The sequence below is a fragment of the Cyclopterus lumpus genome, chromosome 12, assembly GCF_009769545.1.
Source record: "Cyclopterus lumpus isolate fCycLum1 chromosome 12, fCycLum1.pri, whole genome shotgun sequence".
NCBI lineage: Eukaryota > Metazoa > Chordata > Actinopteri > Perciformes > Cyclopteridae > Cyclopterus > Cyclopterus lumpus.
This window is the reverse complement of record NC_046977.1, coordinates 8814638-9045372: the sequence shown is the minus strand read 5'-3', so window position 1 is coordinate 9045372 and position 230735 is coordinate 8814638. Positions and strand designations below refer to the sequence as shown.

Here is a 230735-nt window from a genome sequence, read left to right as displayed (position 1 = left end):
ACGTTCAGTTTCCCCAGAGGATGAATCCTAATGACGTTGAGGAACCCCTCACTTCTCGTCTAGCGCCACCAGCAGGAGGAGAAGTTAGTTTACATTGAAATATCTCAACCTCTCCTTAATGGTTGTACGCACATTCATGGTCATCAGAGGATGAATCCCACTGACTCTGGTGATCAGTCTCACTTTTCCTTCCGTGCCATCATGAGAGTCTACATTTTTGTTTTTAATTTAAATATCTTGGACGTATTGCTGTAAAATGTGGTAGCCATGGTCTCCGGAGCATCTCTTGAATACCTGACCTTTCATGTGTTGCAGGTCAACATTTCATTTAGTCTAATACTTTGGTTTGTGACCAAATATCTGATAAACTAATGACGTTCCATCAGCCTCAGCTGTACTTTGTGTTCAGCGCTAATTAGCTAATGTTAGCATCCTAAGATGATGACATATTTTGATATATTTATTTTGCCTGTCCTGCCTTATGATGATCGTTGTTCCCTCCTTTTGTACTACTGTCCATCTGTCAGCAAAGGATGCACTCTACTGACCGTGATACCCTCTCCCCTGTGAGCCCACTACACCAATTATAAATCACCCTGATACTGGATACTGGTACTGGTTCCTGATACTGGTTCCGTCGTGTGTGATTTGATGCACATTTCCTCAACATGCCAAAGACTTGTCACTGGGCACTGAGGCACAATTGAATTACACTGAGCACTCCTGTACTTCTGAATGAGTCCGGTTGTACGCAAAGGACACACTGGAGGTGACGGTGTGTATGCGCACCTACCCGTTTGTGTGTGTGCGTCTCTGCGTCTGCTCGTGTGTGCACGTTCATCTGTGATCTCGAATGATTCACTCAAGCACTGTGAAGACTGTTGTAATGGTGTTTCCGCAGCATATTGATTTCACGGTGAGCAGACGATGTCTTTGTAGGATTACTCGAGAGAAGGGAAATTAGATGTTATCTCATAACAACAGAATATGGGGGGGGGGTCATATGGTTTGTTATCTGATTTTGAAATGATGTCAAGCTGTCAAACTCACTGCAACACAGATGTGTGTGCTCGTATACGCTTCAGATGATGACTGCAGTAATACTGTAACTGGTAAAACAAGAGCGAGAACAAAATATAGATTTTAATTTAAATTGCAAATGGCAGCTTACAGTTATGCAAGGTAGGAGATAGCCTGAAGGTTAGAGCAAGGCCTTTAATCCCCTGTTGCCCCAGTAAACCTCCTCTGTGGCCACTATAGAAACCTGGTTGTATTGCATATTTCAACCAGCAAGTAGAAGAATGTAGCCCAAGCCGCATGCTTTCATGTAGAAATATTACCACAGATAGTGTGCTTTAAGTGACCGGCCAGCATTTCCACTTGGCTGCATCCTCTGATGCCACCTGAACAGAATTCAGTAGGAGCCTTCAAGCTCCTCATACATAATGTATTGCTGAAGGTCTGCTCAGTTTTCATGTTCACCTAATTCATTTCACAAAGAGAGAGAGAGCGATAGAGAGAGCTCTCTGTCAGCATGCAGAGCACACGGCCTGTCTCACGCTGTCGAATCAGGAATCACCACTTCATCACTGACAGCTTCTTTGTTGAAACAAGAGCTGTCGTGTTGCTCTTTGTTTAGCGCGTCAAATCTTTATTAAGACAATACATATTGATCCAATTATTCCTGGAGTCACTCCGTCAATATAAAGGCCCTGATTTAGCATTTTAATGCTGTATTCTGCAGCTGCCAAAATTATCTAAAAGGTACCTTACTATTCATTTATATTAGTTGCATCATTTATTTTATTTCCCTGTGTCTTTTGCACCGATTATTAGTTTGACCCTGCATTTTTGGCCTAAATATTGTATTTGTCATCTTTTAACATGTTTCAATTAATTGTATGTTGCTTGCCTTTCATTTCTAAAGATACTATTTCGAAATAAATCACTAACTACAATACCTAACAAAGTCCACCCCCCTCCAGAGTAAAGAACTTGATCAAATCCACATAACAGCATAGTCAGCATAATTCTCCATGCTCTTTGTCTTCACGTCTCACAAGACACAAACTGATATTTATTAGTTTAATGCTCAGTGACACCGGTTTTGGCCTTGCCCTCCTTTTTTTTATATGGCATTGCCTTATTTCTTTTGTGGATGTCTTTTGTTTCTCTTTTGCTCACAGCATAAAATCATTCATGAAAATCAATCCAAACATAGGCCGCTCTCCTGTTTCTCAAAACGTAGCCTTCTGCTGACCTCAATAAATCGACAAGCCAGCGTTAAACATTTCAGTCAGTGCCCTTAAAGTGGCCTTTACGCAAACATATCCTTCACTAAAGGGGGGCACTGGGAGCTGTGTGTGAGCCTGTGTGAGAGAGACAGAGAGAGAGAGGCATTGTGCTAACCACCATTGTAACTAATGAAATATGTATATATATATATATATATATATATATATATATATATATATATATATATATATATATATATATCCCTATTGAACATTAGCATGTTGGGATCTTCATCGTGAGCATGTTAGCGCACTGACTTTAGCCTAAGTACGACCATACAAAGAAGCTAGCATGGCAGTCGACTCTTGTCTTGTTTTCTTTCTGGTAAAGTTTTCTTGGTGATTCTCGTCCAGTGGCGCATCCATCTAGTCGCTTACTTACAGTCCTTGTTCGCCGCAGCCAGTGCTTTACCTCCTAGTCCGTCCTCTCCAGCATCTTCTGCTCTCTGGCAGCAGATAATATCTCATCTCAATTTGTAATCCGCACATAGCACAAAAGCAGTGACTATGTTTTCTCTATTGAATCACCTTTTAGCACCTGTTCCCATAGAGGGGCAGGTGCCTTTGAAGGGGCAGGTGCTTGAGAGAAACAATGGAGTCTAAAGACCCAGAGCCGGGATGGTTGCCCCCAAGGGGCACCAACAGGTTCTGTGTCTTAGGAAAGAGAGGAAAAAGACAAGTTCATTGCCAAAACTGGATCATATTTTATTTGTTAGTATAAAATGTCGAGCAGCTCTACATGTTAATCATGTAATCTTAAATGAAAACATAATAACAGCTAGAAAGTCTAGAAACCCAAACAAGGCAACTCAAATGAGAGTTCCAGTTAAAAGCGAAGCTCCTCCACTTTGTGCTTATATGGACCTTACAGTTAAAGCAAGAAGAGAGGACGAATACATGATTTTTGTGTTCAACACATATTAATACAACATAATTATGCATGTAATCCCAAAGGAAAATACCAAAAAACATGTATATATTTCAATATAAACATATTCCAGTACGAAACACGACACCGAGAGTGCTGCAAATGTTTTGAAAATTATGAATTGGTTCAGTGTGTGCACAGTTATGGGATGTTGTATCTGAAAATGGACACCCACAAACTGTACATAAAATAAAGCAAGAGTGGCACATATTTGTATTTGTTTGTCCTGAGAGAAGACTTTTTTTTCTTTCTGCAATGGCTTTATGGATATCAGTGTGGGGGTGGAGGCAATTGAAAGGCTGGGAATTCCTGAAGGAAAAAAAAGCATTGAGACAAGTGAGAAGGAGAGAGGGAGGTCTTTTGGCCACTTGTGGCCTTCACAACCCAGGCACAAATCATAGAGAGACATGGCAATCTGAGTGACAGATGAACAATGCGCCTATTTTCCAGCCCCCTGCGAACAGGCCCATCCATCACGGGAGGGGAGATTAATTCAATTCATCAGCTTTTTGTCTCCTTGGGCCCCCTAATGCCACCTGATATTGCTCAAGGGGGACTTATACATGTTTGTGGATTTGATCTGAGCCCGCTTGCTCGACACTGAATTAAAACATTACTCTTTACTTTTTACTGTTTTGCCAACCGCCTGCCTGCCAATCCTGATGAAGATGAATTCTTATGAAGAGGAAGTTTGCCAAAGGCGGCAAACAATAATGGAAACTGAAGTTTCGCAAAGTGAGAAGAGCTTCGGCTGGTGGTTAAAGAAGAAAAAAAAAACAGGCCCTCTAAATGCTTCCCAGAAAAAGCTTTCCTTGAAAAAGCCACTTCAACTTTGATCGAGGCACAGAAGACAGTGAGCAGCGTAAACCTACTATCATGAAACAGTTTAAGCTTGAGTTGTGTCCAGAGGAGCATGGCACAAACATGATGTTACTGACCTCTAGTGGCCATTGCGGAGCACAGGATTAGTCTGTAATAAAGATTGCGTTGAAGAGAAGCCTTTACATAAGTTTGAGGATTTCTAAATTTAAAACCAAAACAATCCAATTTCATTTTTAAAAGAGACATTTATGGCTGCTTTATGCATGATTATTTTATTAGAACACTTGACATGCTATGTAAAGCTACAGAGAGTACCGTCATGTGAAACATGCATGTAAGAGTACTAAATGTACTAGTAACCAAAGAGGTGAGGTCTCAATATATGTAAGCGCAAGTACAATGCTTCTAAAAAAAAAAAAGTTAAGCTATACTACTTTCAGAAAACACAATTTTATCATTATCCATAAGAAAATTAAGCAGCCGTTTTGGAGGGTGATTGTCTTGGTTGAGGAACATCTCATCAAGGCAAGTTTATTTATATGGCACATTTCAACAACAAGGCAATTCAAAGTGCTTCACATAAAACCATTAAAACATAATGCAAAAGAAAACAAGATTTAAAAAACAATTACTGTTAATTAACGTTAATTAAAACATTAAAAAGCAAGAAATAGAATAAAAGTTGCAGTCCAGTTAAAGAAAAAAAAATGTAGTAGTGAGATTCAGACATGGATGGATATCCTTGAATCTTGTTCAATTAAAGGCAACAGCAAACAGAAAAGCCTTCGATCTGGATTTAAGGGTCTCTGAAGGTCTCACTCTGCAGCTTTCAGGGACTTTATCTGTTCCAGATATGTGGAGCAGAAGAACTGAACGCTGCTTCTCCGTGTTTAGTTCAGACTCTAGGAACAGAAAGTAGACCAGTCCCAGACGACCTGAGGGGTCTGGATGGTTCATAAGGTAGCAGATCATGAATTTATTTAGGCCCTAAACCATTCAGTGCTTTAAAAACCAGCAGCAGGATTTTAAAGTCAATTCTTTGGACAATGCAAAGACCTCCGAACTGGAGTGATGTGATCCGCTTTCTTGGTCTTAGTGAGGACTCAAGCTGCAGCTTTCTGATTGACAGACCTGTGAACGCACCGTTACAGTAGTCAAGTCTACTGAAGATAAATGCATGGACAAGTTTCTCCAAATCCTGTTGAGACAAGGCCTCTAATCCTTGGTATATTCAGGTGATTTAATAGTCTCGATATGGCTGTTAAGGTCTGAACTTCACCTTCTGGCTTGGTTTGTGGTTATCAGTGATTGAAGCCGAGCGCTGACTTTCGAGCGTTTGTCTTTGGAACCAAGAACAAACAGTTTTTGGCTTTATTTATTTGAAGATTCTGGCACATCAGTTGTTGATTTCAACATTTAGCCAACCCTTGTATGGGATTATAGTAATCAGTGAATATGCACATTTGATTTAAACTCCCATTGATACCCTGGACAACAAGCAGCTGTTCAGTAGATACAGCAGTCAAAAAATCTCAGGATATGCTTCTGCAGGACAAGATGGATTTGTCATGACTGTTCAAAAGCAGTCACAAGTTACTTCGTATTAACAGTCAGGAAAACTGAAATAGGCAAAGCAACCTACCTTTATGACATAAGCCAAAAACTCACATTTAGCACACACTTTGCTTGCCTGTGCATCATCTGATGCACTTCTTGGTCACCAGTAAAAACAACAATCACATGCAGGCAGTCCATGAAAACATGACTCCTTGAGAACAGTTGACAAAATTCACTTTATTTTGTTTTCAAGCATAATCCAACTTCTGAGGCTGATAGTGAATCCTGCCTCCTCTCCAGACACACATGTAATAGGCCACGCTCAGACATCCCACTACAGACACCAGCAAGATGGCCACTATCAGGATGATTTTCCACACCGACGATTCTTCTCCATCATCTGGATCTAACAGAAGAAAATCAGTGAATGTAGTTTGTAATGAGCGGTTAAAAAAAAAAAACCCACTACATGTGGTTTAGGATTATAAATGCACTACAGTCACCTTGTTCCGTCATAGAATATGGTTCTAGAGTAGTCGGCCAGTTCTGGTCCTCCGCCGTCACCAGTTCAACAACTTCTGGTGTGCTATCGGGCCATAGCTTCTCTTTTATGGTTAGAAATTGTCCATCAGTGTCTTCATACTGTGAATTCTCCTCAGTGATAACCCACTGGGCCTGGATGTATTGAGGAATGCCTGTGGATGTTAAGAGGTCAGGAGTGGAGGGAACATTTTCAGCAAGATCCTCCACAAATTAAAAATAAAGCAAACCAATCAAATCGAATGAAAGAGAGGGATTGCAATGTTCTTCTTACCTGCCCGAGCGGTTGCCGAGACCAAAAGAGCCACGAACACAAAAGGAAGCAGAGCCATGACTGTGCCTACAGCTGCTCGTGCTGCCTTCGCCCTTTAAGTGGGCTCTTCATTTACAGAATTGGCATCAGCTGTGACTCAATCAAGATAGATAAGTGATAACCAGCTTCTCAAATCACTGCTGGTGCGATGTGCCTTTGAGTGCTTCCATTTCATTGGTTAAACAGCCCCTTGGTTTACGCCTCCATCATCTGAATGCACTGGTTACTCAGGAAGTGGAGACTGTGGCGGCACTAAGAGCAGGTTGCTGCGCTGCCACTTGAAATCACACCGTGGAAAGGCGTTCTCAGAGGAAGGCCTTGAAGCAGACTGCGTATCGGTAACCGAGCTGTCAACCATGACTTCCCAAATCTGCAAAGTGCCTCTGCATTTATTGTTGTCAATATTTGTAATGTAGAAGACCGTAACTGCCGAAATGGTAAACAAAAAAACAAAAAAACACACACAGAGCAAATAGACTTTACAAGAACTCCACACAAAACTATATCATGGTATTTTAAACTTTGATTTATTTCAAGATGGATTTCTTTATTTCTCCAGTGTGTCAGAAAATGCTACAGAGCAGCAGGACTGCTGAATATTGGCTCTCCATTGTAATAAATGACAGCTGCTTTCACATTTGAAAAAAAAAAAAAGTAGCTCCACATTCTTTTTCGGTTCAGGCTGAAAACATGAACCATAAAAATCCACTTCCGAAAACACTGCCACATAAAAAGAACTTTGAAAACATGTTAAAAAAAAGAAAACCGTTCATTTTCATTTTGCGTGTGTAACAATAAAAATATAAGTCCTGTGTACAATCTGAAGTGTTAAAATTGGACATGAATATATAGATTTGCACAATTCCTCCATGCATGATAAACCGAACAGCAAACAGAATATTGTGACACAAAAAAAGGTTATTGCTTGAGTTGTGCACTCACAGAATGAATTGGCAATTATAACCATTCCTTAATTTTCTAGTCACATTTAGCATCAGCGTTCCCTTCTTATTCCACAACATCAGTTAACCACATATCTTATTTCTTAAAGGAGAACAATCCCTGTAATGTGTGAAACTCACATGTGTACACATCTTCCCAGGCTTCCTTTGCATTGTTACAGCATGAGATATGACTCGGCTCCTCAAAGAAAAGCATTGGAAATAATAAAAGCTTATAGAATCTGCATATTTCTCAAAGAATCCCTTAAACCCGTTTCTGCATAGACACTGACCTCCACGAGTATTTATGAAGTTCAATGCTAAATTGAATGTGAATGAATTTTAAAAAAGCTTGTTCAGTCAAACAAGTTTCAAATGGCTCACGATTCCACACAAAAGAAGTTATAGTATTGTACATCAAGACTGACAGTTTAGATATTGGTGAGAAATAAGTTCTACGTTGTGTAACTACCAATATTCTTAGTTTAAGATAACCATATAGCATTTAGAATAATATGGATTGTAACCGTGGTGTAAAAAATTCTCCCAGTGCAAACATTGGCTCCCATCACCAACAGTAAGGTCAAATGAAACAAGGAAAAGTGCACAAGACACTTGAAACATGTATTCAAAGTAACAAGACACCTTTGTTTTCAGAAGTCAAGAATAAGAGGGACATTAAAGACAACTGGCTGTATTTTTGATCTGGCTAATAAACACTACAAGGGTGGATCTGTCTTTAATCTCCTCGACATCTGGACACGAGGTGAGTTTATAACTCTAAACCACGAGGACAACCGTGAAGGCTTTCTCTGAAAGGAGGATCAAAGGAATATAACAGCACACTGTGTCCCTGCCGAGGAATATTTAAGGAAGGAGGACTACACTGAATATTTAAACATATTTCATACTGTAAAATTCCTGTTTCAGCATTTTTTTTCGGTGTCGCTATCCAGATTGCCCTGAGAGGTTTAGATTAAGGATCCCAAGGAGATATTTCATGAAGCAGGAATTCCCTTTCAACTTACTTATATAAATAATATAACTTTGTAGTAAAATCTATTTTATTATGTATTTGTGACCAACTGTGGAGTCTTGCTTCATGAAATTCCTCCTCACCATTCTTTTATGCTTCACATGGTGGACAAGAACAGATCCACGTCGACTGGAGTGGTGTCCAGCACCAGGACGGGACGCCTGTCCTGCGTGACCTGTCCTTATTTGTCCTTCTCTTCCTTATGGTAGACCTTCCGGAGGCTGGAATCCAGCAGGAAATCCACCGACCTGCAGCGTCCACAAAGGGAAACATTGTAACGTTGGACACATAACAGACACAACATTTCTGAATCCATTTCATAAAAGCTGAAGTGTTCTATGTAAACGTCTTCTCACTTCACGAGAGCAACAGTAGCAATGCGTTTTTTAAATGTGTATAAAGTAACTACTGTGTTGTTGTCCTTGTCTGTGGCTCCATGTGACTGTTATTGCCAATGGTGCTAAGACCAACCTCTTATTTCACTAAGCGAGTGTTGGTATAATAAACTCTTTCAAAAGCATGACCTTTAAGTGACACTCTCAAAGAGCTTTGTTTTGCTCTCTTTAGCGATAAGCCGTAATTGCAGGTGTGTCATTGGAGCTCACTTCCCAGAGATCCCAACAGTGTCACCTTTACCCTGGAATGTCGCCACAGACACAGAGTCCATAACACTGCAGATGCAAGACCTTAAATCGGTGGGCCATAAGCTCAATCACCATTGTGTAACTTCATTCTGCAAGAGATTGCTACTTAACAGACATTTGTCTATTGAAATCTTCCATACGTCTGCTCTTATTCTACTTTTTTTCTTATCGTCAACAAATTCCATGAAAGGACCAAAACACTCCTCAGTTCAAAACCTCAATCTGGAGGCACTCAACACAATTTTTTCCTACTTAAAATGTCTGACAAATATATATATATATATTGCGTCAGTCGTTTCTAAAACAGCTGAGCAGTGCAGTTTTTTAGCAAACATCCCTCAAACAATATTTTCTGGTATGCATCCATCAACCCCACACAGAAGTGACTCATTAACAAGGGCGAGGAGTCGGCAGCAAAATAATTGGTACTCAGCAGAAAAATCTATCTGAACTGTACAACAAACCCTTGTCAAAGAAGGCAGACTCCATGAGATGTGAGTCCTTCTTCCCCTTGCACTTGAATGTAAGTTCCTGCCTCAGACAACTGATAGTTAAAACTAACAGATGCTCTTTACATTCTCTGCAATTTAGCTAATATTGTAAACTAATACTTCTTTTTTTTTACTTCATGTGCTCCCCTTTTACTCTGTTTTTATTGTGTGTGTTTTCATCTCGTCTGTCCTGCTCTGTGTTGTTGTTTTGCAGTATTGTGTGAGCAGCCAAACCCATCAAATTAAATCTAACATAATGAGCAACATTCATACATCACAATAATACAAAGGGCACTTGTGTGTACCTGTCTATCGGAGTAATGATGAAGGGGATCGTAGAGAGGCCAATCGCTGTCGTGGTCCACTTGCGGACGGGCAGGGGCCACTTTGTCGTTTTGCCCAGCAGGTGCAGTGACGCAGCGCACACTCGGTTAATGGTGAAGCCCGGGATCATAACAGAGGCGAGGGCCTGCCACACAAACGTGTCCACCACTGCCACCGCTACCCGCGTTGTCTTCCCTGGGTTGTCACCGTGGGCCTTGAGGAAGAGATCCAGGATCAGAGGTTCAGGTTTGCCACAGCAATTGCAATGACGTTTTAAACACTGTGTTCACAAATAAATATCGTCATTTATTCATCATAGTTTCTCTGTTCTAGCTGCTTTATTCAGGGAGCAAGTTTCTATTTGATTATCTAAGCTGATGGTTTCCCAATGGGTTTGTTTTGTGTATAATATCTTTCAGTTCATGCATCACATGACCCTTTAGATTAATCTTGTAATTCCCTGCAAATCTTGATCTAAAATAATGTTGACCTCATATTTATTTACACTTCTTCCTCATTACAGAATAATCTAAATTTGACCCAACATGATTATTAATGAAAATAACACGTACAAATAGTCAATCTTACCACAGCGGCTTTCTTCCCTTTGTCCACAGCATCGGCAGTAACGTACACGGTGGCCACAGCGTAGCTGGCCCAAACAAAGCTCACTGGTACCAGAGCACGAAAAGCCTCCCCGACCTCATTGGCATAGCCTGTGGGCATACGTGCAAAAATGCCAATAAGATTAGTCTCCTCGTATTTCATCATGACTTGAGTTCAGAATCCTGCTAACAGGTGTTATACCTCCAGTCTATAAAAACACATTAGTCTGATCTGTTAATGCCATTCTGAGCAACAGGGCAGCGCATTAAAACGGTGACACATCCGGGAGCATATATATATATATATATATATATATATATATATATATATATATATATATATATATATATATATATATATACATATTCCAGTACATATCTAGCAACATACGAGAGGCTGAGGAACTTCAACTTTAACTCTGACATTGAATTGAGTCAGTGAAAATGGTGCGCAACATATGGAACATTTTGCAATACCCATTGCACAAGGGTTGAATGACTCAAACACCCTTGATACCGTATTAAGAAGACAGGTGTGCTGTACACCAGAGTAAATATATGTAATATGTAATACATCTACATTTGGTGGAAAGAAACACTGGAATCTGCAGATGCCCTGAGTTGATGTGCTAGCATCAGGAAAGAAAAAAAGGCTTAATTGGTGCATCCCTAGAAGATGCATATTTGATATCTGCCCAATTATTAAAAACGTTCATGCAGTATTCATAGGGTGCTCTGGACTCACATTTTCACAGAATTGTGGAGGAGCTTACATGAAACAGGAATTTACATACCCATCACTGAAGTACGTGAAGGTGTGAGTACTCAACACAATAAGGAAAAAACTCAGCAGTTAATAAGCGATGCAAGAGTAAGTGACGCTTCCGCAGCTTCAGTAAGCGAGAAAAATCACACGACAGCTCGACAACTCGAAAAAAAACAAAATGTTTACTCCCAACAATGACATGAATAAACTCCAAACTCAGCACTGCTGAGAACCACAAGAACATATTCAGGACACTGAACGACTCCAGAAAGACGGAGAGAAAAAGAACACGTCACAAGAAAAATCACAGGTGCAATGAATGTTAAGAATTCTACATTTATTTAGTAATATTAAGTCGGTATTTGCATTTAACCCAACATTCCAATCATTCTTGCTTTAATAAAAAATATAAATGTCGTTCAAATGCAAAGTATTAAAAACTGCAAAAGTTAAGTGATAAAGTAAAAGTAGTTAATTGGGTATTTTGATGCATTTGAAACTAAAACAATGAAAACTGGAAAATGTAAACAATTTACAAGAAAAAAAGATTGGAGCTTCAGAAGCACCTGTGAACATATAATGATAAGAGCTGTACTGGTATAATAAAAGCCCAGATAAGATCAGCTTCCAGCAAGGCCCTCAGTTATGATAACAAAAACGCCCTGGCACAATAGGCTGGCTTCAGGTTACCTTTTTGTGATTCACTATTTTAAATGTCTGTGTCAGTGAATATGTGGTCTGTGCCCAAACATGGGCGTTAGTAATAGCTGCAATGACATCAACATTTTACGAAAGGTTGTAGCTGGATATCCCTCCTTGCTCAGTTGAATAACATCCAGGTTTGATCCACCTGTATAGTTGTTGTATATCCATTATTCCAGTTTTTTATTTTTAAATAATCCTCCTTGGCAAAATTAGCACAGAGGCATGGTATTCAAGTTCTGATTTCAAGGGGAGAACATATATTACGCATTGTGACACATAATGCTGCATGAAATGTGACAACTCCATACATTTAACTATTCTTTTCAAATGTTCCATGGCTCATTTGTATATTTCTGTCCACGGATGTCAATAAAGATGTCAGACAGGATTAAAGACGTGAGCAAATAGATTATGATTATGATTTTATGATGGGGATAAACGCTGCTGGCCAATGTAAGCTGGGGAAGAGCAGGAGATTACGGCATGTTCACCAGGAGAACTACTGCTGCAGGACGAATGACCTTCAGCGTCTTCTTTTGTCACTGTACCTGACCTCCTCAGCTCGCAGCTCATTGGTTGACAGTGTAACCAACGTAAGTAACGACCCCGGTGTTTCAACTAGAGAAGAACAGCCCGGAAAACAGGAAGGTGTACCTTCCGCAGGAGTCTGGTCATGTCTGCGGGCGTTTCTTTTGTGGTTGTGTGAGTCACTTGCCTCAACTTGCTAAATGGCAACCTTTATTGAGACAGACCTGTGTTACAGACACAACTCTAACAGTTAACATCAAGTACGGAAACAAGGCACGAACAACGGCATGGACGGACGTCGTCCATTGAGTCCTGTGGGAATGAAATGACCCTCGCTATAAATAGATTTTTAACAGAGGTTAGGCAGCTCTGCTAACTTCTAGCTAGCTCGCGACTGACATGCAACTCCAGGGTCATGACGGCCCAAGTGCAGCGTTAACTGTCCTATACTGTTCATTACAGTCGGTTTACGGAAAGCAGGTGACACCTTATACAAATATACAAATACATACCTAGGAAGCGAACCCATGTATCACGGTATATGTCGACCGATTTGCTCGTTTTTTCTTCTATGGGATCCATGCCTTCCTTCAATCCATCCCCCAGTGCTGTACAACATACAGTCGGTGAGAGCAGCGAGAAATCCGACACACGGTGGGGACCTTGAAGGGGGCGTGGTCTTAACTCACTACACAGCATCCAACTGGCTGCTCAACACAAGGTGGCAGCAGAACCACTGCTTTACTTTCTAGAGACATTGGACAAATGTCTCTATACGCTGCAATTATTACACATATGTTGTATGTATGTGTTGGGGTCCTCGTATATATATATATATATATATATATATATATATATATATATATACTTCCGCTCAATTAAATGCTATTAACTAGATCAATAAAATATATTCAACATTTATTTTCAATTTATTCGGTACATCAATTACTACATTTTACACCGGCATTGGGCAATCTCAAGACCAGAGCTTTGGTCTGGTCCTCGTCCTGCCAGCGCTCCTCTCCTGACTGTATTGGAATGATTGTTTTTTTGGCGGGCAGTGGAGGGTGTCATCATCAGAGGCCTGGCGGCTGAAATGGACCTCGATCTCATCTTGACTGTGCGCTTAAGCATCACTGCCATGCATCCTATCCAGGCAAAGCACAACATAATCACCAATGGTGTGATGAGATCGGCCTATTAGTCAGCCTAACAGCTGGGTTGAATAAACTGGGTTGAAATAAGAATAATACACATGAGACCATCAAGACTTGTACCTTTCCATTTTCTGTTCCTGCTCCTCGATGTCTTCCAGATCTCCTTTTGACAATTGTTGAATAAGTGCCACGCCAATGCAGTCTCCCATGACATTTATAACTGTGTTGCAGCGGTCTCTGAAAGGCACAGACAACATCAGACTATGAAAGTAGAGGATCTATGCTGCTTTAAACTGATTTTGTTTCTTTATTATATTATATGACTTTGCACTTTTAAAATTGTAATTAGGACTTTTTCCATTCAACAAATCACTTTTCATAAAACTCACCCATACATTCAATAATCACATGATGACATCCCACACTTCATTGTTTCTAAAGCATTTTTCCTTCATTCCTTTATCCTTTCATTTTTCCTTCATTCAGTGTTTCTTGTTTTTTAATGATAAATTATTAAGTACACGACTACCTAATCCAGGAGTACTATGTTGTTTCTGAGGCTCTGGGTACCATTTAATGAAGCTGCTATCTGTCGGCTACTGCTGTGTGCTGTATGGTACTTAAACAGAATACAATATGTGCACAGTGCAAAGTGCATACAAGGGTCAATGTGGGTCTATATGGGCCCACAGCTCAATTTTGCCCCGGGGGACCCTGCAAATGCGTGTTTTTTGGCGTAGAAGACCAGTGCAAGCGTAGTAGCTAGTAGCTGGAAAAGCCCTCAGCAGATAGACAGGTCACAGATATATATATTACTTTATACTACTACATTTAGAGGGAAATATTATAGGCCGACTTGTTCCACTACACATATCTAACAGCTGGAGATGCTAGTTAAACACATGATCAACTCATGACATAGAATGCTGTGCAATAGATTAAACTATACCCAAAGTATAACATGTGTGCTCGACCTGGGCCTACATCATCTGTAACAATGAAATAGATAGATAGATAGATAGATAGATAGATAGATAGATAGATAGATAGATAGATAGATAGATAGATAGATAGATAGATAGATAGATAGATAGATAGATAGATAGATAGATAGATAGATAGATAGATAGATAGATCCAGGAGTACTATATTGTTTATGAGGCTCTATATATATATAATTTACTGCAGCTCCATCTTTAGTGTCAGAATTACAAAAGAATATACATATGGATTATTAAGAGCTGAGAGAAGGGATATCACATGGGTCAAAAGATACATTTACCCTGAAGTTATGTTTGTTCAAACACTGACAGTATAGGATAGTTAATGAATGTTAGATATGTATGTAGAGAAAGACTGTATTGGTTTCCCAAATAAATACCTGCATTACTAATAGGATTAAGATTATCACAGTGTCATGTTTTAACTAATTACAGCTGGCGCATACTTCCAATTTAATAAATGAATTGATTTATTCTCACTATTGACACTCATATCTAAAACGACGATAATACAGTACATCCAATTAAAAGCGTGTCTTGTGATTGACACTCACACGGACCAATGGTGGCTAGCCATGCAACACAGTCAACCAATTGGAAGGAAGCTGACGAGTTGGTGGGGAGAGTTTAGACCTACGATGGCTGCCGCCAGCAGTAGCAATAATTATTGGGAGCCGAGATCACCATTCAGACGGAAAATAATGTCTTTTAAATCATGGTGGACTTTCGCTTTCCTTATTTTTGCCACATGTCGGTGTTTTGCCGACGACGATCACGAAATGGAAGAGTTTTTGAAGCGGGAGTATTCCCTTTCCAAGCCTTACCAAGGTAACGCTATCTCTCCCGTTATATACCCTCAGTGGTGCTCACGCGGACAGGCTGAGGGACAGATGTTTCCAGAACAACGCATGACCCAAATAACTACATGTGTTTCTATCCGTTCTTCTGTAAATGTTCTCCATTAGTTTTACAACGCTTTCATTCCTCAGATGATGAATGTGTGTATACATATATATGTATATGTGACGTTACATATGTATACATGTGTATATATAGCGTTACATATGTGTGTATATACATGTGTATGTGTGTGTATATATATATATATATATATATATATATATATATATATAGTGTGTGTGTATATGCATGTGTATGTGTATATATACATATATATGTGTGTGTATACATATATACATGTGTAAGTGTATATATACATGTGTATGTATATATATATATATATATATATATATATATATATATATATATGTGTGTGTGTGTGTATATATATATATATATATATATATATATATATGAATCTGTATATAAATATATATATATATAACGTTACGTGCATGTGTATGTATGTATATATACATATATACATGCGTATATATGTATGTGTGTATATATATATTTATATGTGTATATCTAGTTATACACATATATATATATAAATATATATAACTAGATATACATATATATATATATATATATATATATATATATATATATATATATATATATATATATATATATATACAAAATATTCCCATTTATTTCCTTTTTAAAAGACCTTTTAGTTCTACCTTTTCTCCCTCAAACAAAAGTCTCTATTGTCATCGATGTTCACGCTGGTAGTGCTGGTTGTGTGCTCAGGTGTGGGATCGTTAGGCTCCTCGCACTGGGAGCTTATGGGGGATGCCATGATAACCACCGACCAGGTGCGGCTCACACCTGACAAGCAGAGCCGGCAGGGGGCAGTGTGGAGCCGCCTTGTGAGTATACTGCCTTGTGCTATGCCAGTGTTGAATTTTATTCAGAGCCAGGAGACACCGGATGCCGATGAGAGGGAGCGTTAGAGCCCCCAGATACTAGAGGAAGTGAAACAAGCTCGTACACTCAATTGCCAGTTTATTGTTTGAAGCCAAACTAATGCAGTCTAATAAAATGGCTCTGCAGTATATCCTACCCTGATAAAGACTACACAATTTGTTTGTGATACTGCTGAATTGTATTCTGTTATTCAGAGAGGTGTTTCTAGTATTTAGTCTACCCTTATCATAATAAATGATGATAAACATTGTGCATACCAAGCAAGTTAGCAAAGGGTTGGAAAAAGAGTTGTACAGTACTAGTGGTTGTACTGGCTATCAATGATTGTTAATTGATATTTACTGTATGCCTTATGTTATATATGTTATGTTTAGCCAGTAAAATCCAGATTAAGTATGAGTTTGGTGTGGGATGATGTTTTAGCAACTGGTTTATGCTTTCAGACAGTCTAACCTTCTTTGGGGATCTAACCCTGTTGGATCTTATCACAAAACCACAATAAACACCCTCATCATCTGCTGACTGTGGCTGTGGTCGGACGAAGCAGCCTCACGTCTCTAATACGCCAACCCAAATGCCACTGAACTCAACATTTGATTTGTGTTTCCTCTCGCCTTGACTTCAACCCAACCAGTAGTCTCTGTGACACAGCGCTAAAGACCACACAAATGAAAGTGAAGCCAGGCTTCTATTTACGTTTTGGTCGTCAGGTTCTTTTTGTTGACAACTTGTTTAAGTTGTTGGATGCCACTTTGTGTATCAGTGGCTTTATTTAACCTGTGTGTGTGTGTGTGTGTGTTTCTAGCCTTGCCATCTGACGGACTGGGAGATGCAGGTGCACTTTAAGATTCACGGGAAAGGAAAGAAGAACCTGAATGGCGATGGGCTGGCCATTTGGTACACTAAGGAACGTGTGCAGAAAGGTAAGCGCTATAGGACATCTTACTTCATCCCATTAAAAATACTATTGCCAACACTCTGTCCTCTTATTGTTTTACAGGTCCTGTATTTGGAAATATGGACAACTTCACTGGCTTGGGCGTGTTTGTGGACACATATCCCAATGAGGAGAAACACCTCGAGGTATGATCGAGTCGCACTGCTTATAACTCATGTGTTGTGGGGAATTACAGGGTTGACGGCAAGCCGTAAGGAAATGTTCTTTGTGTAAAAGGGCTTTCTTTGTGTTCTTTTGTGCAACCATTTGAGTCAGGCGCAGAAGAAAAGATATACTCCTCGCACACAGGTAACCGGCTTTTAGATGATCCACTCCTGTCTTACCTGTCTGTACAGCCTCTGTTGGTCTTAAGCATGCTTCTCTGACTTCAAAACACCCTTCATTTGAAACAATACTGACATGTCTTTGTTGGTGGTGGTTTTTTGGTCCCTGTGCGATTGCTGTGTCTTAATCAGAGTAATATGAATTCATAAAACATGTATTTAATTTTCGGGCCATATTAACGAGTAAAGCATGCGACTACAAGTGTCATTAAAGTGAAACAGTCAATGCACGTTTGTGAATAAGAGTTTTTAAAACTCAAAATGATGTCGAGCCTCTTTTCTTTATTGGGTCTGAAGCCTACATGGGGCCGCACGTCGGCGTATGATGACTAGTTTAAGTCGGGAGTATTTCCTCATCTCTCTCTTTCCCTCCTGTGACCTCAAGAGGATCTTCCCCTTCGTACTGGCCATGGTCGGGAACGGCAGCATCAGCTACGACCACGAGCGGGACGGTCGGCCCACGGAGCTGGGCGGCTGCAATGCCATGGTGCGCAACCTCAAACATGACAGCTTCCTCTTCATCCGATACGTCCGCCGCAGGCTCACGGTGAGAGACGCCGTCTGTAATTATCTCCACTGATAACAGTGCTGGTCACACGCAGAGACTCGCTCATCGCCGCAACTGTCCAACCTGTCCTGTGTTTCTATTTATGCTAAGTCCATGTTCAAGATGTTTCAGGGTTTCTACGCTTCACAAAGTCATTCATATAACTCAGTAAACCTGCTTTTGAGGACGCAGAATTGAGCCGCCCAGGTATTTTACATTCAGAGACCCTATGAAAGTCAGAGTTGCTTCTGTTCTTCAGGTGATGATCGACATCGACGGACAACATGAGTGGAGGGACTGCCTTGACATCCCCGGGGTGCGACTTCCCAAAGGCTATTACTTTGGAGCTACAGCCGTCACGGGAGACCTCTCGGGTGAACCGCTTTCACTGTGCCAAGAACCATTTACCCAGTCGCACTGTAGTGAACGCCTTTAGGATGGACAGAGCCTTGTAGAAGATACAGACATTACTCACACGAGTCTTGAGGCATATATTGTAGCGTGTCAGGCTGTGATAGATGCCTGGAATTAAGGTTCAAATTCAGAGAATTGGTCCTTTGAGTTATCAAAATATGGACTCAGTGTTCGGAGGCAAATTTGTCTGAAAAGGCTCTGCTCGAACTCACGTGATGCTTTTGTTTTTGCTCTATGACCGTTAGCGGGGAACGTGTGCGGCCCTTGAACGACTTCTAAATCAGATGTGGTGTGTTTTTGTTTCGTGATTTTCAATGGACAGATAACCATGATATCATTTCCCTGAAACTCTACCAACTGACGGTATTGCGGAGTCCAAAGGAAGACGAGGAGATGAATGATGAAGAGGAGATAACTATACCCAGCGTGGATAACATTGAGCTACTCCGATGTAAGACAGATGCACGCAATTACAAGAACGCCACTCCCTTCCTCTCTTCTTCTGTCTTCTTTCTGCTGCTTGTCACTCTCTGCTCCATCTTTTACCACCTTCCCCGTCATCTCTTCATCCACCCTCATTATTTCTTAACTCGTTTCCTTTCACCCTTCCTTCCCTTTGAACGCCCTGACTGTTATTCCTCTCTCTTCCAGTGGGTCCGAGTGAAGAAGGGATGAGTGGAATCGCCATTTTCTTCACCGTGCTCTTCTCCCTGCTGGGGTGCATCTTCCTCATCGTCATCGGCCTGGTGGTGTACGGACACTGGAACGAGAGCCGGCGCAAGCGCTTCTACTGAGAGAGGACAACAACGACGACAAAAAGATGGAGGAGGCGATCGCGATGACTGCTGTGGTCCGTGGACCCAACCCAGTGAGACAAAAAGGGAGACCCTGCTGTCGGTCAGTAGTTTTATCCTGAGGACACTTTCTTGACGGGAGACGGAGTAGATGTGTCGCCTGCTACAAAAAGCCATCGTCCAACTTTGCCGTTGGTCGTCATGATGCAGTAGGAGGACCACAGCCCCTGCCTGACACACACCGACTCGGCCTTACCATCTCCACCTCTGTACCCGTTACACGGCACACGTGCAGTATGACACCTTATGAGCAGCTACTTCTTTTGGCACCGTTTTCTGCATTTTGACATATGTAAAAACAAATAATATATATATATATATATATATATATATATATATATATATATATATATATATATATATACACTAATTCTAAGTTCACTGATGTTGATTTCATGGCTTTATGAAATATAAATATATAAGTATTCAGTGTTTTCCTACTCTACATTATGACTTGAAGCGCTAACCAAATAGCAGTAAAAACTAATAATGCCATCTTTACGGTTTGATCCTTAAAGATGCATCTCTACTCTTCTTTGCTTTAGAAAAATCTGTGCTTTTTATCATTTTGACTCCCGAGTATATGCTATATAGTATGCTGTATATACTCACCCTTTAGTTGTAGTATGCATGATATGTGTTGCACTTGGTTCTCATGGAAAACTGACCGGTCTCATTGATGCATGGCAACGATTTGTGTGTTTCGTGAAATATTTTATTTCAATCTGTCACTGTTCCCTTCCACAGATTGTATGTGTGTATTTCTAGAAAAATGTTTTTAGTTGATCAGTTTCTAAGCAAACTCTTCAAAACAGAAACATTTAAATGCCAGGAATGAACTTTGCACTGAAGAGAGTTTTAATGACGGCTCATTTATTGCCACTATTATCCCTTTTGCAGACTTTTTGTTTTACTTCGCACATTGAACACTAAAATGACTTTTCGTTTGTTTTGTAAAAACACTGCTGCTGTGTTTGTGTCATACGATGTATGCTTTTGCAGAACTGAACAAACGTGCTGGTCCCGGCCCCAAAGCGGCCTCAGACCATTCTTCTCTTTTTTGTTGTGGAAATGGTTACAGGCTTCATGTCAACAACAAATGTATTTCTAGGTGGTTCTTTGTTTTCAACTGTGCAATAACTGTGGACTTCCTTTTTTCCCTGTAGCCACTTTGACAACCGCCCTACTTTATTTATGTTCATATTCTGTTTGTATGAAAACTGTGTGCCTCATGTGTCCATCCAGTGTCTTTGTCCTGAATGATTTCTATTGCCTCATTAAAGACCGACATGGATATTGTTTGTCAAGGAAGCTGTTTTTTTTTTGTTTGTTTTTTTCCTCTTCTCTTTAGAGGCTTTAGAAATGTTTACAACAACAAACCCGGGTGGAGCAAAAGGCTGCTTGAGGACAAATAGATGAAGTTTTGAGTCAAGGAATAGCACGTGTTGGTCAGTTGAGTGCCAAGCTTTGTTTTATTAAAAAAATAAAATACAAATGATGACCCAACGAGTACACAGCAGACTTCTTACTCAAACAACTTATTTTTAAGCATTCAGTGCTTTTAAAGGTTTCTCTTTTACCACTTCAGTTTGTTTAAAAAGGTATCAGCAAAACAATGTAGAAGCAGTCCGTTTAAAGATGTCCCGCCTTCTTCTCAAACTAGGATGGTTCTCATTTTGTCAACAAAAAAGAAAGAAGGCTCAACCATCGTATCTCATCCCGTTGGTATTCGTCGACAGAAATAATGACCGATAAGTTCAGCGTTCGCCCGTATCAGCCGAATGTGTCTAAACGTAAGCCGACTGTGTTCCATGTTGAGGTCTCTCATATGTATAATATATAAAAGTTTTGAAATTGATGGCACTGTATTAACTGAGGATTAAAGGCAACAGTCCGTGAAAAAGAACTGTTGCTTTGAACTGAGAAAACCAACACATTGAATTAGTGCAACAAAGACGAGGGATGGAAAAGTGACGCACGGATTAGATATCAAACATGAATTATTCCAAGGAAAACAATATATTCAACTTTTTTTTTCCCTCCCCCCCCTTGAGGGTTAAATATCTTAATGTGGTTCATCCATAAGTCAGGGGGAGAAATTATTAGTGGTCGAGGATGCAGGCAGGAAAGAAAAAAAGAAAAGAATATACAAACTAGAAAGGCTTCTTAACTCGAGCCCCTCAGATGACACTGAACCTACGCTCTCAAATCATTGCAGATAGAATTACAAGTTGTTGTTTTTTTACAAGTTTTCTAAAAACAAATACATGTACGCACACCAACCAAAGTAGATTACAGTACAGTGCAGTGCCACAAGTACTGAAAGAGTTATATTGCTTGTTCTGGAATCCACAGACAAATGACACACAGAGTGAGAGAAAGGGGTTGCAGCATATATCAGTAGGTGTGTGTTGTTGCATAGCCTAGTTGAGTAAAGTACAATAGACTACAGAGGTGCGTGATGCAGAAATAAATCACGCACCTCAGTTGACAAAACTAAAAAAGGCAAAGCCTATTAGACAAACATACGCGGTCGTATACAATCAGCTATAGTTAAATATGAGCTCCACCACAACATTAAAATAACATCCAAACCCAAAAAACGGACCATGTTCAGAAAGTAGATCTCGGCAACTGTGGCTTTTAGTGAACAACCCAGAGGAGATGAATCACTCCGTGAGATGGATGTTTGTCCACAAGTGATGACTGATATAGCCCATCATCTCTGTAAACACGTGAAAACCAGAGAGGCATAGCAGTTGTTTGGCAATGTGAAAACTATGGACCTCCAGTGCACCCATGCACAAAAGAACCCCTATCCTCCCCCCGCCCTATTATCGGGTCTGCATATGGATACATTTAAGCAAAACGCACCTTAGCAAGAAGGTTACAACGCCATCTCTTGTTGGAGTTCACTTTTTTCCTCGAAAACACAAATAGGATGAATCGCAACAAACCAAAAAGAATAGTTTGTCGTCCTTCTTTCAAGCCAGTGAACATCACAGACCAAGTGCGAAAAACAGGATGAGCGCAAACTCAAAATCGGGTCTTGACTAATTCCATCAGTGCCACAACTAACTAAAAACTACACACACAAAGTAATTTAAATTCAACAACAAAGAAAAAATGCAAATAAAACTCTTCATAACAGGACAGTTTCAATCTTGTGGCGTTCAACGTTTCCTGTCTTTTTTTAAACCACATCCTCTTCTCAAAGCGAGCGCATGTTCTCGGAACAAGCTCAAAGCCACTTTCTACTGACCCAGAAGCTCCTCCGCTCCGAAGCAACTACGCCAGGAACAACACAACCACCATTACCGCTGGAAAGAAACATCTACTCTGATAAGGCAGTGGCACGTTGTATTGTGCAGCTCCAGAAGCAAGACATTGGCTCTGTAGTGGCAGCTGGAGGTGTGTTGGTCAAAGACATGTCTTCTATTACTCCACTAATGGGTGTGCAGTCATGCTCACAGCGCAACAGCTCCTCTGAAAAGGCTGTTGTCATGTTAGTTTGGCTTATATATATATATATACATACATATATATACACATACATACATACATATATATATATATATATATATATATATATATATATATATATATATATATATATATATATATATATATACACACACACATACATACATACATACATATATATACATATATATATACACATACACCTGCTCGACTACACAACACAACAGGGCCGCTAACGCCGTGGTTGATTAGGCCCATTGAATGAACAGGAAACTAAACCTTCTTTCATTTTAAGCCTTAGGCAGCTGTGCATCTCAATTTTGTTTCGCTCTATTGATATCAGCCCCTGCCGTATGGTTTTCCTCCACTTGAGCCACAGCAGTGTTTGGAGTCACAACCACGCGGCCAGAGCTGTACTGGGCCGACACCCAGCAGCACGTCTTGCTACGAGGTCAACCGTTTCAAGAATGCGTCCTCGTCAGAGTTCAATCAGGGCCAAACATAAAAGAGACAAATCATTTTTAATACCTAAAGAAATATATATGTCGAGAACGAAATGGTGAAGTCACAACATGTTTTGGCCACTGTTAAGTTTAAACAGCTTATTAAGCCCAGATACTGAAGCAAGGACATTTCTTTTTATACGGTTGATGGATTTACACCCTGTAACGATGATAAAAGACCATCAAGTGCTCTGTGAGCGGACCGACTGACGCAAGTCTTTACACTGTGCCCATTCTGACACTGTATTTGAGAGCAAACAAATAAAAGCTGTTGGACATTGTTCAGAACTAAATTCTCAATGAAACATTCACTGACTCGTCAGTTACCGCTCGTCTCTCGCACAAACCTTTTTAAAAAAAATAATCTTACAACAAATAACAATTTTGTTTTGCGGTGTTTTTCCTGTCTCACAAAAACAAGGACTGCCGCCCTTCTGAATACATACCGTGCGATATATTGGGCAAACGACATGCAACACAGGAGCACGCTGTCAATCACGATAGATTCTGCAGCCTGCGTTCACCTCGACTTGCTCATGCACCCCTCCCTCCGCCGCCAACGGAAAATACCACCGCAAATCCCCCCACTCTCACTGGGAAGGGCGAGATGGACGCAGAGACGCCACCAGCTTACCAACCAACTACCAGCAGTGCACAACAGCGTCGCGTGGCTCACGCAATCAGATCACAAATCAAACTTAAACCCTCGAGTCCATTTCTTTACCCCTGGGTGCACAGTTGTGGGGCCACTGTAGTCCACTATGATTTTTTTAATAAAATAGATGAGCAAAGCAAGTAGCTCAGCTACTAAAAAATACTAATGAACTCAAATACAAACACAGAAGTTCATGCCTCATGCAAAAATACCAGTGCTTTTAATAGTTAATCCACCTCAGTGCTGAGCAAGTACGACAACCAGATGCTGCAGCACTATAAAGATATACAAACGCACAATACTCAACCCTTCCCTGCTGCACTCACTAGTATGCACTCTAGCAGCCCCCCCCCCCCAATCAGGAGCTCTGTAGCAATTAATGGTGACAGCTGCAGCCTTTATTGATGCAAAGCTGGTTATGAAATTAAGAAAAAAAGCAACTACATCCTTTATTAAGAACTATATACTACTTATGTTTAGAATGCTGTCACTACACACTCCGACATACTACAGTAACTAAAACTTTGTATTGATTACTAAATTTGTGGCATCGCCCTCTTGGCTTTTACTATGATTTTAATGCAGTCAGACGCCGAAGTGGGGCAATGAGGTGCACACGATTATTAAATCGCTAATCCTTCCTTACAGTCATGCTAAGTGGTGACCACAAAATGGATATCAAAAAGGGTCGGGGTATGACATTTAAAAGACAAAATAGAACTCCTTCTTGTATCCTTCCTCTGCTGTTTGTGGGTCAACAGTCTCCCCCACTCTAGATGACAAACATCCCACAGACTTCACACCAGACGCTTGTTGCAATGACCTCAGAGCTGACATCATCATGCAGCTGTGCCCTAGATTCTCACACACACACACACACACACACACACACACACACACACACACACACACACACACACACACACACACACACACACACACACACACACACACACACACACACACACACACACACACACACACACACACACACACACACACACACACACACACACACACACACACACACACACACACACACACACACACACACACACACACACACACACACAGCTTTGAGTAAAAGGAAATTGTGTGCTCCAGTCGTCAAGGTTTGTTTTTGACTCCTCTGCCTCAAAAAATGTTGTTGACCGCGTTGGTATGCTCCTCGCTGACCGTCCCACCGGAGGTAAAATGTCAGATAAAGGGAAGGCCAAAAATGTTATGACCAAGGATAGACAGAAACGGAAACATGACAGCAGTGCCCAAGGAGAGAGGACTAAGGGAAACAGTCAATTCTGGTTTCAGTCACAATCATTTGTTGTCGTTTCACTAACCATGACGCTCTCTAATTTAATACTAACAAAAACATACCAAATGTGTTTGCTGGTTTCCCCACTAAAGGAAAAGCAAAACAAAAAAACAAAAGTTGGTCCACACAATGTTATTCATGTTTCCTCATCAGGAGCCATTAAAGGATTAGTTATCACGATCATCTGGAATTAAAAACAAACAGTCTCTGTGGTGGTGATGATGATGACAATGATGATAATATCACCCTGCGTGAAGCACAAAGCCACGCTGGTTGACTGGTTTAGTTAAGCTGTGGATCACACCATGTGGTCTCCCGTGCTGGTGCTGGCAGTCTGGCTGGGCAGCTCAGAGGGGGGCTCCTTCTGTCTGAAGGTCTGCCGCTGGTGTCCGGAGCAGCAGTCCTGATCGGTGACCTTGCACATCCGGTGTTCCTCGTCGCTTTCCCCCTCAAGCCCCGAGCCCTCGTCCACATCCAGCTGGCAAACGCACACCTCAATCCCCGAGTCGCCGGTTACGTGGCGACGTCGAGTGACAAGCTCCTCATCCTCCTCCTCCTCCTCCTCCTCCTCCGCCACCATCAGTGAAGCCTCCACGTTCTCCTCGGCCACACATTGTGCTTGGATCAACATCGCCACTGCTTCCTGGTCCGATGAGCCTGAGGCCTGACTTTCCACCCTCAAGTTGACCTCGGGCAGGGGCTGTGGCACCATGGCGACTGGCTGGCTCACTTGAGGGAGGAGAGCTGGAGTAGTCTCAAGGGGGTTTTCAGAGTAAGGAGGAGGTGGTGTCGGGGGGTGACCTACTACCTCTTCATAGTCAGGAAGCTTGCAGTCGTTCCAGAACCCTGAAAGTCCACAAATACAAAACAGCTTTAGCTTTCAAAAAATCCTCGCCATAAAAAGGCAGTTGTACATGGAGAGCCAAAAAAATTGTCAATCAACAGAAAATGTATTTAAAACAATTTCAACAATAGAATAATCGTTTGTTATTTTTGGTAGCTACAATGGCAAAGAAATTAACTGGTTCCAACTTCTCATGCGTGAATGTGGCAAAGCACATACACACAGACACAAGATAGAGAGGTTGAACATGTCCTTGTGTCCATCAGCAATAGAGGTTTGCACATCATAGGAGATGCTGGAAACGGTTGCTGTAGAAAAGATTATCTGGGCTTCTATGCGTACACCACCACCACAACCCAGTTTGTAACTCCTAATATGGATTTAGCAACATATCCATCCAAGAGAGCCCTCTTCATCTGACGTAAAACTGTTGAATTCTGTACGGCATCATTAAAGTCCACATAGCAAACAAAGACTACTCACTTAGATTGAGTGGTGGAGGGGAAATGAAGGAACTGGAGGCTCCTTGGTAGGCCATGAGGCTGATCTCACGTTGACGTTGCTCCTGCTGAAGACGCATCTTAACCCTCCGATGTCGATAGGCACAGCAGCAGCTCAGCATGATTATAAGGGTCCATACCAACCAGAACCCTATGAGGGGGGAAAGACCCTTAACTCTCGGTAACTTGTGAACCGAGCCAGGCTCCCCGACACTAAACAAGGCAAAGGGCTTGTCCATGAGCATAATACATTTAACTTACATTGCAGGGTAATGTCATTTTTACTTTTCAGTATATTTTTTTGTGATAGTGAAACTTAAAACAGATTAAACAAATCAACACACATTTTGAGAGTTAAACCTCCCACATCTAAATGAAATAGACAACAGGTATGAGATACAGACAAACACATTGGATTCATATGAATAAAGAATTGGGAAAAGAAAAAGAGTCAATATGACTTACACCAGAGCTCATAGTAGTAGGTGCAGCATTCTGTCTCTCCACAGCAGTACCCCATCTCACAGCGGTACTGCTCATTGTTTACCCCGAAACAGAACTCCTTCCCCTTAAATACACACGAGGGGTACATAAAGTTAAAGTCAATATCCACGTCAACAAGAAACCGCTTCGCAAGCTGTTGATAGACTGACCTATTTCTAGAATATATTTAGACTTGGCAGTTTAGTATGTTTGCACGTCCGTGCTAAATTTCTGTAATGCAACGCTACATGAAAGTATTTACACTCGGATATACATTACAGAAGGAATGCCAGCATTCATGTTGCCAAAGGCCCAGAACAATTATCAATTGTTTGTTTGTTTTTTAGATTAACCTGTAGCAATAAACCAATGACGTCAATGCTACGGCCAAACAAGGTCAGCACGTCCACAATGTTGCATATACAATACTAAATTGTGATGGTTAATCTCGTCATCAACATACTTCGATTTAAGTTTAAAAAGTGGTTATTTTAGGGGATCAAAATGGACAAACTGGGGCTGACTGCCTGGTACCAGTTAGCAACGGCTAACGTTAATCTTGATATACTTGGTTCAAACTGTGAAAATAGAGGTAATAAAACACATTCGTGCATCTCGGAGCTACGGCCTAAACGTATTCTAGCAAGTTAACTGTCGAGATATAAACGAAAAACTTTGACTCAGTGACGTCATGCGCGAACCGTGCCCAGTTTCCTTTGTGGAGGAGAGACAAAAAGGATCGCGGAGGGCCTTCCACCACCCCAGGAGCCGCGGCGTCGACTGAGAGCGGCAGCCGACCCCGGGAGCGCTGGCGACGGGCTTACCTGCACTAGACAGGTCCCGGTACAAAGAAGACCTACAATGGATCCCAGTGCTTTCTGCGGCATCGTTCCGGGTTGTCGGCCGTTAACACGACGCAAATCATATAGCAGTCGGTCGAATCGTTGACTATCGAGGTTTAACGAAGGTGGTTGTTGCAGGTTAAGTGTTCCGCCTGCCGCACTCGGACATGTTTTTGTTGTTCCTTGACTCAGAAACAGTAGTAGTAACACGAAACGCTGTCGCCTTCTCAACTCTAGAGGGCGCTGCGTGTGCGTCTGTGAACACCTATAATCTCACTTTTACACAGCGCAAGTTAAATTCTTCCTGTTCTTTTAATGGCGAATTGCAACCGGAAGAAGGGTTATCGCCTTGTAGTTAGTCCTGGATCGATAAGTTAAGACATTCAACTTCAATGCAGAAGATTACGACTTAAAAACGTTAAGAACCGTGTTGCTCAAAATAATGTTCTTATTAAATAACGTCATTAATTGTTATGTATTCACAATGTAGCTCTCGCTTGGAGCAGCACTTATAAACATTCAAAAGTTGATTCGCAGTTTAAGTTTTCCAGAATCAACCTTCACATAGTAATGAATAAATAGGCTAAATACAACTACAGAATATGCGCTTAAATAAGTACATACATAGTAAACAATAAATCAATAACAATAAAGAAATTCCACACTAAAAGAAAGACAAAATAAAAATGCAAAGTAAGTTTGTTATTTCTGTTTTCATATAGAAGTCATACAAATATTTGTAGTTGTCTTATTTTGCACGGTGCATTTTCGGTCCTCATGCTGAGAGAGGCTGTCACGTTGTTTACGCTGACGTCACGCCAACATAAATTAACGGTTGTTTTTACCAAGAAGCATGGTTGCGTTGGTAGCGTTAATCCACGTAGTCGGAGCAAGCGGCAACCGCCACAACACCTGAAAAAAACATGGTGAGTTATAACGATTCAAAGCCGGGGCTGCTTTGGAATCAATTCATTAAGTAGCTAAATAAAGTATTTCAATTAGTTTTTTCATTGAATGGTAGTTGTTGTTTCGAGACTTGAGTCTGATTGAAAACTGGTATAGCTTGCTAGCATTGCATGACAGTGAATGTTGTGTTAAAATTCATATCAATAGTATTGTGTACTTTAGTATGTTGATGCTTTGACAACAAGTCACATTTAATTGAATGGAGCACCTAGTTAGCTCGATGTATCAGGGTGAACAATTACCAGCAAAAGCTTAGCTAATAGGCTACTGATGTTGTCGATGATAATGAGTTGTCACTAAAAATAGCAATTTGAGATTGTCATTTTAATCTAAACAATGTTTTATTCTCGGTTTGGCATCATTCACTCACAACAATACAGATTTAACAATGGGGAAAATATCTGGGGAAAGCAAGAAGACAAACCACAAACTATAAAGTTAGAAAATCAAGAACAAATTAAAGAAAACAAGAGAGTTTCAAGATTTAAAAAAAAAATATGTGCAATGAAATGTGCTGAAATTATTACTTTATGTGTCCATTTGTCTATTGATTCTACATTTGGCACATGTTACTGTCACAGAGTACAGAGAAAGCATTGTCATCGTAACAGAGCACACTGCCAGGTAAATGGCTTGAGCCAAAGCCTTCCTCACCCCCCTCTGGACACGACCCATTCACTGTGCACATGCTTAGTCTTGGCCTATGAGAGCTTTTGGCCTGATACATGTGTAGGTCGCTGCAAGCGGCTAACCGCTAAGTCCTCACGCTGTAGATGGTTCTTGGTGTGGGGTGAGTGTTAAACCTCCTGTACACACTGCGTTTCCTCTGCCAACCCCTGATGCCATGTTGGCCTGCGAGGATTGGTGCTTTACCTGATACAGCTTAGGCCATGTAACAACATAATGAGACAGTGCTAGCAGGTTTGAACCTGCTGTTTCGTTGAAGTCGCATCACCTCTAATATGCATTCTGATCCACCCAAAGGGCCTGTTGTCCATTCTTCGGAGGCTGAAGCAGACTCCAGAAAAGGAGGTGCGCTTACTGTTGCTTGGCTTGGACAATGCTGGAAAGACCACTCTGCTGAAACAGCTGGCGGCAGAAGACATCAGCCACATCACCCCCACACAAGTACAAATATACACACAGAAATGTTCTCACATTGATACATTTATTCATTTTCCATTCACCAGATTTCGTAATCGGGCTTTAATTCACCAGTGTAAAATAATGCATTAAGCATGATCAATGTCATCTTTCGACAGGGCTTCAATATTAAGAGTGTTCAATCATCTGGCTTTAAGTTGAATGTTTGGGACATTGGAGGTCAGCGCAAGATCCGCCCTTACTGGAGGAATTATTTTGAGAACACAGATTTACTGGTAGGCTGTCATTTATGTATTTTAACTGGTTGTTACAATAGCCAGAATTAAACATCTATCATCCATTTATGAACCATGTTGCTAATATCTATGACTGTGTTGTTTGCAGGTCTATGTGATTGACAGCTCAGACAGTAAAAGGTTTGAAGAGACGAGCCTGGTGAGATACACATGACCGTTTCTTTAAAGGAGTGCAATGATAAGATATTTTTAGTGTGAATAATAAGGAACATGTTCTCATTGTAGGAGTGCAGACTAATAGTCAAGCATATTTTCTAATAATGCTGGGTGCAATTAAAGCCAAAAAGTAAATGTAATTAATTTCAATACACATATGTCACATCTCACTGACAACCCTTGTGTGTCCGTTCCTCCAGGAGCTGTCTGAGTTGCTGGAGGAGGAAAAGCTCGCTGCTGTCCCACTGCTAATATTTGCCAACAAGCAGGACCTGATGACAGCCACTCCAGCGTCTGAGCTGGCAGAGAGTCTCCACCTGCACACTATCCGGGATCGAATGTGGCAGGTGCAGGCCTGCTCAGCAGTCACTGCTGAGGGAGTGCAGGTAAATACACACAGTCTGCAAACACAGCAAGGATTTGAGAGCGCATGGGCTGCAGAGTGGCCTTGGCAATCAGTTTGAGAACTCACAGGACCAAGCGAACATGTGATGTTCTATTTATTTGTAGTTAGTTTGATTTATATTCTTAGGATGTACACTAGGACGACAGCGCAACCGACCACAAAATGTGAATATTGCTTCCGTACATGTCACATTTAAAACTTCCTGTCAAATTCCTACGTTCATGTTAACTGACGAGCCAGCAGCAACTTTTCAGTTACGTTCTGTTCAACCGAGGACAGGACTTCGCCCGACTCAACCTATATGTGCTAAAAATTGCCCGGATTAAAGGTCCCAAGTTAAGTATGTTTCTAACCACCAAAGAGGCTTTGCTGTTGTGTCTCCACCATACGTAGAAATGGCTCCTGTGAGAATGTCCTCACCAGCCGCATCAGGACAATGTTATTGAAACAACATCATTACAATCATTAATTGTAAACATATTTTTCAACTGCGGCTCACAGGGATTACATCTCACTCATTTTAACAGCACGAACACATTGTCTGCTTCTTTCCAGGATGGCATGAACTGGGTTTGCAGAAATATAAAGTTTGGAAAGAAATAATTCAGGAAGCAAAAGATCCGTGAACAACTGCACTTGCACTTTGCATTTCACCTACGCTGTCCAGGACAATATTTTTTATTTTTTTATTATAATAACCACTTTTGTCAGTCTGTCTTCACCTGGCAGTGTAAAAACTAAGAAGTTTTTAAGACGGTGATGATCATTTCTTAACTCTGTCAATGCATATCTTGTAAAATAAGTTTTACTCAGACTGTTGTTGTGTATACAGTTATTTTTGTAATGTGGTACTTTGTATGTAGGCATAAATAAAATTCAATATTTTGTACGCTGGATTCATGACTGACTGGTATCATATGACTGTGAGTCTCTGCATTTAAAGCTAGAGGGCGGCCTTGCGCTAGTGTTGTCTCTCAAAACTAAATGCCTAATTGTTAAATCTACTACTTGCCATGAATGTTGTGGCCTCCTGTGTCATATTTGATTTGTTCATTTCATAATCACCAATCCTTTCTCCACTATATAGTGTGCTCTATTGCCAACCACAGCCTTGAGGCATACGGCCATAAATAAGGCAGGCAATCATAATATATATATATATATATATATATATATATATATATATATATATATATATATATATTAATTGAGCGATGCTTCAACAATTTGCCACTTTACTCGTTCACAGAGCTGCTTATGGCCTCACTCTGTTCTGCTTAGGTACAGAAAAAATCTGTACCATGAACAAAATGACCATAAAGCATGGACACTTACAAATGCACACAGGTAACAGACCTCAATACAGCTCTCTTGCATACACAATAAACCCTACAGAAACACCTTCGTCATTCAATTACTCAGCCGCTCACCTTGTTCACCATGATTTACCACAAGGCAATTGCATATTCTGTCTATTCTTTCCGTTTTGTCTTTTGCAGCACTTTTGCCACAAACCCCACTAATCCGAACTGGCCGAGTGCGCCGCTGTGGTCCTATAGGGCATTTACATATAAACCTTTTCCAGGACTAATAGCTCTCCAATACAATTTGCATTTATATAGCCCCCTTCATACCAACATGATTTGGCGCCTTTACCCATGATAAAAAATAAACCTCCTCCTTTGGCCTTGAGTTACTGCCCTGCTGCTGCTGCTGGTGAGTGTGTTCGTGTGCGTCCCTCTATGTATGTAAGGTTGGTTGATTTTAATATGTCAGAGTTGCCTGATCCTCCGATGGAGACTGAAACAAGTGTGGAATGCCTCATGATGGTTCAATATGGGCTTCGGTCTCATTCGGTAGTGTGTTATCAGCAATAAAGTACACTTGAATATTGTCGATACAGCGGTGTCAAACATTTGACCACGCTCAAGAGTCACAAGGTAAATATTAAGCCACAACAGATTTTCGTACCGACCGTTATTCAGTTGAAGCTACTTTCAATTTGCTCTTTACAAGGCTCTATGGAGCATACACCAAAAGAGAGAGAAAAAAGTAATGAATAAGGAAATGAAACCCTACCATGTGAGACTGAGAATAAAATGCCCCGTCTCTTCCTTTGGAGTGCTTAATCATTAACATCTAATCCGTGTGATTATCACTCAGCCTGTAAGAAATATACCCAATTACACATAGAAGTACTCTGATAAATCTTTCCAATTTTATCTACCAATAGTGTGTGCATCACATGGCAAACGGTGTGAAGTGCCTTTAAATCCCAAATGAATAAAATTGGATTTAGCAAATAGAAGAGTGGATTGGAGCAACCAGTCCTCGTTACCTCTGGCTCTATCATGAGCGAGGTGAGGGGCAGTCAGGCCTGCAAAGGGCCATAAATCATGGGACTTTCCCAGCTACTCAGGCCCGCACACCGGCCTCCCACACAGGGGAGACGAAGGGCAGAGAGTCTGATTGACTCTCAGGGCCAGAGAGAGAGAGAAAAGGAGGGGGGGGGGGGGGGGCGAGATCCTGTGACTTAATTAAAGTGTTGTGTATCTCACACACTGTAACTACAGCTCAGTCACTTCGGTGCTACAGCAGCAGGGTGGGATATATCCTCAACCACTTCTGAAGAAGAATGCAGAGGTGCTTTTAGGTAATAACCGTTAATGTCATAAAGAACTAGATATTTTGAGGCGCTAGTTGAACCAAAGCATGTACATGCCCTTTATGTGTCCTCTCATAGAGTTGACCACGCTGACCAGTGATTACAATGCTAATGCATACAAGGCCGACATCTACAATACACTAATACATCTGTACTACTGAGGAGGAAAACACACTCTAAACATGAAAGGCTTCTAAAACTGGATTACATTTTGCATTATTTGAGTGTATCAGTTCTGAGGAAAATTCTTCTTCCTCTTTCGGCTGTTCCCGTTTGGGGTCGACACTGCAGATCAATATTATTAATATGTAAATACAGTTTTAAAAAAAAAAAGTATAGAAAAGAATAACAAAAGGAAATATCTGGTTCTAGCATCTCTAATATGAGGATGTGCTGCTTTTCTCTCATTTAATTTCATTGAAAATGGTTTGGAAGAGAATTTGTGAGGAACATGTTTTTGTGACATTTAATAGACGATACAATTAATCCATTAATCAAGAAGATAGTTGGCGGATCAATCAATAATGAGTTCCTTCCCTAATCATGCATGATACTTGATGCCAGTGTATTGATAATGTATCATAATAGTGTTAACTATGTATCAATATTGTCTTGCAAGAGAACATATATTACTGAATATTTATTCCACCCCTATTCAACCCAATAAAAAAAGGGAAGGCTTTATCTCAACTGTAATGTTAAGGAGCATAATGGTGGAATAGCTGCAGCTGAATCACTCAGAAGCATCTTTACCGTAACAGCAACAGTTTGTCCTCTGCCTGGACCTCAAATTAAACTCCCATGTACATTGTGATCTGCGACAACCAAAATGAATCTGGCTCATCCCTCCAGTAACAATTACAGTGTTGGGGAGAGTTTGTTCGGCCAGCACAGCGTCCCTCCTGCCTCCTTCCCAGGCCAATCCTTTATGATTAAGCAGATAAGTGCTGGTACTGGATGATAAAACAAACGACAAATGTCCACATTCCTCTCATAGCTCCTTTGATGTGCGTGTGCCTCTCTGGGGCTCTTACCCCTTTAAGCCCCCTTTGCTATAATCAAACTGCAGAGTCATAAACAGCGAGGGATGGGGACTATAAAAATGATCGGGAGGCTCTATCAGCAAGGGGACGGAAGTTCACACCTCAGAGCGGGTCAGACTCGGAGCGCGAGGGGGTCGGCCTGGTAGGGGGTCCATGGCTCCGTTTGATGAGACAGGAAGCAGAAAGGGAGCGATGTCAGGGTGAAGCAAGAGGTTGTGTGGTAATACAGTGGGACGCTACCACACATTTTCACTGACTTCCCATTAAGCCAATTCAGCAGGTCGAGCACTGGGATCTGGGATATGTCCTGTTTCAGATTGTGCTTCTGGACTTTGGGGTTTTATTACAGAATTTGTATGATCAAATCTGGGAGTCCATCAATGATGCCTTATTTTGTATATTATTCATTGTCTGTTTTTTTTAATGTTCAAAACAGGTTACAACAGGTTACATGATGCAAAGAGAAAATAGTTTGCATAAGGAAAATGTCCAATATCTTTTATAGAAAAAATCACTAATCAAGTCCTTGTCACTCCTTTTGTGTTAAATAGTTTCACTACAAATCACTGCAATTGGAACGCAATCATGTTCAATACATTATAACATGGATTAACTGTAAGGAACATAAATCAATAACTGACTGACAAGTGTCTCACTCTTCACTATAGCACGAGGTCAGAGGTCATGCTCTTGACCCCTCACTGACCCTTGACTCCAACTGCACTGGGAGGAAATAACACTTTCCGTCGTCCGAAACGTTCACAGATTGACTGATTGCTCTTATCATTTGACGGATCTGGTCCAATTCTCTTTTCTCTGTTTCTCCCCCACTTTCCTTGTCCCTCCCCGGCACTCATAATAACACTTTTTATCACCTCTCGCTGAAACAGAGACCCAGCGCCATCCGTCATTACAGCACACACTGACAGCTCCTCACACATGCATGGATTTTTACATTTGACTCAATCCAGGGGCTTACTTTACTGTAACCGATTCAATATTCCTCAAATGAGCCGACCGATCTATATACACGCCACAGTGGATGGGATGATCTATAGCACAGCCTTAATAGATTTCCCAGGCTTCAGAGACTGGCTAGTTTAGGAGACAGGGCATAATTTGTGCAATAAAAACATAATTATTCATTTGACTTGCTTGATAATTTATGTTCTCAGGCATTACAGCTCAAGTGTGTGTGTGTGTGTGTGTGTGTGTGTGTGAATTATGTGTGTGCATGTTGTGTGGGCTCAGGATTGGGTGGCACCATATTGATGAATCCATTCTTAAATTTGTGCTTTCTTAAATTCTTAAATACTACCTTGTTTCAATCTAGTGAATACTAAATTGAGTTACCACCATAAAACACAAGTATTAGTAGACTTACTCAGTTGCTTGGAAATTTCCCGTAACTTTGTCAAATACAAAGCTACATTACGGCCAAGAATAACAGTTATAGTGGGTTAAACAATATATTTGACTAACCAGACAGTCCTTTGTACATATATTTTGTTTATATATGCACACAAATATGTGTGTGAGTTGGTAGTATTCATGTATTTCAGAGTGATAGGGAAATATCCGCTTAAGATAACGTTAACCTAACCAACGGTTAGTCTAATGCTGCCATTGGAACAGCATTTTCATCAAGTGAAGTCTTCTAAACCCTGAAGGACTAGCTAGCAGTGTTCATCTAGTGAGTTTAGAGTGATACTGAAATATCTGATAAAGCTAACGTCAACCTGACCAACGTTTAGTCCAATGTTGTTCCTCTGAACCACTAGAGACTAGCTAGTAATATATATGTATTGAGTTTAGAGTGATAGGGAAATATCTCATAAAACCTTAAAAACTGTTAAGCTCACATCCCTATTAAACAGCATTTTGATGGTAGTATTCATGTAGTTTGTTTAAAGGTATGGGGAGCTCATGCTGACCTAACTGAGGATATTTGGCCATTTAAGCTAATGATGCCATAATATTTCCACTTATCCACTTGGTCAGATCAGTTGTATCAGTCTAAGCGTGCGATAAACTAGCAAGCTAACGTAAGTTCTGATAGTTGTTTCAGTTACACAGTATCTGGCAGTCACAACTCTCTATGTGAGAACTAGTTTGTTTGGTGCAACCTTTTTAAAATGTTGTGATATCAAGTAAGCGTAAGTATCCACTTAGTCAACACTAACGTAATAACTAGGCTAATTTATGAACAGCTAGAGCAACCACCTCGAGGACTAGATGCAGTTTAACAAACTGAGAACCAATTCAGAGATATCACAGTACACAACACAGACAGCTTAAGTGTTACCTTATCTTTAAATAAAAATAATCTTTATTGCCTGCAGTGGTATAAATAAAATGTCCATGTTTATGATGTTGCTTAAATAAATTACAGCAGAACAGTGGTGTGTGTGTTTGTGCACAAATCTCTGCACTGTTGTGTCTGACAAACTGAGTGTGTGTGTGCCATCAGAGAGGCAATAGAGAAAAGGGAAATACTGTTTGTTTTTATTCTGTTTATATCTCCGTGCCTTTTATGGCCGACACCGAAGCTTTGCGAGTGCCAGAGAGGGTAAAAGAGAGGGAGAGAAAGAGAGTATTCTCAATTTCCTTCTAAAAAGAAAATTCATTTGCAGTTGCTAATGTAATGTCACCGTTGTGTTTACTGAGCGTGGATGATGTATAGGGGATGTTGCATTGAGTGAGACTGCTTAATGATGCATAGAATTAAGTCTGTGGCTTTCAGCTGAGCTCCCCTCTCTCTCTCATACTCTCCCTCTTCCTCCCTCCCCTTCTCTCTCATTCTCACTCAGACTCCCCATTCCCTTCCTCCTCTCTTCCCTCCCTTTTACCTCTCTCTTCGTTTAATCCCCACCCTCCTCCTCCTCCTCCTCCTCCTCCTCCTCCTCCTCCTCCTCCTCACCACCACCACACCAACCTCTCTCTCTTTCCCTCTCAGATGCAGGCTGTCTTGGACTGTTGGCCACACGTTGCTCTGTGCTCTGTTGCCTAACTCCATCAATCACTACGAAGGGGAGAGAAGAGTGTGTGGAGGGAGGGTGGGGGTGAGGGTGAGAAAAAAAGAATAGAAATAAGATATGGTTGAGAAAAAAATGAGCGGGATGAAAACACACATATAGGGTATAGACGTCGCACAGTTTTAAAAAGCTGGAGGGAAGGAAGCGAACGAGAGGGAAGAACACCTCTTCCATTTAATGATCTGCTGTGCACGATGGCAGTCCAAATAATATCCTGAATACTGTGTGAATATGTGGATGCAATTGTGTTATTATTCCTGGCTCTAACTATGATTGTAAGTGTATTGGGTCCGGGGACGATGATGATAATGATGATGATCATGATGATGTGATTTTAGTGCTTATGCTAACGATTATTACCTGAGCGAGATGTCTATCTGAGTGGGATGAGAGTTGAGTGGGAGGAGTGAGTTGCAAGAGAAAGAATAAAGATGTTTTTTTAGGATGTATTACCGTAACTTGTTCATGTATTCCTTAATTCAGGAAGGGATGCGACTGAAATACACCTGTTTCCTTTTGTTCTCCTCATATCAACGTCTGTTTAGGCTACTGCTTAAAATGACTGATTTCCCTGCTTTACAATGTTAATTATAGGAAATCACTTTGGTTGATTCTGTGTGCACTCTTCTGTTTAAAAAGCATTAGAAACCAAACAGCCTGTTATGAAAAGTTGTATTTAACAGACATCTCTGAGAGTTAAAGCAGGATTGGAAGTATTTTAGTCCATATATTTAGATAACAGGGCCAATAGTGGTCGGATAAGTCACCTGTATTATTAAACGTGAAGCACTGAGTGTATTTTCACTTCCTTAATTTAGCCAATAGACATTATGAATATATGGAGTGCGATTTCATATTTTTAAGGATAATATTTTTGTGTACAATGAAGCTCTTCCTCCATATGAAGAATAGTTCATTATATTGCTATAAGTATAAGTAAGTATAAGATAAGATAAGATAAGATGTGTACTTTATTCATCCCCAGGGGGAAATTTCTTTGAAGCAGCAGCAAACAGTTTACATACTATATACAATAAAATAACATAAAATAGCAGGGCAGGACATATTACATTTAATAATTTAAATAATAAAGGAAATAAAAATGAAAGTGTATACAGTGTATATAAAATATGTATGATGTTCAATTTGAGGAGGATCTGGCCAGAGGTGATTTATTGTACAGACTAATTGCAGTTGTCAGGAATGTTCTTCTGTATCTATGTATGAGTTTATTTGGATAATTTTCACAAGTACAAAAGTGAAATACAGTATATGCATTTATTCTGTCATATTTAAATGTTAAGATTTAATTATGGAGCGTATTTGTTTTGTTTTTTGCTTAATGAATATTGGCTCACCTGACTCCCGTCTCCGTATACTTGAATGTACTCCGGCTGTTTTTCATGGTCTCGGCTCATTAGTTACTCTTTTGGGATATTAGTGTTACATTATATGCTGATATTTTGGACAAAAGTGTGCCTCCAACTTTTTGCAACACTTTTGGGGAACTCTGTTTCTTCAGGTCCAACGGAATTATTTTTCCAATCCAAGAACTTGCCCGGCCCTGAACCTTATCCATGCAGTGCAGTAATGCTCCTCGTGGCTCAATGTGAAAATCCTCTCAGTAAAGAACAAGCAGTCATGGCAGCATATTAATGGTGTTTGAGTGAGATGTCCAACAGACCCGAACAAGTACCGGCCTAACATTCAGGTGTCCACATTTTGATTTGGCCAATTGAGACTGCATGGGATCAAAGTTGACCTGTTACAAAACATACAAAACCATTTCAGCTCTCTGACAGTGTTTTGTTTGCGTGTTGATTTTACAGTTTCTCCCTCACATCCTCCTCCTTCATCTCTTTCTCTCTCTCTCTCTCTCTCTCCCTCTCTCTCACTCACTCCATTGCTCCATTGTGATCTAGCTGTCCACCCCATTCATCATCCCGCCACTCTCCCTCGCACAGAATTATTATTTCTTTGATGTGTTACTAGTTGAAAACAAATCCATTTTTCTGGCCATCAATTTATCATTTGGAATGGGGAGTCACACTTGAGTTGTAGGGGCAACCCCATTTTCCCAATTCTAACATGCACCGTGTGTGCGTGTTTGTGTGCGCGCATGTTTTTTACGTGCCTGTGTTTTTGTACGTATATGTGTGTTTATCTTTCCATGTGTAAGGCATGTATCATGTTTAGATGAGAGCTTTCTCTACACGTGAGATGCAGGATGAGACAAATCAGAGGTAAATAGTGATGGGAGGAAGAAGTAGTTTGGGAAAGTAAGTGAGAGGATGAGAGAAAGGTGTGTGTGTGTGTGTGTGTGTGAGAGAGAGAGAGAGAGAGAGAGCGAAGAGAGAGAGAGGGGGCTTCCCTCTTCCTCCAGTCACCCTCCTTCACCTAACGTCTGTGATAATTTATCACTCCTCCTAGCTTGGCTGACAAACTATTTGCAGGAAAATGAGTTTTTCCGCTACGGATTTGTCCTCTGGGAATAGAAAGGGGAGCTGCTGTGTTTTTATTCCACCACACGCACACACACACACACACACACACAAACACATACAGATATATGGTTGTTCTCGTGCACTGGTGCGCGCACACACAAACACACAAACACACCCACACACACACATGGATTGAGGTCTCCAGTATTTATTGGGGGGAGGGGGAGGTGGTTAAGATAAATGAGGTAAATTAATAGAGTTACTGAGGGAAAAGATCTGCTTCCGCACCAGCAGATCTGCAACTGACACACAAGAGATGAGCACACACACCCGGTCCCTCTCCTCCCCCTCACTCGCCCCCTCTATTCCTCCCTCCTTTACCTGCCAGGCCATCTCTACCTCCCTCTCTCACTTTGCTCTCCGGTCCTCCTGATCCCTCTTTTGCCCTCCCACAGATGACAAATGTAACACTCAGACAAACAGCGATCAGGGCCGTACAGCAAAATGTCAGCTTAGATCAACACTGGGACAAAAGCAAATATCACAGCATCCACACTGCATTACAAGCACTCAGTGTGTGTGTGTGTGTGTGTGTGTGCGTGTGTGTGTGGTGTGTGTGTGTGTGTGTGTGTGTGTGTGTGTGTGTGTGTGTGTGTGTGTGTGTGTGCGTGCGTGCGTGCGTGCGTGTGTGCGCGCGCGCGTGTGTGTCAATGTGTGTGTTTCAGTAGGCGGCTGACCCGGGTCACCGGATTCCAATCTCACTTTCAACCTCATCAACCAAGCTATTGACAATGTGCTTGACGGAGAATTACACGACAGTAAAGGCCTAATTACATTGCTATTACCCAGGGCTGTCCATAATCGTCAACACGACGCATCAGTGGGACATCACAGCAGTAAATCTGCAGGCGCTCTCTCTCTCTCTCTCTCTCTCTCTCTCTCTCTCTCTCTCTCTCTTAATGCCTACCAGTACAGTGTTAACATTTCTTTCCACTTTAATCGTCGGTTGACAGCAGAGACAGACAAATATACTGAAGCCAGTCACACTTACAATCAGTCTAATAAATAAATGAAATGTGTGAAAATAGGTGCATGCATGCCCTCTTTTCTTCCACACACCCTCCTAGCTTGACAATAAAAATATTTGTACTGTATAGCGGCTATATGTGTTAATTTATTTAGACACAGATATAGTGTTAATCATGTTATCTTGGTTTGCATGTGCCAGTTTGCACTAAAACACAAAGTGTATCTGAAGCAGACGGGAATGCCATAAGTTTTAAAGGTGCGTAGGTCATAAAACGTATTGGACAAATTACAATTTTGACGTGATGACGGCGCTAGATGAAAAAAATTTCTCGCAATTCTGGGTCTCTTTAGCAAGTTAATTTAAGATGACCCAAAATGTTTTGGTTTCCTTGTTGACATTCGGTCCGTCTGCAAAAGTTCTGCTTTGATATTTTCTGCACTAGCTGTCTGGATAAAGAGGCTCTTTTACAATCCATGTGATTAACTCGGTGCTCTCTGCTTGTAAGACGGCACCTGAGTTCTCATGAAGACTTTCATCTCCACAAGCCTCAAAAACATCACAGCCAACACTTATGTGATGCCCGTCTCCGTGGAGACCGACTCTGACTGACAGGCATGAGGACGAGGTCCACTCTGATGGACCGCTCTGATCATCAAAGTCTACTGCAATCACTAGTGTGTGTCGATGGGGGTGCATGAGTGTGTGTGTGTGTGTGTGTGTGTGTGTGTGTGTGTGTGTGTGTGTGTGGTGTGTGTGTGTGTGTGCCTTTATCACCCACATTGAATTCATTCATATAAATCACTAAGGTTGGTGACCTCTTTCCCCGTTACACTATTTTAGGAGACGTTATGAAGGCAGAGGGTCAGTAACAAACCAACGGGAACGGAGACTGAGCATCACATTTTTGATTGAAGAGTTCACATCTGACCACCAGTCCAAATTGCATGTGGGCTAAACACAACTAAACACAGCTCACAGGCCGAACCCCTCTGTTGCTAATGGCCATTACTGCCTGTATGGCATTGTAGGCCTCACAATAGCAATCACGCTGGGATTTTGTGTGGAGCTTGCTGGCAACAGTTATTAGCCCTCCCCCCCCACACACACACCAAAAAAAAACTTAAAGGGGGAGCAGTCAAGAGAAGAACAAGAAGATTTGGGGTCCTGCACAGGGGGGGAACGTCAGCAGGAGGGACATTGGGGGGGACAGGCTGTGGGGTCAGAGGGCAACACCAAAGCGGAAATGGGAGGCACAGGGGGAACAATGGACGGGGCAGGGCTAAGACAGACAAAGCTGGAGGGATGCACAAAACACAGGAAGATGAGGAGAAAAAGATGAGGGCACAGAATGGAGAGGCCAAAACAGATGGTAAAGGCTGGTCGCAGAGAAAGAGGGCGGCACTGAAAGGATGAAGGTGGAACAAGCTGAAAAGCTATTGGCAACATCATGACAGTAACACCCAGACATGACGGAATCCCATATGGTAACAAATAGGCAACACATAGACCACCATCAGAAGTCATCATATCACCTTACCCTTAGTTTACTATTAAGTTAATAGTACATACTTCATTTAAGGATGTTGTGTTGTGTCCCAGTTTGCATGGTGACATACTGGGACACTTAAGGTCCTCAAAAAGCCCTTAACAGAATAGAACCCACAAATAAAGTCCAACGACACTTGAGTAAATACACATAAATATGATTGGCATTCTCCATTATGTATTGCAAAAATATTAGGATTGTGAATATCCAAATTAACCAGGAACAGGGCAGAAGATATATACATTTCACCACTTGTGAGCCGTCGGCCCATAATGGGATCATCAATAGTGAGGTGTTTCTGCAGCTATTATGACCTAATTACGGGCTCATCTCGACTCGCTGACCACAGAGAGGACGTGCGCTCGCTTAGCTAGATTTATAAAAGTTGTCATTAAGTGGGTGATTTTCTCCGGAAAGCATTTATCTTTACGGGAGCGCGCGGAGGGGGGGTTGCAGGAGGCATGCATCAGTGCGGGAGCGCGCATATGCGAGTCCGACAGTCACGCCTCTGTTAGTTTGAGTGAGGGATGGAGGATGAGAGAGGATGCGCTCCTGGTGAACATATAGAAGGGCAAATCGGACTTTTATAAAACTCTCGGATGTTTTTTATGTGTGTGTCAGTCCACGCGGGCTTCATAGTTTATCTTCAACACGTTGTTCGCTTTAATATCGCGCAGGTGCACCCGTAACTTGTTCACATGGGCTTGAGACCATAATACTTTTCTTGTTATTATTATATTTTTTTTTAATTATTATTTTGGCCTGTAAAGTTTAGTATAGTTTCTGCTATAACAATCCCTGTCCTAAAATATAAACCTGCAGAATTATCTTTAAACTGTAACTCAAAATACAGAAAATGCAAGACCACTTTATTGTGTTCTGTGTGGCATCCGAGCAGTTCTCTTCAGCGTAATGCAGCAAAGCCCGACATAGTTATGCACGTCTTATCTCCGCAGTCGGAAGTGTTCGGCCTGACCTTTTGGCCTCACCTCTTGTTGCCACCTGTCGCCGCAGGTCACGCTGCTGCGTTTTCTTTTTGCGGACACACAAACTTTGCTCGGGGAAGTAAATCCGGAGATACTCCCGTCAACAAGACACACCCGGAGACAAGAAAGGAAAGGGAATAAACATTGCATTTATTCCCTAATTATTCTTTTCATCTGTAAGGTCACCTTGTTTCTGTAACTTCCGGGAGGAACATCTTATTGAGGAAGCGAGCTCAGCTGTTGTTCCACTGAAATGAGAGAAGGAACTTGAAACAACGCCGTTTCCACCATCAGCCTATAGCCCAAACAGTTTGATAGAAAATCAGCAGCACACTCGAGAGGAAAAAATATGGGACTGCATATTTGATTTAGAGAGCGAGATAAAGGTTTTATGACGTATGGCCTTTCTTTTATGGTTCTTTCTGACATATAATTGTAACTATGATTGTACTGACACGATGGGGCGTTGCAGAAAACATCAAATCACTTGCACCATCATCATGTCTGAGGTGGTATGGATGTTAGGTAATTTTAACCGTCGTTTTGCATTAAGTTGAAACACATTAAATATGATGCAGCCTGTGCACATGCAAAAAAAGACATTTTAGCACAGCACTTTGCCCACTTGCACCGTGTCACCATTAATACCGCATTTCATGGAGCGCTTCCTTCTCACATCTCTCACCAGTACTGCATGGGTAAACTATTACAAAAGTATGTCTTTATTAAGACAAATATAGGAAAGTTGATATTTGCACCCCAAAAAAAATCGATGCAGTTTCTTTATTAAACTATACAGTGGCTTTAGTTTTAAATTGAGACACGGTATGATATGTTTGCACATTTGTTTCGTTCGTAATGAAATATTTAAATAACTATAATGCCAACAATTGCCATAATTGTAACGAACATGTATTTGTCTTCTCGTATTTCTCTGAGTGTGTCAAACGATCTGTATTATGATCCACTCTTTATTTCTCTCCTTTCACTGCGATGTCAGTGGCGAACATGGTGACATTTAACATGAAGAATGTCTCTCAATTAACGACAGCTATCCTAAATAAGTCCAAATGATAGACGTGACAGCTTCCTGCCGGTGGAGCCCGCATCATAACGGATCCGCGTGAAGCTGGAGGGAAACACGAAGATGCTTCATTTGGAGCTTGTTCTAAATATCGGCCTTATGCGTTATGGAAGTCCGGATTCAGGGCGTGTGTGACTCCTGCCCCTTGGCAAGTGGACCCATATAATTAAGCGCTATTTTAATTCATAGTATCATCGCGATAGATACCAATCTGTGAGTTTTAATCCCTTGTTAAACTCTCGGTAACCTCTCTTTCTTCTGCCACTTCTCCCCTCCGGGCACTTGTCATTTCTCTCTGGTCACTTTACAGAGGACTGTCTCTGTTTCCATCTCAGGTTATGATTCCCTTTAGTCTCCTGTCGGGTTTTATTTATTTAAAAACAGTCGGCCCATTGTCCCGCGGAGGCACTGCGCTTTTTAAAGACAACTAATGACGGACTTCAATCACAGGCGGACGCGATAAGGACTGAAGTTGCATTCTGGTTCCCGTTTCTTCTTGTAAACCCTGATGATTAATAAACTGAATCAACGCGAATACAACAAGTATTTAATTATCGCAGATCAGCTGTTAGTCCAACATAAATAATGTACTTAAATGTGCCTCATTTTCTCTCGCGACAACTCCTCCTAATATAGGCTCCATATGGCTGAATAAAGCATGCTCTTCCATCAGACGGCACGGTGCCACGGACGGCTGTCATTAGAGGTGTTGTGTTGGTTTTACAGGCTCGCGAGAGACAACATTAACAGCGTTTTAACTCAGGGGGATCCTGACATGCTGGTGTGACATCACGCGCGTACAGAGCCCTGCTCCACGCGGGGTGCACGAAGTCAAATCAAGTCACTTCCCTGCAGCTTCAAGTCGTTTCCAATGCGCGCGACAACTCTGCACATACGGCACATGAATCTACAGCAACCTCGGGGTATATATGGCGTCATCTGTTGCATGTTTTGAAATGTGTATTTTATGACTTCTTTTATTTGGCCAAATAGATGCAGAGAGGCTCCTCACCCTCGGTTGTGCTTTGATCGCATTTATTTTTAAGATGCATTTCAGGAGAAGAGCCCGATGAGCTTTTGAGACGGCGCAATCAAATGTGATGATGTTATTTCGCTTCACTGTCGCAGTGCCATTCGATTCCAAAATAATCTGAATTACGATGTAATTAAACCCACATTGGACCCAAACAAAAAAGATGCATCATGTGGAAAGAACATGATGCAGATAGCAATGACCTGATCTGAGGATGAGTTGTTTCATGATTTCATTTTTTATATATATGAGTAAGTGAAAAAAAATAAACGTCTATCTGCATTTTTACAGGACAAATATATACACGGATAACATATGATATAACGAGATTTATGAGGGAAACTCCTCATTTATTGAAACACCTATAGTTCCCTGTCAAAGCTTGGAAAGGAGCAACTGGCGGTAATGATCACAATAATGTTTCATATAATGAACTGACAGTCAATGGTTTTAAATCTTTATACTTCCATTTTCTTGGACGAAATAGTCCCCAAAGGGTGTCGAAGCAGACGTTTTGAAATCGATTCGGGGTCAAAGAGCCGGTCTGTTCTCAGTCAAGTGCAGTTTACCTGTCATGAACAATCTGTGACTGATTGCAGAAAATCAGGCACTAAATTGTGTGTGAAAGATGCCTGTACACATCTAATTAAAGTGGGGCTGTCGCTGGAGGTGAATGGAAAACAAGCCGTCTCCTTGACAAGTGTTCCCGTACAGTCACTCAGTAGGTGTAATGCCATCAAAACACTGGGTCAGTCATCCTGTCTTCTTTTTTTTTTAGGGTGGGAGCTTCTCACTTTTCCATAAAACCACGCCTCTACCTTCCTCTCCCCTCCTCTTCCTCCTCCAATGGCTGCAGGGCTCCGTCCTGTGCGCAGCCCCGGTTGGATAAAACCTGGCTGAGTGTTGGCTGCACTCACACAACACAACAGCAGCCCTGCCTCCTCCAACACAGCCCCGGACGCATACCGTCATCTCTATTACACCACCGGAGTCCTCATCATTTTGGATAATATCAGAATATCTGCCTGGGGGGGACATTTGTACTTTGAGCCTCGTCGTAGAAAAAGGTAAGCTCCCACTTCAGTGTGTTGCGTTATGTGATGTCTGAATGGCTGTATCCGTCCGCAGTCCCGACAACACAGCGAGATGTAAAACGGAACGGAAGATGCTTCAATTATCCCCCCAAAAAACACGAGACGCTGTCGACTTACTGTCGCTCTGCTTTGGGGATCCGTGGGAACCAAATGAGGCAATCTACGAAGACCAGTTTATTTGATGTGCGGAAAGTTTTTAAAGAGCACAATTCAGATTCCCCTCATTTACGCCGTCGTTATTGCACAATAGAGCCGAACAATTGTGGTGGATTTTCAGGAGTGAATCGCAGCTTGTGGTTTCATTTCCTCCGGTATAGCTTCGTGCATCATCCTCTAAAGAAATAACCGTGGGCTCAAGTTAGAAGCTACACGGGCTATCGTGCTCATCTTATTTCTGTCATCTGTTGCAGGCAAGTTAAACTATATGCAGTACCACGGAAAAGAAAAAAACATAAGTGTAAATCACTGAAAAAATCGGATAATATTCCTGAACAAAAACTGTTAATTAATTAATTAAAGTGTAAAACAACTCGCAGAAACTCTCAAACAGAAAACACAAAAAACGAGCTAGATATATGTTAACATGACAAGAAGTCCCTCAATAAGAAAAAATATGTTGAATGTTGAATACTAAAGGAAGTCATTGTTCAAATGTTCATGTTAACTTACAGGCTAAAAACAATTAATTATGATTGTTAACAGGAACAATTAATAACAGTTGTAGTAGTATTAACAGTAAAGGCTACATCAAGAGCCACACATTACATTTAGTTGTTTCCAATTTGTCCTTGTTTTTTATGTCCCAAAAACTGATTCCATGAATTGGTGAATTATTAATTAAAAACAAATGTATATTGTTTTGTCATCATGATTTTGCTACATTTTTATTTCAGACAATCAAACATGTAAATAATTACATACCTGAGATTTTAAATAATGTGCAATTGTAAATATGATACCAACCAGCTTTTATTTTTGTATTTTACCAATGAAGTTTGGAATTATTGTTTTTGTTTTTTGGGATATTAACTTTAACTCCCAACCTGCGTGCTGAATTAAAAAACACGAACAAAAGGTTCAACTTAATTTTCAAATACTTTCAAATAAACATATTATTACAAACAGACAGGAAGTAATTAAACATGGCAATGCACCGCAGGAAACCAAAATGAGTTTGACTTAACTTACTGATGTCGTCAATCATCACATCCATCTAACAGTGTGTGACAGTCCGCTAATTATTTGGTTAATTTGAAAGTGTCCACCCAGCAGGACATGACAACACCTTACACGCTTAAATGGCATTAAAACAGTAACATTAACAACCATTTTCACATGATTATTTTACACTTGTGTCCTCACTTTTTTTATCATGTTATTCCAATAATTGCAGTTGATGTAACTTAATAGCAGTCTGAGTCTGTGCACTAAAGAAGGCTGGTGGAGCTGAAGTTGGTTCAGCAGCGTGGAGAGAGAGGTGTGCAGCAGCTGAGCAGATGGAGCCTATAAACAAGGCTCACATATGGGCAAAAACTACTGCCAGCTACCACATTTACAGCAGATTTAGCATCTTTTAGTTAAGAGCTGAGTTCCCAAAAAATGGTCACATCTCTTAAGTCCTATGTGTTGCTTCCTATTTGCTTTTTTTATAAACAAATTAGAGATGAAGCAGCCACTTGATATCTTTAAGAAAAGCCTTTTAATTTATGTTCAAGTTAATTATACTAATTTCTTTTCTCAAAAGGTTAAATAATCAGTCATTTCAACACCTGCAGCGAGTTTTTCTCCTCAAACTTTAGTTGTTTTCACTTACACCTCCACATCATGATACATATTTTACCCAAAATGAAATATACTCTCATGGTTCCAATAAGCTGATTAATGCTGTCATTGCTGATTAATGAAGGGCCATTTCATGTTGGAGCAGCCGTCTGTGTTGGTCCAAAGGGGAGAGGGTCACAAATACTAGTTATTAAATTGTAGCATTTGTACACACATGCAGATATGGGCCTGTTCAATAGCCTGCAAGGGAAATATACAGGAAGACACATGCAGATGATTTGAATACAAGAATCTTAGCTGTATTTCTTTTTAGAGACACACAGAGTGCCACCAGCTGAGTATTTGAGCTCAGAGGCATCCCACATGACAAACAGCCAGTTTGATAAACCACTGTCCTCCTGCAGCGTGTGGTCGACTGTGCGCTCAGGAGCACACTCATGCCAGACGAGGCAGGACGGGGAGTAAAAACACTTTAACTGGGACAGCGTGGAGCCGACCGTCACGTTCAGCTGGTGGAGCAAGGACCAAAAACTCAGGGATATGTCCAACTACGCTGGAAGAGGTAAATACACAACACAAGTTGGCCTCTCGGACTCCTGTGAACAGTTTAGCTGAACACATTTGGCATTTGCTGGCATGACTTTCCCCTTTATTTCCCCTTATATGCAACTTGAAGTTTAAAAAGAAAGAAATCTCCTAAATCCCCTTTTTCACGCACAAACACTTAGTAAATGGTTCTCTCACACATATAGTTGTCCGCAGATATACGTGTTTATTTATGTATTTGTCAACAACTTGAACTCCTTCTGGGGGTATCCATAAGTTGAGGCTGCTGTCAGATAGCATGCAGGACAATAGTCAAAAGTCTTCATAAAATAATTGTTGACAAATACTGAACATAAATAAACACTGTCTCAGTGTCCTGACATCTGCATACAGCTGCATTAGAGTGTGTTAGATAAACCATTTATTAAATGTTTACATAATGCAAAATAGGGGGACTGAAAGTCACAAAATCAGCTAGTTCCAGCTCTTTATTGAACCTATATGATGTATACAGGTTGTGCATCATTTTATACACATGTATCCAATATCCGGCTTGACATTTCGTATCCTTGGGATTTAGAATTTAAAAGGAAGTTGTGTGGGTTTGAACCCTGTTTGGCTGTATAGTATAGCATGACATTAACAGTCACTCATTATGAAGCCTTTTTTGGAGAATAGCCTACACTGGGATTCAGGTGTCTCGTCTGCTCACTGTAACTTTTGTCATCTCTTGTGGTCATTGATATTGAGGTTGTTAATTGGTTGGCAATTTATGCTGTCAGATATACACTTAGAATAATCCTCCCATCCATTTCCATCCACCTCTATCTCTCTCTCTCTCTCTCTTTCTATATATATATATATATATATATATATATATATATATATATATATGTATGTATGTATGTATGTCTGTCTGTCTGTCTATCTATTTATCCATATATATATATATATAGATATAGATATAGATATATTTATCTATCTATCTATCTTTCTATCTATCTAAGTTTTCTCGTAATGAATACACGCTTTGTTTTTTGGTGTGCTCGCGGTGTCTGTGCACCGTGCGCGTGCACGCGTGCGTGCTCGCCGCCCCCCCGGGTCTGCTCGGCTTTAATATCCTGCAGGTTGATGAAGCTTGGCGGGGAGATTTTTTTCCACACTCCGCTGGCAGCGTTAATAGAGGTCCCCCCTCCCCCCCCCTCCCCCTCCCCCTCCTCCCTCCCTCCCTCCCTCCCTCGCTCCCTCGCTCCCTTGCTCCCCCCCTCCCTCGGCCTCGTCCGGACGCCGTTTGATGTGGAAATGAAAGCTGGGAAAAGGCTGAGAGAAAAAAGGAGCGTTTCAATGGGTTAAATTAAAAGCAATGGTGTTCTTGCAGAGTCACCACCGTGCAGTCTATAGAGAAGATAGTGGGGCGCTTTGTCTGCTGTTTACCGGGGGAACCGGTGCTGGTGTTGTACCGTGTTTTAGGATCTACATTTGACATGTTTGTTTGGTTTATTTAGATCAACGTGCAATATATTTGATATTTATGAGAAGTGTTAGTTGTTTTTTTTTGCAGTAATTCACTGGCCTTATATTCAATGCACTGGCATCAAAACGACACGACAAAATAAGAAAGCACCAGCTTCACATGTTTAACAATATGAATATATGTAAAATGTAAACTATAATATATTATACTTGAAAAAAGCATATATGGGAACACAAATACAAAAATAAGTAATGTACCACAGTTTTCTTATATTCCGGAAAAAAATACCAAGAATAATAATCATTGTTATTCTTTATAATTATAGACGGAATTCTTTACTAAATCTCATGTTCCCTAATAATTTCCAAGCCCTCAAAACTAATTAGTGGCCATAAATGAGAGTTGTGAGAATAAGCCTGCAGGTATTATTATTTATTATGTGATTAACCTGAAATTAACCAAACAATATTCCATTTAAAAGTATAGCTTTGCTGCTGGGTAAAATTAAATAGGAGCATAATAACATAATCAGAAGCTCTAACAATATTCCCATATTTCATATTTGATAGAACAGTTTTTCAAGACCCAAGTAAAAAGAGTTTCTCAATAGACTTCTCAAAACATAAACTAGATCCAACTTTATTGATCAATTCACCTTAAATCTCTCCTTTGAAAATATAAGTGCATGAATCAACCCTGAAACGTGAACGTCCACCATTACTCACCGCCGCCTTGTTTGCTCACTGCAGTGAAGGTTTGTTTCTCCTCACTGCCTTCGTCGTCTCCTGTGTCCTCGACTTCTTTAATACAAAACTTCATTATCACCTGACAACGTCGGCACTGCTACAGTTATTTATGACCATCTAATCTTCTGCTTGTTAAAGAATGATTGATAAAGGTTGCAAACAATTGAAAATTAGCGACAACATAATATAATTTTTTAGAAAATGAAGAAAAAGAAAATCAATATATTTGAATTATTTTACTGTTTCTGATCAACTCCTTGAATACAACACTAAGCTTACCTCAGCTTTTTTCATTTGATGCTTTTTTTGACAGCTTCTCTTACATTATCGCTTGCAACATTAAATTAGTTGATGGCTGAAACACACATCTTAAAGAGACAGAAGCTTCTGTGTGTTTGTGTGTTTGTGTGTTTGTGTGTTTGAGCAATAGCTAGAGTATCTGTGTAACGTGTGTGTATTTGTGAATTATTCATCGTCAGTGTAGATGATTGTGACCACGGGGGACAGCTTTGAGGGATCTAAATTGCAATTAATGAATTGCTAAAATATTTTCTTAAGTTAGTCTTGGTCAGCAGTGTGTGTGTGTGTGTGTGTGTGTGTGTGTGTGTGTTTGACTTTGCAGTGCGGTGACATTTGCGTGTCTCAGATCTGCAGGTTCCATGACATTTATGAGTGTTCATCCCCCCTCCTCCCCCAGGTCATGGGGGTCTTAACCAACTAGGTGGAATGTTTGTTAATGGACGTCCACTTCCGGAGGTGATCCGGCAGCGCATCGTGGACATGGCCCACCAGGGGGTTCGGCCCTGTGACATCTCCCGGCAGCTCAGAGTCAGCCACGGCTGTGTGAGCAAAATCCTGGGACGGTAAGCCAGCAACTTGCTCAACTTCCTGTTACTGTTAATCCGCCTGGTTGTGTTCTTTAGAGCTGTGAGAGCGGGTTTACTTATCGGGAAATGACTGAAAACCTCAACCTTCTTCCAGTTACTACGAGACCGGCAGCATCAAACCTGGCGTGATCGGCGGCTCCAAGCCCAAGGTGGCCACCCCAAAGGTTGTGGATAAAATAGCAGATTACAAGAGGCAGAATCCCACCATGTTCGCCTGGGAAATCAGGGACAGACTGCTGGCGGAGGGAGTGTGTGACAGCGACACGGTGCCCAGCGTGAGCTCCATTAACAGGTGACATACTGAATTATGAATGAAATCCTGTTAGAGGTACAGATATGCCACTCTGTCTCGCTGGCTTGTATCTAGAAGAACTTGTGCATTAGTGAAGTTATAAAATTAAAGATCTTCTTTCAACCATTATATGCTGTCATTATGTCAACGCTTACGCCCACCAAACCGCATGTTAAATGTGAAATTATTGCTCACAATGGTGCGTTTCTTCATTTTTGTTTCAGAATAATTCGAACAAAGGTCCAACAGCCGTTCAATCTGCCTCTGGATGGAAAAGGCCTGAGTCCAGGACACACTTTAAGTAAGTCTTTAGCATTTACACACACACACGCACATGCACGATGGAGGTGGTATCACCGTCCATATCACCAAGCATTATCACGTGATGGTGAAGGATTAAGGTTAAAGAGTGCGCTCATTGTTGTGTAGGATTAAGCTGGTGACCCTTGTGGCTGCCGGACTAGTGAGACGTACAGTATCATTTCCGCCCTCCGTCTCAAATCTGTCTGTCTTTATTTTTCTCCCTGTCAGTCCCGAGTTCAGCAGTCACCCCTCCCGAGTCTCCACATTCAGACTCTTTGGGCTCCACCTACTCCATCAGTGGCTTGTTGGGTATCCCCCAACCCAGCGCCGAGGGCAAGAGGAGCCACGATGACAGTAAGAATCAGATCAAATGAAGGAGACACCACACAATTGGCACCATTTTGCCATCAAGCTGTGTCTCAGTGTGAAGGATGGAAGGGGGTTTTGACAAAAAACACAATTATCTGATAGTTTTGGAGAAACATCCTGGAGTAATTTTCAAATACAAACACTTTTTTTTCAAGTTTAGTGTGTGACGAGATCTGTTACATACAGTGTATTAGCATTTATCCTGAAGTCATTCACTCTGACATATCATGTCTCAATAGGCTGAGAAACACCCTTCACTCTTCAAATTGCTTTATTTAATAACTAATTTGACCTTTATTATACCTGAAATTCATTAAGAACAAGTTTGTTTTCTGTCACATGGGAGAATGGCCCAAGAGGCACAAAACAAAGAGCGATGAAGTGTTTAATACAAATTATTTTAGATTGAATTCAAAATACAATTTGAGATTAACCTCACTTTTTATATTGTCTCCTTCCAGTTAAATTGTTCAGTCATTTTGACATTTGAATAATTAATTTGTATTTAATAGCACAGATGTGTGAATGGAAACCTTGAAACAAACCACACACGTCAAAGGTAAACATCTCCTTCTCCGTCCTCCTCGTGTCTCTCAGGCGATCAGGAGAGCTGTCGGCACAGCGTGGACTCTCAGGGTAGCGGAGGCGTCCCGAGGAAACAAATGAGAGTGGATCACTTCTCAGCCGCCACGCAGCATCTGGACTGTGGGTTTGATCGTCACCACTATCCCCCGGACTCATTCGGCTCCGCCTCCAGCAGCAAGACAGAGCAGGTAAAAAGTATTACGTTCAATATTGTTGTTCATGTTGACGGGAAGACAGTCATTTCTAGATGTACTTTTCATATTTTCTTTTCATTTCAGATTTATTTGGAACTGTAATGTGAAAATATGAAATCCTGCCTTTAGTCTTTTGGGTCAATATTTGCATATTTGGTCCTACTCATACATGAGCACACTTTACACCAATAGCTAATCCCTGTTCATCATCTTCAGACTTTGTACCCGCTGTCACTCATCAATGGCAGCCTAGACGAGGCCAAGACCAGCCTCTCAACATCCGGCTCCTCCATTGGACGGAATCTGACGGCCCATCAGAGCTACACCATGGTGACCGGTGAGAAGCGTAATGTTAGATGACGACCTTTGACCTGCATCAAGCACCAAGTTGAAGCCTGACTCAACACGCTGACTCTTACCATCAGCATTTATTAGGCACAACAGCATCTTGAAACCACTCACTTTTTGTTTGTTTTTTGACATTTCACTCTAAGTTTGTGGTTCCACTCATGTTCACCATTGGTTTTCATTTTCTCACCCACCTGCACACCGGCCGTCACCCCCTCAGAATCCCTACAGCCCCTGCCGCTCTGTCTAAAACAGGAAATGTCCCCAGAAGTGACGAGCACAAGCCCCTCCCCAAACATGGCATTGTCCAACCTGGCGTTCGTGGAGCTGCAGGCGCTGCAGAAGCCCATATCTGTCAGCAGCAGCAGCTGCAGCAACTCCAACCATTTCCCCAACGCCTTCAACTCATTCTCCCATCATGCACCAGTTTACGGGCAGTTCAGCAGTCAATCTATCATCTCAGGTAAAGAAAGCATCCATCTCATTCATGTTCACACTCATTTATTTTCATTATCAATTAATCTGCCAAATAATTAATGCGAAAAATAAAAGGGTCTATGGACTGCAGGAAATAGTGAGAAATGCTGAACAGTATGCTAAACCCTTCCTCTTCAAATTTCTTGTTTTGTCGAAAACACTCAATGTACTGTCAAGACAAAGAAAACTAGCAAATACTGTCATCAAAATCGTTGAAGAAATAATAACTAACTTGATTAACCATGTTTACCATTTTTAGCAATAACAAATAGTAAAAGTAACTTTAAGTGTATGTTTTTGTGTATGTTTTTAGGGCGTGACATGGTGAGCTCCACCCTGCCGGGCTACCCACCACACATCCCCTCCCAAGCTCAGTCAGGATACTCCTCCTCTGCCATCACGGGAATGGTAGCAGGTAATGAAATAAAAATTAAAAAGTCACATTGAGAGTAAGGGGGGAAGTAAAATGCACCAACTGAGTAGAAAGAGAGGAAAGGAAAGGTGATGAAGGCAGGACAAGAAGGAGTGAATGGAGGCTTGCAGATTAACAGGAAGACAGGCTGAGTCAATGAGTAGTCTGGCCAGTGAGGTGAACTGTGTGTGTGTGTGTGTGTGTGTGTGTGTGTGTGTGTGTGTGTGTGTGCATGTGCGTGTGCGTGCGTGCGCGTGCGCATGTGCATGTGCACGTGGGCCCAGGGGGTATACAGGGAACAGGCTGGGGGTTCCACCCTGCTGCCCACACCCCCCACCCAGACACCTCTGACCACACATCGCCATGGGAACCATGGGGCCCTGGAGGGAGATGCAGGGTGGGCGGGTGGGGGGGTGTAAAGTCTGGGCATGAGCGAAGAGGAGGAGGTCTTTGTGGTGTGTGTTAGTGTGTGTGTGTGTGTGTGTGTGTGTGTTTGTGCGTGCAAGTGTGTCCGTGTACGTTAGTGTGTGTATACGTCAGGTTGCCTGCATACGACCAAAGTGTGTGTGTGTGTGTGTGTGTGTGTGTGTGTGTGTGTGTGTGTGTGTGTGATGTGCCTTTTTTATTTGAAGTCTGCCCTCCGAAGCGCGAAATGAGAGGGTCTGATTTATTATTTTTCTGGTGGGCTCGCTGTGAGGAAGCGTTGATACACAATTACTGAGTGAAAGGGGGGTGGAGGGGGTTAGGGCAGGAGGAGGTGGAGAGGGGGGGCGGGGGGGGGGGGGGGGGGGGTGCAGGGATTCATTCCAGCCAACATAATTACCAATTAGATATTAAAAAAGAGAAAAGAAAGAAAGAGGAGTGCCATAGAGGCTCAAGCAGGAAGTGTAGGACGCAGAGAGGAGGAGGAGCGATGCAAAGGGCCGAATGCTGAGCGGAGAGGGCGTCGAGGCTATAGCTGCATGCACCACTGGGTCGAGGGATTTTACCCTCCGCCATCCACCTGCACCACAGATTAATGGTTTACAGGCTGCACTAACTGTTGGTGAATTATGAGCTAAGCCTGAGCAGACTCAAACAACCCAACCCTGCAGAGCCCTCGGCGACATCTTAGCTTTGCCCCTTTAATAACCATCTGTGTTGTCTTGATGTTTTTTATCTGGTGTTTGATGAAGTTTTGTTGTCTGCAGCGGGCACAGACTATTCGGGTCAGACCTACAGCCATTCGCCCTACACCTACAGTGAAGCCTGGAGGTTCACCAACTCCAGCATACTGGGTATGTTTGTTTACTGCTGACAACCTTATGCACCCAGCACATTACCTCTAAATGTATTGAGTTTTACTATAAGGTAATCATGTCGGCCTCCACAATAAGAGACAAACTACTAATTAACTTGTAAAGCCCCCTGAGAATTCAAGGAAAAAATGACTTCACAAACCTTTCCTCATTTCTAGAATTCTTTGTAAAGGCCGTAGGAAAGAGGAGAGACTTACCAGGAAGAAACTCTCACTATAAGGCTTATTACCTCAATTTCTGTGTTATTTTAATAAGGAAAAGTTCCATAAAGTTTGGAAACCTCTTTTACAGCCTGCAGGCATTAATCAGGCAAAAGATAAAACAAAAAAGGTTCAAATAAACAGAGACAGGAATCAACTAAATCCCTTTTACCTGTGTATTCCAGAAAATATGAAGGTGTTCCTTCCCCATCTCGTGTCACTAAATTGACATTTGTTCATGTGGCAAACCCTTTGGTCCCAAAAAAACATCCCAATGAGGTGCCATCCAAATGGGACTTCTTCAAGTGTCACAACAATCACATGTTTCACCTGACGTCGGGGACACAAAGCGGATATTGAGTCTTGTAGGCGGAGATTGTGATTACAATGAACCCGCTCCATTTTATTCCTTATGTAATGATAACATTAAAAGCTGGGTTAAAAAGATATGGTATATCACCCTGTTTTTGCTCTGATACTGTAGACTATGAATTGGCATCAGACTGTAAATGAGCCTCAGAGCTCTTTTTCAGAGGTCAGCCGGGGTTTTGGGGTAAATCTCCTCCACTGCATCACCAATCAACCTGGTAAGAAAAGGAAAGTCCTGCATCTTTCTTATCTCTTTGATTATTCCTCAAGACTCACGAAAGGGTTTAACACTCAATCCAGTCTCGCAGGACCAACCGTCCAAGCAGCTCAGACCTTCGGCTCAACCATCTGCTGTGAAACCTCAGATAAGAAAGTCTGATCGACCAACACCAGCGCCTCCCAGTTCTGAAGGCCTCCATCTGTGTCTCCCCCCACAGGTTCACCCTATTATTACAGCACCGCCTCCCGCACCGCTCCACCGTCTTCAGCCGCCTACGACCACCTCTAGTCCCTCAACCTGATTCCACCTGGACCAAGACTGGAGAGCTCCACATCAGCTGACACTTCTGATCCCGAGGCCTGAAAGTCATAGCAGGACGTGAACTTGAGACTCTGCCGACGGACCAGCCACACATGTTATTTTACCACACCTACTCATATGCTATTTATTTGTCATTGTTGATGCCGTTGCCCGGGGGTGACTCTCACTCCTGCACGTTTACACATTGCCCAAACTCCTCCCATGCAGGGCCTGTTTCCAGAGACTCGGCCTGCCGTCTCACACCGAGGTGCATATTTTCAGTTTAGAGCTCTTTATTGCTGTTTTGGCCAAAGACTTTTCTTTCCTCGCACATCTGCAACCTGACACCACTGATCCAGTGAATACAGATATGCAACTTCTTGAACTATGCCTGCTTTTGTTTACAATGCTTTCTGTCCTATTTTCACAAATTGATTCCTTTTCTTGAGCTGCGTCTGCTTGCAAATAAAATTGTATGACTTGTTTTCACCGTCAATTCAGATCTCAAGAGCTTTTCCTGTAGTGAAAATAGACTAAAGTGTGACACATTAAATCACAATTACAAAAAATGCCCACATATGCCCCTGAAAGACAATTAATATATTTGTCTATAGCAATATGTACATATTGTAAATGATGAATTACTCACAGGGAAGTGATGCAATTTTACTCAGAGAATGACTGATGAGGGAGGAGGATGATGGTGATTTGGCTACAAAAACCAACAAGGCTTGAAATACATTTGTTTTGCTTCGAATACATTTAGTTTGCTGTCATGCTGATGTTCTAATGTTTGGTAAGAACTGTGACTATTTTTTCTTATACTGTTATTAATATTATTGCAGATGTAAATAATGAATTTCTAAAGAATTATTTTAATTAAAGCATGACAAATTTACTGTTTTTTACTGTGGTCTTTTTTTTTAAAGGATGGCTTTGATTTCACAAACTATAAGATGATGAAAAACGAATTATATGTTCTGAAATTAATACTTTATAGGTGTAGAACTAACATACTGAGATTATTTAGAGTGCTGAATTACTTTACTTGAAAGAGCATTTGATTATAAATATCAGATTTGTATTATTATTGTTGTTATTATTCTTATTCTTATTATCATTATTATCATTATTGTTATTTATAGTAATAGACTGCATACATACTCGCTAAAAGCCTAAAAATGTAGCTTTATTTTTTGGCAACTCAGCGTTTTAAAAGGACGAAAGCACCGATCCTGAAAGCGCGCGCATCTGTTTAATTTCTTTTTTTTTATTTTCTGCATCATGTAGTTTTATTTGCAATTATTTCGTGCCTCTTTGCGGCCTCATAATTGCTGCGCGTTAACGACGCCACGGTTCGGCGGTGCCGCGGCCCACCTGGTGCCGCCGCGTGGGACGACGCGAGGATGATGGAGTGTGAGAGGGGAGGCCGCGCGCGCGCGCGCTCCTCCTGCAGCACGTGAAACGGGATGTGCGCTCAGACAGGAAGCGTGTGACACACTGCAGATATTGTGTTGATATTGTAATGATGAGTGCATTACCAGATATGAGTTCAGAGTTTATTATTCATTTTATGGTTACAATCAAAGGAATTAGCCTTTGAGAAAACAGCGATGATTAATGTGCGAGAAAACAAAGCTAACACCGTTTGTTTACTTACTTAAATAATATACAACAGCATTCAGACTGTCTAGAAGTCTATATTTCACTATGAATTACTTTATTACCTGGTTTCATATGTGGACAAACAATCTCACCCAAGACCATTCTGACGGTGAAGCTTTCCATCACAGTCTTCATTACAATATCAACACAATATCTGCAGTGTGTCACACGCTTCCTGTCTGAGCGCACATCCCGTTTCACGTGCTTTTTTGTTTGTGCACATTTTTGTTTTATCTGTTAATTTTTTGTACATTTTAAAAAGAAACCATACATCCAGAAACTTTAGGATTGCCATCAGAGGGGAAACGAGCGCTTGAACTCCAGTTTCAGTGCTGGGTTTTTATTCTGTTTATAGTCTCATTAGACCACTGCAACCGTTACCGTAATTCTCAGTTCAAGAACTTCTGTGTGGTTCATGACCTAAATCACCATTAAAGAAACCCTCAAGCCTAATTACATAACTCTTGCATGACGTTTTTTGTCTGACTTCTGAGACAATCACTTAAAGTCCTCAATATCAGTTCAGTCGGAGCGGTATCTGTCCGCTGATGAAGATCGGCCCTGACGTCTTTCTGTTTACAGTATGCTCTTCTCTTTCTCTGGGCCCCTCCAAGCCTCCCCTCTCCTCACATTTCACAATTTTCCCGAGTCACCTCTTTACACCACTCTCTTTGTATCCCTCTCCTGCAGCCGCACTACTGTACACACCCTGTAAACTTTAAACAATAGCTGCACTTCATCCCATTGTTGTCCAAGTGGCCTGCCCCACTCCAGTCAGCCCATCAACTGACTGGACACTCTTTCATACTTTCCAGTTCCCGGCTCAGGCATGCAGAAACACACACACACACACACACACACACACACACACACACACACGCACACACATCCATATACACTCATACATACAGAGGAGCTTTCAAGTTGATGGGCCTCGTAGGGACGAAGGTAAACCTTTTCACCAAACCCAATTTCAAATTTCTCATCCAGCTGATGGCCGGCCAGAGAAATAACAGCAGTTAACGTTAAACATTAACAGTCTCACTGCCAGAGGAGTAAAAAACAAAACATCACGCTGCTCCACACGAGCCACAGCAGAAATAACTCTTCTCTGTCTCTCTCTGGGCCTATTAGCAATGAGGTTTCGGGCCACAGTGCTTCTGGTAATGAGCCCGGCAGCACAATACAGGCACCGGGCCGGAACAGCTGAGAGCAGACAAAGCTGGCAGGACGGAGACTTACTACATTTACTACACAGAGCCATACTAACACTGCGTCCGTGTGTGTGTGTGTGTGTGTGTGTGTGTGTGTGTGTGTGTGTGTGTGTGTGTGTGTGTGTGTGTAGCATGGCGGAGAAGGCATGTGTCCCATCACCATTATGGGGACAAACTCAAAGACAGAATGGGGGCCCCCGGAGAAATCGCTGCCAAAAAGGCAGCAGAGGAGTGTGTGGCAATCAGTGGGCTGACGGGTTGGGGTTGTCCTGCGCCAGTCATCTGGAAAGTTCTCCACTTATCTCTGGGCTCGAGACACTGGGCCAACCAACTCAGCCTGGCAAATAAGCATTTATGCAGGCTGACAGAATTTGTCCGTCCAAATGAGCTGCAGAACACGCTGTTGTTTTAAACTCTGAATGGCAGCGCTGCTGTGGTGGCCCCGCCCGGTTCAGGCTTCTTTGTGGCCCTCCAGAAAACCCAAATTGTGTGAGTGAACCCATCACCTTTGTCATCTTTTTGTTTGCATGAACCCGTTCTCTTTGTCTTTGAATATTTAGGCCTTTCAGAGTGTGAGATTCTCATTCTGTTGTGTTGACCCCGGCGTCTCATTCTCCTTTGGTTTCATACACTTAACACAACGAACAGTGTCAGCGGTTCTCCTTTCTGACTGCTGGAATTGTGGGAGCTGCGTCCGAAACCAACGGTCTGATAATCGCTCCCACTTTACGCAACAGTTAGCCAGCGTGCAGCCAGGGGAGGGTCGGCAGAATTTGAACTTCTCTCTCCAGCTCTCTTTTTTCATTTTCCACACTTGAACCCACTTCTCTTACTTTTCTTACGTAGAGCCGCGCACGTACAGAAATGTGAACAAGCGTGAACATAAAAGAAATGTTGAGGCTGAAGGGAGTGCTTTAGTTTTTCCGGTATTTGTCATTAAAACAAAAGACAATGCATTGGACACCATTTTTGACCTGATAATGGCACTTGATGAAAAGTTAAGGAATCACCAAAGAAGTTGGATATGAATACCTGCTAAATGTATGTGTGACCTCTCTCAGCGTAAAATCCTTGTGGTTGAAAGCATCGTTAACACTCATCCTTTTTTCTGTTTTTTGAGGACTAACATTAACCTCCAAACTAAACAATGAATAGCTGTCATGACAACCAAAAGGGGGATCCTCATGTTGGTGCTATAGAGGAAAAGTGAGACCACTAAAGGCAACAGGATTCATCTACTAGGAACCATTAATGATGAAAGAAAAGTGTGTGCTTATCCATCAAGGAAGTGTGTGCAACACTTAACGTCATGGCGGTGCTAGGAATGTCAAAGATGAAAGAAATTCACAGGGATTCATCCTCTGGGGACCACAAATGTCTTTGCAAAATGTCTTGAAAATCCATCAAACAGTTGTTGAGGTATTTCAGTCTGGACCAAAGTGGTTGACCGACCGAACGCTGGTACGAGAGACAAAGGGCCTCCGAACACCTGAGCGGACTTCAAATGACAGTATCTTCCTCAAATTTCAAGAAGCTATCTAATCTCCTCCACCTTTAACCATAATGCACCTGGAACAAATGTGCCAGTCAAACAGAGCAAAGTGGTGAAACAGAGGGTGTTTCTGTTTGGGAGCCGGCGGAGGAAGGAAACACAGGTGCCCTGTGTCCGACCAGCCTATTAAACAACACACAGGCCCTGAAGGCAGGAAGCTGCTATTGACTGGAAGACATCAAGAAAAACGCACCTTTCAAGGCACACACACATTCAACACTATACACACACATGGAGGTGGATAAAATCTGCCAGGTATCAGGTACTGCCCTGAGGGAGAGGGCTGACCTGTGGAGGCCGGGGGAGTCAAACACGGCTCATTCAGTGCCGCAAACACATCCCGATAATGCTGTTTTATCCTCAAATTAAACTGTAGGTTCAAGATCAGGAATCAGCGACAGAATTAATGCAGATATTCATTAGATTAAAGTTAAAACAGAGTCCTGTTTCGAGCTGAAAGATGAAATGAGATAAGATAGAGGAGATAACTTCTCTAACATTCTTGCTCCGCTCTATACGTTGCATTAACCTACGGAGCGCCGACTGGTGTTTGTCCTGTATCTTAAAAGCCAGAGTCTGTGCCCGAGGAGTGTTGTCAGAGGCAGGAGTGTGCGTGTGAGTGTGTGTGTGTGTGTGTGTGTGGAAGAGAAGAGGGCAAAAAGAGGTCATGCGTTTCAATGCCCTTAAGCAAGGCACTGGCCTTAACTCTCTCAAAGAGAGGCTCCGTTGCTACAAAAAGCCAGCATTTGTATAAGAGGTTTGGAGGGTCGGCTCTGATGAAATCTAAAGAGTGATTTGTGTTTGGGTCTGATAGGCAAATAAAATGAAAATGTCTGGGCATGGGAGAAGCAATACTAATGAGTGCAGTCTGCAGGGGGGAAAAAAGGCACGGGAGATGTTTTTCTTCAGTGCCTCCCATTTCTTTCAAATCAAGTTACAGCGATAAAAGAATATCACTTCCCACTGGAAATTACACGCACATGGAAGCCAAATATATTGAGTGCGTTCGCACAGACGTACAGAGGACGTCTGGTACAAGTGGAGGCTTGGACAGAGTAAGAAGAGCGTTATTAGTTAATGTCTCAGTGAAAGAGTGGAAAAACAAAACCCCTGAAAGGACCGCAGAGAGGCTTCGAGGGCTCTAGACGAGGGAATCACAACAACCGCAGCGAAGAGCTATTTCTCTCAATAGCCAGAGTGGAAGAAATCAAGTGTTGGTGCCGATAAGAGATCACAAGTAACAAGTAGAGCGTGCGAGGCGTCGACAGCAGATGGAAAATGTGCGTCAGGAGGAGCATTGAGGGAGGGGGAAAAAAAAGAATGAAATCAGAGGGATGAATGTGAGTGTTTACAGCGCGGTTTATGTTTGCTGGCATTGTTTGCAGGTGCTAATATTTACAGAGCATTTCAGAGTTATTGAGAATGTTGAGCAATGTTCAAAGCAACGTTGTGTGTGTGTGTGTGTGTGTGTGTGTGTGTGTGTGAGGGGGAGGAGGAAAACAGGAAAAAGAGGGTGACCTTACGTGTCGGGGTATTTTTTTTCCGCAGCCCACGCTGGACAAGCCCCTAATGATCACAACTTGAGCTCTTGCCTTTTTAATTACCCGCCCAGGCCTGACTGAGTCGCACAAAGCTTGAGAATGGAGTGGCGCAGATGGAACAAAAACAGGCCAATTCCTTGGGAAGGATGCCCTCTGAACCCAGCAGCTAATGCAGCCCCTGCTGCTGCAGCCGGTCATTATTGTTGTTAGAGGAGAAGCGAGATGGCACTCCAAAACAAGGCCACCACCGCCGCTGAAGTCATGGTTCACAGGCCATGTGAGAAGAAGCTTTTGCTCGAGAGCTCCTGTGTGACGCCAGCACACAACAAGAAGCCTCCAGCGCAGACGGCGTGCCCCAGTCGGAGCATAACAGATTATTAAACATTTCAATTTGATCTGAAGAACAACAGGCACTAATGGCTGTAACACTTCGTCACAGGCCCGAGAGCATTTGGGTTAGTCAAGATGGCGTCGCCTTGCAGCGTCGCCTCCCGCCCCTCTCGAGGTGCTATGAGGGCCCCGAGCGCCTGTCACTCACGAGGCCCATCAGTCACCCTCATCTGCTGAATCTGACTTTATCTTAATGAGCTGTTGTTATTCCTGTGAATGAATGGAGACGGCTTCCTTTCATCGGACAAGAGGTTGAGCTTCATCACGTTAACTAAGCGCCACCGATGATCCGTCAGAATTTCACCTGTCTGTCCAGGATGAAAAAGTCTTAAATAAATCTAAACAAGGAGCTTCGGCTTTAATGAAACGTCCGCTTGTCCGGTGCCTTGATCCAATTCAGACACCCAAACAGCCCCTGTCTGTATTGTCTGTGTTCTTCATTGCGTTTCCTATTGTCACATCACATTCCTGTGTGTGTGTGTGGAGCAGGGGGGGGCTTAATTCCAGACATCCTGCTCTTATTGTTGACCGCCCCAGGTTGACTGCTGCTCAACATGTCAGGCTGAAAGAGAACAAAATGGGGCCCGTGCCACTGAGAGCGATTATACACACACACACTGCTCCATCTTCTGTCGTTTTTGTAGTTGAGGTGACAGAATAATTCAACATTGTTTTCAAATATATCAGTTTACTCAGTCTCGTGATTTATATTGTAAAAGTCTTTCTCCTTAGTTTCATACCAAAACATTTTTATTTTGAGAGTACATTTTTACCTAAATATTTAACACTATAAGATTCTGTGACATGTTTGATGACACGCACGCACACCAAAACATTTTACTGTTTGAATATCAAAACGAAAGCAGATTTCTTTTGAGAAAAATCAAACAAAAAAAATTATTAATGAAAGGTTTAAAGTGTCACAAAAGTGACACTGATTAAGTTATTGCTGCATCTGTTAGTGTTTATACTCACCTTGTTGAGAAAGGAAAACATTTAGTATCTGACATTTCATCTTGCAAAACCTGTAACTGTGGAGCAAATGTTTGAATTCCTACTATTTATCATATCTAAATTTAAACTGAATTACAGGCCCTCAAACCCGAAGTGTTGACAGCATGAATAGTCTCACCCATAATGAAAGATGAACAGAAGTAACAGTTTATTTTTCCCGAACGAGAAAATAATACATGACATTTTGGAAACAAACCCTTCATTTGAAAACAATATGTAACAATGTCATCAACATATTGTACACAATATTAAAAAACAATAAAAGTGCAATTCGGCTATTTAAAAAAAACACACATACACACACACCCTGTTCACTTACAGTTGTGCTATGCTACAGCACCCTCTAGTGGTTGACTTTTTTTTTTAAAAAAAAGGGACAGTTTTGCTCCAAGTAAAAAGAACAAAAAAGCAAATTCGTACTTTGTTGAGTAATACTACAGACCAAACTTAACACAACTAAACTAAATAAATTAGCTCCAGACATTTTGAGTCACTCAAATTAATCAGGTTCCCGCTTTCTTTCTTGAGAGAGATTGAGGGTTTGGGATTCCCTGAGGTTCAATTTTTATAAAAGTGCACAAGATAAAAAAAATGCATTAAAAACAAAACACTAACTTGCTAAAGCCTCAGATAAATGCTGGTGTTTCTTTCCTTCTCTGCTCAGTGCCTCCACAAATAAATCGACCGGTCGGCTCACAGCAGCAGCTCATAAAAAACAGCTTAAACCTCTTTATTCCACCGAGGAATGATGGTCCTGCGATAAGTCCGTCTTTCCGAGATGTTGCGTTTGACTTTGATCACCGTCGGAAGGACCATCTCCAGCTCCAGAGAGGGGCTGGAGTGGGACTTTTTCAGGCCGCCATCAACCTCGTCTTCCTCCCCCACAGAGTCTGCACACACTGCTCTATCAAACTGTTTCAGGTCCGCGATGCTCAACACGCTGCCGCCTGTCTTCTTCACGCTCTTCCATGCCTCCAGCCCCTGGATGTAGATCCCATAGCGACACATCTGCAGGGTTTCAACAGGCACAGGATCACTCATGGGGACTTTTACACTCGTACACACACACACACACACACACACACACACACACACACAGCGCATTCGTTACCTCGTGCTGCAGGTACTCCGCTCTGACGCGATGCTCCTCCAGCTCCTTGGCTTTGGCTCTTTTGCCCTCTGGCAGGTTTTGCTGCAGGTACAATAAGTCTTCTTTGAAGGACTGCAGTGTTTCTGCGTGAGACTGCAGCTGACGTTCCTGCACAGGAAGAAGAGCAGAACGACAGATAAGAGGCGTCATGCAAATCACTGTGAAGCAGATCCTGCTGAGGGACAAACACACAGTATGAACCCTGTCGTACTACAGCCGGGGAAGCGTTCCAGCAGTTTACAGTACAGGTGTGTATCAGCTGAAATATGCGTCCTAATTATTTATTTATTTATTCATGTCTCTACTGGGAATGAAGTTGAATTCAATTCAACAATAAAAATGCACCTTTGCTCACTTCAGTACTCTCAGATGTTGCTGATATATATAATGTATTGACTACTGTACATGTATATCATGGTAATTGCTTGTAAATAACATGTGAAATGTGACTTTGGAGTTGAAGTTGGATCGTACAACAAGTATTTTAAGTCTTACTAAACAAAGCGCAAGCTAGATTCATAACACAAGTCATAAAACAGGTTCAGTAAGAACTATGTACGATGAAAAACCAAAACATTTTGGAGCAGTTCAAATAAAGTGGTGGCTTTGCCTGTGAAAGAAAGGGCACAGAAGAGTTGGGTTTGCTAAAAATCTCCCAGAAATTGAACCTATATTTTCATCTGTTTTTGAAAAATACACAAAATGACTTCATTAAGAGTGTGTACCAGAGTCTGAGCAGACTGCGCTGAGGGGAGGATGGGTCTGCAGAATCTCCTCTGAGAGCCGACGGCGGCGGGGAACGGAGGCGAGGAGTGAAGAGCCGAGACCAGGTTGATGCGGCTGATCCATGAGAACATCTCCATTTTGGATCTGAGAGGAAGAGGAAACATTGGTGCTGACCGTCCGACTCTTTGACACACACACACGCACACGCACACACACACAGCGATGTGACTTACGAGGCCTGAAAGAGTAAAACCCTCCAGTCAGCCGTCTGCAGACGGAAGACGTGTGGCTTCTTGGTGTAGTCGGCTGCCTGCTCGGCCAGAGAGTGATGCAAACTCACCACCTCCTCGTCTATCGGCTGATCCCTCCTGTAATCATCCTGACGCACATAAATACACTCCATTATCTACACTGCCGGGAGACAAATCGTCAATATTGACATGGAGTGCTACTGAGAATCCCATTGGATGAGTTACTGACCTTCTGCAGGTAAAGGACCATTCCCCTCACCACTCCGTAGAAAGTCTTCCAGCCTCTCTTTCCCCACGGAGCTGCCACACAGAAACATTCAGCAGGTGTGTGAAGCATTGATAAAAAAAAGCCCTTAATGATGAGCGCCACTTCATACAAATGAGCAACATGACCAGAAATGATCAAAATGGGTTCATCAAGTAAGAAAGAGCTGAAGCTGCCGACTGCATTGTCAACATCTGAGAGAAGAATCTCAACTCTATATTAATAGTTGCAATTGTGTACAATCTCTTTGTTTCTTTAACTGACTGCTGTTGACTATGTTACCCACCCAATATACACTTTACAGCATGATGTGGTGCGCTCATATTCAGTGCATTGAAATAATAATCATTATTATTATTATAATTGATTATAATAAGTATACAATCAAACAAAAACACAAATAATTTAAAAGAAACATTACATTTGACTCCACCGCTGCCACATCTCATTTTGACTCAGAGTTTTGGCTCCCGTCTATGAAATATCCTTAATATATATAAAATATACAATCATTTTACATAGTAGAACTCACGTATTTGCCTTTAAAGAGAACAGTTGGGTTAACTACTTTACTTCCCTTGTTGTTGCCCTGTTTCCAGTGTGATGTTGTGTTCCTCAACACCCTGCACCAAACCCCATACAACATGTTAACTAACGTTACTGTTGATTTTTGTGTGTGTCAAATGACCGATTGTGCCTTTAACTCCCGACTAAAGAAACAAGATGCTTGTTTGCGTCTCACTCACTGCGCTTGCCGTCTATGTCGGCGTGCAGCTTCCTCTGGAGGAATCCCTGTTTGGCCACAGGAGCCGTTTTGTCATGAGGAATGTCCTGGAAGGGGTTCGCCTTCGAACGCAGCGGCGCATCTTCTCCTGCGTCCTCGTCCACCAGCACGGAGCTCTTCAACTCCTCCTCGTCACTTTAACATGCAAAGACAGACTCTTACTGTAATGTGTGAGATGATATATATATATATATATATATATATATATGAGGAATGAAGTGGAACAGATGATGTGTTATGACTTACATCGCCCACTGCAGCGGCTCACTCTTTATAGAGTTGTAAAGACTCTGAAAGGAGATGGAGATGAAAAGGTTAAATAATTTTCCCCAAAAGCATTTGAATTGGCTTTTTAAAAGAAAAAGAAAAGAATCAGTGACCGTATTACCTTCAAGAGATCCTTGCTGAAGTTTTCTCCTTCATTCATCCGATCGAGGTTGGACACAAATTTAGTCGAGGACATTGATTTCCCTACATTCTGTTAAAAACACACAAAGCGTGTGATTAACGAAATGCACGCAGATCAGCTGGTAACACGGTGCCACATCAGAACAGAACTTAAGACGTAACGAGTCATAAAGGTTTCCCACCTGTCCATGCAGGTCAGTGTTGAGGAGCATCAGAGCACATGTGAGTGCCAACACAGACTCTGAGGATGTACAAAAAGAAGGAAAATGACACATTCATCTGTCACATGAGCGCGCTCGCTGCTGTAAGCCATCACTGAAGCTCACCTGAAGAGGTGAAGGAGGCGGGGTTGCACTGATGGAAGCGGCAGGCGAAATGCTGCAGCACGCGCTCTCTCTCCTGGGTCTCTCCTATCAGGACCACCACTTTCAGGAAAGACCTGGGAGAGAGAGCGAAAATGGGGGAAAAAAACATTATATGGGCGTGTTTAGTGAGACATGTCAGTGCTTTAGAATCCGAGCTCCACGTCTGTAGTTCTCACCTCAGGGCACGATCGAGAGTTTCCCCGGTGAAGTCAAATAGTTTCAGGTATTCCTCCCCGACAGCTCGACTGAAGTCGTTACTAAACAGAAACAAAACACATTCTGTGTCAGTGTTATGGACACTTTATTTCTTAACAATGAATCAGTCCGAAGACTTTTCTTCTGGGTCAGAAGAGAAAACAAATAATGTAACTTAATATTTCAGGGATGCTTATTACCGGCATATCATCTAAACTGGAGGCAAAAGGAGGAAGGCGTGAACGGTAGATCGACTGTATTTACGTTGGACCTTGCCGGACGAAGCACTTTACAGTTTTGCATCTCATTGACCCATTCATAAAAACACTCACACACTGATGGTGGCCGAGCGGGAGCAACTTGGGTTTCTGTGTCTTCCTCAAGGACACTATGACAGGCAGACAGGAGGATCAAGGGATCAAATCGGCATCCTTGTGATGAACAGGACGACCCGCTCTTCTCCCCGTATGGGTCTGGATAATATTTTTAAAGATGGCTTCTGATGATGGCCAAGCATGTAGGAACTTAAGATTTCTTTCACTGAAGTCAAACCGTCATGAATAAATAACTGTATAAATGTACTACAATGTGACCGGTCACCAGGAAAAGGGTTATATTTTATAATATCTAATCTAAAGATTCATGATAACCACAACCAAATGACATCATTAGCAACAAGAGAGCGTGTTTCAACTTGGGGTTAAGTTACTATTTAAAGTGGTAGAAAAGCTTCTGCAGCTTTACTGGCCAGTCGTGGGTTTTCACGACACCATCGTCCTTAAGATAGAAAGAAAGGACGATATATAAAAATAAATAATATGTGCTTACTCTTTGTCTAAGTGCTTCACCACGTCCACGCGCTGGATCCCGTCCAACTTGTACAGCCGTTCAGCGAGGCGGCGGGCCATCTCTCTGTTCACCGCGTCTCCATTCATATGAGGCACCGCTGTCTCAGGGGATTTGGGTCGCTCTTCATTTGCGACGGTTGTTCGCACGGAGCCGCCCTCAGCAACTCCCACTTCTTCACCCTGATGTGACGTCTCAGGCTGTTTGTCCACCTGGTTGAACTCGGCCTGCGCTGTCTGCCGCGTGACCTCGGGCTCAGGAGACAGATGCTCCGTTATTTCTGACTCATCTGTCTCCGGCTGCACAAGCTGCCCAGAGAGCGTCGGCTGAGACAAGTCGGTCGTTTGCGTTTGCGTCTGCTCATTCTGCTCTGACGGCTCCGTCTGTTCTTGCTGCTCTGCCACTCCGGAAGAAACTGTCTGCTCTGACTGAGTAGAGTCCTCTGGCAGGCCTGCCGTCTCACGTCGCGTTGACTCCTCTGTGAGTTCCATCTCTCGTGTCCGTTTCAGACGCTGCGACTTTCCTCGCTGGTCAGAGTCCTGCGACACCTCTGCTTGGATCTCCTTTGACTCTTCGGTCCTCTCAAGCTGCTCGGACTCCGCTTGTTCGGGCTGCAGGGAAACGTGGTCGTGGTCGCAATCTCGTTCCTCTAAACGACTCGTCTCCTTCGGTGAGTTTTCTATCCTCTCTGTGTTTTCTGCCGCCTTAATCGACGGTTCTTTGTTGTCGTCCGCAGCATCCGGCTGTTCAGGGTCCACGTTCTGATCTACATCTTCGCACATATCTGCAGTCTGACCGGTGAGATCTTGATGGAACCGTTGGAGTATCTCTATGTCCTCTTTAGTCCCTGAGTGCTGCCTTTCCTCCAGGAGCTCTGAGTGCTGCCGATCAATCAGCTTATCTGGGTTTACAGTTGGTCCAGTATCATCAGTTTGTAGTGTCTCTGCAGGAAACGCCCTACAAGGTGCGGATGAAATAATGATTGCAGTTAATGTTATATTGGCACATAATACTGCGTCATGATTAACATACCGAAAGCAATTCGGGTTGATACATACTTCCTGTTCCCCTTTCTAAAGTTAAGTCCATGATACTCACACATTACTCAGACAACTGACATCTTTTGCCTCTTCACTTTCTTCAGTACAGGACACATTTATCTGCCTCTCTTCGTCTCCCTCGCCTTCTTCCTCTTCCTCAACACCATTCGCTGAAGTTTGCTCTTCCTCTGAGTCTCCCTGTCCAGTCTGCAGAACGCCGGGTTCCTCCCGTTCCTCTTCAAGCTTTAAATTGACACAATTGTCCACTTCATCTTCTGAGACATCAGTCCCTTGAAGAATGTTGATTAAGACCACAGTTTCAACAGGATATGAGGTTACCGAGTGTCTCTCCTCTTCTTTTGAGTCGGCCCTCAGTGGGATGCCTGGATGATTTTTGAAGAAGAAGAAGGTACACATCACAATTTTGCACAACTATTTTCTAATAAAAATGAGAAGGCCACAATAATCCACCAAGAATCCAGATTTTATAAGTTGTCAAACTGAGCAACTAAGGGAAAAACATTTGCTCTTCAACAACTAATTCAAGTCGTCTCCCTCAGAGAAATACGTACCGTTATTACTATCCAACAGCTTGTGTGTTGAATCTTCTCTTTCCTGTGTCGGCGGCTCTTGCACATCTGCGGCATCACATGGCTGGAAATTGCAACACAGGCCATTGATCATGAACATGAGTTGTGCGAGAAAGCTTGTGATTGCCAGAGGGTTCACGAGCAAGAAGCTGCCCTCTGATTCTCAACTGACCAACATTACGTCCACTCTATTCCTCCCACCGCTGCTCAACCTACTACAGTAACCCAAACACGTGTCTCTACGGAGACGAAGACTGAGTCAAGTCAGCGCTCAGTGAAGAACGGGTTAATGACACAGGAAATCTGAAGGTGCACACGCACAGAGACCGCACTGAAAGAGACTAAACTCGAAATAATGACGACATCACACTTTGCTTTGTATCTTACAGTACGTACCTCTGAGCCGTTTCCTGTCCGCTCTAGATGTGAGTTGAGGAGCTGAGAATCAGCCTCATCTTCTTCCCCTCTGCCCTCCCGTATGAAAAGATCAGCATTAACGCGTTGAGACGGGTGAAGTGAGGGGGAAGTGGTATCTAGACTCGTCGAGCCGCCTGAGCTCGGCTCATTGGCCGCGCTGCTGTCAGTCATGAATGAAGGTGTCGCTGCCGAGGGATCAGGCATGTCCCATTGCACTGTGGCGAAGGAAAGCGGAGCACCGGTACAGGTCATGGGGTGCACCGGCCACACTATCTGCTCCCACTGTTCCGCCTCCTCAGGGGTCTCGAGGAACAGACCGAGTTGATCCGTCCCGTGTGCCTGGTTCATCTGAACCTCTGTGTCGCCCCACACAATGGTCTCCTCCTCTCCATTCACACACTGGCGGTCCATGGACGTCCATGAGTCTTGTTGAGGCTGCTGAAGGACTGAATCTGTGACATCTGGTAGGGAGGAGCACACGTTTTCCTCCTCCATTAGCATGTATCTCAGTCAGTTCCTTTGTTGGGGTGTTTGTGGGTTTTGGTGAAAGATGCTGTCGTTACAAAATGTCCTGCTCTGCCATATGAAGAATGATCATTCTGTAGGATCCCAAAAGTGTGAAATCCTGAATGTTACAACCTCCAATGGCGCCATTCACAGATCTGTAACGAGAGAGAAAAATAAGTGTTGATGTTAAAAGATAGTTCACTACACTCCAATCTGAAGCAGCACGAGAAATTCTTCCCAAGAATTGTGGGATTTGTGACATGTAACAACAAACTCCAAAAAGCTAGTTGGGGGACCTCCAGGAGGAACATCTGATTTTCTGAGAGACAAAAAGGCCATTCATAAGACTCAACTATATGTGGTTGTCGAGTAATAGTGATGATTCATGGGTTGCCTTTCGGCTCTATTTTTTTTCCTCTATTCATCTGTGAGAAATAGTACATTTAAAACTACTGAGAACAGCATTTTAAATTACACACGAACCTCCTAGCAAAAACAAAACTGACTTAAAACCATTAACAGCCCTGACGGCACACAACACTCACCATGTCAACATAATCCAGTCTGGAGAAGGGGGGTTTGTCTGCTCATTTTTCAACTGTTTTGACCTTCTTGCTGTGGCTCTGCAGGTGTGCAGTGCAACAAACATTTAGTGAAATGCCACAAAAGCAAGTTTGTACTTCCTGACCACAGACAGTCAATCCGCCGAGCAAGTGAGCGAGAGAGATAGAGGTGTGTGCTGCGGATTAGGAACGGGGGAGAGGGTGGGGTTATGGGGATGTTTCGGGTGAGCAGTTTAACTGCCTGCGTCCTGTGTTTATCATTTTATCGCCACGCTGCACGGTGAGACTGAGCAAAGGATAAAACCCAGAAAGGGTTGGAATTTAAACTTCTTGTTTTCAACACAAGCAAAGGCCAGCAATGGGAAAAAATGTCATGTGCTTATTCTGGTGACGAAGAGAAATGTCACACCTAATATCTTATCCTCTTCTACCAAATGTAAACTTTGATTTGATCTTGCTCACTCTCTGTCAAACTTTTTTTTTTTTCATGTCTTTACTTCTGTTCCTGTCTTCGTTATTCTATTCACGTCATGCTACCAACATCCGGGACCGACATTGACCACATTTCCTGTGTGGGTGCTCACTTCTCAGTTCCTGTCAGCATGCAACAAGTGCTACAGTACATGAAGATTAACACAGATGATCTTCTGTGACTTTAATTAGAGAGAATCGGAGTTTGAAAAACTGAATTTAAAAATAATGTGGACCATATATACAATACTGATTGCTGCACTTTGATAAACTATTGTGTTAATCATCTATGTGTGAGGTTATCTTTGGCAGCACTGTTCAGATGACTGCAGAGATTTCGAGATTCCTTTAACTAAATAGAAGAAAAAAGATCAGGACGTTACTCAAACAAACGGCAGTATGCCCTAAGCGGAGAACACCAGGATACGTTGTATACAACACATCACAGGCGTGAGAAGATGATTGACAAAATATTAAAGAAGTCAAAGTATTTTTAAAAACTTCCCCGGGGATGATGAAATAAAAAGAGGAACAGAGCCACACTTGGTAAAGGGAAAGCTGAGAAATGAATTATAAATGTGTGTAAGTATAATAATAAAAGGCCTCTAAATAAGATAAACACTCCCTGTGTCATTCATTACCACCAGCGAACACGGCAAAGACGTGAACATTTTCAAACGTTAAAGAGCTACAAATAAAGATGTCATTAGTACTCTTTTCAACTGTGAAACATGACTTACCCCCTCCAGGGTCTTTACAGCAACATCATATGATCAGGCAGCTTGTGAGGTTTAACGTCTTGTGGGAGGGACAGGCACACTGCTGTGTTAGACTGGGATAATATCGCTGTCAAAGTGCTGCACCTTCACAGACATATTGCCCCAGCATACAAATTACCCTCAGTTGATTATGCCTGAACCTTCTACGCACAACAAACAAGCCTCACATCCGCTCCGTTTAAGCCGAGCAGCCTCTTAGTCTGTGGTGTCGCATAACGATGCATGCAAGTCACAAGTCCTAGTCTGAACCAGGTCCTCCCCCTTCTTCTTCAGCCTTCCTGTCCATTTTGGAAAGATCAAGATCAGACTTCAGTCTCCCTCTGTCCTGTTCCTCTTCCAGCAGGTATGGCTATGGGGGGAAAACAATACAAGAGAATTTGAGTTGCAAGAGCAAGAAAGAAAAAGACACAATGTGATTGGCAGATGACTCAGGAGCTCAGAGACACCTGAGTGGCCTCAGTCCACGCCCACCACCCTGAAGGCATGCAAGCACACACACATCCACAGGCCAGGTGAGGGGAGTGGTGTGGCTCAGCTTCATTCCTGCAAAAGACCTCTAGGAATGATGTTGTAAAACCAGAAGGTGTTCATATGCATTATAGCTAAGAAATTAGATGTGCCTCTGATTTCCGGCTGTGAGCAGAAAAGCCTCTTTATGTTTTTAGGCTTCCCAACAATAACACAACTAAATAGACTGCATCTTTTTAATGGACTAATTATTTGTGATTAACACATTTACTTGTATTTAATTGGTGTAAACACCTCAAAATAATAGCAGAAACTGTTACTGAGTATTTGCACAATTAGCAATCATCACTCACTCACGTTAGAAGTCGACACATCGTTACTATCTTTATGAGAAGACGCACGTATTTGTTAGCACTCTCTAGCGTCAAGTTACCGTAAATCACACTAACACACACATTAAGAGAAGATAACCCAAAGTTAGTAATATTACAACGTTACAGAAGTGATATTCGTCTCGAGTTAAGAGGTACGTGATTAGCAGAGTCTCTCTTAGCTTTCCCCTTGATGTAACCTAAGGAAACATTGTCATTAACATGATCACCGTTAGTATTAAAACATTAGCATTACCTAGCGTTAGCATCTATGTGAGCATCCTTGCAGTTGTAGTGAGTTAGTTGCTAGCTAGTGGTTGTAGTAGTAGTAGTGGTGGTGGTGCTAGTAGTATTAGTGATGAGCCAGTGGTGCTGCTATAGTTGTGCAGCTCTTCTTGTTATATAAACACCATTTATCACCGTGGTTATTTGTGTACACAGTATCACAATGACGTTAGCTAGGGTCCCGGCTGATCTGACTATTCCCCTCCACATCAGCAGGGGCGCTGCAGCACGTGTAAGTGAAACCAATAATCACCTCGACGTCACTTTCGTGCGACCGTCTCTGCTTTGTTTGTTCCGCACACGGCAGCAGAGTCGCAGACACCCACTTCGCCCCCCACCGCCACCACAGATACTTCCAATCGTGTACAAACCATCTGGCGAGTCTTCCGCAGCCGCTCGCTCCAACATGGCCAAGTGCAGTGATCTGAAGATGTTCCTGGAGTCATCTCTGAATGAGATCTTTAAGGCCACAGTGAGTGACATCCTGGACTCAGTGGACCGGACCCTGTCCGAGTACCAGGGCACAATTCAGAGGATCGAGTCCGAAAACGAGGGCCTGAAGCGGCTGCTGTTTGCACAGAAGAGCCCCGAGTCTGCTGCAGGAGGTGTGTGTGTGTGTGTGTGTGTGTGTGTGTGTGTGTGTGTGTGTGTGTGTGTGTGTGTGTGTGTGTGTGTGTGTGTGTGTGTGTGTGTGTGTGTGTGTGTGTGTGTGTGTGTGTGTGTGTGTGTGTGTGTGTGTGTGTGTGTGTGTGTGTGTGTGTGTGTGTGTGTGTGTGTGTGTGTGTGTGTGTGTGTGTGTGTGTGTGTGTGTGTGTGTGTGTGTGTGTGTGTGTGTGTGTGTGTGTGTGTGTGTGTGTGTGTGTGTGTGTGTGTGTGTGTGTGTGTGTGTGTGTGTGTGTGTGTGTGTGTGTGTGTGTGTGTGTGTGTGTGTGTGTGTGTGTGTGTGTGTGTCGCGCACCGTGTAGCTCCGTGCCTTTTGTTCATCTGCATTGTCAGAACATTGTGTCTGTGTGTGCCTCCTTAGACATCAATACAAGACGGCAAAGCGACAGTATCATGCTGCGTTCACACCAAAAGCGTTGCGATAATTCGAGGCAGAAAAGGCAAGCAGACGTAAACAATGCAGTAGCTGCAAAACAGGACAGTACAAACGTGTTTTGAAGTAAGTAAGAAATAGGCCTGTGGATACAGTACTTACCTACACTAGTACATTACTGCCCATACTAATGATGGCACCACAACACAGGCGATTCTACAGTGAACCACAATATGTGTTTACCGAGGAAAGATGTAAATAGGAATTTCACGTTTTTATTTAGTGCATTGTCTAGAATTACGCAGCTTCACTGATTTATAGATAGCTGAGATGAAACTGTGAACCTGATTGCTGAGAGTCTGAGCTTAAAGAGCAGCTACTTAAAGCAATGAGTGTTGCCTTAAATGTAAACAGCAGCCCCACTGCCTTTAGTATTACAACAGCTATTATGTTGGTCATGTTCCCTCTGGTAGTAAAGACAAAAACAGTCTGTCATTTGTCATGTCACCAACAAATAATAAATTGATCCAACTTTACATTTTATGTCAGTTGAGTTTGTTCAGGCTGTTTGGTTGCTTCCACAATGTCATTCAGTTATTCCCCTAGTTTATCGTACCACAGCCTGTACTAGTTGGTTAATTATTATGGCTTTGCCTTTTTACAGATATTTGTGAAGAAGATGCCACAGAAAATCTTTCGACTTCAGAATTGAACAATTGTTCCATCATCTCAACTCAGGGCACATTCAAGATGTCCATATGCAGCAGTGACAAGAAGAGCTTTAGGAGGAGGCATAAAGACAAGCTGAGGGAAAGTATACCCTCCTCATTTTTACTGCAGACTGATCAAATGGTAGAAAGGCCATGTGTGAACACAGGAATGGTATGCATGTCCACCCAAGTCTTGGGTGGACACGCATACCATTCTGTAAAAGCAGAGCCAGACCTGGACGAAAGCGGTGCTATTGACCTCTCCCAGCCTTCGTCACTTCCCAATCTGACAATGAGGCCAGTAAAAAATGAGAGCTCAGAGGTCAGTTTTCACAGTCATGATGCATATGCACCTCTTCCGCCAACTACAGACCTCAAAGAAGAATCCAGAGGCAGCGACGGTGAAATTAAAGTCACCGTTGTTTCTGACACTTACATGCCGGATAGACAGTTCATTAAGACGGAGGAAGAGGAGCAGAATGGGGTGTCGCAATACGGTGACAATGACTCTCAGCAAGAGTCGAAGCGTGCGTTGAGATGTTACCCAGAATCAGAAGCGGACCCCGAGGCAGCAAGCAGACAGGTCGTGGTGCCAGAAGTCGTGGTGCCAGAAGTAGTGGCGCGTGAGGGAAACGCTGCTGTTCCCACAGATCCGTTTTTGGGGATTCGCGACAACTTTTTGCGCTGCCCCACCTGTCCCAAAACGTTTAGTCGAGCAGCCTCGCTCAACATCCACATCAAGACGCACAGCGGTGAAAAGGCTCACGGCTGCAGCTACTGTGGCAAACGCTTTGGCCGGGCCGATCTCCTCAAGTCCCACAAGCGCACCCACACAGGAGAGCGACCCTACATCTGCAACCTCTGCAGTAAAACATACGCCCATCCCAGTCAGCTCCGGATACACAAACGCGTCCACACTGGAGAAAAGCCGTACTCCTGCTCGCACTGTGGGAAGCGCTTCAATGAGCACAACCAGCTCAAAGTTCACCTGCGGACTCACACGGGGGAGAGGCCTTACAGCTGCCAAGAGTGTAGCAAAACCTTCAGCAATGCGAGCAACCTGCGCATACACGAGAGGATCCACACCGGGGAGAAGCCGTACTGCTGCTCTCAGTGTGGGAAAAGGTTCAACGGCTTGGGTGACCTCAAAACACACTACAGGATTCACACGGGAGAGAGGCCCTACAGCTGTGAGCTATGTCAGAAGACCTTCAGCCAGACGGGCCACCTCACCATACACATGCGGATGCACACGGGAGAAAGGCCGTACAGCTGCAACGAGTGCGGCAAGAAGTTCACGGTGGCCAGCAGCCTTAAATTGCACCAGAGGACTCACACGGGGGAGAAGGAGTACAGCTGCTCGTACTGCAGCAAGAGCTTCAGCAGGTCGGGTCACCTGAAGAGACACGAACTGGTCCACACCAAAGAGACGGTCTTCCTCTGCAGCCAGTGTGGGAAGACCTACACCGACCAGTCCTCCCTTAAGAAGCACCTGAAGATGCACGCGGCCAAGGAGCAGAAGGCTCATAGCGAGGGAAGCACCAGCGAGGCGGAAACGAGCCGACCTTCAGCCTCGGAGACTCTTTCGGACACTGATGGAAGTTAGAACCGAGTTCTAAGAAGACGAGTGATATACGAGTGAGTGCTTTGTGTGATTTTTACAAAATCATCTTCAATCAAGGTCAACTTCCTAGCCTTTTCAGACGTGCATCTCACAGCTGACATCAGCGGGGTATTATAAACTGTTGTGCAGTATTTTGGTGTCTAATAAGCATTTTAGCGCTTCGATCTGTTCCTCAAACTGGACTTCGTGCATCGTATATATTTAAACACACTAGTACCAACACAGACCCCCCTGCACTTTCTTTAATGCAGAGCTGCTGTTGGGTGCTGGGGTTGAAAACCCTCCAGAAAAAGCTGTTAAGTGTAGCTTGAATTAAGATTATTTTATTATACTGCTGTTACAGAGGAAAATTGTGCTGTCACGCTCAAAACTGTTTTTCTGTGGTAGAGGGCGATACACTGTTATCTTATCTTTGCTGTGATATAGTAGATCCAAATACTGAGCCATCTTGTAGTCTCCTCTCTCACAACACTGTGCACAGAGACAGAAGACAGGAACTAAAAGAACTGTTATGTCACCAACATGTTGGTGATATATGTTATTCAGAGCAATGACGATGAATGATTGAACCACCCTGCTGAAACTAGACACTGAATCCCAGGTCCAGGTTTTTATTGTGGTCCTGACCTTTGAAAACCAGTCCTGCCTCTCAGTAAAAAAACAAACAATATAATTGTTTTAGAATTAAAATGTGATGCTGCTTCTACACCAATGTATACACGTTGTAGTAGCCAGAGGGTTAGAAAATATTTCTACCGGATGATTAGAAATTCTTAATAAATTGCTGTATATAGCTTTAACTATTAGTCAGCAGTCGGATCCGTTGAGCTGACACGAATGTATTTATATAATAGCGTTACTGAAGTTAATGTTACTTCAAATGTTCTGTATCGATTCAGCAGCTTTCAATATTAAATTAATAATTGTTTTGTAAGTCATGTTATCAAAGAAAGTCTAGAGGATTTGTTTTAGGTTTTCACTGTTCTACCAGGAAATGCATCTCTCACCGTGAATTATTTGCAACTGACTCACACACACAGGAGTAAAATGTCATGTTTATGATAGGGCTACTGTTTGTTGTGGCAACTCGTTGATATACCGGCACAGCAATGTATATTGAGTGTTTGCTACTAGTTTATTGTGACTTACTTTTGTGAGATCTGTAACTAAATTAAAGAGAAAAGTTAACCAAATGATTTCTGTATGACTTATTTATGCTTTATGTATTTTTTATTTTAAATCAAAGGCAGTGTGCCTTTTTTTATGTTATGTTCCTTAAGTACAAATGCATACACTTTTACACATTTAATGCAACCAGGAAAGCCAATACTACACAGTGTATAGTTAAGTGCTGCTACATAATGCAAGTGGTTCCCAGTGTTTATTCCTCAAAGTATAACGCCTGCTTAATAACTTCACACATGGGAACAAAGGTTTAGTTTCGGCGGAGGAAACATTATGGCTTTTATTAATTACAGCACTGTTTTTGCTTTTAGGTTTGGTTTGTTATTTTACTAGTAAAATAGTCATGCTAACAGACGGTGAAGGTTAGTTTACTTGCAGCATTATGAAACAGATGTAAGACTAGTCGACTGAAGGTGAAAGTGATTTACTCAATGCAGTGAGATAGATGGATTTGATTTCATATGTTGTACTCAAAACATTGAAAAATCCCTCAAATTCTTTTAAAATTAGAATATTTAAAATTAATATTTTAATTATCACAAAATTCCATTGACCTCCGTTGCATTGAGGCGGGAACGATTTGGTATCGGGCCTGCAAAGCATATTTTCATTATTAATTAATGTTAAGAATATTTGTTCAATTTATCAAATTTTTTTTTTGTAGGAAATATAAATATATATAAATATTTTTTTTGTATTGAAAAAGTAGGAAAATGCTGTCTTCAACCTTTTTTTCCAGTCCCAAATATTTACTAACATGTAAGATGTGAAAAATAAATTTATTTTAAAAGCTAGAAAATCTTTTTTTAAATTCATGCTAAATATTTAATGATTAAAATGTTTGATTAATTTTCTATTGCTCAAACAGTAGATTAATCAACACACAGTCCCAGCTATCTGCATGGCTACATAAAACCCAAGTGAACTGAGAAGTGTCTTTGTCTTTTGAACCGCCACTTTAGAGTAAAAGTTAGAGAGATAAAGTCTATAAATCTTAATGAGAGAACTTATTTTTGAGCCCTCCTTGAGGGGGACACCCAGATTGGAAACCACTACAACGATACATCTTTTTAATAATCTGATCAAACAAGAACAGGATACAGTATTTTCTATGTTTTCACAACAACAGAACATTCATATATATATATATATATATATATATATATATATATATATATATATATATAAAAACAAACATGTTTCCCTAGGGGAGTTGTGTCGTGCTTCTCTGGCAGCAGTTGAGCTTGTCCTTGGACAGATAGAGCATCGGCTGAATGCTGCTGCTGAAGTCCATCAAGCCGAATGTGACATAGTGGATGTAGCATTGAAACACGTCAGGAGAGAAGTTTTGCTGGAAGGGGAACAGTGCGACGGGCGGGAAGTAGTTGAACACTATGATAGCCAGGATGATGATGACCATCTTGAAGGCTCTCTTCTTCACAGGATGCATCTCGTCTCTGCCGGCCCCGGACTGCCTCAGCGCCCAGAGGATCGAAATGTTGCAGAACACCATGAAGGCGAACGCTGCCAGGATCATCGCCGTGAACACCCTGTCGAAGTTGGCGATGTTGCCCACACATTTGGCGGCGGCGTACGCCAGAGTGATCAGCCAGACGACGATAGCCAGGACTGCTCTGTGGTTGCGGTCCTTGAGCTCGGTGAAGGTGATGGGGTGGACCACGGCCATGTAGCGGTCCAGGCAGATGCAGGAGAGGAGGAGAGGCGAGGAGTCTTTGATGCCGTAAAAGAAGCGCAGGACGTACCAGGTGCTGCTGGTGGTGAGGAAGACTATGTTGGCCAGCTCAAGCGGAGGGGTGAGACAGAAGAGAACGTCTAAAATGGCCAGATGGGAGATGAAGATATCCGAGGTGGAGGAGTCCCCCTTGTTCTTGTGGATGAGCCACAGCACCATGAGGTTGGCCGGGATGCCCAGGAACATGTTGATGAACTGCAGGCCCAGGTACCAAATGATAGCAGCGGGCATTTCTTTGCAACGCTCATACACGGTCCACTCACCAACAGTGTAGTTGGAGGGTCTGTGAGTGACGACGAGCAGGGAGGAGTTGCTGTATGAAACCTCCATCAGAGGACATAGCCAGAGGAACGAAGAGCTGTCAGATAAACAGAACAAACACACTCCTTGATTCACTGCAGCGACAGTGGTGAACTGTACACGTCTAATTTTAGAGTCCAATTTTATTCAAGAAATATACTTCCCCAAAATACCCTCTGTAAAAAAATTAATATTTTTTTAAATCCTCGCTCATCAAGCAAAACTGTGATGCTACCCACTGTAAAACAAAAATGAAGTCTGAGGCAAGTCACTTACAAAGAGCAATAAAGAAAAATGCATATTTTATCAGCTAATGCACTGGATCAAAAAGAGCAAAAGAAAACATATAATACTGTTACATCGAACTGGTCTGCCTCAAATACTTTATTGCTTTCAATCATGTAGTTCTTGAACTTGAAAAACAAACCAACACATTAAGTGGTCTCGTGCATTAGAACAAAAACGGGAAAAAACTCTTACCCCGAACTGGCACTTAGTCGTGTAATGAACTGATCTTCCCTCAACTGTCTGTGACTCGCTGACTCTGCAAACTCATCAACCCATTAATTTCCGCATGCACAGCCAATGAAATGGCAGTATGTCGAGAGTTTATGAAAAGGCTATCGCAACTGTTTGCATGTCTTCATGTTTCCACCATGTCAACACTATCGCTGTATCTAAGGGTGACATGCAAATGTGCAACAGGACTACTAACAGAGATCCAAGCAGAACATGTAAAACATCTAATAAAGTCTGCAGATAATTACCACAGTAAAAGACAGAGCTATGAGGATGAAGAACTCTCCCAAGGCACAAGCCGTATATGTACAATTGCAGTATTTGAATTTAGAGGTCAGGAGAAAAACACTCACCTGTTCGATAGGATACTGCAGCACCTTCCTAAAGTGACTGGGGTCCCCACTCTCCACTTAGTCCTTGTGACTCCTTTGTACGTTTGTCCCAGTGTAAGCAAATACAGAGCCCTTACCTAAAACTACGGAAAACATCTTTTGGAAGATGACCCAACACTTCAGGGATCCTGATCATCCAATCAGACGAGGGCGTGGGAGCTGAGGACTTTCCCTCGATGCTACAATATCTTTTTTGGCCCCATGTACATCCATCACACATTTCAAATAATCATAAAATAAGGATTAAGATGAGTCGGGGTGTGTGAAGGTGAGTTGGGGGACAGAGCAGTGAAATATAAAAACAGGTTGGTTTGTGTGGTGTACTTGTTGTGGCAAGCCATCATCCATTCACACCGATTGGCAATGATGCAACAAACCGATGGCGCCTGACGGAAAATCGTTAGTAAACAACTGATGCAACAGTCCAGAAAATCACTTCTGATTCAAGTCAGTGTAACGATGTGTAATATGTTACGTGAGGCTGACTTGTTTCAAGGTGTGATGTCCGTAGATGGGTTTGTGCTGCACCCAACATACAAAACAGAGACATGTGTCTCTACTGAGAGCTGCAGTACTTGTGTTTTTCTGGGTCTAAGCTTGTTAGGTAGTGTTGCTTTTTAGTCTTGTTGAATGACCTCTCATATGACCTTTGACCAACATTAAAAAGCATTTTCGGAGGCTGAAGTCAGAACTTTTACTTCAAAGTAGCCATACCACAAATACTCTGTTACAATAAAATGTCACATACAAGTACACAAGTAAAAGGATTACAATGTACCAAGAGTAAAAGAATAGGTCACTTCAGATGTATGTATGCTATGCATTATTGGATTATGGTCATTGATTGATCAATACAAATATTACATTTTCACTGGGATGAATAAAGTCTTACTAATATTATATTATCATGATTTATTTGTTGATAACATGTTGTATTCTTAGATCTGAATCTATAAAGTATCTAGTGACTAAAGTTATCAAATGAATGTAGTGGAGAAAAAAATACAGTATTTAGTACAGTAGTTTATTAACATCCCCAATCAATGTTAACATAGTTCAGAATATTACATGATATGAACGTGTTGCTATAAAAGCGTTTTGACTATTTCATAATTAATCACTTCTCCATCAGTGCACTTCTCCATCAGTTGTGTAAGTTGTTTTTGTGGTGTTACAGTCTGTTGTTCCATGTGTGTTTGAATGGCTTGACTGATGAAACTTGACCCAGGTTTGTTTACCTTTGTGTGTCTGTCTCTGAGCGTGTTTGTCCTGGTGTCAGGTTCAGAGGAGAAGTGTCTCCCTCCTATAAGGAAGAAGATATGTCTCCCTCCTGTCAGATTCTCACAGGTTTGTTAAATTCTGCATCAGAGCGGAAACACACACACATGCACAGCTGCTTCTGTTTGATTTGGTTTGAAACTGCTTTGGTCATAATAAATCATATTGGAACTTACAATGTCTACAGATAAAATCTCTTTCTTCTTGGCTCCAACAACGTCACAAACATGTTCATGAATTTGCAGCACATAAAAGACGTTTTTAATTAAAACAGCCGTGTATTTGTTTGAGAAACCAGCAATATTGTAACGTGCTCCGTGGTTCACGTCAACATGCTCCATGGTAGTCGGCAGTGTGGTCGCAAGTTGATCTGGTTGTCCTCTGCCTTTCGTGGCGACTGCTGACTGAATTATATGTTATTTAATTGTATAAACAGATTTGAGACGATCTTGGCCTAGCGGTAAGATCCCCGACTTTCAACTGTTTTACCACCCAAAGATATAACTTTGAATCCCGTTAATGTAACTTTTGTTATATCTTTTATTTTATTATTTTATTTTCATGGAGTAAGTCTGATGGTGGACAAGGGAGCGACTTCACACATAATCACAGATATTGCAAAGTTCAAGAAGTTCAACGACAAGTTCCAGGCCGAAGGACAACAAAGTACTTGTGTGTACATATATTAGCTAAAATTATATTTGCATCTATCACAGGCTGTAACTGTAATTTTGACAATTGCTATCAGAAGTCAAGTTTGCATTTCTCTCCTGGAATGAAACAGGAAATAAAATAAAACATTTAAAAATCTGACTAATGATCTAGATCTAGTTCATTGTTTATGAGATGTCTAAATTCGATATACAGGTTCACTGTTTCAACACATCATTTGTTAATTTCAGATTATACTCTGACATTAGGTTCACACAGATATGGAACACATCTTCATCACATGGGAAGTCCTTGAACACACACTCTTCAAGGCAGACTTCAACCTTCTCCAGGTCCACAGGGTGCAAACAATCTCTGCCTCTGTTCAGCTGAGGGACTGCATGCAGTATGGAGGGGGGCGTCCATGAGGTGATCGTTGTGGACTTGAAGGACTCTCTGGTTGTTCGAAGTCAATACAACCTCATTAAATTCTTCCAAATCATATTCAGTCACAAAGAGTATATCACAACAATGCCACTACAGAGATAGGTGTGCCTTTTTCCTGCAATACCTGCAAAATGGAATTAGCTGCAGTGCAACAGATGTTGCAATAATATTTAACAGCTATCAAAAATGTGGTCGAAGAACCCACAAATAAAAAAAGTATTTTCCATCATTATATCATGCCATTTATTACACGATTCTCTGCACAGAACATAGGCAATGACTTTCTTACACAAGGTAATTTGTGGCTCTTAAAAATAGTATTGGGCAATCACCTGTATCGTTTGAAGAAAACAAAACTGGATCAAGGACTTGTCCAAGAAGATGTCTGAGAAGTAGCCATCTTCTCTCATTTTGTCAAATAAGCAATCGGGAGGAGGGGGGTAAGTTCCAAGGGGAGCGGCACCCTTGGGTATTTTGGGGGGCCCCGGATATCCATTGTTTCCTGCAGTTCATAGATTGGTTCAATCAGAAAGAGTGTGATTTTGCTATGTAGTTTTGCTTGCATTCAGTATATGAGAACACAAGAGACATAATTTCAGGATCATAGTGATATGTTATGCTCATTTGGACACTATCACTGAGATAAAGATGAACTAGTTCAGTGTCAAATATACCATTCAATGGAAAAAAAAATAATATATATTAATGCAAATAATAGAGAGATGTTGATAGTTATTTCTTGTATTTCGAATTCGCTCGTTCACACCCTCGCTCAATGGAGAGTTTCTAACTTCCCTTTCCTTTGCCTCAAGTAAACCTAAATGTAAGCAGGTAACAATCGTTAACAACTACCAATTGCCACATTATGTAACTACCTGGACTTACAAAGTCACTCCGTGGATCATTTACTTTGAGCTAAACTCCTGGCTGTCGTTGACGAGAGACGTTACTTGGCAGAGTGAGAAAGCCAGAACGCACGCATATATGTAGCATGTTAGCTAACAATCTGAAGCTAACCTAAAAAAGGCGCTCTTTTACAATATAACTTCCCACCACTTGGTGGCGGTAATGCACAAGCCAGTTGTTTTACAAGCTCCACGAGGCAGAAAAAGACACTCTGCTAGCCTGTAGCGAAAGTTATGGAGAAGTATTTAAAAATAAAAAATGAAGACCAAAGACGAAAATCTCTATCTTCTTTAGCTCCAACAGTTCTTCCCACAGTAGTCAGGTCGAACAGGATATTCTGTTGTCATTCCTCATGTTCATACAGCCAATTCCAAATGCTTCCTGAAGTTGTAATTTCACATATTTGGAGATTTATATTATGCATTTAATTTTACCATCACAAATAATGGTACAAAGATTCAAATAATGTTGTTCATATTCCACCACTCAACTGTACACTTGGAGCTACGAAGACACCGAGAGGATGCGTGGAACGGTGTTTAGATTTAAATTATCATTATCATTATCATAGAGGAGCACAACAAGTATTTTCAGCAGCTATTGATTAAGAATTATGATTAAGAAAAAACATTTATTTATTTATTTGTCATCTAATTAATAAGCCTTCATAAATTGACACTGCTATATGTAGATGATAATAATTATATGAATACATATCTTTTAAAATCCTATTGAGCCAAGCCACATGAAATCAAACAAACTTATTCTGGCTGTGAGAAAAAATTAAGAAATGTTAACCAACACAACCATAATGCATAAGCCTATAAACCTATATTAGTTTCATCATCCATAATCTATTAAAATGCAAATATTTTCCATTTCAGAAGTACTCAGTAGAACTGCTGAGTTACTTCACTGTGAAGTCCATACTCAGTGAAAACTCATCAAAGTTGTGGTAATAATGTAAATGCCTGGCTCTAAAACTGTGACAAAAACGGGAGATATGTGAATATACTTAGCAAACAATGTGATTTGTTAACTGAAACGTAAGTCTATATATCAGTAAAACCAATGGATTGGAGGAATCTGTGAATTCAGTAGTGGATAATGCTTAAAAAATGTGCTGCGTGGGTGTTGTGCTGTAAAAACAAAGAAAGAAACCACGAGCCACAACTTATGGGCTAAGAGGAGATCTGCCAACAACGTATCTGCGGCTCTAGCTGTCACGCATGGGGCACACCGTGCCCAGGTGTGTCCAATGCCACTGATTAATCCCCAATCACGGCTGCAGCCCCGGAGAAAGAAAGCGCCGACACAGCGGAGAAACCAAACATCGCGTAGTTTCGTGAGTTTTCAGCCGCGTCCGTCTATAATGCTCCTCATTAAAACCGAGCTAATCACATCAGAGGGGAAGTGGAAATGTGCTGCATGAATTACATCAGATCACTCGTTATCCAGGGACATTTCCCTAATTCATGACAGGAAATAATAACAGAAACTAAGCCGAACAGACGCTCCTTGAAATTCACTAAGGCTTTATTTATATATTTATCTTTTGAATCCAAAGTAAACTCTCCGCCATCACTCATGCACATCAAAATGTGGAAGCAGTAATGGAGAAGTGAAAACATTGCATGGGTGGTTAGAGTTCCTCAGTTTGGGTTATCATCTGCTTTTATGTCGAGAACAGAGATCTCTTATTCATTTCAAACTGATGTATCATTGAACACAAATCTGCATAAAATCCAGTAAAAAATACCCTGAATAAGTTTTGTTTATTATTATTATTTTTAAAATAAGCCTCACAGTTAGAATACATTTTCATTTTTAAAATGTTGCCATCTTCACATGAAAGGACAAGAAATGTGAAATCCTAAAATGTGAACAATATTTGTAATAATCTTGGTAATGTACATTTGATCAATTTGGTATGCAGTGCTTTGGTTTAAACAGATTCTAAATCCATCATTTACTACTTAGATATATAAGTGTTTCGACTAGTTGAACCTTTAGATAGCGGGGGAAACACAGCAAGGAACCATAGAATCCAGAAAACCTAGTTTGGTCGTATTTATTATTTTACTTTTTTTCTGAATTTGAGTACTCAAGAGAAAGCAGAAGGAAAAGAGTTTCACTCACACATAATGCAGTTTGAGCAGCAAGAAACATACAATCAAACACGTGGGAAACAGACATCAACAATATGTTATGTGCAGACATCCCAGTAGTACCATACAGATCCATTATAAAACTACAATGTTCTACCGCCACCCACTAACTAAATAATTATATTGTAAACTTTGTGGATGGCTGTGTTTTACAGTTTTAGTCTAAAGCCAACTCTTTCCAAGCTGATCCTGGTAAAGGAGACAAAATGGGTTTTTACATTTGTGCTAATCTCCAGGTTTTAAACAGAAAATCTCTTCAGAAGATAAATATTTTGGAGCTTAAAATATGACAATGCAATAATCAACAGTAAACACATATAAGGGATGCAGCATTAGGTAGTCAAAGTGATTTTCTTTAGTTTCTGACAAGATCTCCCAACCAAGGAGCTCTCGCTCCGACACATTCACCGTCTTCTGTTTGTCCTCCTCAGCTTTCTTTTAAGTGCAAACTTCCAAACTTCTTTCGTCCGTCTCTGCCTCTACAGCCTTTAGTCTGTCCTCCCATCTCTTTTTCAACCTTAAAAAAAAATTCACAATTCCTAAATGGTCTTAACATTGAACATATGCTACCATAATATAAAAAACGCTGTTCTTTAATTCTAGTCTCTCAGCATTTTTAAACACTCTAAAACCAAGGAAGCTAAAATCAGGTAAACATATTATAATTGACATTAAAAGGAAGGAAATACTGAATGACATGGGCAAGGTGTATCTTATTATCACTAAGATCAAAGTACCAAACCAAAAAAAAAGGTAATTGATAGGTCACAGCAAGCAGATGTAGCTGATGATTTGTTTTCATATTAAACTGTGAGAATATGGCATTTTATTCCAACAGAAACCAAGACCCCCCCCCCCCTCCCCAAGTTAAAGTTCATTATTTTTCATCTTAAAAAAAAAGAAAAGAAAACAGTCTTTTGGGAGTGTAAATCTTGCAGATGCTGTATTCCTGCAGTAATTGGAATGATGGGATCTCATGAGACCCTGCTGGTGTTGTTGATAGTGTCTTTTCAGTTTAGTTGGAGTGTTTGTGCAGGAAACGTAAATGGCAGCAAGTAAAGGACTCTCGGGTCCAGTCACATCTAGGTAGTACGTGGGTTGGTTTGGGGTAAAGTGGTCCCATGCTGCAGTCGAGGGTGTCGGCGTGACGTGGCTAAAAGGTGCTCCATGTATTGGTAAACAGCAGTCAGCTCACAGTCTTATACAAGTCTGCTCATGATGATTCCCATCTGAACACGTTTCTCTAACATTGGAAGGTGTTGGGTGGAGCGTAATTGTTTTCAGATGAAGGTGGAGTCCATGGTGCTGGTGTCTTGCGCACTGCGGGCTCGAGCCTCAAAAAAGTTGTTTTATCAACGCCGACTTCTCCTGCTCCAGCTGGGCGATCCGCTCACTCCTCTCCGTCACCTCCTTCATGAAAAGAAGGAAAATAAATGAAGTGAGTGACTGAAAACTAATAGTGACCTCTGTCTATTAATGCAGAATGTGTCGACCTGCGTGAGAAGTCGGTTCTGGTCCTTCAGTCTCTGGATGGCTTGGGGAGGAGCTGGACCCGGAGGCTGGGGGTTAGCTGCTGTCTGAGCAGAGCCCGAAGGAAAAGACTTCTGGGAACAAAGAGGCACCAAAGTCATCATTTATATTTACATTGTAAAGCCATGTCAGCAGCTCTATGGCTACACGTAGGCACAGCGGTACTGTGAGCTAAATGCTAATGGTACTAGCATGCTCAAAGTGACAGCAGGTGTAATGTTTATGGTATTATTCTTGGTTTAGTATGCTAGTTTGCTAAAATGGGCTAATTTTGCCTGAAATCAGACAGAATGGTCAAACCAGGTTAACTTGAACTCTGTGAAGTGGACGGATTCAAAGGTCTGGACCACACAAAGTGCAGCTGAGGCTGATGGGAATAGTTATGAAGGTATGAAAGTTTTGAACAGGTTTTTATAATTCCTACTGAGGGGAACATGAATGTCTTGAATGACACATAGTGATATGGCTTGAGGGATGGCAGAGTCATAAATTAGAATCCTTTTATATCAAATACAATTACTTAAACCATGAGCATACTGGTGTTTATTTTTGGTGGCATTTTTAACATTTGATGATTAATTATTCCATAATGTGTCAAAGCTGCTTGTGGAGCAGAAATTGATCCCATCCGGTCACTCTCTCTTTCTTCAACATCCAATTTAATGAAACATTGTGTAGTTCTAGTTTTGTGCAACAGTGAAAATAACAGCATGGATCCTAATAGTTACCAAGTATCAAAACATCTATACAAAGTCCCATATGCATATGTCCATCCATTTGATAATTCATACATTATATTTAGATTGTAAGAAATTGAGAAATTCTTTCTCAGGCAACACTCACAATCCCAGAGCAGGAAATAAGGTCATTTAGGCAGCGGTTGACTTCTTGCAATTTGGGTATTAGAACATTCATGCGACTCTGATTGGCTTCTGTGAAGAAATCCTGAAGGGAGAAAACATAAAAGACAATTAAAATAAAATTCAAGAAAATAGCAAAAAGGTCAAACGAGGTGACAAGCAGGAATGATGGCTCAACCAACCAAGGACCAACTTTGGTAAAAGGAGGTTGATTTAAAGTAGTTAATAAGCAGGATACTCTCAGGAAGAACTGTGCCAAATAAGTTTAGCAATATTTGAGAGTATATTGTTATGCAACCGCCAGTACATAATGGATGCAAAACCATGATATTACTGAGGCTACTGTGGGAAGAAGAAATGTCTGCCTCGTCTTCTACAACAAGGTATTTTACCGTTTGACTACTGACCATAAAAAAGAGCTTAATTTTCCTTTCTGTGGGACTGACACCAATATCTATTACTTAGTGTTTATGTTTCGGTCAAACAATAAATCTCTCCCAACAGACTTTGAGTTCATAGATGGTTTGTATTTTGAAAAAAGCTAGGAATCTTTATTACATATGTGCTGGAAATATCTTTTCATGATGAGATATCTGTACTTTTCTCATCCAGTCATCCATATAGACGATCTTTTACCAGTTTTAGACCTGTGTTTGAACTGACCGTGGACTGGGAGCTCTGGCCGACCTGCCGCTGTCTCTCTGTGACATTGTGGATTTGACCCTGGTACCAGTCGCGGGCTCGCTCCACCACTTCCAGGCCCGCCAGCAGAGAGTCCTTCTCCTGCTCCAGCTCTTTCATTTGCTTCAACTGTGTGAGTCGAAAGTTAAAGAGGAGGATATATTGTTGGAAAGTAAAACAAAAAAAAAGGAGGGGGACAGGAAAGGGGTAGCAGAGGAAAGAGAACAAATTTGATTAGGAACAGACAAAAACGAACCTGCCTGAAGTCACTTTCTGTGCAGATCTCACATAGAGACGAACATATTTAATGTTCATATTCCCCAAGAGAGCTTTCAGATCGACGCCAAGATTACATTTAATGATTGATTTTTGGCTGCCAGCAGCCTGCAGGCTAGACAAACTCCCATCTTTTCACAAGGGCATCTGCAGCGAACTCTTTTGTGCTGGCGGAGACAATGGCGCCGAACCAATTGTGCCGGACTCTCTCCCATCCTGAACACTGTTTAGAGGAGCAATCAGTCCGGCGTCATGGCAACCGTGCAGCAACCTAAGAATGGGGTAAACAGCACTTCAACTATGGCCACCCCAGTGTGTGTGTGTGTGTGTGTGTGAGTGAGAGAGGCTGCATTAAGTTGTGCTGACCAGGCGGTCCATGCAGCACACTGCCACAGGCCAGGCCTCATTGCTGGCATTCAGCCACCTGGTGTGTCAAGCTTTCTATCCCATCATGTCCCCTGTGTCGCTGCGTACATTCCTCTGATCATCGCTCATCAGCGCTGTTTAAAACACAGCCATGCTCATACACGGCGATACATGTTGCCAAAGGGAACTAAAACAGGACGAGGGATTTCAAGAGAGTCAAATCACACTCTGTTTAAAATATTTGGGCTCTTTCCTAAAGCCCAAAGAGAGAGTACACAGAGAGGAAGGGGGAGTTTTGGGGAAGAGGAGGAGGTTGGAGGGGGTCAGAGGGGTAGGGTGTCTATAATGAAGCATGACCTGCTGCTTGAATGTGTGGTAGTCCACAAGCAGTTTGAAAAAAGAGAGCGTGAGAGAGAGAAAAAAGAAAAAAACACACAGAGAGGGAGCAGAACAGCAAATGGCTGAAAGCTTATGGAAAACATGTGCATGTATGTTTGTGTGCTGGCTGAATGAGAAGGCATGAATGCACACAACAGCACACATACAATATCATGACACTCGTTGCATAAGCTGTTCAGGTAAAAACACAAAGAAGAACACAACGGCCGTTCAACTAGAAAGCTCCATGAAACAGTGTGGTCCGAATGCAAAATGAAACCAGGATGTATTCACAATTTATTTCTTTATTAATGACTTATAGCAATTCTATTCTGTCAATCAACTAATCAAGTCCTTTTAGCCCTATCCAAAATCTGAAGCTATACTATACCACAACAAGTTAGAGCTAACAACAAGACCCAAAGTCCCTAAAAGAGGATTTATTTTTCATTTTTGATCTGTCAGTTACTTTTTGGATTAATCAATTAATCCTTAATTTGGTTGTTTTGTCAAACAATCAGTTCTTAAATCAAAGATATTTAATGACGACGATGTAAAAGAGAACAAAAATAGTAACTCCTCACATTTCAGAAACTTTAACCAGCACACACTGAGCATTGTCGCTTGGTAAAACAACTTTAAAAATGGTTGTTGATTAAACTCTGGCAGTCTACTAAATGATTAATCAGCACTGGTTCGAACCCTAAAGCTCAACAATACCTCAGCTGGTCCCTAAAACTAGACCAAATACATAGTTTATCCTGTTCAACATCAAACACCGAATTCCACATATCTCACAATAAAACATCAAAACAATTGTCTTCAAATTGTGAAATGCACTTATTGCATAACCATCTCAAAGACAAACTTAAATTGTCTATCCTCTGCAACCCTCTCCCTCCCTTGCCTTCTCTGTCTCTCTCTCCCTCTTGTCCTACTCACCCAGAGGAAAAAGTGCAGGGCCTTGCCGCTGTACAGGCTACTGCTGAGGGGGATGAAGACGGTAGTGTAGGCAGCCAACACAGCTGTCCAGGCTGGGTCGGGCCGGCCGAGCGAGTCCTCTACTTCTATCAGGCCCCTGGGCCCGACCCGGCTTACTACCATCAGGACAGCAGCGGGCCAAGGCGGCCTTGGGTGGGAGGGCCAGGGGGAAGGGGGAGGAGGAGAGGGGCAGGGAGGGAGTGAGAAGGAGGGGAGCAGGTCAGTCAGCCTCTCCAGATACAGAGGCCAAAGAAGGAAAAGAGACGGAGACGGCAACACAAACAGGGAGAGGAGGCGAACTGGAGAGTGAGAAATGGTGAGGCAGAGGGGGAGAGACGAAGAGTGAAGGGAGGCATGAGCTCCCGACTGGAGGGTGGGAGGGGCAGAGTGAGGGGGAGGCAGAGCGTGAGGGAGGGGAGGGGAATGTGGGGGCCAATAGCGAGTGAACTGAAGAACAGCCTCTACGAGAAAACCTTTTCCTGGAATCATGCTTCCACTGTTTACTTTCCCATATCCATAAATTATTTTCTGACATATATCTTTAAAAGATTAAATCTCTGTAATATCCAATCACACTGAAAGTTAATTCTAATTTAGTTGACAGAAATTATGAACTCAATGGGCAGAGTAACAGAACCCAATACTTGCTACCAGTGTTTTGAAATGCTGTACTATAAACCAAAAGTGTAAAGACACTTTCCAAGCTACAGTAACTTTATACATTAAAATCAGCTGAGTTTGGTCTCTTATCGTCAAATCTCCACTGAGATATTCCATCAGACAACCAGTGATGTGCAGGTTTATTACATTTACCTTTCAAATGAAGTGATCTTTTTGAAGAAGCTGGATTGCAGCTGTCTAACAGTGTTCTTCACAGGTAAATAGAAACTGGGTGGATCCACAGAAGACTCATGTATCACTATTATTGACCCATGACCTGGTTGGCTGTTCAACCAGTTGTTAATGAAAAAGTGTATGCATGTACGTTACTGCCACTCAGAACTGTTTCTAACCGAAACATGAGTAAGACAACGGCCAAGGTGTGGGCCTTGTATAAAAACCTTTAAGACGCAGACGGTTTGAGAGGGATGACTGATTGAATCACACTACCAGTATTGTGTGTGTGTGTGTGTGTGTGTGTGTGTGTGTGTGTGTGTGTGTGTGTGTGTGGTGTGTGTGTGTGTGTGTGTGTGTGTGTGTGTGTGTGTGTGTGTGTGTGTTTGTGTCTGTGTGTCTGTGTGTGTGTGTGCCAACCATTCCGTAATCCACTCCGTTGGATATGGTGTGCCGCCTCTGCTCTTCCCGACTCCGCCCGTGTCGCCTGGAGCCGCCATTAAATCCTGTTGCTGATTCGCTCTGAGATCTTGGTAAACCTGATCTTACGACACCTAGAGAAACGTGAAACATCACAGATTTAATAAATGTCAACACTGTAGTCTGGTATGCACTTTGTAATAACTGCAGTTTTACATAACTGTGTTTACACTACAGGGAAAACATACTTCGGGCAATCTTTTATGAAAACTAAAATTAAAAATTAAAAAATGAATTGTTTAAATAAGTGTACTGTTTTTTATTGGATTCTTGGTGAATTAAAATTAAATGAATACATTTAAATTAAATTTCAATGGGCAAAATAACACATCTGCAGACAGACAATATTGAAGAAGACCAACAACACAACAGGCAAAACATGATACGGAATTAGAGTTGCCAGTTTATACCACAGGAGGGAGCTGTACTCTACCAATGTGTCTAGAAGCTGAACTCAATCATGGTGTTTTTGTTAAATTACTTGACTTGAGGAGTTCAGTGGAGCAGAATATTTTAGGTATCTGAGCTTAAACATACTGTCTCAAAAAGCTTAAGTGCAACCTAATTCAATTTTATCACAAGGTATTAATGATACTTGTTTGGCTGTCATAAAGTTAGGATGTTTGCTTTGTTGTGATCAAGAGAAAGAGTCACACTTCTGTTCACTTTAGCTAACCACATCTGCCAAGGAAGATCATGTGATATGATTGAAAGCTCCAAAACGGCTCCAAAACAGACCTAATGTTGAACTTGTTTTGTGAGCTGCCGTTTCCAACCTCAAGAACGAACTTTGAAACCCAACTCGGTTATTCCAAAAATAACACATGAAAAGATTTCTCTGCTCGATACCCCTTAAACTTGTATTAAATGTTTCTGAGGATTTCCTATAATTCCACAGCTGAAAGATGTGCAGCTCTGATGAAGTGGAGAGTGAGAGTGGCAGGACTATTGTGGTGATGTCCAGGGTGTTAGGTAGGATTTCACCACTGATTCAGTGAGCCCTGGCCTTTCTGATGTAATCTGGTCTAATCCAACAGTATTTGGCTGCATGCGAGAGATTACGGCACGGACGCTGCTGGTCTGCTGGTGGACGCCTGAACAAAGTGAGTCGACATAATATTCAAAACTGATTTCCCTTCATTAGAGCTAACAAAAAAAGTACACAAAAGTATGTGAACTTTAGGCCATATTGCGTATCTGTCCATCTATCTATTATAGAAAACCCCTGTACTAGTGTAGCAAGTGGTGTAAGCAGTGAACGCCCGAGGGCTCGATAGAGAGAGTGTGCGAGAGTGTCACTCTATAGCTCCAGACAGGCCTGGCTTTACAGAGATCAGGCAAAGTCGGATAGACTAGCTGTGTGTGTGTGTGTGTGTGTGTGTGTGTGTGTGTGTGTGTGTGTGTGTGTGTGTGTGTGTGTGTGCGTGTGCGTGTGTGCGTGAGAGAGAGATCATGTGAAATAAATGTTGTACGATTGTGAGAGGACGAGGAACAAAAGTGAGTTTGTAAGCGAGTGAGAGCCTGCATGAACAAGATAATGAGCAGGCGAACTGGGAATGTCTCAGCAGCAGCTCCGACATCCAGCTCACCAGGGAAAAACTGAACAAATGAACACGCATACAACTGACCATCACCCGTTCCCCAGTCAGAGGGGCCATGGCAAACCCTCAAGATAGATACAATTCTGCAGGAATGTCTGACCCGACCTATGACATGACCTGGGGTTAACAACGGCAATTATTCCACTAGCCACCCATCATTGAGGCCCTTTAACAGGGTCTGTTTAAGCTGTGACATAACACTGATACTTGATAAGTGTGTCTCAAAACCCAACAATTACTGTTGATGACCCCTCCAATGAGAATTTAGGAAAGACTTCCTTTTAAAGTGACCATGTTTACCTTTGTGGGGCTCATTCTGGATGACAAATGCTGACCTGCAAATACAAGCCCTCTGCAGACATTGTGCACTTGTGTACATCATGGACCACTGCATCCAATTTAATCAGAATGTCAGATCAAAACTCAGTAATGCATGCAATCAAATGGCTTGCTCATGAATTCAGTCCTATGTGTATTTTGCTCTGTGGGTATTTAGGCACAGCAGCGTTACTTCTAATTCATTCTCATGCACATTGTGTTGGTGTCCAAATAAGAGTTTGTCTTTGTTTTAAGTCAGTAGCATCTTGAAACTGATACACAAACAAAAAGAGTTGAATTATAAATTCATAAAGTGGCATGGCAGTGAAATGCAGATGCAACTGCAGGCAGCAGCATCTTGAATACATATTTTGATTATGCAGATGCAACGTTTCATTTGCATATCATATCAATGTAATATCTTTTACTTTTGGACAGTCGGTCAGACAAAACAAGCAATTTAAAGACCTCACCATGGGCTTGTGAAGGGCCTTTTTTTTTTTTTTTAGCTAACTATTAATAGAAAAAAAATAACCGACAGATAAAATCGAAACAATCTTTCAGCTCTAGTTACACATTAATAAAAGGGAGAAGGAAGTGAGAAGCGATGCAGATCCAACTGCATGGCAGCAACAGCTTGATTGGCAGATGAGGTTGGTATTTTGTATTAAGAGTGTGTGTTGATGTTATATCTGGATGTTGACAGACAGGGGTTTAACTTATTGACATAAGTCTTCCATTAACTCAGTAAACTGTCCCCAAAACCCTTCTCACGCTCATCATTCATAACTACATAGGCTTTCATGGTAGGCTACCACTTACTTGGTCCTTGGAGCTGCGGTGACTCCAGAGCCAGGGACTCAATGGACCTGATCCGGCTCTGCTGGGGCTGTGTGGGTTTGGTGGCATGTCCCGGGTCGGCCCCGGTAACACCGCGCCCCCCGGAGCGACCGAATTCTGCTCCAAAGTCCGCCCGGACCTCTCGAAGCCGGCGCCGTACCGCACCGGTCCACACACGGGGTACCCGGGTCCCACCTCCTCTGACCTGGCGCGGCTTTGCAGGGAGGACGCCCGGTGCTGCTGGGTGTTGGTCACGTTGCTCGGCCCCAGCGGACGGACCTTGTTCTCAACCCGTGTCCCAACACTGCATGTGGACAGCGGGGCGGGTTTGTGGGGCTGCGTTGGTGTCTGCTGCGGGTGCACGGCAGCCTGGGCCCTGAAGTGTGTGCTGTGCTCCGGGTTGAGCATTGAGTACCGCAGCCCCGCAACGAACCGCTCAAAGGTGAGGCAGCCATGCGGTGGGGTGACCCTCCTGAGGCAGCCCAGCACCCCGCCGGGCAGATCCCGGGTGTCTGCCCCCTGCCAGCGGGTCTCGATCTCCGAGATGTGGACATAGCCCCGTCCAGCATCATCCAAAATGTTAAACAGCGTCCTCAGGCTGTGCAGGAAGGCTTTGGGCAGGCCATCTGTTGAATACTCCGTCTCTTTCGGGTGCATTTTGACACTTTTAAAGCCCTCCGCATTGCCTTGAAACACTTCTTTTCTTGGTCCAACTCGGCCGTAAATCGCCGACGTCCCGTTCAATTTGCAGCCCTGGTCGGTCGCTATCAAAGCCATGAATGTAATGATAATCTAAACGACTAATCTATCAAAAACACACCAAAACAAGTTGGCTAACTTTATGTAAAACAAACAGCCGAATAATACCGAATAATAATAAGAATACACGCTTACTAAGCATCAAAATGCATCTCCTAATACCGCGTTTGAGCCTAAACGTGCCCTTTATTTTAACCGTTTTGGCCGCCTACCTTCCCGTCGAACCTCCGCTGCTCTGTGAGCCATACTTTCCTTTTTCTAGAGAGGACCGCCTTCAACGGCTGTGCGCGAGCGTCCCGCGACCAGCTATTGGCCGCGGTGTGCACGAGCTCGGCTCTCATTGGTGAAGGCCTGAGGTAGGCTCCAGTTTGAGTTGTGCTTTTGTTATTACTAATGCTGAGACGTTATTCATAAAGGCTGGGTTTTATTATCCCTCCACATAATCAGAAAGAGCTGGATAAACTATCACCTTACAGCCCCACACGCAGCCGCAATGGGGAACAGAGGGCCTTTGTTTCACATAATTAAAAATAAAACGTTAAACTTTAGATGGAAGTCATTTTAATGAGTGAATATTTCACCCTTTATGCTCCTTATAAATCTCAAAATGTACGATTATTGTTAATTGTAACCACTGTTCAATATAGTGATTTTACAGAAGCATGCAGTAGATGTAGTATCTTATATTTGACTATAATTCACTGTAAATAATGTCACAGTAACTTGAAAGTAGGCCTAATGCAACTAGTAGCCATTACAGTCATTTTCTGTAAACTTAGTCAAGTACTTCCTTTATCGACAATACTTTATTCAGCATTTCCAGCTTCGAGTTTTTTAGCCTAAGAAGTAGAATAATTTGTCTAACAGATTATCAGAAGAAATACCAACCACCAAATGTAAAGGGCGTGGAAAACTGTAATAAACATAATAAAGACACTTTTGCAATGTAGAAAAAACTAAATAGCCCAATCCAAGGATTATTGTGGAGCTCATAACACATGTTGATTATTATACAGTACTAAAATATAGTGTTCAATACCTCTCTGGCAAAAACAATGAACAAAAAGGTTGCAAATGCAGAATTTACTGAGCAGTTATCCATAAAATAAATTAAGCCTATACAGTTGCCATTTGTATTGATGTGCAAGTTTTAATGAGTGCATTATTGGACACACATCCTTGCTTTTAAGCATATTATCATTCACAATCCTCTAGAATTCAAAATAAACGTATTTTCTATACACAAGTTACTTGCTTGTATGCAATCTATCAAGTGACAACAATGACAATGTATAATCCCATCTAAATAAAGTGTGAACTGTGTTTCTTCCTCCCTCAAAGACCCTTTCTATCAGCAGCTTACGAGATATATTATACTGTGATGTGATAGGTTTTCTCTCATTCAGGCAGGAAAGCTGCCTTCCACATGCCTGTACAAATGCAACTTTCATTTGAGTCAAAAACCATCTGAACCATTTCCCGGCGTCACCTCATTTTTTCTTTTCCTTAGGGATGAGTCACGCGAGAGCAACTCTGCACAGCCCCAGTGTTTATCTCTGACCTGCCCGGGACTTGAGCTCTCCTCTCGTCGTGGTTTGTGCAACCTTTAGCTGTGATTCATGTTGAAGACGCTGTCACACTCTCACAAAGGAATCCCTGTGATTTACCAACTGCCTGGTGCATATTATTCAGTCAGACCAGGTGTTTAATCACATATTTCCCCTGCTAAGTTTATCAAAGGCACTTTTTTTCTATATGACAGACAAGGTTGAAAGAGAGGACACACAATCAATAAACCCCCTTACAACATATGCTGTCACCCTCTCTCTGACATTCAATCACACACCAGTGGTTCTTGTTAACATATCAATTGGTGGGCATTGATTATGACTCAAGGCTAAATTGTAGTGTTTCAGAGTAGTGATACACAGTGGGGATGAAATATAAATGTGTTTGTTTTGGGGCTTTTTTCTCCAGGCTCGATGTTATATAACCAACGCAAAGTGAAAGAAAGAGGAGGAAGAGACACACTCACTAACCATTTCCATTTGCAGTGATGACTTGACTCACGGGGTCAGAGAACTGAGCCCTCACTCCTGCTCTCCTCATCTCATCTTTCCCATGTTGTCACGCACATGCACTGCTGCCAAACACACACACTAACACACACTTTACAAGCCATGCCAGTGGTCGCAAAGCGTGCACAGTCACTCCTCTCATGTAACACACACACACACACAAACACACACACAGTCTTTACCCTCATTACCTCCAGTTCTCTGTTTCTCTGCAGTCTTTTCCTTCAGCATCATCAGTGTGCATGTGACAAAGGATTTGAGAGCTTATTCAATTCATTCTTTTTTTGGAATGGAGAGCGACAGAAAGAATTAAACATTAAAATCTTGGAGGCGTTAAATCAGATTTGAATTACAGTGCGAGGACGAGAGAGAGTGGAAGTGAGAGTGGGGGTGGATTCAGGCTGCACAAAGATGGGGAAGAACAGTTGAACATTAAAGCAAAGCTAAATTCTTATCTCCCCTGGTTCAGATTGCCTTTACTTGGCAACATTTTTCTGATACAAACACAGTAAAAAACGTTTCCCCGATATGAGCTGGTGTTCTGGGAATTAGTGAACTTTCTTGAGCTTGTTCTTAGTGAATCAAGGCCCTGGACTTTGGTCACTTCATTCACTCGAGGTGTTGAAGCCTGAAATACTAAATTGTTTCAATGGGTTGCACTGCATGGTGCAGAATTTATGTTGCTAACACCTTAATGTACAAACTAGTTCAGCTATGCAAATAAACTGGAGCGACAGTGTAGTTTAAAAAAAAAGATTCTGTGTCGACAGAGCTTTAATGCTGCACAATTATTAAAAATAAAAAATGTAATGTCTCATTTACATGCATTTACAGCTCTTCTGCAGATGCACCACTGGCTGCTTTTTTAAGTCGCGATAAAGATTGTCCACCAATCTTAAATGTCTCGACCGGCCTCTACTCAATATGCAACCATGTGTAATAACTTACTGATAGCATCTGCTTTGTGAAGGGTATGAATGCTGCACCTGGATATCATGTTCTGGTGCTGTTTCTTTTATCTGATTTAGATGGCAGTTATTCTATCTATTTTGCCTTTGATTTGACAGGCATGAAGGAATGGTATATGCATTGTGCATTAAGTATGTATTAAATACTTCTTATGTTGCGGTATTGGACAGGTCATATACAGTATTTGTCATTTTACAGAGACTACCCTGATTTTTTTCATTGTACCTTTGTGTTAATTTGATGAATGTTTTTGAGGTATAGATATTTGCATCTTTTGATATTTGTACTCTGCATTAATGATGGTTAGAGGTGCTGGGTACTTCTCTTTCACGGTACGTTGTTATTTTTTCCCCTTTGTTAAAAATATGAACATGTGGTTGTCTTTGTTTCTCTGGATGAGGGAACGATGGATCAGTGTTGTGCTATTGTATTCTATATATTGGCATAATTGAACATTACATGCCTATATTTATATAACTTTTCCGAAATAACTTAAAGTGCATTCAAACTCAAAAGGAACGAGAGCTACATGTCTACATTAACAGTAAATATATAGTCTTTCATTTATTGTATTGTTTACTTTGAGGTAATAACATATACAATAAAGAGTGGGTTTGCGGATGGAAGATCTAAAATTCTTGACTGGAGAACACAGTAAAAATTATTGAAATGTCACATTTACTCCTCAGTCATTCTTTCCTCCTCTCAGTTCTTACATTTGCCTAAATAAAGTGACAATCATTATAAAAACTGCAAATACGGAATGTTATCCTGAGATATTGCACGATTATTTTCAGCATCACAGCACTGAAGACTGAACCTGAATGTGGATTACTGAGCACCCGAAGCATTTGATCAGATCACTAAAATATGAGATAAATGTGTATGTATGGAAAATGTTGAGTCATTACATGATGATTTGCTCTCTGTAGTCCAATGCAAACATAATTAAAATGATCAATGTGTAATTTAGATAATACGCTTAACTGGTTTGGTCTACCCACCAGTAACCACAGCTCTGCATATCCCATGAGGTCTACAGTGACAACTAGTGGCTGGTTTTGGTACAGCAGCGTTATTTCAGTTGCATGTCAAACAAACACGTACAAATAATAATACCGGATCACAAGCTTAACATCTGAGTCCTCCTAAAAAACAAACTAATTCCTGACCCCTGATTTGGTAAACTCGTCTGTTTATCCACACAGTAATGCTGTTATGAAATTCAAAAGCTCCTCAAACTCTGAAATGGAAAAAAAAAAAAAGACTTAATTCATGTGGTGTATTGCAGAAATGGAGGTTGGAAAAGAAAAACGCTGAAATGCAATTATATACTGAATGTATCTCAAATCCAGCAATCTCTTAGTCAATACATCATCTGAATATTAATATTGATTAATATAGAGCATATAGAGCATTTTCTCAAAAGGTGTCATTATATACAGTAGCTACACAAGTTTGTTTCAAACTATGTTCATTCCATCACGTCGCCATATTTTGTCTTCTCAATTCCTTCTGCTACCTCTGGGTTGGACACTGGAAGACAGAGAAACATACAGCATTAAAGTCTGCAAACTGTCCTCTTTTCATTAATTCCCAGGATGAGCCGTGAGGGACGGCGAGCAGGTCTGCAGCCACACTTTGCACTCACCCTGCGCCGGCGATCTGTCCGGGACTCTGCCTGTTTCCAGCAATATCCAAAGGTCTGAGCATTTCTGCGTTTCCCAGCGAGTCACTGCATAACTTCCCACTGATGACGCAACTGAGAGAGAAGAGAGGGCTGTTATGGCTGCTAGCGGGTCTTGTTTAACCCTATTTAAAGCTGATGTTTCATTACTCACCGATTGAAATGAGAAGGTTCCATTGAAGAGGATAAGGAAGCTTCTTCTGGAGAACCTTCTGAAGAGCAAATAAACTACCGGCGCCTGTAAAAGCCATGATGAACATTCAGACTTTCTGTGACTCAGTCAATATCCACAACACTTTGACAACATCTCAAGTCCTTTGCAACACTTTGATGTCACTTTCTTTCTTTATTCATCCGACCAAAATGTCCATTGTGGTTTGGAGTCAGTCCGCAGGCTCTTTATCTGCATTGTTCATCTATGCTGAATTCCAATAACCTTGTATCTGCATGTGATGTGTGTATACACTCCTTTAGGAGTTAGTTCCGTATATTATTCTACAACTATTATGACACAACCGTCATCACTGTGTGTGTGTTAAGTTTTGTGTGCACCATGTAAAATGTCCTGCTTTATTGATACAACCATTTGCAGAATATAGCTGTGCAAAAAATGAGTCATAATGATTTTGTGGTCTAGTTTTGTTGATCTTCTTACTTAAATTCCTATTTAATTTTGCTCAGTAAAATGTGTAATAGGGTTAATAGATGTGTAATAGATGTTTTGGTGATTGGTGTGATTGGTGTTGTGATTTAAGTATAAAAATATGGGCAGCCCGACATTATGTATTTTATTTTTATTTTTATGTTTGATAGTTCAGAGATGATAATACAATAAGAATGACAATACAGTGTATTTTCAAGTGTGGGGAATTACACATCTCTTACCAAGTATAAAGGTCCCAGTCCCCATCATGAAGGCACGAGACTGACAGGCAGCATAACTCTGTAAGCCCTGAAAGACGAAGTGAGAAACAAACCACAACAGTTTTTTCACGGCACGACTTGACCTGCATGAATATATCTGTGCGGCTCAATCTGTTGTCGGTGTCCTCCGGGGTCAGCAGGCTACAGTGATGTAAGAGAAAGATACAAACAAAAAACCCACCGGATGTTTAGCTGCCAGCGCGTCGTCCACTTTGGTGAGACCGATATTGACCATTTTGTTGTTGCTGTTGTAAACTGGAGGTCAAAGTGTTATATGGAGATTAACATTAACATATGCTGCGACCGTGTTCATAACTACACTGTTATACAACTTCCGCGTTGCAAACCAAAAAATACACACAGAGGAGATGAACAGCTGTTTGTATAAACACTAGCGACGCCTGATGGAGAGGAGGGGTACTGCAGCCCTTTGCCAACGAAAACTAACTACTAAATAAATAGTACAAAAAAATTATAAAAATTATAAATTATAAATATAAAATTATAAAAATCTCATTAAACAGAAATTAAACAATAACATATTTAGTTTGATTTAATCAATTAATATAATTATTATTATTATTATTATTAATCAAAGAGGGAAGCAATTTAAAAAGTATAAAACAAATAAAGACATGACAATATATCAAAACTAAACTATTACGAATGATTCTGACTAAAAGTAAGACTTAAGACTTAAGATGAAATATTATGTTTGTGAAAGTTAAATCTAAAAATAAGGGTAACGTTAAAGTTACATACGTACATATTTTAACACCAGAATTAAGGTGTCCAATATAAAAAGAAAATGTATAGGTGACAACATATTGATTTAGAAATGTAACCTTGCCATGCTTGTGTTACCTGGCCAGGAGGTGTCAGTGAAGCCATGAGAAAAAACATGGTGGTAATGTTACCAGTGATTAGCCAAACTAATACAAGCGCTGTCAAGGAATGGTATGTTATGGCGGCAACCAAAGAGGGATTTTTCTTGTATAGCTAATTTTTGTACATTTCTACAGAAAAATTATTTCTGTTTTGTTATCCTGCAACAATCTTTCAGTTTTATCTGTGGACTTGGTTGGGAGAGCCACTGGCATTGATAATAAAAGCTGCTATTTGTCTATTTAAAGAAAATACTCTATCTGAAAAGAATTTGCCAATTATCTGACATTAGAGATAATTTCCGACATATTACAAGATGAATGTGGTGCTTCAATATTATCTTGCTCATCTTTGGTCACTAAACAAGAAAAAATAATAATTTGGTGATAATACTTGCAAATGCATGTAAAACGTTACCTGCAGCTGTATTAAGTTCAAGTAAACACATTAACGCTTTAACAAGTCATCATTCCAGCCTGTCTTTGTGTATATGGAAAATGCCATGAGTGACCTCAGGCCTTCCACAACAGCACAGCCTGCTGACCCTCCGCAATCCCTCTGTTGAACTTTGACCCCACAGGGACTTCAAGGGTTCTGCTGGAGGCCGGACAAGAGCAGGAGGAAGAAGAGGCAGATGGAGAGAGACGAACTACTGCTGAGACACGAGTAACAACACAGAGGCTTAAGTTACCAGACATCTGTTCCTTGTTACACAGGAGAAAGAATAGATAGACTCCAGAGAGACAAGTGATGAAGCCAACAAGTTGATGAATGGATTACTATGTTTTTAAAGATATTTCAAACACAGGGTAAAAAGAACAACAAATTCACTACAAGTACTAAAGGTGGCCCAGTGGTAAGCACTTTTGCAGCACTGTGTGGTAAACACACAGCCATCTGGAGGAGCAACATGTCCATCAGTGAAGCCACCAGTCAAAAACCGGATGGTAAATCAGATTTAACGGCAGAAATAGTCAGCATTCAAGTCTTCGAGAATAACATGTAATTCACTATCAGAGGGGAAGGGGGGGGGGGGGGGGGGGGGGGGGGGGGGGGGGGGGGGGGGGGGGGGGGGGGGGGGGGGGGGGGGGGGGGGGGGGGGGGGGGGGGGGGGGGGGGGGGGGGGGGGGGGGGGGGGGGGGGGGGGGGGGGGGGGGGGGGGGGGGGGGGACGACGACACAGTGATGGAGGATAATGGGCTGACTGATCAGCCTTTTCACCTGAAAGTGGTTTGAGTGGGGGATCAAATATCAAGGTTCCCTATAACAGATATCATGTAAAACCACTTCATACAAAATATAGGGAAAAAAGTAAGGCTACAACTTGTGGTTATTTTCATATCTATTATCTTTTGATATTTTTTTGTTAGAATAATTTATTGTTTACCCAGTAAAATACAAGAAAACTGGGAAAAAGGCACCATCAAGGTCTAGACATTTAATTTACAGTTATGTGAAATGGAAAATACAATTTGAGAAGCCTGAACCGGCAAAATACTTTGTTAAACAATCTCTAATGAAAATTCTTACATTTTTCGTCTTTCAAATAGGGAATATATAGTTAAAAATAGGTAACAATCAACGTATCTTATTTAATGTAGGCATTTAAAAGCTGTGTGAAAACATTTAATATGTTTTATAACACACCATAAAGTAGTTGTAGGCAGATAGAAGTTTGTAAATGTGTTTGTTAACAGCCTCTTGTGGGCACTCATGGACAATGCGGGTAAAGTTGTGAAACCAAATAAATAAATATGCCAACAACTGTAAGACTCTCATTTTGACAATCAGGTTGATTTTCTGTCAAGTAACTTTCATTAAGGAGTTTCCACATGTTCTTTGGCCTTTGACAAAACTGTTACCTACAAGCCAATCAAACCAAAATGTAATCATTATTAATCTCTTCTTTACAAGCAACCTTGAATTGAACGTAGTTTTAAATTATAATATTACACATTTATCGTCATTATTCACATTTTGAGGACTCCACAATCCGACTCCCAACATGAGGTTCATTTTATTTATTATCATTTTACATTGGAAAAGCAACGGTCAGTTATCCCCCCCCTCCCCTCAAACTGTACTTCCATTCACATATTGTAGCTCTTTATTTCTAGGTGATTAATGTTTACATTTTTACAAAACGAAAAGTTGTCAGACAGGATCTGTACACTCCAAATCACCCCCCCCCCCCCCTCCCTTCAACCCATCTAAGATAAATACGTTAACACGGGGAGCCACAGTTTTAGTGCAGTGTTGAAAACCTGTTCGCACACACATAAAAAATAAACAATCAAGTCGCATGGACAACTTTGAATTACATGCTGACTATGTGTCTGGACTCCTCACCTTAGACACGCAAGGACACATTAAGCAGGTGCGCGTTGTAGGTAATACAAGGAAGGCCGGCGATTGAGGGTAAAGTGGACTCACAACAGCTTCACTTTGACTGCTGTGTCTTAGAAAACAAAAGCAGGAAATGGTTCAGTTCATATAACCACTCTCCAAATAAAATCTACCAAAAAGATGTGTAAAAGGGGGGGGGGGGGTTTCAAGTTTTACACTCCAAGACATCTCTTGCGTGGAAGATTTTTAGTGACATTGATGGTGTGCAGTATTTTCATGGAAAACTAGAAGGGCAACACAGAGGAGGACCCATTCGTTCATTCAGGACAAGGAAAAGAAAAAACAAAACAATTAACTGGGTTAAAGTGTTCCCGTCCCCCTCCTGACCCAAAAAGACGTGACATAAAAAAGGTCCCATACAGTCCACTTTTTTAGAACATTTGCCTTCAAATATCACCAGGACAAAAACATGTTTCACAATCAAATGTTTTAAATAAATATAGCTCCATTGATAGAATTTCTTCCAAAAAAGGAAAAAAAAAAAAACTCTCACACAAGAAACATAGCAATGCCCCCCCCCCCTCCTCCTCCCTGACCGAAACACACGCATACCAAAACCCAGCAGGTGCAAAAAATACAGTTGAAGACAGGTGTCTGTTAAAAACCAGCAAACTAAGACTGACTGGAGGGACTTAAACCAGTTGATACAGGAGTGCCAAAACTACAGGACAGAGTACTTTGGTAGATAATCTGAAGAAAAGATACGTTGCGTCTTGAGAACATGGTATAATTATTTTGAGATCACAAGAAAGTAGTTTCTTATACCGTGACCAAAACAACAAGCTTTGTTTATGTGAGATCATGACAGTCCTGTCAAAGTACTGAGATCACCATAAACAGCTTAGATAACTGGAGAAGTTTTTTTTTTAAATGTTGATTGTTTTCAAAGTGGTAATTAAAACGTTGTACCTGGTCTCAAACCACATAAGTCTGATCAAATTGATAGAAAAATAAATTAACTCATGGGTCAAGAAAACGTCTAGAAAATGTTTTGCCTTTATTTGGCAGCTACTTTATTATAGAACAGTGAAAATATTTAACCCATCAATTTACGATTAAATATGAAATTTAAAACTGTGTAATATGGCCCCTTTAAGAAGAGAAAATACATACATTAACCCTGCCCGAAACCAATGTTGACCGTTTCAATGTCCTTCAGTACATATTGGCAGCACACACACACACACACACACACACACACACACACATACATATACACACACACACACACACACTTCCACACTCAATACTGGTAGTGTGATTCAATCAGTGAAATCCATCTGATGTGTGTCCTGGTTGGCTGCGTGGGGAGTACAACAGACAGGGAGGCGGCTAAGGTGACGATGACCATGAAGACAGCAGCTGTGTGCAGAGGTCAGAGAGGGAGCAATACAGTGAAAAGGTCCATGTCCCATTGTACCAGTTGAACAACAGGTACTGCAGCCCCTGGGTCCCCCGTTTGCCCAGACATCACCACACCCAGCGGCTGGGTGGAGGAACTAAAGTGGATGACGACGACTGTCTATATTGTGGTCCAAATAAGCTTGTCCAGGTCATCAGCAAGACAACTCCCCCCCCCCCACATACAAAACCATAGCAGCAGGTAGATCTCGAGGGTCTCCCCCCCTCAAGAAAAATAATGACAAAAAAAATAAAATAATAATACCGTTTCCCATCATCCAGCAAGCAAGCTATGGAGCATTACCAGTTCTGGAAAGTGGCAAATGTCTTTTTTGCTTTATTCTCCTTCCCATCCATCTTCTTACCACCTGAATCCATCAAACAATCAAGCAACCAACATTGTCCTCAGTTGTTAGTCTCTTGTCAGCAATTTCCCCAATTTTGCACTTCATCCCCACTCCCCTCCCATAAGTCCAACCCCACCCCCACTGTTTTCCCTGCTCCTCTCCCAGGCAAGGGCAGATCATCGTTCGGGCTCTGACTCAAGAGCCAGCACCCGCTTGCGCTCGCGACACTGCTTCTTGTGGGCGGGCCAGTCCCTCTGCTGGCACTGGGAGCCACAGTAGCGCGCCACCTGGCAGCGACCGCAGATGTTGAACTCGCGGAGCTGTTGAAAGACAAGGAACAAGATTATGTTTGGCTCTGCATCTCATGCTTTGGTACTGTGACCCTAGGTAACAATTTTGCCAGACGCATCAACATCTAGTTAGATTCATGGGGGGGTTCAGAACTATAGGTTTGATCTCTCTTTTATAAAATATCTTAACTACACATTGAATTGATTCAAATCCGAGTATGAAAATCATACAAGTTTCACAGTACGTACCCTCCTCTCAATGAGTGAACAAGGAGGATAATGACACTCATAGTAGGTGCAGGAGCACTCCTCTTCCTCCACCAGCTCCCCATTAGCGTTGTAGTAGCGTGTGCGGCTCAGCTCCAGATATTGCTCCTCCACAGGGTCAGCTGGTACCTGCTGGATGGCCAGCCAGTACAGAGACTGCTCTCTGGACAAGTCAGGGAACATGGAAGAAATATTTGCCAAAAACTCAATGCCAATTTTGTGTGACTGGCAAGTGGGAAACATATTTGTTTTCAATATATCAGGATATGGAGTAGGAAAAGAAATTAAGTAAACATCCTTTTTTTTTCAGGATAACCCTTAATGAATCAGACAGGCTTTGAATACACACAAAACCTATGGTGTGTGCAGTGTTAAGCCCTTAAGCACTAGTGTAGCTGTAGTCTACCTCTGTTTGCTGGAAATCTCCTCCGGCTTGGGGCTCCAGCCCACTGGCACCAGTCGCAGGTTGTCTAGCCTGTTGTCCACCGTCACGGAGTTGATGTGGATGACTTGAAAACTGGGGGCGATGCCTCCTCTATGCTTCTCCCTGTGTCAAGACATATGTTTCATAAGTCAACGAGTCTCTTTAACAATTAGAAAACAACTGATTAAGATGAGATCCACTAATGTAGCGGTATTAGCGGGACTGCTAAGCCTGCATTTATATATTTCATTGTTTATTTCAACACTGATCTCATGTTATAAGAGCATGAATTCTAAAAAGGCCACAAGAAGAGCCGTTAAGCTTTCTCTCGGTCCAAAATATATGAGCAGCTCACTATAAAAATGACAATATACCACAATAAAAATTATCAATACCAAGCTCCAACTCCATAAACAAGAATGCAGATGGTGCATCTCAAGGGTAGTCAACAGCTTTCCTGGCTGCTGCCAGTAAAGCTGGCCTCTTCAGCATTGATCTTACAAATTGAACTCTTTTCAAATAAGACTGTGTTCGGACGCCCTATGAGAATGTTTGGGTTAATTATAATCGAAACATCGCACAACTCGCCAATAAGAATGCTCACCAATGTCTTGAGCCCAGATGCTGCTAATTCCACACCCAATATAATTATCAAAGTACTTACCAGAGCAGCTCATGCAAAGGCCTTCCTGCCCAGCGGCCTTTGCCAATGTCGAAAGCGTAGGCAAAGATCTTAGCTCCATTGCCATCCGCATCTACCTCCATGCGTGCCTGGAAATTACACAATGGCATTTTTAACAAAGGCACTATCAGAAAAGTGATATCAGCAATACTTCTCATAAACACAAGTTTGTTGAATCTTCATAGTTTACCTCAAATGCATAGTTTTCCACAAGCGGTATGTCTTGCTCGTCAATCAGTGTGTATTTTGTCTGAAAGGAGAGAACAGAGAAAGAATACTTTCATGTCAGGCCTGCTTTTAGGAACCATTACAAGAAAGCCAAGCGGTAAAAGAAAAGGCAATGCGAGTGCAGGACATAAAACAATGTGCATTTCAAATCACAGGCATTCACAAAGAGCATTTTGAGCAGTTCAAACGTTATACTCAAATCGTTCAAATAACCAGTAAATGATGAAAGACTTCAATCTGTGATAATTTATAGAATCATCTAATACGCCCATGCTTATCTATCACAGAACCAAATCCTGTTATTTAGTTATGGTAATCAAGAACTTACAAGGGAGCCTGGCAACGTAGTTATTAACTGTGTCCCACCTGAGGAATTAATCAGTTCCAAATGGGGTTTGAGTGTATATTTATGGACAACCTATCTGGTTTGAATGGACTTTGAAGTCAAACAACACTACTTATTAAAAGTGGCTTGTTTGCAACAACAGCAACAAATAATAAAGCAGTTTAAAGTATGTTTAAACCTGATATTTGGTCATTTGCCCTGCACATGACAGTTGTAGACATCATGAACGTCCACATCGAGAGGGAAATTATCGTAACGTGATTTCAACCAACATTGAACCACATCCAGACTCAAAATGCATATTTAAAAAGTAGCAACACAGTCTGGTGTTGACCATTAAAGAGCGATCTAAACTATTTGTTAGTAGGTGGGTCTTTCAAATGCACGTGACAAGATACCAACAGTAGCCTCTCGCTCCGCTGAGCGTGGCACAAACAGCACAGGGTGTTGTTGTCCACATACCTAAAAGGTCCAAACATGCGATGTGACACGTTGTCTCATCTGCCAGACTATTGTCTAAATCATAACATGTGACATGTAATTTAAAAAAAAAAAAGATATGCCCAGGAGCACTACCTGTCACTCTGCAGGTGGGCAACTGATTCAACCCAAACGGTCACCCCAGTCTACCCGAAGTGCGTGTGTCTTGACCATCATTCAGCCACACTTTGACGTCGCATTAGACACTTTAACTCTGCAACTTAAGCCCCCCAAAAAACTCTGTTTTCGGCTACAGATGTAGACAAGTGTGCCGTCCTGCCGGTGCTTTGTCACGTTGCACAAAAGAATCAGTTGATGCATTGGGGCAATGGCTTCCTCATTAGCAGACACTTCACCGTGTAATCTAAATAACACAGCTAGCGTCGCACTGCTAACTGTATCGCCGGCCGTTAGGACGATAGGACCCAGCTTCGATTAAGAAAGACTTGATTTGTCTTCTCCGTTTCAACCGGACACTGGTGTCGACCAAACACTGACCCGCGTGTCTACCTTTGAGGGACTATTCTGCCATTTAACGTCCGCCAACTGCTAACGCACCCGGCTACATGCTAGTTAGCTTCGTAGCGAGACGGTTGGTGGCGCCGGAGGAACAAGACTACCAACCAGTCTGGCTCGGCCGGCTCCTCTAATCCGTTCAAATACGGTTAAAATCGGCAAAGACGTGCCCTCCTGCGTCGGCAACGGGTTGATAACCATGAACGCTGTTGACCGACACCGACTCGTCGCCGCAAAACCCGTTTTCCATCGCCTTTTGTGGTCCCCGCGGGCCCTCCCCCGGCCGCACATGGCAGTCCTGGGCTCCTGCTCACCTTCCCGGCCACACGGCCGAGCCGCACGATCCCGAGCTTGAAATCCGACATCAGGAGGACGGGTGGTGGTGGCGACGGAGAGAGAGAGAGAGGCGCAGGATCCAACCGACGCTGCAGTCGGGTTTAAAACTCGCCGGGGCCGCCCCTTAGCCCCTATGCGATGCCAGTTTGGGTTAACTGGATGGGTGTTCGCCCTGACTCCGAGTCTCTCCGGCGGCAGCCCAACCTCGGTGACACACCGCTGCTGGCGTAGGAAAGCCGAGCTGGCTGCTGGGGGGGGCGGGGCCGAGGCGGGACGAGCCGCTAACCAGAGCGTCCAATCAAACGCGACGTTACTTACTTTCTAATGGGAAGCGTCCTATCGTGTTGTCAAATAGAAAACGAGTATTTCCCAACGACCGCCTGTTTGTGTTATTACGTCTTTAAACTCTCGTGACCACTTCCAGACATTTTCGCGCGAAATGTTTGATGGCGAGTCTTTCGCCACGGATGTATTAGCGAGCTGAGTGCTACTGAATTTACCTCAGTAGCCTGAAAGCATTTCCATCATAGGCCAGCATTTAAAAGACATATATAATACACTGTTGGCAATTTAAAACTGCGTGACCTCTTTGTAATGTGAATGTTTTATCCAATTTGTATTTCTAAAACTCCCCAGATCCTTAAAATGTTATTTTTGGCATGCCGTCATCGTGTTATGAAGTCAATGGGCCAGCGTGGGAAACACGAATGGCATCTTTGAGTATCCAGTAAACCATGACTTTTACTCATCTGTTCAGTGGTGATTGATGTATATTGTAAGATATGTGCTGCTAAATTAAAGGCTTAATGATGCAGTACCATTGAGTGTTGTGTGCCCTACATCAGTATGATCAACCTGCACCTGCACTACTGCAGAATCACAAAGAAAGGAATAATTATATTAATATACATCAATAATGAACAACAACAGTTTCTAATTGAATTACGTGTAATAAGTTAATTGATATTGCCCCTTTCGGTCGTTTTTATGGAATTGATGATGATATTCTATTGTGTAGTTTGTTTATGAGTCAATTATTTATAAATTATATGTTCATTATGTTTAAAGAAAAGGAAATATTGATTTAAGTAAAGGATTGATATTTTTAAGTATCAGATGCAGAAGTCAGTCCTTTTTTGAGTGTTTTTCTACTACTTCTGTTTTGACTTTTGTAATGCCAGTAATACCTGGCATTTCTATTAATTTAAAAGGATGCATCACAAATTATTTCATCCACACACACTGTAACGCTCAAATTGCAGCACACAGGAGGACGTATTCAATTGCATTCATCACTCTAAATAAAATCCAGGGCCTGGAGCACACACGTGTCTTCTTTCCTGACACATCTGTGATAAAGCATGAATCTCAGTTCAGTGACTTAAGTGTGTGAGCACCCTCTGGAGATCAGGATCTGTATTACAGAAACTTAGAAATGTGTAAGATTGTACATTTTAATGAGAACATTTTAAAATTGAATGGAAAAACAATCTCTGATGATTTTTTATTTATGATGTAAATGATCACTTTTTCTAATATTTCTAGAGTTTCTATTAAAAAACATGTTTCCATTAATTCTTGTTTGTGTTGTTGCTGTCAGGTGAAATACTTAATCTATTTTCAGTTTTATGACTTTTTAAAAACACATGGTTTTCATTTAACACAACAATAATATTTGAATATTTGGATTCATTGGTAAGGTACTGATGATAGCACTTCCCACAAAATCTTACAAATCAATATATCGTGCATGGCTCACCACCAGAGAAATCCCAACACTCATTAAGTTAATTTATTTTAGTAGTAGAAGTATTAATTCACAAATATTGCCTTAAGTCTATTCTTGCATTGTATGTCAGGGGTGTAAGTTGCAAACAGCAAAAGCCCAATTTATTATCATGTTAACATGCTGTTTGAAAGTGACATCAGACATGAAGATATAATTAGATATAATTGGCATTTATTTCTTTTTTTAAAAAGAAAGGTGAGCGTCATCTTTTTTTTTAATAAAGACTACTGGTATTTAAAAAGTTGTTTTCCACTTATAGTATAAAGAAGTCATCTCTTTCGCCCTCACCAAACGTATAGTGCACATGTTCATTGTCTGTTTCATGATGTAAACACATCTTGTGTTTCCTATCTTTTCTCTATTACAAAACAGCTATTTATGTCAGAAACAATGGCAGCCCTGTGCCTCTGCTGTTCCCATTTCAAAGTGAAATGTGTGGAACACCACCATGTCTGAGCCAGAAGGCACAACTCTCTTCTGTCAATCACTCCTCTCCAGTTACTCACAGACACAGAGCTGGGAGGAGTGGGATGTGTGTGTTGTTCCTTGTGGAGGTTTGAATTTCTTGAGATTTGATCTCTGTCCTTCCAAACATATATGCAGCTTTAACAAAAAGTATTTAATTTAAGCTCAGTTTTAAAAGTGATGGAATTGAAAGCGATACAAATAGGATAATCAATGCATCGCCTTTTTTACCTCTTCTTCAAGAATTTAACATAACAGGAAACTTTTTATTGTCATCCACTTGTGAAAGCTATAAGCACAAGGGTACGAATACACTACTAAATTCTAAAGTTGTCACAATGACTAAATAACAGTAAATGAATGTATGTTTCCAGTTTCATAACCGCAAAACACTGGATATCTCTGGCATGCATTTTTAAAATGCATAATTATGCTGTAAACAGGTTTTTTAGTTTAGCATTATCAACAGGTTATTTTTGTGTATTTTATGGTTGTAAAAAATGTAATACATTTTTTAATGAATGGGCCTGATTAGGGCAGACACGAAAAGTACATTTGAGGTTATTCTCTGGATTTAAGAGCTTTTCCAGAGTGGGTCTTGCTCACTCTATTGCTAAACAGAGCTGTCTCTGGTGTGTCTGCACCTCAGATCCCTGTGTACACACCTATGATGACATTGTATCTATCACACCTATATCCACCCTGGAAAACCTGATTACTCTTCCACTGTGTTCTAACAATGGTATTTAGTCATCATTAGCCAAGGAAAATATGAGGATAGCTTTTGAATAGCTGACTGCTATATCAAAAATCAAGTCAGTAGAAATGTTTGCATGCATGAATGCAGGTTCAAATCCTGTTATTTGAATTTTGATATTGAGATGGGCAGCTCTTTAAGTAAAAAAAAAAAAATGTTTTGCATTCTTTTGAGTGTTGCGGTTAAAGACAGGGTACCTTTTGTGGTAGTTTAAACTAACACAAATCATTAAAATGTATGTAGACGTACTTCTCATGTTTTCCATGTACAATTTTGCAATACCCAAAGCAATCTTGCAGATTTTCATTTAAATAAATGTATATTATGTCGCTAACACAATGATGATTGAGCCTATGGTTCACTGATGAACATTTATAATTGTGCAGTAATAGGTGTGTGCTGACATTGCATTTCTTCATACACACAAAAATGTAACTGCTCCTAAATTTGCAAGCTTGAAGCTGATGTTCTCTTTGGATCACAGCTGCAAATTTGAAACGTTTTAGGGCCCGAAAGACAAATAAGGGAAGAGAAACAGGAAATCAAGGCAAGCTAAAAAAAAAAAAAACAATGATGACAATTGGTATCTATCTTTTTTTTAAACATATATTTTAAGACGGTAACGGTTCACGCCCAAATCAAACAACTGAAACCAGCAGAGCAGAAACCTTTTTTTCTTCTTCTCTCAGCACTGACCTCTGGCGTCGGTGTTACTTCCGGGTTCTGCTCACCTGTTACACCTGTATTACAGCGCTGTATGATACTGAAGGTGCGACTCCAGCTCCGTCGGTGCACCTGTTGCGTTCCTGTGCCATGACCGAGGAGCTCACAACCTGCGATTTAACATGCCCATCTTCACCGACTGGATCGGAGAAGACTTCAACCGGCCTGAACACTAAGGAGATGGATTTTGAGCAGCCTATTTTCTCCGTGTTGAGCGGCGGTGTGAAGCAGCAGCAGCAGGCGGAGGACACCGCCGTGGCGACCTCACCGACTGGGACCACTGCCGACTCCGAGTCCGGGATCTTCTCTGGTGAATACGAGGTGTGTGTGGAGCATGAAGCTGAGCTGGACTGGTTCTGTGGCACCGAGACGAAACTCATCTGTTCCCACTGCGCCATCGTGGGCCCCTGCCACGGACACACCGTGACCCCTCTGGCCACCAGAGTAACCGCAGTCAGGGTGAGTGCGTAAAGGCCTACTAGTAAATCGGGATTTTTATTCACCACCTGTTTAGTTCTTTCTTTGATGTATTGACTGGGCTGTGGGATGATATAGCTCTGGAGATGTACAAAGTAAATGTTTTTTTTTTTTTACTGAGGGTATACCTGTCACGTTACAAATACCCAGGTAGGTTACTTTCATTTAGTGTGAATGCCTGGTATCGTCTTTATTTTCCCTTTTCTCAACTGTCAAACAGGTCTTTTACTAATTTTACCTCACTATAAAGCTATATCCTTCGTTTTCTCATTTAAGTTTATTTTTTGAGAGAAAATGTGGATTTTTCCTTTTTCAATGACTCACATTGTTAAAGGATTGTAGTTGTTATAAAGCAACGAGGACTGACTGATAAAGTGTGACAAACTGTGTTCACACATTTGACTAATAGAGATAATAGAGATACAGTATGTCATCATTCTTTCTTGGGTGTGCCACATTTTGCATGTGGATTTATGTGTTGATTCCTCTTTGTGGTATTTGAAAAGACAGGATTTTCGTGTTGTGTCTCCAGCTGATGAGTGTGTGGTGTGTGTGTGTTTTTGTTTTCATTAGAACCAACTGGTGGATGTTTGTGAGAAAATGCAGCTGCAAGCACTGAGGGTTGAGAGGTTCATCAACCAGACGCTGACAGCCAAAGAGCAAAAGCTTCAGGTGAGAAATACCACTGATCTCCTTCCACTCAAGCTCCCACTAATGACCACACCGACACAGTGATGACCCAATACTGATCACATTGTTCAGTGAAACCTACACTGTTTCACAAGTACATTGTGTTGATGTTGGCTGGCTCGGCTTTATGAATTCCTGTGTGACAACCTACCTGTGCTTTATGGACACGTGATTTTAGTCTTTTTGCATTAGAGTTGCAACTAAAGATTATGTTATTGACAATTAATCTGTGAGCTATTTCTTCAAGTATCTGGTTCATTGTTAAATCTCTAAGAACGTAGTAAAAAATAACATCCCAACTCATCTTCAAATTGCTTGTTTGGTTCCAAAGCCCAAAGACATTCAGTATATAATGACGTAAAACTGAGAAAAGCTGAAAACCTGCACCTTTGAGAAGCTAGAACCAGGTTGAAATTTTGGCTGATAAAGAACTGAATAGATTATTGGAGGAATTGTCTCACCACTTCATTGCATGTGAAACAGTTATTGTCACATCAACATGGAGAGGAAATTGTAAAGAAATCATATAGTACATGGTAAAAAAAAGACTTCTTAAAATGCATGTGCTTTTACATTCAAGTTCATTCACATGTTTTAATATGTTAAATCATAAAAACACGCAGAAATACAGAATTAAATATCAGTATAATGAGCATGCTTTCTAAATCTGAATTATTTTGAATATCAGGGTGTTTTCCACAATTCACTTCTCTAACAATAACTAAGAGTGATTTTAGATTTCATTATTCCAAACATGGACTGGTGGCCTGTCCAGGGTGTCCCCTGCCTTCGCCCTATGTCAGCTGGGATAGGCTCCAGCGCCCCCGCGACCCTAATGAGGATAAGCGGTATTGAAAATGGATGGATGGATGGATTATTCCAAACAAGTATATATTTGCAGTTACATGAGTAAGAGAAATACAAATGGTTAACTAGTCATGTATAACTTGCTGATTCAGTCAATTTCTTACCACCGGGCAACAAAGCAAAGGTTGCCTCTTCCAGTGCACCCATAGCCTATTTATTAACCTCCCTCAAAACAATGGGTGGCTAAAGTGGTCAGAGACATGCGTGTGTAATTTTCTACAAGTTACCACGAGTAAATCAAACCTCAACAAACAACAAAGGCAGGTACAACAAACACGGTGACATCTTATCTGATCAATAATCAAATCACTAAATCACTAAACCAATAAGTGTATCAACCTCAAACAAACCTCCTCCAAACTATGGAAACAATGCTTTGGGTAAAAAAATCTGGTCAGTGAATCTCTGTAGCTATTGGTGTTTGTTTGTTGTTTATGGTTAGACGTGGGAAGTCAACTGTGTGAAATTCAACAACCTCTGTACCTCTGAAACAACAACCTTTTGACTACTGTCACACAATATTGATTATGTAATTCTATTCAACACCATGTCATTTTTCCACTGCACCACGAGTTGTCTAATATCTCTTCTCGTCCCTTGGCGTAGGTCGCGGCGACCAGGGCGAGGGAGCAGGTCTTGGCTCAGGTCAACGCAGCACGTGACGCCCTGGAGGAGGAGGAGCAGCGTCTCTTGGAGGAGGTGCAGAGAGAGGAGGAGCGAGTGGAGGAGTGTCTCCTCACTCAGAGAGCCCACTGGAGCAAGGCTTTGGCGAGTCTGACGCAAACGCGCTCCGGCCTGGTGCACACGCTGACGCACACTCCAGACGCACAGCTGGTGGTGAGCGATGGGACAATTCTGTCAGGAAGTTCAGGGATGACCGGGGAAGATTTTTGAACAATAGAGGAACTCGTGCTTGAAATCTAGTAACCTCATAATGAACATAAATTGCTAAAGTACAGGAATGCCCAGAAGACTCATTACTTTCTTCCTGTCTTTCAGACTAGTGTCCAGGAGATATCTGACAGGTAATCTTTTATACATGACATTGCTTGTGAATGTTTTTTTTTCTTGTTTCGGATACCAGAGAGGTAACATCTCTTCTTCTCTCGCTGTCTGTGTGTTTTTGCGTCAGGGTGGAGGAGGCCGACGGCGTCGGGGAGCCATGTGACACACAGCAGCTCAACCTGAAAGCAAACTGCAGTGACAGCAAGCTGCTGAGAGGTCTGTGGGCCACTGCAGTGCTGCTGGGGCCAAACGGTTAGTGCATTTGTATTCAATCCTCATGTAGAACGTGACAGATCAAGCAGGATCATACAGGGTGATTACATACATCGAGTATGGTATTTAGCATACTTGCAAAACCGGAAGATCCAGAAATAAATAGTATTGATGCTCCAAACAGAAACCCACTGAGAAACAAGCCAACATTTCAATAAGAAAAGTGAAACTGTTTTTCTGCGACATCCATCCAGCGGTGGAAGATCCTTTTCTGATGTAAAAGTGTCAGTATAACAATTTAAAAAGACTCCAGTTCAAGCAAAAAGTAAAACAGAAGAATTTAAAGACTAAATGTACCGTAGTATTAAAGTAAAGTACTCATTATGCAGAATGGCTCCTTTCTGGTTAACATCACTGTATATATTGTCTTTTTTAATTATTAATACTGATATATATAGCTGATACTGTAATAGAATGGGGAAAGTAACTAGTAACTACTTTTGTCACATGATAATATTGGAGTAAAAAGTACCTGAAACTACATGACCCACTACACTGCATACAAGTATACTACAGTAACTACAAATTGTACCTGAGTAAATGTACTTACTTTAGTTATTATTTACCGCCACATCAACCACTTCCTTTGAACCTTCACGTCTTTATCTCATAAATAATAAATAATGGTGAAAAGTGTGTAGATGCTTGGACTTCTTTTGGTTTTCTGAATTTACACAGAACCTTCTTGAATTGCAGTGTGGACATATGTTGCACATATTGGTAATATACACATATATCTACACAGACTAGGTTTTTTAAGTAAGTATTTTGCTCCCTGGTTGTAAACTGCAGGATTTAAAAAAAAAAGCCTAGATCGAGAAGGAGTTGAAATAAATCTAAACATTGGAGAACATTTTGAGAAAATCAAGGGTTGTTCATGTACATCTTGAAGGTGGACAAGCGAGATATTGTAATTAGGGTGATAAGTGACCAGCTCGGAGGTCATTTTTGACATCCATTGTGTGTGGGACGAAGAGCAAGCTGTGCCATTACAGTAAAGAAAAATGATTCTATTAAAGTACAGAATTCTCAAGCCTCTTCAAAAAAAAAAGTCTCCTCATAGTAATGCATCAGCTTATGACATTAACTCTATCTTTTCCTTCTTCCCCCAGCTTATGGATCATCTTTTTTAAGGTTTGATGAGCGCACAGTGAGCCCTCTCCTGTCCCTCTCAGAAGACTTATACACTTTGACCTTCTTTTACAAAAAAGCTCGCCAATCGCCGCCCTACGACCCGGCACGCTTTGACTGTTGGCCCAACGCACTGGGTTCACTGGCCATGTCCTCTGGCACCCACAGCTGGGTGGTGGATGTGGGCCAGAGTGGTGCCTTTAAGGTTGGGGTCTGCTACACCTCTATGGAGCGCAAAGGCTCTGGAAACGAGGCCCGATTGGGCCACAACAGTCAGTCTTGGGTGCTGTCTCACTACGACGGGGACTACTCCTTCTGCCACGCAGGGAAGAAGGAGCCCCTGCAAGTGGCGAGGAAACCCCAGAGGATCGGCCTGCTGCTGGACTGGCCGAGCCAGACGCTGTTGTTTTATGAGGCGGTCTCCAGCACCGTGCTGCACTCTGTCACGCATCACTTCAGCGCCGCGCTGCTGCCGGCATTTGCCGTGACGGACTGCAGTATCACCATACTGCATTGACACAAAGCCAAAAACACTGAATGACCGCAAACATGTGAAGAATTGCCTTTCTCTAATGTAAATATGATCAGCAGCTAAAGATCCTCCATCAGACTGTGCAGTTTAGAAAGGCGTGAATTTCTATTTATTTTATTAGCTTTTATAAATGTTTGAAAGATTCAATAGAGTTTGATTTAGAGCTGATCAGATCATTTAACTTTTTCTGTTGATCATATTATACAGTAGTGCTGTGACAGCATTGTTTTTGACTGACAGTGGTTGTTTTTTTATAGCATCGGTTTGATTTGTGTAATCAAGCTTCCACAAGTCTCTTTCTGGAAAATATTAATAACACTGGTTGATCCAGGCCTGTTTTGAATGTTGTGTGACAAAGAAACTCACTACAAAAATACTTGTGATCATGTTGTATAAATGTTATATGCTCAGTGAATTCAATTTTTGACTGTAACATGTCTGACTCTGCAATTTAACTTTTGATAAATAGACTTAAACAAGCTATGGTTTTGTGATTTCTGTTGCATTAATATATTATCAGAGATGAAAATCCCTGCGTTTGTCCTTTTATGCCACAGCAGGGTTTTGTTTTTTTTGCACACTCAAATACAGTAAGTAATACATTACAATACCATTACAATGTCCTGCATTGACAATGTTTCTCAAGTTAAAGTATGTAAGTTGAATCAGGAAAATGTACTACAAGTATTACAAGTAGCATAAAGTGTCCCCGTGTGATGGTTACTATTCTTATTACATCATGTCATTAGATTATTATCATGCATTAATGTGTCAGCAGCATTTTATTGTTGTTGTCAGTTGAGGTGGAGCTCAGTTTGAACTACTTTATATCAGGCTGTGTTTGAGTCATTTTTGTTTGTTTTGTTAAATAACTACAAGGCGTGGCAGTTTGAGTTTCAATCAGTGTGCGTCCATCATCAGTTAAACACACACACAGGTGTGTTGTGTGGACGTCATACATTTTTTAATTGTATACCGTTCGTATCAAGTCATAAGCCAAAGCCTTTGTCTTTCTATTTATTTTTGTTTTGTATGTCTATGCCTTATGTAAAGCGTCTTTGTGTGTTTTGAAAAGCGCTATATAAATTCAATGTATTATTAATATTATTATTATTATTATTATTATTATTATATGACAAGAAAGGATCATGTTTATTTAGCTAAAGGTCTACGTGTTTAATACTTTGATGCATGCACCGAACTATAGCAGCTTTATTTTGTTGCGCAACTACACTGATTCATTCACAAAGTCGCTTCCTGCAACCCAAACCTTCAATCAACCAACTAACCAGTGATGCACAAACATTTCTTTAAAAAAAATAGAAATAATTAAACATAAAAGAAGCAAATCTTCACTTTTTCTTCATATTTTCGTTTGAATTGTTGCACTTAAATGTACTTTCTGTCAATTATTGCTTCAGTTGGATATGTACATTTTCATGTTTTGGGGGGTTTCTTACGTCCCACAATCTTTATATGTAAAGAAACTAGTAACTGAAGCAATTAAAATAATTGTAGTGGAGTAATAAGTAAAATATTCCCTCTGTATATGTAAACAGTAGAAGCATAAAGTAATTCAATGGACAGAAGTTTGGCAGAAAACCACTTGAGGGCAGTAATGTCAAATTAAACCTTCACTACCAAGATCACAAACATGCTCCCTGTGTGCTCATGATGATGCAGCAGTGAGCTGCTTGTCATGACGAGGCTTCAGATCAGGAACTGTTTCTCCAGGACTGCGGACAGCTACAGGTGCTGATTTCAATCAGACTAAAACTCAGACAAACTGAGCACATACATGGTACCTGTTCAGTGAATGTTTGTAAATTTAAACATTGCAAAAGAAAATTGGGCTTTAGCTTTAACATGAGATACATGTATGTTTTAGGAAGTATGAAAGCAACAACCCCATAGGAAGAGTGAAGAGATCGGAAACTATGTGTGATAAGGGTAGTGAGCAACTAAGGGAAAGGGAAACACTGTGATCCAGTCATGAGCTCTTTGACTCATTACAGTGGCATTTAAAATCCAAATAAGGCATTGTTTATAGCACTGATGGTCATGTCTAAGAATAATGTCATACCTCATTTTAGGAGAACAATTATTTGAATAGTTTCTGGGTGAAGTTGGGGATCTCCACGGATATAGCAAGTCCAGATCTTTGTTGCGATTCCTGAGCTGTGACATTGTAACAGTTGCCATTTCAACAGAAACACCGTCTGTCTGCCTTTTCCAATAAAGCCATTCAGATTTGAATCGAATGGGTTTCAGGCTTAGTTATTGCCTCTTTTTAGGGCTTGCTGAATAATGATAACTTGAAATATAATTTGCAGTTTAATAGGACTAACTAAAGACAAGACATAAATGAACGAATTTTGGGGACAACAATAAAGTTTTTATTCAAATCCTTTATTTGGAGGGAAAAGCATCATCATTGGGGTTAATCTTTCACATGTAACTGTCATATCCACAATGTAAAATGATGGCTTAAATTTGTGCGTCAAGATATTTATTTGCACAGCGACACTAAACTAAATGTATGATGCAACATCATTTAATAAAAAGGTTCTCTTCATTTTTTATGATTTGTGGATTTAACACTTAAAATTGCTTCTCACAAGGAAAATGCTTTTAACTAGCATAATAAACTGTATTTTACACCGGATTTATCTACACCTGTCAAACAGTACACACTGTGACTTCCTGTGAACGTCACTGAAACAGACCGAGTCTGTGATAAGATAACAGATGTAGGTTCTTTTTTAAGCAAACATCTGCTCCTTTCCCAAACATAAATGTTAGTACTGCTGCATGTGCACGTGACACTAATTCTCAATAACTTGACAGCAGTTTTAAATAAGAACAGTAAAAGAAATACCAAAGTATTTGCCAAATATTGGCATTTTCAATACCGCTTATCCTCATTAGGGTCGCGGGGGCACTGGAGCCTATCCCAGCTGACATAGGGCGAAGGCAGGGGACACCCTGGACAGGCCGCCAGTCCATCGAGGGCACATGTAGGGACATACAACCATTCACTCTCACATTCACACCTATGGGCAATTTAGAGATCAATTAACCTGCAGCATGTCTTTGGACTGTGGGAGGAAGCCGGAGAGCCCGGAGAGAACCCACGCTGCCACGGGGAGAACATGCAAACTCCACACAGAAGGACCGCTCCGACCGGGAATTGAACCCGCGGCCCTCTTGCTGTGAGGCGACAGTGCTAGCCACTACACCACCGTGCAGCCCTCAAATATTGGCATACACATTCTAATTCATATTATTATAATATTACTTTTTAAAACTCACACCAGGTAAGTATCTTATAGGTAAGTATTTAATAACGAACATACTTAATTTTTTTAATTAATTCATACAAGTACACACTTTCTCAACAACTGGTGGAGACTGAACATGACTTGTCGAACCAAACATGTGATCAGCTGAAATCACTTCACTCCAAATGATTCACATTTCCAAAGTTTGGCAATTTCCTCGTTCCTCGTATTTCTTTGTCTTCGTCAGATGTTTTTATTGTTGGTAGCAGTGAAAATGACAGGCGGGGGCTCTATGTTGAGCTCTTGTCGGAGGTCTTCGATGCTTTGTGCCCATCGTCTCTCGTAGAAGATGCTGAGGACACAGCGAGATCGATGACCATTCTGCAGAGCCCAAGGACCCAAGGATGTGAACAGCGACTGTAAGCGGCTTGAAGAAGGTGAAACAAGAGGAAAGGTTCAGCATGATGGAACAATGACGAAATCAATTCATATCTGATCAACCAAAAGCACAAGGAAGTTCAGTTATTGAATGAGGAAGAATTCATGATTTACAGGTAAAGGAGACATTGTTCTTAATAACAATAACAATGATTTACAATACAGTGGTTCCTCTTATCCCTTTGTGGTACTTCAGACTCGAGATGGACAAAAACCTCATGAATGTTTACTCTACCTACATTTATTTTATTATCTATGTACAATTTAAAAGACCCCAAAGGAAAGCTGAAATGATATACTGACTAATCAATAAGTCAAAGAAAATCTATTGGCAACTATGTTCTTTTTAATTTATTGTTTAAAGACTTGCAGACTGTACCTCCGCTCCATACCGCTACAGAGCTTACTAAAATGTCCCGTGTCCACCAGGACCATACTGCAGTTCAAACTCTAGTCAAAACACTGGTATTGTACCTTGCATTCAGCCGAAGGGGCCCCAACACAGCTCCAAGAGCACACATGGGAAGGCCCGTCTGAGCAGCTTCGAACCATTTCACCGCCACTTCCCCTGAAAGCGGCAAGAAGGGGCAGATTTGCAACAGACTTATCCAGATGAAAGGAGAGGGAAAAGCTGGAAGTAATATTTGGCATCGTCAGGAAAAAAGAAAGCTCACAATATGAAAGGGTTTAAAAAGCAGGAAGTGAAAAAGATACAATCATTACGTTTTGGTGAGAATGTTATTGTTTTGTGAGCAGTCCAACATGTAGTTCCAGGTGCACCCTTCAATTGGCTTCGTCTGTCATGCATACAATAATTATTTTACTTTGGTGTCCCATTAAACTGCTCGGCTCTAAAGCTCCTTTATAAACGAATGATGGAAAAAGGATGGGAGGTACCAGATATGTGCAGGATAATGATGGTCTGAAATGTCATGACTTAATGTCTTGGGTAGCCTTTTCAGTTTCAAATCGTGAAGCCTGACTCACCCAGCATGTTGGTGGGCATTCCCAGTAAGGTATGCAGGAATATCATGGACCTCTCTGTATCTCTGCATGACGTACGCTAGCTCCTCATCGTCCACAAAACCTCACGTCTGCCCTTGAGTCGGGGGGTCACGATCTGACAGAACAGGAAAGTGAAGGCGTGAGTGAAGGCGAAAGAGAAACTTAAAAGAGGGAATTCTGAGGAAATGTAATCAGTCTGAACACGAACACTCACATTCTCCTCTAGAAAACGAAGGTATTCTCTCCCCAAAGAGCCGTCAGGCAGAGAGGCCATCTCGTTCAGAATCAAGTGTAGACAGACGGATCCCTGGGCCTTTCTCTGCAATAACAAGTCATACATAATCAAATGTGATTCACTGCCAGAGAAAAGGCTGTATAAAAGTGCCTAAATCCGAGAGTTACTGTACGGTGTTACAGTGACTCACGTAAGGATTGTGTAGCCTTCGGGGTCGTTTCTCATCTTGTCCTGATATTTATTAACGCTAGGTGTCCTGTTGTCTCCCCCGAGCACTGCAACCATGTCTGTAGAGTTTCATGCAATTATAGTATTAAATGTACAATAGAGATGTGTTGCTGCTAAACCTACAATCTACAATTGATTCCTGTAGAATAATGTACAATTTGACTTAAAGATTTTACAATATGTTAGATTGATAATATGCTTAAAGTAAAGTGTGTAATATAGCTCAAATGTACTTGATTTCAGGGCCATTCCAGACATTTTCCACAGCAGATTTACTCATCACTGAGAGGAGGAGTCAGCCTGTGAAAACAGCTGTGTATTGTCTTCTGTGGCTTTGAGGGAGATTTTTTAAGTCTGACAGAATGTCTGGCTGAAACGATCAATTCTGATGTCATCAGGTTTATGTGTTAGGTTTATTTGTGTGTCGGGTTTATTTGTTTTAACGTTAAACAGAAAGCCTGCATTGGAAATTGTGGTTGTGGAGTTAGAATAACCTGGCTGTTTCCCAGACAGGAGGAGAAATGGGAGCACTTTTTGAGATTATCTGATAATCTGATAATGGTGAATAAAAGTCAGGTGTCGCCCTTTAATGACACCTGCAGTCTCTAAACTAAATGTCACATGACAGGTGTTAGTGCTCTCTTCCTCCCTGAAATGTTCAGGGTAACCTGGACGGACATATGGCCTTGCTTTGTATTTATTCTCAATTCTGTTTCCAAGGACATTTAAAGTGTGTATCAGTGGTCTCCTGAGAATAAAAGATTGAGAATGAGAAACTGTACTTAAACAATACATGAGAAAAGAAACCGTGGGTACAGTCCCTAACTGTCGGTTTCATTTTACTGAAACTTTATATAAGATGAGACCATTCAAGTCTTCATCTTTTAATTTACTCATAAAGGCAAACACAATACATTTTATTATTCTGTTAGAAATGCAATGCTAATGTAATCAATTTAACACAATTCATTCTCAAAGCTAACACGCTGTTTGCTGTGCTGGCTCCTCATTGTGGAACGAGCTCCCCATTGACATCAGGACAGCAGAAAGTCTCTACATGTTCCGTCGCAAACTAAAAACACATCTTTTTCGACTATAGCTTGAATAGGTAGCACTTAAATGCCGTAGTAGCACTTAAATGTCCCTTACCGATAGCACTTTAGTAGCACTTAAATGGCACTTACGGATAGTACTTTGTAGTTTAACTTTATTGAAGAAATTGTACTTGCTTGATTCTTGTTGTTCTGGGTTTGGACTCTTGGTTTAATGCACTTATTGTAAGTCGCTTTGGATAAAACCGTCAGCTAAATGACATGTAATGTAATGTAATGTAATGTAATCAATTTACAAACCAAATAACAGATAATTTATCCAGGTCTGAAAAAGAGCATCAATTTTGCTTGAGGGTTTGTGTAAAAATTGAAAGGCATTTTTAATAAAAGAAAAAAGAAGAAGACAGTTAGTCTCACCGTGTCTGTAGGGGTTTTGTAGTGCAGCCACACCTGACCCAACAGCCAGTAGGGCTTTCTGGAAGGGGGTGGTGTGGATATGTCCAGGATACAGCCCATCATAGCAGCTGTCTGTCAGCACACTGCTACTACTATGGACACACGCTGCTTGAGCAGCAATGTGGGACAGGGTTAGAAACACTTACACTACTGGGAAAAGACTAAGTTATAATACACTAGTTGATATGTGTCGACCTCATACAAAAATAACAACTTAGTTTACTGATGTTTGTCAAAGTAAAACCATTCGACATGATCTACAGGAGCCAGTAAGTGTACTAATGCAGGCTGTAGTATAAAGCACATCTCCTGGGACCAGGACTGGGGCAGATTGTGCTCATGCTTGATAGTGTATATTATTTGGAGAACATCTAACCTAAGTATGAGTGCATCTGTTAAGATGCAGTTCTTCTCAGTTAACATTAAGCTGTCTGTCCCTTCATGCTAAATGATGCTAACAGTTTAGTTTAGGGAGAATAAATAACATTTATATTTTTTTTAATAGTTCGAAGTCATTAGTGAGCTCACATTATGTTGTTGCCAAAATCATGAATTATTGACATAAACGACACCATTGCCCTTTAACTGACGATCGTTCACTACATTGAGTTTAGCGGAGGGTTGTGTAGCCTCGTCTCTGGTAAATGATGCCACTAGGCTCCGACATTCATGGATTTTCTGTATCAAAACAGTTAACGTACATCTAGATAGTAAGGCTCATTTGAAAAGTAGTGGTAGCTTTTCACTTCAACTGACGCGGAAACGTCTAGCTAGCTGTAGAAACTCATACCTTTGGATATCGAATATAGCCGATTTAATCGCTGGCCAGGTCGACCTAGCTGCCACATTTTGGACGCTGATGCGCATGCGTCATCTCATAACCGCACTAACTTTTAACTCCGGGGCAGCCCGGGCGAAGGGGCGGTGTTGGTCAGTTTGGCTGAATGCACTAATGCACAGAGTGACTTCGATCTGCCGCCCGCTGCCATGTATGAAAGTAAGCGCACATAGCAATGAAATGGTAAACACAGCTAAAGGGTGAGCTGTCCTTCTTCATGCGATAGCGGGCATATATTAATTTCGTTTTCTGTCTAACGACAGAGACGAAGAGGACGAGGTTAGCTAAACAAATCCGTGTTTCTGCTTTCCAGGTGAATGACTTCGCAGTTTGCCAATTGAGGAGATAATTTGCCGAACCTATAAACACCTCCTAAGTTAGCTAAGCTAGCTGCTTAAAGTTGTGTCCGTTAGCTAACGTAACTCATACAAACCAAGAAGTGAAGTGTAAGTCAACGTTTAGCTCAATCACCAAAAGAAATTAACGTCACACATAGTCAAAATGTTGGTCTGTACTATGAAGGGGTACCACCCACGAGAATTATGTAGCTACAACTAAATTCCACGGAGACTGCGTCACGTGGGTCGTGGGTGTAACTTTACTGAAATACTAAGCTTGGGCGGTTTGCGATTACGACGTAAACGGGCAGACTTTCTGAACTGGGTGAGTAGTTATTCGGCTGTTTTCTGCGCAGGGGTTTGCAGGTTCACAGTTCTGCACGAACATGGCGAACAGAGAGGCGAGTTTACAGGGAGCAGGCAGAGTAGAGGCTGTTCTTCAGGCTTCAAACAGCTGCGACTAGCTTTAAAAAGCCACGAAAGTACTGGCTGTGAAGACTGAAGAGACAGCTTGATAGGACTGGACTTTTAAGGCGTTGTTTTGATAGAGAGTGCAGCTACTGGTGTTATTTATTTCAGAAACTTTCAACAAGTGTAACTTAAAGTCCATATGCAGTTCAGTCTTTGTTTTGTTTGGTGAATGACTGCTGTCATACTTCAGTTTTTGTTTCAGCCAGTGTACAAATATTCAGGTCTTTTATTAGTCTTTTCAGGATGTTGGAGTGTATGCAAAGGAAACCAGCATGTTTTCTCCATCATTCTTGATTGTAGGGTTTCTACTTGGTTTGTATTTGCTATCAAGTTTTAGCTTTCTGTTCCATGTGGACATGTTTAAACGCATTTACAAGAGCAAAATACAAAACGTGTTTCAATAGATTTCAACATACGCATACTAGTCATCGTGTACTGGATGTGGTGATAAGATATGCATTCGGGGAATGCTGCAAATAAAACGCTGGTGGCTTTCCAATGATAAGCAGCATCAGGGTTTTTTTTGAAGTATGTTTCCTCTTTCCTCAAACAGCAGTCTTCTTGAGGTTGACATGATGTAATCTATAGAGTGGAAGAAGACAACTGTATGATTGCAAATCACTATTCTAGAAAATTCATTAAGATAACCCATATTGCTTTTACACACACCATGTCATTTTTATTTACTTGGTTGAAACGTGAATTGAAACATGTCTCTTTCTTGCCTTTTAGTTTATAGCAACATTATCTCTGTTTTGTCTTTGTTTATTCAAAGTCAACAGGCCATGTTGGCTCAATAGAAAATGATATGTGTGTGTCATTTGCGTAGCTATGTAGTTTTGATCCCAGAGCCACTCATAATTTCACTTCCTTACACAGACGTTTTGGGAGATTTCCTGTGTCTGGGAAAAGGCTTAAGTTTCACCAAAAAGAGGATTCAGATGTTTCCTTTAAAGCCACATGAGCACAGTTCAGTAAGCTTATATCCGCCTCAACTGTTTGAGCAGCTGTCTTTTTTACCAAGGCACATCATTTCCATAAATTTTCCTCAGAATAAATACTGTTTTTTGTAACTAGAAATATAGAAAATATGAACAGATAGCTTTGCACCCTTTTTACATTCTAGGAAAACTTCTTGTTGTATAATTTGGTACAAACATTTGTGGCATTTTGACTTGCACAGAATTTAAATTCAAGGGTGAATTAACTGTTAATTTAAAAAATGTGATTACTCAAGCAAAGTAATAGGGTTAGACAACAGTGCTCAAAGCTATTTGGCTTTGTAGAGTATAGTTCAAACCAGATAAACTACATATTATCATACAACCTTAAAGCTGTTGCAGAAATATTTCAACAGTTGTGTTTTCATGTCGTGGCACTGCAATCTGCTTACATTCTTTGAAAAGTTTCCTGAGACACATTCACTATATGTAGCACACTACTTGCATGCACACTCATAACATACCATTGTCTGCATCTGTGTGTATTACTTAACCCACTGTGACAGGCAAATAGCAGATTTCTTGTACTGAGGTACTTCTACCACAACCTTGTTACTTATTGTAGCAGACTGTGAGGGGAAATTATGGTCACAATAGCTTATTTAGTCTGACTTTGATATTGCCTTTTACTGCATCCAATGTAGAACATGTGTTCAGTTCCTGGCAGCAATAATTCCAGCTTAATCTGATGAACAATGCTTGCATTGTTTTTGAGTAGGAAGCTGATGAGAGATCTATTGTATTTAACCTTGATAAGGGGATACGGTTATGACATCACGCATCACTAGCCAAGATCTCTTCAACCTTTGCACAACGAGTGTGACACAGAGGCTGAGGCGACAATGTTCAGCCTTGCTGAATACTGGTTAGTGTAGTCCAGAGTGCAACAGACAACAGAGTAGATATTTGAACCAGGACCACTTTGACCCGTAAAGGTCAGTGTAACACTGTTTTATTACCATAAAAGACTTGATGCAACAGCTCCTCATAGCACTTAACAATACTAAAGCAACATATTTTTTTATTGGAAGGAAAACTTGCAAACACTTGACTTCTTTTGGTCTGTACAAAGATTTCACAACAACGCTTTGGTAGTTCAAAGATTTCACAACAATGTTTTAGTAGTTCAAAGATTTCACAACAATGTTTTAGTAGTTCAAAAGCAAAGAACATTCCAATCATAAACACAAGGGCTTTACATTGTTGCATTTACAATTCATGTAAAGCACAGATATCACACATGTTATTATTTGAACCAAACCCAACTTGTATCGATTGTGCATTATGTTGTTCTGCATATATAGTGGACAGAGTATATAGTAACTACTAAATGGCAGCACAGGCACAATTATTAACCTTGTGGTAACTCTGTGATAAAAGTCTTATCTTTTGAGCAGTAAATGGTGCACATGTTTCAAACCAAAAGTATTTTCAAAAATGTAGCAAGTAGCGTTCATGACTCATAGCTGGAATTCACTGACCTCTAGCAAGTTTGGAAGTATTAAAATGTCGATGGCGTAACGAGAGAGAGAAAACCTCAGTGACATATTGAATACATAGTGGTGCTGTGACAGCAGCTTTATGTGTTGGCATGCATCTCCTGAACTGTGTTAGGTGGGCTCTGTTTCATTTGTAAACTTCTTTGGGAAGTGTTCATAAGTTTACAGAATTTTTTTTTTTAAATTCAGTAAGTAATTCTGAACAATTAAGTGAAAATGTCTTCTGTTTCCCTGATATTGGGGACATCTCTCTTGGTGTCAGTGTTTTGTCTTTACTAAACCACGGCTCTACCATGTTTACATTCTAGACAACTCATCAAACAAATCTGTCGCCACTATGTTTTTGGAAAGATCTGTAGCTCAACAACTCAAACGAAATTGCACAGATCTCATGTCTGCTTCGTGGATAAGGAAAGCATTTTGGAAGGGCAAACCATTTGACCATGGTGCATTAATAAGGTTCACAGCGAAGACATCCTGTTGTTGAATTAGACTGGTTATGCTATAATTACCCTTTGGACAATTTTTAAACAAACACAAAAATGTTTTCCTCACATTATGTCTCAATGCATTTGAGTCGCAGACAATTTCCATTGCAGCCTCAACAGCTTTCTATATGTTTGAATAGTATGCAAAATCACGTGTTATTTGCATTTATTGCAAAATGACCATTCCATTATTACAACATGCAAACATCATTTGGCTTGCACATGATATGACGGGTTTCACAATGATGGTGCCTTATACTCTCATTGTACAAACCTGTAATTAAGGGCTTTCATGCTGCCCATATTGCACTTTCAGTACAACTATTGAATTTCCCATGTGCTGACACTTCCAGTATGTGTAACTCTGACCCCTAAGTAATTATGGGTAACTGTCAGTCATTATGTGTATGTCAACGAAAACACTGTTTAACTGTTAACATCTGCTATTTGTGGTATTCATTCACAGGATATAGCACCAGATTGATGGAGAAGAATGGCCCGAATCTCGTTGGACTGCCCCAACTCTTTACCAGGGATCCCCCTCAGTGTGCTGTCAGTGCCCATGGAGAATAAGTACAAATGTCAGCAGTGTCTCCAGGTCCTGAGGAAGCCTGTCCAGGCTCAGTGCGGCCACCGCTTCTGTGTACACTGCTTCAAGCAGCTCACCAGGTAGACTGGAAGTCCTCAGACCACCTACAGCCGTGTGAAATGCAAACCCCTTACCCCCTAATCCTTCCCTCTTACCGGACATGCTTCAGCACATCCTGTGTTGTTATCGCTGCTCGCCTCTGGGGATTGTTTGCACCCAAGATCTATTACTTTATTCAGACTCATCCCTCACATGACTGGACTCCCTTTACTGAAGTCAGTGAATCGCAAGGATCTGACCATGCTGACTCATTCTAAAGGTCTCCATTTCTTTTCTACTTCTTTCTCCTGTCACTGACTCGTGAAATGGGATTTTACAACAAATACATTGGTCAATCACCTTATGTCTAATGATACTTTGACAGTATCATTAGGCATAAGGTGACAATACAGGAAATGTAATAATTTAAACAAATATACATAAGACCATATATTAACATATATGTGATGTCTCATTTAGCTAATCTTCCAACATTCACACAACAGCAACATCCCTTTATTTTCACGTGACGTGATGTGAATGGTTTAAAAACCTGTGTCCTGTGACTTTCCTTACATGTGAAATGTTGAAAAACCACTTCTGCATCTACATGACAATGCATCATGTTATAAAGACATTCCTATGTACTTATTCATGTATCTTGCAAAAGCTTAAACTTTTTTTTTCTCATCAATTTCCCACACCTCGTGAAAGGTTGCAAGTTGCATTATTTGTATTGCGCTAAACTTCCTTCACCACTGTTGTATTTTTTTATTTTCATGAGTCAGCTAATTGAGCTGTGGGCCATACTGGTCAGCAGTTGTTGTTGTAATGAATCAGCAGGAAATTGTTGCTGGTTTCTAGAACCAACCAGTTATTTTTCTTCGCTAAAATCACAAACCTCTTTTCTTTGTCAGTTGTGGGCCAAAGCCTTGTGAAGCCTGCCGCCAAGAGGAGATATATGAGGAACCTTTTTCCATTCTCAATAGTAATGAGGTAAGTTATGAAGTGCAATCATTTGTCAGTCAACATTGTTTTATGAGACATCTTAGTAATTTGTATACTATTCATCACTCCCCCTCTGATTCAAACGATAAAGCTATGACTAGTCCAATGGGAGTTCCCTTCACCGCATCAGCACACAATTCAACCTCTTATGTCTATTGATATTATAATTATTTGCTGTATGATTTCCCCTCACTTTGTTCTGTGTTCGCCCATCAGGCATTTCCAGACAATGCAGCTGGTCGAGAAATAGCAAGTCTGCCTGCCAGGTGTTTGAACCAGGGCTGTGATTGGACAGGCTCAATAAAAGAGTATGAGGTAAAGTATTAAGTTCAGCTTTTATTGTGTCCCTGTGGGTGTCCTTACTGCGTTCTTCTTGAGTGTTGATTTGTTCCACCCAAACCTGTACTGTCGGTCTTCTTTTGAATATTTCTAAACCACAGGGAGTTTACCCTGACACCTACACTCTGCATTCTCGTGTCAGGGTCACATTTGTTCCCCTATAGCCTCGTGCTAGCATTTCAGCTAAAACTGTGGTTATATTGCACACTGCAGCAGCAGAGAAACAGGAAGTGAAACTTAACATGCAGCCTGGAAAGTCCCCATCATACCAGCTCCGATAACAACAATAACTCAGTGGGAAAGTACCAGGATATAAAAGGCTGTTTCAACTCCTGATAAAGAGTTATGTTAATCATTACATGACCATGAAACTAGAGTTAAGGCGGCACCAGTTCACAAGGGAACTACTTCACTTATACTCCCTGTTAATTAAAATTAAAAGGAACTCGTTCAGACAAGGAACCTTTTCTGTGATTATACAAACCACAGTCAGCAGGTCGACTGGTTTGTATAATCACAGAAAAGCCCCACCTGAATCACAAGTTGCCTTGTGTCCTTATGTTTGAGTGAGGGCCATCTCTTTTTAAATTTAGTTTAGACTAAATATGTGTGCGGTAAGTTAGATTGTTGAGTAAAGAGTTGACTTCCTGATGCTTATTCTGTGAAAAAGGATGTTTGTGGGTTTACACAACTGTACTGTTTAACCAATCTAGATCAGACTTTACACAGGAAATGTTGAAACGATGTGAGGGCGGGTAATATTAACAATGAGAGCACCAAGCTGGAGATTATTTTAGCATGATTTGCAAATGTTAGCTTGCTGACGCTGTAAAAAAAACAAACACATGATCCCTATTATTGTCCATGTGGTCAAAGTGTAACTGGATTTCAGTTTTTAAGAAATGATTACTATGCTGTGTAATACACCCACATGTTAGTGGGCCATTTGTGGGCTGCCGTCTTTTGTTTGCCTAGCTAACGGACCAAAAGTAGCTGGAAAAATAGCCTAAACGTGGTGTCAGAGTGGTGCGATTTGACTGGAAAGCCGTTTTAAAGATGATTCATATTCGCTTCTGTTATTCGGTTTGAGATTTTCCCAGTGTAGCATGTCTGAAAATTGAGGAGTCAAAGCGAAAAGCAGGCTAGCCTACCTGTTGTGTGCTCTGTGGCTACAGCTCTGTGGCTGTTGGTAGTCATTCTGAAAGAGAATCACTTCCTTGTCGTTTAATGTCACCTACATGTCCGCCCCTTTCATTTCCCGGCCTTTTTCAAAAATATTTTCAAGATGTTTTAGAAAAACAACTCTTCACTGCTTTATAATAGTTTTGTGTTTTAACAATGATATAGTACGAATAATTAAATTGTACATCTCAGAATATTTCTCCTAATTTAATTACAGGAAGAACATCATAATTACACCAAAAAACGACTCAATTATAGTGACTTTTAATCACTTTTGTAAGTAAGTGCACTGTGGTGATACCTTTCATACACTGGAGATGAATCAGATACATTGTATTGTTTTTCCACATTTCAGCTGTCAGTACATACTGTACCACACATGCAGGTGTGTCTGGTACTAAAATATTTGTTCAGAGCATTCATTTGAACAAAGATTTACGAGGGTGCGCCATCTTTATACAACACGAACTGACAAGCTTTTGTGGCATGCTTGATCAGCTGCCATGTGAATTACACCATACGCACGCAACGATGGTGTAACACCAACTGCCTTTCTTTGTTCATCACGATGAAATCACAATGAACACCAGACCCAATGCAGGCAGTGAGAACGTAGTAATAATATATCTGTCCCCTATCTTTAGGCTCAGCATGAAGACCGCTGTGAATTTGAAAGGATACAGTGCGAGGCCTGCGAAACCTCAATCCTTCGTACGGAGAAGGACCGACATAACGAGAGAGAATGTGAAAGCACGAACACTCAACTGTAAATACTGCAAAACGAGCTTTAACTTTAAAGAAATCAAGGTGAGAGATTGAAAATCATCGAGTGTAAAACAGTTGTTGTTTGTCCACATGGACACAAAATAATATGTTTCTTGCTCCTGCATGGTGTATTTCAGGCCCATGATGAGATCTGTTTAAAGTTTCCCTTACAATGCAAGGACTGTGGCAAGAAGAAGATCCCAAGAGAAAAGGTTAGAGCTGCGCCTCAACTTTCAGTATTAATTCCTATTTGGAGTGAAGTGGTTTTAAATAAATCTGCAATATAATGCTTGACGTTACTATAAACTATAAAGTGACAGGTAGCTTCTTTTTACTGTTCCTTAGCATTGAATAGTCACTGAATGGACTAATGCTACAGAGAGCATTCATAGCTTAAGCAAACACCTGCCCCAAAATACATGAAAACACAAACAACAGAAAGAACATTACAAGTTACAGTAAATACACCATGAAACTAGATGCATGTGAATTCCACAACAGTGAACGTCTTATTTTTAATGGACACAGACTTGAAATTCCCTTTATGACCTCTAGTTTCTGTCTGACATAATCCTGTACTTCACTTTTACTTTACTGTTTCATGTTGATGCACAGTTTGTAGTTGGTCCACTGACTCATAACCGGTTTTTTTTTTGTTTACCATTCTACCTTCAGTTCACTGACCACAGCAAATTATGTGCCAAGTCAAAGAGTGCCTGTCCATTCAGTGATGTGGGCTGTAAATATGTGGTATGTACTGTAATCTAATCAAATACAATGCCAAAGTTGATTTATTTCCTTTCATTTTTATTGAAGCAGGTTCACAAAAACATTGATGCAAATACTGGAGTGGCATGTTTTCAAGGTGTTTTAATGGAAGTTTGACATTTTGGGAAACATAAAGAAAGGAATCGGAGGCTAACTAACAGGTAGCATAGCTCTATCATCGGCCTCCAGTCTATCCATCCATCCATCCATTATCACCCGCTTATCCGGGGTCGGGTCGCGGTGGCAGCAGGTTCAGCAGGCCGACCCAGGCTTCCCTCTCACCCGCAGCACTTTCCAGCTCATTCTGGGGGATCCCGAGGCGTTCCAAGGCCAGCCGGGAGATATAATCCCTCCAGCGTGTCCTCGGTCTTCCCCGGGGCCTCCTACCAGTTGGACGTGCCCCGAAAACCTCTAATGGGAGGCGTCCAGGAGGCATCCTGACTAGATGCCCGAACCACCTCAGCTGACTCCTTTGGACACGAAGGAGCAGCGACTCGACTCCAAGCTCCTTACCCTATCTCTAAGGCTGAGCCCGGCCACCCTACGGAGGAAGCTCATTTCGGCCGCTTGTATCCGAGATCTCGTTCTTTCGGTCACGACCCAGAGTTTGTGACCATAGGTGAGGGTTGGAACGTAGACCGACCAGTAAATGGAGAGCTTTGCCTTCCGGCTCAGCTCCCTCTTCACTAAGACGGACCGGTACAGCGCCTGTTTTACTGCTGCAGCCGCACCGATCCGCCTGTCGATCTCCCGCTCCACCTTACCCTCACTCGTGAACAAGACCCCGAGATACTTGAACTCCTTCGCTTGGGGTAGGCAGTCTATGCTAAACTAAATGCCCTCTGATGTTCGCTTCATATGCAGTTGATGTAGCGAATCAGATGGGTTTAAAAACTGTTAAAACCATAATCAATATTAATAAAATATTTTTTTCCTGAACTTAAATGTGTATTGTTGTGTATAAGTTAATATGTTAAACAGTTCATGTTATAAATGTTAATATATAAAGTTAATATTTCAACACAGTTTTTCAGAAGATCCCTATGAAAAGTGTTTGTTCTTGTTATGCGTTTACCTTTTAAAACCAACAATTAGTTGAAATTTCATTATCACAATGATTTTTCTCTCAAATATTCATTAGCATTGGCACAAACAATATAAATGATTGAGAAATTATTCAAAATTGTCTATTTGACAATCTATAGTCTATTTCACAAGATATATTTAATTATAAGCATTTTTGTCATGGAAACAGATGGACAACATTGTAGTATCCTAAAAAGTAACATCATTTATGTCCAACAGTGTAAATTAAAAGTGTTTCAATGAGCTCTGTTGTGTTTCTCAGATAGAGAACGGGAAGCTCGGCGACCATGAGCACAGCAGCACCATGGAGCACTTGCGTCTGCTGCTGCCCATGGTGCTGTCCATGTCCCGGACGCATGCCGATGCTTCTGGTCAAGGGGAGTGGCAGGAGGACTCTGGTCTGGGTCTGTACAGGGCTCCTGAGGAGGGAGTCGCTATGGTCACCGGAGCTGCAGCCTCCATGCAGTCTGTGGATGTGGAAAAAAAGGTGAGTCCAATGGCTTTAATGCTCTTTGTTGATAGAATGCTAATGTTCATATGTTCTGAATGAGGATCTGAATGCATTTGTTGTTGTTGTTTTTTGACAGGTCAACGCTTTAGAAAACATTGTTTGTGTCTTGAACCGAGAGGTGGAACGCAACTCCGTTACGTTGGAGGCTTTCTCCCATCAGCATCGATTAGACCAGGAAAAGATTGAAAACCTCTCCAATAAGTGCGTCAGCTAGAGCGGACGGTCTCCATGAGAGACTTGCAGCTGTCTGAAACTGAACAGCTGTTAAGAGAACTCCAGTTCTGCACCTACGACGGGATATTTGTGTGGAAAGTCTCCGACTTCTCTCGCCGCAGACAGGATGCTGTGGCCGGTCGAACACCTGCAATGTTCTCACCAGGTGAGAAGAAGGACATGTTCAAGGGTCTTCTGTACACATGGTTTCAAATGAAAGGTTATTTTTTTAATTTGAGTGAGCTGAGATCATGTGGCTTGCATGATGTGTTGGCGTGTAGTCGAGGGGAATTTCACTTCACTCCACCCTTGTTGTGCTTGAGGGAGTGAACATGTCACTCCTATTTTTTTAAGCTCTTGATCACATTGTTGATTCTTCCTTTCTCTCCTCCCAGCGTTTTACTCCAGCAAATACGGCTACAAGATGTGTCTGAGGCTTTATTTGAACGGCGACGGGACGGGTCGGGGAACACACCTCTCGCTGTTCTTCGTCGTCATGAGGGGAAAGTGTGACGCTCTGCTCAAATGGCCGTTCAGCCAGAAGGTAGCAACACTTTAAAAACAGTCTTTCTACCCAGTTTAATCCACAAACACCACAACAAATAGCTGAACACATCTCCTCCTCTTTCCCCAGGTGACTCTCATGCTCTTGGATCAAAACAACAGGGAGCACATTATCGATGCGTTCCGCCCTGATGTCACCTCCACCTCCTTTCAGCGGCCAATCAGTGAGATGAACATAGCCAGCGGCTGCCCGCTCTTCTGTCCGCTGGCTAAACTGGCGGGCAAGAGCCCCTATCTGAGAGATGATACGATCTTCATCAAAGCTATTGTAGACCTCACAGGCTTGTAAGGTGTAGTCTGTGGAAGTTACACCAAAGCATAAATATATACATATATATCTATCTTATATTATGATAGTATTTATAATAATTAATTATGCATAATTTGACTATAATATTACTTTATATCTAAACTATACAATAAGAATGTCATCAAATGTCACATTATGAAGGATGCACAAGGTTGTGTTCAATCACATGGTGGATCTGTGATGATTATGGACATCCGTCTTTCATGATACATAAAATCAACTGACGGAGGCACTGCTGTGTCGTACCCGTGCTTTATGGAAGTTTAGCTATTTCTGTTCATGTCTTGTGAAGTTAAGACTTTGGCAGTGCTTAAAATTAGATAACAAGTTAGTATTTCAGTTTAAAGTTGTCAGCAGGAGTTACGGTGAAGTGCTTTGAGTTTTAGGAACATTAAAGTGGCAATCTTATGAATAGTTGCAATATTACAAACTGGGTGTCTGTAACGACATTATTGGGGGGGGGTTAATTCTGTATTACAGTTTTCTCCATTTTATACACACAAAAAATGTTGAAACACAATTCTGGAAAAATAGTAAGTTCGTATGGCATTTTTGGTAGCAGCCAAAACATCCTGACTGCTGAACTCTGAGCACAAAAGCCATTGTTTTCACTCATATAAATTATAAATCATCCAACACTGAAATCTTAAGGATTGCCACTTTAGGAGCTGCTGACTTAAATATCTGTCATGATAAAAGAGGCCTGCAATCATCTGTCATCTTAATGTGACCCTGTTGGCATTCAAATGAAAGCTCACAACGTATAACTAAATCATATAACAAATATTTGTATCAAATACTTTGTATATAGTATATACTATTTTATAATAATTAGACGACACCGTACTCCACGCTGCATTATGTGGTTCTTCACAACCGGGTCAAACACGGGTCAAATCCATCTCACAGGTGGACATTTCCAGTTCAACTTTTGCAGGAATTTTTTTGCAATTCTATGTAAATAGAAGCATTTAAATCCCAGTGAATATGACCTTAACATCTAATACTGCCCCTGTGTGAAGAGGCATGTCTTGTACTGCGAACAACCAAACAATATCATTTATCTTTATTATTTTAAGTACCCTGTGAATTCAGTTTTGGCACCTCACAGATGCCACTGATGCTCGGTAGATGGGCGCCATTGGTATTCGGGTCGGTTTTAATTAAATTCATAGCAGCTAAATATAGTTTTTCTTTTTTTTTTTAAATGTATACCTTTTAATATTTAGTGCAAATCACTGCTAGTGCTACTATTTACTAGAAATCATTAACAAATATTTGCCCTATATTATATGCACATTATAATCTTATTATACATGCTTCAATCATAATAATCTATGAATATATATTATGATAAAGCTCAAAAATGTAATTGTTTTTATTTCCACTTTATGCAAGTGCTTTACTATAGAATATGAATACATATATACATATATGAATGTGTGTGTATACGTATATATGCTTTATTAATGTTTTGAATGTTAAACACAACTCCTTTTTAAGGAACTACTTTGACGTGAATGATTATAATAAAGTACTATAGTGAATTAATTTGACATTTATTCCTGCTTTTGTTTCATTGTTTTTTATATGCATTTATTTATAAGTGTGATGCCATGTTCACTATTAGTTGGGACAATTTAAAATGCCATTATGGAGTAATACATATACACATGGAAAAGGTTTATCAACATAAAATTGTAATCAAAAATTTTAAATCTGTGGGGATTTGGACTGTTAAATACTGTTGGTTACATATTATAATATATTTATCTTGGTCTTAAAGGGAGTCTTATGTTATTTGTCATTGTTCATAGAATAACATAATCTGTATATTAATCAATAATGAAAGTAATTAGATAGAGCCCTACTAGAGAAAATACCATAACTTTTAAACTATAGAGCACCTAGCCTTTGATTTATCTTGTGAATATAGCCAGCATCATAACCTACATTAACAGATTAGATTAAAGTGTATAGTACTGATAAGCTCTTTGAACTATCATATATTTCTAGAAATCATTGATAAGTGAGCAGCGTCACAGATGGGGTTAGAATAAAATCATCCCAAGAACCAGATTATCCCTTTTATCTGATGATTTCCCCAAATAGTCACTTATGAATATTTCCCTTGTGGGCGTCGGAGGCATTTTCATGTTCTGTGAAACATTTCGATGCGTCTGCTCCAGAGTGATGAGACATGTCGGTAACAACCCACTTCAGGCATGGAAAATGTCACCTGTAAAAATAACAACCGCATAAATAAACTGTCAAACCCATAAACCACAATGTCACAAAAGGTCTTGGCAGGCTGTACAATAACCTAGTTAATTATATATTTTCTATGTTCCTGTTTTGCTGCTGTCACGACTGTGAACATGTGCAGTTGTGGAATACTACATTCTGTAGTAAACGGATTCAAAGCACTACTGATATCAATTGTCAATATCCTACCTCTGATTCACAGATTGTTTGAAAAATGTCTTTCGTTTGCATACGTTACAGCAACGATACAAATTAGTTTTATCTTCATGAGAAACTGAAAATCCAGTTTTGTATTTTGCATTTGCAGATCCAGAGGTAGAATGTAAGATTAAAACAGCGCCTCATCTTGGAATTGGTTTCATTCTCAGTTGTAAACGCCTTTCACACATAGACCTCCTGGACTGCATGACACATTACATTGAGTTCAAGTCAAACATCCACATGTTTGTCCAGTACTTGTTTTGTGACTAAAAACCTGCAAGACTATTGACGTTCTCAGCTTCAGCTGCACATTGTGTTAACAGCAATTAAGTGAAAATTAGCATCGTAGTCATAGGATATGCCGGAAAAAGTAATAAGAAGTTGTAGTATAGCATTTCATGAAAAAATAAAGTATATTATGTATAACAATGTTATTAGAAATCATTGTAAAGCACGCCATTTAAAAAGGCCATGAAGTCATGTTTTTTAAATTTAGTTTACAAAAAAAGTCATTAAAAAATCAGAGAATAATATGCCATATAAACATGTCATTATAAATAATTTTAGTACAGTATGCTATTAAAATGCCATAAAATGCAGAGTAGTATGTTATAAAACAAAAAAGTTAAGCTAGTATGTTGTACAAAAGTTGTTTAAAAAGTCCTGAATAAGTAGGTCAAACAGTTATATAAAGTATGTCAAAAACTCACAGTATATCCTCTTATAAAAAAAAGACATACAAAAGGTCATAGTAGAGTAAAAAGTAAGTCATCAAAAATCATATTTCGGTGTAACAGCGCAGCTCGAAGGCTGAAACACAAACAGGTGACTAGACGAGTGCAACAGTGAGAACACATTTATTGAAGTATACAGTCAGGACGTTTGGAAATGTCAACAGCAAACAAAACAACAGCAGTCCTGTCAGAAGAGGAAGACAAGCTCTTTGTTTAAGAACAACATCAGCTCAAGTGGTCAAGTGGTCATCAGCTGATGACCAAGACAAAGAAGAGCCGGAAAACAGGACACTGACCCCTGGTGGAAAGGAGTGGTCATCACAATAGTAAGAAACTTAGTTTGTGTCATATTAAGTCACAAAAAGGTTCATTGTAGTTAACCTCGTGAAAAATGTCGAGAAAGGTTACAGTATAGTATATCGAAATAAAGTCAGAAATAAGGTCAATGTGTATTCTAAACAAATGTCATAAAACAAAATCCATAGTTAAATGTCATGAAAATGTCAAATTATAAACATTGTTTGTAGTATGTCAAAGGGAAGTCTTAAAAAGTCTAGTACCAGAAAAAATGTCAAGGAAAATGTCATGAAATAAAATAGTATTAGTTTAAAAGAGCCAGAAAAAATGCCATATCATAGAATGTCTTTAAAAGTCACAGTATAATATGTCACAAAAAGACATACAAATTCATAGGCTCTAAGTGATCCATCTGCATGGTTTTGTCTTAAATAAAAAACAGCCGGGAGACATCAATTTCTGATTCATCTGTCGCCTAAGAGCCTGACAAAATTAAAGGGTGCATTGTTATGCTACAAATGAATAAAACGTGCACAAATACATTTCTACATAATATAGGCCCAAAAAAACAATAAGCTAGACAAACAAAAACATTTTGTTCAGTCATGATTCACGCCAACGGTTCCTCATCGACTCTTCTAGATTAAGTTACTCAATAATTCTACTTTGTATAGAGGGATCGGTCATTTATGGGACACAAACAATGGGATGAGAAATAATTAAAAACCAAGGCTGGCCGCACCAAAAGCAGCTAAAGGTTGTCGTACCTTTTGGTTTTAAATGGTTGTATAATTATCTGAAAACATTTGTTCTAGGGTGTTTCTACTCAAAACATCAATTGGACATATCCATTAATAAGAGAATACATTTCTGAAGTAATTCTCACTTACAGCACTTTGCCTCTGATGAGCCGCGATCGCAAGGTTTTGTCTCTGCGGCGTTGACGTCACATACATTTACACGTGCAGGAGTCCTGACCAGTTCAGACAGATGAAAAACAGACAAACACCATCGCTTGGGGTAGTAACACGTGTGGACGTCTGTGTCTTATGCTCTCAGGAGTCACGCTACACTATCTCACAGAACATTTCATATCACTCCTGTCCACAGAACAGCAGAGACTGTGCTCACATGTGTCCGACCCTGAGTCAAGTCCCGCCTCCTGTCAGCTAAAGACACTTAGCGCTGCCGTGTGACCTCAAGCAAAACCCCCCCCCGACTTTAACCACACCGTACCTATACATGCAGTGCATATATAACTTCCTCCCCCCACTCCGTCCCCCCCGCTTCGTGTTTTCCAACCTGACTCATGGTTTTCCATTCACACTGCTGGCAGACGTTGAGTTCTTGTTGCGGCTCAGCCAGGACGGCAGAAGGCTGCGGGGCCTCGGCGGCCGGGTGGGGGCCTGCGCCAGGCGGACCATGCGCGGTGAACGCCACACCTTAATGGTAGAGTCATCGCTCGCAGACAGCAGCAGCTCCTGGTCAGCGGGGCTGAACGCTACCGAGTTCACCACGTCGTCATGTGCCAGACGTGCCAGGCAGATGTTGTAATGACGGTCCCAGATGTAGCCATGCTTGTCCTCTGCTCCACTACAGGGAGGAGATTAGAGACGTAAATCAGCAGAAGCCTTCGTGGTATCATTATTTCAACATTAATAGTAGGGCTGGAACAAGCAATGTTTTCATTATTGATTTTCCTGCAGGTGTGTCCCCTACATCTTGCAAGTGTCGGTGCTATAGAGACAATGTAAATAAATTACACAACAACGGTTGCTCAAAATAATTGCCGTCACATGTAAAAACAGGAGCACTGTGATGCTTCTGTCAATGCAATATTACAGTTTGGAAACACAGACGTTTCTACGACACAAGCTTTGTGTTGACATTACAGTAGCAATTCCCTTATCATACATGCCGACTTTATGGCAAAACATAGGCAAATGAATGGCGAGGGCTGCATATGTGAAAAGCTGGTCTTTGGTCACGCACCTGGCAACAAAGTCTTTGCTGACGTCGAGGAAGATGAAGAAGCACTCATCGTTAGGCGTGAAGGCTCGATGAGCGCGCAGGCTCCTTCTCTCCTCCCTCAAACTCTTCAGATCGATGACATGCAGGTCGATCTCCTCGGCAATGGGAGGAGGAGACATGGGGTCAGAGATCACACACCCGGCTGGCCAAGCCCGGCTATTCACATAAAGGTACCTGATGAATGAAAGAAGTAAATTCATGATTCAATGCTATACGTAAATCAGAAATGTTGATTTTATGCTGAAAAATCTGTGAAAACATAACAAACATTAGATCCTTATGTGAAAGCTGAACATATCCTCCAAGACCATGGGCAGTAATATAATAGCCTCCACTCTCCTGGGTAGACATTACATGAGATTTTGGCACATTTGCGCCCGTTTTAGCAAAACAGCATTTGGCCACGGATGTCACAGTCGCTATTCCAGTTCATTAATGTGAACCCACATGAAAGCATACCGAATCTATACATATTTTATTACCTATGGTCTGGAGAAAGGCCCATCCCAATGATATGTCCATGGATATCAATAACATGGTCTAGGGAATCAAAAAAATCGTCTGAACTCCGCTCTTCCCCGAGTACAGGACCACAAGTGGTCATCTGGTCAGGCTTGATCCGCTTAATACCTAGAAAGGGACAAAGAGGACCCCATGAGACATCTGACAGCATTGTGTGGAATTCTTCTGATACAAAGTTTCATAAATTTGGGCATTATTTCTTCATATTTTAGCTCCGATACCAAAGCTTGGAAGCGAGCTTACCGATCTGGTGAGGGGAGTATGTAAGGCTGCCGGTGGTGAAGAGTAAGTACGTTTTGTCCTCTCCCTCTCCAGACTCAGAGGGCTCATTTAGGCTGGACTCAGGGGCCTTCGTGTGGGCTCTGCCCATTATCTTAGCCACATGGGTCTCAATTGCCAACTCTGTGCGCCCTACAGTTTTACAACTCTAACAGGGAGGAAGAGAAGCACAAAAAAAGAGGCTGAATGAAGAACAGTATGAATTGAAAAAAAAGCATCAACAGGCCTTGAGTTTTACATCCAACTCACCTGTATAACATGCTCCAAGCCTGAGATGGAGGGCTGAGCAGAGTGAGCAGTGGGAAGCCTTGCTTCCTCGCCCCTCTCCGCGCCCTCATCTTCTTCCTCACTGCCGGAAGTTCCCAGATCAAAGAGGAGGGGCTGGTGCTGCTGCTGCTCCTGCTGCCCTTTCTGCCTTCGAGCCTGGGATTGGGCTTCATAGTCGAGCAGCAAATCCGGGTTGTCGTGACGACGGCAGTGGGCCACCATCACTGTGCGGATGGTGCTGGCGTTGACGTTCTGGATCTTGAAAAGGCGCTTGACTACGTTGACGTTCTCCGATTCAACATCCTGCCGGAGAAAAAGTGAAGGGGGAAGAAAAGAGACATTGAGTGCATCTTTGTTTTCAACCAAAGTGTTTGTGACCGACATGACCAAAGAGGCTTTGGCTGCTGCGCTGGGTCTCACCTGGAAGGCTTTGTTGAGCCAGAGCACAGAGCAGGACGTCATGTTGCCTATCCAATGCAAGTTCCCAGAGATCAGGTGGGTCTCATTCAGCCAGCAGCCAAACACATCGTACGGCTTGTTCCTCACACGCGACAACAGTGTGTAATTGTCTGCAGTGTTTAAAGACATGGGGGGGGGAATGAAATAGTTTGAAACACACACAAACTCTTAGTTAAGGAAGGACAAAATATGCACCTGAAAACAAAACATAGCTTCAAGATGCATCAACAGGAAACTGCACACGATGACTCTTTTGAATGTGAGATGTTTTGGTTCCTACCCAGACTGATGACAGCGATTTCCCCCGACGAGGAGTGGTGTGGGCCCAGATAGACGCCAGACACAAGCAGCAGGGTGTCGTCAGTGTTGAACTGGGAGAACTGGGTGTAACCCCAGTTAAACTCCCGCATGCTGGAGCTGTGCACCATTGAGATATTACCGTCTAGCCGCTCCGTGTCCCATAGCTGCATACAAGAAGCCAGAGGACAGGAAGTGAGTGGATGATACGGAGGACAACAGCTGATGGTGGTGACACATTTAGGGGTTCAGATAGTTTACTATTCATAAAGAGGGTTTATTGTAATTGCATATATATGCAACCAGAGGTTACTGCTTACACCTGTCAATGGAAAGTTTCCTTAACATGTTGCATCTGGGTTTTGTGGAAATCTGCTAAACGGGAAGCTCCAATGGACATGCAGGAGACTGATAATCATAAACCTGCTAGTCAGAATCTTTTAATTCAGTTTGCCTTTTTCTCTCACAGACGTTTGTTTTTGTTTAGTACATTGTTCTATGGATAGGCAACTCTCTCACAAACAGATCATAATGACTTCTCAATAACCTGCATGTTCTCATCTAAAACCAATAATATATATTCATTTGTTTACATTTTAAATCTGAGAAAGCAAGCAATATGAAAATATATGGGTTTCACCCTTAAATGTGTTGATCCAGCTAACTGTTAATAAGCTGCTTTGTTTCAGGTTTGCGTTTCATCACTTGTTGCTCTGACAGCTCCAGATTAATTTTAAAGGAGCTTCAAAGAACCAAGAAATCCAGACTCATGTCAAATCATCATTATAACAGCTCAGTCATCCATGTACAAAGAACGGATGCCCAGGAATTGACTAGAAAAAAGATTGTTCTGGTTACTTTCAGTCTGGCCATATTTTTGCCAAACTATTAATTGGATTTTAAATGTTTTAAATCACCTGTTCTGCGGGTCTCTAATTCATTAGCCGAGCTGCTTCTCAGCAGACAAACTCCAACATTTAAAAAATATGATTGAATTAAGATTTAAAATTCTAATGAAACTCATAAAAATTACAACCTGGAGAAATAAACGGGTCAATAAATAAGAACACAAAGAGATTATTTTGACATTTGTGAAACACACATGTAACAATCTGAGTGGCAACATTTTTTTTTTTAGGTTCACTTGTTGGAGCTCACTTAGGCCCTTAAGTGTGTACTTTGAAGCTGGACTACCAGTTAACTAGAGAAAAGAAAAGTTCTCTACTAAAGTTAAGTAACAAAATGCTAAACACAAATCACATTTCACGCTGGGAGAAAGTAAGAAAAAAAGATCTGGGCTGAAGGTAACCTCAATAACCTTTTAATCCCTACCTTAACGGTGCAGTCTTTGGAGCAGGAGGAGAAGCGGTGCCCCCTGTGAGAAAAAGCCAGGTGAAGGACTTGGTCAGTGTGCTCTCTCAGCGTCTGAACCTCAACACAGGGGATAGAGTCAAACAGGCGCCTGAACTCCCTGTACCATGACACCGACGCTGCACAAAGAAAGATATAGGTTATTTAAACCGGCAACAGGCGTATCAATATCTATACTCAAAGCTTGTTTGAATGTTTTTGTTTGTTTTATAGTGATACAAACTAACTTTGATTTCTTCTGTTAAACAAAAGATTATTTACCTGGGTGTCGGGGTACCAAACGTGGGATGCGGTAGTAGCTGTAGAACAGCTCCCTCCAAAGGAACTCATCTCTGGAGACAGCCAGCCACTGTATGCAGGTCAGACCTGCTCTAAGCACATCATCATGGGGAAGATGCAGGAAGATATCCAACACCAGGCTGTCCGGCAGGACTGGGCCACACTCCATCCTAACATCCTGTAAACAACACACACAAAGGGATGGTTAGTTTCCCCTTAAGTAGCTCTACAGATGTCAAAATAATGAAGCCATGACCTGAACTCAAATCTGATTAGACACACTTGACTGATTACTTATTTTGCAAGAAGTAGCATTTTTTTTTTTAATTTTAAATTAGTATTTGTTTTTACTCTTATCAATAATATTCCACCGATAAGTTTGAAACGTTTTCTTTTATTCCAGATGTTAAATTGATAACAGACTCTCCACTTAATTTCTCTTGAAAAAAAAACCCATTCACTGTGTGCAGCACAGAGAAATACGGGGCTCAACCTCAAGTAGAGAAATTTAGCAAATCCTCAAGGCCAAACAGAGAATGATCCCAACATGCCAAACAAAAGGTTTGTACATACAACTGTCTTAATTAATCAGTAAATAGTTTTTCTATAAATTGTGAAATTTAAAAGAAAAAGAATAGAAATAGAAATAAGACATATTCTAACTAAGAATATATATTATAACTTAAAAGAAAAAACAATCATTAATGTTATTGTGACATCTTCATCCAAAAATAACTAAAGGCATCACCTTTTACGGGTATTTGAGCCGACTGGAGTTTTTTCAATGCAGACAGCACTGATCAGTTTATTTAAGGTGGGTCCTCAATTAAAAGCTCAAACAATCACATTAGTGAAATGCATGCAAACTACACTTAATAAGAACGAATCGGTACCCTCGTCTAACTCAACGAGCTCATACAAGCAGCTCTTCTTTGAAGAACCAGTCCGTCGGTTGAAGATGACCTAACATGGACATCTTTGTCGCATGTGCAAAACAGTTAAAACCCATTACAAGTTCGTGTGTTTACACTGAAAGCAAACCGTCTAGTTTTCCTGGTCACATATGACACGACGCATAGATAATGATCTGATGGCGAGCGTGCGTTTATTTGTAGTTTTTAAGCATAATTTCAAACTATGCTAGCAGAAATGTCCATCAAGCTAACGTTAAGATAGCTAACTAGCTGTTAGCTGACATTTGCTCTCAACATTTAGTTACGACATTTATTTCTTACAACAAGTGGTTACTTTTATAAACTAATGTTTTCGTTGTAGGATGTAATGAGCTTGGCTCAGGTAACACTTGTTGACATAAACTGTGACCCACCTGCTGGATCAAAGTATGTTGGTGAGAAAATCAAGCGGCTAGCTAGAGCCGCAGAATAGCCACAGATAAAATGACAACAATCCTGCAGTAGTGGTGAATCAACCAGACTGTACTAGCAGATCACAGCATCATCGCTCAAGGCTGTGTTAACAGATCACAGCATCATCGCCCAAGCGAGTCCAACTCAATTTATACCAATTTCATACATTTTCCTCTTGATTATGATGAAACCATCTCTTGGTGGCCTAATAGCCACAATATATGCACTTTTTTAATTCATAGAAATTATCACGAGGCTGATTCTGATTTTTATTGTATTTTTAATAAATATATGTTCTATCTATTATTGTCAATGTATCTTTTCAATGTGTTACAATATTTATGAATGAAATATACTTTGCTCCTTGATTTCAGTTGTTATTGCAAATAAATGTTCATGATGGACATATAATTATTCTTTATATACAGTACACATTGTATGAAAAGATGACTTGATAAAGATAAATGTGGACACAGTTATTATATTAATTACTGTCAATGGCAATATGTCTTTGTTCATCGTTTGTATGTCTTTGAAATAAACATGCAAAGGAAACATTAAGGAAAAGACTTAACAGTAATAGTATACTTCCTGTATCCGTGTGGTGACCCATCAGTCAGTGAGTCTCTGTAGGAGAATAAACGCTCATTGGATCACATTGGAACCGAGTATTTCCAGACTAACTCATAAAGAAGATATTCATTTGGATCTATGCTCTGACTAATATTCTCTGGTAAGTATTCAAACTTTTTCATACAATTTAAACTGGCAATTTTTGTTGCAAAAAGGTTTTATATAGATGTTATTGTTATGAATGACATATCTACCAATAAACAGCCTTATTCTTTTCACTGTGGTGAGAAACACATTTGTATCAACTAGACATATAACATGAAAATGCAGAGTAGGATTGTGTGCAAAATAGAGCGGGTTAAACCTGATAGGGTTGGGATCAGATTACATGCCACAACATGATCTCAGGAGCAGTGCCACTGATACTACAGATAATATAAATATTGCTGTTTGTTTCTTCCTTCCTTCAGCGCTGCGCTATGCCGCTGTGTGGATAGCTTCTTGCTGTGGCTCCTCAAAAAAGGACAGGACAACTAGAGGATGACTATACCAGTGTCAAGGTGCTCCCTGCTGGAGGAAATTAAACTATTTTGATATAATGACCTATGTTGATGTGTTGGCTAAACTGTCTTTTTTTCTTCAAGGTGCGGGCCAGAAAGTGTGGACAATCTCTAATGATGAAACAACATCCAGTCAAAATCCTCCCTAATTCCTTTTGGACAGAAGAGATGCCCACATTTCCCCTCCCCCTTATTTATTTCTGAAGTTCATTAACTTGCAGTATGTTGATCTTTGTTGCTCTGTACTTGTTATAATGACGACTTGTCTGAAAACTCCTTGTTTGGAAGTTGGACAATGTCTGACAGCAGACATGTGCAGCAGTGGCTCAGAAGTGGCTTACATCTCCTGTATACCAATTATGTATATGGAATAAATGCAATGTTGTCAACACAGCAAGTTAATCCAATGAATTATGTAAGTGGTTATGAAGATCATGTAATTATCTCTGTAATTTAAGTGTCCATGCACTGTTTCTATAGGAAAGGCTTACTTTTCTCTGACGATGCTCTCTTTTCCGGAGTATCTGGCGCCATCATGTGGAAGACAAAACAACTGCAATTACCTTATGATTGAAGCAAGACAGAAAACTGATTAGTGTATCACTTATTTACAATTTAGTCTGTAAGATTAAAACAGATTTTATGTCCACCTCTTTGATAAACTAGATATAAAGGTGGACAATTGTTTTTGGCAATTCATCAAAACATCAAAACATCAAAACGTGCACCCACAGACATCACATAACAAGAATACTGACAGTATGATAACTGAAATGAATAGAATACACAACATTTCACATAAGTAAAACAAAAGATTAAAATCCAGTCTCTAAGAAATGCTTGTATAAATACTTGAGAAACAAGTAAACCCTGAACAAGTTGCCTGCAGTCTATCACAGGGCTGACACACGAAGAAGAAAAAAAACCTTTGGCACTGAGCCAATGTGCTGTTTACCTGTCCAGTGTTTGACCCAACCACCTGTGTTTTACCCTGCTTGACTTGTCGCCTACAGTGAAAGTCAAAATAAACAGTCAGTTTAGAAAATGGAAGGAAGGTTTGTTTATAGAACTTTCTTTCCATATTTTACTGATAGAGAAACAAAAACAAACCTTTAGATTAGTTGAAGAACCTTGGCAAAGTGTCTGTTTCTTAGCAATGGTAAATTCCTAATAAAATAATAATTTAAGTGATGAACTCATTCCTATTTTTATTTCAAACTTAGTATTCATCCATGCAAAAAAATATATTTTTTGATTCGTACTGCAGTATGATATATGATGTACGATATATGATATGCATGACGGATCAGGAAAAGACGTATGATCTTAAGGCGTAAAGCAGCAGCATTTGTTTTTTTGTGACTTCTAAGAATAATTAAAATAATTACCATATGTTATATCTTATCATATTTATTTAGAATAGAAGAAAGCACAAATGTATTTACATTTACATGTACAGTATAGCATTCAATACAATTTTACAATTACACAACAGTATACAGTCTGTGCAAGATTAAAGTGACAATTTCAGTTTACAGTGAGGATGCAGCTGAAACAATGTACACTGGTGGCCACGTCCCTTAGTGTCTACTTACTCTACAGATCTCTGACTGTTTTCACCTGAGCTGGTGAGGATGTGATGCAAAATAAAAATGTAGAAAATATTGGTTTTGTCTCACATTTGTGGTGATGTACATGACACAGGTTTAAAGATTACACAGATAATAACAACTTGTTTGTGTTCTTTCATCTCTTTTCATCTTTCCAAAATACAGACAAACATTAAAACATCTTTCTGCTGGAATTCTGATCACAATATAGCCAAATAAACAAGCAATACAAATAAGGCAACATATTCAAACGTCTGTGAGATGCTTTGCTATCCCATCAACTCCTTTATGTCCTGTGAAGGCCTGTCCCATCAGCGTCTCCTTGACTTCTCCACGACAGCTAGAACCTAAAGTGCATCGTTGTTCTGCGTGACTGTCCCTCCGCGTGTCATCATAGCACCATGGTGGGGATGTGGTGCACCAGGGGCATATGGTGGTGGGACATGGCCGTCATCTGTGGGGGAGGAGGAGATACTTTGGACGACGCGTCGGCTGCGTGCGCCGCCGGTTTGTGCCGCGCGCTCTTCTGATGCGCCCTCAGGCCCGCCAGCTGCGAGTAGGCGCTCTGACAGACGTGACACTTGTAGGGCCGCTCCCCGGTGTGCAGGCGCACGTGGTTCCGGAGGGTGGACGACTGGCTGAAGCGGCGGTTGCAGAAGCGGCAGACGAAGGGCTTGTCCAGAGTGTGGATGCGCATGTGGGAGCGCAGGTTGCTGCGGGAGTTAAAGCCGCGGTGGCAGATGACGCAGCGCATCCGACCCGCGGTGGTCGTGGGTGCGGGTGGGGAGCAAGAGGAAGGGCCCTCGCAGGAGTGGGAGTCTTCTGGCAGAGGGAACAAAAAAGTAAGGAGATGAGATTAAGTTGATCTGCCGCTCAGATCTGGATGTTTGATATATGTACAATTGTGTTGCATTCCTGATATTGATCCGTAAAAGTATGGGCTACTCACCATTCCTGCTTTTCTTCAGGTGTTCTTCATCTATTCCCGGAACTCCAGGGATTCCCAGGAACGTGTTGTGGGTGTTTCCATACCAGACAAGAAGCTCCTGGTCTGGCGGGATCGTCTGAGGAAAGAGGGCACACGTCAGCTAATTAGTATGTGGCTTTGTGGCCGGTGCAACATGACAATGAATATAGCTGAATTACAGAAATCACATATTCAATCATCCCTCTGGCCGGCAGACGGCGCTGTTCTAAAGGGCATTTACATTGTTGATGGTCGTCAATAAAACCCTATAAAGCCACTGACCGCCCAGTCAATGTTATTCCCACAAGATACTCTTGTAATTTATAGTAAATTCTCACCTCCGACGCCTTGTAGAAGATGCTGCTGCCGATCTGCACCACCTCCAGGTTTTGCTCTTGTTCATTCCGGGCGCACTTGATGTAAGTCATCCAGCTGCGTTGGTCCTCCTGGCTGGCATCGATGAAGTAGCGCACCGTGCCGTCCTCATTGAACACCTGAGCGCGCACAACAGCGAGGAAAATCGCGTAAATATCGAGAGGAAGTTATGAAACACCGACTCTGGATCGGCCGAACTCGGTCGTGTCATACGCATCATGTCCTGCAAAGCTGAATGAATGAAGTCTAGACTTCATCAGACAGACTCGACTCACCTCCCACATGAGGTTGTTGTTCTTGAGCAGGTCCACGTGTTCAGGGGACAGGACTCTCCCTGTGAAGGGGCCCATCTCAGTCCCCGCTTTGATCCAGGTCTTTGAGAAGATGCCCAGACCTTCTCCAGGGATCGAGCTCTGAGCGATGATCACTTCACTGGGCAGCACCAGGCTGGACAGCTTCTGCACCTCTGCAAATATAAATAAGAAATGTGAGTTAAATAGAAGCTAGAGATGTATATGTGTTTCAAATAGAGACTGCATTAACAAATGTGCAGTAACATTGCACTAAAAGGCAGTTCCAATAACGCACATATAGACTCATGTAAATTCGGAGTCGATGCCAAAGCGCCTCATGAAACAGGAGAGCTGGAAAAGCCCTGAAAGCAGCTAATGGACTGGATCTTATTTTAGTCACGAAATATTACGCTACACCGTATCCTCCGTTTAATTCGATTATCTGGTTGAATTGAAAGTTTTTGTTGTGCAGAGAAACCCCCTCGGAAAGCTTTTTTTATCCGCATCAGAAAGGGGAAAAAGAAGGAGAGAAAAAAATCGTGCGCTTCTTTAATGTCAAAATCAAAGATCTTTTTTTTTTTTTTTTAGGCTTCCAAAAAAGTCGGGCCGAATAGGGGTTAAATGGTCCTCTATTGCCCAGGGTCCAGCAATTTGTCATGCTTCAGATGTGATATTCATTAAAGTTTACTGGAAAAGAAACGGCTAATTCCAAATTCATTATCCTTTTAAGAACTTTGTAGCAATAAATTTGCGCTGAATGAAACGAGGACTTGTTTAAAAGACTCAGGAATTTCTGCAACAAAAAAATGGAAAGGCGATTAGATGGTTGACATGCAATGAATAGCATTAGATTTACCCTTCACGGTGCATTATGCGAGGAACAGCAAATCTTTTAAGGAGAAAGAAAGAGAAAAGCTCCGGAGCCCCATAGCTGCCAAGAGAGGAAAAGAGACTGTCCGGAGATTGATGAATGCGGGATAAAAACCCAGGACGTCTCAAAGAAAGGAAACCTTTCTCTCCTCGAGGTTTAAGTGGAAACTTTCCCAGGTCAAGCACAAAGTTAACCAAATGAATTTAATGCCCTGCGTCGTTCAATCAGCGGCAGCTACACGCCTAACAAGCCTCGAAACGCGAGGTGCCAGCGCCCTGAAAGGGTTAACGCGTTAAATGGGTCGAAATAAAAGCAGCAAACGAGGGAAAATGTAGAAAAACAGCAACAAGTTGAGTGAGAGAAACGTTGGGAAATAAATGGAGACGGACAGTGGAATTTGTTTTGTTCCTTGCGCAAGACGGAGTCTTCTTGAAATGAGGAGGATAGGAGATTATATTACTGGGACTAAATGCCCAAATGTGTCTGTCAGTGACAAACTTCAATAAAAGGTGATACGCGTTTGTAGAAAAGGTCATACAATCTAAACTAAACACATTATTTGGAAAATAAATATTGGCTATAGGCTTCAAACTGTAATACAATCATGCTTATAATTCCCACAAGAAGAAAAAAAAACACATTTAACTCAATACATCCTTAACATTAGGCTGCAAACATCCAAACACGCACAGCAAAATGCACACACAATCGGGATTAAAGTGAAATAAAAGAGTCCCGGAATGAACCAGCATGTCAGCCTACCTCCGACGAAGGACTGAGCCAGCACCTCGGCGGTGAAGGCGGTCTTGGGGCTGCCGCTCTGCCGCTCCTCCGCCAGGTGTTCGCCCAGCACGTTCCTCCACCTGCCGTACAGGAAGCTGTGCAGGATGTCCGAGGTGATCACGTCTGACAGCGAGCGGCTCGGACACTTAAATCCAGACTTGAGAGCCAAAGCGTCGGCGGGTAGCACGGAGCCCATGTTGCAAATAAAAAGAAGAACCCTGTGAAGTGACAACAGCGGTTGCAGCTGCAAATGGAGCGATACAACAACAAAAAAAGGAAAAGGAGAAGCAGAGCTGCTCCTCAGTGCGTCCTTCTGCTCCAAACCGTCTGTGCGTAAAGCTGCCCTGCCTGGCTGTGCAGGGTCTCTTTATATAAGTGGCTAGTGTGACCCCTGTCTAATTACTTATTAATGACACACCCCTCGGCGTGAGGAGCTGCCCGCTGCAGCCAACACACCAGCAGACATTCAAAGCAGGCAGTCGAGAGGATAACTGTGGCCCCAACTTTATTTTAGTAGTTATCTGCATTTAAAGTTGAAGTAATAAAATTAAAGCACGCAACATTTGTTTTCGGGGAGCTGCAAATGCATGCTGAGTGGCACGAACTGTCGATATATATATTTTAGAGTGAAGAAACTATATGATGAAAGTTTAACGCGCATCAAAAGCCCGAGAATAAAAAAAAATAAGATTATAGTGCAAAATATAATAAAATAAAACTATTGCACTAAAAAAAAAAGCATGTCTGTATTTATAACAACAACACATAACGCAGCCAGGTTCCAGGTAGTAAATATAATAAAGAAAGTGTTCTGGGAGTTTATGTGATAATGTGAGTTGTTCTGAGCACAAGTGGGTCATTGAGTCTGGGAGTTGCTCGCCCATTTTTTTCTCATGCATTTGTTATTCATGTGGTGGTAGTAATATTTTTTTTTTTTGTGAGGAGTTAGCGCGGGAATAACAAGAATGGAAACAAGCTCGACGTGGAGTTTTTTTTACAGCATTGTTCACATGCAAAAAATGCAAAGCTGCTTTGACGTGGTTCACTTTTTCAAGCCCTTGTTGAGGTAAGCGGTTTAATATTCATGGTTGTTCGGAGCCCCTTCGGTATTGTGACAACGTTTAGATGAGTATATACGGCCCTTTTCTTCTCTATAGTCACAGTCCACTGTGTTTTTTCCTCTCTTGCCTATTTTTCGGGCTTGATGGACTGGGGCTAAATGGGCAGTTTTCCTTCTTTTCCAGCAGAGAGGACATCTTTATTCCATCCCCGGCTCACAGGTTTCCTATTCAGCTCCCCTCCAAGTAATGTCAGGGCCCTGAAAAGTGCTGCAAATCAATCTTTCATGGTGTTTTGAGGGCAATTTGACATCCATGCACTCCTCTTTTCACTCCAACAACTACAAGGGGATTGTCCGAAAAATGGGCAGGTTGTGCTCTCTCTTTCTTTCTCTCTTTCTCTCTCTCTCTCTCTCGCTGGACGAATATGGATTATGTCAATTTAATGAGAAAGAAGATATGGCAACTAAATACAATAGCGGAGTTTTTTTTTTTTAGTTGAGGAGATAGTGAAAAGGCAAGGTGAGTGACAGGGCACGAAAAAAGATTACTGTGAAACAGCTGCTTTTTATGAGCGGGCCCCTCCTACATTTGTCTCCTTTTCCCAGATGAAATTTCTCTGCTCTTTCAATGGGATTCTTTCTCATCTAGATTGATTTACATTTATAGCATTCATCGCACAAATCCGAGGTAAATGGCGGAGGACAGGGGGTGGGGCCGCTTCTTTATTAAAGAGGAATTAAATGAATTGAATTGGGGTAACGCATGGATTTGATTTGCTTATTTATGCATTAACCTATGGCATTATCTGGAGCTAGTAAAGCCGCGGGCATGTCAGCAATAGCAAATTATCCTGCTTAGCTGTTCCATTGTAAAACAATTTAAGCTATTATTCTGTCCATTTAAAGCTTATCAATTTAATGTGGATGATTGACAATTATTGCACAAAGAATGCGGTAATGGTTTTATTTCAAAGAGCTGGTGGGAAACCTATCAAAGAAAATCATTTGTTTGTGGATAAATAGCAGAGTTTAAGCTTATCGGGAGAGAAGAAAAGGTGGAGAAAAAAGACTCGGTCATGTCAAAGTAATACATGTGAACGTTTAAACTTTAATGACAAAATAACTTAAAGTAAAAGACACATTTTTAAATAGAATAAGATTATAATTAGATTAAAATAGACTTTAAAAAAAAAAAAAATACTTTGCGCCATAAATATATATTTGTCGTGGTAAAATAATAATCCCCTTTAAAACACATGTGGCTAAAAAAATCCTAGTCACATTACGAATCCGTGACACACACGCACACGCGCACGAATACACGCACTGACACACACACACCTCTGCAAACTGCTGTCATCCAACCAGCTGGGGGGAAAGAGCGCAGCGTCGCTGGGGATCCTCCGCAGGGTCATTAAAAACAGATTAAGGTAGCTGCCACAGTGTGGAGGCGACTGAAGATCGGCTCATCTGACGCAAAGGTGAGCGAGGTGGCGCAAGGGCCCCTCCTCCCTCCCCAAAGAGCGGGGTTCTCCACCCTCCCTTGTTGGACAGCGCAGGGGGGAGTCACGACACCTGCTTGATGTGGAGGAGCAGTTTACCTTAATTTACACAGCGAGGAGAAGCAGGTTTTAAATTGTTTAGCCTAAAATATTAAATTGGAAAAGTGTATTCATACCCTCTCCAATAATTAAAACATTATCACTCAATTCCAGTGGAAACACAGAGGCGAAACGTAACTAAACACATTAACTCAAGTAATGTTGTGGTACTTGAGTTATTCTATTTCCACTTTATCTATTTGACGGCTTGAATTACTGCCAATTCCAATTATTACCGGAATACAAAATATAATCATTTGTGATTTTATGTTACAGATTGGTGATACTTACACATGAATGCAATTCAATAATATCATGTATTTTTATGAAATGGGCTATTTTACAGGAGTACTTTAAAATATATTTTGATGCTAATACTTTTGCACTTTTACTTAAGTAAAATGTTGTTTGCATGACAAAGTATTTCTACCAAGTGGTATTGCGAACATATTTGAATACTTCTTCCAATGCTCTTTGCTTTAAACAGATCAATAAGACTAATTGACAAAACCATCCGTCGTTATATAGGAGTGATGCAGTGTATGGGCCTCAGTGGTGCACATAAAAGTACAACCACAAGGTGATACATGTATTTAAAGTGTCAAAAGTAAAAGGTTCTCATGAGGCTGCTTCTAGTTATAGTGTCGTTGCTTTATGTAATATATTTTAAAAGCTGATCATCTATTTTTAACAATTCAACTTAATTTGTAACTACAGCTGAAACAAAATTATTAAAGTAATAAAAAGTGCAATATTTTCCTCAGTTTCAGTAGAGTAAGTGAAAAGTAGCAGAAAATGCTAATTCTAAAGTAAAGAACACGTTTATCACTTGAGTAAAACCACTTAATGCAACACATCTCCAGAAAATACAGTTTATCCAAAGAATTAGTTTGATTAGATTTAAAATAGAAGACCGCTAAACTAAATCTGTATTATTTCCATGCAACAACTTTTTAAAGTTTATAATATTCTTGTTCTGTATGTTTGGTAATTATTTAAAGTTTTGTAATACTGTATATTGTCAAGTCAAATTAGCATAACATCTAATTTGCCCCAAAAGGTTTTCCAATGTACAATAAAAACACGAGACGAAGCCTTTGTCCTACTCCAAATTCCTGTTTCTATGGAGGATGGTTCACATGCTGCAGCAGAAAATAATCCCTGAAGGAGCAAAGGTGCAAGAAAGGTCTATATGAATAATAATCGTGCCTCTCAACCTCAGTCTGAATGATTCTGGAACAACCAAATCATTAGACAGCCACAATAGACCACCAGGTCAGAAGTGTCCACGGGGACGCCGCCGCGTTAAGAAGAAGGAAGAGGATCAAAATCAAGGGCTGGATTTGGAAACAGCTGCACTGCATCAATGCAGTGGACGGTATGGGGCCACGCAGGGTCCCCTGTGGAAGGAGTCTCCCTGCTGAGCGCAAAGATGTGCAGTGACAAAGCTGGAGGGGGGGGCTGGAGGGGGGCTTGACAGGAGAGCTGAGGGATGACGTGCTGCTGGAAGTGGATATTTAACATGTGCAAAGAGGGGAAAGGATGGAAATGTTACATGGATTGTTTAGGGAGCAATGAGACGTGGAGGAAATCTGCTACGATTGTGCAATACGGGGACTGAAGTGAATCTTTAAACTTAATTTTTTTGAGTAACAAACACAATTCTGTAGAGGCGCAAACAGAAGTCTGAAGTAGAAATGAGAAAATGGTCAACATTAAGTTTCTATGAAGGCAATCGTCACACCTGAGATCGCACCTGTTTGAGCACATTTTGATTTTATAACAGACTAACGAAACCGGTCCAGATACAGAGGCCGATACCAGATAGAATATTGTGCTCATATAGCAAAAGCCCTCATAAAGTGAGGTGTAAAGAAGGAACAACAGTGCTATATGTTGACTAACAATTTCCTGAGTTTCTTCATGAAAACAGTTGTCATATACTGTATACTCCTTCTATGCTCTGTCAGAATATTCAACACTAAGTATCAGAATGCAACAAAAGACACACAAGTGTTGATAATAATGTAATGAAAATGAAAATCAGCTCAACAGTACACAACAACGGTAGTCTGGATGTTTTTAATACATGGTTAACTGTACACAAAGGAAAAAAAACACCATAATTAGACATTTTGAAATTATATCCCTTTTCATTAAGAAATGACGTTAATACCAGAATCATTTTTCCATAATGATGCATCATTTATATCATTTATATTAGACCACACAAAGAAATAAAAAAATTAATTAAAAAGTTATTAGCATTGGACTGAGTCCAACGCCCCACTGAGTCCACAGCGAGGGCTCAGTGGGGCGTTGGTGAACTGGGAGGTACCAAATAAGACAGTTTTTGATCATAATACTTAAAACATAAAAATACTATATTAATTATTACACAGGTAGAAGTACAGAGGCTTAGCAGTCTTGAATAGTTCCAGTACAGAACATACACAAAAATCTATCACTTATTTTTCTTCATAACAAGATGCAACATCAAATTTCAAATCACACATTCACAATCTTTGAACATTTTCAGTATGAAAACAGAACAGAAAAAGAGGGACAATTTTCCTGCAACACTGATCACAGGAAAAAAATATTTTTTATATAAGTATATATATATGAAACATATATATTTTAAATTAACAGTCAAATATATGAGCATATATACATAGTTTTACAAGGTAGCAAAGGCAAAAAAGCTATTTGCAACATCCCCCTAAATCCTATCATGACAGATAATTGTAATAACATTATCCATGACATTTCCATTTGAAAAAGAAAAGAAAATAAAAAAATCTTAAAACTACAAGTTAAAAGTCGGTCAAAAATATTAAAGAACCCATCTTTGTTTCAAAAGTGAAATTAGATATTGCACCTTTTTTAAACCAGAGTACAATAAAATGACAATGAAAAACAGCATACAATGCACAACAGGAATTAAATCAGAACTATTGCCGATGGCAGACATTAATCCTTGTTTTTAAACCGTGTAACAAAAATACATTTCCTGTAACAAAACATCACAGTTTCATTTCACTGAATTATGTAAAAAGAAAACATTTTTAACACACGCTTTTAAACATCTTATGACAAATGGTATTCAAGACTGCTAAGCACATAATCATGGTTTCATTTCAACAAAACTAGAAAAAATAGATCATATTGCCTTTTGAAATGTTACAACTCTTGGGTCAGTTTTGGCGGTACAATCTGAGTCAAAGACAGGAAAATATAGAAAAAACGAAACAGCTCTCTCAAGTCCAAAAAGGGATCCCAGATACTGTCTATTCAAAATAACAGTGTACACAAGCATTTAGTAACAAATAACTGTTCCTGATTTTTAGAAATATTACTTTATCATATAAGTCATTCTACAGCTAGTGTTTCTCACTAAGAAAAAAAGTCTTCAAGGCGTTGCAAATCTATAACCCCTCTGTTAAAAAAGGGTTGTTTTTCATCCTCAGTGATTCAAGTCTTTCACCTGGGCGTCTTCTCTTAATGATCCTGGAGAATAAAACCAGTTTGTTCATCATTACACAATATCGCAGACATTTAAAGAGAAACCAGATGATATTTCATATTTTCTTACTGTCAACCAATTCAACCAGTAATAATTGTGCCATAGAGCTTCATTGATGTACAAAAACGATTAACACATTTCAGAGCCAAATTATGGAAGTCAAAAAGTATTAAGAAACAGACCAACATAATTGGTTCAATCTAGAAAACATTCCGATGAATCTGCAATATGAACAAAGGCAGTTGGTTCTCACCTGAAGGCCCTGGGCTTGTGTTTGCTGCGCGCCCTGGTTGAAGTAGGCCATGGGCTGTCTGTAGAAGTCCACCCAGGCGTTGTAGTCAGGATTAGAGGTCTGCTGAGAACCAGGACCAGCTGTCTGGCCTTAAGGGGAAAAAAAGGAAAAGAAACATAAGAGCCGGAATCAAGTAAATTAAGTCAATCTGCAGGTTTGAGCTCAAACCTAAATATGTTAGTGCTCATAATAAAATACTTCCACAAGTACTCACCCCAAGACTTGTTGTATTCAGGAGCAGTGCTCTGGGCTTGGTTTTGCTGACCTGGAAACCCAACAGAAGAGTTTCAATTAGTTTTTTATAATACTAGTCTTAAATACAGCCTTTCCCCTCTGACTTTTCAGTTTTAGTAACCAGGGTTTTACACTTTGATTGGATTTATGCTCATCTTTCCAAAAAGGAGTAAATGCATGGCTTCATCAGGCTAATGTGAACAAATTACTTGTGTATAAGAAAAGGGAAACTTAAAATTAAACTTCTGTGGAACAAGATTGTAGAATAAAGCGGACGTTTAAACAAAATATCCTTTTCTCTTGCCTAGCTTTTTATAATACTGCTCCCAGTCCATCTGGCTCGTCTGGGATCCATTGTGACCTGAAACCAGACACAGATAACACCACCACCGTTACCGAGAGTGGGCTTTGCTTTTTACTTTTCACCTTCTGATTTCATCCACTTCCTAATGATTTCCATCAACGGCAAATTTAAAATCTGTCTGTACAGGAAAGAGGTGGTTAGCCACAGGGAGCGCAACCATTTTATCCTCGCCTGCTGAACACTTTGAATACACTGCAGCAACATGAAACTCACATAAAACTAGCCCGGCTACGCTTTCAGAGCCACATTTAAAAAAGGCAACGAAAGAAAATTGTTTCTATATTTTTTGGTTTCCTCATTGAGCAGAACGATCTAGCTGGGAAAGGATCAGATTTTTTGATTGTGAATTGTATTCATATCTGGTCAGATTGCTTTAGCAGCTACAATAGTTCTTGGTGCATTTTACTTACTGTGCTCCTGTTGTTGTTGTTGTTGTTGTTGTTGTTGTTGGCCTTGAGGCTGCCAAATTTGAAAGGTTGTACCCCACCCTCCTCCAGTCATGAACGTCTGAGCCCCACTTATGTAGAAATAAACAAGACAATTGAATGTCAGTATTAAACATGACAATCACATTCTTACTTTCAGTACACGTTTGAAGTGTAAAACATGAAAATTACACGCAAATTTGAGGTGGTTTGTCAAGAAATTGAAGCATACTGTTGAGGAGGAGTGGTTGGTCCTTGGTTGTAGGGATTCATACCGAAGCTGCTGTTGCCCCCCATTCCTGGGCCCTAGAGCATAGAAAGGGAAGAGGAGGCAAGTGAGGGACCACACTTGTGTTTAAAAGGGAGCCAACAGGCAAGGTCAGAGGGCAGGGCCGGGCGCTGATGCACTCCATTAAGTCCATTTGATGGATTCTTTATGTTTAACCTCTGGTGACATCCTGCTGGCCACCAGGACCACAGCAACCCAGCAGCTCTCCACAATGACATGTGCGCTCATGAATATCAGGCCAGACAATAGTGTTTTGGGCCAGAGCCAGACCACCTACCCCAATTCTCTCATCGATCAGCTGGCGGGCCTTTTCCAACTGCTGAGGGGTGCCTCGGATGGAGAAGATGCGCACGTTGGGGTCGGTGTTGGGCGGTGGGTTTCTCTGTAGCTCCACGTGGGCACGAGACTGCTCTTTGATGTTCTTGATGGTTTCTCCACCTGGGGAAAGCAGCAAGTAATACATTCTATTTAACTAGAGATGCAACTAACAGCTGTGTTTGTTATTGGTGAATCTGCCTTAAGAATGTCCGAAAATACAGAAAGAGCCCACGGTGGACCAACTGTCCAAAATGTAAAGAAATGTGGTTAACTATCACAAAAGACAGGAAAACAATCCTCAACAGGAAATGGTGAAAACAACAACAATTAGAAAATTACCTGGCAATTATTTTGATAAATGTCTGTCAATCGACTAACTGATTAATAAAAACTTATAATCATACATACAATCACATGCTGCTCATGTAAGACTCTCACAACACATGTTAACATGAAATGAACTTCTTGTCAAGACAACGAACAGCATCAGAAACTCTTCTCTTTCTACACCCATCTGATGTCACAATATTGGGACGTTGCGTACCAAAACATTTTTTTACTCTCCAAATCCAACAATAAAACTGATGTTGCCTGCTTCCCGTGAGAGGAGGGAAGGAAGCAGGATTCTCACAGGCGCCATTTCTTCATTCCTCAGAAAATACCATTATTTGTATGTAGAAATGAGTGCAACACAAACGATGCCTTTGAGACAAGACCAACCATAACTTGTCCAAGTGTGTAATCATGCAATTGTCTTAAGTTTCTCTAAAGACGTGAAAGCTTGTCATTTATTTTTTAATCTTCCCCATCTTACCATCCAGCCAATATGAAAAGGAACGCAGCATTAAGCCAGACTTGGAAAGTGGTGTGATAGTGCTACCTTATGAAGACTCTGGCTTGTGTCTCACCACTTATCTACCATTCTGTGGCAACATCCATGCAAATCAGGAAACAAAAGGAGACATCTCCTGCACACCTCCCCCTCCGCTGCATCAGATGCCAGCTTCCCGACGTGTGGGGAGAGCAATTACACCAGCAGGGAGAAATTAAACATAGCCGGCAGGAGAAAAGGGCCAAAATTGAAGCGTATCCTCCTTCTGGGATATCGTTTGTCTCTTTTACCCTTTTCATTCTTGACTCTGTGTTGTCCTCCGTGATGAGAGGAGGGAGTGAACCCCCCGTTATAGACGCCACCCCCCTCCACAATACCCATCTGAACGAAAAAGGCTGAGGGTGCTTCCCGGGGGGACACCGGGGCTGTCCCAACATCAATTACACATTTGTTCACTTGTGGCTGACACTCTGATGACCCTGGCTGACCTCCGAATGAAAACGCTCATCAAAAACCTCTCCTCCTCCCGGAGCCTATTCCTTGCTGCCAACAGACTGCACATGGCCCATTAACCCATTGTCAACCAAATGAAACTTCTGCCTTAATGAAGCCATTATGAGCTCTTCTAGTCAGACAGCAGAGTGCAATGAAGACCCCGACTATTCATTTCATGGACTGGGCTGTAGTGAGGGCAGATAATACGGGCCTTATTAATGAGACTGGTTTAGTGAGCTGGAGAAAAGGAGGGGATACAAAAGTGCAACTGGTGACGGCATTCAAGGAGGCAACCCCAACGGACTGGTTAGCTGCTGGTGGGGTAAAACTCTCAGGCCTCAAGGGAAAATAACATTCCCAGAAAGTGTATCGAGGACATTTCTACTGCAGCAGCAGTTTTACGTCAAACTAAAAAAGGTATGCAGTATGGTTGAAATCTATATTATGTTGAGAATATATTTATATCAACATATAATCAGGAGAGACATGTTTAGTAACCTCCATTAAAAAGATTGTTTAGAGAAATAGATGTATCCTTGAGGATGAATTTAGATGCTCAGGTGAACTTAAAGAAAAGGAAAAGTCTAGTTTGTGTACTTTTCACTATCTTAATTAAGTGTTCTTATAAAGCTTGATCCATCTTATACCCTGTTCTAGCTGACATGATCAGTTAATCAAGTCATTGAACATTAACCGATAATCCATCCATCTATCCGCTTATCCTTTAGAGGGTTGCAGGGGGGCTGGTGGCAGCCGATCCCAGCTGTCATTGGCGAGAGGCGGGGTACACCCTGGACAGGTCTCCAGTCTATCAGAGGGCTGACAGACAACCATTCATGCTCACATTGACACCTACGGGACATTTAGAGTCCACCTAACCTCCATGTCATTGGACTGTGGAAGGCAACCCGGAGAAAACCTACAAATGCCCAATTTAGGGTGCCGTCTCTTGCCCAAAGATACTCCAACATGTGGACAGGAAGAGCTGGGGATTGAACCATCAACCCTGAAACAAAATATAACGTAATGCTATATCTGTTACCATTATTAATTTGGTGACGACCAGATTTGTAAAATTACATCTCATCAAAATTTAAAAAATAATTTAATTTCAACCCAGATGTACATTGGAGATGAAAATCAACACTATATTCTCTTTGCCTCATGGCAGTGAAAAAAATACTAGATGCAAAAACAAGTGTATATGATGTAAGGTTGGATTTAAAGCAACAATTTGAATCATCAGGAGTATATGGTGAAAGTCACATTAAAAGCAAATAGTTTGACTAATAAATGTTAACACATATGGTCCACTTACTAGGATTGTCCACAGCTTTCAAACAACAAGCAAATTTCAACTTTCAAATGAGAAAACTCTGTCCACCAAGAAAAGCGACTGCCCTGGAAAACCTAGTAAATGGACCTTTGAGTTTAGATTATTATTTCAAAATTCATAAGTAAAGTTATGGGATGCTCGTTTTGGCTCTTGCACTGAATTCACGCCTGTAATAAAGTCTGGGCAGGTTGGTGGGTGGCTTGATTCATCAAGCTGTGTGTGTCTGTGTGTAGGGGGTCAAAACAGAGGGGCAATGGGCTGCATATGGCATCGTAAAGATATTAATCACTGCATCCTTTAAGGGACGGCTGACAGCACCCAGACCCACGGCCATCTCCACCATATTGGCCCACTTCATATGCTAATGCACAGAGAAGGGGACGCAACGCCCAGGTTTATTTGTTTCCCTCGCCCCACTACATGCACAAAAGCCACTTGACATTTCTATTGCCATGTTTTTATCTTAGGTAAAGAGGCCCACTCCGAACCCGCCCACAACTCGACGCACACACATACACACCAAGGCAACATGCATGCGCACACACACACACACACACACAAGCTTCTTCCAATGCAATGGTCAATGACTTTTAAATAGCTGGCAATAGAGTGGGCATGAATAGCCAATAAGCTAATTCCTCCTATTCATTCCCTTGCTGCACTCTATTGGGCTGAAAGACCCTCATTAGATGCCAGGCAGCCTTCCACATGATTGAGGGCTGTTATTATGCACCTTTAACAATTAATGTCACATTACACGCATTATCCCCGTCATTAAGCCCTTAGTGAAGCCAATGAATGCCACTTGTGCTGTATACATGAGCCCTGGAGAGAGAATAGGAGGGTGGTTACTCACCCCCCTCTTCTCATCAGTTTCACGCAGTGACAGAACACGAACGGCTTTCAGTTATTAAAGAGAAAGGCCAATCTGGCGATTTGGATATACTCTTAAGACTGTTCATATTGATGGACTCTATTATTTCTCTCAGACTGCAAGACATTAATTATACCAGGCACGCTCACACTGAATTCTCACAAAAACGTCTGAGCTATACAGACAAAAAAAAAATGAAACATAATGAAAGCATGTTCCTTACCTTTGCCAATCACTAGTCCACACTTATCGGCAGGAACAGCATATGTCACCTCCTGCAGTCCTCCAGAGCTCCCCATGTTACAGTCACTTCGCCCCCGACGTCCGATTACACCTCCAAATCCATCTCGCTCCTACAGGAAGGGAAGCAGGAAAGGTTACGGCTCCCATTCACATTTAATATACATTTACCCATGACACTTTCCATTGTGTTTACTTTTCATTATGTTGGATTGCAACATAGTGACTATTAAATGATTGTACATTATCCTTTTTATTAAAATATTGTGTCTTGCTGCTCTGTTATTCAAATAAAATTGTATTTACTGGAGCGATGTCAACAGAGGACAAAGCAGAAACACAAACCTGAGCAGTTTGAACCAGTTCATTGATGAGGTGGACCGCATGGTGGCAGTGGTCTGGCTGGCCCATCACCTGAGCAATTCGGTCAGGACTGACTCCATCATCTGGACGACAAATACAAGGGACACCAAAGCTTTTTAACTGTTCCAAGACTGCATACACATTTACTTTTGAGTGCTTTAAATACAATTAATTATGTAAAACCATGGGGATATTTTTTTACTTTAGGTTTTCAAGTGAGTAGTGATTAAGTAGGAAAATATGATGAACTTTGGAATTACTGGTCTGGAATAAAAATCAATCACCAAGTTTTCCCACAAAGACGGGTCCGATGTCTTCAGGGCACAAATACGTGTTGCGTTTCAACATTAATATGATGACCAGCTTTAGGGATTACACATATTTCTACTTTACTTGATTGCTGACATCAGGACTTGTTGACTCTTCTTACCTTGTTTGAACTGGATCCTGACCCCGGCATCATTCTGAATCTTCTTGATCATTTCTCCGTTCCTGCCGATGATGATGCCGACAGCAAATCTGGGCACAACCACCTGGACGAAGAGGAAAGAGAAGAATTTCAGAAAAGATTAAAAAATATATATTGTGCGAATGAATAAAATCACATTATCTTAGCTGTCCGCCATTTGTGTAAGCCGAACAAAAGCTCTCACATCCAGACTGCTTCCCCCCATTTTGGATCCAAAGTCTGCCCTGCCAACCCTGAAGTCTCCTTGGTCCTTGTCTCGGATGAGCTTTACCACAAGTTCACGAGCTTGCTATAAAAGAAGGTTAAAAGACAAACAACTTTATAAAAATGTATTTTGTCGTACAGCTGGAGTTCTCAATAAAAACAAAGAGGCTTTCAAAATGACTGGAACAGAGGGTATAAAATGTGTAAAATTGAGTGTAAACTGGCAAGATAGCAGCCCACACTGAGCTCCTCTGAGACCGACCTGCACTTTGTGGGGATCCCCAGTGATTCTCAGGGGCTTGTCTGCTCCAGTGGGCATGGGGTCATCCTGAATCATTATCATCTGCACTCCTGTCCTCTCCTGCAGGGGTACAATCAGACGGGAAGAGAAACACACAGCGAGAAGTTACCTGTAGCTCAAAAGACTATTCACGCTGAAGGGAGGAAATTCTGCCACATGTTGAAGAACAGGTTTTATAGTTTGATGTAATCTTGGTTATCTAGACCAGAAGTTGTTGTTAATGAGTGGTGGGGTGTACCAAGCCGCATTGGAGAAACATCAAGGCATAGTTTACAGGTTTGGTATCTGTTGAAATACAGCGATCAAAATCTGACCCTTTAATTGTACTTTGTGCAAGGATCATAAATCTTTTATCCCTCGTCTCTTTTTAGAGCAGTTTAAAAAAACATTTAGCTAGCAGCTTAAATGAAAATACAAAAAAATAAAATAAAGACAAACCACTGCGACACACTTTACAGACCTCATCTATAAATCATAAGGAATGTGGGGAAATAAACGTTCCTGACCATTTTTACTGCCATTTCAACATAACAAAATATCGATTGAAGAGATAACCCTTTCATAAATATTGTTATTGAAAACATGTTAAATACTATAAATGAGACGAATACATACATTTAGCCAGAGTTTACAGGCTCTCTTTTTCCTCAGTAAAACAATCATACAATAGCCATTCATATGACAGTTATAAATAGGCTATGATTATCAAGCAATAAAAACATCTAGGCTCCCTCACATGGCTAAAAGGTGCACTGCAAATGATGGAAGAAATTTTGCAATTCTTTATTTGACAACCCTAATAAATGTTTTTATTGTAGAGTTGTCTAAAGTGCAGTCTGCATGTGTGATGGGGAGTCAAATGTTTAACTAGCCGACTAAGAGTACAGTCGTCAAAAGCACAACACTACGTTTCATTCAGTGTGGTCCACTACCAGACCTGCAGTTGTTTGATGGTCTCTCCTCCTTTGCCGATGACAAGGCCAACTTTGTTAGCGGGGATGAGGATCTGTTGGATTGAACTGCCGTCCATGTCACAGTGAAAGCCTGGACCATACCGACACTGCTCCACAATCTCACTCAACAGCCTCTTGGCCTGACTGTGGGGGTGGAGAAAGAAATACATTTATCACCAGTTACAGACTCAACACAAAAAAACTCTCCTCACATTTTTCTTTGTCAAATGTGAAAGAGGTGTTCAGGTGATTCAGTGACTAATTAAGTGGAGATGTGAAAAGGGATTGGAGTTCAAGCCCTCTGTGTCACAACAATAGGGCACACTTTCAGTAAATCTGTCAAAGTTGAGACTCACTCAATGTTTTCTGGGCTTCCAGTCAATGTGCAGGGCCTGTCCAACATGCCTCCACTGTCTGTAACAACATGAGCACAACAATTAAAGATACTGCACATGTAGAAACACAAGAATGGAAATACTTAAATTCACACAGACACCGAAAAATGTAGACAATTCCCCGGCTTAAAAGCCAACGTATGGATTTCTAATGTTCTTTTAAATGGCAAATATTCATTAAGAAAAATAATATCACGCACAAAAGGTTTGATGCATCAGGATCGATAATTGCTTTATAATCACATCGTAGGCCTCTAAATGAGAATCGAATCGTGAGGAGCCGAGAGATTCCCGGCCCAAGTTGCCAGTCGATTACAGGGCAGACACACAGACACCAATCAAATGCAAATAAATGTTGAATAGTGGAGACTTAAAGTGCTGCTAATATAACATAGTAGTTGTCCCAAACCTGAAAGTTGGAAAGTGTATTAAGTCTGAAAGTCATTGTGATAATCGTAGATTATCAAACATTTTCAACACTCCAATTTCTTTCAATTTATGGTTCATAACACTCAGTTAAAACATGTTTCTGGCCTCTGAGGAGACACAATGGATATCTTGAAAAGTCACTTAAAGCAGAAACAAGGGGCTTAGATAATGTGTTTTGTCACAACTTACCTGAAGCAATTTGGATCTTACAACCCGATTCCAGCTGAATTCTTGAGATCTGTTCTCCTCCTTTTCCAATGACTACAGAAGCAGGAGAGAAAAGTGATTTTTATGAGCCTTTTTGAATTTAGACGGGGGCCTTAAGCAGTGACCCAAAAACTGAGCAGAATGCCAATACTGATGATTACATGTCAAACATTAATACTGACTATAATGAACTGAAGAGCTACTTACTGAATCCCACCATCTTATCAGGCACTTTGTAGTCTTCTGTAGCAAGAGCCCTGGGAGAGATTAGGACATGATCAATAATGTATTCTGATTGCTTCTTTTCTCTGATCTAAAACCCAAAGATATTAAAGTTCACGGTCATTGAAGAAGTACAAAAACTGAAAATATACACATTTAAGACGCTGGAACCAGTACATTAGGGCATGATGGCTTCAAGGAAAATATGTAAATCATTAAGAGAACAGAAGTGGCGATTAATTTTCTGATGAACTAATCAACTAATGTTTCAGCTCTAAAAATGTAATCATTGTTTTCTTAAATTTAGTTTGCTTTTTTATATCATGGTAAAATGAATATGCACCCTTTTAAACTATAACACGTTTTTCTGAGATTTTATAGACTTAGACAATTGATCAAGAAAACAGCATTCAAAAATAAATTTGGCATACACTTTAAAAAGGATATTGATTATTTAGGTGGGCTTTTCCTTTAGGTGGCTTAAATACATTTCCCCCTGCTGGCCCAGTCCACAGGATTAAACTGCTTTGCGCTCATGTTGGTACTCCTGCCCATTTCTCCAAACCGGGGTCGTACCAACCGCCATCTACAGTAGGAACTTTTATTTATTTATATATATATATATATATATATATATATATATATATATATATATATATATATATACACATATACATATATATATATACACACACACTATTGTTTTCAATTTATTTTGATAAAATAAAAAATGTCCAAGAAATTCAAATAGTGTTTTTTATTTTCTTATGACAATAACTTTTTTATACTGCACAAAAGATATTATCGTGTTCTCCTTACTTCCAATGATGATGGCGTGGTTTTAATAGGGGTGCAAAATATATACACGACTGCTGTCAAGTTTGTGGTGGCCTTTACATATTTGTGTAATCGTCTTTTGATGCTTTTAGGTCGTAAAAGTCCACTTTCCAAATGAATGGTATTTTGTATGAAGGGTTTAAAAAAGAGAAGTTAATTCTCTACATAGAAAAAAAAAACTCAATGGATTCAACCAGACCAACAATAGAAATGGCAGAAAAAGAAAAATATCCATCTGGTGATTTCATTCTTTTCCTATTCAACTGTCATTGGTAAAAGAAACTGAAAGACGTAGCATCAAAGTGTGTGCAGACTGAACTAGGCATCGCCTAAATAAAAGGTTTTAATGATTCCATTCTTCTTCTTTTGGTGGCAAAACTATTTCAAATGTAAAGTAATTTTGTGTTTGAATTCTACAGTTTTTATTGCTGTTAAAATAATCCCTATGAAAGACAAAACATCAGTATATCAGGTGACCTGTAATTTTCGAGCAGTAGAGTATATGCAGGTGAGAAAAGAGGCCACAGCGAGTTAAATGTGACAGGAGCAAAATATGCCCTGAAACTGCTTTGGGTTCAGAGGGTTAAGAGGCACAGAGAAAATACTAGGACTACAACCAAGTGCATCAAAATGAACAGAAACAGATGTGAGGAAACTCTGCTCACCTTTGATGTACCATTGCACCAAGGTGGTTTCCTACTGAGAGAGGTGAGAGCAAAGCAGACCAATTAACATGAGAAATAATCCGAAATCATGGTTAAAGATAACGAAAGTGACGAAGCAGCACAACGAAAAAGAATGAGTCATGATGGGGATGGGAGCAGATGGCTATGGTCCTGCCAATCCTTCGTGTTTGTGTCTGACCCACAGCGGGGGGGCTTTCCACAGCATGGTAATCAGGTCTGTGAGTGTTAGAGTGAATGTTTCAATCAGAGCCGTTCAGAAAAAAGAGGCAGCAGCCGGGTCAGTGGCTGCCGGTCCTGAATTGCATTTTGACGGGTAGCACCAAGCAAGGGTCCTGCAGGGTCAGTGGAGGATGTGCTGCCATGAACGTGAACACCTGAGTTGATATCTAGCAACTTCAAATCAATTTCATGGTTGTTTGCACTGATTTCACTTCCTCTGGAAATGCACCGGGGTTAACGCTTAAGAATGGAACAGCTATGAATATAAAACAGGAGGTGTACCGCGTTTATACAAGGATAAAATGGGAATGCTTAGAGTACATTTGATCACTAAATACTGAGAGCTAACCGCAGCACTATAAAAGATACAATTTCTGTCATTTCCCCTTGTGGGACAACCTTCACAGAGAGATACTAGGACAACTTGTTGCAAACAAATCTAAACCAGCATTGTATTCAAGGCATCTATCCATGCTTTCAGAGCTACATTAACATACAAATAGCTGTGACAACATAAGAGGACAACGGGTTAAATACTCAGTGTTTCCACTTCATGGACATGAAATGGATGAATTATTTGTTTGATATGTATGCGACAGACAGCAAGATAGAATGAAACATTTTTCACAACACTGCAGTGTCAAGATACTCAATAGTGCAGAGAAACATAAAACCACAAGGCGGTGGCTCTCAATTCAGATTGTAAGGTTTCCCCTGCATAGCGCCTGCTCTCTGAAAGCATTCATTGTGGTTTATTATTCCTCCCTTAAGTCAATCTGTTAGCCAGGGATGGAACAATCCCGGTATCTGCTTTTGGTCCGATACTGTGCTCATGTACTTGGGAAAACTACTCTGATAAAAACGCACCAGACACCACAGCGGGCATTGTCATGGACACCTGCAGCCACTTTCTTAATAAGTCTCCAACACATCAATTAGTTGAGCTGCAAGTTTGTCAGCTGTGTGTCTGCCTGGCATACTCTGACAGGGGTTCTGACAAATAAAATGAATGTAAACGATGTCAATTTATAAATAAAAAATAAAGTGCTTTGTAATATTGAGCATATTTGTTTGGCCTTGAGGATAAAGTGTTTTGGCGAGTTCACACTGAATGTAAACAGACACTTTGTTTACGAAAAAAAGAGAAACACCTCCAAGTCATGCTGGATCACACTGGGGGCACAGTTTTGCCATGTGGTGGAGGCTATTTGTTGGTATACTTTGCACTCGCTTGTCCAAATATAAACCATTGTATTAGTTTAGTGTATAGACAAAGCTCATTTCTGCAGGTAGGCTTTCTTTGCACAAAACATTTAGGTTGTTTACCAGCAACACTGAGACAATTCTGACTGAAGAAATGCAGTCATATTTATCATTATTATTCTATCATCATGGTTTATTTCATTCAAGTGCTTTTCACTGATTATATTATCTACAAAATCTCCTTTGTGAGAATTTACGACAAGGTCAATAAAAAAATGAGATGAGCCACATTCAGACTGCTGATCATTACAAGTTGAACATGGTTCAATTTCTGCTGGCAATGACTTAAGTTGAGTAGATCAATACATTAGATCATTCTGCAGACATGCAACCATGACATGTATGCGTTTGTACTGAAGGCCTCTTACCTCCATTGTCTAGTGAACGTTTTTGACCTCCAAAGCCATAGAGGGAGTGGTCTATGACTGGAGGGGAACTGTTCATGTTGGGCATCTGGTCTCCTCCCATCTTGGCTGCCATCTGGAGACACAGAACAGTAAAACAGATGGAATAAAAAGGTGAAATGTGGATATGCTATGATATTATCTTTGAACATACATTTCTTTTTCCAAGACAACCCTTCATGAAAAGGGTGACGCGCTCTTTTATTCTTGGTTTCCTTAAAAGCGTAAACTTTGCTGTGAAGTTGGGCCTTGACAAAGTCATCCGTTGCGGAGTGTCATCTTTTTGACAGCAGCTGAAAACTGCACTTTGTACATTGTTACAGCAGCTTGAAGCAGTCTAGACTACCAAGCCTCGTGTTTTCCTTGAAACATCGGTCATGAGTCAGGTCTCACTGACCAACCCAACTTTTTTTTTTAAAAATGCTTTCACTGACAAATTACACAGATCATCCCAGCAAGTGTCAGTTCCTCAGATTGAATTTGCCAGCAGAGGAGTTGCCAGAAAGTTACAGATATGAGTGCTACACAGAACAATGAGACAACACTGGAAGAGCCTTCACTAGATTTAGGAGCTGCGAAACGCAGACAAAAGAGAACAGACAAGGGATGGCCAAATCCCATATTTACCTTCAGTGAGCTGTTATTTTTGTATATGTATGTATGTATGTATGTATGTATATATGTACACACATACACACACATTTTATTTCTTATAGATATATACAAAAAAGTGCTGAATACATTTTATGAGCTGTAGTTTGTTTTATTTTAAACTGTTACTGTAATGTATCTCCATTTGTCTCAGAATTTAAAACACGAGTGGCAATACAATGTTAAAATCATAAAACTGATACCTTACAATAACAAATATGGAGGAAAGATGAGTCACATCTGGGACACAAGACGCATCAAGTAGCATGCAACGTGACCATAGCCAATATTTAGTTTAGACATGAATCCCTAACAACCAAGCTGTGTTGTCACAAGCAGCTGTACAAGGCCGTTGCCTCCAGTAAATAAAACGTGGAAAAACTGTAATTTAAAATCAATATCCGGTCAGTCGGTACTCAACCAGTTTTTTCTCTGCGTACCAAAAACAGTTTACTTTTGAGGATCAAAATCAATACGGAATTAGATTTTGTGCATTATGTGTCTTAAATATTTTCCATAGTTAACCGTCAGACAAATTTCACTACATGTTTTTATTTTTGATAAAGTGTCCAATCCCCACAAATAACTGAAAGTAGAGTGCAGTTATTTGCATCACAGAGTAGCTTAAAAAAAAACTATCTATTTCTACTTTCAAAATCATCCACTTGCCAAACTAAAGTAAATACTTGTGTTCTGCAGTGATGGACAATTAAATCTTCAGAAATGCTGCACGACAGTGCCAACAGCATTTTCCGCTACCCGTTAATCTGCCACCTCTCCTTCCATACAAAAGTATAGCATTTCAGAAAATTACACCAAATTGACATCTGTGCCCGACTGGAATTTCTTTCACGATATGAAAATATGGTGACAGCAATTAGAGTCTTCCATCGCCGTCAGGGATGATTATCTACTTCAGAGCCCACCAGTTAAAGTGAGTGGGGTGCGATGAAAATAAAGAGGCAGAAAAGGAAGCAGGTGTGGGGTTGCTGTTTTCCATGACATCTTTGTAGCCATGCATGTCAAGCAGCCTGAAAAGCATTTTAGTCAATACTCAAGAAAATGCTTACACTTTTGAGTTTAATTAGTTTCACTCAACAGTTAAATTTCACTACAGCTGAGCAGATACCAGAGAAATATCTTGCAAATCACCGGCCTGTTTTATAAGGTGTCCAGAATAGTATGGGTGTTGGTTGTTACATGTTGAATTTAGTTCCCAGGTTTAGTTTAGAATAAATTATCTTGTTTGTATCTTGTTTTATTAAATTACACATCAAAAGTGGTTACTTTTGATCAGATTGCTGCTGCTGCAACATGATTCAATTCCCACTTATATATTGCTTGTTCAGTGAGAGGCAAATATCAAGTAAGTTCCAGCAGCAAACAGTTCATATTTTAAAATCTTCGTGATCATGCACGAACATGGTGGTCTCAGAAAAAAATTGTAAATATGAACTTAATTGTGCTCTATTAAAAACAAAGTAAAAGGAGATCAGAGAGCAGGAGGGGGATAAACGGAGGGGTAACAGGGCGAGACTCAGCAGACCTACCAGGTTTTGTCCGTCTCACTCCTTGCCAGATGTTGGCTGCGATTCACAATTTTGTTATTGAATAATAAAAAATAAAAAAAAGAGATCAGAGATGAAGAGATTTAGCAGTTTGTCTATTGTTCTGATGTTTCACTGTTGATCGAGGTCTATGAAAACAACCAGAAAATGCTAGTATGGACGCATGTTTTGTTGCGTCATTTAAACATGTTTAATATAGATATGGTTTTAAGTGTAATGAATTATTGTTGATTTGGGTCACTAAGACTTAAATAATGAACTACAACGAGTATAACTAAATAAAGTCTTGCTAGCGTTGGGGTTCAAAGAACTAAAAACTTAACATGACAAATTTACCCGAGCGTAGCAAATAGAATCAAAGATGCATTTGCATGCACATAAACATTTGCTACAGAGGCGTTGCAGTGGTCAGGTCTAGTACAGTGACACAGTCTGGTGGATTTCGTGGCAAACTGTCCATCTTACAGCAGAAACTCCTTGATGTTTCACTTAGGCGTCTGGGTAAACACTACTGTGGACGGGACTGGCCTCCAAGACAAACTCAACTCCTGGAAGGCCATGCTTGCTGCATAAATATGTATCATATAGAAAAAAAATAGTTCATTGAAACTAGCGCCAGGTTTAACCTTTAAGTCTTAAAATATGTACGTAAATGTTGGATTTGTCTAAAAATAACAAGAATGAAGTCATGTGACATTTGGTTATATGGGACGAAGGTATGTATGGTTTATTTTTAGGGTCCAAGAACACCTTGTCCATTGGGGGCTGTGGCACAACTGTTTGGTCACAGATCTACATTATTCATGAAACTCAATTTTACTTGATTTGGTCTTCATATAATGCAAGAATGTGTGTGTATGTTGTCATTAGTTTACAGTGGGCTAATGTTAATGGTTATGTTTCTGATGATGATGGGTACATGTAGTGACGCTGTGACACTGGCCTCGACTTCCTATCTCTCAGACTTCTGCTAACTCAATGTCATATGATAAGATGCAAACCAACAAGATTACTTCCCTTTTCTCTAAAGTACATGTGCAAACATTCACAATGTAACTAACATCAGCCACAAACAGAATGTGGCATACATAACTTTTTACAAGGGTTAATATGTGATTATTCTGATCATAACCTTTGATTATTAACAGCAGTATTTATGACTTTCTGCAATTAAATGATGCAAGAGGATGGTAGATAACCGCAACTAAATCCTTTGTAACCTACTTGTTGTCAGTGCTAAGAGGCAGACATGAAATGTTCATGTGGCATCTTTTTGTTTTAATCTGAGATCTTGTGAACAGGTTGTGAGCATACATGTGAGAAAGTGGCAGAAGGAGGATTTATGGAGGGATTTAAAAGCAGAGTGTACTTGACAGGTCATGTTTGTATCTGGGTGCACTCAAAATTGGACTACACATTCCAATATTTTCAAAATAACTAATAACCAGCATTAAACTCAGTATATGTTATGCAAGATATGTATACACATCTTTGCACTATAGTATGAATTTACTGTTTGGGATATAATCCACACAAGGGAAAGCTTAACTGGTATCTGTGTAAAGTCCAATTCACACTCTTAACGGCGGTCAGTAATATACTTATCTTCTATTACAGCTACTTCTTTTGATTAACTTAATGGTGACCCTCTGCACCAGTCACGATCTGAAACTAAGCAATATCAGCTAAACAGGGGAGCAGTGAAATGCAGATTGGAGTGAACATTTTGTATTTTCTGGTATTTTCCAGGCAGCAATGGAAAAAAACAAGTGTGCTCAACAGAAGGAGTGGAGGGGGGCTTATTTGAACAGATGACGTTACATTACATGGCCTTACTCCAACGCTGCCTTTTGGGACACACAGTGCCACACACGCTAGCGAGCTAACACCAGCTCCCAGCTAGCTTGCTCACGTTTATGCTGCTACGCAAAAAAAACACGCATCAAGTTTTATATACAAGCTCGTTGTTAAATTAAAGACGGGTAGTAGACGTTAGTATTGCACGTGATCACCGTTTAAGCTCCTAGTGCGTCTCTTTAACTGGGGCAACCGTCAGTTATCTTGGAGCTAGCTAACTCAGGAGCAGAAACTAGCAGGCTAAGTTTTTGACAGCGTGTCAGGCAGCTCGGTTGTTAAAGACTAATGTCCAAACTAAATATTGTCCACGGTCACGTCGCGGGTAACGCTGTCAGGGAATCAAACTTGTGATAGTAAGTTAGCTAGCTGAGCTAACTGCAACTTATGTTGCTTGACAACAGGTTGCAGTGTGTCGGGTTAACTTACTAAAGTTGCACAAACTTCGACGTAATAAGAGGCCCTTCGTGTTTTGCGTCAGACATTGTTTGCGTGGTCGTGTTGACAGCTTTTACTCGGTTTCTTAATGCGTCTCGTGTCCCGTGTGAACTCTAATCTGTCCTCTCAGCTATGCTGCCTCGTCTACTTAACGTTAGCTTGCTAGCTTACTGGGTACATGAGGAGTGTTTGTAGTAGGGGATCCGGGGTGCCCCGACCAAAGTCTTGTCCTGCGCTACGTGCAAACACGTTGTTCGTGGTCCGAAAGCACTACGCTTGTGCTCGCCGATGAGCCTTTTACCTGTCGAACCCGGCGTATCGTGTCTGCGAAGTCATCTTTCGTTCCGGGCTGAGCCACCGAGGCCTGTCCCTGAACCAGCTCCGCCATCATCATCATCCGCCTCGGCAGCTGAGAGCCACACTTAAAAAAAGAAAAGAAAAAAGAACAGCACACGTGCCAAACCAAAGCTCCGCGAGCCAGATGATCTCGCGAGTTGATCAGGGACTACATAGCATGTAGGCAAATGCAACTTTACCATAACTAAAGATGATATTTTATATAACATACCACATATGTGAGTATGTGTGTGTATCTATATATACAATTTTTATGTATAATTAAATAATAATAAAAAGTGTATATATATATATATATATATATATATATATATATATATATAAATAATATACTTAAAAAATGTATATACTTTAAAAAATATATATTTTCCATTGTTTGCTGTCAAAGTTCATATTAAATAGTTGTTGTAATTCAACCACAGATAATCCTAATAAAAAAAGAGTCCTGTATCTTTGTATGTGAAAATACATCCGGACAATTAATTTGATTCTGAATCTGGTATAATTGGGCCAACCAAATTTGCTATACTTCACATGCATTGGGGTGGTTGTGGCTCAGGGGATTGACCCGGTGGTCCTTAAATCACAATGTTGGCAGAGGGATTGCTGGCTCCTACTATCCGCATGTCAAAGTTGCTCCCTGGGATCTTTACAGCAGCCCACAGCCCCTACAATCATCAGGATGGGTTGAATACACAGATTAAATTTCATGTATATGTGACTATTTTAATCAAGTTTAAGTTGAATTATAGTTGAAGACAACTAAAGCCATCAACTAACAGCAGCAGGCCTTGCTCAAGGCCTCTCTGGCAAAGAGAAGCCTGTTGAGTTGTTATTCAGCTACTAGAGACATCTGCACTGTGCCACTTTGCTGTCATGTTCCTCAATGTGTTTTGTAATCTTGTTTAAAAAAGGAAAAACGAAGAGCCAAATATATGTTTTAAACTGAATTTTGAAATATATCGTCCTAACATTGCAAGCTGTCTTGTCAGAATAAATAAAACAATCCCATCTGGCACAAAGAAAATGCACATTAAGGAATATTGTTTTTTTCCTTGCTGCACATGTGGAAACATCTTGTTGCACATCTGGAAAATGCCAGCAGCCAGATAGAAGAAAGTAAAATTGCTGCACATTTTCAAACTGTTTATGCAAAACTGTTCCTGCTCCATAAATTGAATCCAAACCTCAATGAGCAAAGTCCGACCAGTAAGGACTACAATTATTGTGTAGTCCAACAGAGTTAGAAACAGTCAGAGTTATTTTAGGGTTTGTTTCTGAGTGTCTGATAAAGCTTTTCTTCAGGATGAATGCATTCAGATAATTTTCTTAATGAGTGGGGCCTCCCTCCTGATATCACAGGCTCAAATCTGTCAGATCTCTTATGGATGAAAACATAATTATAAAACATGACACATCATAAGCACAAGCACAAGCTGAAGCTTATGATACATTTAGATAACATATGTGCTGTATCTTAACACTTAAATAACCATCTCCCTGTACGGTTACATATATGCAACATGCTCATGCAGCTGCTTGAACAGGGATGATTGACCTCGAACTTGAGACAAACAGATTGGCGTGCTGTGTCTTACAGACATCTGTACAGATATCAATTTCCATCCCTTGTCAGCCCCTGGGCATGTTATCACCTCCAAAAAATAAGTCGGGAAATTGAGTGAGAGCTGAAGGCTGTTCCCAGACCAGCACCTCTAAACGAAGACCTCTAATTTAGCATGATTGAAGTATGATCCCGTCTATTCAAACATATTGCTACCATGTGCTGTCCAATGTATTCAATGTGGCTGGGACATGGTTTTAGAGCTCTGGTATCAAAGGGTAAGTCAGATAGTGGTTGTCATATATAGCGAGGCGATTCAGACATAAGTATGGGCGCAGAGAAACCCACATTATCATATATTCTTCCCCCATAAAGTCAAACAGGCTAGGCAGTAAAGGTAGTTAAAGCAGGTGTGGATCTCTGGCGTCCTGCCAATCAAGCAGTGGGAATTGACTCAGAGTTGACCAAGTGTGTGTGTGTGTGCGTGTATTTGTGTGTAGCTGTGGTTACCGTAGCAGGCTGATCAAGTGTCACACACAAACACAGTTTCCTGCCTGTCATTGTCTTGCAGAGAATAACCTCTTGTTCTCAGGGTATACTGTCGTGAATGGAGTGCATCTTCAGCAAAGCATTTGGTCTCTCAAGAATGAAGAATTTCAAGAAATCATCAACGTGTGCTGAACAACATGCCCAGCTAGACAACCGAGCATTTAGAAAAAGGAACATCAATATTGGCACACTTACTCTTTTTAACTACTGAGCTTTTACCTCCTCCTTTCTCCTCCTAAATCTCAAAAGAACGGGCCATATGAAACTGTAATTGCTTCATAATTACCACAATTCTGGTATGAGCATACATTTCTAAAGGCAGGATACAAGAAACGGATAGTGTTTCATTGAGAGACCTCTTAGGTATCCCTGTGGCGCTTTCATTCATGAACACATTGTTCATGCAGTGGGAAGCAGTGAATAAATAGGTAGTGGCTCTAATATATTCATATTTGTCATACTTGAAAAACACACCAGATGAAATACATTTTAATCTTTGAAATAATTTATACAACTCCACTTTAATCCTTTTCTTTCATTCTAATTATGTTTAGATTTTTGGAATGAACCTCATCTTATTCAGTGATCTATTCTTACATTTTTCTGATAATATACTAAAACAGTTCTTCACAAGTTCTATGGCCACATTGTCAGACTCATGAGGGACAGTAAAAAAAAAAAAGAAGATAAATAGGTGCAACAGAACCAGAAATATTATCTTTTTAATTCCACAAATTATTCCTTCTTCTCAAAAATGTTTACCTACAATGCAACGTGAGGCGCCGTGAGGCTCGTAGAGATGAAGAGCTGGCGACAGAGGACTGTTCAGCTCTGTTCTTTCTATCTCAATACCCAAATTCAGTTTATTATTACATTTGTAGTCTTCAGACTCAAGTGACATAATTTGAGGCAAATTATCAGCTCTCTCTGGACCTTGAAGAAAAAAGTAATACAACTTTTTCCCCATGCAGTAGTACTCCCAAATACCTGTAATCAATAGAGCTTGTAACCAGCATGTTTTTGTCTTTTAAATGCATATCATCCTGCCATTTTCCAGTTTATTGTTCTAACTGAAGTTGGGTTTAATGTGTGATTGGAACTTTTGTTCTAATTCAGGAATATATGCATAGAAACTTTGCTTGGTCAGTTTAAATCTGTCAATAGGGCAAATTATCAGAGATCTATCACCAGCATCAGAAAACCACAGAATTAAATAACAAAACGAGTATGGAGAACATTTTAAAAAAAAGTGCATTTACTGCTAAATTAAATACATTTTGAGAGAGTACATAAAGAAAAAGTAAGAACAAAGGTAACATCTTGTCTTGAGAGAGAAGATTGACAGATAAAAAGGATAAACAGACCAGCTTTGTCCAATAATAGGAGGCACACACTTCTTCCTCGTTGTTTTTTTACCTCTCTTCCATTTTACTTTGCTGTCTCCTCCTCCTCCCCCCCCTCCCCCTCCTACACAAGCCACTTTGCTTTGATTCAGCTCTGTATCTGTATTTTAAATGACTCAATTACATGGGATCCCGCGGTGAAAATTACGGATGTTTTCCACTATTTCTCTCCACTGGGACACCATGACCCCTCCCCGACTCCAAGAACCCCCCCTCTTCCCTTCATCCCTCTTTCCCGGCCTCCCTCTCCACCTGTCCTATTTTCCTCCTCTCCCACAGTTGATAAACGTTTATTTTGCAGTGTGTATCTGCGAGGGAATAATAGCTAAATGGTGTTGTTAGTGAGCGCTCGGCAAAGTGAGCTGACAAAGAGTGTTTTGCAGGTAATTCTTCTGCCGCGACCACACAACAAGTCACTGGAAAGAGTTTCTTAAGGATGACAGGAGGTGCTGTTCAAATCGAAACACCAGGCATGACAGAAATAAAAGCGCACGCAACAGGCAGAGCTGCAGAGATGGACAGTGTTTTTTTTTTTATTCATCTAAAGCAAAGCAGTGTTGTGATTCTTTTCAGCACTTTAAATCCTCAGCTTACTGGGGTCGGAGGTATTATAAAAGTGGAATCTATCTTTGATGTACTGTGTAGGTGTTGAATCTACTTTCAAGATAAAACCCTCTCTGAGGTCGACTGCTGTGTCGTTCACACAGAGGTGCAAGGTGGCAAGTAATGCTCAACCAAAGCATGCGGCTGGAACAGCTTTAGGATGGCAATACGGATACAAGCCCCATGAAGCAAAACAAGTCTTCCCCATTTCATGCAAACAAAAAATCATAGTTCTTGGCAAGCTTTATTCGTTGCTATGTTGTGCTTTAAAGGACACACAAAATAAAAATGTGTTCCACTGTCAGGGTGGTAGCTTGAATGCACTGTTTTAAAATGCCTTAATATTACTTCTCTACGACAGGCTTTATGAACTTATGGATTACAATGGGTATTTAATTATGTCTTTGGGTTGTTCCTACATCTGGTCCATTCTCATATCAGCATTTCTCAGTAACGCCGAGAGAGAATTTCTTCACATTTGGCACAAATGTCCGCTTGAACTCAAGAATGAACTAATTAGTATTTGATGGTCAATGGTCAAGGCCACTCTGACCTCACAAAACTAACGTTGGCCCTAACTCAAGAATATATGATAATTATTACAATTTTTGTCTAAAATGATAAAGTGATAACATTTTGGACACACGTGGATGTAAACTGCAACATTACTGGTTGGTGGTGGCATACAACATATAAATATATGTGTATATGGTTACACTATATCGTCTGGCTGCACCTACACAGTGTGTATGTTGAAAGGATGTAGTAAAAGCAATAAATATTTGATGACAAAATCCTTTCACTATAATTTTAGAATATTACTTGCTTGGCCCACTAATGAAAATGAAAACACCCAACCCAAATAGCCTGCATGCCCTGTGGTGTAATTCAGGCACCATCGGAAAAACCTACACCTACATTACCATCCATCATAACACACGCCATAACAACCAAATAACCAGCGCCATTAAACATTTAGACCGGCCAAGGGATTCACTGAGAGTGGGGAAGACAAAGCTGCCAGGACAGCCTCCTTGAACCTGATAGGCCCCTCATCCATCCACCACCTCGCAGACCAACAGATCGAAGAACATAAAAGAATGTGTGCCAGCAAACAAACCCCACCAGTAGACCCCCGGGAGAGGATGAGAACGGGGGGGGGGACCAAGTCCCTTTCAAATGAGGGAGATAAATCTATTGATTTGAGATCAGCGTGCTGCATTACTGTTGCTGCCCCGGAGGATCTGGGAAGTGGAGGAGGGTGTAATGGTGAAGGTGGTTATTGGCATGGCTCTAGATCTAGTGATTTCAGTCTGTTTGTTGCTCCATGACATTTGTCCAAACTAAAATACCAACTACTAGATTGATTGCCATGAAGTTTTGTAGAGACGTTCATGGTGCCCAGAGGATAAATCCTTATTACTTTACATCCTGATCTCCTGACTTTTCCTCTATCGCCACCAAGATGTAAAGATGTATGTGAAATGTCTCAACAACAATTCATAAATTCAACAAAGTTGTTTACGTTCCCCTCCGGATGAGTTAACACTTTATTGATCCATCATCACGTCAAAACCTAAGTTTGTCCAATACTTTGCTTTCTGACTAAATATCTGCAAAGCCAATGACATTCTCATCAACTTCACCTGTACTTTGTGTTTAGTGCTACTGAGCAAATGTTTGCACGCTAACACGCTAACATAAGACAGTAAGCATGGTTAACATTTGACCTCCTTAACATATTACCAGCATTATCACTGTGAGATTCAAAGAGGCATAAAGCCACAGGACAGCAATGGAAAAGACAGCCGGCATGCTGCAATCTTACTGTGGTTCATAACGTGCAGATGGACTCCTGAACTGAAGTTGGTCTGTATACATGAAGTATAAGCAGGTTACTGCCAGGCTCAACAGGTCTGAACAGCAGGCAAACGATCTGTGCATTAGATCTGTGTGTGTGTGTTGACACTGCCGTTTAGCCATCCACATGGATCTGGATCACAGTTGTACACATACTGAGGCTCAAATAGTTGCTGCTGACTAAGAGCAAGTTATGAAAAGCACTTTCATTATATTACAGTCTGTACTGGGGTGAGTCTGCTGAAAAAGTTACCTTTCAGGAGTGAACTTACAGTTTAGGTAGAAATAAATACAGCTTAACTTGAGCCAAGAGTTGCTTAGCCTAGCTTAGCATAAAGACTGGAAACAGCTAGCCTGCTCTATCGAAAGGTAACAAAACCAACAAACACCTGTAAAGCTTGCTTGGCAACCTCAAGGCGACGGGAAGACTCCAGGAAGTCACTGCTCCTGGCCAAGAGATGATCCTTCAGTAACCTTCTTGTTTGAAAACCCTCCTTCTTTATTTTTAGTATCAATTAAATACACAATATATCATATTAATATTTCTAAGACAGTCAAATTGTTTCAAATAGTGTTCCCATTATTGATGGAAATTACCAAGAAGTTAGCAACCTACAACTCAACACATCACAAATTCAGCAAAAGAGCAACTAAAACAGGGTAACTTAATCCAGCGATGAGAAAGGTTATTGATTCTTGATTGCCCCGTAGAGTGTGCACAATCCGGTCTAGTCAATGTTAGTGGGTTCTGTTGTAACAGGAGACTGGGAAGTCATCACACTCATTAACCCTTTTAGTTGGGCAACATTGAGCAGCAGGCAAAAATATTTATATTTTTCCATCAATATTTCATAACGGGCTGAGGCCAAACAAAGCCAGGGGCTTTGACTGTAATGGTCCCATCTGTCTATAGATCTTGAGGACATCAGTGTATGGGTGTCCTTTGACACCAGAAAATAGGCTTCGAGATCAAGGAAAAGCACTGCACTCACACTCACGGGATCCATGGATGTTAGCTAGCCTGGAAGGCAAAGTGTATCCTGCTTTATTTGGATTGTTCCTCACAGATGGTCTCTTCATGTTGGAGCAGGAGATCAAGTTTCAAGAGTGAGAATTTCAGCTACAAGGACAAATCAGCTCTGTTCAAGTACATCAATGGTGTGATCTGAGCCACAGTATTCATTAACAAATTGATACCAATCCCAACTGTTGGAAATGCCGACTCCCCTAGTAGTTGATCGATTTTCCGGGTTTGCTTAGAATCACTTTGACAATTTTATTAAGTTTTTTTTAGTCAGCTACCACATTAAGAAAAGTTTGTCATCCTCACATTCTTCACACTTGTATTTTAGGACAGAACATTTGTGATGATCTGGCTGTTCTCATTTATCCAACTCCATCTAATGCTATCCATGGATATAAAAATTATAAATATAAATAATGTATCAATATTAAGCCAGCACTATGGTATACTGGCCTGTAAATCGCTCGTTGTTTTTGAGCAGTAAGAGTGACCTCATCATCTTTGCCAGGCCCATTAGCTTTCTGCACACACCACGGGGGACCCGTCCATTAACCCCTTACCTGCTAAGTAAAGTATCATTAAGTGAAATGTTCAGAAAACAAGGAGCAATTGGCATTTTATTGAGCTATCACTGATCAAATATGATACGATAGTGGTAAGAGCAAAAAAAAATAGAAAGGTAACTGACAAAAGAAAGCAATTAAAAGAAAGAAAATCCTGTGATATGACAAACTTTCATTACATTTTATATATGTTTAAGTAGCAAATGTTTACATTTTCTAAGATGAATTAAATGTCAAAATCTGGAAACGGAAATGATACAGCTCCCTGGGTTCAGGTTACACAAACCATAGTGAAGGAGAGCCACTTCTGTCTCTAATCGGTGGTAATTAACCCCCATGGTCATTGTTCTTGTCTCATTGTGTTTAAAGAGGAGAGGTCAGTGAACATGGGGGCCTTCTCCACATAGACAGGTAGCTGAAGAACAGATTGAATGACCACAACATATTCTGATGGGTGAAAGACAGTCTGTGTGCTTTGTTCCAGTTATTCTTTTTTTTGTTCCCACACTATCACTGTTGCCGAGTGAAAACCTGGCAATTCCAATGTTAGTGATTTTTTAAATATTTGTGCTTTGTGAGTTTTAAAAAGCTTTATCATGCCGCGGTTCATAAAAAGTACAACATTGTACCAACATATTGTACCATTAATTCTTACTGCAACACTTACCTAAATGTTGATTCACAAGACACATACAAGGAATTAAATTAGAAAAAGCTAACTTAATAAAATACAAAGAAATCCGAAAAATCATACAGAAGTGTTTATAATTGTGATTTAAAAGCCGATTGTGAACTGGCAAGACGGAAAGAGAATATTAGAGAGATAGGTATAAATACAACAGTAGATCAATTATTTGCACTATTAAGAACACATTTTAGATTACCAGGTTGTGTGAAAATCATTTTTGGCTGACCTACTGTAAAAGGCCTCTGTGATGGACTGCCATTTCTTAACATATACAGCTGCTATCTGGATGAAATAGTTTGTAAACCTATTATTTATGACTTAACAGATTAAATTTTTGAAAAAGGGAGTAACCCAGGTTAATTTATTAAGGGATTAACAATATATTTAACAGAAATTATTATCAAATATAGTTATTAGTTTCAATTTACAAACCATATATTAAAAGGGTGTCTCATTAGAAAGTGTCAGCAAAAATCCTGTCAAGTGTTTCTTGTTCTCTCAACCCTAGAATCATCCATTTCCAACATGGCTGCCCTCTCATTGCCAGCGGCCCTCTTCACTTCATCTCAAGAGGTCATAGAGCCTGATCCTGAACAATAGCCTCCTTTGTACGTGTGCTGTTGGAGAGTGACAAGGACTTGAAGGTTAGTCGACCTGGACTCCTGAGGAGGCACGGTCGCACAGGAGTGTCCATTAGGGCTCGGCCCTGTGACGCCGTTGACTTTCATGTTGTGCTATTGTTACACAGCTCTCCCCTGAGAGGTGGACACAGAGTGGGTAATGAGGGGTAATTGGTAGAGGGTCAAGGATGATTAATTCCCTTGGTCAGGTGTCAGCTAGTTTTTATACCTGGCTGGCTGGGTAGACGTGTAGGAGGGAGGGGAAGGGTGGAATATGAGACGTGGTAGGTGAGTGGGTAAGTGGATGTGTGTCCAGGCGCACATACACGCGCAGTCAGGGTGGCTGATTAATGAAGTCTGTGCTGAAATAAAACTAAGCCCAGAGAGGACCTCCCTAACAAAAGCCATCCTTCTATTCCCAAATCAAAAACACACACACTGTACGAGACCGCTTTCACATCAGCAAAGATTCCTCAGGATCATATCTTTCCAGAAACTAAAGTTGAAAGGTCACCACGATCCTCCCCCTCCAACCACTGAAGCCAGATTGAGATTGATAGCTGTCCCCATCGCTCAAACCTCCCCTTCAGCTTGACTGGCTAATCTGAATACCTCTCCAGCCATCCCTTCATACTAACCGGGCAATTTTGAACACTGATTATCTTGCAACCTGTGAGTGCGTGACAGTAAATGCAGGGGCTGTCTGGTAATTGACCAGGCAAAGACTGAGACGCCTGCCGTGTAATTGAGCAGGAGCTGAGGGGCTCTTGTAGGACTGAAAGGGTCTGAGGAGCCCTCAATGCCCATTAGACCTGGCGGGGGGTCTCCTGTGTCTGTGGACTTTAGGCCCACACCGTATCCAGCACTTCTATGCCGGACTTCTTTCAGTGGTGGGGATTGCACAGAAACAGCAGCTGAAGGGTGATATAGTATGGAGCATAATGTAGGGGAAATCATTTTGGACATTTTACAATATACAAACACTTCCTCATCCTCTGATAAATCGCTGTCATAGGTACACTGAACTCTGCAATGAGATTTAGACAAGTCAAGCCGCCATCTGTTTGAGGAACTAAGTGGGTGACAAATAAATCTTAAAAACCTTCCGTTAAGGAAGTTTAACTTCAATGAAGTGATCAGAAAAATCACTTAAATTATTGTGGCATTCATCCCTGAATAGGTGACGGTCATGATGAAGCAGTGTTTGCGCCACAAAGTAAAAGGTGGCTCGTATTCTTTATATTTTCTACACAGGAACTCACAACATGGAAATTACATCAATGTGCAATTTGTACATTTAGTATCAGAGCCCTTCAGGTTGTTGCATCATTGTTTGTTGCTTTAAAACACTTATTTATGGTAAGATCTCTTTCAAAGCTTAAACACTTTCTAATCACTAATTTGTGTAGCGGTCATGTAATTGAGATTTTACTACTTTCAATTTAGGGTTAAACATATTTTCTTGCTTGATGTTAGTGTGCAGCCTTATGGTCACATAATTCCTCATATTGACAAATGCTTTTAATTTGGGACAATATGTGAATAATAATGAATGACACTATTTCAAATGCTTCTTGCCCTCCTCCGCTGTCCTCTCTTCCATAAACCCGGAGACCCCAAGCAGAGTAGGGAAATATACATATGTGGCCAATTGGTTCTCTTTCCATCTGACTTGCCATTAGAGCTCAGAAATGGCCTCATCACTTCTGCTCCAGCGGCCATCAGCGAGCCACAACGTCAACCTTATTCTGTGCATAACCCATGCACTGCTACCGCTTCATCTACATATTGTAAAATAAGATGGAGCGTCCTCGCTGCCCTGAAATCTTCACGGGTCAGTGACGATACAGCCCGAAGAGTTAAACAGGCAGACACAAATAAATAGGCTGTCTGCCAAAGACATGAACTATTAATCACATTCAAACTGATGGGGGCTTGTGGTGCATCTCCACAGTGTTTGCATGTAACCTGATCATGAACTGTTTTCTGAAATTAATTAAGTAAAGAGCGGAGGAAGAAAAAACACAATTCACTTCTTTTTTTTTTATTTCCGACAAAATAATTCCTAGTTTGAATATTTGTGTGACCAGCTGATGGCAAGAATGTGAAAACTCTACGAAATACATACTTTTATAATGCTCACCCAGATTTGTATACTATTCACCACCTAATAAAAGTGTGCTAAATATCCTGAATATAACCAACACTAGACAATGGAGGCACAAAGTCGAATAGTAGTACTAATACTGCTGCTGCCTAAGACACTGGCAGAGAGAGGGGGGGGAAGAAAGAAAGCCGATTCCCAGGACTGCGACAGTTACTTCTTGATGCTGGAGACACCCTGCAAACGATGGTGTTCCCTCAACCTGTGGAGAAGGAGGACAAATAATTAAGACCCATTTGAAAGACAACTCTCAACTGTTTGGTACAGATGAATTACTCTTAAGGGATGCTAACCTGACAGCATTAATCCTGATGAATCCAGAGGCATCACATGGGTCGTAGTTTCCCTGCACGTCCATGCTGGAGTGAAATAAAGATAGAGGCAGGAGAAAGACAGAGTTACAAGATAGTCTGCTGACAAAATGATCGAAATGTTTGGTATCATTGCAGTAAACATAAGAGACATGGGGCCTCATCAACTACTGGGATAACTGGATCATTGATAATCTACTCTTTTGAAATAATGTTCCGATGGATTTTCTTCTGAATGCTCCTCTTTAGCATTGTTTGTCCCGAATGACATGGAATCAATATCGCAGAATGAAAACACGCTCAGGTACACAGGAACACAACAGACGCAGATAAACCCATTTTAAAACAATCCCATCATATCAGCGGTGAGCTAAGTGGCTAGAGGATTTTCTAATCTGTTATTTTTGTCTTCAAGTTTATCCGCTTCTTCTAAAAAAAAAACTAAAAAAAAAAAAACTGCAAATCTATAACTTGTGGCACTGCGCGTTCTTTGTCGTTTAGGCTGTCATCTCGTCTTAGTGTGTGTGAGAGTCTCACAAAGTGTGCCCGTGTACTGTGTAATTACAGCAGTTTCTACCTGCAGTGCTTAATACACTCCCTCACAGAGTCCTCTCCTCCCTACGACACCCCCAACTACCAATGTACAGCTTGCACTCGTTCTTCAAAAGCACTTAGCAAAAGAGGAAATTGCCAACAAATGATAGGATAAACACCATAAAAAGAAAGACCGACAACTAAATCATCAACTCTCAATACAAGGCTCCCTACCCGGCACCTGAACACCATTATGAGTGAGTGGCTTTAAAGAATATGCGTGTGTGCGCATGTGTGTGTGTGTGTGTGTGTGTGTGTGTCAGAGTGTGTGAGTGTGTGTGTGTGAGTGCAAGCATGTGATGTTTTGTGTATTCCTTTAAGAAACCCTGCAGTCTAATTGAGAGTGGAGCCAGTGGACAGCGAGGACGGTGACATTTCTGTCTCAGATGGGTGCGGTGACCGGCTGTATTACCACTGTGTTAATGACGCCGTTTACTGTTGCCCGTGGAGAGCCAACAGGATGTCAGCGGGGCTTTCATGCCTAATCTGGTCTGTATGTGTAATGTGTGTGTTTGTGCCAGGTCTGCTTGCAGTGGCAAATAAGTGTGTGTGAGAGAAACTGCAGCTTCCAGGTGTATCACTGTTAGGTACAGGATATGCTTGTACTGATATAACAGCACTATAGAAGTTTTGATAAGCCCAAAATAAAAGAATCAAATTGAGGGAATCACAAATGATGAAATTAAAAATTAAAAAAAAAATCATAATTTATACCGTAGCCACTCAGCACTAAGTCTGTACCACTATTTATCTCCCTCTTACAAAGGACAAAATATATTGGATAAAATATTGTTTTCTTTTACTACTTTTCACTTTCCAAACCAGACTAAGAAATCGAACGGTTGACTGAGAGAGACATGTCTTCTCGTCTCCCTCTTTCTGACCTACTTAACTAGCATGACACCCAGGTACTTTCCTCTTAAAAGCCCAGTTAAATCCCTTCTCTCCTCTGGCTGAAAACGCCATTAGCTCTCTGACTCTAGGGTACAACTCGAGAGACTAAAGTGGAGATGGAGAGGCATATGGAGGGGTTTTACTTTGGTCAGCGCTGAGCCTGCCCAGAGGGTATCAGGGGTCAGCATCCTGAACAAACCCACTGTTACCACGGCTAAGAGGCCACGGGAGTGCAGTAGGAGGGGTTGGGGTCGGGTCTGCCCTCCAGGAACTGAGCTTGACACTTCTCTGATGTCTTTGTGAGGCAGGGTCGGTTTAGTACGTTGATGTGGAGGTCATAAGAGAACTTGGGCAAGCGGACCCAACAGGCTGGCGAACATGTGGAGTAGCTGCACTGTGCCCAGAGCAGCCAAACACAGCTGTCCAGTCGACAACGAACACACACTTTGATTCAGACACATGGCTTCTTGTGTTTTATAAGCACACCCACACACACTTTTATTCTGTCCACGCTTACCTGACCAACTCCTCGTTGTAAAGGGACTTGGGTGACTCTCGTCCCAGGATGTAGACTTGACCCTTGAAGACAGACAGCTGTACTTTGCCCTGCACATTCTCCTGGGACTTGTTGATGCAGTGACGCACAAAATCGCACTCTGGACTGTACCAGAAACCTAAGTCAAGCAAGGACACAGTAACATATTAACAAAACGTGGATGGAAGGTTTGTTCAAAAACAAGGGAAAAGATTACATTCATATTTGTCTTTACACGTAATATTATTAATTGTTATGTATTGGAAAATAGAAAACAAACAATATATAGAATAGACAAGTGGAGAAAGAGGCTCCTCCTCTATTCATCCTCTGTTAGCAGCAATGAGCACAGAGGTGTGTGTGATGCCCACACTTCCCTCTTTCAGGAGCTGAAACTCCTTCTCTACAGCTGGTCTCATTTCTGTTCCAGGTGAAGTTCATACACCCCTTTCTTTTGTCCCGTTTTGGTGACCTGGCCCATCAATGCCTGAGACAGATGGGCGAGGGACCTGTCTGTATATGTTCAGAGTTCAGACACGCCCCACTCACTCAGCAGGGGTCCTCCTCTCATAAGCGGCTGACCTCCACCTCATCGTCTGGCCATGTTCAAAGACACAATCTATCCTCGTGTTCATTGCCTCTGGATTGGCACACGGTAACAATAGCACACAGGTCCACTATTTTTTTATTTGATCTTCATGTTAGTTCTGTCCACATGTTGCTGCGAGCGTCTTTGCATGGTGGTTATTTGGGAAAAAAAAATTATTATCTTTTGTTCTCAAAATGTAATATATATATATTATATTTTGAGAACAAAAGATAATTTTTATATATATTTATTTTTTAAAGCCAATAATTGATACACATGTAGCTGTTGTTTACTTTCCACTTGTCAAATGCTTGCTACATCTGTTCTGCACTCCCCCTAATTGCTGCAATTTCTCTCGTGAAAATATGTTTGGCTAAATCATGCCGTATTAATGCAAAACAGATGCAGGACAGGTGGATTGTTAACATAAACCCCACTGCCAGCCGTCTGCTATCTATCTGCAGAGTTATTAATGATTTAAACCCACAATGGGTTTAATCTCTGCCCCGTTTCTGAAAGTAGCACCTTTATGCGTGTGTGTGTTTGCTTCCCGTCTCTGGAGGGTATAACTGAAGTGGCCTAGTCAGTCTCTAATGGCACTGATCCTATTATGTGGATGAAGGTGCAGGGGACTGGAGACTGAGCAGAAGGGATGATTAAGACACCTGAGCCAACACACACACGCACACACACACGCTAAGCCTTCGGACTATCGCCCAAATGATACTGGATTCTTTAGGACGATCATGCTATGGATTATTGGGTTATTAAAAAAAAAAAAAAAAACAACGATTTGTTTTTCTACATAATCAAATAAGATAAATAATCTTACATATCAGAGTTTTTTGATGTTTGGATTTTAAAAATGTACTGTGCCTTAACACAAAAGGGTGTAGAAGACAATCCAAATAACAGCATTAGTGAATCCATCTAATTAAGTTTATGTATTATCGGGAGTTACCGTTGTAGACGAGTTCGGAGAACTTGATACCCAGTCCCTGTTTGATCCGACGTACTTCTTTGTCCATGGTAAAGGTCTCTATGTCTAAATGGGCCTGCAACAGAATTGTGCCTCCTGGGGTTTCATATATTCCTGATAAACGCACAAAAAACACAATTAATAAGTATTCGCACAAAAACAGGAATGTACGGATCAGAAAGTGTATGTATGCACCTTTATCAGCAAATCTCATTTAACATAATATCGTCATGATTTTAAAGTCTACCACCTTTTTGAGACCCAAATGATTGTGGCAAAAAAACAGAGATAGTACACATCAATTCCTCCAATACATCCCTTGATTGCGTCACAACAGTCATCATCATAAGAAGTCATTCATATGAACATCAACTACAAGCCGTGTTCATCTGAACTCACTTCACGCAAGCTCCATTAGCCATCAGCCGTCTGACAGACAGGCCTTCACGCAGCTCACGAAACATGGATGAGCCTGTCCTGAGTAAATGACAGGGTAGGAGGCCCCTGCCAGCCTGGAGCCCGGACAAGGGCTCTGCATACCCTGCAATTTACCCCCTCTGGACAGGGAGGGAGGGGTGAGGGGAGAAAAGACGAGGTAGATGACAGGAGAAATGAAGCCGTCACTCAAATGTCAGCTAAAACAAAAAGGGGGGCAGGGTAAATGCTACCAGACTGATTTGACGACAGAAATAGGAGCTTTATCAATGACATCCAATTTTGTGAGAGCTGGAATTGTGAGTGTTGTTTTTTGTATTCAATACATGGTTCCTCACATCAATCACGTCAATTTGAATGATATTCAAACATTTGTGATTTAAGCTGTGCTGCCAACCAGCAGTGGAGCTCAAATCTGTACGACCCTAAATACTACAGCACCGTTCCTGATCTGAAAATTGAGAAGCACTTACTTTGTGCTGGCGGCCAAAAACAGAGCTTAGCAATGCTGCTAATTGGCTAATACCTCAAAAGGCTGCCACCTGAGCTAGAACGGCTTGTGGCTTTTTGATGATCCAAGGCCATAGAGGGCACGTAGGGACATTTCCGCTGGCTCTATCAGATAAATAAGTTAAAACTGCCCCAACACAACTTGGCTTAAGTGCTCCAAAAGAGAGCTAGCTTATCAGAGAGGAGCAAACAATGAAACGCTATCTGGGTAAGCTCCAACAGTGGCAGTTTAGTTAAGCTTAGAGACAACACACCCAGTGTTTTTTTTATGTCTTAATCTTTTATATGGTTACTGCAGGTATGCTAACCATGCTGCAGGGAGGGGTTCAGGTTAGGAATTAATTCTTCCTGAGCTGATCCCCTTTTATCCTTTGGGCAAACTGTTAGTCCAGCATAAACAGGCAACAACTGTAAATGAAAGCATATCAAATGGATTAAACCTGAAACTGTTTGCCATTTAATGGAGTTACATCTCCGTACAAATAATTTAATAAATGGCAACATACAAAAACACAAACTGTTTTTAGAGCTTTTGAAAAACTATTGTTTTTAATGCCTCCCTCCGTCTTGAGTTTGACAGCAGCGAGGACTGGGTGTAAGGTCCCCCGTTCATTAACAATAGATAGACATTTCCAACTGCTTTTGATAGGTGCACCTCAGCTAACACCATCACCGATGCACAGGTCAGAGGCCTGACAGCACTGTGACAGGAGGGAAATGTTAGTCTGGCACACGAGCTGTTGAATGTTTTGTAGCACGGTGACAATATTCTTGACAAACCATTTCAATCACCCGCGCCTCCCTGACCCAACACAAATAGGTATGACATGTGCCCATTCAATCCCTCCCATCATCTATTGTGCGAACGCGACTGCCAGTCCATAGGAGAGCAACATGCACACTTGATGGCAGTTATTCAACCACTTGGAAACCTTGTGCTCCACCTCTTCCTATTGCTTCTGTGGAGGAAAAAGCTTTGATCTTTTGTTCAGTCGACGGGAGCGAAAAGTGGACTTCCCATTTTCCAATTTCTACCTGCCATGTTGAGCCACAGCTACAAGGTTGTTGGCCAGTCAATTTGCCAATCATAGCATATATGGGGGAAAAAGGAGTGTGTGTGTGTGTGTGTGTCTCAGACAAGGCCAGGACAGCTCACTGCCCTTATATATTAGCTGTGGTAACCCATGAAGAGACCTAACAAAGGAACTTTTCAAGTTGCCTGTTGATACCAAAGATAGAGACAAAAACATCTCTGTGCGACTGCATGTGCACATATGTGATTGACTGTATTTGTGTCTGTGAAGCTTGTGCGTCGTTATCTTGGTCAGTGTGTGTGTTTTCTGTGTGTGTGTGCAAGCATAAGAGAATGGAAATAACTTCAGTGTCTAAGATTCCAGGTGAACCAGAGGAAATCATTCCCTTTGGAGGAGAGTGTGTTTGGCATTCAGCTTTTATGGAAGCGGAATAGCGAGTGTGACAAAAAGCACTCATGTAAAATAACTGCAAATTGCATGAAAGCCCTGGACACTGAAAGGAAAGCTGTTGAATTGATGTTGAATTATAATATTGAGGACGCGTTTTCAAAGTGCAAATATGTCCATCTCACTGCATTGTGTAAGTGAGGAGGCCTGTCAGATTAATCTGGCACAAAAAATAAAAATCATAACCGAGACGGATGAAAATAAATATCATTTTTAATTGCTTACCTCTGGACTTCATGCCAATGAAACGGTTCTCTACGATGTCAATCCGGCCCACACCGTGCTTTCCACTAAGAGAAAGACAGAGACGACTTTCAATTGAAAAACACATTATTTTCACTTTTAATTAGATTGGCCCACTTAAAGCCTTTCAGATTAAGTACATTCCTTGTCTACCCTGCTGGTCAAAAGCATTATCTGAATACAAAATACAATAAGAGATATTCATTGATTAATTAAGAACAAAAAAGAAAATTCACACCCTTGCTTTTCCTGTGAGCATCATTGGTTGTCATCGGTTAACCTTAGAACTAGCCGAGGCATCATCTAGAGTCAGTTTTATTCATCATAGCCTGTCCTCAAATATTATATTTTGAATAGCAAAGCTGAACAACTATTTTAGTCTCCCCTGACAAATCCATTCCATTAATACAAAACTACAAAAATTACAAACTACTTTGCAATGCATGTAATGAAGATGCAGCATTAACCTAAACAGATGCCTCATAAAAACTCAATAAAACAATGTGTGAAGGTGATGACAATTTCCTGAAAAGAAAATCCCAATTGGCAACAGGCTCAAAAGCGCCTCAGGAAAGATTTTTCTTCAGTCTGCTCACCTTCAGTGCTTTTCATTTATGCGGACAGTTGGAAAGAGAGAGACAGAGTGGGGGAGACACGGGAGGGAAAACTCCGGTGGGATTTGATCCCGGGCCAGCAGCGACAGACTCACACTTCAATCCAGAGGTGGTGAACTTAACCAATGCTACACCTCTGGGGACACTTACATACTATCCTGATAGAGAAGTTATCTCACTGGACATCTAACAAATCATTCATGGAAGTGCTTTTTAGTAAATACTTTAGAAAGAAAATGCTGACCCAATCTCATTAAGGTATGAGAAGATATCCAGCGGTGAGTTCTTGGACTTGCCTTCCTTCACATTGGTCACCTTCAGAGGCACTCCTGAAGGGAAAAACAATGTATTGAATGATATCACGCCAACATAATGATAGTAATTGGTACCGTGAACCATAAAGCAATTTTTATGTTTATGAGAGTCTGAAATGGCAATTAATGTAAAGTTTTCATTGTAGGTTGATTATAAAACATATTTATTTTGTTGCCCAACTGCAGCAAAAGCAGACGGCTGTAAAAAAAAATTAATTAAAAAAACTGCACCTGCATGAAAATGTATGGTATCGTTCACTACTAGGACAAAACGCTAATTATCTGCAAGAAGGGCAACAACAATCTAGTGTTTTCCATCGAGATCAAAGATAAATTAACATATAGCCCACAAAAGATCAATGAGTAAATCTGAAACCTTTACACAGTTAAAAAAAATTTGGAAAAATTACTACTTTCAAAAACAAAATGGAAAAATTAATTACAACAAAACAAAATAAAAAACAGCAAAGAGTTGATCAAATCTGTTGACAAGTGCTCGTCACTGAAATCAACAGTCGTCAGCTAAAAGTAAAAACCATTACAAAGGAGGCGGTGAGAAGGGCTAATAAATTCAAAGGCCCTGCTCATTTGAAAGCTGTGAAATTGTGGGCAGGCCTTTTCCTAATTCAATTACACGCGCAGCTTTGTTACCCAAACTCTCTTTAGCTACGAGATTTTTTTTGCGCCACTGAGTATTTGTGTGTTCATGCGCATGTGCAGGAGGGAAAAAATAAAAAAAATACTTGCAGATTCATCATCCTTCCACTATGTCTCTAATACACATTTCTTTTCTTTTTCTTTTTTCTTCTTTTTTTAAACACCCACGCTCGCTCAACACACTTCCTCTCTAAAGCCACTTAAACCAAGTACACATCAATCACTGTCATGGACCTGCTTATTCATGGCCTTCAACGAGCAACACAGGCCAAAGGTGGAGGCGAGGAAACAAACATGAGACGTGTGTGTGTGTGTGTGTGTGTGTGTGTCTCGAGAAGGGAATATAACCATTCGCAGGCAAGAAGAGGAAATGAGAAAAGAGCTGCTGATAGTCACTCTCCATCCATCCATCCATCCATCCAGTGTTCAGTCCTACACATACTTTAGCATGCTTGCAGTTGTCAGTCACATGGCTTTGAAGAGAAGAGCAGCACTTCTGCCTTTCAACCAGCGTTTACAAAGCCCTCATAGGAATGACACGTGAAGGACTTGACACATTATTTTAGACAAGGGCTTTGTTGATGGCCCATTCTCATATCGCGGGAATTGTGGTGGCTCCCATGAGGAACAAAAAGTACCTCCCAGTGCAGGAGAGGGCAGTATGGATGGTGCATTATCAAAACCGCACCCCCTCCCAGATACCTGATAATTAGATTAAAAGTTCAAATAAATTAAGTGTCTGAACGTGGGAGTGTAGGGGCTGGCCTTTCGTCCCTGTGCTCTCTTTTTTCCTCGCTCTCTCCATCATACGGGTTCTATCATTCACTGAGGGGTCTTTTTCTTTTCGTGATCCTTTTCTTCAGTTTTTTGCAGCCTAACAGTGCAGACAATGGAAGCACAGACACAGTTGTAGGAAAAATTACTGCTTTACATTTTTCCACTCTGTATCCTTTTCCTCTCCACTCCTTTGGCATGAAAGGAGGGACGGATGAAATATTTTTTTTTTCATTCTTTTAAAAAAAAAAAAAAAGGCAGAGAATCGGGGAATGAGAGTGTTTGACGGGGGAAAGGTTGCTGTCGTTAAATATTCTTTTTTTAATCAGTGAGAAAACTTTGGTGAGAAAGGCAGGGATGAAAAGGTGGGAGGGGGAAAGAAATGAAACATTCTTTTGCTGATCTTGTGCTCAGAGGGAGGAGTAGGCTCGGGCCTTTGTGTGGACAACTAAAACAGCTTTTGTCATAGGGTGCTCAATAAAGGCACAGAGAATATGTGTGAAAACGGAGCACAGGCCTGCAAAGAACCCGCGAAACCAGACCAGGCTTTACCACTTGGCCCCACTGTTTTACAAAAGCCCATCTCATCTCCAGATGAACAAACACCAACCTACTTGTTTTATAGTTAAACATTTTTTTTGGGAAACTGTTAAAGTTTGACCAGTTACAAGAACTTGTTTGGGACACCACTTCAGTGCAGATACATTTTGAACACTGAATGGCATTTCCACTTGCACTTTTAGCAGCTTCAGTGGTCGCACATATTCCCACCAAATCTTCTGCCAACCATCTGAACATCCCTTATATTACCTCATAAAAGCTACCCATCAAGCCCATGGGATCAGAGGAGCTAGTGTCTCTCAGCCGATTGATGTTAGAGCTCTGCAGCCTCCGCTAGTGACCAGGGATGAAGGGACATCTGTGCCGTTTGCCCGAGGCAAGGATGTTTCTTGCCATATTCTCTTTACGCAAACATGTGACACTTTCCACTATTCAGCTCAGCCCTCATGGCAATACATCTACTGAGCGTTACTCTAGCCCCTCAGGGCTCGGCGTATTAGCTGGACTTAAAACATCCGGCCTGTGTGTGCCCACAGGCCAAACATGGCAGCTTTGGACCAACTAAAGCTGTGAGGGGTTAAGGATAAGTCTGGGTGGTCAGGAATGGTGATAAACTGCAGCCGGGTCAGCATGAGAGCTGTAGCCCTGCAGCGATAACCATCAATGTTAAGTAACATGAAGGGACGTGGGCACTCTTACTGATGCAGGAGTTCAGAACTGAAGAATGCGAAGTATCTGAAGTGTCTTTTGCAGTGTGTGTGTGTGTATCAATATCGATGGGTAACACATTTCAGAAACTAAGCCTGGATAAAGTCCTGACATTTTTCAATGTAAGTTTCAAAGTTTAAATAAATAATTTATTTATCATTGATATTTGTTGTTTGTATCATGCGCACATATAAACAGGAAATACAAATTTAATTAAATTGACATTGAATAATATTAATAATCTCAGTACTGATCTTTCATAATGTATACTTGACTTTTTGGCATTATATTTTGGAAACCAAAAATGTAATTATTATTTTTAAAACAGCGGACTGACAGAACAAATGACGCATGTTGCAAGCACACACCATTTCCGAACTCTATCTCCAGGACATCGGGGGTGTTGGGAGAATCTTCCGGGTTCTTGGTCATCAGGTACAGGTCAGCCGGAGCATGACTCTGAAAAACACACAAAACACACACTTACCCTCTCCATTTCACACACTTTATTTCCTTTGATGAATAACCAGGACCTTCTGAGACCTCATCAAACAGTACTGCGGATGAGGAGGCGATTGAGTGAGGTGATAACGGACAACTAGAGACATAGTGGGAGAAGAAAAGAGAGGATGAGGCGTGAAAAAGGAGAAACCTGAAAACACCATCAGGAGTTGAGCAAGGACAAAGAGAGAGAAAAAAAAAATCAATGTTCCATTTTTCGCCTCTATTTCGTTTCATTTTCCCTGCATGGCCTTTCCCCACAGGGGAAGGCGGGGGAAAGTGTGATGCAGATAGAAGGATAAGGATAGTGGGAATGGGCAAAAGAAATGACATCCCCAAAAATAGTGAACACTTGTCAAAGCGCACCTGATAGTATGACAGAATCTGTGTCCTCAATAACATTCTGCTTGTCTGTAAAATCTCAGATATGTCGATTCTAGCATGTGCCTGTGGTTCTTCCCGCCACTTCTTCACTTCCTCCAATTTTCCAGTTTTTGATTATCTGAGTGACATTTCCTGTCTATTTTATTTACAAATGAAGCATTTTGCTAAATGGGCATCACACAACAAAAGCCTTAAAGTCCACACCCTAAATCCACTAAAGTTGTCCTGAGTGACAGATGTTTGTCGTTTTTCCAGATGGTGGGAGCCAGGAACGATTTCAGTAAGTCATGTTGGGACCTAAAAGAGCGTGGCGGTCTGACGTGTGTGTGCCCAACGATGTGGCCCTCCAACAATTACACAGCATTAGGACAAGACGATGGCCAATGTCTCCTGAGCTGAGGCAAATTGCAGGGGGACTATGCAAAATAACTACTGGGTGCATTTAAATGGAAAGCTTTACCAGACACTAAATCATCATACAATAACTAATCGGCATCCGCTCGTCACCTGTCAGTGAAGAGAAAACGAGCAGCGCAAATCACTTTCCTTCCTTTTAACTAAACACCAAAATTGACTGGGAAGGCGCCCGTCTTGCTCTCCTTTATTTTCTGCCTCAGTGCCCTGAAAGATGCCAAATGAGAGCGAGCAGAAGAGGGGTGAAATGACTACCCTAAAAGGCCTTTTGATGCATACTCTTTGAGGGACTGAATTTTAAATACTGGAGAATATGAATGTCTATGCATCTTGTGGACATGCTGGCTGTAAATGATTGGTTGTTGCATTCGTGACCTAAAGCCACTGTCTTTAGGTTAGTTGAGGTTGCTAAATTAAACTTTTTGCATATTACTTCTATGGTTTTGGACATGTTATGCATTAATTAAACAATGAGCTCTACATTAAGTCGGTCTATCTAAACAAATTGAAGCACATGTTTATATTTCAGCTTTGGATTTATTAAGATTTAGATTTCTGGTTTAAGGATTTTAGTATACTTCCAGAGTATCAAAATATCACTTTAATTCCAGAGTGAGTGTCTTTAAACTAAAAAACCATGAGTGCTTAACTGCGGTATGGCTTAAAATGTATACAAATTCATGCCTCAGGTTGAGGAATGCTTGAAAACTCATGCATACTCCAACCACGAGAGCTTAAACTTACTATTGGTCTATTGGATACAAAGAAAAAAAGGAAAAGTACGGGGAATGGGCTTGTTTCCAGTGTGCCAGAGATCAATGCATTTCAATTCAAACCCCCTGCAGGTGGAGCGGTCCCAAAGCCATGGCCCTGAAAGAGTGGAAAAGGTAGAGAGGGCGGGTGCAGGGGGTATTGGTGGGAAATGGGGCATGAAGCACACCATCATGTAGCACAGAGCAGCTCCTTTGGCAGTCTTTGCTCCTGCCATATTGTTGTGCTAAACGTGGCCCATACAGCACAGAAGAAGACTGACGCATGAACTTAAAGCAAGTAAATTTCTATCTTTCCACATATTAGTTGCCTCATTGGTTTTCAATCGAAGCCAACGGAGCCAAAAGAGGCAGAGGTGGCAGGAGGGAAAGAAGGGGAGAGTTGAGAGGGAGATAGAAGAGAAGAGGATGGGAAAAACATCTTTGACGCAATGGGTTGGAAATGACGTTTAAATCACTACGTTTCAAGTCTGTCCTTCTCTTTAAAATGCAAACACGGCAAATTGAGACAAGAATAAAACAATATACACGTGCTGAAGAGATATCTATATTCTTAACACCAATGATGTTTTGGTTAATGTTAGGGCCTTCGGCTGAATTTAATGTGGACAACAAGCACTTCAACATTGAGGCAAAGCTAAAGGGAGCTCTCGCTAAGTATTACAGGTCAGACCAATCAGACCTAGGGGCAGCGAAGGCACATGATAAACGCTGACCTCTTTGCTTCAAAGCACACATTCACATGCATACATACACCTATAAGCCCACTTCCTTCCCCTGCAGGCAGTCCTCTGTCCATCCTTCTTTCCAGCCAGCCATGCGACCAGCAGAAAACAAGTTTTCATTTCCTCTCGGTGACAGCGGCCTGGCGTCACGCTCCTTTACTCCTGGTCACCACGAGCAGTGGCCCATCAGCCCCCTGATCAAAGAGCGCAGCGGGCCCGAGGAGGCTCACTGACACAGGCTATAATTAAGACTGAGGTGATGTTTTAATGACTCAAGACGAGTGTCAGGCTGCCTCAGGCTGGGCCCTGACTGCTCATATGTGGGGAGACAGAGAGAGGAAGTAGTGGGCGGACTGTGGGGCGTGGAGAAATCTATTAATTGGCATATTGCTGCTCAAATCTGATGAACATAACATATAGGAGATGTGGCATACTGGACGGTAATAGAAATCGGAGCCGTCAGTGCCAACTACGGGCGGCTGATACGCTTTAAATCTTCTGTGATAAGCATTGAAAATGTTACGTTGCAATGCCGCTATATATATATATATATATTTTACTCTGAAACATTCAATACAGCAACATTTACAGATTAAATAATAAAGTGGGACATTTTGTTTATGGCTAATCGTGTGAATTAAATGCGCATCCACAAATAAAAATCCTCTATCCAATATTGCTATGAAGCAGACATTGAAGGGATATCATTTTAGGCATACAATCCAACCTTGAAAACAAGACCAGGTTTATAGGAGCACAATTTGCTCAACCTCTCAATGCAGTCAACAGGTAAATGCTAATGGTATTAAATGTGACTGTATGAACATAGCAAATAGCCAAAGTTGCCCTGGGCGCATGTCTTCACATAGGTTAATGCTGCCAGATGGAAGCGAGTAAATACAACAAAAGTCACCAGGCCATTGTGCTAAGGCAAGGGGGTTTGGGGTTATCAGGAAGGATACCGTGTTAATCATAGAGTAACCTGAACTCTGCTGACTCTTATCTACAGGAGAACATATGAGCGACCATTCGGACATTTCCTAATCTGACTGTTGAGCAGAGAGGGGCCTTTGTATCACATGGGGGGCGTTGTGGGGTTTGAATAGTCGAGGTCCACCCTGAGCCTTTAGGGCTGTAACTGGAGGAGAGAGAGAGGCCGATACAGAGGGGAGATACTTAGAACATGATGACCTCTTTCAAATGACCCTACAGGTCGATCAAAATCTGTCATGTTGTTAGAAATTCATTATGTTGTTGTAACACTGGTTACTTCTCGTCAAAATCATATTTGCATTCATTTCCTGCTTTAAATTGCATTTAATGTAATAATAATAATAATAATAATATAATGTTAAAAGCTGGGAATTATGTTTAGATATATTGTTGTTGTGTTGTTTACTCTGACCCTAAATAACAAAACACACTTTGTAAAATGACCAATTGCCAGAGGGGGCAGAGGTTTTGGCTACTGAACATTTCTCAATAAACACAGCTTGTTCAAAGTTCAAAATATAATTGTGTGCCCTGGGTAATGTATTCAAATCCTTTTACCACTCTGGACCCCTGCACCATGAATATTTCATTGTATTTAATGCCATTAATCGATTCAATATTGGAGTAAATGGTCCAAAACAAAACCCCTGAATGAATCGGTTGCACAATACTGTCATCATACATCGCTATGCTATTGAGCCGGTCCGCCTCATTCTTTTTAAAACATTTCTCCACAGGCCGACCAATAAAGGAGGCAGCGGAGGGGTGGGAAAGGGACAGAGAAAGAGAGTGAGAGTGAGATAGAGGTCCGTGAGTTACAGTGGCCCTGCCCCTGCATCTCCACTCCAGCAGCGCGGGACCCCCTCGCCTCCATGTGACACCCTGTCCATTGGGGACTCATCTGTCTGGTGCGCTGTCTTTGTACTTTACTGTTACTGGTGACATTTTGGTGTCACGGTGTCACGATGAAATGGCTCCCCTCCCACGTCGCAGCCCGCGGCGCCGCAACCAGTGGAACAATGAGGTCCCGAGGAGTTGGGGCTGGAACTCAGGAGGCCCCAGCTGGGCGCAACGCCCTAACCCTTCCCCCTACCCGGCTCCCATGAAATCGGGAATTAGTCGAAGCGTTGCTGACGACAAGTCAGTGTCTGTGTGTCCCAGGCTCTTCCCAGGGCCTGGCGAAGACCCGGGGTGAGGAGAGACACAGACACAGACACAGCGACCAAGGGATGGGAGCTTTGGGGGTCACCGGGGGCAACCTGTATGTACTGCTTTGACCCCTGACCCCAGCAGAGATCAAACTCTGTCTCACCCATGGAAATGTGGGAGTGTGGGAGATGTTAGTCTCTGCTGGTGCTGGCATTGGTCAGCAGAAGAGACAGTAACTCTACTTGCGTGATATTTTTACTGTCGCTCCAAGAGGATGATGCATTTAAACAGTAAAAAAACAAAAAAGGTGTATTATTTTGTCTGTCTGCTGTTGTGGAAATGACAGTGAACATTGTGTGCATGAGAGGACAAAGGGTTTTTTTCTAGTGTAAAACTGTTTCAATTTTAAAATCTATTTCTGTGTTGGATGACAAATGTTCCGTGTAATTTTGTCTGATTGTTCTATTCAGAATTGAACATCATCATGATCAAGTAGTATAAAAGATTTATAAAAACAGGTCCTGATCTGATGAGACATCGACTGTCCAGATTGTTATATAGAATCCAAAGACGTTGCATCTAAAACTGTTCAGGTTTATGTTTTCGCCGTCACAAATGTCTCCAGTTCAGTTTTTACAGGTTCTTGAATAATAGTGTCAGCGATTAGTATTACGCATAAATATGCAAGTCAGTATTGTCGGGGAACATGCATTTGGGTGAAATAATAGTATTATATAAGTTATATAAGCTGAGCAACTTTCTATGTATTCAACCAGTGCATATCTAAAGACATTTCTGTAGTTACCATAAATGTGTGGGTTTCATTAATATACCAGCACATCACATCCACAGGGCCAACAGGAGGACAAGGGAACGAAAAACCATAAATATAACCCATTTCTCATCAGGAATTTGTAGACATTGTGAACTGGTCTTACCTTGGGATTCTCCAGGATGCCAGACTCATAACTGTAACGAAACATAATTCAGAAAATGACTGAAAACAAGGGGAAATTGAAACTGGCTAAATAAGGAGCATCGCAGCAGTCCTACCCACCTTATATGCATGAGGTTGGCGTCCATGCTCCAGGGGGCCTTAGGCGTGACAGGCACAGGGATGCCATGTTTCTACAGTTTGACAGAGAAAGCTCTATCGTTACATACGGTTTGGTTTACCTGTAAGCTAACTGCACCTGAAGGTTAGAGACGATCAATAAATAAATAAATACATAGACACATATCAGAGCTATACTTGTCTTTTGAAAAAGTTCAGAATACGAGAAACCAAGCACACTATTTTAAGCGGCTGTTTGTTTTTGCGTAACCAAAAGGCCCCAAAAACAATAAAAAATGAAGACATATGTTCAAAGGAAAAGTCAACAATTCAGTGTCTTAACATTGTGTGATTTCACAAGTGTGCCAGAGGCCACCAAGAGTGGTGTTCACTAAAACATGACCACCCTCTAGTGGGGAAAAACTGGTCAAAACCATCATCTAAATGGGACCATTTGAACAAACCACAGATATTTCTGGTTCAATTAAATCAATGCTTTTCTTTTAATATGCTGCTGATAAATCATCCCAAATGCTTCAGACAAGAGAAATATTTTTCAAACCAAAATTTCAAATTGGATACTTTAATAAGCTTAAATTAATCTGTGATAAATACAGTACTTTCATCCATGACAAGTTGTTGTAGGTTCTTACTTGTTGCTATTTGACATTTTATAGACCAAATGGTGAATCAATAATTCAAAATCATTGAAAGATTTCTTAATAATGAAAGTAGTCCTTAGTAGGCACCCCTCGACAACACCAAATTGAACTATGGATAATAAGTCAGAGTTCAACATAAACAGACTGAAGGAGTTACCTGTGCATATTCCATCAGGTCTGTTCTCCCCCGGAAGCGGTTGTAGAAGTCAGGGATCCTCCACGGTGCAATGATCTGAACAGCACCAACAGAAAGAGTGAGAGAATCAGCCTGGCTGCAGCACCATCATCATCGTCATCATCATCATCTAGCAGATGCCGTGTCACAGTACAAGCCATGAGCTCCATACAGTAAAACAGCGAACTTACTTCAACTTCAGGGTAGAGGGCGTAGCATGTGAGCTCAAAACGAATCTGGTCATTGCCCTGCAAGACAACCACAATGGCTCAGCTTCATGTGCCACAATGTTCAGCGGTATTTATGTTCACTTTAAAATTAACAGTATCTGACAGTGTGCACAGTAACAAATAATTTCATTATTAATTAAATTGTTTGTCTGTGAAAGGGTCAGAAAATAAAGTTTGGCTATTTCCCAAAACCTAAATTGACATATTCGAAAGACTACTAAAGATACTATGCAAATTACTTTTCTGTCATTCGGCTAATTGATTTATTAACAATTCAGCACAAGAGTGCAGTGATGGTTGAGCGGTGATGTTTCCTATATCAGGATTGACATGTGACAAATACCAAGATCACATCCTGCTTGTGTTCTCATTCCAATATTTTATTGTACATTGCTCGGTCTCTTTCTTCATTAATCGGCATCAAGATAAAAACTAAAATATAAAAAAGGGAAGCATGCTGCATTGTCTTAATCATCACAAATAAGAACATCATGAATAAATAAATACAGCTGATGTTACAAGGTATTATCTGAGGGCTGTATTGTAACTTTATGATGTGGTATCTGTCTCCATCTCTAGGCAAAACGTGGACACTGCATTTTCGACTTACTGAAGTAGAAATAATACCAACATATTTGTATGAATTAAAGAAGGCATATTAAAGAAATGAAAATGTATTTCTTCTGAACTCAATCACAATGCAAAACGATTATACTTATTATACAATTTAACAACAGTGCCAATCAATGCACTACTATAGTCGTTATCATCTTAAAAAGCTCTTGACAATGTGAGAGGCTTCCAGATTAAGCTGTCAAATTTGGCATGAAATCCAAGCTAAACATTAAAAAGTTCACGCACTGCTCAGTAATATTAATCAGAAAACTATTCACCAGGCCTCCAGAGCAAAAAAAACATGTGTATTTTCCTTTGAATTGCAGTGACTCGTTTCATTTAGCTGAAAGTGCTGACGATAGAGATAACAACATCCGTTTTAGATTTGCAGGAAACATCTATTTTCTTATAATGAATACGCGACTAACAGAAATGATAGTTTCTGAATGAAGGAGAGCAGTGGCTCTGTGGAGGTCCGATTTCTCAGTGACTGTTTGGTCCAAAAAAAGTTAATCTTCAAACCTACAAACATGTGGCCTGAATCCTCTTGCCCAGTCTATGGACGGTGACGTTAATTGTTTGCATTTAGAAAAGACTGACGTGGGGCCTGTTAGCACAATGCTGAGGGTTTAATACCCGTGTAAGAAAGTGGTCTTTAGTTCAGTATCATCCCCCAAACTTACTCTTCTGTCCCAGCTGTAGTATTAAAAACAGGTAAAAGAAACCGCCAATTTAAACGTTAAACAGATTTCATTTAGCAGATTGTTGGATATTCTCCCTCCTCAGAGTAGTCTCTTGTCCCGTGTCTGGTTTACCTTTCCTGTGGCACCGTGGGAGACAAACTGGGCACCCTCTCTGCGTGCAATCTCAACCTGACTGCGGGCGATGCAGGGCCGAGCTATAGCCGTGCCCAGCAGGTATCGGTCCTCATAGACGGCATTGGCCTGAACCGAGGGCCAGATGAAGTCCTCCACAAACTCTGAACGCAGGTCCTCAATGAAAACCTACACAAGAACGAACATCAGGACATACACAACAGGGTTTAATGGTAAGTCTTCAGTTTTAATTTATGGGCCATTTTGATGTTAGAAATATTGAATGACATCTTTCCCTTCTTGGGAAAGAAATAACAGATGATTTCTTGCCACAAAAGAGCTGTGTTTCTCTCATATATATATATATATATATATATATATATATATATATATATATATATATATATATATATATATATATATATATATATATATATATATATACACACACACACACACACACACACACACACACACACACACACACTTTCTATAAATGTCACAATATCAGTGTTGAATTAGTCAAAATCATTTTTGCCACTATGATCGTGGAGGTCTGATCATACTGTCTCTTACCTTCTTTGCACCGAGCTTTTCGGCCTTTATCCGGGCAGCTTCAAAATCTTCATCTTGCCCAATGTTGGCCTTTAATAGAACATCACAGTGACTCAAACACAGTATGTATACACAGTTTCACAAATACTTGCAACTGAAACTAAACTGTGCTGTCATTTCCATTTAGAGCTCATGTGCTGGCTCATGACTGTGCATGCATTAATTCTGCCAATCCACGATCTTGTAATTCAGATCACGTTTGTTGAGGAGATGTTGCAATCACCTCACAGCAGAAAGCCAGCATGAACACCACTTAAGGGTTTGAAGAGGCCGCCTGATCTCCCGAGCTGAATAATAAATACATTCCTGCAAAGATGTGATACTACTCTAGTAAACAGAGCGAACACACCTGCAGTTTAACCCGCAACTACTGTGCTTCCGATATTTTCAGTACTTTATTATTTCAATTTCAGTGCAGTAGATTAAGGATGAGTCACATTCAATGTTTCAATTCAATATACATATTAAAAACCTCTTTGACAGCCAGCGGCACTAAGTTGACTCTGTTTACTTGTGAATTACACTTGCAAAACCGGTGCTTTATTTAAAGTTCATTTTACATACAGATATCCATATCGCAAATTAAAAACCTCATCTTTTCATATTACAGGGAAAGCCATAAGCAGTTATCATTGTATAATTCTGCCTGCCTGTTGATGCAATACTCTCTGAAAAATATGCAAATGCATAATTCATCAGAGACAATCAATTATGAATTGGATCAGTGACTGCTATTTTTTTTTCTACTCCCCTAAAGAGCCAAAGCCAAAAAGAGTTGGTGGGGCTGCACCTCACTTGTCACAGCAATGAACTGCAGACAATCTCACCCCACAAAGCCACCGATTGAAAAGTTAGACAGCACGAACATCTGCCTGCTTTGCACTTTTAAACTGCCTCCCAGCAAAAAGTTAATCCAGCTAGATTTGTGCTGGCATTATGAAGCCAACCCCTATGTGGGTAGGAGTCAACTGATTATAGCAACGACCGTTTTTTTTGCCACTGCCAATGGAAACCTCAAAATTCCAGTAGGACATGTTGTGTCAGCTGCCTGGAATAAGTACCTCTTAAAATGTTAGTGGTGTATGGCCTGAAGAAACGGCTGGTTGGAAGCACAAACAAAGACACCTGTTTCCCACACCCTAAACCTTACCAGGAAGGCGATCACATCGTACCCCTGTTCCTTCAGCCAAACCAGAATACAGGATGTGTCCAACCCGCCGCTGTAGGCCAGAATCACTGTTCCTTTAGACATCCTGAGGGGTTCAGTTCAACAGGTGGAGAAGCTGTGGAGTGGCAGAAGAGAAGAAACAGGGAGGCCATTATAATGTCACTAGCTGGGGAGGAAATGTAAACGTACAACCCGAGTGTACTAACTAGGATCTCTGAAGACTATATCTGTATCTGTTATATCTATATCTGTTTTTTAACATTCCGATTTGCCCATTGGAAAAAAAATTTTTTAAAAATGCAAAGGAGGAAGAACACAGCCACAGTGATTGGAACATAATTGGATAATCTGCATTAATCAGGCGGTACATAACAAACTAAAACGTCATTCACTGCTACTTGATGCTGCGCAACTGTCGCTGCCGTGATCGACAGATAACACGTTGCATTGAATTAAATACAAATATAAAAACAAGAATGCGGGTTGTACTTACGAGAGAGTGTGAGACAAGTGAGAGTTTTCCAGCGACGTTGTCGGTCGGTGAGAACTGGACGAGAGCAGCGGCAGCGTGTTTGGTTAACAGGCTGCTTCGGTCTGACTGGTTCAACCCACATTGCATCATCCATTGACAAATGACAAATATGCTCTCGTGTGCATTGTGGGAATTGTAGGATGCAGCGTTTGGAGCTCTAAGTCAGAATATCTATTCAAATTTCGACCATTTCGGTTTTAATAGGCAAGTGCAATACTAAATCGATGGAGTATCCTTTAAGCAGCGATAGACTAAGCATTCAGATCCTTTACTTAAGTAAACATATAAATATATATATAAAGTAACTGATATATTATTATATTACATTAAAAAAGATGTTGCTAGGTATTTTAGGGCTGGGCCCCCTCCAAAATGGTCACAAGATAAATTTGATGGTTAAAATAAAAAAAATAAAACAAGGTACTGCCTCACAAATTCTTATTCATTTTGTTGGACGTTTCTCTAACCATCATGGCAGCGTTCACAAGCCCACTGCAACATTACACAAAACAACCATCATCAGATGTGGTATGTTGTCATATACTGTCTCTCATATCTTTTTTTTTTGAATTATTACATGTATCTTGAGACTAATTGGCCCAATGCCAACAGCCACGTGGTGAATGGAATGCATGTTCTTGACCCGCATATCTGGCTTTGGTTACTTCTTCCACTCTGCTGTAGCTGTAGATTGCAGATTACTTTGTTTGCTATGTTAATATTTTTAATTATGTTAATCTCTCCATTACATCTCCAGCAGGCCAAACACACTGAGACTACTAGCACCTGAGTCCAGTTAATACTTGATTGGGAGGCATGACCCATCAACATGTTAACTGTCTGCTACTGACACCCAGAAAAACTAAGTAACCAAAAAACACTAAATGGCTCAAACAGATCCATTGCAGTGAAGTTTTAACATCGTAGGTCGTTAGAGGTCAGTCTTTACACCCGTTAGAGGTCAGTCTTTACACCCGTCCAAATACAAACTTACCTTTCAGTATGGCCAAACAATATCTTAGAATCTTTTATTACCATTTTCTGAAAAGCTGTGCTATCCAACGGGTCCTCAAAAAGACACTATGCTGCTGTATGGTCATACTTCGTTAGTGGAGAATTTACATTCATTTGATTATCTGGTCCGCTGATGTTCTTCAGGCTCCGAGGACATCATAAGGGCTACAAACTTGTACCAAGACAGTAACTTTATATTTTAGAATTTTTATTTATTCGCCATGAAGTTCCAAAATAAAAAATACAATATAAACTTTTGAAATCAATACACTGAATTTGTTTATTTTCATTTCTTACACAGGGCAAAAAACACTGAGCAAGTCCAGATAGTAAGTGACACTGCTAAGTCCTCTTGGCTGTTCTAGATTGCAGATTATGGTGTTTCACAAACATTGAGCCTCCCACTCTTATTGACCAGATCATATACAGTTCACAAGTTAGGCATTTGCCAAAGACATACAGGACAAAATACTCAATAACAAGTCCTGGCGCTAACAATTGTGTTGAAACTTTCATCAAGCACGACTGCAATCCACCAATTTGAACACAACGTACATGTCCCCCCCCCCTCCCTCTGGATTCAACTCCCCATGAACAAGAGTCAGATGAGATTGAAGGTGTAAAGATGTTTTAAAGGCTACCGTGTTGAAGGAAAAACCACAGGGAAGATGAAACCTGGAGTCAAGGCGAGTTGCTGTCAAATCAGTGCCCGAGTTTGATATAAAGAGTAAGTCTCTGACACTAAGATCCAACGGCAAAAAAAAAAAAGACCAACATCCATGGGGTGGGGAGGGGGCAAACTGCTGCACTCGGTCCACTCTGCCGCATTTACTCAGAAAATATGAACGTTAATCTATTATAACTCATGACATAATACCCATAAAATACAATACATTATTTTCATCTCTCTCTGCAAACAAAACAAATAAACCTTTTTGTCATAATATGCATCATTGCACTTTGAAACACACAGGTCTTTTTTTATTCTTGTTGTTATGGAAAACAAATCTGGCATTATGCATGATGTAAAATAGAAAATAAATGTCCATAGATGTGAGTGGATTGATACAAAATAAACTAGAAAACGGTGTTCCCTGGTGAGTGGAACTGAAGGAGGGAAGGTCTTTGAGTCCCAATCGATGGGGGGAGTTAGTGGTGGTGTGCAATCCTCTTATCTTAAACCCCCTTGGCCTACCACTCTTTCTTTTTCTCATCCATGGACACTCCTCCAGGTCCAAGTGCCACCACTAACAGCAGACCACCGATGACCGAGGTGGTCTGGAAGAAGTCGTACTTGAGGAAGTCGTGCATGGGCTTGTAGGCGGGGACGGTCCAGAAGGCGTTGAAGTAGATGTTGATGGCCAGAAGCCACACGACGAGGGTCAACGCCGCCAGTTTGGTTTTGAAGCCTATGGCCACCAGGATGATGAGTGCAGTTCCAACCATGTTCTGCAGGATCTGTGAGAGAAAGTCAGTGTAGGAGGGTGAAGATTGCACTTTACAGTATCTGTTCATCACGTCAAAGATGGGCCACTGACTGACCAGCAAGTTTCAAGTCTGCAAATCATTTCTCAGAGACTTGCTGCACAACAATGAATGGAACTCAACTGAAATGTTGTGGCACACTTTGGAAAAAACAATCGTCAATTTTACACCAAAAAGGTATAAAAGTAGCATGTTTCAGTTACCGTTTGTTAACACACACACACATTCAATACTGGCTCCTCCTCTCCCCGACACAGTGGTCAAGTGAGTCAAAGTGTGAATAAAAATATTGAGCGGTGTCCAAAATTTAAATTCACAGCTGTTCGGTACTAAAGCACAAATACACACACACACACACCGTCACACAACACGGGAAGGTGCCGTGTTGTCAGATTATGAATGAATGTCCGCTTGGGGAAATTGACACATCAATATATTAGCTTAGCATGTTTTGCTGTTTGCTAAATATGCTAAGCTAATATATTGATGTCAATTTTCCCGAGTGGCATCGATCCATCTCTTGACAAGAAAGCAATTTTCCAAAATGTAATTTATGCCTAAATCCAATAGCATTATATTACATCTGTGTCCATAAGTAGTAGTGGCGTAGCATTGGTCGTAACTTAATGATGAAATAACCATCTGTATTAACAAATGGTTGTTGTTGTCAGTACTCACAGAGAAGAAGTTGGAGTCAAAGTGCAGCAGAGTCATGAACATGAGCACCAGCAGTACTCGACCACCCAGCTGCATGTACTGCTTTGGCGAACTCTCTCCCATGGAGGGTACTCCAGCAAACATGCTCTTTCCTTCCGAACGAGACTCGGCCAGCAGCAGCAGCAGACCACCTCCGAGGGCGAGGTTTCTGGGAGAGGTGAGAGGATGGTTATTTTTGGACAGTGTCTGTCAGACCTGCTGTCAGTCAAGCAGACAAATGTCTCGAATACAAGGTGAATATGGCACAATCAGATTTCAAACTGCAACTGCAACACTCACTCGTTTAGTAATAAAATTGCAAATGTCAATCACAACACAGCCTTTTTTGTTTTTTGGAATTTTCAATATGGTATTTACTATGGTGGTTTACTACTTCAATAATCTATCAGAAATCACATTGTCATTAGCATCCTTGATCAACTCATTGATTGCACAATTTAGTCTTTCAGAGCTTAATTTAATCCCAGCTAGATACTAAAAACCAGCAGCATAAAGACTAAAAAGTAGACAGAAACCCTATAATGTAGCACTGTATTTAATGGATTTATCTGATGGCCTCATCTGGCTTGTTGATGTTGAAATAAATCACAGGTCTTGTTGGAAGTTATTGTCAGAGTCTGCTTGACAACTAAAAAGCGTTCTATTTTACTACCATAGAAAATGTCCAATACTGCAGAAAAAGCACTGCATGCTGTCAAAGTCATGAAGCCACTTCTCATCAATGATCACAAAATAACACAAACTAAACCTACACAGAGACACTTACCTCATCAAAAATTTGAGATCCCATAAAATGCTGTATGCAACAGTCTGGGGGAAAAAAAAGGTATTCTAGATCAGTTACAAAAATACATATTGCTTGTGAAAATAAAAAAATTTAATTATAATGTCATTGATCTTACCTGTAGCGCTATGATGGCAAATAGTCCAAAGCAGGCATACTGTACAAAATTTCTACTGAGTATGAGGACACAACCACCTGTTAGGACACACACACACACACACACAACAAAGTTGTGGTTATTATTGCCGCAACACACTGTTTTATTTTTCATTGTCTTCTTTACAATGACAAATGCCAACATGTTTCCATTCAATAGTTAAGCAAACTTTTGAAATGTCGCAAAAAAAGAAATACAAATTTACAACGTTTCCATCAACTGGTTTGGCGCAAATAAACTCGGCTGCAGCTTGCATGCCCAAAGACACACAGAACACAGTAGCAGAAGTAAAGGTTGTGTACTCTTTCCCCCTCCACAATTGGGGAAGTTTTAATGTTTGTTTTTTATGTCAGCTCGAAAGGAGGAAACAAATGTGCACGTTATGGGACTATCAGAGAAGACGCAGACAACAGGAAACACATTAATGTCATGCGAGTTAAATGTTTGCTACGTCAGAATTTACTCTGCAAAGTCTTTCTTTTATAGTTCAGAACATCTTGACTTTATCTTCCGCTACATTTTGTGTGATGCCTTCAAAAGTGTTACAGCCAATTTGCTTCAAAGGAGCTCAGGGATGCATTTCCACCAATACTGCAACTGATTTGTGAACAAGTGCGCTGCCTCTTGGCCTCCTTCAACGAGTCTCGTCTGTCGCCCCTGGCCTCTCTAACCAGCAAGATATTTTTTAACCCAGAAGTGAAGTTTACTGTGTTTGTATCCATCTATTGCACAACTTTCAGCAAACTGTAGACACTATGGGGATGAAATTCACTGAGCACAATTTCAGGAATAGCCATTTGACTGACTCCTTGTTGTGGATAACAATTTTTGTGTCACCCCCTCTCCAGTAACGCCACAAAAACAAGTAACTTGCTACTGTGAAATCCGAGGGTGACTCGTGTTATGTCCGTAACCTGACAGTGCACTGCCTCCCATTCACTCACCCAGCTGTCCTACGAGGTTCATCAGCACAAAGGCCGTAGCCAGGAAGTAGCCACAGCTCCAGGTAGCCTCGATGTAGTCCCTCTGCTCATGCCACTGGAACCACATGCGGATGCCATCTTCCAGGAAAGTGCTGATGAGACACAGACGTGCCAGGTGGGGCAGATACTGTTTGGTTATCCTAAGGAACTGCACAACAGAGCGAAAGAAGAGAATACATTATTTACAAGAAAGACAGTGGCTTTAAGTGTGAAGAACAATCAAAGGATGTGGTTTCTGAGGCGTCGCTGAGCTTGCTTACAACAGCATAACCAAGAAATCCCATTACTGGGTTACCAAGCTGTAACACACATAACTGAATCTCATCAAAAGGTCACAAAAAACTATAACCTAGTACTCCATTATCTGAAGCTATGGCAGATGCAGTATGTACAGTATGTGAGCAGGTTTTTAATTTATTTAATAAAGTAAATGGAATGTCTGTTTGTCTTTCATTCATTGTTTAGACTAGATTAGTCATGTAGTGTTGTTAATCATGTGGCATTTAAAACACCCATACTAAGTATTCATTCATTGTGCAACAACAATTACATTAACTAAGATAACTAGAGATCATACTGTACACAATGTTCGAGACAAATTACTCATGTTTGAATATTTAAGCATTAAAAAAAAGCTACGGTTTACTAACTGAAGATATAACTGGATGTAAACAGATTTGATGGATTTCAAAAGTATAAGAAGGCAGAGTAGAAGTTATGTCATGGCCTACACAAGTCAAGACAACAACAGGGCTGGGCATCCCTCCTACAACCCTAAATGCCAAGGGCTTATCGTGTTATTATGAGTTGAAGTATGCTTAATATATGCTTAAAAAGAAACTACCCTGCGATCTTCTCTCAAATATAATTAATGAACGGATCCTCAGATGGTACAGTGACCCAGTAGAGATGCTGCCCCGCCTACTCAGCAGTCCACATCAGCACTGTAAGATCATAGCAGCCTATGAGCGTCCACCAACTCCCACTATGACTGCTATGTGGGACATGAATGGACGACATGGTAGCCAATCCGAACAAGCATGAGGTCCCTGCAACAGTCTCCAAATAGACCATTTTGGAGAAAGTAACATGTTCCTTAGTGAGAGATGTCCGCTTTACGTGGGCTTAGCAGAGTTTTTTTTAATTCTTTTTTTTCCTCTTCTTTTTTACAAAAGGAAGACATGTCACTTCCCTTTTCCAAATGTTTTACAATACACGGCACTCCTCTTAGGAGTGTAGAAACAAAGTAGTTGTAATTAGATTAGGCAACATAAATGGTGCCGTTGTTCGCATGAGTAGTGAGTTCAGTCCACACAGCTGCCTTAACAAACATATATAGACAGAACTGACTCCAGGACTTGATGTGTTAACTAACAGTGCTCTTCGAAAGGTAAGGCCAATGTTGAAAAAGCCTCCAGTCCTGCAAATACACAATGCCATGAATCCAACACACAATAGTACAGCACACACACCTCCTATGAGCCAGACTACAGTAACTTGTAAAAATGACAGAAGGTAACGTTACAAGGATACAAACCCCAAATCTCTTGGGGCTTTCCCCCCCCCCCCCTACTGTCTACATTGCAACGTGGGTCCACAAGCAGACCTGTAACCACTGATCGTGACATCTCAGCTCTCCTGTCAGTGAATTTCCTGAAGTCATACCAGTACATCAAAAACCCTAAGAGGGAAAACGGACCTAAAAGGCAGCTGTGGCATGTATAAGAGAGAGTCTAGTTTTGGGAGTAAGCTGTGTGGTGGTGTGGCAGCTCTGTCAAGGCCACAAGCAGCTACTAAGTTGAGGGAAATACAACGCTTATAGTATGAAACCTTAAGCCGCAGGCAATGCGGAACAAGTATGGTGTTAAAACACAAATGGGAAAATACCTGTTAGCCCATAACTTGGGAGGCTAAGCTGAGTGATTTCACAACTGCTGAGACTGTTAATGAACCAGGTGGAAACAGGCGCATAATGATGTCGCCATCTACATGTATACTCGTTACTGTTAACCAGGTTGGTCGTTCCCCAACGAATGTGTTCACGTTGTCCGCATGAATAAATAACGGCAGCTAGCTAGCTAATCCATCTGGCGACACATGACAGGACGCCTGGACCATTAACAGATACATGAAACACGAGCAAACCAGCTGCCGCATTGATCCACCGTCACGTGAAGGCGGTCGGCTCTCTACTGTGGATTTGTAGAAACATTAACAAAAAAGGCGACACGTTGTCAAGAGGGGAACAACTCAAAAAAAGCCTCACGTTACTACTCTCAGACTAACTAGTTAGCAGCTACCGAGCTAACAGCGACTAGCCGTGTTAAAGCGTACGTTACCTGGTCTGCCACGTCTTCGGCTGTGCTCATGAGATCCTCCTGTCCCATATTTATGTAATAATACGATTTTTAATATTTGAAGCTCAGCGCAACACGATTTTAAAGTGTTGTTTTTTTTCCCCGCAGGCTGCACTATGACTGCTCCTCCCCCCTGTTAACGTTATTTACTTGAAGATTTCCCGACCGCCTGTACGCAGAGAAAGGCCGCCTCCGCCCCACAATGCCCCGCGGTGAGCAGAGAGAGACAGGGCCCCCCCTACATGGTACTGCAACCGCTGCATGCCACGTATGCTGATCGGGGCCAGGAGCGCGACACCTCTCCACGGCGTTGTTTTCGGGGTGTACACGTGAAAAGGAGCACAGGTGGACCCGAACTGAATTCTTTCTTTTTTTCCCTTTACAATAATTTGTTACACATGGTTTATCCTGGAAAATGCTGCGTTTATAGATGGGTGCGCTTTCGTGACAGAGGTGCATTCCTCGTTTCTTTACTTTATTGGGTCTCTTAATCCTTTACTCATGTTCACTGTACTCCCCCGAAGAGCTCTTTTCATTAAACAAACATCATTTCACATATCTTTTGACATTTGAAGTATAAGTTTATTTTTCTATTTGTATTTATGTTTCAGGACTTTTTGACTACGTGTTCTTTCTTTTCTCCTACTGTTTGTTGACCATGACATTAGGACACATGTTTATGTGTGGAATCAACTTTGCAATACACCTGATTCTGGAAAGCATTACAATTATGATTAGTTCAGAATTGGACTGCCCTTTAAGTTAATTAAATAATTTAATGTTAAAAGGAATGAATGAAAAAACAAGCGTCAGTCATGTTCACACAGTAGGAAGGAGCTGTAGCTTACTACTCCAAACAAATCAAGCAACTATCAGCCTGTACAATTTTGACAGAATTTTGTTATTGAGTTTAACAACTTAATGATTACCTTAATCCTCACTTTGTTCAATTTCTACAACTTGACAACAAAAAAAAAACACTGCACAAAGATGAATAAGAACTTTGAGGGAAAACCAACATAAGTGTCTTGGTAACGTGTTGGGGCAGCGTCATTTCTCTGAAACGGGAGGTGAGAGCAAAAAGATGTTCCTTCATTCAGGGTTTTAATGATGATGATGATGATGATGATGGCGAGCGCTGTCCAACAGGTATGTCCACAATTTCCCATACTTCAAGTGCACAGTTGAAATTGGGTGAATATAAAAGCCACAGCATACATTTCCATACTCGTCAGCCTGGTGAGTGAGCCCTTGTGCTCTGTGGAGGAGTGCATCATCTTTCTGAGAGAACTCCTTTCGTCTCCCAGACGAGGTCAAATCACTTCATCAATTCAGCTTATTTTGAGTTTATTAACTTTTTCCCTTCAGCCCCCCCCCCCCCCCCCCCCCAAAAAGAAGCTTGTTATTTACTCAAATATGTGACTGCTGGTGACAGATGATATTGGAGTGAAGATGATGAAAATAACTGCCACAAGAGAGCAGTGCTATGTGAGAGGAACTGGGATGGAGGTGTTAAAGGGGCCTCATGGCTTGTTAACTGAAGAGACCAAAGTTACAGAAAGTATTTAAATGTGTTCGCCTTGTTAGCCAAGCAGAAGAACACTTGGTATTTTCACAAGCTGTAGTTCAGTGTGCACCATTCTAGCTGATGTTATTTACTATTAATTGTTAAATGTTCTTGCCCTCAACATTTACATACAGGCAAAGGGAAGCAGAGAAAGACAACGCTGACGGCTCAGAAGAACAATGTTGCGGTTTCAGAAGTGTGAATTACACATTTAATTAGAACAATAATCTGTCCATCCTGGGTGAAAACGCGTATCGTCACATTGGAAGAGCGGTTATCATAAAAGCCTTGACAGTCCGCCAAGAAGCTGCCGTAACTCCTGAGCAGTCAGGTGGTTGTTTTTAAGGCCGTACCTTCAGCTACTATATAGTCTATTGGTATAGACTATACAGTCCTGTGTGAGAAATGTCAACCCCACATAAGTAATTATGTATGCAATTGATATACTAAAATGTAGATCCATGTCAGGCTAGATTTCTTGTAAAAATTGCCAAATTATTAAATGCTTTTCATGAATATTACTTGTCAAATGATTGACAGTTGCCGTTTGTCTTTTCATTTTCTACGTAATATGGGAAGAAAAAAAAACTGAGAAACCACAAAGTTTCCAAATCCAAATCGAGTTGTATTTTATCCTAGCACACTTGAACAAACCAGACAATACAACTTATCCAGTCAACATTATGTCACATAAACCAGCCTCTTTGGAACTTTGCAACATCACAATTTGGCAAACAGACAACCTTTCGTATGCTGAGAATATGAAAAATCAACCGGATGTTAACCTATACAAACGTCAGGCTGGCTCAGACTGGACCTGTACTCCAAACTAGAAGTGCAGTGTTGCTCCCTGACAAATTACCAGGTTTTAAAAATACTGTATTAGAGTGGTTTTGCTTTTTACTTTCCATTTGGCACTTTTACTTGTTTCTTACGCCCTGATTTCCAGTGATTACTTCTGAATTTCTTCTGAAAACCACCGCCTTGTACCTGAAAGACATAAATATGAAAGCATTAATTAATCCCAAATATAAATTGCGAGTATAAGTGCGAGCTATTTACATCGGTTCCACTTAAGATTTCTACATACCTTCTTCCGTTTCTGAGGCACCTGCTTATCCACCTCCATTTCCTCCTCTTCATCAGTCTTGAAGTCGCCTTCCTCCTTATTTCCACCACCCTCCATACTTTCCTGAGCCTCATCTTTTAAAGTGAACATCTTGACTGTAGAAACACATGACACAGCAAATTCACACTGCTTTAGACACAGTAAATTCATTTGGTTTTGCCTTGAGTGAACCGTCGCGACAACAGCCATAATAAAAAAAAGTGGACAGATATCTACAGTGTGTGCACTTGGGATACTGACCAGGGTACAGGTCACTCATGCTGTCTTCTGAGTCGCTGTGATCCTCTTCACTGGATGAGGGTTCCCACGAGGTGCTCCCTTGTTTTGAGGGCCTCCCCCGATTGACCTCTTCTCTGGTGTCTTTGGGCCTTTTCTGTTTCAGTCTGGCTGGAACAAACTCAATGCTTTGCTTCACACACTCTTCATCTATAGCAGGAACGAGACAGTAATGTCAGTGATCAAGTTAGCAGTGTGACTTGTCCAACATATCTGCGGTGGACAATGAACTGCATAGCGATAATACTGATAGAACATTGTGAGGGTTTCTGATCTGGGTGATGTTCATTCAATTTGTAAAAAAGAAACGTGTCTGAATGCGTCATTGCATCATAAAGTCTGGTGATAAGTAATACTACAAAGGGGTTTTGAAGGATATTGGTACAATGGCAACACTAATAAGAACTCATCAAATCGTTGTGACTTGATAATGATGTGGAGATGGCATTGTTGTTGGGTTATACTTGCTTTTTTTCTCATTAAAAAAATATTTTAAAACATGATTTTGGTGTTGCTAATGTACTGCCCTTTAAAAAAAATATATATATCCCCAAATACGTTTGAAAATGTAGGTCAAGCGCATTTACGATTATGTTCGGCTGGAGGTCATACCGATATACATTTGTATTAACAGATATGCATGCGATAGCTATGACTTCCTTTTGTAGTCATCTGATCTTTCGTTGTATGAATTACTGTACTGCACAATATACATCCTAGTCCTCGACTGCACTGTCTTTCTTTATTTTGTATTATTCTGTTTGTACTATTTTTAACTGTTTGTTTGCATGTATTAAATGTTGTCCTTTCTGTGGACTCCCAAGAAAATTAGTGTCCGCTAAGGCGTCAGCTAATAGGGATCCAAACTAAACTTCCTTCCTGAATGGTGAGTATCACACTAAAAGTCCATTTAATGTGGGTCTTTGTAGTAAAAACAACTCCTCCTAAGTGACATGCGTGTAGAATGAGTGATGCACTGACATTTGGAGAGGGCTTTCTTGTAGCGTTTCCCGTTGACATGTTTTAGGACATGATGAGGCTGCCGGTTGAGGTGTCTGAGGGTCAGCTTACAGAAGAACTGCTTGCTGGAAAACAGACAGGAGGCATCAGACAATTACACGAGTGCAGACTAGCTTCAGGCATTCAGCCCATTTCTGAGTGAGGAATTGATGCCTTTCCTTAACAAGCATTACCACGGTTGCAAGTGGAAGGTGTCTCTGGTGCACAGTGACAAAATGGCAAGCAAGAGTCTCCTTACGGTTGTTTCGTGCTTGGTACAACATGAGGTTCATACTGGCTGTAGTTGAACTCTGCTGTTGCACTCAGTTTCTCATATTTCTTCCCTTTAGTGAAATTATGTAGCTCCGTCAGGTTGCATGGCAACTCGTGGCCATTCAGAGTACATTTGATCTGTAAAAAAAAACAGCCAAACAAAACAATTTAGATGACCATGTAGCCATCATGAGCAGGGCTCGTGTGATACACTAGCAATACCGCTAGCATAACATTGTACAACAGTGCGTTGCGTGAAATGTGAAGTATTTAGCTCGCGAACCTTTTTGCCATCTGTAAGCTGAAGAAAAGGGTGGTTACAAAGAAAGGCTTTGACGTCCGCAGGTAATTCTTCCATAGCGTTAAAACACTTCAAAACAGACCTTTCGGTGTGTTGATCAGACCACCCTTACAGGAAATGACTACACGTGGGTCGCTGGCGCAGACTCCGTTGCACGATATGTTGTCGCCATCTACTGACTAAAGTAAGGAAGGTCAGCTTAAACGAAAGGGTAAAAGCCATTCAGCTATCATCGTGGTATTTATCAAACAAGACCCTTTGATCAAATCAATTTGAGAAAAACAGGTAACGTTAAAGCTTGGGGTTTTCAGTAATGCTCACAGGGAAACGGATTAAATAAGATAACTATTATTATACAACTATATATATATATATATATATATATATATATATATATATATATATATATATATAGCTATTGTGAAAATAAAAAAATAAACAGAGGAAGCTCGAGTGACTATAAAATAAACTTTAATTGGCAGATGTCAGCGCTAACAAGTCAGCTGACTGACATCACCTGACAGCTCGGAATTAGAGCGCAAGGAATTATAGATGGCCCACTCTGTTCGTATTTTCAGGACTTTCACCTTTAAATAAAAAAGGTTGACCATATTCGAAAACGGACACAGGTAATAAAACATTAAAAACGCGTTTTGAAATTTATTTGAGGTGTAGGATTTAAGATCACGTTCACTTATCTATCTGGATTTCTTTACAGAGTGAGTACTCTTTCTCCCAACCAGCCATATCTTTGCTCAGAAGTTAAAACCCGGCCCACACGTTTCCCATGATTCACCGCTTCGGTAAACAAACTCCTGACATTAACCAATGACAACTGTCTAGCCAGCTAGCACCGTCGAACACCTCTTCTGTATATATGAATCTAAATTGTTTCCAAACTCTCAAAATAACGTTTAAGTAGATATTTAATATTGAGTTTGTCGATAATTTTGCTGAATTTGAACAATAAATTATCTGGCAATCAAGCTAGCTATAGTTAATTGTTAACACCATACGGTAGCTAGCGTTTTTGTTTACTAAACGTGAATGTTTTCACGTTAAATAATGTCTGGACCAAACGGAGATCCACACATCTCAATTGACGATGGTATCAACGACGACGAAGGTAATGTGTTCATTCGTTGTAGTAACGTTTACAGATTAATTCATAGTTAGTTATAGGAATTATAATGGGTGCTTTATTTATTTTGACAACATTAATCCCTTCCAAAATAATGGGGTTATTAGTGATGGAAGTGTTACTTTACTTTTGCTTTACTCTGCAAGAAAAGCGTTTTACTTTTTCTGACAAATGACTGCTCTCTGCTTCATACACACAGAGTTTGACGCCATCAACTCCACGCTAGACCAGATTAACTCTTATCTCGATGACCTGGAAGATCGGAATGATTCACTTAATGGCAAACTGAACGAACTAATGGAGTCAAACAAGCAAGCCAGGCTGGAGTTCAGGGCCCAACGTCTCGGCTCCCAGACCCAAGAGGAGCAATGTCCTGTAGACGGGGATTCCTCCTCAAGCAGCAAGGAAGACCTGAATAAAGACAATGGGGATTGCAAATGAGTGAGGGGCGCTGAGTTAATCAAAAATACAGGGATGAAAGTATTTAGTTGACTCAACTCCTTACTTCTGTCTGTTGGACTAATGATCCCTGATCTGCATAGTTCATGCCTATCCAATTCATCTTCTCCTCCATCGGCAGATGTGACATTTTGCTTGTCCTCCGTCCCCTCATGTCTTTCTCCTTTGTTGAACTGTGATGTGCTGATGTTTGGTTCCTCAGCAGATTTAAATTGGTTGAGCTCTAGCAGCGTACAAGTTGCTCACCTGGAACTATTTCAGTGAAATCAAAGTTGCATGTGTTGATTGTTGTCTGTGAACCTTGTTCAAAGTGGGACATCCAACGCTGATGCGCTGTAATTTAACTGACAGTAACCAGTATAACATTCCTCAAGAGTAGACCATGCTCTTAAGTAGTCTGCATGGCCAAATAGGGGTCATAGTTAAACTTATTTGCCGTGTGCTGATCCATTTGGTGTCAAAGTTCAGCTTTGTAATAGCCCTAGACTCTGTTCCTGTTTGATTCATCATAAAAAGTAAATATGCAATGCTAGAAAGGTCTACCAGTGTATAAAGTTTGATCTGCAGCATGACTGTAAATATATCTGCTGTCCTGTTGATTTGTATGAACCCTTAAAGAATAATAGTGCAGATATTAGTTAAATAAAAGCCACCAAGCCAAAGTGTGGGAATTGTCAAGACATTTTAATATAAATTAAAATGACCCCCGCCCCAAACAAACTGAAAACAAAAAATCCCAAAATACATACAACTTCCAGCAGTTAGAAAACAACACCTGTTTGTTCATCTCAATTTAGTCAGTAGCGGAATAAAAATACAATAAGAAACATACAGCTTTGTTTGAAATTATCCTTTACATGTCCTTTTCTCCTGCTCTCAAAGTACAGCTTCATGCCTCGTTCCTTCAGACACAAGATGATGCAGTACCAATCATGTGACAGTCGCCACTATGACTACAAAAGTTTCTACATGCATCAGCCAACCAATTTTGTGGTTTAAAATATCCTTCTCTAATACGGAGGATGAAACGTATCCAGAACAGCACACTAGCCTTGAAGCCTTGTTAATGCTGAAACTATAGTTATGCATTTGTATAAATCGGCAACTGGGATAATTTACTGTAAGAGACTGCTGCTCAAAATCAAGAGTTTGAAGTTTACAAGGATGAAGTGTTCCAACAGACTTTTCATGATTTCTACTCCTTTCATGAAGTCAACTGTGATTCCATCTATCCAGTGCATATAGCAAACAAAACAAAACTAATCAATGCAATGGTAAATTGGACTAAACAAGCAACTACCACTAAAAGCATTGTAAGTCAAATGAAATGGAAGGAACTTTATTTTTCAATATACCTGCTAACTGAGGAGCTTTCAAATGTCAAAATAAGCAAAATGCACACAATGCAGCTTTTTGAGCTGAACATTATTTTAGAGCGCGTTTAACATTTCATGAATACAAGGGTTTCTTTTCCATACGATTGTGCGCAGATGTAAAAGGGGTTTTAGACATTTTGTTGCTAGGTGTTCAATACTATATCCAGCTCCTACAGATCGTGTTGAAACCAAACACATTTTAAAGATTTAATTATACAAAAAAACATTTCCAATTTCTGACACTTTCAGTGAGAAGGCCGCAGCTGCTGACAACTATTGTGCTCAAAACACAACATCAACTGGAACCCAAAATGTCTAAAAATAAAACGGATAATGAGATGCCTTGAACAAAGCTATGATCAGTTTCAAGGTTCAGCATCCAAACTCAAGCCAAAGTCCCATCCCAACACTTTCCTTAAACCACCTGCTCCAATCCATTACATTCTACATTGCAGGTGCTAAGTTGTAAGCAATGTTGAAAGGTTATATTAAGTTAATTATCGTTTCATCTAGCTGGCTAGAGAATTACAAATCTGACAATCAACCTTCTGATCCTTGAGGACACCCGGGTGGGAAATTAACTTTTTGGTGAGCCAGTTTCATAGACTAGTAGATAGAAGATCTACCAGCCCCTTATTTTCTTAAACCCAGCTTAATTTAAGGGCCAGAAGAAATCACAGCCATTTTAATAGTTAATTAGTACTTTTAATAGAAAGTTGGGAAACAATCTGATTTTTAATTGCAGCTGAGGGACCACCTAACAAATTATATGGATTTCTCATATTTCCTTTTTTCTTGCATGCTTAGAAAACTCATGTCATACACCTTAAATACTGTATATATTAAATCTGCCCATTTAGCTTCTATAATTGTACATCCGTGTGTCCCAATCCCATTCTACTTGAATACAGTATTAGTGTGGTGGTGTACTGCTTTTGCAAATATTATCCAAACAAGTCTACAGCCATGCTAGGAACTCTGTGAGGTTGAACTTCAGCATGCTGGTGCTTTGAGCCAAAACCTCATGTCAACATGCTAACATGTTGCTGTTAAAGTTTGTAGAATGTTTACCATGTTCATCATCTAAACACAGTATTAATACATTTAAATGTTGAGCCGATGATGGCGCTAGATGGAAAGTGAAGGGACGTCTAAAGTTACTACAATCCATCCTGACTGGGAGTGTCTGGACCAAATTACATGGCAATCCATCCAGTTGTTGTTACCTGGGGCGCCAACAAACCCTTTTTAACCAACGTTTTATTTTCATTCACAATGTGTGGAATGCATTGTGGCAGATCGGTGCGAATTACTTTTTAGAGTAGACTTCACTCATCAATTCAACATGCTATCTGCTCAGAACCGGCTTATATTTTAAATTGTGGAATTGGGACACAGCATGTGTTTCACCTGGTGATGTTTTTTTAGTGGGTATCCACTACAAATAGCTTCTCATTTACATTTGAATATTTTAGGAAACATTAATGCAGTTTTTACAAAATAGTAACTATGGAAGAAAAAGGGTTTGTTACATGTACTTACGTTTTAATGATCTCATTTTAAATCGCTGTAATCTAAATAGGTGAGGCTGGAAATTATACTACTCAAGAGCAACAATTCTCTCACTGGGAGCAAATATTAAGATACTTACCCACCTGTCACTGATTTAACATGCATGTCAGGTGTTAATTTCCCACCCTGGGAGAGCATCAAATAAGTCATGTTACACCCTTGAGGTACCATCATTCTTCCTATTTGTTGGTGTGTGCTTCATTTAGACTTTCTGACATTGAGAGAGGCAGAGCTGTTCACTTCTTGGTCTCGGTTTCATGAAAGCACCTCTTAAAATATTGACATCCTGTCCTAAGGGTTTCCACTCTTTCCACATCTTTTCTTTGACTCAGCGTCTGTTTGTGGCCCTCCCTGACCTGCGTTTTGTGGTTTTTGCCTTCTTTTTTGCTGGGACAGCGGGAGCTTCCTTCTCCTCTTCCTCCTCCTCCTCCTCTACATGCGCATCCTCAACAACAACTGCAGCCTCGGGTTCGGCCTTTGCCTCGGCCTCTAGCTCAGGCACAGCCTCTGGCTCAGGCACAGCCTCTGGCTCAGGCACAGCCTCTGCCTCAGGCACAGCCTCTGCCTCAGGCACAGCCTCTGCCTCAGGCACAGCCTCTGGCACAGCCTCTGGCACAGCCTCTGCCTCTGCCTCTGCCTCTGCCTCTGCCTCTGGCTCTGGCACAGCCTCTGCCTTTGCCTTTGCCTCTGCCTCTGCCTCTGGCTCTGGCACAGCCTCTGCCTTTGCCTCTGCCTCTGCCTCTGGCTCTGGCACAGCCTCTGCCTCTGCCTCTGCCTCTGCCTCCTCTCCGCTACCAGCAGGGAGTTCAGCTGGACTCTCCAGAACTACAGAGCTCTGGGGTGTGCTCTCTTCCTCCTTGATGTGGAGGCTGAGCTCTTGGTCTGTGTTGCCTGTGCTGGTCGCTGAGATGCTGATGGAGTCCTGTGAGTTTTGGTCAGGTTCTGCATGTTCCTCCTGTTGCTGGTTTTCTGTCTGCATGTCCACTCGGCTGAGTGCAACGATAGGCTGCATGGAGTTTAGGTTTGTCACTAAACCAGTGTCATCAGAGAGGGAGTTTTCAACCGAACAGTCTGTGGTGGTTTCTGTTATAGGCCTGAGACTGTCTGCAGCTAGGAGAGACTCTCTGGAAGATTCAACAGTTTCCCTCTTTTGACTCAGCAACTCTCTGTACTTCTGAGAAGAGAAAGCATACACAAATACTCAAAATTTGAATTACAAAAATATAATTCCTCAAGGATAACCCACATTGTTGTGCCTACATTTTATATGCAAATAAATACACACCTGCTCATAAAGAGTATATGCATGCTTGGATTGAAGCTGTGATTATACAATAAATAAGGCAATTTAATAGAAATAGTAATAATATACTAAAGTAGAACAATAATAAGTTCGCTCCAGATAAACCTATGTCCTAATTAATTGTGAAAACAAGGCAAGTGAAGTCATCAAACACCAACCTTGAGGTTCTCGAAGTGCTTCATTGTTTTGCAGTGGACGTGTAGGGCAGACGATTCAAAGTTATAGAACTTGTTGCAGAGTCTGCAGATAAAACCTGTTACTGGAACAAAAAAACTGGAGCCTGCGGTAAAAGGAATTCAAGATTAAATGTCACACCAATGTTAACATTAAATCCAAACAACGGGAACATGCAGGAAGACAACAAAATGAAATGTTCAGCAATCTGGAGTTTG

The 230735-nt window shown here is 41.1% G+C and overlaps 22 protein-coding genes and 1 long non-coding RNA gene across 34 annotated transcripts in view; 8 read left to right on the top strand and 15 right to left on the bottom strand.

The window, feature by feature from the left end:
• Positions 1-6962: 6962 nt before the first annotated feature.
• On the bottom strand, positions 6963-13165 carry mtfp1 (mitochondrial fission process 1). The gene is made up of 4 exons (XM_034547510.1): positions 13007-13165; positions 10479-10606; positions 9872-10104; positions 6963-8679 (listed from the first exon to the last, which is right to left on the bottom strand). Exons 1-4 carry the CDS (start codon positions 13074-13076, stop codon positions 8613-8615), a joined length of 498 nt encoding a protein of 165 aa, XP_034403401.1. The 5' UTR covers positions 13077-13165; the 3' UTR covers positions 6963-8612.
• Positions 13166-15277: 2112 nt separating this feature from the next.
• lman2la (lectin, mannose-binding 2-like a) lies at positions 15278-20895 on the top strand. 3 transcript variants are annotated; one of them, XM_034546533.1, is made up of 9 exons: positions 15278-15480; positions 16312-16430; positions 17294-17411; positions 17489-17571; positions 17702-17734; positions 18155-18316; positions 18576-18690; positions 19053-19181; positions 19382-20895. In XM_034546533.1, the coding sequence occupies exons 1-9, from the start codon at positions 15291-15293 to the stop codon at positions 19522-19524; spliced, it is 1092 nt and encodes a 363-aa protein (XP_034402424.1). In that variant the 5' UTR covers positions 15278-15290; the 3' UTR covers positions 19525-20895. The 3 variants fall into 3 exon arrangements, with proteins under 3 accessions (XP_034402424.1, XP_034402425.1, XP_034402426.1); XM_034546534.1 differs by lacking the exon at positions 17702-17734; XM_034546535.1 differs by lacking the exon at positions 16312-16430 and having other exon boundaries at positions 15367-15480.
• A 3706-nt stretch (positions 20896-24601) lies between these two features.
• Positions 24602-28457, bottom strand: wbp1 (WW domain binding protein 1). The gene is made up of 4 exons (XM_034546582.1): positions 28189-28457; positions 27347-27449; positions 26865-27032; positions 24602-26383 (listed from the first exon to the last, which is right to left on the bottom strand). The coding sequence occupies exons 1-4, from the start codon at positions 28249-28251 to the stop codon at positions 25836-25838; spliced, it is 882 nt and encodes a 293-aa protein (XP_034402473.1). The 5' UTR covers positions 28252-28457; the 3' UTR covers positions 24602-25835.
• A 55-nt stretch (positions 28458-28512) lies between these two features.
• LOC117740289 (ADP-ribosylation factor-like protein 3) lies at positions 28513-32023 on the top strand. Of its 2 annotated transcripts, XM_034546584.1 has the most exons (6): positions 28516-29132; positions 30157-30300; positions 30435-30551; positions 30661-30711; positions 30929-31114; positions 31690-32023. In XM_034546584.1, exons 1-6 carry the CDS (start codon positions 29130-29132, stop codon positions 31735-31737), a joined length of 549 nt encoding a protein of 182 aa, XP_034402475.1. In that variant the 5' UTR covers positions 28516-29129; the 3' UTR covers positions 31738-32023. The 2 variants fall into 2 exon arrangements, with proteins under 2 accessions (XP_034402474.1, XP_034402475.1); XM_034546583.1 differs by having other exon boundaries at positions 28513-29132; positions 30929-32023.
• Positions 32024-46992: 14969 nt separating this feature from the next.
• On the top strand, positions 46993-58429 carry pax8 (paired box 8). The gene is made up of 12 exons (XM_034546806.1): positions 46993-47067; positions 49281-49438; positions 52340-52505; positions 52624-52821; positions 53046-53122; positions 53353-53478; positions 54091-54266; positions 54489-54609; positions 54841-55083; positions 55411-55512; positions 56700-56786; positions 57814-58429. The coding sequence occupies exons 2-12, from the start codon at positions 49417-49419 to the stop codon at positions 57882-57884; spliced, it is 1389 nt and encodes a 462-aa protein (XP_034402697.1). The 5' UTR covers positions 46993-47067; positions 49281-49416; the 3' UTR covers positions 57885-58429.
• Positions 58430-65396: 6967 nt separating this feature from the next.
• Positions 65397-75973, bottom strand: LOC117740099 (PH and SEC7 domain-containing protein 4). Of its 3 annotated transcripts, XM_034546268.1 has the most exons (19): positions 75725-75940; positions 74797-74978; positions 74591-74682; positions 73362-73439; positions 72289-72971; positions 71875-71956; positions 71361-71685; positions 70245-71219; positions 69398-69478; positions 69183-69295; positions 69039-69097; positions 68837-68926; positions 68695-68738; positions 68411-68583; positions 67629-67699; positions 67382-67527; positions 67148-67292; positions 66384-66530; positions 65397-66280 (listed from the first exon to the last, which is right to left on the bottom strand). In XM_034546268.1, the coding sequence occupies exons 5-19, from the start codon at positions 72808-72810 to the stop codon at positions 65993-65995; spliced, it is 3261 nt and encodes a 1086-aa protein (XP_034402159.1). In that variant the 5' UTR covers positions 72811-72971; positions 73362-73439; positions 74591-74682; positions 74797-74978; positions 75725-75940; the 3' UTR covers positions 65397-65992. The 3 variants fall into 3 exon arrangements, with proteins under 3 accessions (XP_034402159.1, XP_034402160.1, XP_034402158.1); XM_034546269.1 differs by lacking the exon at positions 73362-73439 and having other exon boundaries at positions 74591-74978; positions 75725-75973; XM_034546267.1 differs by lacking the exons at positions 74591-74682; positions 74797-74978; positions 75725-75940 and having other exon boundaries at positions 73362-73555.
• Positions 75459-80319, top strand: LOC117740100 (zinc finger protein 436). Of its 2 annotated transcripts, none has more exons than XM_034546270.1 (3): positions 75459-75623; positions 76061-76358; positions 77454-80319. In XM_034546270.1, the coding sequence occupies exons 2-3, from the start codon at positions 76160-76162 to the stop codon at positions 79103-79105; spliced, it is 1851 nt and encodes a 616-aa protein (XP_034402161.1). In that variant the 5' UTR covers positions 75459-75623; positions 76061-76159; the 3' UTR covers positions 79106-80319. The 2 variants fall into 2 exon arrangements, with proteins under 2 accessions (XP_034402161.1, XP_034402162.1); XM_034546271.1 differs by lacking the exon at positions 75459-75623 and adding an exon at positions 76778-76915 and having other exon boundaries at positions 76246-76358.
• Positions 80320-81512: 1193 nt separating this feature from the next.
• Positions 81513-82391, bottom strand: LOC117740712 (proteinase-activated receptor 3). The gene has a single exon (XM_034547249.1). The coding sequence runs from the start codon at positions 82389-82391 to the stop codon at positions 81513-81515; it is 879 nt and encodes a 292-aa protein (XP_034403140.1).
• A 6219-nt stretch (positions 82392-88610) lies between these two features.
• sapcd2 (suppressor APC domain containing 2) lies at positions 88611-98864 on the bottom strand. Its single transcript, XM_034547335.1, is given in 8 exon segments — positions 88611-90062; positions 90064-90132; positions 90216-90326; positions 91096-91197; positions 91776-91922; positions 95049-95182; positions 97850-97961; positions 97964-98864. Coding segments are annotated over 8 exon segments (1416 nt in total). The 5' UTR covers positions 98645-98864; the 3' UTR covers positions 88611-90002.
• Positions 98865-102337: 3473 nt separating this feature from the next.
• tmem141 (transmembrane protein 141) lies at positions 102338-104632 on the bottom strand. The gene is made up of 5 exons (XM_034546837.1): positions 104466-104632; positions 104246-104312; positions 103515-103598; positions 103325-103435; positions 102338-103209 (listed from the first exon to the last, which is right to left on the bottom strand). Exons 1-5 carry the CDS (start codon positions 104517-104519, stop codon positions 103148-103150), a joined length of 378 nt encoding a protein of 125 aa, XP_034402728.1. The 5' UTR covers positions 104520-104632; the 3' UTR covers positions 102338-103147.
• A 3926-nt stretch (positions 104633-108558) lies between these two features.
• Positions 108559-113135, bottom strand: zmynd19 (zinc finger, MYND-type containing 19). The gene is made up of 6 exons (XM_034547287.1): positions 112870-113135; positions 111176-111235; positions 110968-111074; positions 110286-110426; positions 109862-110042; positions 108559-109642 (listed from the first exon to the last, which is right to left on the bottom strand). Exons 1-6 carry the CDS (start codon positions 112918-112920, stop codon positions 109499-109501), a joined length of 684 nt encoding a protein of 227 aa, XP_034403178.1. The 5' UTR covers positions 112921-113135; the 3' UTR covers positions 108559-109498.
• A 3536-nt stretch (positions 113136-116671) lies between these two features.
• bspry (B-box and SPRY domain containing) lies at positions 116672-122206 on the top strand. The gene is made up of 6 exons (XM_034546887.1): positions 116672-117084; positions 117676-117774; positions 119266-119496; positions 119659-119684; positions 119792-119916; positions 121050-122206. The coding sequence occupies exons 1-6, from the start codon at positions 116716-116718 to the stop codon at positions 121583-121585; spliced, it is 1386 nt and encodes a 461-aa protein (XP_034402778.1). The 5' UTR covers positions 116672-116715; the 3' UTR covers positions 121586-122206.
• A 2733-nt stretch (positions 122207-124939) lies between these two features.
• On the bottom strand, positions 124940-129555 carry coq4 (coenzyme Q4 homolog (S. cerevisiae)). The gene is given in 10 exon segments (XM_034546702.1): positions 124940-125308; positions 125794-125887; positions 126307-126343; positions 126345-126439; positions 126535-126607; positions 126609-126620; positions 126622-126643; positions 126750-126846; positions 128257-128403; positions 129086-129555. Coding segments are annotated over 10 exon segments (819 nt in total). The 5' UTR covers positions 129144-129555; the 3' UTR covers positions 124940-125124.
• A 100-nt stretch (positions 129556-129655) lies between these two features.
• On the top strand, positions 129656-141866 carry traf2b (Tnf receptor-associated factor 2b). The gene is given in 13 exon segments (XM_034546701.1): positions 129656-129796; positions 133397-133599; positions 134476-134554; positions 134783-134881; positions 136732-136836; positions 136838-136894; positions 136990-137064; positions 137528-137602; positions 138969-139193; positions 139294-139417; positions 139420-139596; positions 139826-139974; positions 140065-141866. Coding segments are annotated over 12 exon segments (1560 nt in total). The 5' UTR covers positions 129656-129796; positions 133397-133423; the 3' UTR covers positions 140284-141866.
• A 1745-nt stretch (positions 141867-143611) lies between these two features.
• On the bottom strand, positions 143612-150744 carry fbxw5 (F-box and WD repeat domain containing 5). Its single transcript, XM_034546700.1, has 10 exons — positions 150634-150744; positions 149289-149484; positions 148989-149146; positions 147640-147823; positions 147321-147469; positions 146883-147203; positions 146598-146781; positions 146315-146462; positions 145794-146006; positions 143612-145394 (listed from the first exon to the last, which is right to left on the bottom strand). The coding sequence occupies exons 2-10, from the start codon at positions 149473-149475 to the stop codon at positions 145109-145111; spliced, it is 1830 nt and encodes a 609-aa protein (XP_034402591.1). The 5' UTR covers positions 149476-149484; positions 150634-150744; the 3' UTR covers positions 143612-145108.
• A 563-nt stretch (positions 150745-151307) lies between these two features.
• Positions 151308-152042, top strand: LOC117740933. Its single transcript, XR_004610653.1, has 3 exons — positions 151308-151406; positions 151717-151806; positions 151891-152042. It is a non-coding gene; the product is annotated as an uncharacterized LOC117740933 (long non-coding RNA).
• Positions 152043-153807: 1765 nt separating this feature from the next.
• Positions 153808-156901, bottom strand: LOC117740799 (PR domain zinc finger protein 12-like). The gene is made up of 5 exons (XM_034547362.1): positions 156685-156901; positions 155034-155224; positions 154722-154877; positions 154366-154480; positions 153808-154238 (listed from the first exon to the last, which is right to left on the bottom strand). Exons 1-5 carry the CDS (start codon positions 156899-156901, stop codon positions 153808-153810), a joined length of 1110 nt encoding a protein of 369 aa, XP_034403253.1.
• Positions 156902-161432: 4531 nt separating this feature from the next.
• On the bottom strand, positions 161433-180502 carry fubp3 (far upstream element (FUSE) binding protein 3). 5 transcript variants are annotated; one of them, XM_034546577.1, is made up of 19 exons: positions 180356-180502; positions 175508-175619; positions 173637-173670; positions 172120-172169; positions 171895-171966; positions 171238-171295; positions 170866-171025; positions 169890-169988; positions 169608-169712; positions 169385-169487; positions 168937-169037; positions 168575-168704; positions 164774-164934; positions 164440-164513; positions 164193-164302; positions 163723-163779; positions 163399-163449; positions 163146-163273; positions 161433-162876 (listed from the first exon to the last, which is right to left on the bottom strand). In XM_034546577.1, exons 1-19 carry the CDS (start codon positions 180449-180451, stop codon positions 162868-162870), a joined length of 1710 nt encoding a protein of 569 aa, XP_034402468.1. In that variant the 5' UTR covers positions 180452-180502; the 3' UTR covers positions 161433-162867. The 5 variants fall into 5 exon arrangements, with proteins under 5 accessions (XP_034402468.1, XP_034402469.1, XP_034402470.1 ...); XM_034546578.1 differs by having other exon boundaries at positions 164193-164299; XM_034546579.1 differs by having other exon boundaries at positions 173637-173667.
• Positions 180503-191313: 10811 nt separating this feature from the next.
• ass1 (argininosuccinate synthase 1) lies at positions 191314-212524 on the bottom strand. Its single transcript, XM_034546537.1, has 15 exons — positions 212412-212524; positions 211901-212033; positions 210712-210780; positions 210136-210324; positions 208667-208723; positions 208458-208532; positions 207642-207712; positions 207523-207553; positions 202017-202107; positions 198879-198963; positions 198003-198067; positions 195334-195465; positions 193766-193922; positions 191743-191808; positions 191314-191651 (listed from the first exon to the last, which is right to left on the bottom strand). Exons 2-15 carry the CDS (start codon positions 212000-212002, stop codon positions 191603-191605), a joined length of 1239 nt encoding a protein of 412 aa, XP_034402428.1. The 5' UTR covers positions 212003-212033; positions 212412-212524; the 3' UTR covers positions 191314-191602.
• A 1131-nt stretch (positions 212525-213655) lies between these two features.
• On the bottom strand, positions 213656-220163 carry surf4 (surfeit 4). The gene is made up of 6 exons (XM_034546689.1): positions 219930-220163; positions 217552-217738; positions 216569-216645; positions 216433-216476; positions 215628-215814; positions 213656-214922 (listed from the first exon to the last, which is right to left on the bottom strand). Exons 1-6 carry the CDS (start codon positions 219975-219977, stop codon positions 214656-214658), a joined length of 810 nt encoding a protein of 269 aa, XP_034402580.1. The 5' UTR covers positions 219978-220163; the 3' UTR covers positions 213656-214655.
• A 1955-nt stretch (positions 220164-222118) lies between these two features.
• surf2 (surfeit 2) lies at positions 222119-224668 on the bottom strand. Its single transcript, XM_034546688.1, has 6 exons — positions 224475-224668; positions 224178-224329; positions 223901-224004; positions 222884-223069; positions 222605-222738; positions 222119-222504 (listed from the first exon to the last, which is right to left on the bottom strand). Exons 1-6 carry the CDS (start codon positions 224547-224549, stop codon positions 222415-222417), a joined length of 741 nt encoding a protein of 246 aa, XP_034402579.1. The 5' UTR covers positions 224550-224668; the 3' UTR covers positions 222119-222414.
• A 633-nt stretch (positions 224669-225301) lies between these two features.
• c12h9orf16 (chromosome 12 C9orf16 homolog) lies at positions 225302-226675 on the top strand. Its single transcript, XM_034546552.1, has 2 exons — positions 225302-225618; positions 225833-226675. Exons 1-2 carry the CDS (start codon positions 225558-225560, stop codon positions 226072-226074), a joined length of 303 nt encoding a protein of 100 aa, XP_034402443.1. The 5' UTR covers positions 225302-225557; the 3' UTR covers positions 226075-226675.
• Positions 226676-226755: 80 nt separating this feature from the next.
• ciz1a (cdkn1a interacting zinc finger protein 1a) overlaps positions 226756-230735 on the bottom strand; it is a 10225-nt gene continuing 6245 nt past the window's right edge. For both annotated transcript variants that reach the window (XM_034546551.1, XM_034546550.1), the window contains exons 15-16: positions 230502-230623; positions 226756-230214 (exon numbers count right to left, since the gene is read on the bottom strand). In XM_034546551.1, the coding sequence (XP_034402442.1) occupies positions 229369-230214; positions 230502-230623 (968 nt within the window). In that variant the 3' untranslated portion in view covers positions 226756-229368. The remainder of the gene's footprint in view (positions 230215-230501; positions 230624-230735) is intronic.

Coding starts and splice junctions, on each gene's coding strand:
- mtfp1 (XM_034547510.1), bottom strand. CDS start 13,076: ATGGATCCCATAGAAGAAAAAACGAGCAAATCGGTCGACATATACCGT. Junction 10,607..13,006: donor TACATGGGTTCGCTTCCTAG/GTATGTATTTGT, acceptor GTATGCCCACAG/GCTATGCCAATGAGGTCGGG. Junction 10,105..10,478: donor AAGGGAAGAAAGCCGCTGTG/GTAAGATTGACT, acceptor CTCTTCCTCAAG/GCCCACGGTGACAACCCAGG.
- lman2la (XM_034546533.1), top strand. CDS start 15,291: ATGGCTGCCGCCAGCAGTAGCAATAATTATTGGGAGCCGAGATCACCA. Junction 15,481..16,311: donor CCTTTCCAAGCCTTACCAAG/GTAACGCTATCT, acceptor TTGTGTGCTCAG/GTGTGGGATCGTTAGGCTCC. Junction 19,182..19,381: donor TAACATTGAGCTACTCCGAT/GTAAGACAGATG, acceptor TCTCTCTTCCAG/TGGGTCCGAGTGAAGAAGGG.
- wbp1 (XM_034546582.1), bottom strand. CDS start 28,251: ATGCCGCAGAAAGCACTGGGATCCATTGTAGGTCTTCTTTGTACCGGG. Junction 27,450..28,188: donor CCGGGACCTGTCTAGTGCAG/GTAAGCCCGTCG, acceptor TGTGTATTTAAG/GGGAAGGAGTTCTGTTTCGG. Junction 27,033..27,346: donor CTACTACTATGAGCTCTGGT/GTAAGTCATATT, acceptor CCCCCCTCATAG/GGTTCTGGTTGGTATGGACC.
- LOC117740289 (XM_034546583.1), top strand. Junction 30,552..30,660: donor TTGAGAACACAGATTTACTG/GTAGGCTGTCAT, acceptor TGTTGTTTGCAG/GTCTATGTGATTGACAGCTC. Junction 30,712..30,928: donor GGTTTGAAGAGACGAGCCTG/GTGAGATACACA, acceptor CCGTTCCTCCAG/GAGCTGTCTGAGTTGCTGGA.
- pax8 (XM_034546806.1), top strand. CDS start 49,417: ATGTCCAACTACGCTGGAAGAG. Junction 53,123..53,352: donor GAGTCCAGGACACACTTTAA/GTAAGTCTTTAG, acceptor TCTCCCTGTCAG/TCCCGAGTTCAGCAGTCACC. Junction 54,610..54,840: donor GAGCTACACCATGGTGACCG/GTGAGAAGCGTA, acceptor TCACCCCCTCAG/AATCCCTACAGCCCCTGCCG.
- LOC117740099 (XM_034546269.1), bottom strand. CDS start 72,810: ATGCTAATGGAGGAGGAAAACGTGTGCTCCTCCCTACCAGATGTCACA. Junction 71,686..71,874: donor GCTGTTGGATAGTAATAACG/GTACGTATTTCT, acceptor AAAATCATCCAG/GCATCCCACTGAGGGCCGAC. Junction 68,584..68,694: donor GAGCCGCTGCAGTGGGCGAT/GTAAGTCATAAC, acceptor TGCATGTTAAAG/TGACGAGGAGGAGTTGAAGA.
- LOC117740100 (XM_034546270.1), top strand. CDS start 76,160: ATGGCCAAGTGCAGTGATCTGAAGATGTTCCTGGAGTCATCTCTGAAT. Junction 76,359..77,453: donor CCCCGAGTCTGCTGCAGGAG/GTGTGTGTGTGT, acceptor GCCTTTTTACAG/ATATTTGTGAAGAAGATGCC.
- LOC117740712 (XM_034547249.1), bottom strand. CDS start 82,391: ATGGAGGTTTCATACAGCAACTCCTCCCTGCTCGTCGTCACTCACAGA.
- tmem141 (XM_034546837.1), bottom strand. CDS start 104,519: ATGGTCAATATCGGTCTCACCAAAGTGGACGACGCGCTGGCAGCTAAA. Junction 104,313..104,465: donor CGCTGGCAGCTAAACATCCG/GTGGGTTTTTTG, acceptor TTCGTCTTTCAG/GGCTTACAGAGTTATGCTGC. Junction 103,210..103,324: donor GGACAGATCGCCGGCGCAGG/GTGAGTGCAAAG, acceptor TCTGTCTTCCAG/TGTCCAACCCAGAGGTAGCA.
- zmynd19 (XM_034547287.1), bottom strand. CDS start 112,920: ATGTCGGATTTCAAGCTCGGGATCGTGCGGCTCGGCCGTGTGGCCGGG. Junction 110,043..110,285: donor GAGATTTCCAGCAAACAGAG/GTAGACTACAGC, acceptor TGACTTGTCCAG/AGAGCAGTCTCTGTACTGGC. Junction 109,643..109,861: donor GTTCACTCATTGAGAGGAGG/GTACGTACTGTG, acceptor GTCTTTCAACAG/CTCCGCGAGTTCAACATCTG.
- bspry (XM_034546887.1), top strand. CDS start 116,716: ATGACCGAGGAGCTCACAACCTGCGATTTAACATGCCCATCTTCACCG. Junction 119,497..119,658: donor CTCCAGACGCACAGCTGGTG/GTGAGCGATGGG, acceptor CCTGTCTTTCAG/ACTAGTGTCCAGGAGATATC. Junction 119,685..119,791: donor GTCCAGGAGATATCTGACAG/GTAATCTTTTAT, acceptor TTTTTGCGTCAG/GGTGGAGGAGGCCGACGGCG.
- fbxw5 (XM_034546700.1), bottom strand. CDS start 149,475: ATGGAGTGTGGCCCAGTCCTGCCGGACAGCCTGGTGTTGGATATCTTC. Junction 147,204..147,320: donor GGCTCAACAAAGCCTTCCAG/GTGAGACCCAGC, acceptor TTTCTCCGGCAG/GATGTTGAATCGGAGAACGT. Junction 146,782..146,882: donor GCTTGGAGCATGTTATACAG/GTGAGTTGGATG, acceptor CCTCCCTGTTAG/AGTTGTAAAACTGTAGGGCG.
- LOC117740799 (XM_034547362.1), bottom strand. CDS start 156,901: ATGGGCTCCGTGCTACCCGCCGACGCTTTGGCTCTCAAGTCTGGATTT. Junction 154,878..155,033: donor ACAACAACCTCATGTGGGAG/GTGAGTCGAGTC, acceptor GTGCGCGCTCAG/GTGTTCAATGAGGACGGCAC. Junction 154,481..154,721: donor TCTTCTACAAGGCGTCGGAG/GTGAGAATTTAC, acceptor CTCTTTCCTCAG/ACGATCCCGCCAGACCAGGA.
- fubp3 (XM_034546577.1), bottom strand. CDS start 180,451: ATGATGATGATGGCGGAGCTGGTTCAGGGACAGGCCTCGGTGGCTCAG. Junction 171,026..171,237: donor GGAAGCCCAGAAAACATTGA/GTGAGTCTCAAC, acceptor CCACCCCCACAG/TCAGGCCAAGAGGCTGTTGA. Junction 168,705..168,936: donor AACTGGTTCAAACTGCTCAG/GTTTGTGTTTCT, acceptor CCCTTCCTGTAG/GAGCGAGATGGATTTGGAGG.
- ass1 (XM_034546537.1), bottom strand. CDS start 212,002: ATGTCTAAAGGAACAGTGATTCTGGCCTACAGCGGCGGGTTGGACACA. Junction 208,533..208,666: donor CCCTCTACCCTGAAGTTGAA/GTAAGTTCGCTG, acceptor GGTGCTGTTCAG/ATCATTGCACCGTGGAGGAT. Junction 198,964..202,016: donor GGAGATAGAGTTCGGAAATG/GTGTGTGCTTGC, acceptor TTTTCCCTTCAG/GAGTGCCTCTGAAGGTGACC.
- surf4 (XM_034546689.1), bottom strand. CDS start 219,977: ATGGGACAGGAGGATCTCATGAGCACAGCCGAAGACGTGGCAGACCAG. Junction 217,739..219,929: donor CCGAAGACGTGGCAGACCAG/GTAACGTACGCT, acceptor TCTGTTGTGCAG/TTCCTTAGGATAACCAAACA. Junction 215,815..216,432: donor GATCTCAAATTTTTGATGAG/GTAAGTGTCTCT, acceptor CACCTCTCCCAG/AAACCTCGCCCTCGGAGGTG.
- surf2 (XM_034546688.1), bottom strand. CDS start 224,549: ATGGAAGAATTACCTGCGGACGTCAAAGCCTTTCTTTGTAACCACCCT. Junction 224,330..224,474: donor AGCTTACAGATGGCAAAAAG/GTTCGCGAGCTA, acceptor TTTTTTTTACAG/ATCAAATGTACTCTGAATGG. Junction 222,505..222,604: donor TGCCTCAGAAACGGAAGAAG/GTATGTAGAAAT, acceptor TATGTCTTTCAG/GTACAAGGCGGTGGTTTTCA.
- c12h9orf16 (XM_034546552.1), top strand. CDS start 225,558: ATGTCTGGACCAAACGGAGATCCACACATCTCAATTGACGATGGTATC. Junction 225,619..225,832: donor TGGTATCAACGACGACGAAG/GTAATGTGTTCA, acceptor TCATACACACAG/AGTTTGACGCCATCAACTCC.